Source organism: Moschus berezovskii, chromosome 9 (assembly GCF_049115385.1).
Source record: "Moschus berezovskii isolate FMDL1 chromosome 9, NW_MosBer_1.0, whole genome shotgun sequence".
In the NCBI taxonomy this organism is placed as follows: domain Eukaryota; kingdom Metazoa; phylum Chordata; class Mammalia; order Artiodactyla; family Moschidae; genus Moschus; species Moschus berezovskii.
Window position 1 is genome coordinate 52,209,564 of NC_142468.1, and position 253,096 is coordinate 52,462,659.

General features: G+C 44.1%; 1 protein-coding gene and 1 non-coding gene across 2 annotated transcripts; both read left to right on the plus strand.

Moving 5' to 3' along the window:
• Nucleotides 1-30,362: 30,362 nt before the first annotated feature.
• LOC129563673 (U6 spliceosomal RNA) lies at nucleotides 30,363-30,468 on the plus strand. Its single transcript, XR_016038386.1, has one exon. It is a non-coding gene; the product is annotated as a U6 spliceosomal RNA (small nuclear RNA).
• A 2,397-nt stretch (nucleotides 30,469-32,865) lies between these two features.
• LIPC (lipase C, hepatic type) lies at nucleotides 32,866-235,302 on the plus strand. The gene is made up of 11 exons (XM_055436350.2): nucleotides 32,866-33,132; nucleotides 58,528-58,625; nucleotides 60,619-60,751; nucleotides 205,049-205,236; nucleotides 209,208-209,390; nucleotides 210,154-210,271; nucleotides 212,940-213,173; nucleotides 216,025-216,270; nucleotides 228,539-228,656; nucleotides 230,199-230,417; nucleotides 235,179-235,302. Exons 3-11 carry the CDS (start codon nucleotides 60,667-60,669, stop codon nucleotides 235,288-235,290), a joined length of 1,503 nt encoding a protein of 500 aa, XP_055292325.2. The 5' UTR covers nucleotides 32,866-33,132; nucleotides 58,528-58,625; nucleotides 60,619-60,666; the 3' UTR covers nucleotides 235,291-235,302.
• The last annotated feature ends 17,794 nt before the right edge of the window (nucleotides 235,303-253,096 follow it).

Genomic DNA, 253,096 nt, shown 5'->3' on the forward strand with positions numbered 1-253,096 from the left:
ATCACACTACATTTCAATCTGTGACACTCAAAGGATGTTATCACAACCTCTCTCCCCAAACAAGTTTCCCCAAATAGGACCACCAGCCCAACTCTTAAAAATGATTGGAACAATAGCCTTAAGGGATCTGTCTCAGTGAACGTGGCCTACCACAACAATGCACCATAAACTGGGTGACTTAAATCATGGAAATTTACTTCTCACAGCTCTGGAGGCTGGCAAGTCCAAGGTCAAGATGGCCAGCAGATTCAGTTCTTGGTGAGGGCCCAAGCCCTGGCTTGCAGGTCACCTTCTTGTAAGGTGCTCACAGAGAAGGAAAGAGAGAAAGGGTTCTATTCTCTCCTCCTCTTCTTCCAACAGCACTAATCCCACTGTGGCCCCTGCCCCCACCTCCATGACCTGATCTAATTTATCTCCCAAAGGCCTCACTTCCAAATACCATCACACTGTGGGTTAGGGTTCAATATATGAATTTGCAAAGAGACAAACATTCAGTCCAAAACAGGATCTGAAATAAAAAAGTCTAATTGTCTCTTTCCCCTTGGGAAAGGAGCTTCTTCAAAGCTAAAAGATTTTTTTCCTCCAAAGCTGGCATGATTGATTTGTAGGAACTTCCTCCATGGAACAAATGGGAAACATACACATAACACAAGCTAAACTTTCAGCAGGATGAACTGCTGTGCATCTTGATAAGTTCTGTAGTGATATGGGCCATGGGCCTTGTTTTTCCCAATATCTACTCCAATGACTCTTTGCATTCATGGTAGAGCACATGTGGTGGAGGATCTCACGAAAAGGGAAATAGGTGCATATTCTGCTCACACTTTCATAGAAGTTGAACCCAGAGTTGAAAGGAATTTTGGTATCACTCTGTTCACCCCCAACTCAATGCTTTAATCCCCTCTGTATCTCTGCCAATATTTATTCAGTTTACTGTAAATACCTCCAGTGCCACAGAATTCACTACTTTCTTTCTTTTGTTAGGTGCGTTTTTACTTGCTTGTTTATTTGCTAGCTTGCTTCTGAAAAAACACATATAGTTTTGGAAGGTTGTGAGTTAACTATAGCAGACAAAGCTTGGGCTTTGATATTAAACAGACCTAAAAATCCCAGGTCTGCCACTTGCTGTCTGGGTTTAAGGAAATATTTGAGCTTTAATGTTGTCATCTGCTAAAAAAAAATAAAAGGAAAAGAACAATAATACCTACTTCCTGGATTCTTCTGGGAATGCATTAATCATAAAGTGCCCACTATAGAATAGGTGTTACTGTGAGTTCCTCTCCTATCTCCTCATCATCCTCCCTTATAGCCTTTAATTCATTTCCTGCAATGAATGAAATTCCCTGCAATGAATGAATTTCCTACAGACATGTTGACTGATTATTTGGGTTAATACAAAGACACTAAAGCCAACATACTGTTGATAAAAGCATCACAAAAAGTCATAAAGGAGTCATGATGTTGAAAGGAGAGATCCTTGCCTGACAAGTAGATTCATAAGTCTATGATAATAATGAATGTCCTTATTTGATTGCAAATTCTTCAAGGGCATGTATCTTGTCTTATGTGCCCCACAGAATCTACTATAGGTCCTTGTGTATGGTAGAAACTCAGTAAATGTTTATAAATTGAATTATGTGGTCTTTTATAAATTTTATTTCAGGAATGTATACATATTATGGAAAAATCACAGATAACATTTGGATGTGTTATTTTTGGATTATCAGCTCATGCATGGGGATGTAGAGGCTCTTTCCTGCATTTAAATAGACAAGAAGAAAACATATTCTCCAAGATTGGCTGTAGCTCTGAGGGCTATTGCCTTAATAAGTACCAGTCAAACTTCTGCAAAATTTGGCCATTTTCACTATACGCATGACTGAACTGCATTTGTCCTTTTAGGAGACTGGAGTATTTGAAATATCTATTCTTAGCTATCTCTATATTCCTAGTGCCTAGCATAGTGACTGATAATAGACAGGTAGATTTACAGATAGATTCCTCAATTTCTACTCTCAGTTCCGTTCAGTTCAGTCGCTCAGTCGTGTCCGACTCTCCGCGACCCCATGAATCACAGTACGCCAGGCCTCCCTGTCCATCACCAACTCCCAGAGTTCACTCAAACTCATGTCCACAGAGTCGGTGATGCCATCCATCCATCTCATTCTCTGTCGTCCCCTTCTCCTCCCGCCCCCAACCTTTCCTAGCATCAGAGTCTTTTCCAGTGAGTCAACTCGTCGCATGAGGTGGCCAAAGTATTGGAGTTTCAGCTTTAGCATCAGTCCTTCCAATGAACACCCAGGACTGATCTCCTTTAGAATGGACTGGTTGGATCTCCTTGCAGTCCAAGGGACTCTCAAGAGTCTTCTCCAACACCACAGTTCAAAAGCATCAATTCTTTGGCGATCAGCTTTCTTCACAGTCCAACTCTCACATCCATACATGACCACGGGAAAAACCATAGCCTTGACTAGACAGACCTTGGTTGGCAAAGTAATGTCTCTGCTTTTTAATATACTATCAAGGTTGGTCATAACTTTCCTTCCAAGGAGTAAGCATCTTTTAATTTCATGGCTGCAATCAGCATCTGCTCTACTTCGAGTCAATTTGCTGAAAAACATAATGAAAGTAGAATTTAGGATTATATTAAATGATCTGGTATATGCATTATTTACCCAAAATAATTTCAATATCCACATTATAATTTACATTTTAATACTGAATTCTGTATGGTTGATTGAGTTATTTTATAAGGCATGGTTAGAATGTAATTTACTCCAAAATTATAGCAATGTCACCCTCTATGAATGAATTTGGTACAAATCAACATATATAATGATGAGCTTAACCACTGCAGAAATAACTTCCAGAGAGATAGTTTGTAAATGTATTACTTACAAACCTAAGAATAACCTAAATCCAACTAGGATGATTTCACTGTGACTTCAGAGAAATCAAACTCAAAAGGAAGAAAATGTTAGATGAAGGGATGTGATCTGCAGGCAGTCATGTTGTGCTGCTCTTGAAACTGCACATTATCTTCCTACATCTGTTCAGGCTCCCTTCCCCCATTAACTCTATCAGCTACAAACAGCAGGGACCTTTCTTTTTCACAGTGGCACTCCCAGCTTCTAGTATAGAGCCTGCTACTCAGTATAAGTTGGGATTTCTAGAAGAACCTAGATGTTCCACTCTTGTCCCTCCAGATTCTAAACCACTTGGGAAAAGCCCAACCAGGAATCAGCACAGCAGCTTTCTTAATGATAGAGCTGGAAAGCCAAAACAGTTCTTACTATATATTCTCTTGCAATGAGATTGTGGAGTAGGGAGAATTTGGTCTCCAGGATAGACCCTTTTTGCATGGAGGAGGAAGGGAAGGCTAGGAATGTGAAACAAATACATTACCTACAGGGAATCAAGGCCTCTTACTGTAAAAAATTGTAGAGGGTCTGAGATTTTTATCCTAACAAGCTAACAAACTCCCCTGCAACAGTTTCATGGAGGCTGGCAAGAAGATACGAGACAAACGACTAGATCAGAGACAAAGGACTTTATTACTCATAGTACATGCAATAGCCAGAGCGTCAGCATGATGTTCACACTAGTTGCCCCCCAGGTCCTAAGGGAACAATGCAGGTATTTCTAGGTGGACCCTGAATATGCAGAGGATTATTATAGGAAAGGAAGTCAGAGCTTGGATGTTTCACCATTTTTATAGCAAGTAGAGGCAAGTCTCCTCTTTGTCCCAGGAAAGTCATTACCTCCTTTCTCAAGGCTTCTCACTGCCAAAGCAATCCTGAGTGATGGCCTGAGTGAAGAGCAGTCAGGCTCTTGCATTCATGGCTTACACAGAAAGAACACCTAGAGATGCTCTGGGACTATAACAGAATGCCTCTTTCAACACCAATCAAATCAGGCCCCTTTCCCCATGAAAGTGAAAGTCGTTTCCGACTCTTTGTGACCCCATGGACTACACAGTCCATGGAATTCTCAAGGCCAGAATACTGGAGTGGGTAGCCTTTCCTTTCTCCAGGGGACCTTCCTAACCCAGGGATCAAACCAAGGTCTCCTGAATTACAGGCGGATACTTTACCAGCTGAGCCACAAAGGAAGCCCAAGAATACTAGAGTGGGTAACCTATCTCTTCTCCAACGGATCTTCCCGACCCAAGAATCGAACTGGATTCTTTAAACCAACTGCAATGCAGGAGACCCAGGTTCAATTCCTGGGTTGGGAAGATCCCCTGGAGAAGGGAATGGCTACCCACTCCAGTATTCTGTGGACTGAAGAGTCTGTGGTGTCGCAAAGAGTCAGACACAACTGAGCGACTTTCACTTCACTTCACTTTCCCATGAAAGAGGGAAAGGAAGGTGAGTATTATTCCAACATTTCTCCCTTCTGGGCCTAGAGCAGCAGTCTCCTTGTGGGGATACTTCAAAGATTTTGCTAACTTAACCCACTGGGATTAATAGCAGGTCAACAGGCTATGGCTGCCCCCCTTTGGGGAGGAGAACAGCAGTTATCAGATAATCCTGTCCCCACATTTGCCAGAATTTGCCCAAACTCTCAATTGTTCCTTTATATTATCCTTCTGGGACAGATTGTGGGCAATTCATATTTCACCTGCAATGATGGTTCAGTTCAGTTCAGTTACTCAGTCGTATCTGACTCTTTGCAACTCCATGGACTGCAGCATGCCAGGCTTCCCTGTCCATCACCAACTCCCAGAGCTTTCTCAAACTCATGCCCAATGAGTTGGTGATACCACCTAACCATCTCATCCTCTGTCGTCCCCTTCTCCTTCTGTCTTCAATCTTTCCCAGCATCAGGATCTTTTCCAGTGAGTCAGTTCTTCACATCAGGTGGCCAAAATATTGGAGTTTCAGCTTAGTTTTTTGTTAACCTGGCTAGGCTATAGCACACAGTTACTTAACCCAATACTAATCTAGGTGTTGCTGTGAAGGCATTTTGTCGAAGAAGTTAACATCCACAATCAGCTGACCTTAAGTAAAGGGAATGGCCCCTGATAATGTGAGTGAGCCTTATCCATTGAGTTGAAAGACCTTAAGAGCAAAACTGAGTTTTCCCTGAGGAAGAAGAAATTCTCTCTCCAGACTGCAACATTAGCTCCTGCCGAGGAGTTTCAGCCTGCTGGCCTTTCCTACACGTTTCAGACTTACCAGCCCCCGCAGTCGGGTGAGCAAATTCTTTGAAATACATCCTACTGGTTCTGTTTCTCTGGAGAAGACTGACTGATATACCCACATACAGAAATAGGTCAGAAAAGACAGTAATTAAATAAACCCACAGCTCTGCTACACCCGTGCTCACCACACGGCCTTCTTATTACTTATTCAGGGTCTCATGTCTCTGACACCCAGGAGAACACAGACCTCAATAGTCCAGCCACAGTGAGATAACAAGTCAGCGTCTTTGCTGCACTGTGCATATTTTCCAAACCAAAATTTCAGAGCACCAAGCCTGACAGATAAAAATGTGCTTAGAGGAAAAATTGGAGAGAATATTTGAAACGGGGTCTGTTCCCAAAAATCTGGGACATACACTCACTGTATGTACATTCAGGTTTGACCTCAATCACTTCCCCTGGTCCACATAAACTCTAAACGTACCTCACAAAGCCCAGCTGCTAGACACTGCAAGACTGAGGATCTGCCAACTGTTTAACAAATACTCAATGAATATGAAGCAGGCCAGAAACCATCTTGACATTTGAGATAAAAAGAACAAGATAGCCTTCCTAGTCATCAATAACTCAGAGCCTGCTGAGCAGATGGGCAAGAAAGGCGGTGATTACAAAACAGGGATACCGGTGTCCTGACAAAGCCAAACCCCAGGTTCCCCCAAGACTGTACAATCCCACCCACAAGGTCCCCACAGCAAGGCCCCCCTTCTGTGCCATTTCACCTCTTTGTAAACTCAACAAAGGCTAACTGTGGTGTCCAACAAAACTAAATTCATCTCTCAGCAGGCCAGTCACTTCAGCTGTCCACGTCCACAGCTCTTGATCACCTGAGAAGAAATCAGGGGACAAGGCCCACCCCAGTGATAAGCCAGCCACTGTCAGCCTGGCCCTTTGACCTGCTCAGGCCAGCCTCATGGTTACCAAGGGTTATCCCAGGCCTCTGGGGCCAAACCCCCTTTCTTCACACATTGATTTTGAGAAAGACTAGACTATTGAGAGTCCCTTGGACTGCAAGGAGATCATCCAGTCCATCCTAAAGGAAATCAACCCTGAATATTCATTGGAAGGACTGATGCGGAAGCTGAAGTTCCTATACTTTGGCCACCTAATGTGAAGAGCTGACTCATTGGAAAAGACCCTGACGCTGAGAAAGATTGAGGGCAAAAGGAGAAGAGGGTGGCATAGGAGGAGGTGGTTGGAAAGCATCACCGACTCAGTGGACTTGAGTTTAAGCAAACTCCAGGAGACAGTGAAGGACAGGGAAGCCTGGCATGCTGCAGTCCATGGGGTCGCAAAGAGTCAGACATGACTGAGCAACTAAACAATAGCAAGACTAAGAAACGTTAGCTCCTACTTTGATCTCTCCTGTACTGGCCTCCCACACTAATAGCTCTGAACTGCGGAAGCTGCTAGCTGCTTTCCCAGAGTCTGGGATGGTGCCCGGTCTAGTCTAAATGCCCAGTGGCCTGTGCTGAAGGGAAGAAGGGAGCAAAAGAATGAAAGACTTTTACAGATGAGGAAATTCAGCAGCAAAATAAGAAACACACCAGACTGCTGAAGGTACTAGACCTGAGTAATGTCAGCGCTTCACTTCCAGTGTGATTGAAATTTCCTGACTCCAGTTTCCTGGTCTGTGACTATGGGATCATAACAGTGTCTGCCTCATTAAGATTAAGATGTGATGTCCGTAGAGCACTCAGCCAAGTGTCTGACAGACAATTAACACTCCATAGAAGTTAACGTCACCGTTCTAATTCTCATATCACCACTCTGGACTTGCAATTCCACACCTGCACAACAGGGAGTTATATCATATAACCCCCTTCGAGTCCTACAGCTCTGCCATGTGGTAGGGCAGAAACTGACTCTTTTTACATCAGTTCCACTTCATAAATGACAATCGCTGACAAGGAGAGCAGAGGTGCTGGAGCCCAACTCTGAACTCTGCCCAAAGTGCCCAGGCCAGCTCCAGCATCCAATTCGGTACGATGTTGTTCCTAAATCCAGCTGAAAGCTTTCCACCCTTGGCTCAGCCCTCCCCAACTTGACTTGTATCCTGCCTCTTGTTGTAAAACTAGTAAGTTTTACTGTTCAGCACATACTGTATTGCTATTGATTGTCACATTGTGTCTCAGATTAGCTTTAATGCTTTGTATATTCAGCCATGCACAGCTAGCTAAAACCAGCCCAGAGTCACCTCTCAACTCCCTACAGGCTTATGAATGTTTTTAAGACTGTGAATTTCTTAGAGAATTGAACCAAATTTTCATTGAACAACTGGCAACTTTCATTGGATAACTGACATTGAACAACTAAGGAAAGGAACCTCAAAAGCTCTGTCTGCAAAGAATATAAATTACGAATGATCAATTTCAGTGACTCCCAGTGCATGAATCATTTCTGTAATAAAACTGTTTGGAGAAAGACTGAAGGATTGTGTCTCTTAATCTTACTCTCCCAGAATTCTGTTATTAAATGTGTCCAGGACTGACAATGGGTTATGGATTCATTTGAAGAATCACATAATCCCTCAAAAATATCAGGACTGAAGAGGAATTTATAAGTGGAACTGCACAGATTTTGTGCTCACTAGAGTTAGTCAGTAGGGCTGAGGCATATGGGTAATTTTTCTCTCATTAACGAATCTTTCAATACTTGAAAAGTAATTGCACTTATCTGGGAAAACAGCCTACAAGCTTTTCTTACTTCATATTCCACAAGATTTCCCTTCCCCAGTGAAAGAAACCTTCCATATTTTTCTGTAAAGGTTGCTGTCATTTCTCTCAATTTCTCCCTCCAAAAAAGAAAGTCACAAGTTTAGCTAAAATTGAGATAGCAAAATGTTTCACAAGTTAATAGTTAATTGTCCCATATTCACTCCTGACTTTTAGTGTTGACTCCTAAGCATGCCTAGAGCAGTGGTTCTCAACCAGAACAATTCTGCATCCCAGGGGACAGCTGGCAGTTTATGGATACATTTTGATGGTCACAACTGGACTGTGGTGGGGGCTGCTTGGCATCAGGTGGGTGGAGGTCAAGATGCTGCTAAACATCCCATGCATAGGACAACTCCCTCAACAAAGAATTATCCTGCCTGAATTAGTGTTCTCCAGAGGAACAGGATGAGTAAATACTGATTCATATTTATTTACATTTTATGTTTCATCTTAGTTATAATATGATAACATTTATTATTCCTATATGTAATATATTAATATATAACACATTTATAATATTATCATATGATCACATTATATATTATATTAATCATATAGTAAATTATAAATCATTATATATTATATGAAGTATAAGATATAATAAAAATACTTATATTATTTCTAGTATATTATATTTTAAATATAATATAGCATATTTATAATACAGTATAGTTATAATATTATAATAATATTTTTATTATAAAATATTGTAACTGTTATAAGGAAATAGCTCACACTCTTATGGAGGCTGGCAAATCCAAAATCTACAAAGCCGATGTCCCAGTCCCAGTCTGAAGGCTGGCAGGCTGTTATAGAACCTGGAAGAGCTGATTGATGTCCCAGTTCAAAGGCCATCATTCAGAATGATTCTCTTTTATTCAGAGAAGAGTAAGCCTTTTGTGCTATTCAGACCTTCAACTGGTTGTATAAGGCTTACCCAGCATTAGGGAAGACAATCTGCTTAACTCAAAGTTCACCAATTTAAACATTAATCTCATCCCAAAACACCCTCACCCAGAGTAGTATTTGACCAAATATCTGGGTACCTTTATATCCAGTTAAATAGACACATAAGAGTAACCATCAAACCACTGAAAATGTCAATAGTGCTGTGGTTGAGAAAGGTTGATCCATTACATTCTAGGCATGTAATAAATGCTCAAAAATGTTTGTTGGTGGAATACAACTGTCTTGTGTTCACGTTAAGACAAACTGGCTCAAAGTGGGGTATGGTGCTTCGGGGATTCATGGAGAAGATGGACCAGGTAGAAACTAGTAAATATGGATGGAACTTGGGTGGACAGGGAGGTACATTTCAGAAATGGGAGAAACCACATGAGCATGGTGCGTGCAAGAAGCCAGGAGAACTAAATCCTATCAGCTAAAGCCCTAAAGAAATACCCTGGGATCTTAGTAGAACAGAACCATCATGAAATTTGAATGAATGATGTGGTCTTGTTTTTAAACCAATTGAAATTATGTGTTTTGGGGAAGGAGAGTAGAAGAAAATGCATCTTGAGCACCATTTATATTTATATAAGTTGCGTTGCTAATTTATGAGGCTTTCCAGGTGGCTCAGTGGTAAGAATCCACCTGCCAGTGCAGGGGATGCAGGTTTGATCCCTGAGTTGGGAAGATCCCCTGGAGGAGGAAAAGGCAACCCATTCCAGTATTCTTGCCTGGGAAATCCCATGGACAAGGGAACCTGGCAGACTACAGTCCATGGGGTTGCAGAGTCGGACAGGACTTAGTAACTGAGCATACACACACACACACACACACACACACACACACACCCCACAAATTTATATTAGCACATTTTACAAATGAAGGCACTGAGACAGCAAGACATAAACCACACAGTTTGGGAATTTTTGCTTCACAAATTTGGTAAACGTGCTTACTTCTGACTGCTGACATGAGTTGTGTGTTACTAGAGACAATGCCATTAATGCACAGGATCACATGGTGTTAACAGCATGGGCTCTGGAGCCAGGGCATGTGGGCTCAGACTGGCTCCACTACTTAGTAGATCACAACTTTGGGCAAGAGGCCAAACTTGTGAATATTAAACAAGTTCATAAATATAAAGCAGGCAGAACAGGGCCAGACAGGCACATAGAAAATGCTGTCATGTGGGCTGTTCTTATTATCATCATTCATTTTAATCCCAGGTCCTCAACCCCAGCAATAAGGTTCTGCTGGATTCCGGCCCATTTAATAAACGTCAAATCATCTGGTGGCAAAACTGAGGAGGCATTAGCAAGTCCTTCTCAGGACTTTCCTAGCTGATTTCAACAGAATACTTTCACAGATATCTCAAAATGAAGTGATTTCAACTGCACTGCTTGGGTTTAAAACATTTTCTCCTGCAGCCTCCATATTAAGCCTGTAGTTCAGACAAGCAAACAGTAAAACAAGTGTGTACGAGCTGCTGCTCTGAGTAGTCAGCTGAGAAATGGTGCTGCCCAGAGGTGTGTGTGTGTGTGTGTTAGAGAGAGAGAGAGAAACACAGACGTGGGGAGGGGGAGAAAAGGAGGATGTGTACCAGACAAGTTGGCGTTTCTGAGCACAAAGCATCAGGCTACAGGTGGCAGAGACTCTTACACATCCCCAGCAATTGTCACCTTTCATGTAACTTCTGTGTCCAGTTTTCAAAACAAACAAATAGCAACAACAACAAACCCCACAGTGTGCAGGGCAGAGGGGGGACTCTCCATCATGGCTTTTTCAAAGGCTCATCAAATAGTGAAAGATCCACAGGGCGGTCCTAAGCTACTGAGGAGGCTGTAAGTCGTGCCAATGAAAAGAACTGGGCAGACTAAACCTAGAAAACAGACACTAATTGGAGCCATGATGGCTGCCTTCAAACAGCTGAAGGGCAATGGTATGGATGGGAATTAAATATGTCATGTGTAGAATCCAGTTCCAATGAGCAGGTACAGATACTACTTAGAATAGTATAAAAATGCAATTCACTATCAGTGGGTAGAGAGTTCCCTGTCATTAGAGTGATACAGGAAGAGGGTGAATAATCATTTGGGGATAATCATTATGGGGTAGTGATTTCATACTTTAGAGTGTTTTCTAATTATAGAGTTCCCAAATTTAAAACTTACATTGCCTATTTGGATGTGAGGTTTAGATTTTGCTTATTTTCTTTACCTTCCTTAAACTTAATTCTATACTAGTGATAGAAAAGAGTTCTATTTCCAAATCCAGATCTTGTTGGTTGTTCCTGGCTGCCTAGAACACTATGTAATGTGATAGGTTGGTAACATCTGCTAAGGACAAAAGAAAGAGCAAAGAAGTTTCATTTTTCATTCTTATTGTATACGCAGCAGCTATAATATATAAGGACAATATTTTTAAACTATTTTTAATCTAACTCTCAATGAGCAAAAATATTCCCTTCCCATCTTTTCTTTCCATTATGTGGGTTAGGGCATGTGGTTTACTGCCTCAGAGAAAGGGCAGTAAGCTGGACCCACCTAGATCAAAGAGTCCTTAAGTAGGAAAGAAGAAAGTTACAACATAGAACAATTCCCAACAGACAAAAGAGAAAGTAGAGACCTTTCTGGGAGAAAGTGGAAGGTTCTGGAAAGGATAAACCTGGGAAGAAGTAGCTGCCTGAGACACCCCCTACTTCTGAGCCTTAACTCAGGGCAGGAAGTGGGGACAGATAGAAACTCTGAGGGGAAAGAAGGAAAAGCTGAATCCAGAGCAGATCCAGTGCCCTTCCCATTTAGAATTCATGCACCTTGTCCTGCACCTGGGTCACCATGGGGCAGCCACAGCATGCAGAGATGACAATGCGGGATGTGCAGAAAGACAGAGGTCTGGACTCGGTGCCCTGAACATCTCTGTTCACACAGAGTGTCTAGAAGGTCCCACCTCGCAAGGGTTAAAGAAGGATGCAGAGTTGAGAGCAAGAGGCCTGCCTTGGGTGGCCATTGTGAGAGGCCAAGTGACCAGATGGAGGGTATGGCTGATGCTCAGAGGATCTATAAGGCCAGTAAGGTTTGAAACAGGGTCAAATAAACAGGGGGCGCCACCAAGCCCTAACGGTGCCAAGACAGCAGAGCCCAAGTTACACCACTGTGGTTGTGTCTACACAGATATACAAGGACAGAGGCCAGGTGGACTCCAGACGGAGGTGAGAGGAAGCTGGTAGAAAAGCACAGTGTTGCAGCCAGGAGCCTTTCCCTACAGGACGTGAGGATGGGATGCTTCCATTGCTTAGAGGCACTGGGGCCTGGGGAAGGGAGGGGACACCTGCTGAAAGCTCTGCCAAGTGAGCCTAAACTTTAATTGCTCCAAAGGTCCTTATAACTCAGGAAAGACAGTTCCCTTCCACTAGCAAGTGTAAGTAATTGTGGAAGACATGGTCAAGATGGAACTGCTTTTTCCAAACCTGAGCTTGACTATTTCAGCATCTCTGCCACCTCCCTCATACACACACACACATACATATGCTCACACACACACATAGACACACACTGTAAATGTCTATGCAGTCTATGGCTCGAACCCGACAAGATTAACTAGAACAAAGGTCTGGAAGATTTCTCAAGAACAGAGGGAAAGGAATGAAAGGACTGGGTATGCAGGAGCATGGCAGGAAAGAAAAAGAAGAAGGGGTCTACCTGAAGGATAACAACTAGCACTGCTGAATGCTGCCCATGGAACAGGCTCTGTGCACGCTCACTGCTCCCAGTATCACCAGGAGACAAGCAACGCAGCTGTCAATGGAGCTTGTTAGAAATCCAGTCAGCAGCTCTACTGCACCTCTAGTTTTCCTTTTTCTTTCCAGCTTTATTGAGATAAATAGACATATAACACTGTGCAAGTTTAAGGCATACAATGTGAAGATTTGATGCATATATTGTTTACCATATACATATTCATATATGTGTTTACCACAATAGGTTAGTTAACATATCCTTCACGTCCCATAATTACAATTTTGTTATTGTTATGAGAACATTTAAGATTAACTCTCTTAGTAAGTTTCAAGTACACAATATAGAATCATTAACTATAGTCGCTATGCTGAAATGAGCTCCCCAAACTTACTCCTCTTATAACTACTGGAAGTTTGTACTGTTCGCCCATCTTCTTCTCCCCATCTAACCTGCCCTCCAGCACCTGGCAACCACTGCCTGCTCTGCTTCTATGAGTTTGGCTTGTTCAGACTCTACGTACAAATGAGATCAGACAATATTTGTGCTTCTCTGTCCCTATTGCATCTTAGCATGCTCCCAACTGATCTGTGCTGACATGTGAGTTTGAGAGGTACTACAAAACATGATTTAACACAATCAAATCAACAATTCTATGAATTAAAGAGTATTCTCTCCATTTTGCAGATGAGCAAACTGAGACCCAGTCGAGATCATATATGTACTAAGTGGCAGAACCAAGACACCAACTCAAGTAATCTGACTCCAGAGCCCACCCCCTTCTCTGTATCAAAAACTTAGGCTTCTTCACTGTTTTTTTTTTTTTTTTTCTGGTCAAATGAGTGTTTACAATTGCACTGATGCATGCCCAGAATGTTTTGGATTGGTCTGTGGAGTTAGAGCAGTGACAAGATTTCCTGTTCCAATACATTTTCCAAAGAAAAACACCAGATATTCATGATTCAATCCATGCGCAGGATTCTGTATGATCAGAGCCCCTGTATTTAAAGCTTTTGGGCAATTCATAGCTATCATGTCTAAATTGTTCTGCTTGTTCTAAATTTGCCCTGCATGTGTACCTTTCAAGAATAGTTATTTTAGCTGATAAACCCCTGTTTTCAAATGCAAATGTGTTTTGAAATATATCTGTTCAATCATTTCTCCCTCAAAATCATACTATAGCTGAATTACTCCAAAGGAATCTGTACTGAAGCAGGGAACATTTTCAAGCATAATCCTGTGGTGCTTTTCATCTAGAAAGGTGACTAACAGCTTGCATAAACTTATACCCAGACTTAAATCTTAAAATCCCTGTGGAGTTTGTAAGGGGCGTTGAGAAAGCAAGCCAAACCTGGGAAACAGAAATGTCTTTGCATGCTGACTTATCTACCAGTCACAAAACCAGTCCAATTTAAAATTTCTGTTACTCCTTTCAGCTCCACAACCTCTATTTTCCTGACAGTGAGTTTAAAAAGCACTCTTTCCTCTGTTAAGAAAAATAAGAAATGGCTCCTGGCCAGCACATGTTAATTAGATCACGCAAGGTGACGATAAAGGATCTGAAGATGAAACCCATGCACTGCCACCTGATATGAAGTGAGTAATTATAAACATATGTTTGGAAAAATGAATGAAATCTAGCCTTGGGTCTGGAAATTATCCAGCCCTGTGACCTTGGGGAACTCAGTCTCCTCTCGAGGTTCATTTTTTGGGGAGGGCCTCAATGATTTCCTAAGACTCCTTCCAGCTTCACAGTCTCAGATTCTAAATCAGAGCTTAATTATGTGCTAAGTAAAATGTATCACACTTAATTTGAAGGATGGCATACTGACAAAGATAGTTAAAAAGATGACAAGGAAGTGTGGAAACTAGTCATTACATAATACGGAATACACAATGTTGTTTATACTGTTTGAAGCTATATAAGATTCTGTGTGCATGTGAACAGAAGCTGGAGGGAAAGAGGGAACAAAACAGAATGAGATCATGGGTGGGTGAAGTTTCTTTATATTTTGATATTCACTAACTTGCTGTTTGATGTTAAAAAAACACACTTCATATTCTATGGAAAAACTACTTGGTAGTTTATTTTCATTTATTTTCTCAGCTTCTAAGGGGATGTTAGCCCGGTTGATCTCATTGTTATCTATGGATTGTGTCACTTCTTAGAGCTCAATAGTGTTTCCAAAGTGGTCACACACCTGTGCTGCTGTGGGTAGATCCCCATCTTCTCAGCCCAAACCTACAAACAAATCCTGTGCTTGCGTTCACCTCCACTGCTGGCTGAGAGAGGAGAGGTATTGCACATAAGGATTCAATCAGAGCAGTGCTCAGTTGCTTCAGTCGTGTCCACTCTGTGCAACCCCACGGACTGTAGTCCGCTAGGTTCCCCTGTCCATGGAATTCTCCAGGCAGTAATACTGGAGTGGGTTGCCATTTCCTCCTCCAGGGAATCTTCCCAATCCAGGGATCAAACCTGAGTCTCCTATGACTTTTGCATTGCAGGCGGATTCTTTACCATATGAGCCATGAGTGAAGCCCCTCATCAGAGCACCACAGATGGAAGCAGACCGTACAGTTTGCTCTGCCCTTCTGAGGTAGTCTATTTGGAATGTCTACCTTGTTCATAAAGAAGCCCTTCACTGTCCACGCTTGATCTACAACCAAGGACCCCAGTAGTCACTTTGAACGATATATCTCTGCTCTCCACCATGGCAGCATCTGATTGGACCAGTGCTGAGCACCTGATCCATGATGGCCAATCAAAGCCTCTTTGCCAGCCATCTGAAACTGGGACTAAGAAATAGTAACTCTTGAGATGGCTAAAAGCAAAACCGTCAGCATGTCACAGCTTGGGTGTTTTGGAATACAGTACGTCCCCTATGTGTGAACCTTCAAATTGTGAACTTTCAAAGATGTGCACATGCGTTCCATCAATGTTGGGCCTAAGTGAAACTGCAGCTCGCCCTCCATCTCCTATGGCTGATGATCCTCCAACTCTCCCACCCCTGCCTCCTCTCCCTCCTCCAGTCAGTAACTCTTCTTTGACTGTTCATTCAATGCCAGCCCCTAGATGCCAGCTCTTTTACTGTACTACTGTACTTTTCAAGGTGCTATAATGTAAGATTTAAAATGTTTTCTATACCTTTCGGTTTTGTTTACGTTTTATTTGTGTGACAAGTATTAGAAACCTATTACAGTATAGTACTATATAGCTGATTGTGTTAGTTGGGTATGTAGGCTTACTTTGTTGGACTTAAGAACAATTTGGACGTATAAACACACTCTCGAAATGGAACTCATTCATATGGAGGGTAAGTATGTATTACAGTAAACATTTTTGTTCACCCAAGTAGATTGTAAAAGCAGAGGAAGCTCATACAGGGGACAAAATGCCAGTAGGGAGAGAATGGGTTTATATGCCCTTTTGCTTCAGTCCCTTCCCCAAGGATGTAGCACTTGCCCTTGGGATCCTTAACTAAAGGCTCCTTTCAGCTTAAGCAAGGCAATTGGTCTCTATAACTTGTAATGAAAATTGTCCTAATACAGTTGCTCTCCCTCTATTTATCTGTGGGACCCTCCCAGCAAGTCATACAAGTCCCTGTGTAACCTGGTGCTGCAGAGAGCCACAGCTTTGTAACCCACTCACACCCTGGCCACAGGGGGCCTCAGCTGATACTGCCCAACACCTCACTGCCTGTGATCTCTGGGCCTTGCTGGCTGCTCTGCCTGAAAATGTCTTCCAGTCACTGAGCTGCATCCCTAGCCTGCAGGAGTAAGCAGGTAAAAAGCCTGTCTGCAGGGGTCTGCTTGCTTCCTGCCTTTCTTCAGCCTTGCATATGATTAAAGCACTCACGCTGAGTGCTGCCTGGGATGCTGGGCACTGCTCTTTCTGATCACGCTAGCCAGAACAGACTGAGATTTCAGAGAGCGGGCCCTCCTGGGAGGTGGAGGGAGACAGCTCTTGTTGCTGCAGCCTGAGATGATGCTGTTCTCATTAGGTTTTGCTGCATTCTTTATTTATAAGGACTTCCTGGGCATCCAGGTTAAAGGCTGGCAGTCCCCAGCATCCCCACGATTAATGAGGAATCAACAGCACGGTGAAAAATGTGTATCTGGGGAGGTTTCTGCATTCCAAGGACCAACAAGTGAAAGAAGAGAGCTCTGAAAACGCCAGGGGAGAGGAATAACTCGCTTCCCAAAAGATTTTCTGAAGAGCAGCAAATGTGCACGTTTCAATTCTACCTAGTTGAAAGGAGGGGCAAGTCATGATGGTAGACATTATACAGTACAGGCACAGTGCACCAGAAAAGCCAGCTAAGACAGGAGGTGTTATCATCCCTGACTTACAGACGAGGAAACTGAGGTTCAGAGGTTGAGTAACTTGCTGAGCTAACGCAGGACCAAGTGGACCTCTGGGTGCAAAGCTAGTCACCTGGTCCCAGTGGTGACCATCTAGTTCAGTTCAGTTCAGTCGCTCAGTCGTGTTTGGCTCTTTGTGACCCCATGAACCGCAGCACGCCAGGCCTCCCTGTCCATCACCAACTCCTGGAGTTTACTCAAACTCATGTCCATTGAGTCAGTGATGCCATCCAACCACCTCATTCTCTGTCATCCCCTTCTCCTCCCACCTTCAAACTTTTCCAGCATCAGGGTCTTTTCCAATGAGTCAATTCTTCACATCAGGTGGCCAGAGTATTGGAGTTTCAGCTTCAGCATCAGCCCTTCCAATGAATATTCAGGACTGATTTCCTTTAGGATGGACTGGTTGGATCTCCTTGCAGTCCAAGGAACTCTCAAGAGTCTTTTCCAACACCACAGTTCAGAAGCATCCGTCTAAGGCAGTGGTAATCTGAATGTTCCCCAGACCAGCAGTATCAGCATCACTTAGGAGGAACTGGTTAGAAAGGTAGATTCTTGGGCCTCAGCCCAAACTTACTAAATCAAGCAGTCTGGTGTCAGGGCCCAGCAAGCTGGGTGTTAACAAGCCCTCCGCAGGATTCTGCTGTGCTCTAAATCCCCCTGATTCAATGTGGGTCTCAGTGCAGCTGTGACAAGAACCACTGACTGAAACCAGCCACCCTGGCCAGGCCCAGTTGTAACCACATGCATGAGTTCTCTTATAACAATTAACAAACTACCAAACTACCACCAACTGGAAGAATTCGGGAAAGCTCAAAAGAAAGAGGAAATGCCAGTCTATATGTCCTGCCAACTTCCCAGAATCCTCCTCACTGGAATCCATCTTGGCTGAGTGATGTGCACACTACCAAGAAGAATCTTGAGTCAGAATGATTGATCAAAGACAACCTGGAAACTAATCCCATTACCATGAAACCTGAGGCTGTGAGCCACGTGGCAGAGCAGTCCTCTTGGGTTCTCTTACCCTGCTGCTCTCCACCCAAGCACCTCTTCCCAATAAAGTCTCTTGCTTTGTCAACATGTGTGTGTCTTCAGACAATTCATTTCCAAATATTAGAAGACCCCACTCCTGGGCTCTGGAAAGGGTGCCCCTTCCTGTAACATAGCCGCATTAGCATCACTTGGGACCTCATTAGACATGCAGACTCTCAGGCCCTACCCCAGACCCAGTGAGTGGGAGTCTCCATTTTAACATCTCCGGGTGACGCACTTTAGAACTGAAGACTTAAGGAGCAAGCAGTTACCATTTGCTACCATGTCATTTCAATCCTGTTTGAAGTCCAGAAAATGAGCAGGGATGGGGGAGACTACTCTGGGAGGGAAGATGATGAAATTGTTAAAGGTTCCTGGGTTCATGGGTGATACTTCTTTTCTCTCTTCTACTTCTTCATGTAAGGAGGTAATTTAGTGTGACAGTTTTTCATGTTGTTTGTTTTTTATAATCACATGAAAACCCCTTTCTCAAGGTGTTCAAAGTGATTTTATTTTGAAGCACTGCTTTTATTAAGCTGGGGCAATATTTAATGGATGCAAACACAGGGGCTCCTCTAAACCCTGATGAAGTCAAGGGAAATCAGAAAGTGACACTCACTCATGCCTGCTTCCTCCTTCCTAACAGAACCTGCTCTCTACCCTACTCTGTGCAGCCATGCTTCAGAGAGGCTCATTGCTCTCAGACCCAGAGTATGCACTGCTTGGTCTACAGAAATGAACAAGGGACTTCCCTGGTGTTCCAGCGGTTAAGAATCCACCTTGCAATGCAGGGGACATGGGTTTGAGCCCTGGTCAGGGAACTAAGAACCACATGCTGTGGGGCAACTAAGCACACCGCCGCACCTACTGAGCCCACATGCTCTGGATCCCACACGCACTGCAACTAGAGAAGCCTGCATGCCACAACGAAACCCTACATCCCACAGCTAAGACCCAACACAGCCAAATAAAAAGATAAATACTAAAAAAAAGAAAATGAATCACAGTTCCATTTTTCTTACCACCAGTGATTGACTTAAAAGTAGATGTGTGAGCATAATCCTAAACAATGGGACAGGAGAAGTGAGAATAAATGTTTCCTCAGTTTTTAAAAGAAACATATGGAGCATCTCATACCCATTAGGATGGCTACTATCCCCAAAAAAGGAGGAAGGAAGGGATGCAGAGAAAGCCTGGAACATTTTTGCACTATTGGTGGGAATGTGAAATGGTACAATCACTATGGAAAACAGGTTGGCAGTTCCTCAAAAATTAAAAGTAGAATTACCACATGATCTAGTAATTCCACTTCTGGGTATATACTCAAAAGGAACTGAGAGCAGACTGTTGAAGAGATATCTGTACACCCATGTTCACAGCAGCATTATTCATAATAGCTAAAAGAAGCATCCCAAGCATCCACTGGGCTGATGAATGGATACATAAAATGTGGTTTATAAAGACAAGAGAATATTATTTAGTCTTAAAAAGGAAGGAAATTCTGATTCTTGCTACAACATGGATGAACCTTGAGGGCATTATCAGAAATGAAATAAGCCAGTCATCAAAAGAAATAGACATATAAGGCACATAGAATAGTCAGATTCACATAGTAAGATACTAAAAGGGTGATTACGAGGAAATGGGAATGTACATAACAGTGCTGAACTCTACACCTAAAATGGTCAAAATGGTAAATTTTATGAGATGTGTATTTTGCAATTAAAAATTTTTTTTTTTTAAAAGAGAGACCATCCCTGGTTCTGCCTCTGCATATTATCATGTCTTTGTGTGGTACCTGGAATAGCTGCCCAAATTTTGGGACCTCCTTCTAAGGAGAGAAAAAAGATGGGAAAAACACAAATCTTTGGTGCTGCTTTTGAGTCACTGTGTTAACAGTCCTGGATCTGCCTTTCTCCCCAGGACTTCTCTAATGTGAAATAATATTTCTTATTACTTTGCTGCTTTGAGTTGTGTTTTCTGTTTCCTCGAAAATCATCCTAACAGATACAGGGTTCTAAGTATCCAACAAGAAGCAAGCAGCCAGCATGATTCATGAGGACATAAAGGCCCAGCTTTGAAGATTTAAGCTCTGCCACCACCATAGTGAAAATGGCAGTAGGGGTTAGAAAGGAAGTCTCTATGCCCTACTTGCTCTTGTTGATCGAAGTTTGTTTTCCAGATATTGCTGTGCAATATGCTTTTATAAATAATCGTTGAATTATTGAAACCCCTTGGATGGCTATCATCACATGTACTACAATACCACAGAAATGATGCTGAAGGACTTCCCTGGAGGTCCAGTGGCTAAGAATTCAAACTCCCAGGGGGCCCAGGTTCCATCCCCGGTTAGGGAATTAGATCCCACATGCTGCAACTAAGAGTCTGCATGCCTCAACTAAAGATCCCACATGCCAAAATTAAGACCTGGTGCACTCAAATAAATAAATATTTTTTTTAAAAAAAAAGAAATGATACTAAAGATATTTACTCATTAACATGAAAAGCTTCTTACTTTTGCATTAAATCAGGGGTAAATACTAGTTACGAAATGGTGTAATTCGATTTTTTATGTATTAACTTCAACTAGTTAATAGATAGGCAGGCGATGACAGAGAGATAAATGGATACAAATAAACAAATATATGTGGACAGAAAACAAGAGCAAACAAAAATTAACACTAATTATATCTTGGGAGTAGAGATTATAGCTATAACTTATTTCCTCCATTTTGGTTTTGTAGTTTTCTAAATGAAATTATTTTTCTTCAATAAATTATTTTATGATTAAAAATATTGGTCTTTTAAAAAACTGATGTAATATTTTAATTCACTTAACTCATAGACACATGATTTTTCTCAGAGCTGAGTTTATAATATTTTGTGTGTGCAACCTTTTAATGTTAACCATTTAGAGAGTACGTCTCCATATGTATGACATGGGTCCCAGCCCCTAAGATGCTATCTACCAATCATAATTAACAGTGCTGTCAACAAGGGTTTATTATTTCAGACTGCATTATTGTACTGTAGTGTTCTTGGGTAGTATTCCAGGGCTGAAGCATGATTTGTGAAGTGAAAGTGTTAGTCGATCAGTTGCATCTGTCACTTGGTGACCCCATGGACTATAGTCTCTGTCCATGGGATTCTCCAGGCAAGAACACTGGGGTGGGTAGCCACTCTTTCTCCAGGGGTTTTTCCGACCCAGGGATCAAACCTGGGATTCCTGCATTGCAAGAAGTTTCTTTACCATCTGAGCCATGCAGAGCTGGAGCATACTTTGAGGCTTACCAAACAACCCCACTTTGCTGTGTTTTTACTTCTTACATCTGCTTTTATTTTTTTTTTATTTTTTGGTAATTAATTTATTTTTTATTGGAGGCAAATTATTTTACAATATTATATTGGTTGGTTTTGCCATACATTGACATGAATTCGCCCCGGGTTTACATAAGCTTTTAATCCTTTCAGCTTTTTCAGTATTCTTCATTATCTGTCAAAGTATGTGTCTGTTCCACACCCTCTCCTATCCTCACCTCTTCAGCCTCCAATATACTGAATCCTTGGAAATGAGATGAACTCCCATACATATCACTGAGAGTAAATAAGAGTAAAGGCTCAAGGAAGTGTTCTTATGAGGGAAGCCTATGATTCTTAGTACGTGAGCTTCCTTGTCATCTCAGCTGCACAAAGCCTTTTATGGCTTGACTCCTGGTTCCTGCGTATATTCTAAACTGGTGAAGAAAGAAACTGGAGAGTGGAGTTCTGCATAAGTGAAGTGGGAGGGTCTCTGATAACAAATGGCTACTCCATTAAGAAATAGCATGACTGATTCTCTGGACATCTCGATCCAAAAGAAGGAGGCTGCAGATGGCAAGAACAGAAGCAACTGGGGTCCCTTCTACCCCCACCAATGTGAGGTTATTTAGGTTCACCACCTGGTTATTAGATTCGCCAGATGGCAAGCTTGAGTAACTGCTCAGAAAGAGAGTAACTAGCCAATCCATTACCCCAGCACAGTCAATACCGTTAATTTAACATGAGATGCACATACTACTACATAATATGGGTAATGAGGCATCACGGAGCCATCATAAAGGCAGCCATCTGGGCTCGTGGGGGACAGCCTTTTGCACAGTGTCCATGGGAGAAACCCAACTGAGGTTTGTACAGCAGGGATGAGAACGAAGCATGGGGGTGGGGGTGGAGATTGGGTGGGGGAGGCAGGAAGTAGGGTGTGCCCACATGAGCCGCTGTCCACGGTATTAAACTATGTTGCTTGTTATCTCTCAGTCATTGCTGCCTTTTGCCCAAGCTCACCTAGTTCTCAGGTTCTCTTTTGTTGCTATTTTCAATTTTGATGAAAATGTAATGATATTTTTACACCAACCCTGGAAAAATAGAACTATTACTGACTAGAGGTGGTTTTGAATACTTCAATAGTTCTAGTCCAGTTCTGACCGTTACAAAACTGACTTGCCTTTAAGAAATGAAGTGTGTATGAGTGGGTAGGAAATGGGTAGGTAGAGAGGGTTCACACACTCTAGCTCACCTCTGAAATAGACTTGTGATGGAAAAGCTCCAAGTGGTCCCACTGGGGCTGATGCCTATAGGACCTGGGCACCCCAGAGAGTAAGGCCAGAGAGAAAAGAAGGCAAAGCAAGCCATGCTTGAGTCGGGCACAGAGCATGGGGGCGGGAGCATTTCCTGCCACAGCTCCTTCTCATTACCCCACAGTACCCAGCACAGTCAGTTCAGTCGCTCAGTCGTGTCCGACTCTCCGCGACCCCATGAATCACAGCACGCCAGGCCTCCCTGTCCATCACCAACTCCCGGACTTCACTCAAACTCATGTCCACAGAGTCGGTGATGCCATCCAGCTATCTCATTCTCTGTCGTCCCCGTCTCCTCCAGCCCCCAATCCCTCCCAGCATCAGAGTCTTTTCCAGTGAGTCAACTCGTCGCATGAGGTGGCCAAAGTATTGGAGTTTCAGCTTTAGCATCAGTCCTTCCAGTGAACACCCAGGATTGATCTCCTTTAGAATGGACTGGTTGGATCTCCTTGCAGTCCAAGGGACTCTCAAGAGTCTTCTCCAACACCACACTTCAAAAGCATCAATTCTTCGGCACTCAGCTTTCTTCACAGTCCACCTCTCACATCCATACATGACCACGGGAAAAACCATAGCCTTGACTAGACGGATCTTGGTTGGCAAAGTAATGTCTCTGCTTTTTAATATGCTATCTAGGTTGGTCATAACTTTCCTTCCAAGGAGTAAGCATCTTTTAATTTCATGGCTGCAATCAGCATCTGCAGTGATTCTGGAGCCCAAAAAAATAAAGTCTGACACTGTTTCCACTGTTTCCCCATCTATTTCCCATGAAGTGATGGGACCAGATGCCATGATCTTTGTTTTCTGAATGTTGAGCTTCAAGCCAGCCTTTTCACTCTCTTCTTTCACTTTCCTCAAGAGGCTTTTTAGTTCCTCGTCACTCTCTGCCATAAGGGTGGTGTCATCTGCATATCTGAGGTTATTGATATTTCTCCCAGCAATCTTGATTCCAGCTTGTGCTTCTTCCAGTCCAGCGTTCCTCATGATGTACTCTGCATATAAGTTAAATAAGCAGGGTGACAATATACAGCCTTGACGCACTCCTTTTCCTATTTGGAACCATTCTGTTGTTCCATGTCCAGTTCTAACTGTTGCTTCCTGACCTGCATACAGGTTTCTCAAGAGGCAGGTCAGGTGGTCTGGTATTCCCATCTCTTTCAGAATTTTCCACAGTTTATTGTGATCCACACAGTCAAAGGCTTTGGCATAGTCAATGAAGCAGAAATTTGTCATGTTTCTGTTTGTGGAAGTCAATACACTTTTCCAGCAAATATTTACTAGATGTAGGGCACTAGGGGAAACCAGGTAAAGGGCACATGAGATTTCTTTGTATTATTTCTTAAAATTGCATACAGATCTATAGTTATCTCAAAATAAAAGTTTTAATTAAAAGTTAAATTCAGAAAACTTGAATCCATCTAAAAAGACAGTGGCTAGGGACTTCCTTGATGGTCCAGTGGCTAAGACTCTTGCTCCTGATGCACAGGGCCTAGGTTCAATTCCTGGTCAGGGAACTCGATCCCAAATGCCACAACTAACAGTTCACATGCTGCAACTAAAGATTTGGCTGCAACAAAAATTGAAGATCCCACATGCCACAACTAGGACTCAGCAAAGTCAAATAAACATTAAAAAAAAAAAACTATACTTCAATTAAAATTATTTTACAAAATAATAATTAGAATAAAAAAAGAGTGGCTAACAAGAAACAAATGAGGAGATCCAGAAATATTGTTTGTAAAGGAAGAAGGAGAGAGAGAGACAGTGACAGACAAACATTCGATAGACATCATATGCAAAGTGCAGAAGCGTGTGTAAACGCCGGGGCAGGGAGCCCCTGTTCCTTCAGGCCCCAAGCAGCCGTTCATCAGGCACCTTCTAGGTTTCCTCCCAACTCTAAGAATGTAGGAGATGTTGACCTATTTTGAAACCAATTTGCCTCACTGCTTACTTTTTCCCAAAATGACCTGTGCCTGTAGATTAAGACCATCTGTCTGTAACCCAGTTCCTCAGAAGCTGAATACATTCCACAACTGAACTTCTGAGCCGCCCGTTGATGTGAGGATGCCTTGTGACGCCCAGCAAGGAGCTGTCACCACTCCTGCTGTCGCCTAAGGAATGTCCCTCTCAAGGCCACACCCACCACTCTTGCCTTGGCCTCGGGGGACAACTTTAGAAGTGACAATGGAGAGCCTAGGAAATACCTTGCTCCAGTTTTATATCAAGCACACAGAATAAACCAAAGAACACAATGTGCACCATGTTTTTATAATATTGGCTATACTATGATCATGTTTGCTTTAGATCATCAAAAATCTACAGTAACCCAGTAAGGCCAGAAAGGCCAGGGTCTCCCTTGACAGGTAAGGACACTGAGGCACACAAGGTTCCTGGTTCACAGGAGGAGTAAGAGATGGAGTGGCCATCTCCTGACCCTGGTGTCCATTCTTCTCTCTCAGCCCCACTGCTCCCAGCTTGTGGGTTTGCTCCGCAAGAGCAACGTGTTCTTCTTTACCTCCCCTCACCTTGGTTGCACAATCCTGTCATTGACCCATCCCCTCCATCTCCCCCCACACACCCTGTATCATCAGTGCTACACCATCTATGTTTTGGTACGTAAATATGATGTTCAACTTCTCTCTGTCACTTGTTAAGTCATCTAGACTTCAGAGTCTCTAGACTCTGTAGAGAATCTTCTCTGCTGCCTTACTCCAATATATTTCCTTTAGGGGAACCTGAAAGAAGTGTTTCTCAGATGCCAGCCTGTCTGCCCTCAGCATGGTTTCTCTGTTTCATAAGCAGTGTAGCGCAGAGCACAGCAGAGCAAAAGCATGGTGGCAGACAATGAGACGGTTCGATAGGATTACCAACTCAATGGACATGAATTTGAGCAAATTCTGGGAGATAACGAAGGCCAGGAAAGCCTGGCATGCTGCAGTCCATGGGGTCGCAAAGGGTCAGACACAACTTAGTGACTGAACGACAACGTGTCAGAGAATCAGCAGCAAGCCATGGTCCCACGAGTCCATCTCAGGGAGGCCAAGGGTCAATGAGATCCACAAGTGGATGCATGAAAATGAACTATGGATGAGGACCTGGAAAAGTGGCTGATGTTACAGCGGGCTAGCTTAAAGGAAACAAATAGGTTCCTGGTTTGTCTGGCATAGGGAAGCTCTTAAAGGGCCAGGTGTAACTGTCTTTGGCTCCACAGTGTCTTAAAGGCACCAGCTGTCACCTGGCGGATGACTGATTCAGCAGCCTGGGAGTTCACAGGGGGCCGGCCTGCCTTGGACACAGCTCTGTTGACTAGAGCCAAAGCATCTCACACAACAGTGATAGGTTAAAGCCAACAGATGTCTTCACACCCTAAATCACAGAGAAAGTCGGAAAGGGAGAGGAATAATTGACAGCATCCCTGATCAAAACAGACACCTCATCATAGCATATTTGGTGGAAAATACATAGAAAACAAAAGCTGAATTCTCCATCCAGGCTGCAGTACCTAATGCATCAATGCTAAAAAGAAAACATTTAGTAAAATCTTCCTTTAAGCTTCTCCTGGAATAGGCGCTATTAGGAGCAATTAGACAGCAGTGCAACCCCCAAGTTCATAGTCCGATGCAAACAACCCTGATGTGGACAAACAGGCACAGCATATCTACCCAACAAATATTTATTGAGCATACATATCAGTACTACGTGCCAGGCACCAAGTGAGGCTTTGACATTACACCAGAGCTTCCTTTTAAATTTCTGAAACAAGTTCACATACACAGTCAAATCTGATCTTCATAAAACCAAGTGACATAGGCATTATTATCCTCACTTTGAAGATGAATAAATTAAGGTTTGCCAAGATTATATCAATGGTCCAAGTCCATATGACTAGTGCCACTGGGGAAGTGCCACTTTTCTGCATTGGGGAAAATTCTCAGGGAATATTTACCTTTCCTTCATGCCCTGGGATACCATGTACCCTTTCCTATCTGAGCCAAAAGACTGATTCTCGACCTCTACATGCAGTGTACCTCAGAGGTCTCTGCACTCTGTCTACCACACTTTTCAGAGTAGGAAGCATATGTAACAATATGCTCAGCTTCAAGTAATGGAAAACCAAAATAAGAGTGATTTAATCAATAAAAGAAAATTATCTTATATAACCACAGATCTGAAAGTACACAATTCCAGAGTTGAAACCTTAGCTCAAAATTGTCACAAAATAAATAAATAAAATTGCATGGAAAGAATCAAGATCTTTCCTTCTTTCCACTCTACCATCCTTAGGCTTCTCACCTCATGGCTACAAAATGGCTGCTACAGCTCTAAATTCATATTCTCATAGGACTGTATCTGAAGGCAGAGCCAGGTCACATAACTATCCAGCAGGATGGGTAGGGGGAAGGGAAGAATCTGGTATTTGTGACTTTCATGGGGGTATCAGGGAGGTGTGGGCACAAAGACAAAAGCTGGGAGTAGCTATTGAATAATCACCAGTCTCTGCCAAGTTCACTTGATGATTTCTAATTAGGGTCAGAGCTGAAAACTACTGCCTCCTGAGCAGAAACGTGAATTTCTTGATACTGTTGGTTGCTTTATTATTTTCTGTTGCTCCATTATAAATAACCATGGGCTTAGAGTTTAAAAGGACTTCCCTGGTGGCTCAGACAGTAAAGTGTCTGCCTACAATGTGGGAGACCCAGGTTCGATGCCTGGGTTGGGAAGATCCTCTGGAGAAGGATATGGTAACCCACTCCAGTACTTGTGCCTGGAAAATCCCATGAACGGAGGAGCCTGATAGGCTCCTGTCCATGGGGTTGCAAAGAGTCAGACATGACTGAGCAACTAAACTTAGAGTTTAAAACAATACCCATTTATTGTCTAACAGCTCTATAGGTCAGAAGTTTGGGAAGTCTTGAGAGTGTTCTCTGCTTAGGGACTTGGCTAAAATCAAGGTATTACCTGGGCTGAGCTCTCATCTAGAGAATTCACTGGGAATTCACTAGAATTCACTACTGGGAAGAATTCACTTCTAGTGCATTCAGATTGTTGGCAGAATTCAGTTCCTTGCTGCTGTAGGACTGTCTCCATGGCCTTGCTGGCTGGCCACCAGGGACTGCTCTCAAATCTGAGGGCAGCCCTTCATCCTTACACATGGCCCTCTCCACCTCCAATACCAGTAACAGTGCGCTGAATCCTTCTCATGCTTCCAGTCTCTCCGACGCTTCCTTCTACCAGCTGCTGAAGACAATTCTGTGCTTTTAAAGGGCTCCTATGTTAGGATAGGCCCATCCAGGCAATCTGCCTTTTGTCATGATCACTGAAGTAACACCCGAGGGTGAAGATCATGAGAGCCATCTCAAAATTCTGCCTAACTTGGTCGCCATTGAAAAAGCAAAAATCAGGATTTATTCTTGGGATTTGGGGTAGGTTCATCCTTCCCTGAATTATGATAAAGGCAAAAGGACTCCCAATCAAAACTGGGGCTCTATGGGCAAAAAAATAAATAAAATAGGGACTTCTCTGGTGGTCCAGTGGCTAAGACTAAGCACTCACAATGCAGTTCAAGGGTGTACAGGTTCAATCCCTGGTCAGGGAACTAGATCTCACATGGTACAACTAAGAGTTCATAGGCCACAAGTAAAGATCTGAGCTATCATAACTAAGACCCAGTGCAGCCAAACAAATAAATAAATAATATTTCTTACAAAATGAAAGAAGAGAATGCCTGCTGGGTTTACAACCAAGAGTATCTGATTTGACTAACTTTTTCTCTGTGAAACTGAGATATCCTGATTTAGTTACATAGTGGAATACTATCTAGCTGATGGACATTTTTTTTCTTTTTATGAAAACATAGTGTGTAAGAACCACTGACCAGGACAAGGATTCCTGCTTTAACTTCTCCCCCCTCTCCAATGCTCACTACCTCCCACCACCTGCTCCTCAGCCAGCACTGTGCCCCCAACATGGACTCTGAAGAATGCTGACCAACAGGGAGTTTGATAGAGTTTCTTAGGATAAAAGGAGTGTGGCTACATGTCTCTAATGTCTCTTTTTAACTGGTTTGTTTCTATTAGGAAAAAGAGACAGACAAGGGTTGATGAAACGAGGGGGCCCATCTCTCAGAATTCATAGAGCAGGTTCCAACACTGCCCGTGGTGTTTGTAATGAGCCTTTGCAGACCTTTCCATGTCCTTCTAAAGAGAAATTGCTTGCCTTCTCTTCTACAGAAATGCTTCATTACAAGCTTTTTCAATGCATTGTTTTCTGTTTCACTGCCTTAAATCCAACTCAGGCTGCCTATGTTTTTTATTTCAATTAGTTTTCTCTGTTTTATGACATCTATTTGGATTTAATTTTTTTCCTCCACCAAAAAGCATAAAACCCCAAGTCAGATGTCTCCACAGAGAGGTTATATGCACAAACACAAGGAGATCATTAAGAACTGCCAATTATCAACTAGGAACAGCTCAATGCCTTATAGAATGCTTTACTTTCATAGAGGCTTGTGTTTACCTTTTATTTTAAGTGCTTTCAAGCCCATTCTCTTGAAGTACCTTGCCTTACTAAGGGCCCTGCTCGTTTGTTCTCATCTCCTCCTCCATTCAGAAGAACCATCAATCAGTTTCTGAAACAAGGCAGCTTCTTTGTAGAATCAAAAGGCACCACATCACAGCTGGTGGCAAGAGAATGCAATGGGCATTGTTGTTTGTACACAGGCCTTCATCTCTTTGAGAAGTACCTCTGTTTGAAATGAATGAGGCAGACAAGAGTTGTGGCTTCAAAAGCAACTATCCTCTTCTGGGTTTTTCTTGTTGAAGGTTCTGTACAGCACTATTACTAGGAAGAAACAAGACTAAATGGCAAATCTAAGGAAGCTACAGGTTTTCTACACAAGAGACACTCACCTGGCCTCAGCCAGGCTGTGTGTCTGGACATACGCCTTTACTTTGTAGATTTCGGTTTGAAAGGTTAGCATGAAAGAGGCTCTTTATTTTCCCTAGTGATTTGGCATAAAGATGACATGAACTTCCCTTACCAGGAGCCTAGCAAAGAAATACAACAGGTTCCTCTCTACTGGTGCCTCTTAAGGGTGTCATTGCTGATGGGAGTAGAGCAGCCATCACTAGCATTGCGATGGTGACGACTTTTGGACCAGGGGACTGGCTGATCCTGGGCCCAACTCGTCCATCTAGCTAACATCAATTCTACAGCAGGAGATTTCCTTATCGCCTGATTCATTTTATATTTGGCTGGGATATTGGAAAGCACTAGTTTTCTGTAATACTTCATGACTCTTATGTAGGTTCTTAATGATCCTGATATTAATTAGGACATAAAGTCTTAAGCTAGTTGAAAACTTAAAACAGTGTTCAAAGCTTATATAGATGATCATCCTAATAACTGGCTTTCATTTTCTGTCTGCAGAGGGTTTGCAATGACTGCTTAAGAGTTTAGCACAAATACCTGGCCCATGACCAGGAAGGGAAAAGAACAGTACAACATGTATTTGATGTGTAATTTCAATCATGAGCTCACCTTATTTTTCCCACCTTGAACAAAGCTAAATATAAAGGAAATATAAATGTATTCTCCAGAAATCCATTGGATTTCTTGCTATTAGGATGGGAGAAAAAAGTACAAAGGTTTTGCTGGCCAGGAAGAGGAAATTGCCAATGCAAAGCACCTAGAACATATTCTGTGTAAACATCAAATGGAATAATTTAAACGTATATTTTCTGTTGAAGGAAAAATACATGTATATATGCACACATACTAAAATTGGAATGATACAGAGAAAATTAGCATGGCCCCTGCTCAAGGATGATATGCAGATTTGTGAAGCATTCATATTTTTAGATCTTGGTCAAAGGATGCAAAAATCCTGGCTAAAGGATAAAAAGGTCTGGGGATCTAATGTACAGCATGGTGACTATGTTGAAAGTTTTTAAGAAAGTAGATCTTAATGTTATCACCACACAAGGAAAAAACACATATATAATTATGTCAAGAGATGAAGATGTTGGGGCTTCCCAGGTGGCATAGTGGTAAAGACTCTGCCTGCCAATGAAAGAGATGCGGGGTCAATCCCTGGGTTGGAAAAATCAGATCCCCTGGAGAAGGAAATGGCAACCCACTCCAGTTTTCTTGCCTTGAAAATCCCATGGACAGGGGAGCCTGGTGGGCTACAGTCCATTGGGTGGAAAGAGTTGGACACAACTAAGCAACTGAGCACGCACGCATGGAGACTAAACTTATCGTTGTCATTGTTTTGCAATGTGTGTGTGTTAGTCGCTCAGTCATATCCAACTCTTTGCCACCCCATGGACTGTAGCCCTCCAGACTCCTCTGTCCATGGAATTCTCCCAGCAAGAATATTGGAGTGGGTTGCCATTCCCTATTCCAGGGGATCTTCCCAACCCAGGAATGGAACCTGGGTATACTTTATTGCACGCAGATTCTTTACCCTCTGAGTCACCAGGGTTTACAATGTATACATGTCTTTAATCATGAGACTGTACACATTCAGTTCAGTTCAGTTCAGTCGCTCAGTCGTGTCTGACTCTTTGCGACCCCCTGAATCACAGCACGCCAGGCCTCCCTGTCCATCACCAACTCCCGGAGTTCACTCAAACCGACCTCCATCAAGTCGGTGATGCCATCCAGCCATCAACATACTTATATCAATAATATTTCAGTAAAGCTGGGGGAAGTTGCCTCAACTACAGAAAGAAATATATATACACACACACATAGATGTATATATATACATACATGTATGTATATATACACATATATGATTGGATTCAAGAAAACTGGAATTTCTAGTACAGTGGAGGGATAAGATCATGACACTCCTAAACACAGGGGACCCCTAAATAATTAAGAGCCTGCCACAGAAAAGTCACACACACAAGAAATTTGGCAGTCCCTTCAAAAGCTGGGGGTGGGCTATGTTGACACTTCATACTATCAAGAAGGTATTTAGTGGGTACCGGCAACCCCAGTTTCTTAAGCACAATAAAAGCTTTACACAGAGTTCCCTGGTGGTCTAGTGGTTAGGATTCAAGGCTTTCACTGATGTGGCCCAGGCTCAATCCCTGGTCAGGGAACTGAGATCCTGCAAGCCGTGCAGTGCAGTCAATAAATAAAAGCTCTACAAATATCTGATGAACAAATTGAAAAGATAAGTAAAATATGTATATATATACACACTATATATAAATATATGTACACACACATACTATATATGTACACAGACACACACATACACTATATATATATATATATACACACACACACACACACACATATATGCATATATATCAAACCACTGTGCCTGTGGGCTAAAAAAGTTCACAGTCTGCAAACTAACCCAAGAAATCATTAAGCAGAATGCAGAAAAGTGGATACTATAAAGGGCTTAAGTTCTTTTAATCCTCTCAACAACTCTTTGAGGTAGATGTTTTTATTTCCACTTTTTTTTTTCAGATGAGATTAAGGAAGGTTAAGTAATTTGTGCAAGGCCACATAACTAGGAAGTGAAAGATCTAGGATTTCAGCTCAGAGTAGTCTGATTCTAAAAACAGACCATTCCCTCTACTCTGATTTTTCCCAAGCTTTTCTCATGTTAAGAACACAAATGTGATGCACCATCCCAGATGGACTGAATCAGAATCTCCCGGCAGGGACTGGGAAACTGTGTTTAAAAGAGATGAGATGATTATTATTATCAGAGGAGGTTAAGAAAATTGCTCTATTGTATCAGGTAGGAAGTGGACCCGTATCTCCCTCTGACTGATCAAATAGAAACCAGCAGAGACTTGAAGCTACTGAAACTAAAAATAGATTAAAGTTTTCTGGAGTTTATCAGTTTATAATATTATAGGATATTTATTTCTCAGTTTGGTAATACTGCATTGTCTGATTTAAGGTTATCTGGATCTGAAAATAACAAGACCATTTTGGAAAGTTAAAAATGGACTGTAGTTTAAACCTCAGACTTTCTTCACTTTTGTCCCTGTCCTTCTTTTATCCTTAGGAGCAGAAGTAAATAAGAATTCAGTTTCAATTTCTAACAACTGTAACTGCTGCAGAGGTTTCAGTTATGCAGGGGTTGGAGCACAGCTAGGAGAACCACAGGCTGAGAATCGGTCCTCATGCCTGGTGCCCACCAGATGGCTTTCATTGGGTGTAGTACAAGTTACACGATCCAGGAAGTAAAAAACCCAGCCTGACTTGGTTCGTTTGTTTTCCTTAGTTTCAGTTTTTTCATGCCTGATGAAAACAACCAGGCCAGCTAAGCCTGCAGCTTCAATACCCATTATGGGAGCAAATAACGTATTTGTACAACCTAAACATTTGCTTAATTAAACGCAAAGCAAGGCAGCGATTCCTGACAGGGCTGAACTTAAGTCAAGCTGTGAAACTCCACAGTGCAGCCAGAAGCAGAGACGGACAATTGAACTGAAAACTGGGAACACGTCAGGGGCGCTGGACCACTGCTTCTCAGCCACTTTATTGTAAGTTATTCCTATTATCTCAGAGAGAAGTTTGAGACATGGTCAAAGAAAAGGATGGAGCTGAATACCCTCATTTTGAACAGAGATCATTGTTTTAAGAACTTGCTTTATGTGCTATTGCCAAGAAACTTGCTTTGAATGATATTTCCAGACATGATGACAACTGCATTCTACATGTAATAACTTAATATGCTTTAACATATTTTTATTCCTGAATTTTCTTGATCTTATTTACTCTTCACAATAACTCTGTGAGGTTAGCACTCTTAATTAACACAGTTTTACAGACAAGGAAACAGGTAGCCTCCTCCCAGAATCATTAAGTAACTAGCAAAAGTCCACAGCTCATAGCTGCAAGCCCATCTCATATCACTGTTACCTGCATCCCAGAAGACTCCATAAAACTAGGCCATTCATTTCTCAAAAAAAAAAAAAAAAAAATTTCCTATGGATTAAAACACAAGACCCAACAATATGCTCGTTTTTTAAAGATGATATATAACAAAAAGATGTAGAATGCTAAAAATAAAAAAGCATTATCAAAGAAACTATATAACAAAAAGAAAACAATTGGTAAAGTTGATAACATGGAAAAGAGATTTTGAAGTCAAAAAGGTAGAGGGAGGAGGCTAGGAGGCTTCTGATTATAATGAAATATATAAAACCCACAGTGAAGACGTGGATTACCAAAGCTAGAAATGCAAAGAGAAGGGATAAATACTACACAATTAATGTTTCAGAGCAAGTAGATTTATATTAAAATGGCAACCCACTCCAGTGTTCTTGCTTGGAGAAACCCAGGGATGGGGAAGCTGGTGGGCTTCCATCTATGGGGTCACACAGAGTTGGGCACGACTGAAGGACTTAGCAGCAGCAGCAGCAGCAATAACAACATAGACTATACATTATTTCAGTGATATTGGGCATTAGTAGATATATACTAACTCTCAAATAAGGCCCCAAACTAAATCAAGAGAAAATTTACATAGAACATTTTTGTTATTGTTGTTTAGTCACTAAGTCACATGTGAATCTTTTACAACCTTATGGACTGTAGCCCACTGGGCTCCTCTGTCCATGGGATTTCCCCAGGCAAGAATACTAGCTAGCTGCTAGGTCGCTTCAGTCGTGTCCGACTCTGTGTGACCCCATAGACGGCAGCCCACCAGGCTCCCCCGTCCCTGGGATTCTCCAGGCACGAACACTGGAGTGGGTTGCCATTTCCTTCTCCAGTGCATGAAAGTGAAAAATGAAAGTGAAATTGCTCAGTCATGTCCGACTCTTCACGACCCCATGAACTGCAGCCTACCAGGCTCCTCCACACATGGGATTTTCCAGGCAAGAGTACTGGAGTGGGTTGCCATTGCCGGTTGCATTTCCTCCTCCAGGGGATCTTCCTGAATTAGGGATTGAACCTACATCTCCTGCATTGGCAGGCAGATTCTTTACCCCTGAGCCACCAGGGAAGCCACAAGGAAAATTATATCAATATATTTTCTCCCCACAAAGCAATAAAACTCAATGTTAACGATGTAAGTAAAATCAATAAAAGGAGCTTTGGGCAAAATAGTGATCTACTCTATAGCCTTGGAGGCAGACAGTGCAGAATTTGGATTATAACTCCATCCCTTACTGCTGTGTGACCTAAGCAATTTATTGAACCTCTCTGAACCTTGGACTCTTCATCTGAAAATGTGGCGCTACTTTGCAAAGTTGTTATGAACATTAGCTATAAAGTATGTAAAATAATAAAATACTAAGACTTATATGAAGACTAAAACTATACATCACACAATATGATACCATATTTTAATGTACTTATATTTTATTTAACAAGAAAAAAATCCAAAAATTTTGTTGATTGAAAGCACAAGTCTAGAATATATACATCTAAATACTAATGATGGTTATCTCTAGGCTCTGAAATTTGAGTGTTGTTATTTTGCATTATTTTTCTACTCTAAATAAATACTAACTTCATAACAAGACAGCAATAAATATGAAATTCTTTAGATCATACTACAAGAAGAAAATAAATACTCATATATTAAGTGCCTTATCTGGAGTAGTTTCTATAAGTATACAGCCACTTCAGTTGTTGCCACCGTCACCTTCATTATTACCTCTCAATTTCTCTCTTTCTCTATGTATATGTTATAAATAGCAAATAAAATAAATTATAAATTTAAATATAGATGATATACATTTATTTCTATTTGTTATTCATATTTTGTTATATGTAGTATCTATTTATTATAAGTATAGTATATATAAAATACAACATTGTGAAAACTGACAATTATGGACTACAGAATTATAAAATCATATTGTATCAATATGAAATTTTCCAATTTTCTTAACCATTAAATTTCCTTGGTTTTATAAGAGAAAATGTCTGCCCCAGGAAATAGACATTGAAGTATTTAGGTATATATATTACATCTGAAACTTATTCTCAAGTGGTTCAGAAAAAGAATTCATATATAAAGATTGAATTATAAAGCAATCAGAACAAAATAGAAACAAGCAAAATATAAACAAATGGTCAGTTCAGTCACTCAGCTGTGTCCGACTCTGCAACCCACAGACTGTAGCACGCCAGGCCTCCAAGTCCGTCACCAACTCCCAGAGCTTACTCAAACTCATATTAGTCAACTCAGTGATGCCATCCAACCATCTCATCCTCTGTTGTCCCCTTCTCCTCCTGCCCTCAATCTTTCCCAGAATCAGGGTCTTTTCCAATGAGTCAGTTCTTCACATCAGCTGGTCAAAGTGTTGGAGTTTCAGCTTCAGCATCAGTCCTTCCAATGAATATTCAGGACTGATTTCCTTTAGGATGGACTGGTTGGATCTCCTTGCAGTTCAAGGGACTCTCAAGAGTCTTCTCCAACACCACAGTTCAAAAGCATCAATTCTCTCCATCAAAACAAATGGTGAATCTAGCTAAAAGTTAATCTGGTTTTCAACATTTCTGTAAGTTTAAAATTATATGCAAGCAAAAATGCATAATAACAATAAACAAATACATGGCTGACAACTTCAAACAACAAAAACAAAAATTCTCCTGAGCGACAGGGTCAAGTTGAAAATTTAAAACATGATCATAATTTCTGAAGTACTATAGAAAGTGAAAACACCACCTATTAAAAGTAGGAGTGTGGATAAACCAAGGCTCAGAGGGAAAGGTATAGATCTATGTGATTTTATTTTAGAAATAAGAAATAAATGAACTAAGCACTTGATTTAAAATCTTATGAAGAATGTCAATGTAAGAGGAAATATTAAAAAATGACAGAGATAAATTAAAAAATAGAAAATTGGTAGAAATAAATTTAAATGTTCATCCTCTGAAAAGAGTATAAGATATATTAAAACCCTTGTAAATATAATAAATAAAAGGTATTAGTCAATAAAATTAAAAGACTGGTGATTTAAAAACTGATATTATGGATTTTAAAATATAAATCATTGCAGTCACAACTTAGGATAATCAATTTGAACTGTTTAGCCAAACGGACAATACAAAATACAAAATAAAAAGTTGACAAAACAAAATACAGAAAGCATGAAAATACTGATGGAGAAGGAAAGTAAGAAAGCTATTAAGAAATACCTCATTCACCAAAAGAGGTATGGCCTAAAAAAATAATCTGAATAATATTTCTATGAGTCAACAAAAAGATTTTCCAAATCACAGAGAAACAAGACCTGATACTTAGCTCATTCTAAGAGATAAGTACCATCCTTATCCATGGATTTGTGAAAAATATCACACAAGCACACTCACACATAAACACACAGGCTTAGGATGGTAAATATGCACAAGAACCGATTCCAATACAACTGGTTTGAAAAAATTAGGAGCAGACTCAGGAAGATAGCAGGCACATAGCAGATTTTTCAAAAATAGTTGTTGAATAAGTGAATAAATGAATGCATGGGAAAACACATGAATGAAGAAATTAATGCAGTCATTTAGCATTACCTCAGTAATATCAATAACCTCAGACATGCAGATGATACCACCCTGAAGGCAGAAAGCAAAGAGGAACTAAAGAGCCTCTTGATGAAAGTGAAAGAGGAAAGTGAAAAAGTAGGCTTAAAACTCAACATTCAAAAATCTAAGATCATGGCATTCATTCTCATCACTTCATGTCAAATAGATGGAGAAACAATGGAAACAGTGACAGACTTTATTTTCTTGAGCACCAAAATCACTGCAGATGGTGATTGCAGCCATGAAATTAAAAGATGCTTTCTCCTTGGAAGAAAAACTGCAACTAACCTAAACAGCATATGAAAAAGCAGAGAAATTATTTTATCAACAAAGGTCTGCCTAGTCAAAGCTATGGTTTTTCCAGTAGTCATGTATGGATATGAGAGTTGAACCATAAAGAAGGCTGAGCACCAAAGAATTGATGCTTTAGAAATGTGGTGTTGGAGAAGACTTCTGAGAGTCCCCTGGGCTCTCAAACCAGTCCATCCTAAAGGAAATCAATCCTGAATATTCATTGGAAGGACTGACGCTAAAGCTGAAGCTCCAATACTTTGGCTACCTGATGCGAAGAACTGACTCACTGGAAAAGACCCTGATGCTGGGAAAGACTGAAGGCAGGAGGAGAAGGGGACAACAGAGGATGAGATGACTGGATGGCATCACTGACTCAATGGACATGGGTTTGAGCAAGCTCTGGGAGTTGGTGATGGACAGGGGAAGCCTGGTGTGCTGCAGTTCATGGGGTAGCGAAGAGTCAGACTCAACTGAGTGACTGAACTGAACTGATTTAGCATTATAAATTATGTCTACTAAGGGCATACAAGGCAGGAAAGTCTTGTGCATATAACTTTTCTGCTTTTACTGAGCATCACGTCAGGCCCAATGAGCATAGGCAGAAAAATCACTTTTAGTTGAACTTAGAGAATGTAGCTGTAGCAAGAACCTTTGGTGACCAATAAAGTTAACTTCTAGGAATGTAAAAGATTGTGACAAATCACAGAGTACCTTTGTATTGTTTTAAGCTACAGGCACTCGAAAAGCATCCTGTGAGAAGGGCATTCTTATCACTCCCGTTCTTCCTAAAACAGGAGATAAAAATCCCCATGAGGAAGATGGCTTCCCAGTAACAGGAGAAAAGAAACATTTTTCAATGGGGAAACAAAACCAAAAGAATCTTGTACTAACAGACCCTGTTAAAATAATTTTTATCTTCCTTTAGCCTCTCTACATGATTTACTTTTCCACAATTGCCTCTCTTTGTTCAAGCCAGTATAAAAGCTTGTAAGTTTCACAGTTTCTTTGGGTCTTATGAGGGCTCCCACTGTCACATAATATTTGGGCAAATTTGTATACTTTTCTCTTATTAGTCTGTCTTCAGTTCAATTCAGTTGCTCAGTCATCTCTGACTCTTTGTGACCCCATGAACCGCAGCACGCCAGGCCTTCCTGTCCATCCCAACTCCTGGAGTCCACCCAAACTCATGTCGATTGTGTCGGTGATGCCATCCAACCATCTCATCCTCTGTTATCACCTTCTCCTCCTGCCTTCAATCTTTCCCAGCATCAGGGCCTTTTCTAATGAATCAGCTCTTTGCATCAGGTAGCCAAAGTATTGGAGTTTCAGCTTCAACATCAGTCCTTCCAATGAACACCCAGGACTGATCTCCTTTAGGATGGACGGGTTGGATCTCCTTGCAGTCCAAGGCACTCTCAAGAGTCTTTTCCAGCACCACAGTTCAAAAGCATCAATTCTTCGGTGCTCAGCTTTCTTTATAGTCCAACTCTCACATCCATACATGACCACTGGAAAAACCATAGCCTTGACTAGATGGACCTTTGTCGGCAAAGTAATGTCTCTGCTTTTTAATATGCTGTCTAGGTTGGTCATAACTTTCCTTCCAAGGAATAAGCGTCTTTTAATTTCATGGCTGCAATCACCATCTGCAGTGACTCTGGAGCCAAGAAAAATAAAGCCAGCCACTGTTTCCACTGTTTCCCCATCTATTTGCCATGAAATGATGGGGCTGGATGCCATGATCTTAGTTTTCTGAATGTTTAAGCCAACTGTTTCACTTTCCTTTTTCACTTTCATCAAGAGGCCCTTTAGTTATTCTTCACTTTCTGGCATAAGGGTGGTGTCATCTGCTTATCGGAGGTTATTGATATTTCTCCTGGCAATTTTGATCATATATCAGTTTAATTCTCAGGTCCTGCCAAAATACCCTAAGAGTATAAAGGTAAAATTTTACCTCTTCTACAGAATGTTCCTGAAGGAAAACCCTGACGAATCTGACTACGTGAAAATTTTAAATTCTATTCAACCAAAGGCATCATAAGCAATATGAAAAGACAATACAAATGGGGAGAAGATATTTTTCTTACTGAAAAACACTAATGAACTAATAGAAAGATGGATAAAAGATATGAACAATCAATGTATAGCAAAGGAAATTTGAATGACCAATGGCACATATAAAAATATATTCAACCTTAGCAGTAATCAGAAAGATGAAAATTAAAACAACGAGATAACATTTTATATCCATCAAACTGGTAGAGATTAAATAATCCAGTACTATCAAGTACTGGTGATGATGTGGAAAAATCAGAGAAATATTCAATTTTGTTGATGGTGTATTCCTTGGAATAACCATTTTGGAGCATAAATTGTCAACATCTAGCAACACTAAAGACACACATGTCTCACAAGCCCTCAGTTTCACTCTTTTAAGAGTAAACCCTGGAAGTTCACTTGTAGAAGATGAAAATCCATTGCAACATTGCTTGTAATGGCACAAAACAAGCACAAATTAAACCACACAAATATCTGTCAGTAGAATGGACAAATTGTGATATACAATGCGACTCAGTTCAGTTCAGTTCAGTCACTCAGTCGTGTCTGACTCTTTGCGACCCCATGAATCACAGCACGTCAGGCCTCCCTGTCCAACACCAACTCCCGGAGTTCACTCAAACTCATGTCCATCGAGTTGGTGATGCCATCCAGCCATCTCATTCTCTGTTCCCGTCTCCTCCCGCCCCCAATCCCTCCCAACATCAGAGTCTTTTCCAGTGAGTCAACTCGTCGCATGAGGTGGCCAAAGTATTGGAGTTTCAGCTTTAGCATCAGTCCTTCCAATGAACACACAGGATTGATCTCCTTTAGAATGGACTGGTGGGATCTCCTTGCAGTCCAAGGGACTCTCAAGAGTCTTCTCCAGCACCACAGTTCAAAAGCATCCATTCTTCGTGATCAGCTTTCTTCACAGTCCAACTCTCACATCCATACATGACCATTGGAAAAACCATAGCCTTGACTAGATGGACCTTGGTTATCAAAGTAATGTCTCTGCTTTTTAATATGCTATCTAGGTTGGTCATAACTTTCCTTCCAAGGAGTAAGCATCTTTTAATTTCATGGCTGCAATCAGCATCTGCAGTGATTTTGGAGTCCAAAAAATTAAAGTCTGACACTGTTTCTACTGTTTCCCCATCTATTTCCCATGAAGTGATGGGACCAGATGCCATGATCTTAGTTTTCTGAATGTTGAGCTTCAAGCCAACCTTTTCAATCTCCTCTTTCACTTTCATCAAGAGGCTTTTTAGTTCCTCTTCACTTTCTGCCATAAGGGTGGTGTCATCTGCATATCTGAGGTGATTGATATTTCTCCCAGCAATCTTGATTCCAGCTTGTGCTTCTTCCAGCCCAGCGTTCCTCATGATGTACTCTGCATATAAATTAAATAAGCAGGGTGACAATATACAACCTTGACACACTCCTTTTCCTATTTGGAACCAGTCTGTTGTTCCATGTCCAGTTCTAACTGTTGCTTCCTGACCTGCATACAGGTTTCTCAAGAGGCAGGTCAGGTGGTCTGGTATTCCCATCTCTTTCAGAATTTTCCACAGTTTATTGTGATCCACACAGTCAAAAGCTTTGGCATAGTCAATGAAGCAGAAATAGATGTTTTTCTGGAACTCTCTTGCTTTTTCCATGATCCAGAGGATGTTGGCAATTGGATCTCTGGTGCCTCTGCCTTTTCTAAAACCTGCTTGAACATCTGGAAGTTCACAGTTCATATATTGCTGAAGCCTGGCTTGGAGAATTTTGAGCATGACTTTACTAGCATGTGAGATGAGTGCAATTGTGCAATAGTTTGAGCATTCTTTGGCATTGCTTTCTTTGGGATTGGAATGAAGACTGACCTTTTCCAGTTCTGTGGCCACTGCTGAGTTTTCCAAATTTGCTGGCATATTGAGTGCAGCACTTTCATAGCATCATCTTTCAGGATTTGAAATAGCTCAACTGGAATTCCATCACCTCCACTAGCTTTGTTCGTAGTGATGCTCTCTAAGGCCCACTTGACTTCACATTCCAAGATGTCTGGCTCCAGGTTAGTGATCATGCCATCATGATTATCTTGGTCGCGAAGATCTTTTTTGTACAGTTTTTCTGTGTATTCTTGCCACCTTTTCTTAATATCTTCTGCTTCTGTTAGGTCCATACCATTTCTGTCCTTTATCGAGCCCATCTTTGCATGAAATGTTCCCTTGGAATCTCTAATTTTCTTGAAGAGATCTCTTGTTTTTCCTATTCTGTTGTTTTCCTCTATTTCTTTGCATTGATCGCTGAGGAAGGCTTTCTTGTTTCTCCTTGCTATTCTTGGGAACTCTGCATTCAGATGCTTATATCTTTCCTTCTCTCCTTTGCTTTTCGCTTCTCTTCTTTTCACAGCTATTTGTAAGGCTTCCTTAGACAGCCATTTCGCTTTTTTGCATTTCTTTTCCATGGGGATGGTCTTGGTCCCTGTCTCCTGTACAATGTCACGAACCTCCGTCCAGAGTTCATCAGGCACTCTATCTATCAGATCTAATCCCTTAAATCTATTTCTTACTTCCACTGTATAGTCATAAGGGATTTGCTTTAGGTCATATCTGAATGGTTTAGTGGTTTTCCCTACTTTCTTCAATTTAAGTCTGAATTTCGCAATAAACAGTTCATGATCTGAGCCACAGTCAGCTCCCGGTCTTGTTTTTGCTAACTGTATGCAGCTTCTCCATCTTTGGCTGCAAAGAATATAATCAATATGATTTCGGTGTTGACCATCTTGTGATGTCCATGTTAGAGTCTTCTCTTGTGTTGTTGGAAGAGGGTGTTTGCTATGACCAGTGCGTTCTCTTGGCAAAACTCTATTAGCCTTTGCCCTGCTTCATTCCGTGCCTCAAGGCCAAATTTGCCTGTTACTCCAGGTGTTTCTTGACTTCCTACTTTTGCATTCCAGTCCCCTATACTGAAAAGGACATCTTTTTTGGGTGTTAGTTCTAAAAGGTCTTCTAGGTCTTCATAGAACTGATTAACTTTGGCTTCTTCAGCATTACTGGTTGGGGCATAGGCCTGGATTACTGTAATATTGAATGGTTTGCCTTGGAAACGAACAGAAATCATTCTGTCGCTTTTTAGATTGCATCCAAGTACTGCATTTCGGACTCTTTTGTTGATCATGATGGCTACTCCATTTCTTCTAAGGGATTCCTGCCCACAGTAGTAGATATAATGGTCATCTGAGTTAAATTCACCCATTCCAGTCCATTTTAGTTCACTGATTCCCAGAATGTCTACGTTCACTCTTGTCATCTCCTGTTTGACCACTTCCAATGCGACTACTTATAGCAATTTTATCAGCAGAGGTAAATCCCAAAGATAAAATGAAAAAGCAAATTATAGATAGTATGATAATTTCTAAACATATAAAATAATGCTATATATATATAACCATATGCCTATGCTGCAAACATAAACAAATAAAGATGAGAATTACAGGTACCAATTGAGGATGGAGTTGCCTTTCAGGACAAAATGAAATTAGGTTAGGTTAGAAAGGTATACAGGTATTCTATTTTTTAATAAAAATAAACATACACAGCAAAATATTAGGATTTGATAAATCTGGGTGCAAGGTGCTACTCACAAACATTCATTATTTGTCTAAAGTGGCTATCTCTGGATGGTGAAATTATGGATCCTTTTCACCATGTTTTTATTTTTGCTCTTAATGTCCTTATTTTTCAATAATCAACATTTATTGTTTTTTATAATAGAAAAAGTAATTAAAAATAAAACATTCACCAAAATAAGCTTTGGTTGATTGAAGATTTAAATATAAAATGTAATCATAGAACTTGCAGAAAATTGAAAAAAAAGTGTTTATCACCTCTCTTTGGAGAAGGAAATGGCAACCCACTTCAGTATTCTTGCCTGGAAAATCCCATGGATGGAGGAGCCTGGTGGGCTAAGGTCCATGGGGTCGCAAAGAGTCAGACACGACTAAGCGGCTAACACACCCACCACCTCTCTGGGGGAATTTTAACTTTCTCAGCTTCGAGGCTATTTAAATAATTGCACTATAAGAATTAGCATTACTGAAGATTTTTTTTAAACAGGGAAAATATTTTTATCAAGCATTACAAAGAATTAAGATCTATCAAGCTAGCTGATTCAAATTTGTAAGATAAATGTCAAGATTCCGAAAGACAAATAGGTAAAAGACAGGGCCATTCTCATAAGGGAAATACAATTAGTAGACAAACAGTGGGAAAGTGTTAGAGCTCACTAGAAATCAAAGAAATGTAAATGAAAGCATTCTGAAGATTAAAATTTACATATTCTAAAAGAACCAAAAAAAAAAAAAGTTGAATGCTAATATTCAATGATGGTGAAGTTGCCCAGAAATCGATTCATACATTCATTGACAGACTATTGTTCCCACTCTTTAGCCAGAAATGTTACCACTAAGAACTTGTCCTTAAGAAATAATTCTGCAAAAGCAGAAAAGTCCCTCCTCACTCTCCTGACTTCTAAATGCTGAAACTCGCAGAGCTTATCCCCTTGACATCTTCTCTTTTCCATCCACATGCATTGCTCAGAGGATCTCAGCTGCATACCCAGACCTCTCTCTTCATGGGTCTCCAGGGAGAAAGCGGAACCAAGCAGTAATTTTCCTGGGGAATGGGTTTGGGGGGGAGGGGAGGGGGGTAGATGAAGGCAGTTCAGGGGCTCGGAACTCAGTTAAGGAGGGAGCAGTGAAGACAGGAAGGGCCAGCAAAGAGAGTCAGACAACTAAAGCAAGCTTCATTGCAATATTAATTCCTTACCTCATGCGAAGAGTTGACTCATTGGAAAAGACTCTGATGCTGGGAGGGATTGGGGGCAGGAGGAGAAGGGGACAACAGAGGATGAGATGGCTGGATGGCATCACCGACTCTGTGGACATGAGTTTGAGTGAACTCCGGGAGGTGGTGATGGACAGGGAGGCCTGGCGTGCTGCGATTCACAGGGTTGCAAAGAGTCGGACACGACTGAGTGACTGAACTGAACTGAACCATGTTAATAACTGGAGGAGGGCATGGTAACCCACTCCAGTATTCTTGCCTGGGAAATCCCATGGACAGAGGAGCCTGGTGGGCTACAGTCCATAGGGCCACAAAGAGTCAGACACAACTGAAGTGATTTAGCATGCACACACCTGGTTAATAACTAAGTGTATCAGGCTTTATTCACTAAGGAGTAAGGGTGAGGTCCCCAGTACTTTCCTCATTGCGATAGCCCTCAGTTCTCCTGCAGTCCACTAGGTCTCAGCTGCCCTTGACCTCCTAAGTCTGCAGGAATTATTTTTGCAAGGTAGCCCATTCATGTTTTGCCTTCCTCTCTGAAGACCACATAGGGGAGCAAAATTTGCCATTCCAAAACATCTCTTTAGCAGGCAGATTATTTTGAGCTCAAAACAATCAAAGCCCAAAAGACTCAGTAAGAAATTATGACCTTATCCCTAACTACCTAAAAGAATTTAGATAGGTGCCCTGTTTCCAGAATAGAGCTATCACCAGAGATCTCTGCAAAGAATATGGGTTAGCACTGGTGGGAAAACTCAGCAGGAACTAGAGATCAGAGTCCCCTCTGTATCCACTGTCTCTATGGTCCAGCAAATGACTGTTTAACAAATGTTGCTTTTTTAATCTTCATGTGAATTGCATTCCTCTGCTTTGAAGCCCCAAACCACTATCCCAACATCTTCATGTATCTTTAGCTGAAGATGATATTTAAGGTAAGGGCTTTGGCCATTTTGGCAAGTTACTCAGTTTTCCTGGATCTCTCCAGTGTTATTAAACTTCTGTTTCATTTTTCTCCTATTAATCTGCTTCATGTCATTTTAATTCTTAGGCCAGCTAGAAGAACCTAGAAGGGTAGAGGAAAGTTTCTTCCTCCTCAGCACTCATAAAGTGGCTGAGTGCCCACTTAGAGTGGGCATTTCAGCATTCCCTCTTTGCCTTCTAAGAGAGTCCTGACCTGCTAGGAACCAGACCTTTCCCTCTTCTGGTGGCTGCTGGCTGCCTTGGGCCCCTGTGGTAACGATAGGTATCCTGCTCTCAGGTCAGGAAGCAGAACCGCTTGGATCCCCAAGTCTGCTAAAATCTCTATATTCCACAAACACACTCACCTACTCAATATCCCAGCCTGGAGTCTCTACTTCATGTGGGTTCTTTCATTGCTTAAGAATGTTTAGATATTTACCATCCTTCATTTTCATGACCTTGTGAGGTTGAAATCATGGCTTTCATTATTCTCATTGTAGTAATGTCATAACTTACCCAAGGCAGAACTGGACTCAAACCCAGAACTTCTACCCTCAAATCCATGTCCCTCTCTGTGGCATATGACCAAAAGTGGGTATTGCTACACATAGTAGGCTTTCCAATTTCTTCCTTGTTTATACATTGCCTGTGAAAAAATGGACAAGGGAAGCTACTTTTCTATCAAGAGCTAAAACAAGCAGTTTTGCTCTATCAGAGATGATATGATAGCAAAAATAAATAAATAAATAAAAGAATCCCTAGAGACAAGAAGCCCTGTGTAAATCTGACTGTGTTCTCCTAGCCCCGAGATTCCAATTACACACCAGCTGACCTCTGAGATCTAATCTTCACTGTTTCCTAAGGCATGGATATGACGGTTCATTCTCCCAAAATTCCCGCCCTCCACTCAGCCTGACAGTCAGATTAAATGATAGGAGTGGAATTGTAGACTGAAAAATGGCTCTCTTGGGGATATCACTCCAATAGCTATGCATTCAAAGGAAGCTTAGACACAGCAGTATTTTCCTTCTCTTTTCCTTGAAATTAACCTAGAGGTAAAATCCTAACCCAACCTGGTTCATTCATATCAAGAAATACTGGAGAGTCTTGTTTCCTGCAAATCTCAGGCTGCTAAGGAAAGGGGAGGATGACTGTGAGCCTCACCTGAATAAACTGGCAGTTTCTCAGGGCATGAGAACTGAAATTGGGGCTGATGGCATTGGGACTTTCCTGTTGGGCCCATAATTGTTCTCCTGTCAGGTGTCATTCAAGCCAGTAGAAGAAGACTGACTTTGGTTCAGAAGCAAAGAAAGGCAGAGGAGTAAGAGCTCCTGTTGCAGAGTCTGTGCTCTCCCAGACAAGCCTGAGTGGGGGCTGTTTTCTAGGAATCTCCTCAGCAAGGGCAGGGGCAAGGAGCTGATGGGAGCGAGGATCTTGCGAGGCTGGCCCAGGGTGTGCAGTTCACCTCCCCAGGTGCAGCATCTCTGCACATGGCCTACCACTGTCACCACCTTGAATTGCCGTGCCGTGTGCAGCACCTCTGCACACACCCCAGAGCTGAGGTATCAGGCACTATAGCCGTTTCTGTTCTGAAGGACTGGGTTCCAGGCCTCTGTACATGACCCCCTTTGAGCAAGTAAAACTAGACTAAGCACAGAGGAAAAGAAAAAAAGAGTAGACTTTGTTACCTGATTCTATTTTTATTTCTCGGGACTTGTTAATGGGCTTTGCTAGTGACAATGGGGTCAAATCCACACAGGTATTCTGACCCAGAGACATCCAGGGGTTTGAAGAGTCCCTCCTCGACACAACCCAAGGGAAAAAATAAACTTCTTCCCAAAGCAGGTTTGCACCACCTGTTCTGGGCAGAGCTGTGCGGTCAATTTTCTCCTTTGCCTGCGACACGCTATGCCTCCCCCAGGGAAGACTCTCTGGACCTCAGATGTGACCCCTGGGGTCTGAAGAGTCAGACAGGGAGAGACTCAATCACAGAGCTCCTAGTCCTGACTCCCATGAGTCAGCCTCCAGGTGGGGCCTGTCCTCAGCGCCCCGGAAGGACCCCTCTGAGGGCCTTTCCCACTCTAGAAACTGCTTTCTCTGGCCATCTACCTGAGGAAAGGAGCCAACTGAAAAGGAGATTTTCAATTTAAATTCAGGGTTAGCTGTTCTAAGATTGATTGCAGAAATCACTCAGAAAACAAATATTTTTTTGGAGAATGCTTTTTGTTTTTATAAAAATACAAAGGCATACATAACAGCTTATGTAGTTAATTTTCAAAATCAAGACCAAGAAGCATAAACCCTATCTACACATTTTTCAAAACCACTATAAATAGTTTTCCTATTCTTTATCATAGTTAAATGAACAGAAAAAGAGAAAAGGAAAGAACATATAAGTGTAGGAGAAATAAAAAGCATGATGAAAGACTGTAACAATAAGGATGGTGGGCACTGTTCACAGACTATTCTCATTTATTCATCCCCAATACTGTCCTTATTTTAGAGTAGGGAAACTGAGACACAAAGATTTTAAATCATTTGCTTGCTGCTGAGGCTAAAAAAGTGGAGATGCCAGCAAGAAAATTCAGTTCTCAATTATAACAAAATATGCTCACTCATGTCTGACTCTTTGCAACTCCATGGACTGTAGCCTGCCAGGCTCCTCTGTGCATGGGATTCTCCAGGCAAGGATACTGGAGTTGGTCGCCATTTCCTTCTCCAAGGGATCTTCCCCACCCAGGGATCAAACCTGGTCTCCTTCATTGCAGGCAGATTCTTTACTGTCTGAGCCACCAGGAAGTTCAGTTCAGTTCAGTTCAGTCGCTAAGTCGTGTCAGACTCTTTGCAACCCCATGAATCACAGCACGCCAGGCCTCCCTGTCCATCACCAACTCCTCGAGTTCACTCAAACCCACCTCCATCGAGTCGGTGATGCCATCTAGCCATCTCATTCTCTGTCGTCCCCTTCTCCCCCTGCCCCCAATCCCTCCCAGCATCAGAGTCTTTTCCAGTGAGTCAACTCTTCGCATAAGGTGGCCAAAGTATTGCAGTTTCAGCTTTAGCATCAGTCCTTCCAATGAACACCCAGGACTGATTTCCTTTATAATGGACTGGTTAGATCTCCTTGCAGTCCAAGGGACTCTCAAGAGTCTTCTCCAGCACCACAGTTCAAAAGCATCAATTCTTCGGCGATCAACTTTCTTCACAGTCCAACTCTCACATCCATACATGACCTCTGGAAAATCCATAGCCTTGACTAGACGGACCTTGGTTGGCAAAGTAATGTCTCTGCTTTTTAATATGCTATCTAGGTTGGTCATAACTTTCCTTCCAAGGAGTAAGCGTCTTTTAATTTCATGGCTGCAATCAGCATCCGCAGTGATTTTGGAGCCCCCAAAAATAAAGTCTGACACTGCTTCCACTGTTTCCCCATCTATTTCCCATGAGGTGATGGGACCAGATGCCATGATCTTTGTTTTCTGAATGTTGAACTTCAAGCCAACCTTTTCACTCTCCTCTTTCACTTTCATCAAGAGCCTTTTTAATTCTTCTTCACATTCTGCCATAAGGGTGGTGTCATCTGTATATCTGAGGTTATTGATATTTCTCCCGGCAATCTTGATTCCAGCTTGTGCTTCTTCCAGCCCAGTATTCCTCATGATGTACTCTGCATATAAGTTAAATAAGCAGGGTGACAATATACAACCTTGACGCACTCCTTTTCCTATTTGGAACCAGTCTGTTGTTCCATGTCCAGTTCTGACTGTTGCTTCCTGACCTGCATACAGGTTTCTCAAGAGGAAGGTCAGGTGGTCGGGTATTCCCATCTCTTTCAGAATTTTCCAGAGTTTATTGTGATCCACACAGTCAAAGGCTTCGGCATAGTCTTTAAAGCAGAAATAGATGTTTTTCTGGAACTCTCTTGCTTTTTCCAAGATCCAGCGGATGTTGGCAATTTGATCTCTGGTTCCTCTGCCTTTTCTAAAACCAGCAAAATGGCTGTCTGAGGAGGCCTTATAAATAGCTGTGAAAAGAAGAGAAACGAAAAGCAAAGGAGGAAAGGAAAGATATGTGTCTGAATGCAGAGTTCCCAAGAATAGCAAGGAGAGATATTAAAGCCTTCCTTAGCGATCAATTCAAAGAAATAGAGGAAAACAACAGAATAGGAAACACAAGAGATCTCTTCAAGGAAATTAGAGATACCAAGGGAACATTTCATGCAAAGATGGGCTCAATAAAGGACAGAAATGGTATGGACCTAACAGAAGCAGAAGATATTAAGAAGAGGTGGCAAGAATACACAGAAGAACTATACAAAAAAGATCTTCATGACCAAGATAATCACGATGGTGTGATCACTGATCTAGAGCCAGACATCTTGGAATGTGAAGTCAAGTGGGCCTTAAGAAGCATCACTATACGAACAAAACTAGTGGAGGTGATGGAATTCCAGTTGAGCTATTTCAAATCCTGAAAGATGATGCTATGAAAGTGCTGCACTCAATATGCCAGCAAATTTGGAAAACTCAACAGTGGCCACAGGACTGGAAAAGGTCAGTCTTCATTCCAATCCCAAAGAAAGGCAATGCCAAAGAATGCTCAAACTACCGTACAATTGCACTCATGTATCAGTCTAGTAAAGTCATGCTCAAAATTCTCCAAGCCAGGCTTCAGCAATACGTGAACCGTGAACTTCCAGATGTTCAAGCTGGTTTTAGAAGTGCCACCAGGGAAGCCTCTACTAAAAGATAAATATCAAAAGAGATAGCCTTTCCTCCAGAAGGAGCACTAACCTATTATCTTAAAATTCTGCAGCTAAATACTTCCTTTATCATTTCTTAACATAGGAATTGTAAGAGAAAATTGTGCTTCAGTAGAAAACCATGCATTGTCCACACCCAGCGCAACCTTCCTAGGTCATCTGATTCCAGCATCCATTGCCCTTGCGGCATTCTGCAACTGTGTACATTGCAGGAAACTAACAGAAGTACAAATCGCTGTCCTGTAGAAGTTTAATTGACTTTGGAAGCTAGCTGCATTTTTATTTGCCCACATAAATTTTAGGAGATTTTAACTCTTCCTTTGAACTAGTTATAACACCCTTACCAGCTTCCTCATTAAGTTGAACAAAATACTTACCATATGTTCAATTTTATGTCTGAAAGTCATGGTTTTACCTTTTAAAAAAATTTTGTCGTAACAAAATTATCAAAGCATGTCAAAGCACCTCATTGTTTCATACTGGAGGACCCTTAGGCATGACCTGGCCCAGACTGTTTCAAAAATAACTGGATGACCACTGATGGTGTGTTCAGTTCAGTTCAGTTCAGTTCAGTCACTCAGTCGTGTCCGACTCTCCGCGACCCCATGAATCACAGCACGCCAGGCCTCCCTGTCCATCACCAACTCCCGGAGTACACTCAAACTCATGTCCACAGAGTCGGTGATGCCATCCAGCCATCTCATTCTCCGTCGTCCCCTTCTCCTCCCGCCCCCAACCTTTCCCAGCATCAGAGTCTTTTCCAGTGAGTCAACTCATCGCATGAGGTGGCCAAAGTATTGGAGTTTCAGCTTTAGCATCAGTCCCTCCAATGAACATCCAGGATTGATCTCCTTTAGAATGGACTGGTTGGATCTCCTTGCAAATTAGGTCTTTTGTAGCATAGTCTCACCCTAACAATTGCCTGTCAAACACTTTGTTCTGTACTTGCCAAAGTTTATGAGTAAATGTTCCAGTCCCCTCATCTTAGCTGGTCTTTTTTTACTGCCAGTTGGGGGAAATTAATCTTTGTGTAAATTATATAAGTCTACCATAATGTCTCCATTACTTCTATCTTCTGCTATGTTTCATGGACTGCTTCAGGCTACCTCCACTTAGAAAGGGCTTGAAAACATTTGTTTTTAAAATAATGATAATAAACACACAATCTATGTCTTTATCTGCAGTGCAAGAGCACAACACAATCCCATTTTTTAAGTCTTAGATTCATTCAGAGCTCCTACTACTCTTGGCAAAACTACTTTTTGTTGTGTGTACTTTGAAGTTAAACACAATTCAGTTTCATCCCACCACTTACTAGAGTGTGGATACGGACGACTGAGTAACCTCCCTAAGTCTCAGTTTTCCTCTCTGTATTAAGGGCATAATCACACATGCATCATCATAGGGTTATTTGGAGGTTTCAATGAGATCACATGGAGAATCTGGCATGTGGAAGCAGGCCCCTGAACTATTAACCCCTGACTTCTAGACCTGCCTAGGAATGGATTACTAACCCTGACAGTAAGACACCATGTGGAAAAATGATGAGTCATTGGCAGCCCTTGAATCAGATCACTGTTCCTGATTTCTTGCAGCCAAGAACTTCATTTGCTAAGCTCAGAAAACTTCTGTGAAATTATTGTGTGACATGGACCAAGTACCAGCTGCTATAGAGAGGCTTGGGCCATTTGGATCTAAGTGATACCCCAGAACTGCCAGCTACTCAGAATAAGGACAGTGCCCCTGGCAATCCCATTGTCAGAAGCACTGGTGTAACAGGAAAGGGGCAGGGCACAACTTTTGAAAGAATGACATAGCCCAAGGACACAACATTAACTGATTAGAATCAAATGGGACCCAAGATGGCAGACAAGACTATCCCTTGGTCCTCAATCAGTAAGTGAAACGACACACGCAGAGGTGCCATGACAGTTCCAAGGCACTGTTAAAAGACGAAGGAGTGGGCAGTGGCCCAAATCCTGGAATCTCCACCCCTTCCCAAAAATAGTTATAATAATCCCCCACTCATTAGCATATGAAATTACCCAGCTTATAAAAACTAACCATGCCACATTTCACCCTCTGTATTCACCCTCTATGATGGCCCACACTCTGTATGTGGAGTATGCTTCTCTCTGAATTTGAATAAATCCTTTCTTACCTATCACTTTGTCTCTCACTGAATTCTTTCTGTGATGAGGCATCAAGAACCCGAGCTTCATTAAGTCCTGAAACCAAATACCATAGGTTTTGGCTGGGTTTGTGTCCAAGCCACATGGGTTCAAGTCCCAGCCACATGGGTTCGAGTCCCAAGAAGGGTTTTGACTGGTTTGAGTCCCAACCACATGGGTTCGAGTCCCAAGAAGGGTTTTGACCGGTTTGAGTCCCAGCCACGTGGGTTCAAGTCCCTATCTGTAAACGGTTTCACTGGGACCCAGAGAAAGGGAGCTGCTGTGCTGATGGCCCAGCTTCCCAACTTATGCCCTTTGTTTACTGCAGTCAGCCAATTCAGTTCATAGCTCGGTGGGTCTCCCTCAGGAGCCCAGGGTGACAACCCTTCACCAAGCCCAGTCAACACCAAAGCAGCTGCAGGATGCAGGCACAGAGTTTATTCTATGCCCACCCTCTTTTCCACGGGGAGAAAACCCTCGTCAAACTTGAAGGAGCCAGCAATGGTCCGTGTCTACCTAGTTGCTCAAAACCAACTTAAATCTTTCCTTCCTTTTGCTTCCAGGCACAATGCCAACAGAGGAAAGGGGGTTTTCCACTCTGCTGGAACTACCAAAATCATGAAGTGCACTATTGGTTCCAGAGGATCCAGTCGTTTGTTGCTGTTATTCTTTCTTTAATTGTTCCGCAAACCAGTAGCTGTAATTCTGATAAAATAAGTGGGTCAGCAGAGCAGGAAACATAAAAATAAGTGTAAAAGGAGATCTCAGTTCTTTGTTCCCTAGCTCTTCAGTTCACGTTCTGGAATGAGAGAGGATCAGAGTTTATAGGGACCCAGAAGTCCTCAGATTAGATGTGTGACCTCAGACAAGGACTCTCAGGGTCTCAGCTTCCTCACTTGTAAAATGGAGGAAGTAATTTTTGTCTCATTTGTTACAAATGAGAGCTGATTGTGCCAAGCACATTCCATGTGATAACATTCCACCCTCACACTTCCATTTCACAGATGAGAAAACTGGGGTAAAGAAAGGTTGCATTATTTGCACACGGTCACACAACTAGCCAGAGGCGGACCGCATGCAGAGGTTAATCTTCAAATGTTAATCAATGCATGCATGATTATCTTGGATGCATAAACACCTGCTTGAAATGCTTGAAACACTTCACTCTTTCCAATAATCTAAAACAGCATCTGCAATCTTGTGTTCATCTTTCATTTGTTTACCTGTCTTAAAAAGAAACAGACATGGAAAAGGTTAGATTCCAGTTCAACCCCTTTTCAAATAAGGACATGTTCCAAGTCAACTCAAAGAAGCGCCCCTACTTGCTTTGGTCATATTTCTGATGCCAAAAACTTGGCCTCTGTGTTGCTGAATTGAATCTCAGAGACAAGAGTTTTGGGTGAAGTAGAAAAGAATAGCTTTATTGCTTTGCCTGACAAATGTGGACACAGAGGGCTCCTGCACTCAATTATGTGTCCCCAACCCTGGAGGTTTTGGTGAGAAGTTTTATAGCAATAGTTCAAGGATGATGCTGTTGATAAGATTAGAATGTGAGTAAGGCCTGCACTCCTTTAAACCACTCTCAGATAATCTCTTGATGAGCTTCTCTGGTTCCTTTAATCTGACTTCTCTGAAGAAGAATGCTAAATCTTCCATTGGAGGTTTTAGTTCTATAAGAGCTTAAAGATACTGTTACAAGTATCCACTGAGGTACAACCAGGACCCTACTCCAAGGCTGCACTGTTGTTTCTTGGCTGCTCCCTCTCTTGTCTTTGCATCCCCTCCCTTCCTTTATTAGCAACTGTTCAAATCTGCCCTTTGGAACTCAGGGAAGGTCATGGAGGCTGAAGCCTGTTCCCTACAAATAAGGAATGGGGGTCACAGAAAGTCTTCCATGCCCAGAAGCCCCACAGGGTCCTGCTCAGTTTCATTCCCTAATGGTACAAATATGTCCGTACCGATCAAGCTGGATCAATAACAGCTCGAGCATTCTCCTGGTGGAAGTCTGGCCCTAAGCAGATGTAAGCGAGGCGGTCATCTTCCAATGACGTGATCCTACAGATTTCATAATTTTAATCTTGGAAGTGGAATAATGCTGAAGAAAGTTCAGTGTGGGGCTGAGAAAAGCCAGGGATTAAGGGCTTGTGGTTGAGAAAAGTGATCCTGGATTCAGGTGGCCTTGATTTCCCTGCTGTCAGCCTTTCACTGATAAAGTATGGCTTTGTCCTAGTTCTTAATCTCTTAAATCTCAACTATGAAGTGAGGGAAATAATAGCACCAATCCAAAACTTACTGTTTTGATTATTTTTCCCTATAATTCTACCAAGAGACTACCATTCTCAGGTATCCCAGTGTCTGACAATAAAAGCAAGAAAATCTGACTCAGAATAGAAAACCCTGCTTCTCTCATCAGAGATTTCTACCTAATACCGTGGTTTCTCCCTCCTCTTGCTCTCTTTATCTATGTAAAATATTTTTCCTTCTGAATAACTTTCTTATCACCATTACACTAAAAGGAAAGTTATATTCAAGTCATTAATACCCATCCTCTTGAAATCTCCATTTCTTCAAGAAGCTCTTCAAATAAAAGAAAGCAAATATGAGCAACTTTTAGGTATCTAAGATTATTATTATTCTAGACTGAGGCTTGCAAAACAAAGTAAGCACTGGGCTCTACCACGATGCACAATGCTGATAACTCTCTGGAGGCTTCAGGCTCCATTGGATCTAGACTGCTCCCCTTTTCAGTTCATGGAAAGTGAAGGGTCCCCCATGGACTGCTGGACTTTCTGGGGTGCTCCCCAAAGTATATGAATATTTATCTGCTTGTAAATTATATAGCATTAATATATGAGCTTCCCTTGTGGCTCAGTGATAAAGAATCCACCTGCCAATGCAGGAAACCCACGTTTGATCCCTGGGTCAAGAAGATTCCCCTGGAGAAGGAGATGGCAACCCACTCCAGTATTCTTGTCTGGGAAATCCCATGGACAGAGAAGTCTGGGGGTCTACAGTCCATGGGGTCACAAAAAAATCAGACACAACTTAGCAACTAAACAATAACAATATATTACATAGTGCTATATACAAATGATATAGTGCAAATATATAATAAGCATATACTTACACAAACAAAATGTTCAAAGGTGATATGTTGGTCTGTTTGACTGCTATAATAGAATACCATAGACTGGGTGGCTTATAAAAAACAGAAATATATTTCTCACAGCTTTGGAGGCTGGGAAGTCCAAGATCAAGGCACTAGCCGATATGATGTCTGATGAGGGCCTCATAGATGGCCATATTCTCACATTGTAACCTCACATGGAGGAAGGCTCATGGGATCTGTCTGGCATTCCTTTCATGTGAGCACTGATCCCATTCATGAGGGCTCTGCCATCAAGACCTAGTCACCTCCCAAAGGTCCTGTACATCCACCATCACCCGGGGGCTAGGTTTCATGTACTAATTTGTGGGGGACACAAGCATTCAGCCTACAGCAAGTGATATGAGAAAAATTAGAAAAATCTATTATTTTCTTCTTCCTCCCCAACAGATCTCTCAAGCACCACTCTGAGGCAATGGTTCCCAAACTTTGGGTGAGCAAGAACAATCTGAAGAACTTGTTTAAAATTAAGATGATCCAGGCCCCAGCCCTGGAAGTTCTTGTTTACTTTTTCATGGGAGGGGCCTGAAGTTTTTCCTTATCCTGAGCTTTCAGGTTGACTGATTCCAACCCTCAATCATATTTTGGAACCACTGATTCAGGCCCTTCTGTTTTCCTCCCCTTCCTGTGATCTTGCTGGTACCTACATCCTGGACACCCTCATGACTCCCTACATGAATTAAAACAATAAAATTAACAATAGCTGTTATGTATTACGGAGAAGGCAATGGCAAGCCACTCCAGTACTCTTGCCTAGAAAATCCCATGGACGGAGGAGCCTGGTAGGCTGCAGTCCATGTGGTCACTAAGAGTCAGGCACGACTGAGTGACTTCACTTTTCACTTTCACACATTGGAGAAGTAAATGGCAACCCACTCCAGTGTTCTTGCCTGGAGAATCCCATGGATGGGTGAGCCTAGTGGGCTGCCATCTATGGGGTCGCACAGAGTCAGACATGACTGAAGCGACTTAGCAGCAGCAGCAGCAGCAGCTATGTATTATTTCCTGCTTGGCAAGACTGCCTAGAGTTTACCTCTCCTTTAATCTGATCAAGTAAATACGCTTAGTCTCACTACACAGATGGAAAAATCGAAATCTCGGAATGCTAATGTCTTGCCCTAGGTCACCCAATTAGTAAGCAAGAGGCCAGGGACCTTAGCCTAGATCTGTCTGATTCCAATGCCTTGACTGCTTCCAAAATAAGCCACTGTAATTTATTGAACCTCTACTATGAACTGAGGCTTCCCAGGTGGCTCAGTAGTAAAAATCCACCCACCAATGCAGGAGACAGTGGTTCAATCCCTGGGTCAAGAAGGTTCCCTGGAAAAGGAAATGGCAATCCACTCCAGTATTCTTGTCTGGGAAATCCCATGGAGAGAGGAGCCTGGCATGGTTATAGTCCCTGGGGTCACAAAGAGTCAGACACAGCTGAGCAGCTGAGCACACACCCTACTATAAACTCGGCACTTGGCTGGGCATTTCACATATAAATCTCTAATACTCATGACATACCTGTGTTCGCTGAGGTGTGAATCTCAGTCCACAGATTCTGATGTAGAGGAAATAGCTTTGCTTTCTGTAACCCACCCGAATTATAATTTCAGGTTCCTATTTTTCAGGCCCTCCTGGATTCTTTCTTGTCCTAATCCCACCTGCCACCAGTTCTAGGTCAGACACAATACCAAGGCCTGGAGTTGGGGTGAGCACCTGGTCCTATCCCATCAGTCCACATAGATGACCCCCCATCCTCCCCATCTTCATGACCTGTTGTCACTGGTAGCTCACTGCTACTCCCAACCTATACCAGGCACAGGGGTATATTTTGCCCCCACATTGACAAACTCACAGCCATTTCCTCTTTGAGTTCTTACCACCTTCTGGAAGCAATGTATTGTCCCCTCTGCCCTCTACACAAATCTCCCTTTCCCCAATCTACTTACAAAGTCCAAGAGACTCTCTTTCTAGTGATAGGAAGGTAGGAATATTCTTTCTCCCTTCACATCCCTTTAAAACATTCTTAGCCTTTTGCTTGCCTTTGTTGCTTAGAATTCACTTATGCTAGGTCCTAAGCTTTAGGACTAGACATGGAACAACACACCGGTTCCAAATAGGAAAAGGAGTATGTCAAGGCTGTATATTGTCACCGTGCTTATTTAACTTATATGCAGAGTACCTCATGAGAAATGCTGGGCTGGATGAAGCACAAGCTGGAATCAAGATCGCTGGGAGAAATATCAATAACCTCAGATATGCAGATGACACCATCCTTATGGCAGAAAGTGAAGAAGAACTAAAAAGCCTCTTGATGAAAGTGAAAGAGGAGAGTGAAAAAGTTGGCTTAAAGTTCAACATTCAGAATACTAAGATCATGGCATCTGGTCCCATCACTTCATGGCAAATAGATGGGGAAACAGTGGAAACCATGGCTCACTTTATTTGGGGGAGCTCCAAAATCACTACAGATGGTGACTGCAGCCATGAAATTAAAAGACACTTACTCCTTGGGAGAAAAGTTGTGACCAAACTAGACAGCCTATTAAAAAGCAGAGACATTACTTTTCAAAAAAGGTCCATCTAGACAAGGCTATGGTTTTTCCAGTAGTCATGTGTGTATGTGAGAGTTGGACTATAAAGAGCTGAGCACCAAAGAATTGATGCTTTTGAACTGTGGTGTTGGAGAAGACTCTTGAGAGTCCCTTGGACTGCAAGGAGATCCGACCAGTCCATCCTAAAGGAGATCAGTCCAGGGTGTTCGTTGGAAAGACTGATGTTGAAGCTGAAACTACAATAATTTGGCCACCTGATGTGAAGAGCTGACTCATTGAAAAAGACCCTGATGCTGGGAAATATTGAAGGCAGGAGGAGAAGGGGACGACAGAGGATAAGATGATTGGATGGCATCACCAACTCAATGGACATGAGTTTGGGTAAACTCTGGGAGTTGGTGATGGACAGGGAGGCCTGGTGTCCAGCAGTTCATGGGGTCGCAGAGAGTCAGACATGACTGAGTGACTGAACTGAACTAAAGCTTTAGGAAGACAAAAGATTTACAGATTTCTGTCTACTTTACTCTTCTTAGATAAGAGAGAGGGGGTGAGGGAGAGTTTGGGAGAAATATATTATTGGTATCTCAAAATATTATCTCTGGCTCATGTTCTCTTATTTTACAGATGAGGAGATGGAACTCATGAAGGTTAAGTAACATTGTGCACAGCTAGTTGTTAGCAGACCCAGGATCTTGGAGGCACGTGAATTCACCAGTGTCTTGGTAAGTTAATCTGCAGAGTTAGGTCGGGAGTGGAGTTGGTTCCTGCCAGTACCCAGAAGACAAGAAATGAGGTGGGTCCAGGGGAAGGGAGCCAAGTAGATAGTCAGCTGTTTTAGGTTCCAGCTTTCTGGGAAATTAGTAAAGTGGAACCTTCAGATCCTGCTTAACAATGCAGGTAGGACGGAGCCAGCCAAGAAGCCAGAACAGAAGCCTCTGCTCAGGAATCATGCATCCAACCAGAAGGTCTCCATGCCATAGACCTCCAGAAGGAGGTGCAGCCACCAGACAGCACAATCTTAAGCTTTGCCCTGGGGTCAGTCTGTCCAAACTAATAGTACCAAATGAAGGTCCTGCTCAGTTTGTTTCATCCAGGCAGTGATCATCAAGTTAGCTAAATACCTGCCCAACATTTCAACTTGGATGTCTAAGAAGCATCTCAGACTCCACCTAACCAAAACTGAATTTTTGATCTTCTGCCACCACCTCTGCTCCACTCACAGCCTTTCCCATCTCAGTTAATATTAACACCACTGTCCCACCTGCTCAAACCAAAATCCTTGAAGTCATCTTCAACTCTTCTTTCTCTTCACCCCAGTAGTCAGGAAATCCTGTTGCATCTACCTTCAAAATACATCTACCACCTATCCACCACTCCCCAATTCCACTTTGACCATGCTGAACTAAGGCACCATCACCTCTCACTGGATCACTGTAATAGCCTCTTAGCAGATCTCACCACTTGCATCCTAGTTTGCTAGTAATCTGTTCCTAGTCTTGTAAACTAGAATGATCTTTTACAAATATTATACAAATTATATCACTCTTCTGCTCAGAGTGGGTCCCCATGTCTCACAGTATAAAAGCCAAAGTTCTTTTAATTATGTTTCCCTAGTCACCGGCCTCCTTACTGTTCCTGGAACATTCCAGGCATGCTCCTACTTCAGGGCCTTTGCACTGGCTGCACTGGCTATTCTAACTACTTGACTCTCTCCTCCTCAACATGTCCACAGGGGCAACTCCCTCAAAGCCTTGCTCAGAATTCAACTTCCCAACAAGGCTCACCCTAACCATTCTATTTAAAATCACTACCTTCCCCAAACCCCTTAACTCAGCCATACTTTTCATAAATCTCCAATGGTACATAAATACCGCAAGGACTGGAATCTTGGTCTGTTTTGTTCACTTGTTTATCCCAAGTACTAGAACAGTGCCTGGCATGAGGTATTTTTTTAAAAGTTGAAAAAAATGAATAAAGGTTACCAAGGAATATTACACGAGAAACACATGGTAGCATTTCCCCTGTCTGGTTTCACCAAGTGGCCTTACTTCTCAGTCCTCTACACAGTTAGAGATCCATTAATACAAAGGAGGAAAGAGTGTGCTTTCTCATTTTTCAAAGCAGCCCCCAGCAAAAGCATCCAGTTCTGCATCTTTGCTCTTTTACCAACTCCTTTTTACACTGACATTAGAGGTTTTCTGCCCCTTTCAGTTATAGAAAGTTTGCCCATCACTCTTTGACCACAGGACCAACAGTTTTGCTCAACTCAACAGAAAACAGACCCCATGGGGGCTCTTCTCATAGCAGAGTCCTTTCCTTTCTCTTTGAGTTTAGTCTGCATTTGAAATACCACTGCCTGTATCCCCTTTGCAGTGCTGTCAGAGACAGACTTAGGCAACTCTGTGAAAGCCACCTATCCCTGACCTTTGACAGAATTTCCAAACATATTAACTTCAAACTGATGCATTTAGAACTGTAACCTTGGCCCTGGAAGGCAAGACTACATGACAAGATATTTTATTTTCAAAATGTATCAGGATAAAAAGTACTTCTGTAAATCAACCTTCTTCTCTTTTTTTGTATGAGGTAGATTTAGATTTGGGGGTCAGGTGTAGGAAGGAAAGAATCTGAACACTAGAGAACACGTTTAAAAGGTTAATTATTAATGGACAGTCTTCCCTAACAAAGTATCAATAGGCAATCTGGTCTCTTTAGCTTCAGAAATTAGCAAAAGGACCTCGGACCCCAGGTGAAACAGGAGAAATGGAAAATCCCCTGTGTTTCTCTATCTTCTTGTTTTTGTGCATCTTGATCCAATCAAGTGCCCGTGGACAAAGCCTGGGACCAGGTAAGAGCCTGCCTTTTCTCCGGAGATGGGCATGGACTTTCTTCTTTAAACGTACGTTGCAATGATTCCAAGCCTTTTGACTATGTCAGACAGAGTTTGCTTCACAGCATATTAGGTGATTCTGTGATCAGCATCACAGGTCATAGGGACATGTAGCTGTTTGTAGGCATTTCCTAAAATTCTGAAATTTTAGGAAACCGCTCTAGGAGTAGAAGTCTTCTCAAAGCAATGAAGTCTCTCTCATATCTGCTTCAGAAATAGTCAGGCTAAGACTTCTTTGGTGGCGAATAATCTGAAAGAGTCTCAGATCTTCCTGAGAGTTAATTTGGCGTCTAATTTGCAGTTGAAGAGAACAGCTTGTAATGAAACCCTCCATCTTGCTGAGGTTGTCTAATTGCTGACTGTCTCAGAAGAGAGGAATTTGTAGAATCTTCTTTCCAGTCAGGTTGAACACGGAGCTATCATTGCACATTTTCTAAACCTCACTTTTTCTGTCAAAATTCTACTCTGAAACTAAGCAGTCACACCTGTTTGTTCTGGAAATTCAGAGGTTGATAGTCAAAGTGATCCAAATGCTTAATTAGCCAGGTGGATCACAGGTTCCTGGCTAAAGAGTGCATTGGATCAATAAATGATGGATCTGAAGTGAACTGAACACTTTGGCCAAATGAGACTGGGCTTTGGGACTTTGTTTTTGTGTTGGTTACTGGTTTTTCTTTCCTTTAAGACTACGCTTGGAGAAAGCTCCAAAAAGAATTAGAAGCATACTACTCAAAGACATACCTGAAAACTCCAAAACATTTTTCCCCCTTTAAGAAAAAAAGGCTATTCTTTGTATTTAATTATTATTTTGTATATTAGGTCAGTTACTAGCTTATTAGCAGTATTAATTATTACCATTCATTGAGCATTTTGTATGTCAACTACCAGGTTAGTTATTTTTCATACATCATCTCACTTACAAAACTGAGTCCAAAAATATTAATAATAACTTAGAGCCATGCAGGCAGAATTGTTCATGATTTTTCTTCCCTGTGTTCACAAGGATATTGGTGAAGGGCCTTTCCTGCCCTTTGGCCCAGAATGTTTTTAATTTCTTACCGAAGCATAACATGTATCTCAAATACCTATATCATAAAGTGCTCAATGAATTTTCACAACCTAAACCAGCATCCCAGGAGTCTCCCTTGCACACGCATCCCTGGAGCCTTAACATAGATTATTTTGACTTTTTGGAGCTTTTCAGTAACGGTCACATATAATAGGTATTCTTTCTGTTCCGGGCTTCTTTCGCTCAACATTATGTTGGTGAGTCATCCATGCAGTTCCATGTAGTATGACACATTCACTCAAGTCACTGTAGCATCCTGCTCTATGGATATACCACCCTTGGTTTATTTGTTCTGCTTCTGATTGGACCAGATGCTTCAGCAGAGACTTGGGGGTTGGACTCCATTAGAGTCAAGGTGAAGGATGAAAGGCAGGACAGCCTCCCCTGGGGTTGCTGGGTATTAGTCACATTTCCCTCAGCAAAGCCTGTGCTGGTCAGCTACTGCTTCCCCAGGGTCCCGGCTTGTCCAAACGCTGAGGCAAGTTTCCATTAGCAGGAAGGTTCTTCAGAGAAAAGGATCAGAGCCAGGAAGCCTTTTGTTTCCTTGAGAGCAGAACATCTTGGCAGAATTTTTTCTGCGGGGAGTGAGTCAGATCTGTGTGCACTAGGCTGGTGTGATGTCTTCCTCTTCCTGGGGCACTGCAGGCAAGCAGACACCCACAACAGAGCCCTAGAAGGTTGAGTATCTATGCCTTGTAGGATAGTTTCCGAAACTGCCCCCCAGGGGATGTTTTTGGCTGTCAGAACCAGGGAGACAGTGCTATTGGAAAGTAGGGCTTAGAAGCCAGGGATGTTGCTAAACATGCTACAGTGGACAGGACAGCCCCCACAGCAATGAATTATTCAGAACCAAGTGTCGATATACAGAAAGAATTCCCATGGGATCCTTCCTCCTTAACCCCAGACCTCCCAGCTTCCTTCTTTTTATTATTATTGATGACACTGCTAATGGACCCACTCATGTATTGTGCACCCAGTATATGCCAGACATTGCACAAACATTTTACCCCACCCTCACCTTGTGGTGGAGTCAGACAGCAGAAAAATGACTTGCCGGAGATTCCACAAGAGGAGCAAGAGGTCCCTAGACTGGACCTGTCTGCTTAGCGCTATAGGCTTCTGGCCACTGTGCTCTCACCTCATGGTTTAACAGCCATAGATCGCTAGGAATCCATTCTGCTCAGTTCCTCTCACAGGAAGGGAATGTTGGGTAATTCCTGTCTACCAACACCAAGGGAAAGAACATACAGTGAGCATCCCGAAGACCCTAGGACACAGAGCCTCCATTACCCTCATCCCCAGACCCCACTCCTGAGGCCAACACTGCTTAAATGGTAGCCAGTTCTCCTAGACCCTGGCAGCCCCCACCGCCCAGTGATATCCACCAGCACTGCCTCAGGAGCCTGGGCCCTCCCTGCAATTCCCACCGCATTCTCCACATGCCAGAAGCAACTGAAGCCCATCCATCAGTCCCTCACTTATTTCACAAGTGTACATAGGCATCTGCCATATTGAAGGCAGTGCTTTAGTACAGCAATTCTCAACTTCCCAAAAGGTCCCATTACACTCTCAAAAATTAGTCATAATTCCGAAGATATCTTTTTTATGTGGAACACAGCTATCAGTATTTACTGTATTAGAGACTCGAATGGAATTGTAGCATGTATATTATCATAAGTGACCAGTCCAGGTTCGACGCATAAATTTTCCTCTGTTCATTTCTTTGCATTTGTGCTTTTTTAATAAAAATACTTTTAACTGTAAAAAAATAAAATAAAAAAAAAATGGAGAACACTTTTTAATGTTTTGAATAATAACAACAAACTCATCATATGTTAGCATATGAAACATGATATTGTGAGAAATAACTGGTATTTGCCAAACAACAACGAAAAATATGTCAGAAGGATAACAAAGAAATTTTGCTACTTTTTTCATGTTTGGCGTAATAGAAAGGGCTGGGCTTTTTTTCATCTGTTTCTGTATTGAATCTGTTGTGAAATGTTACTTGTCTGGACTACACAAAGAAAACTGCCCTCACGTATAGGGAAAGGGAGTTCAACCTTAGAGGTCCCGCCAGGGCCCTCACTCAGAACCGCTTTGTTTGTGTGGCAGACACTGTGCAACGTGGACTGCACAGCCACCCCTGCTCCCCACAAGCTTACTGACGGATCAGGTAGACCAGGGGCAGGAAGACAGGAGCTGCCTGCACTGCCAGAGGGCAATAAGGGGGCCATCATCCATAGAGAATGTGACAGTGATAGAAACTTCTCATCATCACGATTCCAAATAATGCCAGTGATAAAAATTAACACCCTCTCCAAAATAGTTCTTTTGGTCAGAGTTGTAAACAACTGCTATGGTTACTATTGAGTTTTATTCACGTATACAAAAACTTCAAATGATCACAGTTTTATATTACTTCTCCTTGAATATATGTTCTCTGTTAATGTCAATTTAGAGACCTCCCAGTTACGTAGCAGGTCCCTGATGTTCACTGACCATGACATACGCGCATCGAAACTGTCTAATTGTTCAGTATCCTCCCAACTTACTTTTTCATCTCATGTCCCAAATTCCATGGTATTTATTGCTTGTTTTTGCCTTTAAATAGAAATAGATTTAAAATTAAAAATGATACCATACTGATTTAAAAAAACAAAGAAATAGAATCTGACTCCAATTCTGTTACCCTGTGTGACCACTTAGACTTTTTGGGTTTTAAACGTAAAACAGGTTTTACAGTGAACTGTGAGGTGTAATATTTTGTTTGGTAAGTAAAAATTTGGGTTCTTCCAGGAAATATCTTTAATGCATTTGTGTATCTTTAAAGTGGAAATGTATTCTTTTTAAAATTGTTGTTTTAAAACTAAATAGAAAATCAAGAAAATAGTGCTTATTACTGATTTTTGCATGCATATAACTGAAAATAGCTCTTATAGAACAAATGGTATTAAAATGATCCGTTCTGGGTTTCAACTATATAAGGTATAACAGTCTAATAAAGGAGATAAGATGTATATATAAAACTTTTTTCAACTGGATCATAACATGTGATGAGTGCCACTGGAGAGGGGTACAAAGGGGTGAGTGTTTGTGTCCCCACAAAATTCGTATGTTGAGATCCTAACCCCCGGTAGGATGGCATCTTAGGAGGTAGGGACTTTGGGAGGTGATTCAGTCATGAGGGTGGAGCCCTTGTAAATGGGCTCCTTCTAAAAGAGACCTCAGAGAACCCACTGGCTCTTTCTCAACCATATGAGGAAACCTGGAAAAGGGTTTTCACCAGAACCCCAACATGCTGGAACCCTGATCTCAGACTTCCAGCCTCCAGAATTGTGAGAAATAAGTTTCTATTGGTTGCAAGCCACCCACTCTATGGTAATTCATTACAACAGCCTCAGGTAGAGATGAAGAAGCGTTCACTTCCAAGTACAGGTAGAGGAAAGGCTTCTGGGAGGAATCAGCTTCTAAGCAGAGTCTTGCAGGATAGAATCTGGACAAACAAGAAAGAGGCTTTCCTTGTGCATAAGCAAAGGCACAGAGAAAATAAAGTACACGTGTTTTCCAAGCCCAGACATCTTCCAAAAACAGTCCTTCTGGGAAGGAGAAGAAAACTATAGGAAGGAGCTGACAGCAGCACTGCATCACAACTGTCAAAAACTGGAAACAATTTGAAAGCCCAAAAATAAACCATCAAGGAGGGAGCGGCCAGCTATTACCAAGTCCTCCTTTAAACGAGCGTTGTGTTGAATACCTACTACTAGAAATGCCAGGAAATTTGTGGAGCAATAATGATGGGAATCTGAAATAAAAGCCGTACTGCTAACACTTAGGCACTTACAGTGGCAAATTATCAAAGAGATCTGTGACCTCCAAAAGTTACATAACAATTGGTCTTGTAGCTTTTAAAAACGAGTATGAGGAAATTTTATATGCAATAAAGTGGGGGAGAAAACAGGACTAAATAAATTATATATTGAATCACAACTACGATAAAATATTTTTATACTTGTATATCACTAGGGATTAAAAGTATATATAAAGATCGATAAAGAGTTTTAAGGCCACAGAATCTGTATGTGTGTATGTTTTAAGTATTTACATGTAAAAGAAAAAAATTAAAAAACAACCTGATTAGTGGCAATTAGATCTGTCCTGGATTTGCTGTCCCTAGAGAGACCACCTCCACCCATCCCCACAGGCTCTCGAGACCCAGAATTACATTCCCAGTGGGGCCTACAAATTCCTAACAGGCCTCCACAACTGCAGGAAAGGTCATTCATAAGTAACATCCGAGGTGGGATCCAGAGATGGAACTCACCTGGGCAAGTGCATGAAAAGTAGAATCAGCAGAAAGCCAGTCCATAGAACTCTTGTGAAATCCTGCCTGCCCTCTGCTAGAGTCCCTCCCACCACACCACCAGACTTCCTGCCCTGTGGCTGAGCCAGTCTGGAGCCCTCCTGAGGGCACGGTACCCAGAGAGGAGAAGTCTGGGGTGAGAGAACCGCAGGCCTTCTCCCACCCTGCTTGCCTTTCACAAGGGGCTCAGAACTTGAAGCCATATTTAATTCTGGGCCAGGTGAACAAGATCCCCACCACCACCTTTCCACTGCCCTGTTTTCCGTACCAGCTGCCACACTGCCATGAGGCATGCTGTGTCCCTGCAGATGAGTCAGCAGCGGCGGGAGAGGAGAAGCAGGGCTGGGCCAGAGGCTTGCCCGATTTTAGGTCTGGTGCGCAAGACACGGCTGAGCAGTTCCAGTTTCATCCTCCAAGGGCACATGACCACCTTGACCTCAGCCTGGGGTGTCTCTGACATCTCTGAGGTCCACGTAGGACATGAGGCACAGCACTTCTCATAGCTGTATGCTGGTTCTTAGAAGAGTTTTAGAGTGGGGCCCTGTCAGCCAGGGATTGTGGTCCAGCCCACTAGGGCAGGGGGCTGGCCAGGAGCAGGTAAAACATCTGAACCCCTGCCAGAGACGCTGAGGATCCTGGCCAGACTCTAGCCCCAGGGTTAAAACTAAAACAACGGGTCAGAGCCCAGCTAGTCCTGCCGAGAGCGGGGTGTCTCTATTAAGGTAGACAGCAGGTGCACCCAGCTACTGACACTCAGGCACCCAGCTTACGGCCAGGAGATAACCTGGATTCAGGTCAGGGGGCAGTCGTACTTCTCAAGAGAAGGTGTCATTCTTGGATGTTGCCACAAGGTAGCGTGGAGATGTCTTGGCAGCTTCAGGGTTTCAGGAAAAGATTAAGTTAGTTAGAAAACCTGTTTCTGGGTACCTCTGGAAAACTCAGGGCTACTGACTGACATCACTTTCCTCTCTGCTTATGACTATTTCCAGAAACACTCAGAGTTTCGATGTTTCTGCGGGATCTAGGGGGAGAGGCGGGAAGAAGTACAGAGAAGGGGAGGCCTCCTTGTCTGTCCCAGCACCTTCTCCTCCATGTGTGCAAGTTCACCTTCAGGGTCCTGGCGAGGTACGCTTTGGCACAGCTTTTAGATAACATGTTGTGGAACTACTAAAAATAGTTCTTATGACCAGCAGTCCCCAGTCTTTTATGTCACCAGGGACCGGTCTCGTGGAAGACAGCTTTTCACAGACTGGGGTGGGAGGAGATGGTTTCAGGATGATTCAAGCATATTACATTTATTGTGCACTAATCTAATCTACCTGGAGAAGGAAATGGCAACCCACTCCACTATTCTTGCCTGGAAAATCCCATGGACAGAGAAGTCTGGTGGGCTACAGTCCATGGAGTCACAAAGAGCTGGACACGACTGAGCGACTTCACTTTCACTTTTGCTCTAATCTAATGTCACCGCTGATCAGACAGGAGGTACCAGTCTGCGGCCCAGAGGTTGAGGACCCCTGCTTATGATGAGATAAAAGTAGCAGCACTGAATGATATTTTCATTCCAAGGCTAAGTGGGACAAAAGTGGCATACCTAATTGTGTGTGTCTTCTGATTACAATTCCATGAAAACACGTGTATTTGAGGGAAAAAATTACTAGAAGAAAAGGAACAAACACGTTCATACTTCAGTTGAGTTTACACCTAAATTTGTCTTTCAAATTTTATGTAATATAGTTTGTATATACTATTTTGCTTGAATGATTTGAATAATTTAAAATTTTATATCAAAATGATAAAGCAAAGGGATTTGACTAGTCAGACTCAAACTTTAGTGTGCACTAGAATTCTATTAAAATGTGATTTTATTAAATCTCATTTATTTATAAAATAAATGAATTCTATTAAATTTGTTAGCAAGTTCCTGACTCAGTGAGCCTGGGGCAGATCCAGGAATTTGCATTTCTTTTTTTTTTTTTTTTTGGAATTTGCATTTCTAAAGGTCGCAGGTGTTCCTCCAGGTCTGAGGACTACATTGAGAACCACTGAAAAACAAAGATAGACAGTTAATGGCAAAACATTAACTTGGCTTGAACCCAGGTCTCCTGACTTCTGGCTTAAAGTTCTTTCCTCAGAAACAATGCAAACCCTGGGTCAAAACTGGTTTTCATTTCTCAGTATCCTGCAGCGGGTAAATGGAGGAATACCAGTGTTCATGATCCTGAACATTGACCTCCCTCAAGGGAGAGTATGAGTGTTATAGTATGAGTGTCAATTGTGTCCACTCTTTGTGACCTCATGGACTGTGGCCTGTCAGGCTCCTCTCTCCATGGAATTCTCCCGGCAAGAATACTGGAGTGGATATTCATTCTCTTCTCCAGGGAATCTTCCCGATCCAGGGATTGAACCTGGGTCTCCCGCTTTGTAGGCAGACTCTTTTATCATCTGAGCCACCAGGGAAGCCCGAGAATAGCCATATTCCAAATAATATAAAACCACTAAATAAATATCATGCTGAAAAGACAGTGTCTCTTTAATTGAAAAAAGAAATTCCCAAGTTGAGATTTCGTTGTAATTGGTAGAAAAATACTAGTTGCAATAATGAATTAACCATACACAGTAAAGCATGCCTTGGCAGGCCTGAAAATAGGATCAAGCAAATTCTTTTCCTATGAGCTGGGCATTACCATGAGCTGCGCAGAGTCTGTGATAATCCTAGTTGACTAGAACTGGCCTTTCCGTGACCGCGAAAATCTTTCCAGTGACAAATGTTCCGGCCTCCTTGTCCCAAGAGAGACCAAAAGAGTGAAAACAACATACTTCTTCTGAAATATAACAAGATCAACAACAACAAATTACAGCATTTCTTAACCCCCTACTGTGTACCAGGCCCCATGGTTTGTACAAAAAGGTGTTCCTGAGGATACAAATATGAAAAAGCACACTTCCATTCATCAAGGAGCTTCTCAGTTGATGAAATCTGAAGTCCCCTACAACTGTGTGTGTGTATAAGAGAGGCATAATTTCAACATGGTGTGATACGTGCACAATTAGATATGAAACAGCACAAGGCAGGAAAGGTTAGCAGGGATGGCTTTATAGAGGAAGTGATATTTGAGTTGAGCCTTGAAGGAGAAATAGAAGGACGTAGCAAGCAGAAGGAAAAGCATGAGCCAGTCTTGGAGACTTGAAAGCATAAAAAGAATCTGGGAATCCCTGAGATGTTTGCTGGGCTTCCCTGGTGGCTCAGAGGTAAAGAATCTGCCTGTAATGGCAGGAGATGCAGGTTCAATCCTTGGGTCAGGAAATCCCCTGGAGAAGGGCATGGCAACCCACTCCAGTATTCTTGCTTGGAGAATCCCATGGACAGAAGAGCCTGCAGGCTACAGTCTATTGGGTCATAAAGAGTCCAACATGACTGAAGTGACTAAAGTGACTGAGCATACACACATTCTTAAATATAAATTGAGTACGTACACACAGACAGTTGCTATAGCTCAGGGTAGGGATTCCCTGGTGGCTCAGATGGTAAAGTGTCTGCCCGCAATGCGGGAGACCCAGGTTCAATTCCCGGGTCAGGAAGATCCCCTGGATAAGGAAATGGCAACCCACTCCAGTACTCTTGCCTAGAAAATTCCATGGATGGAGGAGCCTGGTGGGCTACAGTTCATGGGATCGCAAAGAGTCAGACACGACTGAGCGACTTTTCACTCACTCACTCACAGGGTAGGGCACAAAAGAAGTGGTCAGAGGTGAGGACCTCAGAGGCCACGCTGATGAGTTTGGCCCTCGCTCTGGAGGCAGTGGGGCTGCCACTGAAGTTGGAATTGGAAAGGGGAGGGACTCAGTCACTGGCTGCCTTTCCTGCCGGGTGGATGTCTGTGTCTCACAGCCGGGGTGAAATTCTAGCCACTCCCTGATGGAAAGCCATGTTATCAGCAGGAAAAGACAGGGGTGGGGCTCAGAAGTTACAGGCTCTGCAACCTCACCTGCTGAGGCCGACCAACACTCAGACTTACCCATGGGCAAGTCTGATTGAAGTTTACATGTTAATTGCTATTCCTAAACACTAAATGGTCGGAGAGATTTACACCAGTGAAACTTAGGCAGGTACACATAACAGAACCTTGAATAGGAACCTACAATTTAAAAAGTATAATACCTTCTTCTGAGTCTCAAAAGAGAACCATCTGCAAACTCCACATCACACTAGGTTATAAACCTATAGCAATTTCAATGTTAAAAACTCACTTCTGGGACTTCCCTTGTGATCCAATGGCTAAGACTCCACACTCCCAACTCAGGAGACCCAGGTTCAATCCCTGATCAGCAAACTAGATCCCACAAGCCACAACTAAGACCCAGTGAAGCCAAATAAATAAGAAAATACTCATTAAAAAAAAAAATCTTGTTCCTGCCTGCATGATATCACTTGATTCACACGATATCCTGGGCAGGTATCATTATGCCCATTTTACAGATGTAAAGATTCACCAGCCAAAGGCTACAGGGAACACACTTGGAATCAGATGAAAGTTAGGATTACTTGGCTTACTGCAACTAGGGAAGACACACTCCAGAGAAACTCGAGAGCATCCCTACATGAGGAGTTGAGAGGGGCTTCTTAGAAAATCTGGGCTTGTGCTGGGTGAGACTACAGAAAGGTTGGGGAAGCTGGGGAATTCTAGAAGGAAGCTGTGCTCACCACTGTACCACCAATGCTGCACGGTAGCAGCCGTTCTCAATGGGATTCTGTCAAAAGGGGAGGGGATCATTCAGCTATCCGGTATCTTAAGTTAATTAATTGTTGTGAAATCATTCAGTCCAGTTCAGTTCAGTCGCTCAGTCGTGTCCGACTCTCCACGACCCCATGAATCACAGCACGCCAGGCCTCCCTGTCCATCACCAACTCCCGGAGTTCACTCAAACTCATGTCCACAGAGTCAGTGATGCTGTCCAGCCATCTCATTCTCTGTTGTCCCCTTCTCCTCCTGCCCCCAACCTTTCCCATTAGTGCTTAATTTAAGCAATAACATTCCAGGAGGCAAGGCTAAAACTGGCATTGCTACAGGAGCAGCAGCCACTCCTTGTTAGCTGGAAGCAGGCAATGTCTGGTCACATTTTTGGAGTCAGAGTGGCCTCCTTTCTGTCGTAAACATAGATGCAGAGGGTTTTTGTAGCATGTTGCTTCTGTGTTGTGGGCATTGCTTATGTTCAGTTGGGAACATTGTGGTCTGGCTGCCAGCAAGGCTTGTTTTTGTTGCTGTTGTGTTTGTTTTGATTTTCTCACTTACCCAGTAACCCAGATAATGTCATTGACATCTCTAGATACCTCTGCCCTAGCCAAACAGCCTTGGGTGCTGCCTTCACCTCCTGAGCCTACAATCTCTCACCAGTATTGGCCCTTCCAGCATTGACAGCCTGAGTGTCACCAGGGCTCATCAAGAGGCATCGTGGTGCCCTGAGACCTTCAACACCTACCTCAGCAGCTGTCAGCTATTTAACCATTAACAGGAGAGAGAAATATGAATACAAAGTTCTATCCACTTTAAACAAGAAACATTGACCCTGCCTTAACCCTAGTGCAATGCAGTTGCCTTGAGCCATTCAAAGATTCCCAAATACCAGGGGAACAAAGGTACAGTTCTGTAAGAGCAAGCCAAGCAGTAAATAACCATTAGACCTTTCCTTTCCCAAGGCAATTTTATACTGGTCCAGACACGCAGTTGTTTTTCTTTTGAGTAGTATAATGAAAAATATACTTTTGATGTTTACATTGTTTTGAGTAGAAACAAGGTGTATGAAATAATGTGCTTAGTTGCTCAGTCATGTCTGACTCTTTGCAACCCTACAGATCGTAACCTTCCAGGATCCTCTGTCCATGGGATTCTCCAGGCAAAATTACTGGACTGAGTTGCCATTCCCTTCTCCAGGGGATCTTCCTGACCCAGGGATCAAACCCTGGTCTCCTACATTGCAGGCAGATTCTATATCTCTGAGCCACCAGGTAAAGCCGATATGAAATAATAGTAACTACTAATTTTGAGAACTTTTAAATGTGCCAAATTCTTTGTCTATTTGTTTTCCTTTATCCATACAACCTTCCTGGAGTTAAGTATCATTGCTACTACTTTACAGGGGAAACTGTGGTTCAGAGGGATGAAGCAGCAGGTGCAGCTCCAGGATCCCTGGGATTCTCACTGGTGCTTATTTCTGGTGATGCTGGCTTCCCTTCAGAGCCATGGGTACATTTACTTTCAGAGGTTTCCCACTTTGAATGTTACTCAATGCAAGGGGAGCCTCAGACATACTCTGAGCTTCTCTGGGCCTGGCCCCTTCTAACTAGAATTTTGCACTCACCTTACCCATTGTGAGTGAGGTCTACCTCTCAGTGGCCCAGGAGAAAACCCACCCCTGGACAAAGTCCTGGTCCCCTTGTGTCTCAGCTTCCATCACAGCCACTGGTTCCCCAAAGTCAAACTCAGAAACGAGGTGTAAGCACAAATCCAGGCAGATGAAAAAAAAAGACGAGGCTTCATGACATCAAGCCTGAAAATTCTGGGCCAATTTAAGGCAACCAAGGATGCCGTGAAAAGGTTAAAATGTTTTTTTCTTCACCCAAGAATGCTCTAGGAACAGAGTTATTTTCACAAGCTGAGCCGGACCCTCCACAGAGAGCTTGGTGACATCTGCCAAACAGCACCTGAGAAGTCCCCTTTTGTGAGGTCCCGCCACTGTTCCATGATGAGGTCCTCTCGGCGTGTTGTTGTCATGGCCTAGCCACCTCCTTCAACCACATAGAGGGGCTCCTGTCCCTGAGATTTATGACCAGAATAAATGATGTCAAAGTGAAACCATGTAACTCACATTTGGACTTGAACTCAGTCTCACACCTGGTCTCAGGAATTAATGAAACTCGGGTTCTTGGTGTCTCATCACAGAAAGAATTCAGTAAGAGACAAAGTGATAGATAAGAAGTTGATTTATTTAAAGAGAAACACACTCCACAGAGTTTTGACTGTCTCAGAAAATGAGAGCAGCCTTGGAATATGGCATGTTTAGTTTTGATGAGCTGAGTTTCATAGACTAATGAGTGGGAATATTCCAACTATTAATATTTCAGGGAGGGGCAAGGATTCGAGGAATTGGGCCACCACTCACTTTTTGACCTTTGATGGTTGGCCTCAGAACTGTCAGGGCAATGGTGAGTGTGCCCCTTAACTTTCTGATGTGTTTCAATGATCATATTTTTGTTGTTCACTTGCTAAGTCGTGTCTGACACTTTGCCACCCCATGGACTACACCAGTCTAAGCTTCCCTGTCCTTCACTGTCTCCTGGAATTTGCTCAAACTCATGTCCATTGAGTTAGTGAGGCCATCCAACCATCTCATCCCCTGTCACCCTCTTCTCCTCCTGCCTTCAATCTTTCCCAGCACCAGTGTCTTTTCCAGTGAGTCGGCTCTTCACATCAGTTGGCCAAAGTATTGGAGATTCAGCTTCAGCTTCAGCATCAGTCCTTTCAATGAATATTCAGAGTTGATTTCCTTTAGGATTGAGAGGTTGGATCTCCTTGCTGTCCAAGGGACTTTCAAGAGTCTTCTCTAGCACCACAGTTCGAAAGCATCAATTCTTTGGCACTCAGCCTTCTTTATGGTTCAACTCTCACATCTGTACAAGACTACTGAGAAAACCATAGCTTTGACTATACAGACCTTTGTTGGCAAAATGATGTCTCTGTTTTTTCATATGCTGTCTAGGTTTGTCATAGCTTTTCTTCCAAGGAGCAAGCATCTTTTAATTTCACTGGTGCACTCACCATCCACAGGGATTTTGGAGCCCAAGAAAACACTGAGACTCAAACTCTAGTGAAAGTTGACTTGCCCACCATCTTGGACCTATTTTGTTCTAAGCAGTTTATGTCACGTCCTGGGGCTGTCATTCTTTTAAAGTTTGTACCCTGCCTCCTTCCTTTCTGTTTCAAAAGCAGAAAGAGCTGGAGAGAAGACCCAGAAGGGAGGGTGGGGCTCCACCTATCCACTCACACCTGGAGACATCCAGAAGACCAATTCAAGCAGTGAAGTCCACCCTTGGTGCCTGGGCCTGTATCGACTCACAGATGTACCCACACACCAGCTCTGTGCGCGTCTCGTGTTAGGACTCTACCACATCCAAAATTCATCAGTGTGTTCCTTTGTTAGGGCTGCCATAACACAAGACCACAGACTGGTGGTTCAAACAACAGAAATTTATCTTCTTGCAGTCCTGGATGTTAGAAGTCAGAGGTCAAGGTATCAGCAGGGCTGGTTTCCCCTGAGGCATCTCTGCTTGGCTTGCAGATGGTGGTCCATCATTGTCCCTCAGCATGTGTCTTGTTCTAATCTTCTAAGAACACCAGTCACACTGGAGTAGGGCCCTCTCTAAAGACCTCATTTTAACTTAATTACCTCTTTGCAGACCCTAGCTTCCTACCCCCATTCTGACATACTGAGGGTTAGGACATCCTGCAAGCACTTGGAACATCCTGCTCTGACCTAGGCCCTAGGCCAGGCATGGGGAAACCTTGGGCCATCATTGTTCTGTCTGAGCTTCAGCAATTCCCTGGGGGTGGTGGCACTTCAGGGTTAGAAAAACAAGCTTATAAATACACCTGAGACTGGCAAGTAAGTGTAAGTCTATACCCTCCAAACCAGGCCCAAACAGGGGGCTTTTGCTACTGGGGGTGCAGAAAGCTATGGCTAGCTGAGGTGCACAGGAGCCAGCTGGCAGCTTGTCAGGGAGGGGCTCGCCCTTCCAACAGCGTGATTAAGAGTTTCTGGCAACAGGAGCCCTGGAGAAGGAAACGGTAACCCACTCCAGTATTCTTGCCTGGAGAATCCCATGGACGGAGAAGCCTGGTAGGCTACAGTCCATGGGGTCGCAAAGAGTCGGACACGACTGAGCGACGGAACGGAACGGCAACAGGAGCAGTAACTGGCTGGAGACCAAGAAGGAGCCGTTTATCTGGCTCCTGGTGGGGGTGAGTGATAAAACTCACCCTCTGGCTCAGCGCCTGAGGCAGGGTCATCCTCAAGGGACATGCTCCCTGTGAGCCCCCCTGGCCTCTCTCTGGCTTGGGGAGGCGATTTTCCCCACACAGGCGAGCTGTCCCCAGCCAGGCCACTGCCTAGACTCACCGTGGCCTCAGTCAGGGATGGCTGCCATCCTCTCCCAGGTGTCTGCTTTCTCCCTTCAGGCCCCACAGACTCCGAAGGAGGAGCGGATGATCCTCAGCCGGAGGACAGAGCAGGACTGGGAAGATAAACACCGCAGCTTCTCTTCGGGGAAGTGAACCACAGATCGTGAGGGAGACTGGGTGAAAGAGACCTGGATCTGGAGCCTAAAAACCTCATCTCTGTCCTGGCTGTGTCACTGACCGCAGGTGGCCTCGAGCAAATCACCGTAGTCTCTCCAGGCCTCTGCTTTTCAGTAGGGTTGTTATTAGAGACCCAACAGGGCTGTTCTGAGGATGGTCATTTATGTATGTGAAACTATGTAATGCAACTCTGCATGACTGGCCATAAAACAACATTTGTAAGAACATACTCTTTACTAAGTCGTCCTCCATTATAATGCTCATCTGATTCACTGAATACTCCCATTGCTTCCCCCACTTTTTATTATCAAAGTATCCCAGTATAGAAAAAATTGAAAGAAGAGCACAAAGAATGACTGTATTCCCTCCAGATAGATTCAATAACTGTTAACACGTTAGCATATTTATTCTCTCTATGCATATTTATGTATGTGTGTGACACAGAACCATTTGATTTCTGTCTCTATCTCTCACTGTATGTATATATATGAAAATGAATATCTGTAAGTCTCCGTTCTCTTTCTTTCCCACATATATATTTGAGCCCAGTCTCTCAGGCCTCCAGTGGACATCTCTTGTTCTCACATTAGCTGCCGCATCTCTCTCTCTCCCTACTGGACTAGGAACACCTCAAAAGTGGGGACCAGGTAGTCATCATTGTATCCCCAGGACTCACAGAAGCTGGCATGGAGTAGGCATGTGACAAGTGACTGTTGAGTGAATCCCTCTTCAACAAAGAACTAACCAACATACACTTTTCTTTTTAAGTAAATGAGTTTTAAGTCATTTCATCTGGCAAATTCCATATCCCTGCTGGTGATAATGGAAAAAACACCCAGAGGTGCAGGATGTTCAGGTCTTGCTCTACTTCCCCCTCTAAAAGCACGGGGACTCTAAGATCACTTGGGGCTCCTGGGGAGAGGCTGTACTCTACAGTTACGATGCAGCTATCCATTTGCAATATGGAAATACTCTCCAGACCACAGTCTACTCTGGAAAACACACATGCACAAAGAAGCTGACTCTGTCCCCACAATGGACCTCACAGAAGTGATGTAAGTCTTTTAGGTTTTCAGGGAACCAGCAACCCACTTTCAGACCAGTAAGGGTGGGAAGAGGGTGTGTTGTTGTCTGGCCTATAAATTCCCTACAATGCTCACTAACTTCATAGGAGTTTTAAGCTTCCCTCAGGCTCAGATGGGGCTTCCAAAGTGGCACGAGTGGTAAAGAACCTGCCTGCCAATTCAGGATATGTAAGAGACGTGGGTTTGATCCCTGGGTTGGGAAGACCCCCTGGAAGAGGAAATGGCAACCCATGCCAGTATTCTTGCCTGGAGAATCCCATGGACAGAGGAGCCTGATGGACTACAGTCCATGGGGTCGCAAAGAGTATGGCACGACTTAGCAACTAAACAACAACAACAAGATATAAGGCATGTGCCAGCACTGGTTGTACCAGAAAATGGGAAGAAATGCAAAGATGGACAAAATGCAGTTCTTTGCCTCAAATCCAGCTGGATCTGCCTCATTACTACATTTAGGCCTCAATTCTTACAAGCTATAATCTATACAGTATGCATTGTTGTTCTTATTTTGCTTGTGAAGAGACTGGGGTTCGTTCAGGCTGTCTTATCCAAGCCAGTGAAAGGATACTGTGAGAACTGAGCTGAGGTCTCCCTGACTCCGAGACCTGTGTTTTCCACACACCTCTCTCACACCTGGTCTTCATGCACTTCTCACTAAGTGCTCAGATAGAAGGGCAGGGAGTGCCCTTAAAGCACACCTCAGTAGCCCCTGGGGAAAGAAAGTGTGGTGGCAGCAGGCAAGAGACACCAAGTGACCACCAGAGAGGGGAGTTAGGACCCAGCGGGTGCCTCGAGGGGGCCTTGCCTTAGATCTCTGTCTGTTTCAGGTAATATACTTCCTCATGTGGTGGATCAAATGCAGCCTACACTAGTAAACTTCAGCCATGAATTATGGCCAGAACTTTGGATAAATCACTGCCCTCACCTGGACTCAAAATTGGAAGCTGTTTAATTTCTTTTCTCTCTGACAGAAGGTCTTCCGGTCTTCCCTTCACCCTCAAGTCAGGGTGAATGTCTCCTTGGTATGTCCTCACTTGGGGTCCCCTAACCCCAACTTCTTAGCTCAGGGGAGTCTCTGGGGCTCACTCTGCAGTCTTCCTGCTTTCCTTCCTAATTTTGCCGTGTTTATGAGCACAACTGTGCCAGATGCTGTGCTGAGGGCTGGGGATGTCAAGGCGATGAGATGACCACTCCCCCCGACAGCAGTGTGGCCCAGGGATGTGGAGGACAGCAACTAACTCAGCATGGGTGGGGACAGGCAGCATCGAGTGGGCAGCTTCCCCACCTGCCAGGGCTTCATTCCCCAGCAACCCTATGATGTGAGTGCGCATTTCAAATCATCCCCATTTTAAAGATGAAGAAACTGAGGCTTACAAAAGTCATCACACAGTTATTAAGGATCAAATGAAATAATATATAAAACCACTTAGCAGATTGTCCAACAAGTAGGAAATAAATGGTAACTACAATGCCTTCTTTAGGGGGAAGAATTAGGGGAGGAGACATTTAGGGAGTTTGAAATCGACATGTACACACGGCTATGTTTGAAATGGATAACCAATCAGGGCCTACTGTATTGCCCAGGAAACTGCTCAATGTTATGCGGCAGGCTGGATGGGAGAGGAGTTTGAGGGAGAATGGAAACATATATGTATGGCTGAGTCCCTTCCTTGGGCACCTGAAACTACTACAACATTGTTAACCGGCTATACTCCAATGTAAAACAATATTTTTAAATAATAATAAAAAATAAATTGCCTTCTTTAAACGGCAGAACAGAGTAGGAGTCAGTGAGTCTTGCTCTCAGTCACAAGAAACTGGAGAGTTGACTAAAGGCCTCTTGACTCCCTTGGAGGACAAATACCAGGCTTGGGACTGGCCACACATAATGAGAAAACTGCTGAGGAGCAAAGTAAAAGAGCCATCGAGAAAGGGCTTGGCAGGGTCCAAAGTGCCCCAACGCACCGGTGAGGGCAGTGTGAGCTCTGATGGAGGGGTGGCAGTGATAAGTCACTCTGCAGGCAGCCCAGACAGCAGTGGCAGCCCCACGGCCCTTTGTCCTTCTTAGATGGCCACTCACCTCAGGCTCAGCTGGTCCACGTTTCAGCTGTCACACTCCCCATCTGGGTAATGGAGTGTTATGAAGCATGTTGGAGGCCATCAATTAGCGCTTAACTCCGTGTCTGTTGGGTCGTATTTCCAAGGATGCTCCACTCAGATTCACGACGGAGGTAAATCTTACTCTTTTTCATTCAATGACTTGGAGTTAAAATGCCGCCCAACAGTTTCTCCCAAAGAAATTGAGATTTATGGGTCACTGTCAATATCAACACATGTTGACCATTATTTGAAAGCCTCCTAGGTCCTCGGGACTGATTGCTATTTACTTTGAAAGATGACTGTGGCTTTATAATCCACTCAGGTTGCTGCATTTGTTTCTTCCCTTGGAGACGTTTTTATTCCGCTTCATGCTGTTATGCCTGATGGCTTAAGCCCCATTTCCCCCACCCTCAACCCCATGGATACTCTAATGTATTTGACGCTCTGGGACAGACACAAGAGGGGCCCACTCATCCTCAGTCCAGATGCCAGTGTAACAATAGGGAGAAAGCACGTTAGTAACACAGTGCCCCTACTTGATGGACTGAAGCCACTAGACATAATCTGTGTTTACCAAAGAGCTTGCTTGAGGGGCAATAAGTGGGGTCCCCTCGTTAACACTTCCGGCCTTTGGTGTGGCTGGGCAGGGTGTGCATACTGATACAAGAGCTGAGTCACTTAGATCAGTGATATTGACGCTGGTTCTCAAACATGAGCCAGCATCAGAAACGCCAGGAAGGTTTGTTAACAGAGATTTCTGGGCCCCACTCCAGACTTCTTGGTTCAGTAGGCCAAGGGTAGGGCCCAGGACTTTGCATTTCTAATGAGATTCCAGTTCAGTTCAGTTGCTCAGTCATGTCCGACTCGTTGCGACCCCATGGACTGCAACACACCAGGCCTCCCCGTCCATCACCAACTCCCGGACCTTACTCAAACTCATGTCCATCGAGTTGGTGATGTCATCCAACCATCTCATCCTCTGTCATTACCTTCTCCTCCTGCCTTCAATCTTTCCCAACATCAGGGTCTTTTCCAATGAGTCAGCTCTTCACATCAGGTGGCCAAACTATTGGAGTTTCAGCTTCAATATCAGTCCTTCCAACGAATATTCAGGACTGATCTCCTTTAGGATGGACTGGTTGGATCTCTTTGCAGTCCAAGGGATTCTCAAGAGTCTTCTCCAACACCACAGTTCAAAACCATCAATTCTTCGGTGCTCAGCTTCCTTTATAGTCCAACTCTCACATACATACATGACTACTGGAAAACCCATAGCTTTGACCAGATGGACCTTTGTTGACAAAGTAATATCTCTGCTTTTTAATATGCTGTCTAGGTTGGTCACAGCTTTGCTTCCAAGGAGTAAGCGTCTTTTAATTTCATGGCTGCAGTCACCATCTGCAGTGATTTTGGAGCCCCAAAAAATAGTCAGCCACTGTTTCCCCATCTATCTGCCATGAAGTGACGGGACCAGATGCCATGATCTTTTGTTTTCTGAATGTTGAGCTTTAAGCCAACTTTTCCACTCTCCTCTTTCACTTTCATCAAGAGGCTCTTCAGTTCTTCACTTTCTGCCATAAGGGTGGTGTCATCTGCATATCTGAGTTTATTGATATTTCTCCCGGCAGTCTTGATTCCAGCTTGTGCTTCTTCCAGCCCAGCATTTCTCATGATGTACTCTGCATATAAGTTAAATAAGCAGGGTGACAATATACAGCCTGTATATACAATATACAGTACATCAAGATGTACTCCTTTCCCGATTTGGAACCAGTCTGTTGTTCTATGTCCAGTTCTAATTGTTGCTTCCTGACCTGCATACAGATTTCTCAGGAGACAGGTAAGGTGGTCTGATATTACCATCTCTTTAAGAAATTTCCACACTTTGTTGTGATCCACACAGTCAAAGGCTTTGGCATAGTCAATAATGCAGAAGTAGATGTTTTTCTTGAACTTTCTTGCTTTTTCGATGGTCCCACGGATGTTGGCAATTTGATCTCTGGTTCCTCTGCCTTTTCTAAATCCAGCTTGAACATCTGGAAGTTCAGGTTCACATATTGCTGAAGCCTGGCTTGGAGAATTTTGAACATTACTTTGCTAGCGTGTGAGATGAGTGAGATTGTGCAGTAGTTTTAGCATTCTTTGGCTTTGCCTTTCTTTGGGATTGGAATGAAGGCTGACCTTTTCCAGTCCTGTGGCCACTGCTGAGTTTTCCAAATTTACTGACATATTGAGTGAAGCACTTTCACAGCATCATCTTTCAGGATTTGAAATAGCTCAACTGGAATTCCATCACCTCCACTAGCTTTGTTCATAGTGATGCTTCCCAAGGCCCACTTGACTTCGCATTCCAGGATGTCTGGCTCTAGGTGAGTGATCACACCATCATGGTTATCTGGGTTGTGAAGATCTTTTTTGTAAAATAGTTCTTCCATGTATTCTTGCCACCTCTTCTCAGTATCTGCTGCTTCTGTTAGGTCCATACCATTTCTGTCCTTTATTGAGCCTATCTTTGCATGAAATGTTCCCTTGGTATCTCTAATTTTCTTGGAGAGATCTCTAGTCTTTCCCATTCTATTGTTTCCCTCTATTTCTTTGCCCTGATCACCGAGGAAGGCTTTCTTATCTCTCCTTGCTATTCTCTGGAACTCTACATTCAGATGCTTATATTTTTCCTTTTCTCCTTTGCTTTAGCTTCTCTTTTCTCAGCTATTTGTAAGGCCTCCTCAGACAACCATTTTGCCTTTTTGCATTTCTTGGGAATGGTTTTGATCACTGCCTCCTGTACAATGTCGTAAACCTCCGTCCATAGTTCTTCAGGCACTCTGTCTATCAGATCTAATCCCTTAAATCTATTTATTGCTTCTACTGTATAATTGTAAGGGATTTGATTTAGGACATACCTGAATGGTCTAGTGGTTTTCCCTACTTTCTTCTATTTCAGTCTCTTTGGCAATAAGGAGTTCATGATCTGAGCCACAGTCAGCTCCCGGTCTTATTTTTGCTGTCTGTATAGAGCTTCTCCATCTTTGGCTGCAAAGAATATAATCAGTCTGATTTTGGTGTTGACCATCTGGTAATGTCCATGTGTAGAGTCTTCTCTTGTGTTGGAAGAGGGTGTTTGCTATGACCAGTTCATTCTCTTGGAAAAACTCTATTAGCCTTTGCCCTGCTTCATTTCGTGCTCCAAGGCCAAATTTGCCTGTTACTCCAGGTGTTCCTTGACTTCCTACTTTTGCATACCAGTCCCCTATAATGGAAAGGACATCTTTTTTGGGTGTTAGTTCTAAAAAGTCTTGTAGGTCTTCGTAGAACCATTCAACTTCGGCTTCTTCCACATTAGTGCTTGGGGCATAGATTTGGATCACTGTGATATTGAATGGTTTGCCTTAGAAACCAACAGAGATCATTCTGTCATTTTTAAGACTGCATCCAAGTACTGCATTTCGGACTCTTTTGTTGACTATGATGGCTACTCCATTTCTTCTAAGGGATTCTTGCCCACAGTAGCAAATATAATGGTCATTGGAGTTAAATTCAACCATTCCAGTCCATTTTAGTTTGCGGATTCCTAGAATATCAATGTTCACTCTTGCCATCTCCTGTTTGACCACTTCCAATTTGCCTTGATTCATGAACCTAACATTCCAGGTTCCTATGCAATATTGTTCTTTGCATAGGAACCTTGCTTCTATCATCCAAAACTGGGTGTTGTTTTTACTTTGGCTCCATCTCTTCATTCTTTCTGGAGTTATTTCTCCACTGATCTCCAGTAGCATAATGGGCACCTACCGACCTGGGGAGTTCATCTTTTAGTGTCCTGTATTTTTGCTTTTTCATAATGTTCATGAGGTTCTCAAGGCAAGAATACTGAAATGGTTTGCCATTCCCTTCTCCAGTGGATCACACTTTGTTAGAATTCTCCACCATGACCTGTCCATCTTGGGTGGCCATACACAGTATGGCTCATAGTTTCATTGAATTAGACAAGGCTTTGGTCTATATGATCAAATTTGTTCAGTTCAGTCCAGTTCAGTTCAGTCGCTCAGTCGTGTCCGACTCTCCGCGACCCCATGAATCACAGCACGCCAGGCCTCCCTGTCCATCACCAACTCCCGGAGTTCACTCAAACCCATGTCCACAGAGTCGGTGATGCCATCCAGCCATCTCATTCTCTGTCGTCCCCTTCTCCTCCCGCCCCCAACCTTTCCCAGCATCAGAGTCTTTTCTAGTGAGTCAACTCGTCGCATTAGGTGGCCAAAGTATTGGAGTTTCAGCTTTAGCATCAGTCCTTCCAATGAACACCCAGGATTGATCTCCTTTAGAATGGACTGGTTGGATCTCCTTGCAGTCCAAAGGACTCTCAAGAGTCTTCTCCAACACCACACTTCAAAAGCATCAATTCTTCGGCACTCAGCTTTCTTCACAGTCCAACTCTCACATCCATACACGACCACGGGAAAAACCATAGCCTTGACTAGACGGACCTTGGTTGGCAAAGTAATGTCTCTGCTTTTTAATATACTATCTAGGTTGCCATAACTTTCCTTCCAAGGAGTAAGCGTCTTTTAATTTCATGGCTGCAATCAGCATCCGCAGTGATTCTGGAGCCCAAAAAAATAAAGTCTGACACTGTTTCCACTGTTTCCCCATCTATTTCCCATGAAGTGATGGGACCAGATGCCATGATCTTTGTTTTCTGAATGTTGATCTTCAAGCCAACCTTTTCACTCTCCTCTTTCACTTTCATCAAGAGGCTTTTGAGTTCCTCTTCACTTTCTGCCATAAGGGTAGTGTCATCTGCATATCTGAGGTTATTGATATTTCTCCCAGCAATCTTGATTCCAGCTTGTGCTTCTTCCAGCCCAGCGTTCCTCATGATGTACTCTGCATATAAGTTAAATAAGCAGGGTGACAATATACAGCCTTGACGTACTCCTTTTCCAATTTGGAACCAGTCTGTTGCTCCATGTCCAGTTCTAACTGTTGCTTCCTGACCTGCACACAGGTTTCTCAAGAGGCAGGTCAGGTGGTCTGGTATTCCCATCTCTTTCAGAATGTTCCACAGTTTATTGTGATCCAAACAGTCAAAGGCTTTGGCATAGTCAATGAAGCAGAAATAGATCAAATTGGTTAGTTTTCTGTGATTGTGGTTTCCATTCTGTCTGCCCTCTGATGGAGAAGGATAAGAAGCCTATGGAAGCTTCCTGATGGGAGAGATTGACTGAGGGGTGAACAGTCTTGTTCTGATGGGTGGGGCCCTGCTCAGTAAATCTTTAATCCAATTTTCTGTTGATGGGCGGGGCTGTGTTCCCTTCCTGCTGTTTGACCTGAGGCCAAACTGCGTGGAGGTGATGAAGATAATGGCGGCCTCCTTCAAAAGGCCCCATGCACGCACTGCTGCGCTCAGTGCCTACAGCCTGCAGCAGGCCACCGCCGACCCACGCCTCTGCCAGAGACTCCTGGACACTCCTGGCAAGTCTGAGTCAGTCTTTTGTGGGGTCATTGCACCTTTCTCTTGGATCAAGGTGATGCTGATGTTGGCCCTGGGGCCCACCTAAACAACTTCCTTAGAACAGAATGAGAAGCACTGCAGGACATGGGTGGGGCAGATGCACTGGCAGTGTTGGTCACTCTGTGGAAAGAATAACAACGTCTGGAGAGGAAGTTTTATTAAGTTTTGCTGGTCAATGTAGAATTTAAATCCCTTTCTATGAAATCTTCAGTTGAAGGCCAATTTCCATTAATAAGCTATATGTGTGTGTTCTCAGTCGCTCAGTCCTGTCCAACTCTTTGCAATACCATGGACTGCAGCCCACCAGGCTCCTCTGTCCATGAAATTTTCCCATCAAACACTAGAGTGGGTTGCCATTTCCCCCTCCAGAGGATCTTCCAAACCCAGGGGGTCAAACCTGCGTCTCCTGCATTGTTGTTATTGAGTTACCCAGTCATGTCCAGCTCTTTGTGACCCCATGGACTGCAGCATGCCAGGCCTCCCTGTCCCTCATCATCTCCCAAAGTTTGCCCAGGTTCATATCCATTGCATCAGTGATGCCATCCAACCATCTCATCCTCTGATGCCCTCTTCTCCTTCAGTCTTCCCAGCATCAGGGACTCTTCCAATGAGTTGACAGTTCGCATCAGGTGACCATAATACTGGAGCTTCAGCTTCAGCATCAGTCTTTCCAATAAGTATTCAGGGTTGATTTCACTTTAGATTAACTGGTTTGATCTCCTTGATGTCCCAGGGACTCTCAGGAGTCTCTTCCAACACCACAGCACACCTGCTTTGGCAGGCAAATTCGGATTCTGAGCCATCTGAGAAGCCCAATAAGCTGTGAAGTTGGGTCTATTTTGGTAGTGCATTGAGCCTGGGATCAGTCAGGCCACCCATCAGTGGCCTGCTATAGCTAGGTTACTAGGAAGTCATGGTCTGGCCACTGGGGTGTTTTGATAAATTTATTGGGTGACAACTATAAGGAGACTCTTTGTGTTGATAATAAAGCCTGTGGTTCTGGTTCACACATAGTGGTCCCTAAAAGATTTTTCCCTGCAATAGTCAGGATTTGCAGGTGAAAGTGGGTCCAGAGCGATAAATGGATATATTCTAAAGGCACCAGGAGTTCCATGTTATACCAGAAGGCTGTTGGAGGCAGAGAATAGCTTTTTTTTTCCTTAGACCTTACATTATAAGTCACAAAGCTCCTATTGCCCTAGGAAATGTGCTAGAGAGAGCCATAGTGTTCTGAAGCCAGAGTGCCCCAAGCCGTCTGCGTACAAATCCAGCGGACCAGTAGACTGAGCAAGTCATCACTTGGGATTCATTACATGCAGGGAGGTATCCCCAGAGTAATCAAAAGCCCTGATTCTCATAAGGTTGAGAGGCTGTTACTGAGACACATAGTATATTGGGGATGGAAGAACGTCAATATACTTGGAGGCATGAAAGGACAGATGAGAAGAACACCCAATGATTGACGATATTCAGTTCAGTCCAGTTGCTCAGTCATGTCCGACTCTTGTGACCCCATGAACTGCAGCACATAAGGCATCCCTGTCCATCACCAACCCAAACTCATGTGCATTGAGTCAGTGATGCCATCCACCAATCTCATCCTCTGTCATCCCTTTCTCCTCCTGCCCTCAATCTTTCCCAGCATCAGGGTCTTTTCCAATAAGTCAGCTCTTCACATCAGGTGGCCAAAGTATTGGAGTTTCAGCTTCAACATCAGTCCTTCCAAAGAACACCCACGACTGATCTCCTTTAGGATGGACTGGTCGGATCTCCTTGCAGACCAAGGGACTCTCAAAAGTCTTCTCCAACACCACAGTTCAAAAGCATCAATTCCTCTGTGCTCAGCTTCCTTTATAGTCCAACTCTCACATCCATACATGACCACTGGAAAAACCATAGCCTTGACTAGACGGAACTTTGTTGACAAAGTAATGTCTCTGCTTTTTAATATGCTGTCTAGGTTGGTCACAGCTTTCCTTCCAAGAAGTAAGCATCTTTTAATTTCATGACTGCAGTCACCATCTGCAGTGATTTTGGAGCCCCCAAAAATGAAGTCAGCCACTGTTTCCACTGTTTCCCCATCTATTTGCCATGAAGTGATGGGACCAAATGCCATGATCTTTGTTTTCTGAATATTGAGCTTTAAGCCAACTTTTTCACTCTCCTCATTCACTTTCATCAAGAGGCTCTTTAGTTCTTCTTCACTTTCTGCCATAAGGATGGTGTCATCTGCATATCTGAGGTTATTGATGTTTCTCCCAGCAGTCTTGATTCTAGCTTGTGCTTCTTCCAGCCCAGCGTTCCTCATGATGTACTCTGCATATAAGTTAAATAAGCAGGGTGACAGTATGTAGACTTGACATACTCCTTTTCCTATTTGGAACCCATCTGTGGTTCCATGTCCAGTTTTAACTTCCTGACCTGCATGCAGATTTCTCAAGAGGCAGGTCAGGTGGTCTGGAATTCCCATCTCTTGAAGAATTTTCCACAGTTTATTGTGATCCACACAGTCAAAGGCTTTGGCATAGTCAATAAGGCAGAAGTAGATGTTTTTCTGGAACTCTCTTGCTTTTTTGGTGATCAAGCGGATGTTAGCAATTTGATCTCTGGTTCCTCTGCCTTTTCTAAAACCAGCTTGAACATCTGGAAGTTCACGATTCACATACTGTTGAAGACTGATTTGGAGAATTTTGAGCATGACTTTACTAGCATGTGAGATGAGTGTGATTGTGCAGTAGTTTGAGCATTCTTTGGCATTCCCTTTCTTTGGGATTGGAATGAAGACTGACCTTTTCCAGTCCTATGGCCACTGCTGAGTTTTCCAAATTTGCTGACATATTGAGTGAAGCACTTTCACAGCATCATCTTTTAGGATTTGAAATAGCTCAACTGGAATTCCATCACCTCCACTAGCTTTGTTCGTAGTGATGCTTCCTAAGGCCCACTTGACTTCACATTCCAGGATGTCTGGCTCTAGATGAGTGATCACACCATTGTGATTATCTGGGTCATGAAGATCTTTTTTGTACAGTTCTTCTGTATATTCTTGCCACCTCTTCTTAATATCTTCTGCTTCTGGTAGGTCCATACCAATTGTCTAACTCAATGAAACTAAGCCATGCCATGTATGGCCACCCAAGACAGATGGGTCATGGTGGAGAGGTCTGACAGAATGTAGTCTACTGGAGAAGGGAATGGCAAATCACTTCATTATTCTTCCCTTGAGAACCCCATAAGCAGTATGAAAATGCAAAAAGATAGAACACTGAAAGAGGAACTCCCCAGGTAGTCAGTGCCCAATATGCTACTGGAGATCAGTGGAGAAATAACTCCAGAAAGAATGAAGAGATGGAGCCAAAGCAAAAACAACACCCAGTTTTGGATGTTACCAGTGATAGAAGCAAGGTCTGATGCTGTAAAGAGCAATATTGCATAGGAACCTGGAATGTTAGGTCCATGAATCAAGGCAAATTGGAAGTGGTCAAACAGGAGATGGCAAGAGTGAACATTGATATTCTAGGAATCAGCGAACTAAAATGGACTGGAATGGTTGAATTTAATTCCGATGACCATTATATCTTCTACTGTGTGCAAGAATCCCTTAAAAGAAATGGAGTAACCATCATAGTCAACAAAAGAGTCTGAAATGCAGTACTTGGATGCAGTCTCCGAAATGACAGAATGATCTCTGTTGGTTTCTAAGGCAAATCATTCAATATCACAGTAATCCAAGCCTATGCCCCAAGCACTAATGTGGAAGAAGCTGAAGTTGAACAGTTCTATGAAGACCTACAAGACCTTTTAGAACTAACACCCAAAAAGATGTCCTTTTCATTATAGGGGACTGGTATGCAAAAGTAGGAAGTCAAGAAACACCTGGAGTAAAAGGCAAACTTGGCCTTGGAGTACAGAATGAAGCAGGGAAAAGGCTAATAGAGTTTTTCCAAGAGAAAGCACTGGTCATAGCAAACACCCTCTTCCAACAACAAAAGAGAAGACTCTATACATGGACATCACCAGATGGTCAACACTGAAATCAGATTGATTATATCCTTTGCAGCCAAAGATGGAGAAGCTATTGACTATATTAGTTTGGACTTTTGGTCATAAGAACACAAATCCAACTCAAATTAAGCAAAAAGGGGAATTTATTTACTCACATAACAGGAGTGACCAAAATACAAGCTTCAAGCACAGTTGGATCTATGCCTATAATAAAAATACACTGTCTATCAATTCTGTCTCTTCCTCCCTCTCTTTTCCTCACTTTCCCCCACTCCATGATGGCACTTAAGAGTCCCATCACTCCTGAGTAGTATAGTGTTAGTCACTCAGTTGTGTCTGACTCTATGTGACCTCGTGGACTGTAGCCCCCCAGCTCCTCTGTCCATAAGATTCTCCAAGCAAAAATAGTGGAGTGGGTTGCCATTGCTTCTCCGTGGGATCTTCCCGACCCAGGGATCAAACCCAGGTCTCCTGCCTTGCAGGCAGATTCTTTATGTCTGAACCACCAGGGAAACCCACATCACTCCTTAGAGCTTAAAATTCCAGAGAGATTATACTATTTATCACATGCCCCTGGCAGACATTCCAGAATCGACTCTGATTGTCCAGGGACTCACCTCTGAATAAACAACCATGGCCAGGATGATGGGCTTGCCAGTTGGCATGGTTTCAGAAGCATGCCCACCCTTTTGGTGGGATCAGCTCTACCCATAACTTGGTCTTCCCAGGTGGCACTAGTGGTAAAGAACCCGCCTGCCAATGCAGGAGACATAAGAGACATGGGGTCTATCACTGAGTCAGAAACATTCCCCTGGAGGAGGACATGGCAACCCACTCCAGTATTCTTGCCTGGAGGATCCAATGGACAGAGGAGCCTAGAGGGCTACAGTCCATGGGGTTGCAAAGAGTCAGACACGACTGAAACACTTAGCATGCGCATCCACAGCTCTACCCAAACATTCACATGAGAGGAGCGCGTCCTCTGATGGGGAGATGTCAGCCTGACCACAGAGGACTGGCTGTGAATCACGAGGATGTTAGGGGAGGCAACGATGACTGCTGCTTCCTCAGGGGCAAGCAGAACAACGTCTCTGGTCCCCACACACTCTTGACCACGCGCACTGGGCCCCTGCTCAGAGTTGTGCCGTAGCTCATCTCCATGGCAGAGCTGGTGTGAACATGGGGAAGATCCTGGATGACCTCACAGACTCAGCTATTTGTAGAGCGATGGATTTTCAATTCATTCTTTCATACAATGGAGCCCTAATGCAACTTTCAAGCCTTGCTTCCTCCAGGGAAAGTAAATGGGTGAAATAAATAAAATTAACATTTTTATTGGCTTCTATGGAAGTGCAGGAGCCTATTTTCAAGGCTGTGTTAAATGCACACTTCAGTGATGCTCTAATCAGTACCACAGTGATTCTCAGATTATAGTCCCCAGACTAGTAACATTAACATCACCCAGGACCTTGCTCAGAGAAGGCAATGGCACCCCACTCCAGTACTCTTGCCTGGAAAATCATCCCATGGACGGAAGAGCCTGGTGGGCTGCAGTCCATGGGGTCGCGAAGAGTGCGACACAACTGAGTGACTTCACTTTCACTTTTCACTTTCATGCATTGGAGAAGGAAATGGCAACCCACTCCAGTGTTCTTGCCTGGGGAATCCCAGGGATGGGGGAGCCTGGTGGGCTGCTGTCTATGGGGTCGCACAGAGTCGGACACGACTGAAGCGACTTAGCAGCAGCAGCAGCAGCAGGACCTTGCTAAAAATGCAAATTCTCAATCCCACCCCAGACACACTAAGTCAGAAACTGGGTGTGGAGCCAATTGTCTATTTTATCAAGCCCTCGGGTGATTCTGTTGTGTGCTAAAGTTTGAGAATCAATGCTCTATACACATGTTTGATTCAATTCACCAAGTTCAAAGGGACCACCTATGATAAAAACTAAGGCTTTATGTTACAGATTTATTATTCAGTCTGAATTTAGAGGAATACAAATGTGAAAACAGTTTTATATTGCTCCCATCCATGCCTTTGACCATGTAAAGTCATACTTTTTTATCCCTTCATAGCATCTTGAGTAGATTTCCTAACATTTGGTCAGTTCTATTATTAAGTCTGTCTTTTTGTCTCACTTTATTCTAAAGCCTCAATCTCATCATCTGATTTTTTGACATTCTTCCTTTTTTCCTTTAGGAGTTAGATTCAGCAAGGAAGTGGGATTTTCAGTGGGGAGGGGATAGTTGTATTCTTTCTATCCTTTTCTCACTGGGGCAACATGGGGTGGGGTGAGGGAGCAGGCCTGGTGCTGAAGTTGCTCCCCCTCCCTTTTGCAGGGCCTACCCTCTCTGGGGAAGCTTAATGAGGTACCAGTGGGGGACACAGAGATTCGAAGTGCTCATTGGCTGTCTGGCCTCACTCAGGTCCTGTCTGGGCCCATCTGCCATTGGTGGCCTTGGCTTTGAGGATGTGTGTGTGGCTCTGAGGGTCCTGGCAGTGTGAGCCCAGCTGCTCTGTCACCAAGAAGGACAGCTATGGCCCCCTTTGGCTTCTCCAGTGGTCCATGCCCCTCCCACTCTGTCCTCCCATACAGAGCCTCAGAAACTGCCAGCATCTTCTTACTTACCCTCTGAGGGCCAAAGGGAACAGAGCTGAGGATCCCCCTCTGACACACCACATTCCAGGTGCTTCCCTCCCTTGGCTGAACTGCCTGTCTTCAGACAGCTGAAGCAGGCGTGATCTCTGTGTTCACACAGAGACCCCCAAACTCTCTCCGTCACTGTATGTCTAGCATCAATGGGGCCAAGGGTCGCAACACCCCAACAAGCATCTGGCCTGACAGTGTGACTACAGCTGCACCCTGTCACCTCCACATGTGATTCTGATAGATGCCCCCAACTTGATCTCAAGGTGAGGGTCACAGTGCGAGGGGAAGAAGTAAATTATCCTCCCACAAACTCCTACCTCCCTTCTCCCACCTGTCTCCCTACGTGGAGCCAGGGGAGGGCAGTAATGCTAGTTGGGCCGCTTCTTGGGAGCCCCAGAGTTAGGGAAAATCTGGCCTTAATTGCTGACTCTCTTTAGAGAATATGGGTTACTTAGCACCTGGTGTTTCCAGCCAGGTTCCAGGGCCAGTCCTGTTCACTGTCCTCTTTGCTATTTGCTACACGTTTGCACAAGTATTGGGCTTCCCTGATGGCTCAAATGGTAAAGAATCTGCCTGCAATGCAGGAGACTTGGGTTCCATCCCTGGGTCGGGAAGATCTCCTGGAGAAGGAAATGGCTGCCCATTCCAGTATTCTTGCCTGGAGAATTCCAGGGACAGAGGAGCCTCAGTTCAGTTCAGTGGCTCAGTCGTGTCCGACTCTCCGCGACTCCATGAATCACAGCACGCCAGGCCTCCCTGTCCATCACCAACTCCCGAGTTCACTCAAACTCATGTGCATCACCAGCCTCAGCATCAGTCCTTCCAATGAACACCCAGGTATTATCTGAGTTCACCACACAGTGGTCCTGTGAGGCACTTAACCTAAAAGAAGCTGGCTTGAGGGGTTAAGTCACAAGCCCAGCGTCACATGCCTGGTCACAACAGCGGAAGAGGAGCCAGCCCTGCAGCTCCTGGGCACCTGTCCTCTCCCTGCTATTTCATGCAAATACCTCAGCAACACTTGTTTTCAGCTCTAAACAAACTCAAAGCAACTAAGCAGAAAAATGCTTGCTTTCAAAGCCACTGAGCAGCTGACAGTGGAGGGTTTAGGGCATGCTGTTTCCTTAGAAAAAATACAAATGTTTCACTTCAGTGAGTCCAAAGGGTTCTCTTCCCAGGCCAAGGCCACATGACCCCAGGGAACCTCTAGTTGGCTTTAGTCAGCCTGCCCCTCCTGCTTTTCTGGGGTTAGGGAGGGGACAGGGAAGGGGATGTTAGTTGGTACTTCTAAAGTAAAAAGCTGGGCAGCAGCTGACAGCACTGACTGGCCAGACCCTATGCTCTGGCCTCATCGAACACCCAGCCCAGGTCATACAGGGTCAGGGCACCATCTGTCCTTCTGGATGGCCCTGTCCAAAATGACTCATCTCCTCACGTGGTGGGTGGTGGTTGGTTCATGGCTAAACTTGCAATGGCAGAGTGCATGGCAACTTTCTAATCAACAGATGGTTTTGGAGCCAGCCCCTGCTACACACACAAGAGGCTCCTTTCATTCATGTTTAAGTAAGTAAGGACTTCTGGTGAACATGAGACCCTCACATGCCCTCGTCTTGGGCACAACTTCCCCCAGGGCTGAGGTTCAGTGAGGAGCACCCAGATCATATTTCCCCACCAAAGATCAAAGTCCTTACCCTCGATAGAAGCAGTTATTTTATTTTCAAGAATTCTGTGAGATTATTGCTAAGCACAGTCATTATTTTAATATTAAATCATAAAACCTTAAATTACGTTAAGAACAACAGCAGTACTGAATCACTTTGATGTACAGTAAAGATAAGCACAACATTATATATCAACTATGCTGCAAGAAAACAATTTTTTCTAAAAAAAAAGAACAATAGTAAATACTCAAATTCCTCCGCTCCTAATTATTTTACTGCATTTTAATATTATCTCTGTTCTTAAGGTTATTTACATTTATGATGGAAATATTATATAATGATGTGCTAAACTGCATGTCTTCTCAACTCCTCATTAGTAACATCGCACTGGTAGCTAAATAGAAGGCATGATGGCTGTATTCACACACGGAAACTGGTAAATACTACATACGTATTTTACATAAATAAATACATAAAAATAAGATGAATATAATTAATCGGGGTTTGGTTAATTGTTTTGCTGACTATGTAGAGCAAAGGCCAGCAGACCTTTTCTGTTAGGGCCAGGTAGTAAATATTTTCCCCTTTGTAGGTAATGCAATCTCTATTGCAGCTACACAATTCTGCTATTGTAGCTTGAACACAGCTACAGACAATAAATGAATGAACATGGTTGTGTTCCAAAAAAACTTTATTTATAAAAACAGGTGGTAAGCTGGATTTGACAGGCCATAAATTGCAGGCCCTGGTCTAGACTTAAGAAAGGCATAGAGAAAATGTTAACTATGTAGATTAAACTTAAAAGTATATTGTATCTGTCATTGTTCAAATTGTAAATAGCACTAAAAATTGAGGAAATGTTCTTCCAGGATTCCTAAACAACTATCTGATACAGTATCTGATATAGCAAAGAAGTAGCCTATGTCATTGTTAAATACCTGAAGTTCTGAAACAGGTCTTCATTGTCTAATTTTTGTCCTACTCCATGTATATGGCAATATCAACTAACACTCCTATCTGAATTATCCATGTTCATCATTTGCAGCCAGGGTTTGGCTAGCAATACAAAAGCTCAGTAAAAATTGACAAGAACATTCTGTAAGAATCAATTGACTACATGAAGTTTACAATAAAGAGTATTGGATGTTTTATATTACATTATTTTCAAATTGTGTAATGAGTATCTTTGATGATAATAAATTATATAACAAATTATATATGTATATATACGCATAATTTTTTTTCCAGTGAGTCAGTTGTTAGATATTTCCCATCACAATACTGCCTAAGGGGCATTTACCTGAAAAGAGATGTTACTGTCCAGAGTAGCACATATGAAGGACCAGAGGCACAGCCCAGAGCCCAGGGAAGGGGAGAGGTGTCCAGGACGGAGGAACATTCAGGGCCCTCCAGGGTGTCCTGGAAGGCTTCATGGAGATTGTAACACCCTAAAGAAAGACAGACTGAAAATGAATGGAGGGTGGCTACCTTTCACTCTGCTGCATGAGCGAAAGGGCAGAGATTGGAATGCCCTGACCTGGTCAGGATACCAAGGGAAGAGGGTCCGCACTGGGGAGCAGTGGGAGATGAAGTGGCCCAGATATACTTAAGGACATGGAAACGTGCTATGAGGTTGAGCAGAAGGAAAGCAGGCTACAAAATCTGTGCACTTGTATTAAGGGGAAAAAAAAAAACACATTTGAAGAAAAGGCACTTAATGCAAATAGCTCTGGGTGACAGGATTATAGCTGATTTTGTTCTCATGCTTCTTAACACTTTTCTGTACCTTCCTACTCTTCTGAAGTGGTGTGTATTGCTTTGATAATCATGGGGGGAAAATGAGGTTTCCAGGTAGGAAGGGCAAGAAGCAGGCAGCCCTGCAGCACTGAGAAAAACCTGAAGTCATAGCATGAAGAGGGCACATTTGCCCTGAGGCAGTCCAGGGGTCCCTGGAGGGAGGTGCTGGGGAGGGGTGCAGTAGAGCCTTAGAACAATCCCCCTCTCCTGGGAAGATTGCAGGAACACAAGCAGCACAACCATGGATTCCCCCTACCCCCTGCCCCCACACACCCCCACCCCGCACACGCCCACCCCACCCCACACACCCCCACCCCACATACGCCCATCCCACCCCACACACCCCTGGTGCGTGGGCCTGAAGTACTGCTGTCCATGCAGGGGATCTGCCCCCACGACTTAGCCTCAGAGGAATGTCTTCTTTCTCTTTTCTCCCCAAGCACTAGTTTGCAAAGTTTTCCCCTCCATGCACACAAAAGCAAAACAAATTGAAAAAAACAAGAGATTCTCTGTTTTTTTTAGGGCTTCACCATTGCAGTTTTCCCAACTGAAGGATACATTTTTTTTTTTAAGTACACCAGATTCATAAAATTGGAAAATTAGAAGGGATCCTGAAGAACATCTAGTTCAACTCACTTTACTAATAAGGAAACAGAAACGAAGACGGTCAAGTGGCATACCCAAGGGCACAGAGCTAGGAGGAAACTAGTCTCCAGCAGAGGTGACACCCAGGCGTGACACCTCTTTTCTCAGCATCTGAGTCCTATCAAAGGAGCCCAGAGGCTCATCACCAGATGCACTGAGCAGCCATGGGCTTCAGAGCACGGCCAATTCTAATCCTTTCTCAAGCTTATCCATGGATAGCAGGAATGCCCACAAGGCACCCAGAGTTTTTTGCATTGTTTTGCTTTAATTTGTATTGGAGTATAGCTGCTTCACAACACTGTGTTAGTTTCTGCTGCACTCAACCAGTTATGCATAGACATATATCCCCTCTTTTTTAAGATTTCCTTCCCATTTAGGTCACCAGAGAGCACTGAGTAGAGTTCCCTGTGTTACACAGTAGGTCCTCAGGTTCTCAGTTAGTTTATGCATGGTATCAATAGTGTACATATGTCACTCCCCATCTCCCAATTTATCCCGCCCCCTTTCCTCTCTTGCTATCCAAAAATTTGTTCTCTGCGTCTGTGTCTCTATTTCTGCTTGGCAAATAAGCCCGTATGCACCATTTTTCTAGATTCCGCACACAAGCAATATTACAGGGTATTTGAACACAATACAACCTAGAGGAGCTCCTTGGTGCACTGGACTATCCCCTCCCCACACATGGCAGATGAGACCATCAAAGCTTTCTTCTCCATAATGCCCTTCTCTGACTGCTGCTGCTAAGTCACTTCAGTCGTGTCCGACTCTGTGTGACCCCATAGATGGAAGCCCACCAGGCTCCCCTGTCCCTGGGATTCTCCAGGCAAGAACACTGGAGTGGGTTGCCATTTCCTTCTCCAATGTGTGAAAGTGGAAAGTGAAAAGTGAAAGTGAAGTCGCTCAGTCATGTCCGACCCTTAGCGACCCCACGGACTGCAGCCTACCAGGCTCCTCCATCCATGGGATTTTCTAGGCAAGAGTAGTGGAGTGGCTTGCCATTGCCTTCTCCGCTTCTGACTAAGGCCTTGTTATTCTGTGATCAGTCACCTTATTGTTATCATCCTTACTTACCAAACTAGCCAGATAATTTTGTTTGGTAATCAAAAGGTCTTAACACACTTGGCTTGGTCATTTTCTTCACATAAATTTGGCCAACCTGTGCATAAGATGGGGATTTTTATCTTGCATCTAAACACCTATCTGCCTCCATAACTCACACAATTCCTTTTCCTCTTCTTCCTGGACCGAAGCCCATGTCTCCATCCTACCACTGATGCTGGTTCTTTGGGTACTGTCTTCACATCTCTCTGTGTACATGCCATGTTGTTACTCTTAAATTATACGCTACCAGAGCACAGGGAACTTATAGGCTTATGCTTTTTCTGATCAGGAGCATCTGTAGCTGGAGGATTAAGAAATACATTTTCATGAGCTAGATAATAACAAAAATTAAATGGCAAAAGTCCTTGCTGTTCCCAGTAGTTGGAGAGCTTTTAAAAAAATAATAATCACCTATTTCAGATTTTTAATACTACAGAGACAGGGAAAATTCTGGAGAAAAACTTGTGCCTGTATATCTCAAGCCATGCCTCTTAAAAGAAGAATAAAATTTTAAATGGGGTTGTCAGGAAGAACTAAGTCAATGTGAAGTTCAAACACTGACCTTTGAAGTTTGGAAATAGACTTCTCTGGGCAAGACAGACGTTTGCTGAAAAAACAACAGCTGAAGCCCTCCACCACATCCTCCACTTGATGCGATCAAAGCATAACCCAGGCTAATGAAGGAAAACAACAAGAACCACTCCGGCTGTCCTTTGTATTAGTTATACAGTAATCCATGTGTATGTTGTTGTTATCATATAGCAGAGAGATTGTCCTCATCCCGGGCTCTTTCCTCCAAGTCATAACATCGGGATGACATCTTCCAAAGAATAAGTCAAATGTGAGGCTTTTCCACCTAGTCTAAACCCTCTGTCTCAGATGCTTTCGGCTTTTAGACCAGCTTTCCATCAGAGCAAAAACTCAGAAACCAAAGAGTCCCTGTTTCCAAGCTCTTCCCACTAGAATCTGGGTCACGCTTATGTCCCAGGACTTACACACAGAGGACCATCCTGCCCCTTGTCCTTCACCCCGATGACTCAATAGAATGAGGAATAAAGGAGGTTCCAGCACCTTCTGAAAGGGGCCCCATGTCAATCATCTCCCTGGTCTTTAGGAGATGGATTAAGTTGCGCATTAGCTCAACCCCAACACCTGCTATCAGTAACATCACTCAGATCCTTACATCCACGCTGTATTATTTTTAAGAGGAAAGGTAATAGATTATAGAATGTTGAAAAAGATATAAATCTCCCTTTGGCTATGAATGAAAAATGTTCTAAAAGGAGGGATGGGGGAATAGCTTCGTATTTTTCAGGTGAGATATGTATTTTCTTTTTTGTTGGCAAAAAAATAGCTTTTGATCACTAAAAGCTAATGGCCTTATAGACAGAAACCTACTTCTGAGGTGGGGCAGGTCCCTCTTAGCACCAGAAGACTACTGGCAAGCTTTGTCTTAGGCCGACCTTTGACCTATCCTAGTGAGCAGGAAGTGACACAGAAAGTGTCTTCCTGGACCCTGATTTGGATGATGCCCACTGAGGAGGCAAGTATTTCCTGGTGAGCTTGTATTTTAGTCCTTCACTAAGTTTCAGTAACGGAGAAGGCAATGGCAAGCCACTCCAGTACTCTTGCCTAGAAAATCCCATGGATGGAGGAGCCTCGTCGGCTGCAGTCCGTGGGGTTGCTAAGGGTCGGATACGACTGAGCGACTTCACTTTCACTTTCACACATTGGAGAAGGAAATGGCAACCCACTCCAGTGTTCTTGCCTGGAGAATCCTAGGGATGGGGGAGCCTGGTGGGCTTCCGTCTATGGGGCACACAGAGTCGGACACGACTGAAGTGACTTAGCAGCAGCAGTAGCAAGTTTCAGTAAAGCCACCTTCTCAAAGTTTTAGAGAACTGGCTTCATTGTTTTTTCCCCTTTGAGGGCCTCTTTTAGAGATTTAACAATAAATACATGCACACATTAAACCAAATAAAAGATAAAAAGACATAACAAGTCCCAGGCATGATCCACGTTTTCAGGAAAAAAGCAGTTTCTGTAGGAAGTCCCACCCATTCCTAAAAACTGGAAAAAAATAAACATGGAGAGTCCACCAGCAAACAGGTGTTTCATATTCCCTTGGGTCAGATAAATAGATTTTATATTTATGAGAAAACAAATAAACATTCCCCCAAATTGAGCTTGGCCCATTTCGAGGTAGGAAACCAGCCTGCGTTCTGCACACGGAGTTCTGGCCGTGTCTACAGACGTCACAGGAACTGGAAAACCCACCCCTTTCCCAAGGATGCCTGAACTGGCCGAATTTCTTCTCCGTTTACTCACCAGGGAGGGGTGGAGTTACTGTGGAGCCTCGCAGGTCTCGTGCAAGCAGCATGCTTTCTCCTTGCCTTATAGGTCCCCAGCAGCCCTGGACAGGTTCCTCTAAGATCAGACCAACAGCCAGGCATAGCCTCTCCCTTTTTCCTAAGAAGAGTTTCATCTGGAGGACTCCACTGCAAGGCCGTGTAGGTCCTGCCTCTCTGCAGACAGGAAGAGGCTGGATCTTAGTCCAATTTGTGCACGTCTGCTGTGCTAAGTCGCTTCAGTCATGTCCAACTCTTTGTGACCCCATGGACTGTGGCCCACCAGGCTCCTCTGTCCCCAGGATTTTCCAGGCAAGAATTGTGGAGTGGGTTGCTATGCCCCCCTCCAGGGGATCTTCCCAATCCCAGGGTTGAAACTGCGTCTCGTATCTCCTGCATTGGCAGACAGGTTCTATACCACTAGCGCCACCTGGGAAGCCCTAATCTGTGCATGTGTATTCAGTTGCTCAGTTGTGTCCTACTCTTTGTGACCCCATGAACTGTAGCCTGCCAGGCTCCTCTGTCCCTGGGATTTTTCAGGCAAGAATTGTGGAGTGGCTTGCCATTTCCTCCTCCATCTGTGCACAGTGCATGGTATACAGTAGGTGCTAGACAAATGCTGATGATGTTTTAACACAATTGATTGAATAAGTGGATAAACATCTAGGTCCAAGAGAGGGATCCTTCTGGCTCCAACCCATCCCACAAAACAAGATCGCATTTCGTGTTTATCCTAAAGGCTTTTTGAGTTAGGATAAGAGTTTATCCTAAATTCTTAAAGAGTTGTTATCACTGGTCCACTTTCCACATCGTCTATAATCCATTCCATTGGTTCATACACACATATGCACACACACACATATGCATCCCTGAGTGGATCCCAGACCAACCCCGAAGAAAGAAATATCTTTCCCTGTTCTGTCCCCACTCAGACAAATCAATTCTAAGCACAAGAGGAGAGAGCCCAGGCCATGCAGGAATGGGCCAGATGAACCCAAGTCCGTGCCTTAGAAGTAAGACTCTGTGGAGCACGGTAATCGCCAATTTGGTTTTCTCACTTGCCTGGCAGCTCTTGGCTTCCCCTCCTAGGTGAGAGGGGCACAACCTGGCTCAGAGGCCTCCCACATTATTCTCCCCTCCCAGGCAATCTGAAGGGAGCCCACTGGCAAAGCTCTGGCCTCTGCAGGCCCAGGCAGAGGGATTGGGCCTACAGAACCACTTCAAGGACCAAGCTCTCTTCCTCTGCCGGGTCCTGGCTGCCAAGACAGGTCCGTGGAGTCATTCGTGGTGCTCATTAGCACTTGTGCAGCTCTTCAATTATCCCTATGTTACTCAGTAGCCCCCAGAACACTGCAGGAGAATCCAAAAAGTTGATTCCAAGCCCACCCTCCCAGCAGGGACTCCACTGGAGCAGCCCCGGGTTATGGAGGATGGAAACCAGGGACCATTTGTCCCCCAGGGATAGATGAGACCCACTGTGGCAAAGGGCCTCCTTGTCTGCCTGTTTTGTTCTCATCTTCTGTGGATGACTGAGATGGGAGAGAAATCCCACACGATTTACTCCAGGTCCTCCAGCTGCTGCTGCTGCTGCTAAGTTGCTTCAGTCGTATCCGACTCTGTGCGACCCCATAGACGGCAGCCCACCAGGCTCCCCCGTCCCTGGGATTCTCCAGGCAAGAATACTGGAGTGGGTTGCCATTTCCTTCTCCAATACATGAAAGTGAAGTCACTCAGTTGTGTCTGACTCTTAGTGACCCCATGGACTGCAGCCCACCAGGCTCCTCCGTTCATGGGGTTTTCCAGGCAAGAGTACTGGAGTGGGGTGCCATTGCCTTCTGCTAGCTCAGAGCAAAGAAGGCTGGTGGAGCCCGAGTTTGAGCGCCAGCGTCAGTGTGCTCCATGACTCGGAAAAGGGGCTTAGTCCCTCCGAACACTGGTCTCTAGTCCCTGTCCCGCCTCCTGAGTGGTGAGGACTAGACACATATGTGAGTGGACTCCTGAAGTATTAGGGGCATGTCAGTGTGACTCAGTGGGTCACAGAAAGCTGTCTGCGCTCTCCCTACAACCAGACAGTTCAGGGAGAGGGACAGAAGCCAGACCCTGGCTCCAAAGAGCTGGTTCCTCTCTACTGCTTACCAACAAGGTAACCAGGGAGGACAGAGAGCAAAGGATAGACTTCCAGACTGAGGTCCCCCAGGGGCCTGAGCAGGTGTCACCACTGAGTCAGGAGAGAAAGTGTTGAGTCTGTTGGGTCAACATCTCCTCCCAAGCCAAACAAGCAAAGCCAGAAGATCGAGAGCATGCAACCCCCGAGACGCCTGGTTTTTAAATATATGTCTGAGCAGGCCCTGTGCTGGTCTGTTCTATGTGTGTGAGAGAGGACAGAAAAGTAAGGAAAGTTGATAAATACAGTTTTGGGAGGAGCCTGGTAGGCTGCAGTCCATGGGGTCGCTACGAGTCGGACACAACTGAGCAACTTCACTTTCACTTTTCACTTTCATGCATTGGAGGAGGAAATGGCAACCCACTCCAGTGTTCTTGCCTGGAGAATCCCAGGGACGGGGGAGCCTGGTGGGCTTCCGTCTATGGGGTCACACAGAGTCGGACACGACTGAAGCGACTTAGCAGCAGCAGCAGCAGCAACCCACCGAGAGCATGGCAGAAACTCAGCTGGAAACATCATCCCTCACCTGCACCATACTCCTTTACATCTTTGATTATTATACACATGAACACACCTCCCAGCGTCCTTTACCATTCTCTCGGATGCACAGAGGCTTGTGTCAGGCTTGCAATGGCACCCTGGTCTTCCTAGGGAGGCAGGCTGACCGCCCCCAGCCTCATTACACTATTTGACCTGAAGGTTAGTTTAAAGCAGTCAAGCAAGCAAGCAACCAACCAACCTGCAAACACTAACCTTTTTCTGCCTGTTTCCTTTCTCCATCCTTCCTCCCCTTACTCCTTCATGACACACTCGTGGTGGGCTCACCCCACTTTGCTCCTCTGAGCTTATTTCTGTCAGGCCTCATCCCCTTGCGCAGGTCCGATCCAAGCCTCCCCTCCCCCATGGAGGCTTCTGACACTCCCTCTTCTCTGAATACTGAGCTACTTGCGGCTAACCTGTTGTTTTTACAATTAATTTTTATTGGAGTATAGTTGCTTTACAATGCTGTGTTAGTTTCTACTACACAGCAAAGTGAATCAGCTATATGCAAACATATATCCCTCTTTTTTGGATTTCCTTCTCATTTAGGTCATCACAGAGCACTGAGTAGTTTCCTGTGCTTTATAGTAGGTTCTTATCTATTTTATACACAGAATCAATAGTCAGCTATGCGTTTTGAACACTTACCATGCCAGGCATTCATTGTGCTAAACCCTATGAATGAATTTTTATTTTGTCTTCCCTATAATCCTATGATCTTTGTTCATCAGATGACGCAGCTAAGGCTCAAAAGATTACCTAACTCACTCAGGTTCACACAGCTAGTAACTGGCAGAGCCGGGATTCAAGACCAAGGGTCCTAACTCTAAGCCAGTGTGGCCATGTGCAAATAGAGTGGCTCTCCAGTCCACAGACCAGAGTTTGAACTAAAGCTCCAATACTGACAACCTTGAGGAAGTCTCAACACTCTCTGAGAATGGGTCTCTTCATATAACGGCACCAACTGTGGTTAGCATGGAAGGAGCTCTCCCAATAAAGGCCACGCCCCTTTCCTGGTCTGTCCCATTGCTAGAAGACTCCTTCTAATGCCTTGTTCACTCTGACCAATCATCTCACAGGCAGACTGGGCGATCAGTCCTATCTACAGCCATAACACCCTGAACGTGCCCAATCTGATCTGATCTCGGAAGCCAAGCAGGGTCAGGTCTGGTTAGCACTTGGATGGCAGGGAGATCAGTCCCTTCAGTGGGACACCAAGGTTTATGCTCTGGGTTCCTACAACCTGCATAGCTACTCCAAGGGAAAGTTACACAAATGTTTAAATTGGTTAATCGAAGTCTTTAGAAACATGCTTCATCAAAAACATTTTTGCCTCTGTAGGAGTCTACCAAGACCAAGTCAAGCTTTCGGAACTTGCTCTGCCCTCTCCTGTGTGCTCCCTCCTCTCTGACAGCTCCTTCTTGCCGTGATGTATCCACAACGTACCAGCTCAGGCTGACTCCGGCTTCCTGCCCACTGCTCACCCTCCAGCTACAGCACCCACCCTCTTGTCCCAACTTGTCTCCTCCATCTGAACCCCTGCAACCAGCCCAGGCCAGCCATGCTCCTCCTCTTCACAGGAAAGAGAGAAAAATGCTTCAGGTCTCCTCTCTATGAGATTGAGCACACATTTGTCTTATCCAGTCCTATCTCTCCGGCCCTTTTCCTCAGCAGCCCAGCCTTGGGTACTTACCACCTTTTCCAATTTCCCATCCAACCCCTTAGGATTCTCGACTCTTGTGCTCATCCGGGGGAGGAAAACATCAAATAAAGGTACTCATTATTTTTGAACATTTGACTTCATAGTACATCTTGCATGACTCTCAAATATTGAGGTCAATACACAAAAAATCACTTAAATTGCCTGATATTAAACACTCTGACCCAGAGAGGAAAAAGCTTCTTGAATGATAAGTTACATTGATACAAGAGATACAATGACAGGTTTCCAAGATGAAAGTAATGGATCAGAAAATAGAACAGTAGAGAAAACAGATGAAAGGCAAATAACCCCATTTGAAATCCAAAGCTTTCATTTTGGGGGAAAATATTGCCAAAAGCACTGTTTTGTGTTAAATAGATCATGATGAAAGGAACACACAGTTGCCACCTTCTCAAGCTTTTATCCCCCAATATACATGTCCCTTTCTGTCTTTAAGTACCGTGGCCTTTGTTGTGACTATTTCCTGGAGTGTGATGCTGGCAATGTAAGTACTGTGGGCACCTGTGGCTGGGCAGTGCCACCTGAGTGACAGAGCCAGGCTCATCAGACCCCAGTTTCCCATCTACAGGGTTAGCTGAGCCAAATACCAGCCTGCTCTCCCCTACACCGAGAGCTCAACACGGCTTTTCAGTAAAAGAGCACGTAGTGACAAATACTTAACTAGTACAAAGAAAGCATTTTATTTAGCCTAAGATTTAAAGACATATGAGCATAAAGCCTCTGAACCATTGTTCTTTCCTACTATTTATCACAGCCTAATGGCAACCTACTCCAGTGTTCTTGCCTGGAGAATCCCAGGGATGGGGGAGCCTGGTGGGCTGCCGTCTATGGGGTTGCACAGAGTCGGACACGACTGAAGCGACTTAGCAGCAGCAGCAGCAACAAGCCAGTCTTTGAGCTTCTCAGGTTTGAGCAGTTATGCAATTTTCTTTCTTTCTTTCTTTTTTTTTTTTACTATTTATTCATTTATCTATTTATTTATTTGGCTGTATTAGGTCTCAGTTGCGGTATGTGGGATCTTCATTGCAGCTCGTGGGCTTTTCTCTAGTTGCAACTCAAGGGCTCTAGAGCTCAGGCGCAGCAGTTGAGGTGCACAGGCTTAGTTGCCCCATGGCGTGTGGGATCTTAGTTCCTCGACCAGGCAGCAAACCACTTCCTCTGCATTGGAAGGAGGATTCTTAACCACTGGTTGTTGCTCAGTTTCTAAGCCATATTTGACTCTTTGTGACCCCATGGACTGTAGCAGGCCAGGCTTCCTTGGCCTTCACTGTCTCCTGGGATTTTGCTCAAACTCGTGTCCATTGAGTCGGTGATGCTCCAGGCTCTATGGCAGGGCTAATGATGACCTCCTCCAAGAGGACTTATGCCAATATGCCACAGCTGCCAGGACTGCTGCCGCCAGTGCCCCGTCCTCACAGCAGAGCATGACTAACCCATGTGTCCGCAGGAGACCCTCAGACACTCACAGGCAGGTCTGGCTCAGCTTCCTGAGGGGTCATTGCTCTTTTGCCCTGGGTCCTGGTGCACGCAAGGTTGTGTTTGTGCCCTCCCAGAGTCTCTGGCGGGTATGGGGTTTGGTTTTAATGTGACTGCACCCCTCCTACTGTCTCATTGCTGTTTCTCCTTTGTCCTTGGACATGGGGAACCTTTCTTTGGTAGGTTCCAACATCCTCCTGTCAATGGATGTTCAGCAGCTAGTTGCAATTTTGGTGTTATAGCAGAAGATGAATGCACGTCCTTCTTCTCCACCATCTTGAAAATACATGTAACCAGTGGACCACCAAGGAAGTCCCAGAGTGCAATTTTCTAACTCACCTTCAGTCTTCTTGGAGTTGGTCCTAGAACTTTCAGTGACAATACCAGGCGTCAAAACAGTGGGGTCTTTCTTGTACTTTACCTTTAAAGTACAAATAAAAGAATAGTACTGTTACTGGTTTGCTCTAGAGTAAATAAAAGCCCTATTATTTCAGCCCTATCACATCTCTGGACCTTTGGAGTTTCTATATCTCATCACTTCAGAGACCAGAAGATTCTTGGTCACGCATGGCCCCTATGTGCCCATGTCACTCCTGTACTTCCCATCAGAAGAGGTCAACTTGCCTCACTTCACTGCCTCCCTAACCTAGACTCTTTGCCCTGTGGAGCAGGATGTGCTTACTGATTGACTAGGTGGCACCAGTGGTAAAGAACTCACTTCCAGTGCAAAAGGTATAAGAGACACAGGTTCGATCCCTGGGTCAGGAGGATCTCCAGGAGGAGGACTTGGCTCCTCCACTCTAGTATTCTTGCCTGGAGAATCCCATGGACAGAGGAGTTTGGCAGACTACAGTCTATAGGGTTGTAAAGAATTGGACATGACTGAAATGACTTAGCACACACGAACAACTGATACTTATTTGTTCCAATGGTTTTCACACTGGCTTCTGACATAGCCTGCTCTTCAGTTCGATTCCGTCGCTCAGTCGTGTCCGACTCTTTGCGACCCCGTGGACTGTAGCCTATCAGGCTTCTCCGTCCATGGGATTCTCCAGGCAAGAATACTGGAGTGGGTTACCGTTTCCTTCTCCAGGGGATCTTCCCGACCCAGGGATCGAACCCGGGTCTCCCGCATTGGGGGCAGATGCTTTAACCTGTGAGCCACCAGGGAAGCCTGCTCTTACATAGTCCTAATGAAGAGTTAAGGTTTTAAAAATCACAGTTGGAAAGAATTCTGCGAAATTCCACAAGAAAATGGGAAAAGTTCTCAATGTGATTGAATAAATAAAGATAATAGGAAATTACTGAATGCAGGGCTGGGTTTGACAGAAGAGACAAAGAGCAAATGCCCAGCTGAGAGCAGAGCTGAGCTGTGAGTCCAGATCTCTAATGGTGGAGATCAGAGATGATACACTGAGCTGCAGGGAGCCAGAGAAGACTTGAGTCAGACATTCACGTGCCTGGGAAATCAGCTACCGCAGGAAGATTCAGGCAAGCGTTGAGAGTCAAAGCGGGAAACAAAGTCACAGAGGGCAATCATCACCAATAACACATCCTAGGGTGCCAAGCTCTCTGTCCCCTGTCATCTACTCTGTGTGTGTGTGGTCAAACCAGGTACATATAAGTACACGTGAAACTAGAGAGAGAACCATAGCCCCCATGTCAGTTGCTTCTAATTAACCCAGGGGCCAAGGAGTTAGATGTTCTGTTGTTTATCTAGAAATCCTCTGAAGTTCTATCAAGCCCCATCTCCTGATAGTTAAATGCCAGTTCCAAATAGGGAGATTTACTCTCAAAACCAACAGATGTTTGGGCTGTCATCATTATGCTTGTTTTAAAGTCATTTGCGATTTCACTGTGAAGTCCTGTCTGTATGATTTATTAGAAATCACTTATATAAGATTATTTGGAAAATCATACTAGTCATGAGGTATCTATCTGTCTCGATGATTTGTCTTTTTACAGCAATGCAATCTGGCATTCTGTAGGAGCATTTGGTCAACTTTCCATCTCATCAAACTAAAAATATTCTAGAAATCTCCCACACTTTTTAAGGTGGCCTTAATCAGATACCTTAGTTTCATGAAAGGTAAGACTAATGTTTTCCATCTTAAATACAATGCATTCTCTAATTAGTTACGGGGTTAGCCACTTAGCTCTCTGGACCTCAGTTTCTTACATATAAAATTAATCAATAAACTACGTTATTGCCATGGCTCCTAAGTTCTAAGGGTCTAGTTATTTTAAGCTCTTTGTTAGCTATCTTGACCAAACTCTCATCACAGGAGACAAACAGGCTGCAAAGACCAAAATTCTTCTCTGGTTTATACTGTCAGAGAGAAAGAAATTTTCCTGTCCTTTTAGGTTCTTCTGGCTAGTCTAAGAATTAAATTGACAGGTGATACATTTACAGAAGAAAATCAAATGAAAGTTTAATAATGCGTACATGGTAGAGACCCAAGAAAGCAGAGTAACTCACCAAAATAGCTAAAGTCCTCACTTTAAAAACTGTCTTTAATCAAAGACAAAAATGTATGTTGGGTTTAGTGGTTTGGGACTTCAAAGGACAAGAAGGCAATTCACTTGAAAATGGAAAAGCAAATGTCTGGTAAATAAATGTTTGCTGGGCCACCACAGAGACAATGGGTGGAGTGGACTCTGGTCTGTAAGCTCTGCTGAGTTTCCCCCATCACACTTAGCCAGGTCTCTGGTGTTAGCTCTATTTCAGGAATAGGCCCCTAAATTCTTTTAGGCAGTTAGGGAGAAAGGAAGTTTCTTCCTGAGTCTTTGGGCATTGATTGTTTTCAGCTCAAAATAATCTGCCTGCCAGACTTTCAGGGGTGGAAAATTTTGCTCCCCTACAATACCCATTAGGTCAGAGCCAACCAGTTCATCTGTTGTTTGGGTTCAGTTCAGTTCAGTTCAGTCGCTCAGTCGTGTCCGACTCTCCGCGACCCCATGAATCACAGCACGCCAGGCCTCCCTGTCCATCACCAACTCCCGGAGTACACTCAAACTCATGTCCACAGAGTCGGTGATGCCATCCAGCCATCTCATTCTCCGTCGTCCCCTTCTCCTCCCGCCCCCAACCTTTCCCAGCATCAGAGTCTTTTCCAGTGAGTCAACTCGTCGCATGAGGTGGCCAAAGTATTGCAGTTTCAGCTTTAGCATCAGTCCCTCCAATGAACATCCAGGATTGATCCCCTCTAGAATGGACTGGTTGGATCTCCTTGCAGTATAAGGGACTCTCAAGAGTCTTCTCCAACACCACAGTTCAAAAGCATCGATTCTTCGGTGATCAGCTTTCTTCACAGTCCAACTCTCACATCCATACATGACCACGGGAAAACGAAAACAAAGATCATGGCATCTGGTCCCATCACTTCATGGGAAATAGATGGAAAAACAGTGGAAACAGTGTCAGACTTTGTTTTTTCGGGCTCCAAAATCACTGCAGATGCTGATTGCAGCCATGAAATTAAAAGACGCTTGCTCCTTGGAAGGAAAGTTATGACCAACCTTGATAGTATATTAAAAAGCAGAGACATTACTTTGCCAACCAAGGTCCGTCTAGTCAAGGCAATGGTTTTTCCCGTGGTCATGTATGGATGTTGTTTGGGTTACTCGCTGCTAAACACATCATGATCTTGTCCACATCAAAGGTCATCTTCTATTTTTCTGCCCATTCACATGGCCCCATTTCATCATTACCAGAGGCTAAGCATCTTAACTCCTAAGATGCACATGGATTCTTGCTTCTCTTACCAGATCAAATAAAACTCTTATAATTGTTGCAATTACTGAGTAAGGTCATTTTTCATAGCTCTTTGCTCAGAAAATGATCTGAATTTTTGTGATGCCTTTATTCCAACGAATAACAGTTACAGATTTCAAAGCACGTTTTAGGCAGCCGTTGCTTATCAGACCCCTCCCATAATCCCATTTCCTTTTTATCATAAAGAAGCTTAGGTTTCCCTGGTGGTTCCAAGGGAAAGAATCTGCCTGCAATGAAGGAGACATAGATCCGGCCCCTGGGTCAGGAAGACCCCCTGGAGAGGGACACGGCAACCCACTCCAGTATTTTTGCCTGGGAAATCCCATGGACAGAGGAGCCTGGTGGGCTACACTCCAGGGGTTCACAGAGTTGGACGCGACTTAGCAACTAAACAACAAGTTTGTTACACAACATTCCTGTGAAAAGTCAGAGTGTTAGTCGCTCAGTCGTGCCCTACTCTGCAACCCCATGGATTTGTAGCCCACCAGGCTCCTCTGTCCATGGAAATCTCCATGTGTAAATGACACAACATTCCTACCCATGTGTAAAAGTTATCACAAATTTTCCTCTAATAAACTTTAGCATGAAACATTATCAAATTCTTTCTGATAATCAATTTTGTTTTAATTCATAGTTCAGTTCAGTTCAGTCGCTCAGTCGTGTCCGACTCTCCGCGACCCCATGAATCACAGCACGCCAGGCCTCCCTGTCCATCACCAACTCCCGGAGTACACTCAAACTCATGTCCACAGAGTCAGTGATGCCATCCAGCCATCTCATTCTCCGTCGTCCCCTTCTCCTCCCGCCCCCAACCTTTCCCAGCATCAGAGTCTTTTCCAGTGAGTCAACTCGTCGCATGAGGTGGCCAAAGTATTGCAGTTTCAGCTTTAGCATCAGTCCCTCCAATGAACATCCAGGATTGTTCTCCTCTAGAATGGACTGGTTGGATCTCCTTGCAGTATAAGGGATTCTCAAGAGTCTTCTCCAACACCACAGTTCAAAAGCATCGATTCTTCGGCGGTCAGCTTTCTTCACAGTCCAACTCTCACATCCATACATGACCACGGGAAAAACCATTGCCTTGACTAGACGGACCTTGGTTGGCAAAGTAATGTCTCTGCTTTTTAATATACTATCAAGGTTGGTCATAACTTTCCTTCCAAGGAGCAAGCGTCTTTTAATTTCATGGCTGCAATCAGCATCTGCAGTGATTTTGGAGCCCGAAAAAACAAAGTCTGACACTGTTTCCACTGTTTTTCCATCTATTTCCCATGAAGTGATGGGACCAGATGCCATGATCTTTGTTTTCTGAATGTTGAGCTTCAAGCCAACCTTTTCAATCTCCTCTTTCACTTTCATCAAGAGGCTTTTTAGTTCCTCTTCACTTTCTGCCATAAGGGTAGTGTCATCTGCATATCTGAGGTTATTGATATTTCTCCCGGCAATCTTGATTCCAGCTTGTGCTTCTTCCAGCCCAGCGTTCCTCATGATGTACTCTGCATATAAGTTAAATAAGCAAGGTGACAATATACAACCTTGACGTACACCTTTTCCTATTTGGAACCAGTCTGTTGTTCCATGTCCAGTTCTAACAGTTGCTTCCTGACCTGCATACAGGTTTCTCAAGAGGCAAGTCAGGTGGTCTGGGATTCCCATCTCTTTCAGAATGTTCCACAGTTTATTGTGATCGACACAGTCAAAGGCTTTGGCATAGTCAATAAAGCAGAAATAGATGTTTTTCTGAAACTCTCTTGCTTTCTCCATGATCCAGCGGATGTTAGCAATTTGATCTCTGGTGCCTCTGCCTTTTCTAAAACCTGCTTGAACATCTGGGAGTTCACGGTTTACATACTGCTGAAGCCTGGCTTGGAGAATTTTGAGCATGACTTTACTAGCGTGTGAGATGAGTGCAATTGTGCGGTAGTTTGAGCATTCTTTGGCATTGCCTTTCTTTGGGATTGGAATGAAGACTGACCTCTTCCAGTCCTGTGGCCACTGCTGAGTTTTCCAAATCTGCTGGCATATTGAGTGCAGCACTTTCACAGCATCATCTTTCAAGACTTGAAATAGCTCAACTGGAATTCCATCACCTCCACTAGCTTTGCTAGTAGTGATGCTTTCTAAGGCCCACTTGACTTCACATTCCAAGATGTCTGGCTCTAGGTCAGTGATCACGTTATCGTGACTATCTTGGTCGTGAAGATCTTTTTTGTACAGTTCTTCTGTGTATTCCTGCCACCTCTTCTTAATATCTTCTGCTTCTGTTAGGTCCATACCATTTCTGTCCTTTATCGAGCCCATCTTTGCATGAAATGTTCCCTTGGAATCTCTAATTTTCTTGAAGAGCGCTCTTGTTTTTCCTATTCTGTTGTTTTCATCTATTTCTTTGCATTGATCACTGAGGAAGGCTTTCTTATCTCTCCTTGCTATTCTTTGGAACTCTGCATTCAGATGCTTATATCTTTCCTTTTCTCCTTTGCTTTTCGCCTCTCTTCTTTTCACAGCTATTTGTAAGGCCTCCTCAGACAGCCATTTCGCTCTTTTGCATTTCTTTTCCATGGGGATGGTCTTGGTCCCTGTCTCCTGTACAATGTCATGAACCTCCGTCCAGAGTTCATCAGGCACTCTATCAATCAGATCTAGTCCCTTAAATCTATTTCTCACTTCCACTGTATAATCATAAGGGATTTGATTGAGGTCATATCTGAATGGTCTAGTGGTTTTCCCTACTTTCTTCAATTTAAGTCTGAACTTCGCAATAAGGAGTTCATGATCTGAGCCACAGTCAGCTCCTGGTCTTGTTTTCGCTAACTGTATACAGCTTCTCCATCTTTGGTTGCAAAGAATATAATCAATCTGATTTCGGTGTTGACCATCTGGTGATGTCCATGTGTAGAGTCTTCTCTTGTGCTGTTGGAAGAGGGTGTTTGCTATGATCAGTGCATTCTCTTGACAAAACTCTATTAGCCTTTGCCCTGCTTCATTCCGTGCTCCAAGGCCAAATTTGCCAGTTACTCCAGGTGTTTCTTGACTTCCTACTTTTGCATTCCAGTCCCCTATAATGAAAAGGACATCTTTTTTGGGTGTTAGTTCTAAAAGGTCTTGTAGGTCTTCATAGAACCGATTAACTTCGGCTTCTTCAGCATTACTCGTTGGGGCATAGGCCTGGATTACTGTAATATTGAATGGTTTGCCTTGGAAACGAACAGAAATCATCCTGTCATTTTTAAGATTGCATCCAAGTACTGCATTTCGGACTCTTTTGTTGACCATGATGGCTACTCCATTTCTTCTAAGGGATTCCTGCCCACAGTAGTAGATATAATGGTCGTCTGAGTTAAATTCACCCATTCCAGTCCATTTTAATTCACTGATTCCTAGAATGTCAACGTTCACTCTTGCCATCTCCTGTTTGACCACTTCCAATTTGCCTTGATTCATGGACCTAACATTCCAGGTTCCTATGCAATACTGCTCTTTACAGCACCGGACCTTGCTTCTATCACTGGTCACATCCACAACTGGGTATTGGTTTTGCTTTTGCTCCATCCCTTTATTCCTTCTATAGTTATTTCTCCACTGAGCTCCAGTAGCATACTGGGCACCTACTGACCTGGGGAATTCCTCATTCAGTATCCTATCATTTTGCCCTTTGTTACTGTTCATGGGGTTCTCAAGGCAAGTATACTGAAGTGGTTTGCCATTCCCTTCTCCAGTGGACCACATTCAGCTGTGGTCCATGTGATCAGATTGGCTAGTTTCCTGTGATTATGATATCAGTCTGTCCGCCCTCTGGTGCCCCCTAGCAATACCTACCGTCTTATTTGGGTTTCTCTTACCTTGGTCCCCTACCCAAACAACTGCTTACCTGGGGAAAGAAATCTGGTAGACCCTTGAAGCATGGATCCAGCTTCCAGGTCACCCCTGGATCTAAGAGCTGCAATGATCTTCAGGGCTCACCTGTCCCACTCACCCAGCCCTGAACATGGGGTCTTGTTCCCAGTGACCCAAAGACACTCATCTCTCCAGGGCCTCCTGGTTCGAGGTGCAGAATCTTTGATTATAGGCTCCTTATCTCTGCAAGCTCCCCTGAGTAGCACCTCAGCTCCCGGTTTCTGATTTGCACATATTGGGTCCCACTGGATGACTTTTCCTGATGTCTCTCGTAAGCATTTTTTTCTTGCTTCAAAGAGCCCTTTCCCCAAGATGGCTGCTTTGACTTAATGAATTGGTGCCAGCCTTTGTGATCTGCGGCCAGGTTTCCAGGAGGCAGTTTTCCTGGGCTTCAGTCAACCTGTTACAGAGGCCCCTGGTCTTCCTGCCGGCTGTTTGTTCTGCTCCTTTTTTCCTCCTAATTAATTCCTATGTCTTAACTGAGTGGCCCGTTCTCAAACAGAGTTACTGAGTGATTGATGTGTTTTGTTGTGTTTTCTCTTGGAACCCCTCCCGATCTGCCCAGACTTGAATTAATTGGGGTTTGCTCACTGTTGCAGAGTGATTCGCCCATCAGGTATCCCTTACATCAAGCATTGCTCACCACTCAGAAAAACCACAGCTAGATACTGCTTGGCAGGTCTTACTGCTCACAGGGTTTCCAACTGAGGGTCAAGGATAGCTCAGTGGCTGACAGCTTGAACTCTGAGGTTGGCCAGAACAGCCTCTGATTCAATGCTCCTAACAAGGTACTGAAGATGCTTAAACTTCAGTCTCTGAGCCTGTAAGAATACGAGGACCTACTTCATAGAAATGTTGAGAAAAATAATCAAAATCATGCATGGAGAACATTCAGTACCTAGTAAATTCCAAATGAAATGTATTACTGATTATCCCACTCAAACCTTGGAGATAGGTAAATAGTTCATCCTACCCCCAGATAATGGACAAAAACACTGAGCTCAGAGAGGGCACATGCTCACCCTAGGCCACACAGTCTGTGCCCGTGTCATGGCAAAGCCAGGACCTGAATCCAGGTCCTCTACTTCCAAGACTCACACTCTTTCCCCTTCACCAGCAACACCTCTCAGGACCAAGACCTGTGTCCTCTACAACAGTGGTTCCGAAAGTGTGGTCCCCAGACCCATCACATCAGCATCACCTGGGAACATGTCGGATGTGTCAGTTTGGGGGTCCCAGACCTAATGAACCAGAAACTCTCAAGATGAGGCTCAGTAATAGAAGCTTTAGCAAGGCCTTCAGGGGACTCACGCACACTCAAATTTGAGAACCACTGCTTCGGAGAAGGCAATGGCAAGCCACTCCAATACGCTTGCCTAGAAAATCCCATGGATGGAAGAGCCTGGTAGGCTACAGTCCGTGGGGTCGCTATGGGTCGGACACAACTGAACGACTTCACTTTAACTTCTCACTTTCACACATTGGAGAAGGAAATGGCAACCCACTCCAGTGTTCTTGCCTGGAGAATCCCAGGGATGGGGGAGCCTGGTGGGCTTCCGTCTATGGGGTCACACAGAGTCAGACACGACTGAAGTGACTTAGCAGCAGCAGCAGTAGCTTTAGAATAACAATGTCTCTCTTGATCTAACTCCTGAGATGGGTGGTCCATAAATCCCAATGTGAATCCCAACCTGAGTTACCCTTTCCAGCTCTGTGATATTTCTTACCAGGAATTTGTGGTTAATACCTACTAACAATGTTCAACTGTGTTGTGGTTCTCAGGTCTGGACAAACATTAGAATCACTTAGGGAACTTTTAAAATAACACAAAGGCCCACTGCAGAGCAGTTAGAGTTCAGCCTAGATTGAAAACCCCAGCAAAATAGCTGCCCTGTACAGACTCCATGGAACTGTGCTGGGCTTGGGACATTAAAACCACATTACGGCTTGTGTGCTTTACAATCCACTTTCATTAAATTGGTTTCTTTCCTTCTTGTGAACCTTGGCTCCTCTGCCTGGTCAGGCCCTCCACCTTGCACCCACTTATTTGCACAGCTGCTAGAATTCACATAGAGGTATTGACTTACTATATCTCATCTGTGCTGCCCCGTCCACACCCAGGGCTGTCCTGCTTGATCTGAAAGGTCATAACAAGGTATGATAAACATTAAGCATTGACTCACTATTGTTCCTATTTTTCTTCTAATAACTTAGAAAGGATCAGAGAAAATTGTTTTATGATCATGCTGGAGTATTAAGGATTCTAAGCTCATTTCCAGGCCAACCAGAGCCACAACCATACACATAGTCATGGTATACTAAGAGCACAGTATAAGTCTTTTTGACCCTCTCATTGGACGGGAGCATCTGGCTTGGGCCCAAGGCTATAGTAAGGCCTTCTCTTCCAAAACTCTATGGGTTGAAAATCAGTTGCTTTATAAAAAGGCCAGCCCTATTGCCCACCTAGCTCAGATAAGGAGGCTGAGCAGCTTGGGGTTGCATCACTCACTGCAGGAGGCCTGGCCACCATCTTTACAGCCCAGAGCAGAGAAAGATGCTAGTCTTTATAGGAGTCCCTCCATAGAAGTGACCCACCCACTAGTAAAATTCTAGTTATTATCATAGAAGTGGATTCTAGTTATTAATGAATAAGGCTTCTGGAGAAGAAACAAACAAACAAACAAAAGAATAGGGAAAAAGGCAGATACTCTGTTACCAGCACATCCCAAGGAAAATCAAGGAGGTGGTGACATTGAACACTGTATGAGAAGAGCTTCTCTCTACCCATAGCAGAGCCAGGCTATATGAGGCCAAAGCCCCAGATTGTTGAGGATAGGGAGTAAAGGCTCACTTTAAGAAAAAGAAAACAAAATTACAAATATAAAATTAGACATGAAAGTACAAAAGACATCTTGTAAGTGAGGGCCTAAGTTTAAACTTCATTTGCTGGGACTTCCCTGGTGGGGAGTGGTTCCCAGTGGCTAAGACTCCAAGTCTCCAATGCAGGGGGCCCAGGTTCAAAGCCTGGTCAGGAAACTAGATCCCACATGCCGCAATTCAGAATTCACCTGCTGCAACTAAAGATCCCGCATGTCGCAACTAAAAAAAGATCCCACGTGCCACAGCTAAGACTGTGCACAGTCAAATAATATTTTTTAAGTTTCATTTGCTGCAGAATAAATTCACCTCTACCTAGACTTTATTTTTTAAATTGCTCTGGACTTTTTTAAATCACAAAAGTGATTGAGAGCGCTCAAATAATGGGGTTTATGTCAGTTACATACAAGGATCCTGCATATATCAAAGATCCCAGTATCATATCTTGATCACCTCTCAGTAAACATCTTTCCCAAATGCTAGATGACTTTCCACCTCCTCAGTATCTTCAAGGAATGTGTTCTTTGACTTTTAAGAATAAAGGGTATTCACAGGTACAAACACAAAGACAAGCTTTTAATTTATTGACTTTATTTTTATTAGGCAATGTAGTCACATGGTTCACTGTTCAAAAGGTGCAAAAGGGTATACAATGATCAAATCTGAGTAAATAAAATGCATTTTTATGGACTTCCTTAGTGGTCCAGTGGCTAAGAATCCACCTGCCAAGGCAGGAGACACAGGTTCAGTCCTTGGTCTGGGACGATCCCACATGCTGTAGGGTCACTAAGCCCATGCACCAAACTACTGCCCTAGAGCCAGAACGCTGCAACAAGATAAGCCACTGCAATGAGAAGCCCGTTCACTGCAGCTAGAGAAAGACTACATGCAGCAACGAAGACCCACTAGAGCTAAATAAAAGAAAAAAAAGTACTTTTTCTATAAAAAAGTAATTTTTTTTCTTTTTTTTTAAATTTATTTATTTTAATTGGAGGCTAACTACTTTACAATATTGTATTGGTTTTGCCATACATTGACATGAATCCCCCCCGGGTGTACATGTGTTCCCCATCTTGAAGCCCCCTCCCACCTCCCTCCCCATATCATCCCTCTGGTTCATCCCAGTGTACCAGCCCCAAGCATCCTGTATCATGCATCAAACCTGGACTGGCAATTCATTTCACATATGATAATATACATGTTTCAACGCCATTCTCCCAAATCATCCCACCCTCACCCTCTCCCACAGAGTCCAAAAGACTGTTTTATATATCTGTGTCTCTTTTGCTGTCTTGTGTACAGAGTTATCGTTACCATCTTTCTAAATTCCATATATATGCATTAGTATACTGTGTTGGTATTTTTCTTTCTGGCTTACTTCACTCTGTATAATAGGCTCCAATTTCATCCACCTCATTAGAACTGATTCAAATGTATTCTTTTTAATGACTGAGTAATACTCCATTGTGTATATGTACCACATATACACCATGTGTACCATGACCCACCTCCCAGAATATTGGAAATAAAAGCAAAAATAAACAAATGGGACCTAATTAAAATTAAAAGCTTCTGCACAGCAAAGGAAACTATAAGCAAGGTGAAAAGTAAAATTTAAAAAAACAAAAATACAGATAGAATTACATTTAACCCCATGATCCAAAGTCAAAACTTAAGATCTATCTAACACATTCCAACTACAAGTAGATAAAGGTGGAGGTTTATCCTTTTGTCTGCTTACCTTTCAATTTCCTAATACCTAACACCTCTCTAGGCTTCTAAGCAAGGGAGGAGAAATGGGCTTCCATAAAGAAGGCAGAAAGAATTGAAGCATGGCAGCATTTTGTGGGGAAAATCATAAACTTTTGAAACGTAGAGGCCTCAGCACATATCCAATGATCTAGGAGTCTAGGCCAAAGACATAAATGGCTTTCAGTTCAAGTATCAATTCCATTCTATCAGAGATGACTGCTGTTTGGAGGATTGCAAGATGATACTAGGCATGGTATAGAGGAATGACTAACAGTCCATTAGCCATATTAGTCATGGTCACAGAAGGGCAAAGAAATGATCTGAATGCTGCACATACGTAGTAGTGATGTAGGGGTGGGTTAAACAGTGACTAGAGAAGTATTTAGAGCCAGTCCTCCAAAAGTTTAACTAAATGAATGAATTAAACCAAACAGAGATGAAAGACTACCCAATCCTCATTGCATAGAGAGGCTTAGGAAAGGCAGGTTGCCTAAGGGTGGGCCTCCAGCCTCCCCATAACCTCATCCAATCCTATCTGTCCTTCTTGGTAACTCTCTCCCTGTAGCCCTTTCCCTCCTCTGTCTCTTTGGGCTCCCCTCCGTCTGCTCTTGCCCATCTCCCCACTGAAGCTCCCTGGTAGCAGGGGCCTAACTGTGTACATTTCATTAGCTTCCTTTATACCTTGCACAGCATCCCTGACAGACTATGAACTTTCCATATTTTCCCAATGCACTTAAGTTCTTTTTCATGGAGAAAGCAACAGAATTCCAGAAAACATCTATTTCTGCTTCACTGACTACACTAAAGCCTTTGACAGTGGGAATTACAACAAGCAGTGGGAAATTCTTAAAGAGATGAGAATACCAGACCAAGTTATCTGCCTCCCAAGAAACCTGTATGCAGGTAAAGAAGCAACAGTTAGAACCTTACATTGAACAATGGATCAATTCAAAATTGGGAAAGGAGTACGACAAGGCTGTATATTGTCACCTTGCTTATTTAACTTATATGCAGAGTACATCATGTAAAATGCCAGGTGGATGAATTACAAGCTGGAATCAAGTTTGCCAGCAGAAATGTCAACAACCTCAGATATGCAGATTATACCACTCTAATGACAGAAAGTGAAGAGGAAATAAAGAGCCTCTTGATGGGAATGAAAAAGCTGGCTTGAAACTCAGCATTCAAAAAACTCAGATCATGGTATCCAGTCCCATCACTTCATGGCAAATAGATAGGGAAAAAGTGGAAGCAGTCACAGATTTTATATTCTTGGGCTGCAAAATCACTGTGGATGGTGATCTGAGCCATGAAATTAAAAGACACTTGCTCCTTGGAAGGAAAGCTATGGCAAACCTAGACAGCATATTAAAAAGCAGAGGCATCACTTTGCTGATAAAGGTCGGTATAGTCAAAGTTATGGTTTTTCCAGCAGTCATGTACAGATGTGAGTTGGACCATAAAGAAGGCTGAGCACCAAGAATTGATGCTTTTGAACTGTGGTGCTAGAGAAGACTCTTGAGAGTCCCTTGGACTGCAAAGGTATCAAACCAGTCAATCCTAAAGGAAATCAACTCTGAATATTCATTAGAAGGACTGATGCTGAAGCGCCAACACTTTGGCCACCTGATGCGAAGACCTGACTCATTGGAAAAGGCCCTGATGCTGGGAAAGATTGAAGGCAGGAGGAGAAGAGGGCAACAGAGGGTGAGATGGTTGGATGGCATCATCGACTCAACAGACATGAGTTTGAGCAAGCTCTAGGAGATGGTGAAGGACAGGGAAGCCTGGCGTGCTGCAGTCCATGGGGTCACAAAGAGTTGGACACGACTAAGTGATTGAACAACAAACAACAACAAAGAAGAGTGACTGTTTCTGGTAATTTTGAAACAACCAGCACCCTCCAACTCTCCAACACTGGCACAGGGGAACCGGACAACAAGCTGGAGGGGCAGGGCAGCAGCTAAAAAATGTACCCACCGAAGTCCCAACTACTCAGACCCAAGGCCTCAACCAAGGACAACCCAGCCCTGGCCTAGGGCCCCAGCCCCCGAGCGCTGGGTATCAGCTCAGAGCAGAGAAAGCTGCTGGGAGTGTGTGGTTCCTGCATTTCCTGCACACATGCTGCTGGAGTGGGTTTTATGTGACCAGAGAGAGGCAGAGAAAACTGATGAGAAATCAGAGATCTGCCAGACAGTCAGAGATGAACCACAGGAAATGCTTTTGTCTAAAAATATGCCATTTCTGAAGGGAAAACAGTCATTAGAGGGTGTGAGAAGCCCCCATGGTGAGGAAAGCAAAACAGTACGACTCACTAGGAGGCCAGTGGAACAACAGAGAAGTACATTACCCACCCACTTCCTGTGCGATTAGCAAGACTTCAGGAGGATGAAAGGCAAGCAGACAAAATGACAACCCACAGACAAAAAACTCCAGGGGAAATGTCTGGGGACAGCATGTGAAGATGCAGCCAGGAGGTAGGAGGAGAAGAAACTGTTCCAGTTAATATTTTGCTCACATTAGCTGGTACAGCTATGGATGTGGTGATAGTTTCCTGTGTCCTTACTGGATGCCAGGTGCAGTGAGGGGCTTTGCCTACATCATCTCTTGCCTCCCTTGAAACAGCACAGAGGAGGAGGAATGTGAGTCTTAGAGGTTAGGTGACTTGTCCAAGGTCACAGAGCTCACAAGAGAAAAAGACAGGCTTTCATGCCAGGTTCCCTGACCCCAGATCTCTTGCCCATTCCAGTGTACCACGCTGCCTCCCCAAGGATCAAGGGTCCTGATTATCTCCAACCTAGACAGGTTAGGTTGGCCTGACTATGGCCATTTGACAGTCTCTATCTTGTCTCACCGGCTTCCCCACTGGCTCAGCAGTAAGGAATCTGCCTGCAATGCAGGAGATGCAGGAGACATGGGTTCGATCCCTGGGTCAGAAAGATCCCTTGAAGGAAGGCAGGGCAACCCACTCTAGTATTCTTGCCTGGAGAATCCCATGGACAGAGGAGCCTGGTGGGCTACAGTCCATGGGGTCACAAAGAGTCGGACAGGACTGAAGTGACTGAACACACATGCATTCATCTTGTTTCACATTGAAGCAAATCTGGGTAAAAGGAAAGCTGTCCCCTTTTTGACTCACTGTCAGCTAAAACCATGTTGTAGCCACACCAGATCCATCTACTCACCCAAAAGTGGTGTAGTCTTGGAGTGGGAGTGTAACCCTTGATCTGAAGCCCTTCTACACCCAGTGTGAGGCAACTGTTCCTCCTCCACTGAGAGCTCCAGGGACCAGGGCAGGGAGCATGGGAACCTCAGGTGGGAGAGGTGAGGACAGTTCTTCCAGGCACCTCCTGACCACTAGGGAGCACGTCCTCTGTGCTAGGAGTAGGAAAGAGCACTTTACACGCATTTCTCTTGACATACGTGATCTGTCCCCATCTTGTAGAAAGAAACAAGTCTCCTTTATGCTGAGCCCAGGTCGAGCATCTCTGGGCTCTCTCTCACATGTCAGAGCTTGGTGTTAGGGAGCACGAAGATCTGCATCTTCTCTGTGAAGACATGAAGGGTCACGGTGAGGGTAACGCCCCTCAACCCAAGCTAAACACCCTCAGGCCCCTCCACTCCCCTCTGTGTCACAGCCCTCATCCTGTCAAGGACACGGACCACTCCCAGGCTGGGGCAGTCGGAGCCGGCTGCTGGGTGTCCAGGTCCCCATGGACTCAGGACCTCCGCCCAGTGGCCAAAGCAGAGAGGCTACCATCTGTCCACCAAACTGCCCGAGCTGAGAGAACAAGTGGTTTCTCAGATGCCCCTCACACAGCCCCTTCTCAACCCTCCCTTGTCAGACCTTCCCCAGTCAGAGCACTGAAGTCACCTTGGGCGGCCCTCTCCCTCCCCGCACATCCAGCCAGTCATGAAGTCCACCACCCCTCATTCCACCACAGGTGTCACAGGCCTGTCTGCCCTGCACTCCCTGAGTCCTGTGCTGTCCACACCCCGACCACCCCCTGCCCTGCTCTAGGCCCCCAGCAGCTCCCACTCTCCCATCCAACCTTTCTCTGCAATCCCAGTGATGTTTCAAAGAGGCAGAGTTAATCACACTTTCTTCCCCGCTTAAAATAACAGCTCCTTACAGCCTCCAGAGAAAATGCAACTGAGCCTGGTCACCATGGCCCTCCACCCGCTCCCCCTGCCTGCTCGCTGACCATCTCCAGTGACCCACAGCTTCCCGAATACGTCCTCTTTCCTCTCCTCTGCCCAACATACTCTTGCTCTTCCTTCAAGACCAATTCCAATGTCTTTTCTCCATCACCTCTTCCCTGTCCTTTCTGCCCTCACGTTAGAGGTGACTGTCCCCTTCGTGTTTCCCACAACCAAAGCTCACCCTCACCCCAGCGGAGGCACTCTGGAACTACATTGCAACTGCTGATTTACTTGTCTGTCTCCATCAGAAAACCGCAAAACTGTGAGGAGGTGGCCTCTGTGCTTGGCCTTAAGCAATATATGGATTTACAACAAAGGGAGACACTGAAGGACACATGAGCTAGGTCATGACATTCCGTCCCCATGAAATAGACAGCCCAGGACCTGGGCAGAGGCGCAGACCTGGGCAGGTTCAACTGTGTGAAACCTTAGGTTAACAACAGGTACCACTGTAAGCACTTTCCTTATGCCAGGAACTAGGGGAAGCTCTTTACCTGCATTATGTTGTTTAATAGGATTGAGTGACTTAATTTATAGAAAGTGGTTAGCACAGTGCCTGACGCAGAGTGAGCACTGATCAAATGTTAGCAATAAAAGTGACATAGCATTTAGTGGACACTTCTTTTAATTTTTGAAAATTATTTATGCGTTTTTTGTTTGTTTGTTTGCTGCCTGGGTCTTTGTTGCTATGCACAGGCTTTCTCTAGTTGTGGTGAGTGGGGCTACCCTTTGTTGTGGTTCCCAGGCTTCTCATTGCAGTGGCTTTTCTCGTTGAGGAGCACAGGCTGTAGGGCATATGGGCTCAGTAGTTGCAGCACATGGGGTTAGTTGCCCCTCAGCAGGTGAAATCTTCCCAGACCGGGGATTGAGCCCATGTCCCCTGCATTGGCAGGCAGATTCTTAACCACTGGACCACCAGGAAAGTCCAGGGGATACTCTTTATGCCAGACAGAGTGCCAAGCATGGTCCATGCGTGTCTCACCTCTCACAACTGCCCTAGCAGGATGGTATTCTTATATGTCCCCATTTCACAGATGAAGACCCTGAGTCTCAGCTGGGCTAAGTGATCAGTACAGAAATGATGAACTTGGGCTTCCAGCCCAGGTCCATCTGCTCTGGCACCCAGGTTCTCCAAGTCTCTGGTATAGCTGCGAGCCAGGCAGCCCCTAGGGCTCATTTGGGAAGATAACAGGACAGGTTCCCTCGGAGCAGAGCCTATGAACTGTCCAGAGGAGACACAGGGTACTGGGAGGCTTCCTTTTTTATCCTATTTATTCTAATCTTGCATTTTGCATATCATCCTCCAAGAGACACAGCCCCAGGAAGCGATGTAGACTGGTTCCCCTTGATTTCTTCTTTGTGTGCCAAGTAGTTATCCCTTCCTTCTGGGCTGGCAATAAGTTGGAGTCAGTCTTCTCCTTCATGCAGCTGGATAAACTGAGGCCCAAGCCATTACAGTGATTCACACTAAGAACAGAATACATAGAGGTCAGTCCATCAGCTGGTCTGCGCCCCATTCTGCTGGCTGTATAACAAATGATAGTGGCGTGGTGCCAGGAAAGGAGCATGGGGCTAGCCGTTAGACCCTCTGAAACACCAGTTCTGCCAGATGCTAGCTCTGTGACATTTTGAACAAGCCTCTCTGAGCCTCACTTCCTCACCTGTGAAACAGGCTAAGACCTCCTTCCTCACAGGACTGGGTCAGAATCAAATGGATGGCACGTGTCCCCAGTTTGGGAGGCTGTAAAACATTCTATAATTTCTGCCTGGGTAACAGCTGGCTTAAAGTTCATTTGGTCTTGAACTCCATAGCCTCTCTGTTTCTGTTGGCTTGCATTGTGCCCAGGGTTCTACCTGCAGTCCACCAATAATCAGGCTCATTCTGACTTGTGTCGATCAAGAGCAGCAATGTCTCAGTATAAGCAGTCCTGAGTGGCTGGGTTCCGCATCAGCCAGTGTTCGTCGAGCTCTGACTGAGAGCATCCCCACCAAGCTCCTTTAGGTTTTCCTTTTTAATGATTATTATTATCAATTTATTTAGTTAGTTATTTTTTGGTTGCACTGGGTCTTCGTTGCGACACACGGGCTTTCTCTAATTGGAGCCAGTGGGGGCTACTCTTCATTGTGGGGCATGTGCTTCTCACCGTGGTGGCTTCTCTTGATGCAGAGCATGAGCTCTAGGTGCACAGGCTTCAGTAGTTGTGGCACATGGGCTTTAGTTGCTCCTTGGCATGTGGAGTCTTTCCAGACTGGGGATCGAACCCATATCCCCTGTATTGGCAGGCAGACTCCCATCCACTGTACCACCAAGGAGGTCCCATTTTCCCTTTAAAGATGTTTTCCCTTCAACTGAAGTCACAGGCATTGGATAAGGAAGCCAGAAGGTTGTCCATACAGTTTCTTCCAGGGAAGAAAGGGAAATCTGCTATCTCTGACCTTCTAAAACAAAACCTGCCTTGGATTTCCTCTGCCAAGATACATCTCAGAATGGGGTAAGGTGCTTCTGAGGCCCCATGAGCCCCGTGATAGCTGAAGAAAGAAGTGAAACAAGGAGGCAGGGCTGAGACAACCACCTTAATTCAGGGGCTGGTCCCCAAGTTTCCAGAAATCCCACTGAACAGCTCATCCACATGGACCAGCCCTTGGGGACGGAGCTGGAAAGAGCTGGGAGAGAGGAGATGTGAGTGGGGCCCCCAGACATTTTACAGGCTTTTGAAATCTATTAATTTGGGGGAAATATTCTGTATGTCATATTAAAGGGCACAAAACTCCACAGTGAGGAAAATAAAAGGTTTGACAATCATTGGTAATGCGTCCCCTTTAAGCCTATAGAAGACTTATGTCTACCCTGACTGCCCTTGTTGGAAGTTCCCACAGAGTCTCAGAGATGGATGATGTGGAAGTTAGAAAATGCCTGTGTTTTCTGCCTTGCCTTAATTTATGGATTTTCCCAGGGAAGCAGTGATTGAATTTCATTTTGGGAATAAAATACTAGATCTCCAGGGAAGCCAGGCCTCAAGCAACAGATTTTCACTTCCCCTTAGCTTATGAGGACTGGCCTGGTTCTTGGGGAAATTTTGAACCTGCCAGTTTGCAGGGATCCACAAATCCAACCATGACGAGCCACCTACTTCTCCAGTCTCCTCTCACTTCTCTGACTCATGTCAGAGGGACCCACACTCCGTACCCAAACCCTATCCACCTGCCCCAGCTCTGGTTTTCAGCTTCTGCCTGCAAAAGGCCCATCTCCACACAACTCAGCTTGTCCAAGGCTCACCCATCACAAAGTCCTCTCTGACAACCACTACCACCACCTGCCTTGCTGTCAAGTTTGGGTGATTGATGCCTGAAATCTAAGAATAAACAGTAATTACAAAAGCTTCCATTTCCTGAGCTGAGTATCAGGTACTTTACTCCCATCATAGCTGTGATTTATCCCCATTTCATAGATGAGAAAACTAGGACCTAGGGAGGTTATGCAAACTGCCCAAGATCATGTAGTTGGTAAGAATTGACCTCAGAGTATGGTTCTAAACCTACCGCCTGCCATCTCTCCCAAGAGCAAAGCTTTCAGACCACAGAGCACTTCTACCCTGCACTGCTAAAATTAGTATGCATTTGTTTGGTAGCGTTTACAGGGTTATTGCTCAGTGGGCAAAGACAATGAATGATTCTTCAGACCCCCAACAGTACTGAGCTCTCAGAAAGGAATGAATGAATAAGAAAATGTGCATCAAACTGGAAAGCTAAAGCAACTTTTATAAATATTGAAAGGATGTCATGTCAATGAAGATCTATTAAGCACCAAAATAACCTACATTCTGACGGGCTCTGTGTCCCAGAGATGAAGCCAGAGTTTACTGGACTCTCAGATGTTCAGTGAATTTCCACCTTCCAATCTATAAGACCCAGTTATCTGTTTAGCACTGATTTCCAGTCTCCCAGCAGCTTCTCTGGAGAAGGCAATGGCACCCCACTCCAGTACTCTTGCCTGGAAAACCCCATGGATGGAGGAGCCTGGTGGGCTGCCGTCTATGGGATCACACAGAGTCAAACACGACTGAAGTGACTTAGCAGCAGCAGCAGCAGCTTCTCTGTTCATTATTGCTTGGCAAACAATGTGATTTATGCATGAGACACACACATTAAGATGCAATGTAGTTATTCCAACTGTCATAACTACTAAATTGGATTGAATGGCAATGCACTGATGGTTCAAGTTCTGCAGAAAAAAAGTCAGCCTGAAAATAATCAATTCAATGGTACTTTACAGCATTGCCAGAAACAACTGTACAAACAGTGCAAAAGGTGATGTCTTGACTGTCATTTATTAACACGTGGAGTTTGGGTGTTCTGCACTGAGATGAAGCCCACTGAAATGTGAAGCTAATTTATCCAAACAAATTCTAATAAATACCTTTGATTGTTCCTTTGTCTCTATCCTTTACTAAAGACAGGCAATTAGCAGCGTTTGCAATATTACAAGCAAATGAAATTGGGTCTCTGCCCAGCCCGCCTACAAAAGACTTCTACAGCAATAAAAATAATCAATTGGATTCTTCATTTTCTGCTGGGTCCATGTGATTTCCTTAATAATGTCAATGCAGATTGTAATTTGCAGGAAAAAATAAACACCACTTGCATGAGCTGTGAAATTTCAGACCACAAAAATGTCATCTTTTCTTACAGATTGTTTTGTTATAAGGGTATGCAGCTTGGGCAACTGGAATAGACCTCAGGTCTGGTACCTAAATTATCCTTCATAAACTGACCTATATTTTATCTCCCAAATGGGTTTTATGCATTTTCCCTTCTGTACCTTTGCTTTCTGGCAGTTAGCAAGGGATAATAAGGACCAAACAATAAGGATCAGAAAACCAACATTAAGCTCCCAGCTTGGCCACTCACTAGCTGGGTGACCTTGGGCAAGTTATTTAACATCCCTGGGCCTCAGTTAGCTTCTCTGTAAGATGAGGCATACAAGTGTGAAAATGCCTAGAATCTAAGTTCCCCAGGCTCCCAGCAGGCATGCAGGACTTGTTACTTGAGCAAATTAATTAACGTCTTGCACAGTATCTGGCATGTATGTGTGTGTGTGTGTGTGTGTTCATGCAGTTGCTCAGTCGTGTCCAATTCTCTGTGACCCCGTGGATTGTAGGCCGCCATGCTTCTCTGTCCATGGGAATTTTCCAAGCAGGAATGCTGGAGTGGGTTGCCATTTGCTACTCCAGGGGATCTTCCTGATCCAGGGATTGAACCCACATCTCTTACGTCTCATGCATTGTGATCAGCACCAGTTAACTGTTGTGTAATAACTAAGAATCTGTTTCCCACCTCTAACACTCACCTTCTCCCTTTGGCCTAGCAAAATCTTACCCATTCTTCAAGGTTAGCACAAATTTTGCTTCCTCTGAGAAGACTTCCCTAGGCTAAAAGTATTCCGACTTCCCCAGTCTCCAGAGACATTTATTGTTCATAAGCCTCACTTAGAACCTGGGCTTTCAGTCTTTTGTACCTTTGCTTCACTTCTCATAAGGGATTTCTTAGCTGCCCAATTAGATCACAGGCTTCCTGGGGGCAAGTCCAGAGTCTGACTCCTGGTGATCCCTCCAGGTCCTAGTAAAGTACATGGCATACAGTGGATATTCCATAAATATCCATAGACTGACTGAGAAGGGAAACCCAGGCCCTGTGGAGATGGTTCTGCCCCTGCTGTGGAGAGGCCATGGAACCAGCCCTTACAGCCTTTGCACTGTCTCTAAAGACTTCTCTTCTATAGAAAGTTTGCTCCTCTTTGCAAAAACCTTCCCTGTGTGTGAAGAACCAACATCCTCATGCTTTGTGGTGGAAGGGTAATTGTACAACCTCTTCAGGAGACAATATGACAGTATCTCTCAAATTTTAAGCTGCACATATCATTTTTAAAAATCAAAGACATGGGACTTCCCCGGTGGTCCAGTGGTTAACACTTTACCTTCCAATGCAGCAGGTGCAGGTTCAATTCCTGGTCAGAGAGTTAGGATCAGGAAAAACCAGGGCATGGGACAGAGCACTATTGTAATGAATTCAATAAGGACTTAAAAATGGTCCACATCAAAAAAAATCTTTAAAAAAAATCAAAAACACACAAATATCTTTTGATCTTTTGATGTGCACCGCTAAATGTTTATCTTACAGACTGACCTGCACAAGTGTGGAAAGACATCATAAGAATATTCACTGTTAGGTTTCTTATAGGAGCAAAGACTGGAAACAATTTAAATATCTATCAATAGAGAACTGGATAAATACATTTTAGTACATCCACATAGAGGAAACATCAGGCAGCCTTTGAAATGAATGAAGTAAACCTGGATGTATTGATGTGGAATAGTCAGTGAAAAAAACAAGCTACCACCCAATATGTACAATCGAATCTAACTTATGCCAAAGAGGACATGCATACATGTGTGCACAATGGGTCTTCAAAACGACAGCAATGGCTGATGGGGGTCATGGTGGTGGGGAGGAAGGGTAGCCAGAAGGTTTGGGGTCAGTAGCAGAAGGACATTCACGTCTGTGTCCCACATTCCATTTGTGCAGGCTAAATTCTTCAGCAAATACATACATTATCTTTCTTTTCTTTCCTCTTTTAAATTTAAATTTTATTTACCTTTAATAAGGCAACACATTCGCATGGACAAATTTTAAAAGGTACAAAATAAGTATATGGTAAAAAAGAAAAAAATGTCCCACCTATCCTAGCCCTAGCCTCCTGGTTTCTACTCCAGAAGTACCTGCTGCAGCTGCTGCTGCTGCTAAGTCGCTTCAGTCGTGTCCGACTCTGTGCGACCCCATAGATGGAAGCCCACCAGGCTCCCCCATCCCTGGGATTCTCCAGGCAAGAACACTGGAGTGGGTTGCCATTTCCTTCTCCAATGTGTGAAAAGTGAAAGTGAAGTCGCTCAGTCGTGTCCAACCCTTAGCGACCCCACGGACTGCAGCCTACCAGGCTCCTCCATCCATGGGATTTTCTAGGCAAGAGTACGGGAGTGCTTGCCACTGCCTTCTCCGCCAGAAGTACCTAGTGGGAAGCTTTTCATTTGTCTGCTTTTAGAGGTAGCCCATGCACTGCAGGTATTCTCTTTAAAAATAATCGTAATAAAATGAACGGGGGAAAAGCTTCCATCAACCTCATCTTCTCTCTCCAGCTTAGGCTCTGTGCCTCTCTTCTCTACACAGCCAACTCAACTTCTGGACAGTGTTGTCCATTTGTATGGTGTCTATTTATATGGGAAGAGCTTCCTCAGGCTTCAGAGTCAGGCAGACCCGAGTCTTCAACAGTTACCTAAACTAACCCCTCTAGAGGGCTTCCCAGATGGCTCAGTGGTAAAGAATCTGCCTGCCAAGCAGGAGACCTGGATTCAGTCCTTGGGTTGGGAAGATCCCCTGGAGAAAGAAATGGCAACTCACTTCAGTATTCTTGCCTGGAGAATCCCATGGACAGAGGCGCCTGATGGGCTACAGTCCATGGAGCTCACAAAAGAGTTGGACACAACTTTGCAACTAAACAACAACAGCAAACCTCTCTGGGCCACATTGCTTCATCTATGAAATGGACAAGGAATACCTACCTACCTCTTAGTTTGTAAGAGTAAGAAACAGTTCAAGAAAAGCAGGTGTGTGGAGCTGCTGTGGTCACTAGAGCTCTGGGCACCGACCGCTTCTCTGCTTGGGCCCATGCACACTGAGCAGTGTCCCTGGGGACAGCAGGAAGACACAACACGATGGTTGTCCCCACCAACTCCTACGTTCTGGTCTGGCCAAAAAGTTCGTTCAGGTTTACTATAAGATGGTACTGAAAACCTGAATGAACTTTTTGGCCAACCCAATACATCCTGTGTCTCTGGGGTAATATTCTGTGCAAACATCTGCAGTGAATTAGAAACTTTGTGGTGTGATGCTACACAAATGGTCAACACCAGTTTTTCACCTTGGGTGTGGGGACTTCTGACAGGGTTCAGGGAAGTCAGGAAACCTGTTTCTGAGACCTGACTCTACCACAAACTGGTCCTCCTTCAACAACTGACTTCTCACCCCAAGCCTTGCACAAAGCAGGTGGTGTTTTCTCAGACTCTGGACAGCCTTAGACTTTCAAGCAGGGAATGTATTAAGGGAGTGCTTCACTCAGAGAGAGGGTGGCTGGGGTGGAGTCTCCTGGCAGTAAGCATGCTTTCCAACCTCTACTATGATGTCCCTACTTACAAATCAAACGATGTGTGTATAGAACAAGTATTTACTAAATGCTTCAAAGCTAACTAACTAAATATATTCTTCAAAAGGGGGTTAAATATGTGTAAACATTTTTGATTAACTTTAATTCATTTTTATCATTACGGAAATTAATTGCAAAGCATATGAATTGCTTAGAGCATCTCACAGTCCTTTGTTCGAATGCTAGGCTACTAAAGTTTAAGAAGGGACCATGTGTAACAGACGTTCTACAGCCCAGCGTCTGCATGGTACAGAATCTACCTGCCAATGCAAGAGATGTAAGAGATGTGCTGGAATCCCTGGATTCAATCCCTGGGTCAGAAAGAACCCCTGGAGTAGGAAATGGCAACCCACTCCAGTCTTCTTGCCTGGAAAATTCCAAAGCCAGAGGAGCCTGGTGGGCTACAATCCATGGGATTGCAAAGAGTCAGACAGGACTGAGCGACTGAGCACACTGGCTCAAAATAGCAGTTAGAAAGAGCTAATCTAAAATTCCAACTCTAGGGGCCTCTGATTTGATACCTGACAAATAGGCAGTTGACACACTACAACTGTGATTTAGTGACTCAGATGATATTGAACATAAAAGGAGATATGGCACCTGGCGTAAGTTTCCCAGAAACAAACACACGCCACACACACACACACACTACTAGAGACACAGTGGGGTTGGGAGGGGAGCCTGTGTACCCCAGCCATGCCTCTCTCACTGATGTACCACCATTCAGCATACAGATTTCATTCCCCAAAATAAACCACACATATAAAGCAGAAAGATGGTTTTCCATCTATTCTTTAAGTAAATTTGGTGAGTTAAAGAGCACAGCTGTCTCCAATAATACCATGCTCATTGGGTAAAAATATCTCTTAGCAAGTTGTCCTAAATCAATTTTTTTAATGAGTCCTCTTTTTTTCCCTACTTAGTATTGGTAATTTAAAGCTCAGCAAAAGAGGCTATTGAAGCAAAAAAAAGCTGACTAATTTTCTAATTTATTCTCTGGGACATTTATCTGTTAATCTAACATCTTAATTCCCTCCATACTTAAAAAGGGCATTTTAAAGTGACATTCCCAGCCATTTCATATCACTCCTTGAGTTTTATTGTCTGTCTTTTAAAATGTATGCCCAGTATGGGCTTTGTCCTTTAGTACTGAGCTGTGTGAGAAAATCTCTATGGAAATTTTGGGTGGATCTACCAGTGGTGTTGAGTCTATCCTAGAGGGCAGGACACTTAAACCTGGGAGGATCGCCCCTTGGACCCTGTCTTTCGGCTTGTCATGCTAGTGGGCTTGGGCAGAGTTAAGCATGCAGGCCTGCCTCTAGAATATGACTCTATTCTTAGCATTTCACCTCCTTCATCACATGTTATTGCTTTCCTGCACCATTTCTTGCTAACCTACTGTGCACTGAGCACTTTTCTGGGAATCAGCGTACAGAGACTGCCTAAGCCATAGTCCCTGCCCTCAAAGGACCTTACAGCTGAGGAAGCAGATCTGACTAAACACAACACGATAGATGCCACACCTGGGGTGTGAGCAAAATGCTTGGGAGCAAATAATTTTATTTATGTAACAAATACTTATACAGTGACCTAATATGGGTGAGGCATAGCACTAGTAAGGACTTTTCTAATAGTAACTTGTTTAATCCTCACAACCCACTGAGATGGGTACTATTATTATCCCTTTGTACTGATGGGGAAACTAAAGTGGGTAAATAATTTGCCCAAGGTCACAGCCAATGAGCATCAGCACTAGGTTCTTAGCCCACATTCCCTGGCTTCCCAAGCCCATGATTCTACCACTTGGTTACACTGCCTCTTAAAACACCTCCTCCAAATGCAAAGATACTTAACTAAAATCAGATGCAAATGGAACATGCCAGCTGAATGCTACAGAGCACAGTGAGGAAGTAACATATATGCAAAAACTTGAATGATGAGCAGGAGTGAACTAGGCTAATGGGGAGGGAATGGGTTGAAAGTCAAGGTTCTGGGTGGGGAAGGAGTAAGACAAGCTCTTGGAACTGAGCAGAGCCACCTACCACGGCAGGAGAATGTAGAGGAAGGAGGAGAGGAGCTAAAGCACAGCTAGAGAGTGGGCAGGGACCACACCATCTGGCACTTTTGCTACACACCAAGGGTTGTCAATGGTGGGCTCCCCAAGAATTCTAGGAGCCTATCAAAGAGTGTTGGTTGGGCTTCCCAGATAACTCAGTTGGTAAAGAATCCACCTACAATTCAGGAGACCCCGGTTCGATTCCCTGGATTGGGAAGATCCGCTGGAGAAGGGGTAGGCTACCCACTCCAGTATTCTTGGGCTTCCCTTGTGGCTCAGCTGGTAAAAGTCCACCTGCAATGCAGGAGACCTGGGTTTGATCCCTGGGTTGGGAAGATCCCCTGGGGAATGGAAAGGCTACCCACTCCAGTATTCTGGACTGGAGAATTCCATGGACTATATAGGCCATGATATCGCAAAGAGTCAGACATGACTGAGCAACTAAGCACACACAGGGAAACACCAACATCGTTTCATGATCTGCTGGTGTGTAGACTGGACTGGAAGGAAGCAAAAGTGGAAGCAAGGACATCCATGAGGAGTCAGTGATGAGGAGGGAGCTGATATCCACTGGACGGGGGTGAGTGAAAGTGGATTCAAGGGAGACTTAGGAGGTGGATCAACAGGAAATGGTGCCTGATTGTGAGGGATGAAGAGAGGAAAGTGTCCACGGTGGCTTTAAAGATTCTAGGTATTCACGGGGTCAGGGAGCACTAGGGATGGGCAGGCTTAGGGTAGAGTTTGGGGAGAAGGTCCCACACAACAACCACACGCACTGTTCACTGCTCCCCAGGTCACAGGCTGCTTCGGGGCTCCATGCCTTCATACATGAGGAACCAAGTTTTCCGAGTGTCCTCTCCCTCCTCCTTCACCTGGAGAACGCCCCCTCTGAGAGTCAGCTTGAATGTCACTTCCTCCTCACACCCACACGCGCTGAGCTCTGTACCAGGTGCTAATGCAGTCATTCTCCTCTTGAACCTCACAGCATCCCTGCAAGGAAGCACTGCCATTCTCATTTTACAGATTCCTGAGGATTGCAGAAGGTCCCAGGTCGGCTGGTTAGTCAGGTAGCAGGCGGGATATCCCACAGACACCCAGTGCTGCCTTCCCAGCAACACTGAGGGAAAGGTGAGCTGGGCCTGGGGCCTCTTCTTCCCAAAGGCACTGAGGTTTCCCACCACACAGATTAGAGGTGGGAACCTGAGGAACAGTGAGAAGCTCTGAACCCCATGCTGAGGGCTGTGAGGGGAGGCAGCAGCAAGGAACCCATCTGAGAACCACTGGCCCCAAGGCAGGTATGCACCATACATCATGCTCCTCTCCATCCCCGGAATTCTAGCAAAGTGCCTCCCAAGCATCAGATACCCAGGGTTTCTCTGTTCTTCCTGGAAGTAAATTCCAACAAACAGACAACCCACAGCATAACAAAGCACAGATGTTGTGTCTTCTCTCCTACTCCCTTGACACTGACCCTCTGCTCCATCCATGTCACTTTCTTTTGCCACTGTGGCTTTTCTCACATCCATCCCTCTGCCTGGCCTCTTCTCTCTCTCCCTTTTATGTGCCTGAGTGAAAGTGAAAGTGTTCATCGCTAAGTTGTGTCTGACTCTTCGCGACTCCATGGACTGTAGCCCCCAGGCTCCTCTGTCCATGGAATTCTCTAGGCAAAAATACTGGAGAGGGTAGCCATTCCCTTCTCTATGGGATCTTCCTGACCCAGGGATTGAACTCGGTTCTCCCACATTGAAGGCACATTCTTTACCATCTGAGGCACCAGGGAAGCCTGGCTCAGTCCTACTCTGGCTTTGTCTTACAGAGCATCCTTTCTACTTTTCTGCTGAGTGGTCCTGGTTCTCCAGGACTAAGGGATTTCCTAGGTTGTTGGACATGTGGTACTAAATCAGGGCAGTCCTATGGAAACCAGGGCGGTTAGGTGCTTAGATGCTTGGATTGTGTCAGTTTATTGCAAGCCTAACAAATGCCCAAGCTGTCTTTTATCCATTCGTTATATCTCCTCCTTTAAAGTAGATGTGACTTCTCAAGATAAGGTTCTGTGCCTTGCTCATGCTTTTTTTAAAATTATTGACTGATTGATTTTATTTTTTTGGCTGTGCCGAGTCTTTGTTGCTACAGGGCTTTTCTCTAGTTGCAGTGAATAGAGGCTACTCTCTAGTTACACAGGCTTCTCATTGCAGTGGCTTTTCTTGCTGCAGATCATGGGTGTGTGGGCTACAGCAGTTGTGGCATGTGGGCTCAGTAGTTCCAGCTGCCAGGGTCTAGAGCACAGGTTCAATAGTTGTGGCACATGGGCTTTGCTGCTCTGCAGCATGTAGGATCTTCCTGGACCAGGGATCAAACCCATGTGTCCTGAATTGGCAAGCGGATTCTTTACCACTGAGCCATCAGGGAAGCCCGTGTTCATCCTGGATGTGTGCAATGAGTGTGCAATGTGAGCACCAACTCAGAGTGAGTGTTGTGAATGACTTAACCTCGCAGAATTCCAATACCCTTCTTGTGCAAATGGGGCTAAAGGTAATACCTGTACCCCAGAGGCTTGCTGTGAGGCTTAAATGAAAAGAATGCATGTGCAAGGCTCAGCAGAGTGCCTCAGTTCAGTTCAGTTCAGTTCAGTCGCTCAGTCGTGTCCGACTCTCCGCGACCCCATGAATCACAGCACGCCAGGCCTCCCTGTCCATCACCAACTCCCGGAGTACACTCAAACTCATGTCCACAGAGTCGGTGATGCCATCCAGCCATCTCATTCTCCGTCGTCCCCTTCTCCTCCCGCCCCCAACCTTTCCCAGCATCAGAGTCTTTTCCAGTGAGTCAACTCGTCTCATGAGGTGGCCAAAGTATTGGAGTTTCAGCTTTAGCATCAGTCCCTCCAATGAACATCCAGGATTGATCTCCTTTAGAATGGACTGGTTGGATCTCCTTGCAGTATAAGGGACTCTCAAGAGTCTTCTCCAACACCACAGTTCAAAAGCATCGATTCTTCGGCGATCAGCTTTCTTCACAGTCCAACTCTCACATCCATACATGACCACGGGAAAAACCATTGCCTTGACTAGACGGACCTTGGTTGGCAAAGTAATGTCTCTGCTTTTTAATATACTATCAAGGTTGGTCATAACTTTCCTTCCAAGGAGCAAACGTCTTTTAATTTCATGGCTGCAATCAGCATCCGCAGTGATTTTGCAGAGTGCCTAGGACATAATAATACCCAGTAGACAGTAAATAGTAAACAATAGTAAGGGTAATATCGATAGCATTGCTTTTACTGGGCATTTAAAACTTTTAAAAATTAAAAAACTGGTTAGTCAATCTGAGCATTCCACCATGTTGCTGAAGCAAAAGACAGTCCCTTAATAAATAACTTCTGGAAGATCTATTATTTAAAACTGTGGCTCAGTGATAAAGAATCCGCCTGCCAATGCAGGAGACTCGGGTTCGATCCCTGGGTCAGGAAGACCCCTGGAGAAGGACATGGCAACCCACTCCAATATTCTTGCCTAGGAAATCCCATGGACAGAAGAGCCTGGTGGGCTACTGTCCATGAAGTCTCAAAGAGTTGGACACAGCTCACCAACTAAACAACAAAATTGTCATTTGAAACAAAACACTTTTGTTTCTCAACTATCAGTCGAGTTATTTCCCACCTGATGGTTCTTGCTTCAGAACAGTGTGGCCCAAACAGGCTGACTAATTATAGCATTTCCAGAGCACATAGGATCATTCAGAAGCAACTTTCTCAAGAGCTGGGACAGACATAAATGGGCAATCAGCTGGTTTAACAGGATTTTCTTCCCCCACCCAGAACCCTTAACACATTAAGTTGATCCCAACAGTTATTTTAAGGAAATTCAGCTGAAGTATTCATGGGGTTTGAGGCAATCTTGTGTGCACCCTCGATTCGTCATGAATCCTGTTGTCCAGAGCATCGTGAGAGTGTGGCAGGGAGGCTGGGTCAGGAAAGCCAGGCTCCATCCTCAAATAGCCTGGGGCCTGGGACAGGTTGCTCTGCAACCCAGAGTCTGTTTCCTCATCAGTAAAGTAAGAAAAGAGTCTTACTTAATTTCTAAGGCTCCCTCCAACTCAGGAATCAGATGGTTCTCAGAGGGAACACTCTGATTGGCCAATGAATTACATGTTGCCACCAAATGTATCCATCTCCTTATCTATGCCATGCATCCTACAGCTATTTATTAAGCTCCTACTAGGTGCCAGGCACTGTACTGGGTGTTCCTAGTAGCCACTTTCATGTCCATCTATCTTTACCACCTGTAGGAATGCATTGCTTCCAGAGTTAGGCTCCTTGGAAGTGAAAGTGTTAATCACTTTAGTTGTGTACAACTCTTTGTGACCCCATGGACTGTAGCCTGTCAGGCTCCTCTGTCCATGGGATTCTCCAGGCAAGAATACTGGAGTGGTGTATATATATACATATATGTGTATATGTGTGTATATATATATATATATATATATATATATATATATATATAAGGTCTATATATATATGATATATAAGGTGTATATATATATGATATATAAGGTATATATATATATATGATATATAAGGTGTATAATATATATATATATATATATAAGAAATTGAAAGTCGCTCAGTCATGTCCAACTCTTTGCAACCCCATGGACTATACAGTGCATGGAATTCTCCAGGCCAGATTACTGGAGTGGGTAGCCTTTGCCTTCTCCAGGGGATCTTCCCAACCCAGGGATCAAACTCAAGTCTCCCACATTGCTGGTGGATTCTTTACCAGCTGAGCTACCAGGAAGCCATATATATGTATACTTATAGCTGATTCATATTGATGTTTGACAGAAAACAACAAAATTCTGCAAAGCAATTATCCTTCAATTAAAAATAAAATTTTTTTTAAATAAATTTTTAATTTTTTTTTTAAAAAAGAATACTGAAGTGGGTTGCCATACGCTCCTCCAAGGGATCTTCCCAACCCAGGGATCAAACCCAGGTCTTCTGCATTGCAGGCAGATTCTTTACCATCTAAGCCACCAAGGGCTCCTTAGACAAGGAACACTTAATCCCATTTCCCATTTCCTTCCCATCTTTGGAAACTGTCTCTCTGATCTGACCCATCCTCTGAAATATGTCAGAGCAGTGTCACTCGGGCTTGAGGCCTTCAGCACAAAGGAACCAGGTCTTACGGGAGAAAGAAGCTTCAGGACAGAAAAAAATCATGGGTTTGTTTTGTTGTTTTTTATTTTTATTTTTTTGGCCTCTCATCTTGCAAGTTGACAGCAAAATGACTATAGAGATGAGCAAACCTCTTCTTCTTAACTATTCCTTTTGGCAATACCCAGGACCCTCTCTGGGAAGGCCACACCCCAGCATCCTCTGACAACCCAAAGATGAATTCCCTATCACATCTTACTGTGGGGAGGAAAACAGGATTTAGCAGTCTTAGTTTTACCACTTGAGAAAGGCATTCATCTTGACTTCTATTTTTCTCATCTGCAAAATGCACATGGTATTAATGGAAACTTGACAAAGCAGAGTGTGCATTTCAAAGTTCACTGTAAACCATTAAAACATTAACTGTGATCCCCACTGGCCTTCTTTACTTTATGACAATACAGACTTGACCCTACAAATAAGATAAAGAGATGAACATCTCCAGAGTTTGAATGACATCAGAAATTTCCACTTGTCCAAAAATATCTTCCCCATGTCCTGAAATTCAACTACTGGCGATTCACTCAAGCACCCTATCAGATAGCTTTGCCAGCTCTGACCTACCTACTGATCCTATGAAGAAAATTTATATGAATTCGAACCTCACCATGTCCCAAGCCCTTTGTGATACTTAATTCTTTTTTTCACCCCACACCAATAGGTGAGACAGGGCTTATTACTTTTTTTTTAAGTTCTTTTATTTATTTTTATTTTTTTAAAATACAATTTATTAGAAAACTGAAATTTATGATGTGTTTATTAAGTAATGGGCTTATTACTTAATGCACTTTAAAACTTGGGAAACTGATCCTCAGATAATTTAGGAAACTTGCTTAAGGCCGACATGAGTGATGGTCAGGACTTAAGTTTGGGTGAGGTTGGGAGGGTGGCAGGCCCAGGGTGACACTCAGGGCAGCTGCCTGGGGAGGGAGGTGTGCAGGAGAGGCACACAGTGATGCTCAGCCACCACACAACTTCATCCAGTCCCGTGCCCTCAAATGCCCAGGTCACATCCACAAAGACAACCCAGCATTTCTGCCAAAAAAGAAATAAAGGATGTTGATTCCGTTCATTTTCTGAAACAGCATATCCCCTCTGGCTAATCTGGAAATATTATTTACAGGGCTCTCGAATGGCCCTTTGTCACTGAGTGGGTGGATAGGCATCACGAATATTTGGCACCGCTGTTCCTCTAAGAGCCAGCACCATTCATTGGATAATTACCCTGTTGTCTTCTCACCTCAGGAGAAAATGCAAGACGCCCTCTTTCCAAATCTGGTCCATCACGCCAGCGGCACTTGTATTTTTAGAAGCTGTTTTTCCCCAATAGTTTCACAGCCTCTAATCTGCCACTCTTTAGATGAATATAAATGAAAACACAACAATGAAATATGGAGAAATACTTTCTCTGATGATAATCTCCAGTCTCTGAACCCCAGGGCCAGGAGTGGGTGGAGCCCTGACTTGCCTCCAAAGCTATGGGGAGAGGAAGGCAGTGAGGACAGGCATCACCCAGGGGCTTCTTGCTCTGATAAATGGCTGCCAACCAGCTATTAGGGAGGGCAGAAGCCCTTGCTAAAACTTCATGTCTTCAGGAGCAGGGAGCTGGGAAGCATAGAGGATTATAATTATACCCGGCGGAAGCCTGACTTCAGCTCACCTGCCAAGCAAAGAGTGACCCCGTTAAATAGCCAGGAAGGAATGGTGTTCATAGGGGACTGGATTTCTACACAGCAGCCTCGAAGTCATTTCTCAAACTTATCCTAGAATCTGGAGGTAAAGGAAAAAAAATGTCCTTTAAGAACAGGAGATCAATCCTGGGTGTTCATTGGAAGGACTGATGCTAAAGCTGAAACTCCAATTCTTTGGCCACCTCATGTGACGAGTTGACTCACTGGAAAAGACTGATGCTGGGAAAGGTTGGGGGAGGGAGGAGAAGGGGACGACAGAGAATGAGATGGCTGGATGGCATCACCGACTCTGTGGACATGAGTTTGAGTGAACTCCGGGAGTTGGTGATAGACAGGGAGGCCTGGCATGCTGTGATTCATGGGGTCGCGGAGAGTCGGACACGACTGAGCGACTGAACTGAACTGAACTGAAAGGGAGCCCTGTCAAAAGAGAGAGGTGCCCAGTCCTTAGCTTCTGACAGCCAAGGCCTCAGGGGGACAGATGTCTTGTCTACCCAACCCCATCCTGATGGCCCAAGAAAACCCCAAAGGTGGAAGCTCAGAAGCTAGCATTTCAAGAGATGCCAGTGCCCACTCCAACACAAGAGAAATAACAGTGGCTTAATGCAGCAAAGCAATGCCATGGAGTGGTTGTCCCCTAGGGGTTTAGCCAGACAGCCTCGGGTTCTAATCCTGAATCTACTTCTTACTTGAAGAAGGAAATGGCAACCCACTCTAGTGTTCTTGCCTGGGAAATCTCATGGACAGAGGAGCCTGGCAGACTACAGTCCATAGGGTTGTAAAGAGTCAGACATGACCAGGGCAGTAAACAGTAACAATGTCTTACTGGCTGTCTCACTTTAGGCAAGTCTCTCAACTATTTTGAGCCTCCATTTCCCAGACTGTAAAATGGGAATAATTATACTATTACCTTGGTTGTGAAGTTTAAGCGACAAAATGAACATGAAGTGCTCAGTAGACTATCTGGAATATATGAAATGCCAGGATATGTTTAACCTGTCCCTCTCAACCCCACCCCCATACACCAGAAAGCAAATTCCTGATGAATTACTAAGGGATATCTCTGCTAAATACTGATTACAGTTTTGCAACCAGTCATCAGGCAGCAGTGACTCCACAGTCCTGCCCTCTCTGCTCCATCTTTCAGCACCTGGTACAACTTCAGGGACCAGAAGCAGAGAACCAGGCTCGAGTGGGAACTGACCCTTGCCTGACCAGGGACAAGCAGCACTGTCCCTCTCCTCATCCTGGGACTGACCACAGACTGTCCTAGTAAGACAGTTGGAGCACCGCAGACTGTTTATCCCAGTGAGAGCTGATGGTGCCAACAGGCCTGAAAACTGGGGCCCTCTCTGCCCACACTGTCACCCACAACCTGGGGCCTGGAGCCCATGCTCTGTAGCTGCTTCTCTGACCAAGCTGGATACCTTGACACGGTCCCAGTAAGCAAAGAGCAAGCATTGTTCAGCCCTCCCAGCGCCACAGAGGCACTCTGCCTGCCAAGTCCAGAGGACCCACCCAGATTCTAGCAACAGAGAGAGACTCCCCAGCCTTCCACCCAGAAGCACAGCTACCCTCACCCACATGGCGGTGGCCCACTTGGCCCTCAGTGCCCGCAGATCCTCAAGTTCATCTGCTCTGCTATTTGTGAAGGGCAGGGAGGCAGGGTTGGGCAAGCAGATGAAACTTAAACTTACTCTCTGCTCATGGCCATGGAGATGTTATAGGCATTACTATTATTATATAGCTGTAATATGGTAATATTACTATAACTAATGAATACTGGCTCCCCATTTGGCTCAGACAGTAAAGAATCCACCTGCAATGCAGGAAACCTGGGTTTGATCCGTGGGTTGGGAAGAATCCCTGGAGAAGGGAATAGCTATCCACTCCAGTATTCTTGCCAGGGAAATCCCATGGACAGAGGAGCCTGGTGGGCTACAGTCCACGGGGTCACGAAGAATTGGACACAACTGAAACTTAAACTTACTCTCTGCTCATGGCCATGGAGATGTTATAGGCATTATTATTAAATAGCTATAATATAATAATATTCTTCTAATTAACTAACACAACTAGAATTAGTGTCACTATACTATATCCAAATATAAACATATAATATAGCTATAATAGCTAACATTTACTCTTACAAATAAGAGTAAGAGTGGCAAGTTTGTGCTAAACATTATTTTAGCCTAAACTCCCCGCATACAAGGTAGGAACCATCGTTCCATCCCATTTTCTAGATAAGGACAATCCAGAGAGGCTATACTATTTGCCCTAGACCACACAGTCCATAAGAGTCCAAATTCTCACTCAGACAGACGAAACTGCATAAATGTGGGCACCCAAACCTGCAGGCTGGTCCTGCTGGTGGCCGACTTCTCCAGACCAATCTAAGCACCTGGGAAATTCACGCAGGCACGGGAATGTCACTTGCTCCACCTTCACCTAGTACCTGAAATCGTCCTATTTGTGTTCCTTTGTTTCAAAGCTTCATCTTCTTCTTAAACCCAAATATTCCTTTTGGGTTTTTTAAAAATATTTATTTATTTATTTGGCTGTGTTGGGTCTTAGCGGCACACAGCATCTTTCTCGTTGCAGCATGTGAACTCCTAGCAGTGGCATGAGAGATCTATTTCCCTGACTAGGGATCAAACCCAGGACCCCTGCACTGGGAGCACAGTGTCTTGGTCACCAGAACACCAGGGAAATCCCCAAAGATTCCTCTTAGACAGGATCAAAATCCACCATCAGATGTCTAAGTCAAACTAATGAATAAGGCCTTTCCTCCAAGCAGCTCACTAAGAGCAGGAGAGAGGCCCTGAGCAGACCTGAAACATCACATCAAAGTTTATTTTTCCCCCATATACCTTTCATTTCTCATGTATTTCCATTCTCCCCATCATCTAGAAACTTCATGTTGTCAAAAACTGATTTCATAAATGAACTCATGATGAGAAGTTCTACCCATCTCTACCCACCTCAATGACACCCCACATCCTCATCAGACCCAAAGCATACCCCAGACTCATCAGAGATTTTTTTAGGAAAATTAATCCCATGTGATTAGGAAGTTTGGGTGAATAGCAAGTCATCAGAGCCAGGATCAGCACTCTAGCTTCTTGACACCTATCCAGTTCTCTAGCCAGCACTGTGGGAGTTCTAGAAAGAGGCATTTCCTAGTGAGGAAGTTCTCAGTGCCCTAAATGCCTGGGGTTAAACCATTTTGAAGCTCAACTTTATTTCCACTAGAATCATGTCACAAAATTGGAGGCATCATGGGGAACTAAGGAAAGCAGAGAAGCAATAAAGTCTCCATGTACGCTGGACCCATATTTGAGTCTTGCCCAATACACATATATTAGGCCCTATACTTCTGAATTAAAAAAAAAAAAAATAGGGCTACACTCCCTATAAAAATACCACATTTTTTAAAAGGATGCTCCTTAAGTAGAGACTTCATCTCCCAGGGATATTTTCCTTGTAAGAGGCCTGTGAAGATGGCCATGGTTAACTGAAAGGGAGGTTTGTCACCTATGGTGGAATTCTGTTCCCTAGAACAACCCAGGGTAGAAGAGGTTTTAAGAGATGAGTATAGGGGCTATGGCAGAGGTCATCTTACCTTCTAGCATAGAGGGTGTAAAAGTTATTCACTGCCATGTAACAAATGATTTCCAAGCCTAGCAGCTTAAAACAAAACAAATAGGGAGGGAGGTGGGAGGGAGGTTCAAGAGGGAGGGAACATATATATAACCTATGGCTGATTCACGTTGATGTTTGGCAGAAGCCAACACAATTCTGTAAAGGAATTATCCTTCAATTAAAAATAAATAAATCTACAAAAACAAAATCTATAATCTCACAGTTATCATAAATCAAAGACCTGGGAACAGCTTAGTTGAGTGGTTCAGGCTCGGGGTCTTTCATGAGGTTGCAAGTCAGCAAGATTTGCAGACAACCTCAAAGTTCCACTGGAGTTTGAAAACCACCACCACGCCCTTTCAGGGAATTATTGGCAGGCCTTGGTTCCCGCTGGTTGTCGAGCAGAGATTTCAGCTCCTTGCCATGGCGAACTCCCACACTCCTGACTAGATGGAGGCTTTCTCCAAAGTCAGAGATCACAGAGAGGGAGAGAGACTCCAAGACAGAAGGCTTGGTCCTCTACAGTCTAATCCCAGAGAGTGACACACCATCACATCTGCTCTATGTTCCTGGTCACACAGGTGAACCCTGGTAGCATGTGGGAAGAGGCCACACAAAGGTGTGGGGAGAGGGGGCAGGGACCTCTGGGGCCATCTCAGAGGCTGGCTGCCCCAGGAGGGCACCGAGCACGGTGAGGTCCACAGTTGGAAGAATCCACGCAGCAGGCCCTTGAGTAGGTCTGCCCACTCAGCATCGGCTTACACTTCTATAAGACACAGATAATGGAGCTGCATTATCCATTATCCCTGCATTGTTGACAGGGATCAACAATGTCTAGAAAAGGGCGTTGAGTAAAATGTAGCGCGAACAGAAGGCAAACAGTATTGTGATTGTTACCAGAAGTGGCAAGGGCACACAGTTCTGGGGATCCCTTCTCTGTTGTGCTCTCAGGCCTGACCCACCTGTATGAAACAGTGCATTTCAAATTGCCAATACCCCATGCCAGATAATGAAGTATTACAAAATACAGCTTGGGCATGACCCCTTTAATGATCTGTTAGAGCTGATTTATAATTAGCCTTTCACCTGAATTCAAATAAGGTGCCCAAGTGCTTGCTGGTTCCTGCTTAGAAATTATCTGTTCTCTTCATTTAAATGTCCTCCCTTCATCCCATTTACTTAGCAACCCTGGCTTTCCTATTTAATAAGCAGTTCGAAAGAAAGCATCAGCTCAGCCCTCTCTGAGTATTACAGGCTCCAAATCAACCAGCTCTGATGTCAACAGTTCCAACTGAAACCCACCTGACTGTCCTTCCCACCCGAATCCCTTGCCCTGTTACAAGGGTTCTCAAAACAAGATCTGGTTTAACTGCGGGCTTAGGACCCTGAGAACTTCCTCACTAGGAAATGCCTCTTTCTAGAACTCCCACAGTGCTGGTCAGAGCACTGGATAGGTGTCAAGAAGCTACAGTGCTGATCCTGGCTCTGATCCTTGTCCAAGGGTGGCCTTGAGCAGGTCACTTCACTACTCTGAGCGATTTAGATCTGCTTATCAAAGACACTGATACCACCACTTACGGTATTCACTGAGCACTTCTGAGCCTTTTCCAACAGCCCCATCCCTCAGCTGCCCTACAGCACCTCACTGAACACAAAGTATATGCAACCTTCTAAGGTATTCCCCTAGTTCTGTTTCTCTCCCTGGGGGGGTTTCTTTCAACACTGGCAGGACTCACCTGTGAGTGTCATGCCCTGGGCATGGAACCTTTATAGCACTGACCTGGTAATTCAGCCTCATTTTCACAAGCGTAGCTGACCCTTACTGAACACTGTGCCAGGCACTGTTCTACAACATTGAGCTGCACAACAGCCCTGAGGTTGTAACTATCATCATCTCCAGTTTATGGATGAGGAACTGAAGTTCAGAGACAACCAATTTGAAGTCACTCAGCCTGTCTGAGGCAGAACCAGGATACAAACACAGGCTGCTGGGGACAAGGGTGGGCTCTCTTAAGGCTGACCTCTTCCTCCACAAAGAATCTGAACTTCTTGATCACAGACCCTATTTCTTCTACACACAGAATTCATAACTATTTGTTGATTGTCACAAGCTTCCAGACCAGATACTTGCACTATAGTGCGTGCATGCTAAGTCCTTCAGTCGTGTCTGACTTTTCGCAACCCAATGGACTGTAGCCCACAAGGCTCCTCTGTCCATGGTATTCTCCAGGCAAGAATACTGGAGTGGGTTGCCATGCCCTTCTCCAGGGGATCTTCCCAACCCAGGGATTGAAATCACATCTCCTGCATTAGAAGGTGGGTTCTTTACCACTAGTGCCACTTGAAGCATAGGGTAAAGCATAAACTCTGTTCCTTTCCAGAACATATGATCTAATATGTGATAACAGCCAAATCCAAGTTTTTCATAGACTCAGAGGATTTAGAAGAAATGTTTTCACAGCCTTCATCTTACAAATAAGGAAAGGGAATCTGAAGAGGTTAGGTGAGAGTCTTCCGACCACACAGCTCCCTGCAGCAGAGCCAGGGCACGAGCTCTGTCCTGTCAGGAGTTCAGGCTAGGGTGGTGGTTCTTAGCTGGTGTGACTTTGCACCCGAGGACACCTGGTATTGTCTGGGATCATTCCTGGTTGTCACAGCTGAGAAAGAAGACGCTACTGGCATCTAGTAAGGAGAGCCCAGGGTTGCTGCTCAACATCCTATAGGGCACAGCATAGTCCCCCCAACTAAGAACTATCTGGTCCAAACGTCTGAAGTTCTGATACTGAGAAACCCACTCTCTGGGACTCACCAGTTTCACATAAGGCTCTTTACTTCTGTTTATTACACATAGTCACCTACAGTTGGACTTCTCATCTTAGTCATCTTTGGTTCCAGCCCAACAAAGTACTCGGTGTGGAATAAAAACTCACTGAATAGGAGAAGGGGGAAAAGGACAAGGGAAGAAGAGAGAGAAAAAGGAAGAATGAGAAAGAACATCATAAAAAGATATCAGGCTTTCCTGGTAGCAAGAAAGTCAAACTCTAAATCAAGACCTCTATTCATAAAACAGAAGATTATTGATTCTTTGAAATCAATTCTTGCATGTCTTTCCAGAGAGAAGACTAAGTCTGAACACCTTCTTAATTATGCTTCAGCATCATTTAGGCTAATACTAACAAAGTAAATTATGGCACCCCACTCCAGTACTCTTGCCTGGTAAATCCCATGGATGGAGGAGCCTGGTAGGCTGCAGTCCATGGGGTCACTAATAGTCGGACATGACTGAGCGACTTCACTTTCACTTTTCACTTTCATGCATTGGAGAAGGAAATGGCAACCCACTCCAGTACTCTTGCCTGGAGAATCCCAGGGACGGGGGAGCCTGGTGGGCTGCCATCTATGGGGTTGCACAGAGTCAGACACGACTGAAGCAACTTAGCAGCAGCAGCAGCAACAAAGTAAATTAAAGGGAGAAGCAACTCCTGCTCCAGAAATAGTCCCCCTATGAATGAAAGCCCTGATTGATGGGTATGATGGAGACAGTGAGGTGCAAATGCACTGCCCTTTTGAAAAATGACTCGTTCCTTAGAGGTGTCCACTGGGAAAATTGCAGTAGTCACAGACGCTGCTGAGGAAGACAGAATAGACAGCTCTCATTCCAAGGCAGCCGAGCCTCCAAGGAGGGGAGGCCACTGGGTTGTAAATCCACATATCCAAGTGCAGTTAATGCTTCAGCCCCTAACCAAGTGACAAATGGCTCCCCCGTCAGAGCTGGCAAGGGACACACCACTCCCCCCCCAGCCTACCCACTATGATGGGACAACTGATGGGACACTAATTCTCAGGATGGGTGGGGAAGAGAAGGGACGTCAGCCTGTGGCTATTGGGCAAGGGGAAGGGGTCTTTGACACCTTCTTGCAAAATGCAGCTCCTGCCCTGTGCAGCCAGTAAAGCTCCATGGTCACCCAGAGGAGAACAGTGCTTCCCTGTGTTCTCATCAAGGGGTGCTGAGCAACCCAGAGAAAACCTAGAAACCATCAGATCAGAAGTCCTCGTGTGGTCCTCTCTCCCTCTACAGTTCTCCGCTTCTTCTCCATAGATGCACCTCTTCCAGAACCCCTATGAGATTCCCACCTCCACAGGAGGCTTTTCCCAGGTTTCTCATCAGGATGGTGTTCTCCCCGCTCCATGCCCCAACTGCACATACCCCAACTCCATCAAAGGTGCTTGGCACACTTTACCCCCTACACAGCCCCAGCTGGCAGTAGCTCAGACCTGCCTGGCTGCCAGAGGCTCTATCACCACCTGCTAGGTCCTCTACTGCTGTTGTCCGTGGAGCTTGGGTACTTGCCCAAGACCCTTTCAAAGATTTTGTGCTCCTTTTCTTAAAGAGGCCCCCCTAGATGGTATCCACGATTCAGGGCCCATAGAATCTCTTTCCTGCCCACAGTGATCTCCAGAACCCTGCATGCCTTACACATAATCAGTGTTTAAAAAGGACTGGTGGTGGTTTAGTTAAGTCATGTCCGACTCTTGCAACCCCATGGACTGTAGCCCACCAGGCTCCTCTGTCCATGGGATTTTCCAGGCAAGAATACTGGAGTGTTTGCCATTTTTTCTCCAGGGGATCTTCCCAACCCAGGGATCAAACCCAGGTCTCCTGCACTGCAGGCAAATTCTTTACCAACTGAGCTACCTGGGAAGTCCTAGAGGATTGAAAAGAATGGATCCTGGCTAGGATCACAATTGATTAGGAATCGATGTGTAACAAGATAAGGAAGATGTGTGCTTCCCTCAAGTAAGCTTTAATCACTCTGTCATCAAGCCAAAAAGAACCGATGGTGTCCTCTATCAGCTACCCCAGTGGTTCTCCAACTCCAGTGTGTGGCAGAATCCCCTGGAGGCTGGGTTCACCCCAGAGTACCTGGTTCAGTAGGTCCCAGGTAGGACCAAGAATCTGCATTTCTCACAAGTTCCCAGGTGCTGCTGCTGCTTCTGCCTCTTGGTGGAAGACTAGACCTTAAGAACCACCTTGAATCTGTACATTTTCAACAGGGAGGACATTGCCCTTAAAGAAGTGAAAAGGGGGTCTTGAGGGAGACAAAAGCTTATGCCTTTCTGTAACAAAGCAGATACGCATACAGTATAAAAACAAATCTATAGAATATCCATGCATTGAAATCTCATGGATGAGAATCACTGATCTGACCCAGCTTCCTACTTGGTGCTGAGCCCCACCGTCTGGTGACCCAGACCACACAGCACACCTGATGCTGTGGAAGGAGCGCTGGCCTTGTAGTCAAATCCCAACTAGCTCTGCCCAGAAGCAACTGTGAGATCTATCCCCGCAAGCTCTACTTTAGATTCTACACTGAAGCAGTATATACTATCTTACTCTGGAAGGGAGTGCTGTGTGTGGACGGGAGAGAAACTTCAGTAAGTTATTACAGGGATGGGGTTAGTGAGCCACCACAGTACAAGGCTGAGTAATAAGAGCAGCGTCTTCCCAGGAGTAGGGCCTGTCCACCACCTTGCTTTGCTGAGCAACAGGAGTGTGGGAATGCACATTTCAGGGCAGGACAGGACTCCTCCATCCTCTTGGATATATGGGGAAGGATGGAGAGAGAGATGGCACTGGGGGCAGCCTAGGAAAGCCCTAACTGTATTAAAACACACAAACTGATCCTGACATGAGCAGTCTCCTGAGTGGCAGCTAAATAAACTCTTTCTTCATCACCCCCTGAGTTCTGAACTAAGTTTCCTGTCACTAAATAAGGATCTGGAGACCAGGTGGTTATTTGGGGGTAGAGTCCAGGGGGGTTGCGAATACATTCATGTTGTGTTGCCTCAAAAATAAAGACTCGCATGTAGGACCCATCACACCTGTGAGTCACACTTCTTAGTTTTGTTATCATCTTCCCGTCTCCCAAGCCCCAAACTGGGTGTTGCCATCAACTTCCATTCTCCTTCAGTCCTGATGTCCAACCAGCCACCAAACCCTGTGGATCGACCCCAGGCAGAATTGTTCACCTGGGACCTGATCCTCCGTGTCTCTCCAGGGAGCTTCTGGAAACTTCTCATCTGGGCCCAAGCCCTGGCTGCCCAGCCCAGAAGCCACCCTGGGCCCAGAGCGATCTTCCTCTGTACAGATTGCATTGTCACAGCTGCACAGCCCTGGCCCTAAGTGAGGAAGTGTAACAGAAGTTGTCCACGCCAACACTGTCCTGGGAGGTAGAGTTAAATTGTAGATAGGACTTGACCAAAAGTCTTCTAGGGAGCAGCCATTACCAACTAAGGGAAAGGTCAGAGTCATCCATCAGGGAGGTCTGAGTTGGCACAAAGATGCAGAAGTAGGATCTAGCTGGAACAGAGAAAGGAGAGTATAACAGAAACAAAGTGATCAGACCCTTGGGAGAGGATGGGGGGCCAGCCAAAGCTTAGGGGGTCCCCAGATCCCCCAGCCGTCCCTTAGATGGTAGGATTGGGAGGCAGTGAGGAGTAAAAAGAGCATGGATTTTGGGTATCAGTTCTCCCTCATGCAAACTGTAGAACAAGGAGCAAATAGCATTAATCCCTCAGCCTCAGTTTCCTCCTATGTAAATGGGAATGATAAGGTCTGCTTTGTAGGGGGTGGTGAAGAATGAGCTGTAAGAACTAGCAGATGGCGGTGTTGCTGATGGGCATGCAGAGGGGTGGTGAGGGTGCGGGGCGTCTCAGTCCCTTCACCATCATGCTGGCTCTCCTCTGAACATGGGCTCCATGTGCTCTGAGACCAAACACAATGCTCCCCTGTCACTTAACCAGTACAGAATCAAACAGCACTGTCATGTCCCTTTACCAAAACACAGGCGTCTAACAATGCAGTCTATAATCACGTGAGGGCTGGGGGTGGGGTGGGGGGACTCTGTACAGTATTCACTCCTGCTGAAAATAAAAATCAGAATCAAATAAACCCATGGATCTTCCCACAAATGCTATTATTAGGCCACCGCTCACTGTCTTTTCCTAGCATACTTGGGTTTAGCATCCAAGTTCAGTTCAGTTCAGTCGCTCAGTCATGTCCGACTCTTTCTTTGCAACCCCATGGACTGCAGCACACCAGGCTTCTCTGTCCATCACCAACTCCCAGAGCTTGCTCAAACCCATGTCCATCAAGTCGGTGATGCCATCCAACCATCTCATCCTCTGTCGTCCCCTTCTCCTCCTGCCTTCAATCTTTCCCAGCATCAGGGTCTTTTCTAATGAGTCAGCTCTTCATATCAGGTGGCCAAAGTATTGGAGTTTCAGCTTTAACATCAGTCCTTCCAATGAACATTCAGGACTGATTTCCTTTAGAATGGGCTGATTTGATCTCCTTGCAATCCAAGGGACTCTCAAGAGTCTTCTCCAACACCAGTTCGAAAGCATCAATTCTTCGGTGCTCAGCTTTCTTTATAGTCCAACTCTCACATCCATACATGACTACTGGAAAAACCATAGCTCTGACTCAGTTCAGTTCAGTTCAGTCACTCAGTCGTGTCCGACTCTCCGCGACCCCATGAATCACAGAACGCCAGGCCTCCCTGTCCATCACCAACTCCCGGAGTACACTCAAACTCATGTTCACAGAGTCGGTGATGCCATCCAGCCATCTCATTCTCCGCCGTCCCCTTCTCCTCCCGCCCCCAACCTTTCCCAGCATCAGAGTCTTTTCCAGTGAGTCAGCTCGTCGCATGAGATGACCAAAGTACTGCAGTTTTAGCTTTAGCATCAGTCCCTCCAATGAACACCCAGGATTGATCTCCTTTAGAATGGACTGGTTGGATCTCCTTGCAGTCCAAGGGACTCTCAAGAGTCTTCTCCGACACCACAGTTCAAAAGCATCGATTCTTCGGTGATCAGCTTTCTTCACAGTCCACCTCTCACATCCATACATGACCATGGGGAAAACCATTGCCTTGACTAGACGGACCTTGGTTGGCAAAGTAATGTCTCTGCTTTTTAATATACTATCAAGGTTGGTTATAACTTTCCTTCCAAGGAACAAGCGTCTTTTAATTTCATGGCTGCAATCAGCATCTGCAGTGATTTTGGAGCCCAAAAAAATAAAGTCTGACACTGTTTCCACTGTTTTTCCATCTATTTCCCATGAAGTGATGGGACCAGATGCCATGATCTTTGTTTTCTGAATGTTGAGCTTCAAGCTAATCTTTTCACTCTCCTCTTTCACTTTCATCAGAGGCTTTTGAGTTCCTCTTCACTTTCTGCCATAAGGGTAGTGTCATCTGCATATCTGAGGTTATTGATATTTCTCCCGGCAATCTTGATTCCAGCTTGTGCTTCTTCCAGCCCGGCGTTCCTCATGATGTACTCTGCATATAAGTTAAATAAGCAAGGTGACAATATACAAACTTGATGTACTCCTTTTCCTATTTGGAACCAGTCTGTTGTTCCATGTACAGTTCTGACTGTTGCTTCCTGACCTGCATACAGGTTTCTCAAGAGGCAGGTCAGGTAGTCTGGGATTCCCATCCTTTTCAGAATGTTCCACAGTTTATTGTGATCCACACAGTCAAAGGCTTTGGCATAGTCAATGAAGCAGAAATAGATGCTCTTCTGGAACTCTCTTGCTTTCTCCATGATCCAGCAGATGTTGGCAATTTGATCTCTGGTGCCTCTGCCTTTTCTAAAACCTGCTTGAACATCTGGGAGTTCACGGTTTACATACTACTGAAGCCTGGCTTGGAGAATTTTGAGCATGTGAGATGAGTGCAATTGTGCGGTAGTTTGAGCATTCTTTGGCATTGCCTTTCTTTGGGATTGGAATGAAGACTGACCTCTTCCAGTCCTGTGGCCACTGCTGAGTTTTCCAAATCTGCTGGCATATTGAGTGCAGCACTTTCACAGCATCATCTTTCAAGACTTGAAATAGCTCAACTGGAATTCCATCACCTCCACTAGCTTTGTTAGTAGTGATGCTTTCTAAGGCCCACTTGACTTCACATTCCAAGATGTCTGGCTCTAGGTCAGTGATCACGTTATCGTGACTATCTTGCTCGTGAAGATCTTTTTTGTACAGTTTTTCTGTGTATTCCTGCCACCTCTTCTTAATATCTTCTGCTCCTGTTAGGTCCATACCATTTCTGTCCTTTATCGAGCCCATCTTTGCATGAAATGTTCCCTTGGCATCTCTAATTTTCTTGAAGAGTTCTCTTGACTAGCTCTGACTAGACAGACCTTTATTGGTAAAGTAATTTCTCTGCTTTTTAATATGCTATCTAGGTTGGTCATAGCTTTTCTTCCAAGGTGTAAGCGTGTTTTAACTTCATGGCTGCAGTCACCATCTGCAAAAATTTTGGAGCCAAAAAAAAAAAAGTCTTTCACCGTTTCCATTGTTTCCCCATCTATTTGCCATGAAGTGACGGGACCGGATGCCATGATCTTAGTTTTCTGAATGTTGAGTTTTAAGCCAACTTTTTCACTCTCCTCTTTCACTTTCATCAAGAGGCTCTTTAGTTCCTCTGCACTTTGTGCCATAAGTGTGGTGTCATCTGCATATCTGAGGTTATTGATATTTCTCCCAGCAATCTTGATTCCAGCTTGTGCTTCATCCAGACTGGCATTTTGCATGATGTACTCTGCATATAAGTTATATAAGCAGGGTGACAATATACAGTCTTGACATGCAACCCTGTGAACTTTTTTCTTTTTAGTTTTTCCTCTCTCTCTCTTTCTCTTTCTTACCTTGTGAAATTTTTGGAATTTTTTCTTGTGTCATGTCCAGCTTCTTGACCTCAGAAATTTGATGTACTCAGATTCTATATTATTATCCAAATCAATGACAAAATTGCTAAGACAAAGGCAAGGATCGAACCCTGAGTCAAAGTACAGGAGCCCTTCCTTCAAGGGCACATGAATCTCTACATTGGTACTCTGGGTACATTGGTCCAGTTAGTTATCCGTCAATCTAACCGTTCTTGCAGCCAGTCCTTATTTCTCCCATCTTTCCACAAAGATATTGAGAAATCTTACCAAATATGTTGCTCAAGTCTTTTTTTCATCCTTCACCCCCTCATTTAGTAAGTCTCTGAGTCCTATTAATTCCACTTCAAGATGTCTCTCATAGATCTTCCTCCCCTTATCTCTACAGTCAACACACCTCATCAGGGCCTTTACCACCTCCCCCTGGATCACTGCAGTAGCTCCCTCCTTGGTCTTCTCACCTTTACAACTACGCTTTCTGGAAAAGACTTGAGGCAGCTCAGCATACGTATATTCAAATGCCTCCACTCTGTCAGAGTATAATCATTACCTGGAAGGCACTCTTACTATTTTGCATTCCTTAAGGTTTGTTTTTCTTTCCAATTCTACACTGCAGTACTTTTTGGGGTAATGGCAGATCTGCTCCCAAAGTGACAAAGAATTTAGAAACATTTTTCAATTTATTTTTAACATCTACATCAGGGAACAAAGGAATCATAGTTGGTGACAGAGAGGGGAAGGAGGGAAAGGGAACTTAAATAGCTTTAGCTTTTACAGGAACTTGCATCAGGGCTGGTTACACTGGGATGTGATGTTAGATTAGGTCTAGCACAAGAAGAAGGGGTACATTAAATTGTCCTGAATATATTTACCAGTTTTTATCATATCATTTTGTAAACTCTATGCAGAAGTCAATTTCCTCATGAGGAAATTACCCTACCAAGATTTTTTAGAATAAGCAAACCCCAAACTTCTTTCTTGGGCTTCCCTTGTGGCTCAGCTAGAAAAGAATCTGCCTGCAATGTGAGAGGCCTGGGTTCGATCCCTGGGTTGGGAAGATCCCCTGGAGAAGGAAAAAGCTACCCACTCCAGTATTCTGGCCTGGAAAATTCCACAAACTGCATAGTCCATGGAGTCAGAGTCACGACTGAGCAACTTTCACTTTCACTTTCTCTTTCAAACTTCTTTCTTAACATAACTTAGTCATCTGGTTCTGACACCATGATTCTGAGAACAGACAATGGCGCAATCTTAGCGCCTCTGGCTCTCTACCCTTCAGAAATTTTCTGCAGCCTGAATTTAGGTAGGATGGAAAGAATAACTAGCTATCTGCCATGCATCTTGGTGTTACAGTGTGGGTGTAAAATCCAAGCTTGGCCACACTCCTAGGCAGGCCAGAATTTAACAGGATTCTTGGGATATCTGGTCTGAGAGAGAAGCAGTAGCTGAAGATGGTCAAGGCTAGACCCAAGGCCTGGCTAATTAAATAAAGTGTGGCAAGTTGGAGCCTTACATGGGATTAGTGATACCACAGCCCCTGGAATGCAGTGAGAAGCGGCTGACACACCAGGACATCTTTTCTTCTTCTCTCTGCTGTTCCTCTGATGCCCCATGCCCATTCAGGGACCCATTGGCCCTTTCCCTCCTCTTAAGGTCCACAGTACTGTCTGCACCTCTTCCAAAGCACTCCTACGCTGCTCTTTATATGCAGGACCACTCTTTCCACAAGACAGTTTGCATCTAGACAACAGGCTTGTGACTTACTCATCTACATATCCTAAATACTACCTGGCACATAATAAGTGCTGAATATAATTGTGCATGTTCAGTCACTCAGTCATATCAGACTCTTTGCGGCCCCATGGACTATAGCCTGCCAGGTTTCTTTGTCCATGGAATTTTCCAGGCAAGAATACTGGAGTGGGTTGCCATTCCCTACTCCAGGGGATCTTCTCAACCCAGGGACTGAACCCGTTTCTCTTGTGTAGTATATATTACATTCAAAGAAAGAAATGTTTGTGGTGCATCATTACTTAGCTCCTTGACTTGAGTTACATTTTGTGTTCAATTCCATGTAAATTTCTCCCTTTTTTAAAAATGCATTATAATTTAGTTTGCCATCACTCTTGCTTTAGGGTCACAAATGTCAACACAGTTAGCTTCAAGGAACTAATGATCAGACATCAGGGTGTAATGTTCCAAAATCAGAAGTAAGCTTTTTAAAACTAAGACTTTCAATGCTGAAAAAAAGGTTTAAAATGAGTAGGGCATATTCGTTCATTTATGTACTCCATAAACCACTCCTGGAGTGTTCCCAGTGTGCCAGACAATCACATTGGACTTAGGGGGATAAAGATCAGTAACATATTGTTACCACCACCCCAAGAAACTCTCAGGCTAGAGACCTTCCCTAATCCTTCAGCAAGCATTTTTTAAAATATTTGTTTATTTATTCATTTATTTGGCTGAGCTAGGTCTTAGTTTGTAGCACATGGGATCTTTAGCAGCAGCATGAGAATTCTTAGTTGCAGCACGCAAGATCTAGTTCCCTGACTAGGGATCGAACCCAAGCCCCCTGCATTGGGAGTCTGGAGCCTTAGCCACAGGACCAACAGGGAAGTCCCTCCTTCATCAAGCATTTAATGAGCCTGAAAGGTACCCAAATACTTCTCTTGGCCTTTTTTTCTTTTTTAAGCAAACACTTCCATCATATGTGCTAAGCATCATTGAAGATGGTATATTAACATAAATAATTTACACAGGCACTTTGTGAACATTAACTATTATCTTTATAACAACTCTATGAGGTTTGTACAATTAATTGCCTATATTATACACAGATCATCTCTTCTAATCCTTACAATTAAATAAGGACAACATTGCTAGTCCTGTAACAAAAATGAAGGAACTGAAGCTCAGAAAGTTAACTATTAATAATTTTCCCAGAGTCACACGGCCTGTTAAGTGGTAGAATCAGGACATTTTTTTTTTCCTAAGAGAACTCAGTGTGTTCCTTAAACCCTGGTTAGAATCCATCACTGGGTTTCCCTGCTGTCGATGCAGAGCCTGGAGGCAGAGGGCAGAGGGCAAGGTTAGAGACCAGTCAGAATCACACAGAGCAGTTTATGATATAACTTTAGGGGTATCATGGCCCTGGGGTGACTGGGACATGGGGAAACCAGTAGGTGTCTTTGTCAGGACCCCAGGAGGTGAAGGTTTAGTTTGCATGCGCAGAACTTTGCATCTAGTCCAGGCACCCACCATTATTCTACCTGCCATTCAAACACACAGCACCCGATTCGGGTCTTGTGACCAGCAAGTCAGGTTTCAAATTCACCGGCTCATTCCAGAGCAGGGCTCAGCTCCTGGGTGTCAACCAAGGGCAGAGTGCATGTGAGCTGCTTTGGACACGTGTCTCCATGAGACCCCCACACCTGTCAGGGACCAAGCCACAGAACAAGGATCCGAGAGCAAGTCACCTGAGCCGGCAAAAGACGAAGAGGGCGGCAGAAGCTGAGATGGTTAGACAGCATCAACAACTCAGTGGACACAAATCTGAGCAAACTCTGGGAGATAGTGAAGGACAGACATGGGAGCCTGGCATGCTGCAGTCCACGGGGTCACAAAGAGTTGGACAGGACTTGTCAACTGAACGACAACAAGAATACTTGAGCAGAAAGAATACTGCAGAAGCCACAGAGAGAGGGGTCTCCTCAGCCTGTGGATTTCCAGGCATTGGGGCCCTCAGCACTCAGCTCCCAGGGCAAACACACACACATGCATACACACACACATGCACGCGCACACACATGCACTCACACACACACGCTCCTCAGGTGGGCGTTTTCATAAAGAAACCAGAGAGGAGCACTCCTGAGTCCATGATCTGTTTTAAGAGCTGACAGGACATAACTTCCAAATGGAAAGAAGAAAAGAAATGCTCAGAAAACCCTGTGTATGATAGCGCTCCAAAACCTAGCTTGAAGTCTTTTTCTGTCATACCAGGTCAGAGTGCAGGGCCCTGTGGTGTCCAAACTAGAATAAACGAGCTCTATCCTGGCTCCAGTGAAACCCCAGGTCTGCAACATAAATGTGCCCACTATAGCTGGGTAATTCCTGCCCCGTCCAGGGCACTGAGCTTTCCAAGCAGAGGAGCATAAATGCGCCATTGTCAGGAACCCCGCAGCAGAAGTGAGGGCAGCTGTCCATTCTACAGTGTTCCTTTTTACCTTGTGGCCACCTTTAGACCTTTCAGAAAAGAGATGGGTTCTGAGTTTCAAGCCGGCAATGCTTCAAGCCAAAGCTACAAAGAAATTCCTGTTTTAGCCAAATCTGACTCTGGAGGTCAACATCACAACACACACATGTAGAAAGGACTCTGAGGTGGTCAGGGTGGCATTCAACAGGCTCAGGAAGATCCGAGTGTGGCCTGAGGACTGCACTGTCCTGTACCTCAGCCTGAGTCTCCAGACCAGCCTGGTCTCCTTGACACTTTCAACAAAGGACAAATTTGGATCTCTCTTTCTCTTTTTTTCCTTCTCCCTGCAATCTCAAATGTGTCAAAAGAAAGAACATTTCTACCATTGTTCTCAGAAAAGAAATGCAAATAACTTGCCACCATCAAACACCTGTGTTCTTTTTACCAGAGAGGAGCACACCAAGAGAAACAGATCGCTAAGCACCACCCAGTGTGCAGAAGTTCAAATGCCCAATTATCTCCACCCCAGGAGAGTGGGGCAAGCTGTACTCTGTTTGATAAGGACTGTTGTGCTTCTGATGGCAAAAAAAAAAAATCTCCTGGTTCTTAAGTGGCTTTGGGGACATCAAGAACCTCAGCCCTAGAAAGAATAGAACTCATGTGGTCAAATATTTTCATTCATGTCAGGCTTCAAAACCTGGGTCACAAAGAAATTGGAGTAACCACTGAGGCAAAGAGGATGAAAATTTCCTGGACACTGGGCATCATAAAGTGAAAGTGAAAGTCGCTCAGTCATGTCTGATTGTTTGCGACCCCATGGACTAGTCCATGGGATTCTCCAGGACAGAATACTGGAGTGGCTTGCCATTCCCTTCTCCAGGGGATCTTCCCTATCCAGGGATGGAACCCAATGTCTCCCTCATTGCAGGCAGATTCTTTACCAGTTGAGCCATCGCAGAAGGGGTCCCCACTTTTGGGGGGCATTGGAAACTTGATGTGATGGCACTGGAAGAGGCCAACCATCCATGAACAGGCAGGAACCAAAGGGGAGGGATGCTACTGGAAAGTTACCCGGGAGCCAGGCCAGGGGTAAGGCTGGTGGGAGCAGACTCAGGCCCACGTAATGATGGGAGGCTCTGCTACATATGGCCCTAGCCCCACCACTCACTAGCCATGTGTCCCAGGCAAGTTATAAATGATTCCTGAGCCTCAGTGTCCTCATCTTTAAAGGTGAAATAATAAAAGGTGAATGTACATCATTGGATTGTTGTTGTTTGGTTGCTAAGTCATGTTCAACTCTTTGTGACCCCATGGACTACATAGCCTGCCAGGCTCCTCTGCCCATGGGATTTCCCAGGGAAGAACACTGGAGTGGGTAGTCATTCTCTTCTCCAGGGGAACTTCCTGAGCCAGGGATCAAATCCACATCTCCTGAATTGGCAGGTGAATTCCTTACCATTGAGCCATTTGAGAAGTCCATTATGAGGATTCAGTTCAGTTCAGTTCAGTTCAGTCGCTCAGTCGTGTCCGACTCTCCGCGACCCCATGAATCACAGCACGCCAGGCCTCCCTGTCAATCACCAACTCCCGGAGTTCACTCAAACTCATGTCCATCAAGTCGGTGATGCCATCCAGCCATCTCATTCTCTGTCATCCCCTTCTCCTCCTGCCCCCAATCCTTCCCAGCATCAGAGTCTTTTCTAGTGAGTCAACTCGTCGCATGAGGTGGCCAAAGTACTGGCGTTTCAGTTTTAGCATCAGTCCTTCCAATGAACACCCAGGATTGATCTCCTCTAGAATGGACTGGTTGGATCTCCTTGCAGTCCAAGAGACTCTCAAGAGTCTTCTCCAGCACCACAGTTCAAAAGCATCAATTCTTCAGCGATCAGCTTTCTTCACAGTCCAACTCTCACATCCATACATGACCACGGGAAAAACCATAGCCTTGACTAGACAGACCTTTGTTGGCAAAGATGAGGATTAAATGATCTAATACACAAAAAAGCATTCAGAACAAGGCTTAGCACATAGAAAGTGCTCAACAGTTATTATTGTTGGACAGTCAGGCCAGTGGGTAGTGAACCATATGAGGTAGAATATTTCATGAGTATAAAGATATTCTGTTCCAATGATCTAATCAATTGCTGTGAGAATGTGCCTCCCTTTATTGTACCAAGATCTGTTTCCTTCATGTTCCACCCTGCCCTACCCTAGCCTTCTTCTTTGGCTAAATATCCCTTCAACTGGTCTTCAGGGGACATGGTTTCCAGTCCCTTTTCTCTTAGGTCACTCTCCTTGGAACAAGTTCAAGTTGTGTTTCAAATGTCCATTTCTAAAGCCAGTTTGCACTCAAACCTACATTCCAAGGACAAAATGAATCTATCACCTCCACCGTTGACTATCCACTTGCATTTTGGGGACTTCAGATGCATTCTCAGGTCTGTGGAGCCAGCATACATGGCCTCCTGAGCTCCCTGCTTGCAGGAGATGCCTGGTCCTCTCGTACCTCTGATAGAGGAATCTAAGTGCTTGGAGAGTCCTCTTTACCCAGCCAACCTGGAGGGGCTCCCTCAGAGGGGAGGACAGCAGCCTCAGCCGCCCCTGCCCTCGTGGGGTGTGCCCTGCCTAGGCTGCACTTGGACCACTCTGCACCACCTGTCTGCTCTGCTCTAGTCTCACAAAAACACCTGTGATGGGCTCCTTCCCCCAGCAACCGTGCCTTACAACTGGGCTCTCTTTAGCCCAGGAGAGGAGAGACCATCCAGGAAGGATATGGCTCTACTGCCTGTGGCATCGCTGGAGACAAGGGCATTGTTTCGCTGCCCGTGTAGATCTTAAAACCACAGCTACACTCAAGGCCGGAAATAGAAGGCACACCCAGCCTGCTCTGGTATCTGTTCTCCTGCCAGGACCGAAAGGGCACACTTCCACAAGAGATGCTCGGCCAGCTGTGCGAGTGACAGCCAGGGAAGGGGCTGAGGAGAAGGTACAGCAGAGGGGCCCCAGGCCCCCCTGCCTGCCCCCTCCATTCCCAGGCAATTCTGCCCACAAGTCCAAACCCAGACCCCCAGCTTCTGAGAAACCCTTGTAGGCAGATGGCAATATTTTCTTTCTCCAGATGATGCCAACTGCCAAGGGGCCCCTCTGATAAAGCGCTAGTGTTCTCCCTGGAAACACAGGCTGCAATTGTGCTCTGCTCAAATCTGGCTCTGTTCCCTGATTCCTAAGCCCTGCTGGCTTCCCCCAGCCTCCATCCTGCCCAAGGAAGATACTACAGGTGCACAAGGACAACCAGGTACACATCAGCATATATATGTGTACTTACTGGTTCAAAAATGAAAATTGTTTTTACAATGGCTAGGCCATCCGAAATTCACCACGTGAAATTCTTTCTTTGTTTCTCTTATCCACTTAGATGTCTAACCAAAAGAGAAAAATACATATTTTATTTTTTCCTCTCTTTTTAACAAAACGGAAACCAATATAAGCCAAAGTAATTTGACTTAGCTCATTAGTTAACATACAAATGGGGAGCTTCCCTGGTGACTCAGTGGTAAAGAATCCGCCCGCCAATGTAGGAGATACAAGTTTAATCCCTGGTCCAGGAAGATCCCACATACCACAGAAACTAAGCCTGTGGGACACAACTATTGAGCCTGTGCCCTAGAACTGGGAAATTGCCAACTACTAAAGTTCATGCACCCTAGAGCCCATGCTCCGCAACAAGAGAAGCCACAACAATGAGAGGCCCACACACCCCAGTGAAGAGTAGCCCCAGATCACCCTAACGAAAGAAAAGTCCATACAGTAATATGTCCGTACAACACAGTGAAAAATACACAAATAAATAGATAAAATTATTTTTAAAAACATACAAATATGGGAGCATCTTTTTCTTGGAATGTAATCTTTCACCTTCCTGCAAGTCATGTGACACATCTACCTTGAGGGGTGCTTTGTTCCCCTCAAAAAGTATGAGTAATTACCTTACTTGGATAAACAAAAGAGTTCACTAAAGTGGTTGTCCCTAAAACAGAGAGTAGACCCTAGTACAAATTTCAGCCTCTGGAACTCTAGAAGGCAGAAAGAGCAACTTGCTAGTAATTTTAAAATTCAGACTCTACCAGGTATTTCCAAAAATTAAGCCAATCATCCCCAAAGCAATTAGTCCAGCCCAGTTCCTTTCCTTTTTTTTTTTTCTTTTGACTGACAGAGTCTTTACCTTGGCTTCCCAGGTAGCTCAGCTGATAAAGAAACTGCCTGCAATGCATGAGATTCTGGTTCAATTCCTGAGTTGGGAAGTTCCCCTGGAGAAGGGATAGGCTAACCACTTCAGTATTCTTGGGTTTCCCTGGTGGCTCAGACAGTAAAGAATCCACCTGCTATGAGGGAGACCCAGTTTCGATCCCTGGGTTGGGAAGATCCCCTGGAGGAGGGTATGGCAACCCACTCCAGTATTCTTGCCTGGAGAATCCCATGGACAGAGGAGCCTGGTGGGCTACAGTTCATAGGGTCACAAAGAGTCAGACATGACTGAGAGACTGAGCACATATAATATCAGTACATCAAGTAGTAACATGTTCTTGAATTCAATCATCTAGTAATTTTGATTAAGAGAAACTAAAAGCAGCCCAAACAATTATCCTAGTACCCACTGTTCCAATCCTGAGTCAGAAAGGACTATTTTAATGCTGGCTGCTGCATCACATAGGTTACAAATTACTATTTACGATTTTTTCATGGATAAAGACACTGACTTTCAAAAGATTTAGGGGAAAAATTAATCCCTTTCTTTCTTAAGAAAATTGGGGTTTTTAAAACTATCTAAGAAAGAAAAAGTCAGTACTGATATATATATGCTGCCTGAGCAAAAAGGCAAGTGACCTGAACACAGGCCTCAGAGAGTTTTCCTATTGTGCTGTGGTCACTATGGGGGTGAGGTGGTCCTGAACCCTCACACTTTGGTGAAATAGAAAATGCTTTTCCTAGCTCTATGCCTGTCGTAAAGGCACTCTCTTTATTAGCGAATTCATTGATATGGGAAAGTTTGAGCATATCACCTTTGTTCTGGACCAAAGCTGTTTTCATCCCCAAATACAAAACTGAGGACCAAGGGGGGTTCTTTAGGCTGAAGCTGTTTCTGATAAAGTGCTCATTAGCCCAGCTCCTAGGACGACTTTTTCTCTCCATTCTTTCTTTCACCCTGTCCAGTCCCATGTGTGAAGAACCAATTAACATGTCCTGACCTTGGTGAAAAAAACACGGGATTTTTACCCTCCGCTCTTGCTACTTTCTCTCTCCATAATTCTATGCATCTTTCTTTCCTCTCTCTTGGTGCAAGTTGTAGCCAGTGCTCCTTCATTTACAACAGTCCGGGGCATTTGTCTCCAGCCCTGTATCAGAGCACACCTGGTACCGTAACTCTTCCAGGCTAATGCTACAAGGACTAGAGGACAAAACAAGCCACATGAAGTACAATAAAGCAGATGTGTGCGGGAAGGTGAGGGACAGGTTACTGGAATCTTTTCTTTGTTCAGTTCAGTTCCGTTCATTTCAGTCGCTCAGTCATGTCTGACTCTTTGTGACCCCATGGACCGCAGCACTCCAGGCCTCCCTGTCCATCACCAACTCCTGGAGTCCACCCAAACTCATGTCCACTGAGTCAGTGATGGCATCCAACCATCTCATTCTCTGTCACCCCCTTCTCCTCCTGCCCTCAATCTTTCCCAGCATCAGGGTCTTTTCTAATGAGTCAGCTCTTCGCATCAGGTGGCCAAAGTATTGGAGTTTCAGCTTCAACATCAGTCCTTCCAATGAACACCCACGACTGATCTCCTTTAGGATGGACTGGTTGGATCTCCTTGCAGTCCAAGGGACTCTCAAGAGTCTTCTCCAACACCACAGTTCAAAAGCATCAATTCTTCGGTGCTCAGCCTTCTTTTTTTGTTTGTTTGTTTAATTTTTATTTAATAAATGGTACAAAGCACAATGCCAAAAATATTAACAGTTAAAATTTCACCAAATGAAAAAAATACTATAGAATACACAGTTGTAAAAAGCTACATTAAGTTATTTTACAACTGCCTCAAGCTACAAAAAGAAAAAAAACCCAATGCCATACCTAAGTTATCCCTCTCTCAAAATAATGCCATTTATGCTATAAACCATGAGCAGCCCATCAAAAGACGGGAACTGCTTTTGTTAATTCATATATATATATAAAACTGTATCACTTTGCTATAGACCTGAAACAAACACAACACTGTACTCAGAGGTTAAAAAGCGTCTGCCTCCAATGCGGGAGACCCGGGTTCGATCCCTGGGTCGGGAAGATCCCCTGGAGAAGGAAATGGTAACCCACTTCAGTATTCTTGCCTGGAGAATCCCATGGACAGAGAAGCCTGGTAGGCTACAGTCCACGGGTCCCAAAGAGTCGGACACGACTGAGTAACTGAACGGAAATGAAATATAGTACAATATAAAATAAAAATAAGTAACAGAACTTTGGGTCTTTATACCGAGTCAGAGTTCCTATCAGAGGGATAACAGCACCACAGCCATACTGAATCCTCATGAAGGAGGCACACGAATGACTGGATTACAAGAGTTACAGGAATGAGAGCTGCTCACTTCCCAGAAACTACAGCTCACAGAAAACCAACAAAGGTACAAGATACAGACCATCAGCCTTCTTTATATTCCAACTCTCACATCCATACATGACCACTGGAAAACCCATAGCTTTGACTGGACGGACCTTTGTTGACAAAGGAATGTCCCTGTTTTTTAATATGCTGTCTAGGTTGTTCATAACTTTCCTTCCAAGGAGTAAGCGTCTTTTAATTTCATGGCTGCAATCTGCATCTGCAGTGATTTTGGAGCCCCCAAAAATAAAGTCTGACACTGTTTTCTTTGTCACTGTATCCAAACCCACAAATTCTCCCCAGTGTCGTCTGCGAGATACACCAGTCCACTTCCAATGCTGCAGATGAAATAGAATCCACCGAATTCAATGCCCTGACTTGTCTCCATAGGATGCGCCACATTCTCTATTCTAATTCCAATGCTGGCCCAAATATTCCTGAAGGTTCATTGACGCTCATTAGACACCCTGCAAATCCCAGGCTTTCTGAGTCGGCACAGAGCAGTTGGGAAAGCGATGACTGCAGAATCAAGAAGACTTAGAGTAGAATCCTCGGGAAGCTGCCCACTGGTCACGGGCAGGCTCCGCTCCTGGAGTGTCAGTTTCCCCATTTACAAATGGAGAGACCTCAGCTAATCCAAGGGTTTCTGCAAGGATTGCGTGCTAGCCTACACGTGTCAGGTAAACCTGCATTATCCTTCAAGGTTCATTTCCCACCATCACTGGCACAGCCCTAGTTCTTCTTTTACAACTTTCTAAAGCATAACAGCCAAACTATGGCTTGCCAGCCCTCAACAAGCCAGGCCCCCTCCATGCATTCTGAGTGCTCTGCTACATCATTTACAGGAATGCGACTCTGTCTCCTCTCCTCTCCAACTTACACTTCTCAGTGATCAAGAATTATTTCTGTCACTGTTCCCAGTGTGAGCATGTCTGTGTTTGAAAACTGAACAGTGTTAAGCAAAAGTACATCATAATACGATAATTAAATTGAATTGAATTCTATCAATGGGAGTCTACCCTTACATCCATGAGTTAAAATTTTACTTCTCATAATTGACATCAGTAATTAAATGAATTCAGAATAAAAGAGCTTTTTAAAAATAGCAATGCTATTTATATACTATTTTATTTCCGTAAGACTTCAATTAGTTTCACAGCTAACAAAAATGTTCAAGTACAGAATCCTATTACTTCCTCCATTCATTTGACACATATTTATTGGATTCCTTCTGTATGCCAACATTGTGCTAGGTGCTGGGCACTGGATGGTAGCCATAACCAGTTCCCTGGAAGAGGAAAGAGATACTTAATCAATAAGAAGGCACACCTTTCTTGCATGTTTAAAATACTTGTGAAATTGGAATCTATCTTATAAATGCCATGGGCTAGGCCATGGTTGTGAGATTGATCAGATGTACCCATATTCTCATCACTTCAGTTGAGTTAAGTGCACTGTTGAGACTGCCTGGGCCAAGCTTAATTGCTGGTTAAAATGTTTTCAAAATGACTAAGCTTTGATTTTTCAGGCAAAAATGCATGAAGATGGTGGTAAGGCATAAATTTTATATTTATTATGGGAGAAATGATTGCCATCCCCTAATTTCTTACAAGGTAACAAACAGATGTTTTATGGAAAGATAATTACAATATATGAAGTCATGCTGTACTGATACATGTGGATTGTCCACACTCTAAGCAAGGCGACTGACAGTAGGAGAAACTGCCAAATCCTCAAAATAGATGAAAGAACTCTCAAAGCAATAAGAGGCTACTGTGAACAAGTCATGCATGGCCCAGACAGGACTATCCTTAAGGCATTCATATCACAGTTTAATTTGTAGCTTTCCTTTATCCCTTTTTAGTGGTATATAAAACAATCATGCTATCCATGGCATGTTATATTCAAGGAACCCAGGTCTCCCGCATTGCAGTCAGATTCTTTACCAGCTGAGCCACAAGGGAAGCCCAAGAATATGGGAGTGGGTAGCCTATCCCTTCTCCAGCAGATCTTCCCGATCCAGGAATCAAACTGGGGTCTCCTGCATTGCAGGCAGATTCTTTACCAACTGAGCCAGCAGGGAAGCCCTAATGAAATATTGCAATAAACTCAAAAGCTTTTGCACAGCAAAGGAAGTCATAAGCAAAATTAAAAGACAACCCACAGGACAGGAGAAAATATTTGCAAACAATATGACCAACAAGGGATTCAGTTCAGTTCAGTCGCTCAGTCCTGTCCGACTCTTTGCGACCCCATGAAACACAGCATGCCAGGCCTCTCTGCCCATCACCAACTCCCGGACGTCACTCAGACTCATGTCCATCGAATCGGTGATGCCAGCCATCTCATTCTCTGTCGTCCCCTTCTCCTCCCTCCCCCAGTCCTTCCCTGCATCAGACTCTTTTCCAGTGAGTCAACTCGTCGCATGAGGTGGCCAAAGTACCGCAGTTTCAGCTTTAGCATCAGTCCTTCCAATGAACACCCAGGATTGATCTCCTTTAGAATGGACTGGTTGGATCTCCTTGCAGTCCAAGGGCCTCTCAAGAGTCTTCTCCAGCACCACAGTTCAAAAGCATCAATTCTTCGGTGATCTGCTTTCTTCACAGTCCAACTCTCACATCCATACATGACCACGGGAAAAACCATAGCCTTGACTAGACGGACCTTGGTTGGCAAAGTAATGTCTCTACTTTTCAATATGCTCTCTAGGTTGGTCATAACTTTCCTTCCAAGGAGTAAGCGTCTTTTAATTTCCTGGCTGCAATCAGCATCTGCAGTGATTTTGGAGCCCAAAAAAACAAACAGCTCATGCAGCTTAACATAAAAAAACACTCAATTTTTAAAAATGGGCATAAGACCTAAATAGATATTTCTCCAAAGAAGACATACAGATGGCCAACAGGCACATGAAAAGAGGCTTAATATTGCTAATTATTAGAGAAATGCAAATCAAAACGACAATGAGATATCCTTTCACACCAGTCAGAATGGTCATCATCAAAAAGTTTACAAATAATAAATGCTAGAGAGGGTGTGAAGAAAAAGGAACCCTCCTACACTGTTGGTGGGAATGTAAATTGGTATAGCTAGTGTGGAGAAAAGTATGAAAGTTCCTTAAAAAACTAAAAACAGAACTACTGTATGATCTAGCAATTCCAGTCCTGGGCATATATGGGTAGAAAATCATGATCTGAAAGGATTCATGCACACCCATGTTCCTTGCAGCACTGTTTCTAAAGCCAAGACATAGAAACAACCTAAATGTCCATCAACAGAGGAATGGATAAAGAAGATGTGGTACACATATGCAATAGAATATTACTCAGACATTAAAAAGAACAAAATAGTGCCATTTACACAACATGGATATAACCAGAGATTATCATACCAAGTGAAGTAAGTCAGAAAGACAGATATCACGTGAACAGCACTTACATTTGCAATCTGAAATACGGCACAAATGAACCTATCTATAAAACGGAGACAGACTTGTAGACCTAGAGAACAGATGGGACGTTGCCAAAAGTGGGAGGGAAGCAGGAAAGGAATGGACTGGGAGTTTGGGACTGGTAGACGCAAACTATTATATATAGGATGGATAAATAACAAAGTCCTACTGTACAGCCCAGGGAACTGTATTCAATATCCTATAATAAACCGTAATGGAAAAGGATATAAAAACAAATGTATATATGTATATACCTGAGTCACTTTGCTGTACAGCAGAGATTGGCACAACATGGTAAATCAACTGTAGTCCAATAGAAAATGAAAATTAAAAGCAAACAAAAATAAGTAATCAGAACAAAATTTTTCCAGGTCTTGAAAATGTTATAAAACAATAAGCCAGATGCTGTCATAGGGAATACCAGTACAACTTAATCTGTATAGACAGGCAGGAAAGGCCTCCCTGAGGAGCTGCAGTCCAAGAGAAGCCAGCCCTGCAGAGAGCCAGCAGAATATTCTAAGCAAAGGGAACCAGTAGTGTAAAGGTCCTGCAGTGGGAAAGAGGTTGTATGTTTTGGGAGAATTTTATCACTGGATACAAAGCTCTGGCCTGCTCAGAAGCCCATGACAACATCATAAGGCCACAAACCAGCCCAACACATAGCAAACATTACACTTATGTCCTCACTTATCTGTGGTTTCACTTTCCTCAGTTTCAGTTAACTTCAGTCAATCACCATCTATAAATATTAAAGGAAAATTCCAGAAACAGTTCATATGTTTTAAAGTGCACATTGTTTTGGGTAGCATGTTGAAACCTTGCACTCTCCCACCCCATCCTATCCACAATATGAATAGTTCCTTTGTCGAGCACATCCATACTATATACACTATCTGCCCATTAGTATAGGAAAAAACAGTACATATAGGATTTGGAACTATCCAGTTTCAGGCATTCCCTGGGGTCTTGGAATGCATCCCTCATGGATAAGGGGTGGGGGACTACTGTGATAAAAATAATTTGGAATTTCTATGAATATTTATTATACTTCACCCTGATAAATATGTAGAGTCTAACAGCCTAATTCTTCTGGTAAAGGCAATGCCCATTGGCATCATCACCCACAAAGAAATTCAATAGCAAATAACCGTAAGGGGGAAAAATGAAAAACCAGTTCAGATAAGGCAAATCTTGCTTCTCTGCCTGTTTAGCTTGAGTGCTTTATTCTCCTATCCACTTCTCTTGGTGTCCTTCACAACCCTACACTTTGCAGAAATGCCATAAATTCCTTCAAACCAGTGGATGGCTTAGTTCAGGAGACTTATAAGAATTTAGAAGCAAATAAACCTCAAATTCACCAGAATACTGATAAATAAACTAGTTAATTTCCCATAGCAAATTGGCCTGCTTTATTGGTTTCCTTACTTTCAGACGCTTAGACTGATCCTCCAGGATTCCCTTTTAACAAACTGAAAAATAAAAATCATATGATTATCTCAATAGATGCAGAGAAAGCCTTTGACAAAATTCAACATCCATTTATGATAAAAACTCTCCAGAAAGTAGGAATAGAAGGGACATATCTCAACATAATAAAAGCTATATATGACAAACCCACAGCAAACATTATCCTCAACAGTGAAAAGCTGAAAGCATTTCCCCTAAAGTCAGGAACAAGACAAGGGTGCCCACTCTCACCACTACTATTCAACATAGTTCTGGAAGTTTTGGGTACAGCAATCAGAGCAGAAAAAGACATAAAAGGAATACAAATTGGAAAAGAAGAAGTAAAACTTTCACTGTTCGCTGATGACATGATCCTCTACAACAGAAAACTCTAAAGACTCTACCAGAAAACTACTAGAGCTAATGAATGAATACAGTAAAGTTGCAGGATATAAAATCAACACACAGAAATCCCTTGCATTCCTATACATTAATAATGAGAAAATAGAAAGAGAAATTAAGGAAACTATTCCATTCACTGTTGCAACGAAAAGAATTAAATACTTAGGAATATATCTACCTAAGGAAACAAAAGACTTGTACATAGAAAACTATAAAACACTAGTGAAAGTAATCAAAGAGAACACAAATAGATGGAGAAATATACTGTGTTCGTGGATTGGAAGAATAAATATTGTAAAAATGAGTATACTACCCAAAGTAATTTATACATTCAGTGCAATCCCTATCAAGCTACCAATGATATTTTTCACAGAACTAGAACAAATAATCTCACAATTTGTATGGAAATACAAAAAACCTTGAATAGCCAAAGCAATCTTGAGGAAGAAAAATGGAACTGGGGGAATTAACCTGCCAGACTTCAGGCTCTACTACAAAGCCACAGTCATCAAGACAGTATGGTACTGGCATAAAGACAAATATAGATCAATGGAACAAAATAGAAAGCCCAGAGATAAATCCACGCACCTATGGACACCTTATCTTTGACAAAGGAGGCAAGAATATAAAATGGAGAAAAGACAGTCTCTTTAACAAGTGGTGCTGGGAAAACTGGTCAGCCACTTGTAAAAGAATGAAACTAGAACACTTCCTAACACCATACACAAAAACAAACTCAAAATGGATTAGAGAGCTAAATGTAAGACCAGAAACTATAAAACTCCTAGAGGAGAACGTAGGCAAAACACTCTCCGACATAAATCACAGCAGGATCCTCCAAGACCCACCTCCCAGAATATGGGAAATAAAAGCAAAAATAAATAAATGGGACCTAATTAAAATCAAAAGCTTCTGCACAACAAAGGAAACTATAAGCAAGGTGAAAAGACAGCCTTCAGAATGGGAGAAAATAATAGCAAATGAAGCAACTGATAAAGGATTAATCTCCAAAATATGCAAGCAGCTCCTGCAGCTCAATTCCAGAAAAATAAATGACCCAATCAAAAAATGGGCCAAAGAACTAAACAGACATTTCTCCAAAGAAGACATAAAGATGGCTAACAAACACATGAAAAAATGCTCAACATCCCTCATAATCAGAGAGATGCAAATCAAAACCACAATGAGATACCATTTCACACCAGTCAGAATGGCTGCTATCCAAAAGTCTACATGCAATAAATGCTGGAGAGGATGTGGAGAGAAAGGAACCCTCTTACACTGTTGGTGGGAATGCAAACTAGTACAGCCACTATGGAGAACAGTGTGGAGATTCCTCAAAAAACTGGAAATAGAACTGCTATATGATCCAGCAATAGCACTCCTGGGCATACACACCAAGGAAACCAGAATTGAAAGAGACACATGTACTCCAATGTTCATTGCAGCACTGTTTATAATAGCCAGGAGAGGGAAGCAACCTAGATGTCCATCTGCAAACGAATGGATAAGAAAGCTTTGGTACATATACACAATGGAGTATTACTCAGCCATTAAAAAGAATGCATTTGAACCAGTTCTAATGAGGTGGATGAAACTAGAGCCTATTATACAGATTGAAGTAAGCCAGAAAGAAAAACACCAATACAATATACTAACGCATATATATGGAATTTAGAAAGATGCAAATGATAACCCTGTGTACGAGACAGCAAAAGAGACACAGATGTATAAAACAGTCTTTGGGACTTTGTGGGAGAGGGTGAGGGTGGGATGGTTTGGGAGAATGGCATTGAAACATGTATATTATCATATGTGAAACAAATCGCCAGTTCAGGGTCGATGCATGTTACAGGATGCTCGGAGCTGGTGTGCGGGGATGACCCAGGGGGAGGATAAGGGGAGGAGGGAGGTGGGAGGGGGATTCGGGAGGGGGAACTCATGTACACCCGGGGCAGATTAATGTCAATGTATGGCAAAACCAACCAATATAATAATGTAAAATTATTAGCCTCCAATAAAAATAAATTTAAAAAAAAAAAGGATTCCCTTTTAAGAGCTGTTCCTTTTTCAAGAGCTTAGAATCCTTTTCCAGACAGCAATAATAACCACCATCCACCTGAGGCACTACAGTTTCTGAAGTAAGTTTCACACACACTATCCTACATCATCTTCACACCCGCTCTATGATGCAGGTACTAAGTTCCATTGACAGACAAGGAAACTGAAGCTGGGACCAGGACAAGTGACTTTCAGAGCAAAGATGAAAGCCCAACTCAGGGCTCTTTCACATCCTTAAGTAGGTCACATGACCTCACGAGGAGCCAAAATAGATGTTAAAGTGGGGTTACCAGATAAAATATGAGACATCCAATAAATTTAAATTCAGATAATGAACAATTTTTGGTATAAATATGTCCCACATATTGCACAGTGCATACTTATACTAAAAACTGTTCACTGCTTATCTGAAGTTCATGTCTAATTGGGAGTCCTGTGCGTGGATTTGCTAAATCCTACCAGTCAAATGGATGTGGGCATCTTTGGACCAGTCTGTGTAGTTACCATTTCTTTCTTTTCCAGCCAAATAAGGAATTTGGTTTGTTTGTTTGTTTTGGCCATAAGTGAAAAAAAGACACTGTCTTCCTTGCTGCGTGCAGGATTTCTCGGTGCAGTGAGTGGGGTCAACTCTCTATCTGCAGTGCATGGGCTTCTCATTGTGGTGGCTTCTCTTATTGCAGAGCCCAGGCTCCAGGGCACACAGGCTCAGTAGTTATAGCTTGAGAGTTCTAGAGCACAGGCTCAGTAGTTGTGACACTTGGGCTTAGTTGCTCTAAGCACGTGGATCTTCCCCAACCAGGGATTGAACCCATGACTCCTATATTAGCAAGCAGATTCTTAACTATTGAACCACCAGAGAAGCCCTAAATAAGGAATTCTTTAACTTAGAGTCCATAAACTCTCTGGGGACCTGTGGATAGAATTCAGGAAAGTCCATGAACTTGAGTGGGAAAAATTATCTCTTTACTAACCTTTAACTAGAATTTAACATTTCTTTTGATTATCAACATAGGCAGCCAAGCAAAACAGATCACATTATGGTTGTTGCAAATATTTCCAAATATAATTTATACTCACAACAACTTCAAAATTACGGTTGTTATTAGATTGGCTGCTGGATCTTATTTAATGCATGATGCAATTTGTATTCCCCAGGAAGCAGATAAAGACCCAGAATTCAGTGCTCAGAGGTTTATGAGGGACGGTCTTTGGGATCCATGCTTACTAAGGGAGGAGAAAGAAGCAGAAGCAGGCAGGGGAGCTGTCGAGCCTCAGTAGAGACCTAGAAGCTTTGGTCAACAGCACAGTCAGCTCTGGATGTTGGGTGGGCTGTCAGAATCACCCCCATTAACCAAGATGGCCCACCATTTGCTCTCACCTCCACCGTGACGGCTATGTGGATGACCTTGGGTGAGGCTCTTCTCTGCAACTAAAGCAGACCCTGAAGGACCAGTAGCTGAAGGCCACTTGCTGACCACACTGCCAGCATCCAGGGCAGCATGTCCTTCCTAGAAGGGCACCTGGACGGTGCATTGCCATGACCACTTAGATAAAGGAACTCTATATGTATCATGGCATTTTATATCCTATGTTTGAAATCAGTTCCTAGGCTTCTTCAGGCTGCCAAAGGGATTCACAGAACAAAATGGTTAAGAACCTCTTAGCTGTTCTTTCTCTAAACGCCTTCTCCTCCCCCTTTCCTAGCCCATCACTGCACCACAGTTACCACAGTCACATATCCCCAAAACACTCCTCTTCAGTCCAATACCTCAAACCCATCAAGGCTGGAAGAGGCCAGAGAAGGTCATTTTCTTCTCCATTACTGTCTCCAAATTTTTCTCTTACTTTCAGGCCTCTATACGTGTTTCCATCTTTTCCTCTCTTCCACCTGTACCCACCCCATCCCCACCCCATTCTCTGCCTGTGCTGAACCTGGACGCACACCTCGCTGTGCGCCGTCCACTGAGCACTTCTCACGCTGCTGGCCTGCTGCCTTCTCTGCCTTCTCCACTGACCATCAGCCCCAGGGGACAGGACCATGACCATGACCGTTACAGGACAGCTCATCTCTGCTGCACCTCCGGTGCCAAGCACAGTGTAAGCATGTCATGAGTCTTTATGGGAAGAGGAAGAGGGAGGGAGAGAAGGAAGGACTGTGTCCTGCTGTGTCAGTCTCAATCATATCTCACCATAAAACAGGGGACCCCAACCCCTAGGCCATGGACCGGTACGAGTCCTCAGCCTGTTAGGAATCAGGTTACACAGTAGGAGACGAGCAGTGGGCAAGCGAGCGAAGGTTCATCTGCCACTCCCTATAGCTCGTGTTATCGTCTGAACCATCCTCCCCACCACTTCATCCATTAAAAAACTGTCTCCCGTGAAACCGGTCCCTGGTGCCAAAAAGGCTGGGACTCCCGCTTTAGAGGATTCTGGCTGTTCCACCCCTCTTTTCAGTCTGTGCACTGGCTTTTCCTCCCCAGGCACTAGCCCAGAGCTTATGTTCACTGTTTTCACCACTGCACAGCTTGCACTGGGCCATCCACCCCATGTACTCTTCTCACTGGAACGTCTTATATAAAGGGACCCAGCCTCTGTGGTTGGTGATAACTAATAGTGCAATGCCCAAAAAAGTGTAGGGAAGAATAAGGAACTAATTTCCAGCTAATCCACCAACTCGGTCATCATCCCCAAACAGACTGACTCTGCTATATACCAAGGACTAGCATCCCCTCAGACCAAGGGGCACCACACCTTGAAAGCTGGCTCCTCAGGCTTCTGCTGGAATCAAACAGGCCTTTTCTCCCACAGACTGGTCACTGGGACATCACACAAGTCTCTGAGCTTCCACTCCTCCACCTGTTCGAGTTAGGTGCTGATGCTGCCTGTGCAAGGCTCTCGGGGACCGAATGGAATTATCTTCCCAAGTGCCTGGCTCTCAGTAGCCCTTATTGAATGGGAACTTCATCATCTCTTTCTTCCAACCCAGTCCTACTCATCAGACAGCACAGACCTGCCATACGGAGGACAGGTACTTTCTCATTGGCTCACAACCTTCTGCAGCTTCCTAACCAGAGGCCTTGCTGGCATCTCTAGTTTTCGTCCCAGCCAAGTAACCCACCAGCAAAGCAGCACAAACAAGTGCCCATAGAGTGTGAGTTACCAACCCAAGCTGTGAGAGACATGTGGAGAGCAGAGCCAGAGCCTCTCTCTGAACCACGGATGTCCCCCACCCACACCTTACCTGCGGCCCAGGCAGCCTTTTCCATAAGGGAGAGAACAGCTTTCTTAAGAAAAAATGTCTCTTTCCAAGCTGCATTCTCACAGAGAATGATAAATGCCCACACATTCTCCTGGACCTCACTGTCCCAACTTGTACAAAAACTCCTACTAGCTTATTTAATCTACAAGTATATCACCCTGAATACGCCTGATCTTGGCTGATCTCAGAAGCTAAGCAGGGTCGGGCATAGTTAGTACTTGGATGGGAGACTGCCTGGGAATACCAGGTGCTGTAGGCTTTTGGGCTTCCCTCATAGCTCAGTCGGTAAAGAATCTGCCTGCAATGCAGGAGACACAGATTCTATCCCTGGATCGGGAAGATCCTCTGGAGAAGGAAATGGCAACCCACTCCAGTATTCTTGCCTGGAGAATTCCATGGACAGAGGAGCCTGGCAGGCTACAGTCCATCGGATCGCAAGAGTGGGACATGACTTAGCGACTAAACCACCACTATACAAATAATAGAAAACTGAACCCTCCATATGCCAGGCAATATGCTAAAGATTTTACAAAGTTATTACTTAATATAAAGTACTATTGTAATGGGATTCCCTGGTGGATCAGAAGTAAGAGATCCACCTGCCAGTGCAGGAGATGTGGGTTCAATCTCTGAGCTGGGAAGATTCCCTGGAGAAGGAAATGGAAACACACTCCAATATTCTTGTCTGGGAAATCCCATGGACAGAGGAGCATGGCGGGCTACAACCTGTGGGGTCGCAAAAGAGTCAAACACAGTTTCGTGACTAAACAACAACTATTGTAAGGCCGTGAGCACTGTGTCCATCTTATTTACTGGTTTGTTCCTGGTGTCTAACCTAGCACATAATTAATTAAGGAAAGAGGAAAGGAGGGAAGGAGAGAGGGAGGAAGAAAAAGGATGTGCGTGTGTATGTGTGTGTGAGTGAATGGATCATGAATGAAGGGAGACGATACTAATAAAATGCCTGGCACATTGTTGGCACTCAAGAAATAATAGCTTTCTCACTGTTCTGTCTTCCTACTTGATCCAGCCTCAGCAGGACATCTAGACACATCCTACCGAATCACGGCTCCTGGACACTTTGTCACTCTCACTCACTTCATGGTCAAGGGAGTTGAGGTTCTGAGAAGGTGGCTCAGATTTGGTGAAGGCCACAAGGCCACTTGTCTTGTGGCCAGGCCTGGGACTATGTCTCCCTCACTAGAAACCTCAACATCTTCAGAAATGACTATGCCAAGAGCACCTGTAGGACAGATGGGTATCCTCATGGATGCCCTTTAGTCTAGTTTCTGATGACCTGCACCAGGCTGGTCCGAGGGCCCACGGGCAGCTGTCCTGAAACTCACACTGCCAATGATGTTGCCAGTGGAGTCGATGAGGACGACAGTGCTTCCTTCTGGCTGTCACCTAGTGGGTACACTCTAGCACCCAAAGTGCTGGCACTCAACATCTCACTGCAGCTTCTCAATAACCATGCCTGGAAGGCATCATTATTATGCGTCTTTTAGAGATGAGACCATTGGGGCTCAGGTAAGAGACTCCCCAGAGTCACTCAACTAATGCCTGCTGCTGCTGCTGCTGCTAAGTCGCTTCAGTCGTGTCCGACTCTGTGCGACCCCATAGACGGCAGCCAACAGGCTCCGCCGTCCCTGGGATTCTCCAGGCAAGAACACTGGAGTGGGTAATGCCTAGAAGAATCACAACTAGAATCCAAGACTCCTGACTCCCCATCCTGGGTTTTTTCCTCTGCACTAAGAAAAAGATACAAAAGATGAATTAAATAACCATCCACATTCATATGTAATTCTACCATGTTTCCACCTGAGATTTTCTAGCTGCTGATTCAACTCAAAGTTATCCTTCAGTTCTCTCCTGTGATTCCTTCTTAGCCCCTGGAAAGGGAGAGTGAGGAAAGGAGAGGGACTCATTAAATGTGCAGCTTTAACTCAGGGAAATGCAGGCAATAACTTATCACACTGCATCTGCCATAGGGCTCTCCAGTGAAAATGGCAGATGCTTCAGGGACATGAACCATGAATACCCCATCCAAAGGTTAGGCTCCAGGGTGGGGGAGGGGAGAACTATAGGTAGAACAGACTTTAAGGAGGACCCACTCTGCCCACAGGATGCCCTCTCATTGATTTGCATGAGTTAGAGCTGGATTGGAGCTAACAGACAACTGACAATATGTATTAGAAGTCTTTTAAAAGTTCAAGTCATTTAGCCTATAGTTTTACTTCCAGGAATTTATTTAAAAAGTATGAATCTGGGTTGTAGAAAGAGGTCCATAAATAGGAAGGACTGAATCATGTGTTGTTTATATTTGGGGGGAGGGGAATGGACACACTTTAAACAACAGCAGTAGAAGACTGGAAAAATAATTCTAACACAACTACACTTTGAAATTCTTTGTGGACATTAAAGCCAATTATTGATGTCATGAGAAATGTCCAAGACAAAACATCAAGTTGTAAAACTAGGACTCTACATAAGAAATATGGATATATTTATGTACACACAATTTTCCGTATATATACACACGCAGCACGTATCTCATAAAAACTAGACAGAAACCATAATCCAATGAGTGTCTTTTATTGTAGGATTACAAATCCTTTTAGATATTTCTCTTTGTACTTTTAGTGTGTCTATTTTTTAAGATTTCTACAATGAACATTTATTCCTTTTTTAATTTAAAAAAATTCAGTTTGTGGTTTGTTTTATTTTATATTTTTAAGTGAGAAAAGCCCATTCAAGTCAGAGGCAGGGAGAGATGTGAAAAATAAGGACAGAGGTCTTTGAGCCAGGAAGATCCCAGGAAGGTGGATGGATGACCCAAGAAGCCTGAACCAGCCAGGCTGCTTGGGCACACCACAGGGATCAAAGGCCATCGAGTGACTTCTCTAGATTCAGTAGTCTTTTCAGAAGGCAGATGGAGACTTGTGCCTATCCCATTCCATCTTAAAGTGGTCTGGCTGTGGAGTTGGAGCCTTAGCAGATGCACTTGACTTGGGGTCAGGTACCAAACATGGGCTGAGCATCTGCTGCATGAGGTGCAAGGTGGGAAGTGGGGATGAAATGTGAAATCATAGGCTCTCTCCTCAAGATGCTTGCAGTCAGCATGAGGAAGTGAGATGGTCATAAAAAGAGGAACTACCACAATGGGTCTGTATAGTGAAAGCTATAGTATAGTCATGTACGAAAGTGAGAGTTGGACCATAAAGATGACTGAGCGCCAAAGAATTGATGCTTTCGGACTGTGGGGCTGAAGAAGGCTCTTGAGAGCCCCTTGGACTGCAAGGAGATCCAACCAGTCAGAAAGGAAATCAACCCTGAATATTCATTGGAAGGACTGATGCTGAAGCTGAAGCTCCAATACTTCAGCCACCTGATTCAAAGAGCTGACTCATTGGAAAAGACTCTGATGCTGGAAAAGACTGAAGGCAGGAGAAGGGGACGACAGAGGATGTGACGGTTGGATGGCATCACTGGCTCAATGGACCTGAGTTTGTGCAAACTCTGGGAGGTGGTGAAGGACAGGGAAGCCTGGCGTGCTTCAGTCGGTGGGGTTGCAGAGTCAGACATGACTGAGTGACTAAACAACCACCACCACCACAGTGGGGCTCACTCAGCAAGCATTCTCCAGACCCCAGGGCCAAAGTTCTTCCACCTCCATTAAACTAAGCAAAACAAAATACACTAACTCAAAAAAGGCCACCAGAGAAAGGTACTTACCAGAGGTGACACAGAGAAGCACACAGAAACAAAAAACTCATCTTGTCCAAACTGATGACCATTTCATCCCAAAGGACACTCCACATTTCTCGGGCCTCCTGCCCCTGAAGAAGTCCAGTTTTTACAGCCCAGAGCCCTAGATTCCACCCAGCACCACCGGGAATCAAGGAGTACATCTAATGGAAGCTTAGCAGATTCAGGTTTCTCTGCAACTCCACATCCCTTTCTGACAAGGAACCATTTTGAAAGATGACACTCCCTTGATGTGAATTTGAAGCCTGCCCCATTAAGGAGGCTTCCCTCAGAAAACATTTTTAGATCAACCCTGTTGGAGACACTTGTTCCCAAGGACAAACTAGAAAAAACTGCACCAGCTCAAACCTTTCAGAGCTCTTTGATGATCAGAATCGAGGGGAAATATTAGAACGAATGTGATTAATCCAAATATTCTCAACAGCCTTCAAAGCAAACCGTTCTTCTTTACTCTGGGAAGCACAGCTCAGACAAAGCTGGCCCCTTTGGCCCTAATCCCCATTAGCCAAGCCAACCCCTTAAAAAACAAACAGACCTGAGAACAATGGGAGGAAGTCGAAAGTAAGAGGAGGAAAAGGGAAGAGGAAATAGGTACATGAAAGAAGGGGCAGGAGGGTTGGAAAACAGACTGCAATTAGCATGTGCCTCGTTTTATTACAAAAGGGAATGAGGGCTCAAAGCCCACAGTCCCCTCTAAGAAACCGCTTGAGTTCACGCCTCTGCAGCCAAGAAGTCTGAGGAGACTGGAGGCAGCCGGTGTCTGTGTCCTGTCTCCACTCATAAATAACCAAGCACTGGCCTCACCATATGCAACCATCTTTCTCTAGGGTGTGGAAAGAGGGGTGTTTCCATTTCTAAACCTCAAAGCCATTTGTTCTCAGATAAACAAACATCTCCTCTGCCTCTGCCAGCTTCGCCCAGACGGAAAGTCGTAATGCTAAATTAGTAGCATTTCAATCACATCTGTGACAAGTTGGCGACAGGCTGGGTATGATGAGTGGAGCAATCAGTTGCTGTCACAGGAGCGAGGCATGTGGACAGAATAATAATAACAGAGTGGTATAGTAATAATCATCATTGTAACGGTCCCCATTTACATAACATTTTTAATTGCCAAGATAACCAAATGCTCAAGAGCGCCCGTTTGCTGTCAGACAGACCTGAGACAGAAGGCCTGTGCTTCTGCTTTCTAGTGCTGTGGCCCGGAGCTACTTTCTTGACCTTTCTGAGCCTCGGTTTTCCATCTTTAAAAGGATAATGATTCCTGTTTTGTAAGGCTGTTTGGAGGTTTGAATGAAATAATGTCTGTAAGGCATTTATACAACATTACAAGTATCCTAGTTGTAGTAATGTTGGTATTATAAGTAGTATTTTTATTATTTCAACTAGTCGTAAGTGCTGTTTGATTTTGCCCTTAACCTCACATAGGAGAGAAAGTTTTAACACAATTTGGCTGAAAGTAAAATAGAGATCCAGAAAGGTTAAATGTCTCTCCTTGTAAAGATGATTAGTTAATGGGGAAGAAAGGACTGTGCGTTACTTTCCTTTTGTGTTTGCAACAAATTGCTACAAATTTAATGGCTTGAGATATTTTGTTGTTGTTGTCACTAAATCACGTCCAATTCTTTTGTGACCCCATGGACTATAGCCTGCCAGACTTCTCTGTCCATGGGACTTCCCAGGCAAGAATACTGGAGCAGGTTGCTGTTTCCTTTTTCAGGGGATCTTCCCAACCCAGAGTTTGAATCCGTGTCTCCTGCATTGACAGGCAGATTCTTTACCATCTGAACCACCAGGGATGCCCAAGATATTTAGCACAAGTTATTACCTGACAGCTAGACAAGTTGAAAATCCTAAAGTGATGGTGTCAGTGGGGCTGTGTTGCTTCTAAATGCTCTGAAGAGAGAATCCATTCCCTTGTCTTTTTCAGTTTCTAGAGGCTGCCTGCATTCCTTGGTTCATGGCCTCTTCCAATATGTTCAAAGCCAGCAGCCTAAGAAACCACGTGGCTACCGTGGGCCCATCTAGATAATCCAGAGTCACTTCCTCATCTCAAAATCTTTAACTTAATCACATCAGTAAAGCCCCTTTTGCCATATAAGTTAACATACTCAGGTTCTGGAGATCAGGATGTGGAGAACTCTGGGGAAGGGTCATTAGTCAGCCTACCACAGACTGAGTCCTGTTCTGCAGAACGTAACTATTAGGATTTGGTTGGGATTTTGTTTATTTCTGTTTCTGTTTTGCTTAAAACTATTTATTTAGCAAATATTCTGCTCAGGGCACATTTATAATTTATAACTTTCTCCTCTCTAGGCATAAGCACAACAGAATCAAGCTTCATTAGTGTGAAATAGAAGGTCTGTACATACATAACCTAAAACATCACTGAAATCCAGACTTTAAATGTGAAAAGAACTTTGAGAGATCATTAGCCAAAACTCATATTTTGTACTGGGGCAAACTCAGACCCAGAGAGGTAATATGATGTTCCCAATGTCAAAGAGTGAATTTATGAGATGTTTTGAGACCCTGAATTAGAACTGGAGGAATAAAAGCAAACTGAGAGACATCTTGGAGACAAATATCAACAGGCTAGAAATGAAGTTAAAGAGGTGTAGGAATCAGGGGTGCCTGAAGTTCATAGCGTGGGAGTGTCATGAGCTCAGGATATATAGCAGAGGAAACATGTTTTCTAGGGGAAATAATGTATTTAATGTGTTCTGGGACTTGAACCTCTTTTTGTAGGACTGGCTAAGCATCACTGTGAAATTTCCAGTACTCTCTCTCATCATGTATTCTCACAACTATGGGCATGAAACTGTAATCTTCATCTGATAATCACTGATCAGTGCCTTTTTTTTTTTAAGTGATATACTTTATTTTTTAGAGCACTTTTAGGTTACAACAAAATTGAGCAGAAAGTACAGAGTTCCAACACATCTCCTTTTCCCACACCCAACTTCCCTCACGGTCAACAGCCTGCACCTGAACAGCACACTCATTACATTTGGTGAACCTCCATGACATCCCATCACCCAGAGCCCGTAGTTGACATTAAGGTTCATTCTCGGTGTGCTACGTCCTCTGAGTTCTCACAAAAGTTTAATGACATGTATTACCATTGCTGTATCGTACAGAGTCGTTTCACTGCCCTAGAAATCCTCTTTGCACCACCTATTCACCCCTCCCCACAACCCCAGCCCCAGCCCTGGCTACCAATTATGTTTTTACTGTGTCTATAGATTTGCAGGCAGCGCTTTTTCTTTCCTGCTGACACTGAGTTAGGCCTCTGGCTGCTTTTAAGATTTTTCTCTTAATCCCTGATTTTAAGCAATTTGATTATACTGTGCCTCAGCACAATTTTGTGGGTTTTGGGGTTTTTTTTTAATGTTTCTTAACATCTATGTGCTTAAAGCTTTCATCAAATTTGGACATTTTTCGGCCATTATTTCTTCAAGCGTTTTGTTTCTGTCCCCTCTTTCTTTGGAATCTCCAGTTACATGAACGTGAGACCATCTTAAACTGTTCACAGCTCCCTACTGCGCTTCACTTATGTTCAGTCTTGCTTTCTCTGTTTCACTTTGGATAGCTTCTACAGCTAGGCCTTCAAGTCCACTGACTTTCCCTTCTGCAATGTCTATTCTGTTATCAATCCCACCCCATGTATTGTTCATCTCAGACATTATTTTCAATCTCTAGAAGTTCAATCTGTACTTTTTTTAATCTTCCACACTTCTTACCATGCTTACATGTCTTCCACCTTCTTGAATATATAAAACATAGTTACAACAACTATTTTAATGTTGGGTTTTTCTCATTATAGTTTGTATTTTTCCTACTTCTTTGCATGCCTGGTACTTTTAGCTTAGAGAAGACTATGAATTTTACCTTGTTAGTGTTAGATACTCTTGTATTAAATATTCTCTAGCTTTGTTCTGGGATGCAGTTAAACTACTTTACAGCAATCTTTTTGAGGAGTGCTTTAAAACTTTATTGGATAGGACCAGAGCAAACTTTAGGGCTAATTTACCTTACTCTGGAAGTGATAGCCTTTTTTTTTTTTTTTTTTTTATCTGTTTATTTATTTGGTCGCGTTGGGTCAGGTCTTAATTGCAGCATGCAGGATCTTTATTGCCTCATGTGGGATCTTTCACTGTGACACAGGCTTAGCTGTGAGCTTGGGATCCTAATTCCCCAGCCAGGGATTGAACCCATGTCCCCTGCATTAAAAGGTGGATTCTTAACCACCGAGCCACCAGGGGAATCCCAGAAAGTGATAACTGGGAAGTGAATAATTTAGTCAATGCCTTCTGTTGACATGTTTTTTCACCTCTGCTGGTGGAACACAACTCCTCCCAGCCTCTGTGAGTGCCAGGGGACTGTTCCCCTTGACCTTTCTGCTCATTCTTTTCCAGCCTCATATAGATTCCTCACATGCCTGTGCTAATCTCTGTCAGCTGAAGACTAAAGGGAGGCCCTCTGCAGCTCTCTAGAGCTCTCCCCTCCTAGCACTCTTCTCCATAAGCTCAAACTGCCTCGGAACTGCCTCCCAGCTTTCTCTCCCCCTCCACTGGGAGAGGCCTGTGAGGTGAAAACTCTCTTTATGTTACAAAATGGTCGAGCTCTTTGCATTCATCTCCCCTCTCTGTCATATGCTTACAACCAAGTATTTGAAAACTGCTTAATTATACTTTGTCCAGTTGTTATAAGGTGAGAAAATCAATCTGAATTCTTTTTTCTTTTTTTAAATGCACACCATACATTAATGCTGGGTTTCCGTGGTGACTCAGACAGTAAATAATCCAGGGAGACCTAGGTTTGAACCCTGGGTTGGGAAGATCCCCTGGAGAAGGGAATGGCTACCCATTCCAGCATTCTTGCCTGGAGAATTTCATGGACAGAGGAATCTGGCAGGCTACCATCCATGGGGTTGCAGAGTCAGACACAACTGAGTGGCTTTCACTTCACATATATTAATAATCAAGACAATTCAGCTGTTTTTCTCAAGTATGTTTCAGAGTTAACATATAACCCATATGTGACAATATTGTTGTTTTTAGTCATTTTATATTTAAGAGTCCAAAATATATTATAGTCATAAAATATTAATGTTTGTGAATATCAACCAGTTTTTAATTTATATTCCTTCAGAAACACGATATCCTTGTCATACACACTAATCCATATCACTGAAAACAACCAAAGATGCTAATTCACAAAGTCTCACCTCCACATAAAAGTACAAATCGCCCTGAAAACCTGTGGGTCAAGTTCTCAACTTCTGAAAACAAGCAAAAATATTTCAGAGCAGTCACTGTAGCCATGTATTTGAGCCTTGTACTTACACATTGTTTTGTATATTTATACATATTTATAGCTTTAGATTTGAGACCTGAATTCTTATTCCATCTTGGCTGACAGCAGAAGTCCTTTGGTATACACTTATGAATACTAGAATTTGGGCTGGCTCTCTTAAAACCATTCAACCAATCTCAACCCCGTATTAAGATTCTTAACAAGACTGCTGATGTTATTAACAATTATAAAATACCATGTCCCACACTATCCATTACCACACTAAAGTCTCCCTTCAGAACCATATTTAAGTCGAATTGTTCACTACCTCACCTCATCCTCTTCAAAAAGGAAAGTCCCCTGATGTTTTAATAAAGAGCTAACATTTCTCTTGCCTCTCGCTCTCTGAGAGTTGTGCCCCTCTCTACATTACATGACATAGCACACTCAGCTGAACAGTATTCCATCAAACCAGTATTGTCATAACATTGCACGCCCTCACCCAGAAAGGCCTATGGCCCTCAGCCTCTCACGTGACAAGATCAAATCCAAGATTCAACCCTAAAAATACCTTTCTTTTCTGAAGCAAACCCCTTTGGAAGTCTCACAGGATTTTAAAAGAGAATTTGCAGACTGTAAGTTCCAGTTTGAGAACCGCAGCCTCAGAGAAGAGCAGGGATGTTTGAGGCCCTGCCCACAGTTCCAGGAAACAACCCTTTGTGTGTGAGCTCCTTTCCCACACAGATGTGAGAACGAGGCTATGACCCTGGAAACTGAACCCAGGAAGACAGAAACCCTGCTGAACATATTCTCGCACTGACATTAGATACAAAAACATCCATAGGCTGGATTTGCTGTCACAGTCCAATAAAATAATGACACTTAAGCGTTTCAAAGTGGTTTCATTGACATTCTCACCTGATCCTGCAAAAAGTCTGTAAGCAAGAGAGGCCGGCAGAACAGTTCCCAGCAAAAGATGAGGAAAGCGAGCCTCAGTGGTGTGATGAGGTCACATGGCCACTTGGTGACAGAGTAAGACCCTGAACTTCTAGGGTCTTCTGGCTCTAGGTCAAGAACTCTTCCCATTATGCCCTGCTTCTTCTTGTATTAGAAAGCAACCTCCAGATTTCGTGTGGAGAAACCCTAGACCAGGGTTTCTCCACTGCAGCTCCACTGACATTCGGGGCTGGGGAATTCTTTTCAGATGTGAGGGTGGAGGGCACTGTCCCATGCGCTGTAGGATATTTAGCAGCACCGCTGGCCCCCACTCACTGGATACCAGTAGCACCTCCACTCCTACTCTTGACAACCAACTCTCTAAATGCTACCATATCATCTAGTGTCCCCATTAGGAGAGAGGGGAAAGGGAGACCGAAAATAGTACCCCTCAGTTGAAAAGCACTGTCTTAAATGTTGCCTAAGAATGCTGTGCACGTGACTGAAGAGGGTGTCGGGGACAAAGTTTGTTCTGTAAAAGGAGAGACAGAAAAGCAAAAGAGGAACTTGTGCTTATCCAATGAGTCTGGGACCTGGAACCCAGCAGTGAGGTACTGAGAATTGTTCAGCACCTGGGAGTTAGCTAAAAGTTTCTCTTCTTGGCCATACCCTGAAGTTAAGCTCTTGTGTTCTCACTCCCCACCCCTAGAGGCTCAGCTAACTCTGAGTGGCCCAAACTACCTTCCAAGGAGACATTTCCAGGAGGCAACACAGAATTAGTTAACCTGGCCAGAGGCAGTATGACATCGTACTATAGTTTGATGCAGGCTCTGTTCAGGCAACACCACGGATGAACTACACATATTATCAAGTGAGTGAAGTTAGGCATAAAAAAAGCACATGCTGTATGAACCCACTTACATGGAGTACAAGAACAGGCAACACTAATCTCTGTTGACAGAAATCAGAAGAGTGACTAAGTCTGCAGTTGTATTACCTGGAGACAGATTTCAGAGGACCATCTGGAAATGGAAATGTTCTGTCTTGCCCTAGGTGGTGGCTACAAGGTTGTAAACAGAGGTAGAAACTCAGAGGTCTACATTTAAAATTTGAGCACCCTTCCCTGTTGGCTCAGAGGTTAAAGCGTCTGCCTGCAATGCGGGAGACCTGGGTTCGATCCCTGGGTTGGGAAGATCCCCTGGAGAAGGAAAAGGCAACCCACTCCAGTACTCTTGCCTGGAGAATCCCATGGAAGGAGTCTGGTGGGCTACCGTCCACGGGGTCGCAAAGAGTCGGACACGACTGAGCAACTGAGCGAGCTGTGCATGAATTACACTTCAGATAAGTAGATAAGCTTTATCACCTCCATAAAGAATGTCCGCTCTGGAGCCAGACTGCCCGGGTTTGAAGAGGACTCTCCTACACAGAGGGTTTTGAGAGAGGTCAGTAAACTGTCTGGGGTACAAGTACACAGTGAGCATCACCATCACTACAATTAAAGGGACCACACTTCTAACCAGCAGGTAAAGCTAAGGACTAGGAGAGGTGCTTCTGCATGGAACTAACTCCACTCAATGCTATGTGGCAGCCTGGATGGGAGGGGAGTTTGGAGGAGAGTGGTTGCATGTATACATATGTCTGAGTCCCTTTGCTGTTCACTTGAAAAAATCATAACAATGTTAGTTGGCTATCCTCCAATACAAAATAAAAAACATTTTGAAATAAACTGAAAAAAAAAGGAGAGGTGCTTCTAGGCCCCTCTGTTGTCCCCTCCTTCCACCCTGTCACTGGACTGAACAGAGTGGTCCATGTGGTTGCAGCACAACAACTCAATTAATCCCTTTCCTTTGTAGGTACCCCCACCCTGGTCATCGAGACAGACAGACACATCTGCCATGATTCTGTCTTGTTTAGCTCCTCCCGAATTCTCTCAGGAGGCATAGTTAGGCTCTGCCCCTGTCTACAGAGATCTCCATCAACAGACTGAATATTTACAGAACACAGCATTTCTGATCAAATAGTTCATTCCGCTGGAGACGGGGGTATTGTACTGTGTCCCCTTATGAGTTATTCTTGGCAGAAGCAGCCCTGGCTCTTATCATCCATTTCTTTACGTTTTAAGGGCTTGCATTAGGAAAACTGCTGTGAAACAGACGGAGTGAGGAGAGACGGGATCGCTCTGTACCTTTCCCCCAGCTGTTTCTTGGTAGATTTACCCCAATATCCTTGCCACTATTTGCTCTTGCTATCTTTTATTCTTCTCTTTGAAAAGTGGTTCAGTCCATAGGAAATAAACACAAGGCTATGTAGAAAGAGCATTAAATGGTGTGTCAGGAAACTTGGATGCTGGATCCATTATCCAGATGCGTGAATGATTTATATGTGTTTTAACCTTTCTGCACCACAGTTTTTGTTTTGTTTTAATCTGTTAGGTGAGTGATTGTGCTTTATGAACATATGTTAGCCATGGAAATCCTCCTAAAAACAAGACTTCCAGAAAAAAATAAAAAAAACCAAAACCCTGAAATCAGTGTTGTTTGAGTCAAAACAGAGATGGACATCAGGAACCTACCCTCTCAAATTCTGCGTCCCCTTTCCACCCCCTACAGCAGCCCCAAAGTACCTCCACAGGGCCCTTGAACTTAGGATCCTAGGAACACAATTTTAAAACCATTACATTTTGTCTTTTTTTAAAGTCATTTCTCAGCCAGGTAAAATACTGGGTCTTCTGAAGGGTCCTCCTTTCTATTTATTCCACAATTTTAATTCACAGACCCTCCGGACTTTAAGAAAACACATAAGTAAAATCCTATATGACATATCTGCATGGAGAGAGCTGGAAGGAAATACACCAAAAAATTAAGAACAGCGGTCATCTCTAAGTGATGAGAATATCATAGCAATGATTGCAACAGATGTTGTGTGGTTCTCACGTTCTAGCATCACAACCCATAACCAACGTCTGAGAAGACTGTTATACCTTTCTGTTGGGCTGTGCCCCACAGGCCTGCAGGTTCTGGAACAATGCCCACACTGTGTACAGCCCACAACAGACAAGACAAGGCAGCAATGTTTGCTACTCAGGAGAGAAGGAGGCTGGGCTTCCCTGGTGACTTGGCAGTAAACAATCCTCCTGCCAAGCAGGAGATGTGGGTTTGATCCCTGGGTCAGGAAGATCCCCTGGAGAAGGAAATGGCAACCCACTCCAGTACTCTTGCCTGGAAAATCCCATGGATAAAGGAGCCTGGCAGGCTACAGTCCATGAGGTTGCAAAAGAGATTGACAGGACTTAGCAACTCAACAGCCACAAGAAGAGGAGGTTACCATCTGTAGGGGACTTGACTTCAGGTTGGCTCATCAGTTACCGGGGATACCAGGACTTGGCCATGAACCTCATAGCGCCTCAGGTTAACAACCATCACAAGGCAGGTATCTCCCTTGCCTTCACTAAAGTAGCGTCTTGTTGTCACTCACTCATGTCCAACTCTTTTGCAACCCCATGGACTACAGCCCACCAGATTCCTCTGTCCGTGGGATTTCCAGGCAACAACACTGCAGTGGGTTGCCATTTCCTTCTCCAAGGGATCTTCCTGACCCAGAAATCAAACCTGGGTCTCCTGCATTGCAGGCAGATTCTTTACTGCTGAGCCACCAGGGAAGCCAGAGCAGCTTCCAGACACAGATGAGTGTGCGTGCGGCTCTACAGGATACAGGCACAACGGAAAACACTTCTCAAACGGAATTTCCTCCAGTGTGTCCCATGAGATATCAGTCCCAGAAATGTTTGGCCACAGAAAGGTATGGAGGCAGGGGATAGGGGCGACTTACCCCTACTCCAAAGCACAGCTGATGCTTAAACAACACCGATCTGCATTAAATGGGCTTGAACTGTGCAAGTCCACTTAAATGTGAAGTTTTTCCCATTAATATAGTACCTGTACTTATTTTACAGATCTTTAAATTAACTAAGTATGGGGAAGGTTTGTGTTCAATTAGAGATCACAATATGGACTCAAAAGATCTAGGATTTGAGTCCTGATTCCATCTAAACTGCTTCAGCTTCCTGCCCCTGGGTGAGTCATTTATCTCCCCCTTTGTTTTTGAGGTAGAGATAGCAGGACACAGAGTTTCCACTGCACAGGGTGTTGGCACCCCAATCCCCCACACTGTTCAAAGGTCAACTGTAATCGAGTTTGAGAATCACAGCATACCATTTGTCCCTTCTATAGATTAAATGCACAGGAAGAAACATCTTAACATCCCTGGCCAGCAGGAAGCCTGATTAATGTTGCTCAATACCACATCTCCCAAATTTGACTACAGAACTCTTTCCCGCACAACCCCTATTAATATCTCAACAAATTTCCATATGAGAACAGGCTTCACAAAGGCAGTTTTTAAAAACTGAATTGTGAGGCTTGAAATAAATGAGGAATGGCAAAAAGAGGAGCGGAGAGAGAAAGAGATGATTTGGCATCTGAAGGACTTTGAGTTGAAGACAGAACAAAGGACTGTTTATGATTCCAAAGAATGTCTGGAACTTTCTTCTTATCTACTACTGCCTTTTTTCCCGGCTCATTCCTAGAGAGTAGACAGAGGTAAGGATGACGGTGTTAGCAGTTGAACAGCTCTTAAGCACTAGAAGGGCACTGCTAGTATTAGAAGGGACACAGTGTAGAGTCGCTGCCTTTACCTCCCTCCTTCTCCCACTGTTGGCTGACTGCGACACATCTTTCCCTAGGAAGAGCAGAAAATTGAAATTATCCTGCCAATTCAGTTCAGCAAATACCCACCTCTGTAGCAGCCTTGTGAACACAGGTGCCTAAGGCATGTACTGTTGTTGTTGTTTAGTTGCTAAGTCATGTCCATCTCTTTCAAGACCCTAGGGACTGTAGCCCATCAGCCTCCTCTGTCCATGGGATGTCCCAGACATGAATACTGGAGTAGGTTGCCATTTTTTTCTCTAGGGGATCTTCCTGACCCAGGGATCGAACTCACATCTCCAGCTTGGCAGGTGGGTTCTTTTCCACTGAGCCACCTGGGAAGCCCAAGGCGTGTACTACTCACAGCCTGGTCAAAAAGCCAGCAAGAAGACAAAAAATCCCTTCCTCAAGGTCTGCACAGGGGTCTGGGTAGCACAAAGAAGGGGCCCCTCTTCTGACCAATTGTCAGGTGTTTCTCGAAGCTTCAACCCTAAAGCACACATTCTCATTCCTTCCAAGGTGAGGGTTGAAGTGTAAGAAGGGGAGAGAGAACTCCAGCAGAGGGAACTGTGAGAGTGAAGTCATGGAGGTAGGAGATGGCAGGGTTGCCGGGGGCTCCTGAGCAGCTGGGGCTGGGGCAGTGTTTGGCAGCACAGTGTGGACAGAGAAGGAGGGAAGGGCCAGGTAGAAGCCCATGGATTACTGCTGCACTGAGCTGCAGTTGCTGATGACAGGAGGATAAAAAAGAGGGAGAAGGGGGAGATGACTCAGGGGGTAAGCAGGTGCCTGGAACAAGGGGCACACGGGAGCAGGATGAAGATGTGAGCAAAACCTGGTTGGAGGCAGGAGGTGGAAAGTCAAATTCAGTCCTCGACAACTTGAGCAGGTTATATACGAAGTCTAAGCATTGAGGGTGATGATAATGGTGATGATGATGACAAAGATGACCGTGAACTCTACCTCCCTTCTCTCCTGGTTATGGGAGTCATGGGGGAAAGCAGAAGACAATAATCAGCAAAAAGAGTTGTTGGGTCTTCTCTGGAGAACACCTGGGGGTAGGCAGAGCTGAAACAAGCTTCCCCATCCATCCCTGTTGCTTTTCCCACACCCCCCAGTTGTCCTTCTGCAGAAGATAGAGAGGCCGGGCTGTTCCTGCATCACCACTCCCAGGACCCCAGTCGTGCACATCCAAGACATCTCCTCCCTACTCTCCTTCCTCCTCAGGACCTGCCTAAGCCTAGCCCTACAGGCCTGATGGCAGCCCCTTAGGTGGTGATCCCTACCCTCCTTCTTCTGGCAGGTAATGGTCCTGAGTGGTCACCACCTCAGCTTCCTCCACTCCTCAGCTCCCCAAAAAGTCTGGAATGAGCCATCTCCCTGCAGATGCAGAGAACCAGTAACACTACATACAAAACAAGGTCATACTGAAAACAGAACAGCAAGATCCCTTCTTCTGAGAATGCATTATCTCCAGGGTAGATGTGGAATTCTAGTAACACATTCCCTGGGAAGTTTTCAAATCCAGACACACTGGAGCCTTGTTTCAGCCTTGAGCTGGGCAAAGGCCCCAAGCTCACCTCCAGCATCCAACAGGCTCTGGCTGCTGCCCCTGCTCAGCCCTGGCGGACGGCACTTCATAGGCCAGTCTTGCAGACCCAGTGCTGTGGGCAGCGAGCCCTACCAACTCCAACCCCAGGCCCCTGCTTGTGCCCTTCTGTTTCTTTATGCCTCTGCTCCTTCCTGCTGGCGTCTCTGAATGCCACTGCTTTCTGCCAAGACCTCAGGCACTCACACATGCCAGCCCCATCCTCACTGACTTCGTGGTTCTGTGTCCACTTGAAGAGTCCACCTCATTTGCGACCCACATCCTAGACAGCAAGCAGAAGCTGCCTGCTTTAAAAACTTCCCAATTTCCTCCAGAGTTCAATTGCTTCCAAAAAGCCTGGCACATCTCAGCTGCCAGTGTGAAGTGCGAGTTCCCAGAGATGCCGATGGCACTTTCCAACATTCGTCACTTTTGACACATCAAAAATATCCTTGCTCCCAGCACTCCAAGAGCACCAGCCCAGATGGCCTGGCTGCTGGGGATGTGTCATTCTCTGAAAGGCCTCGGAGAGTCCCTGGAAGAAGCTTCCTGACTGAGACGCAACTGATTTCCTCTTGCACCCCCTTCACCCACCCCTTTCAAAGCTGAGCCAGCTGAGTCCTCTGGGTACCAGAACTTCCTTCTCTGCCTGGCTTTCATGCTCTAGGTAGGCTTTTTTTTCATAGAATTCCTCAAACTTGGGCTCCCCACAACACCAAGCAGTTTGCCATTTGCTGAGCCCAGTCCTACCAGAGAGGAAGCTGCCCACTTGGGAAGCTCCCTGTGGCACCACCTTTACTCTTTCAGACCACTGAAGATCTCATGGGAAGGAGCCTTACGCCCTGACTTGTTCAATAGCTGAAGTCAAGGTCCCCTGAACCCGAGGTCAGTAAAGGCATATATATGTCGGTTTATCTCTGGGTTTTTAATTCTGTTCATTGGTCTGTGTATCTACTTTTATGCCAACATCATACTGTTTTGATTACTATTGTTTTATAATATAGTTTGAAATCAGGATGCATGACGCCTCAAGCTTCATTCCTTCTCAAGATTGCTTTGGATATTCAGGTTCTTTTACAGTTCTATATGAGTTTTAGATGCTAAGAGCTGACTCACTGGAAAAGACCCTGATGCTGGGAAATACTGAAGGTGAAAGGAGAAGGGGGCAACAGAGGTTAGGTGGCATCATTGACTCCACGACCGTGAATCTGAGCAAACTCCAGGAGATAGAGGAAGACAGGAGCCTGGCACGCTGCAGTCCATGGGGTCGCAAAGGGCTGGACACAACTTAGTGACTGAACAACAACAACACAAGCTCTAGAACCTTTTTTATTTCTGTGAAAAATGCCTTGGGTATGTTGATAGGGTTTGTATGGAACAACAAGATTGGTTTGCTTTTGTTTTCAGATAGTTCATTGTTAGTATATACAAATGCAACTGATTTTTGTATGATGATTTTGTATCTTGAAATTCTACTGAATTCATTTATTAGTTTTTTGATGGAGTCTTTAGGATTTTCTATCCCGTGTGCTTCAGTTCACATTCCCCCACCCATGGTTTACTTTTGCTTTGCAGAGTAACTCTGGGGCTGTTTGACCAAGTTAATGCTTTCCTCATTCTGCAAGTGTTTATCTTTGCAAAGCATCAGGCTCAGATTCCAGGGCAGAAGAGGCCAGCATTCCTATGAGAACAGATTCAGGTGTCCCCAGGTCACCCCTGTTCTGACTCTCCCTTTTCTTTTTGCCTGATTAGCTCTGGTCTCTAAAACTCGGGCATCTTTTATTTACTGAAAGTCAGAGATAGGTAAGTCTTAGGAGTCACACATCTCAGAACCAAAGGGACCCTGAAAGCTTCTCCCAACCTTCTGGTTTTCTGGAGGTGGAAAAGGAGGCCCAACTGGTTTTGGGGAAAAGCCAGGTCTAGAACCCTGGTCCAGCTGAACTCAAAATGCCAAGGACATCTCACTGTACCACCATGGAGACCTCAGAGCGGACTGGTCCTATGTCCTCATTTTCCAGATGAGGAAACCAAGGTCTAGAAAATTAAATGACTTGCTCAAGGTCAAGCAGGATGAGTTAATGAGAAACCAGGACCTGTGGAGATCTGCCAACACACATAGTCCACCAGTAGTTAAATAAAAGTGAGGCAGTTCTGTGTCTAAAGTCATATTGTCTATACAGCAGATGGAGAGGGCCAAACAAGAACATGTTCAATTGTTTATCTCATGTGAAATAGCTTCATGTCAGACTCTGGGCTCTCTTCTGAGTCACCATAAACACAATTCAACACAGCCACACTCTAGACCATAGGAAGGCAACTGTGAAGACTGATTTCAGGGACCTTATGGCTGGCAAGCCACCCATGGGGTGTTGAAAGGCCTTGCAAAGGAGATTTATGGGTCTGTCCCATTGGGTAATTTAACTTCCTTGTGTGCAAGAGAGCTACTCTCTGGGGACTTCCCTGGTGGACCAGTGGTTGAGAGTCCACCTTGCAGTGCATGGGTTCAATCCCTGGTCGGGGAACTAAGATCCCACATGCTGCAGAGCAACCTAGCCCATGCACCACAACTAGACACCCCAGGTGCCGCAACTAGAGAACCTGTGTACCACAACAAAAGATCCCACATGATACAACTAAGACCTGTCGCAGCCAAATAAATAAAGGAGCCACTCTCAGAACGAGGCTCAACTTAACTACTTCCTGTGTTTCCTGTGTGACCTTGGTCAAGATACTTATCTTCTCTGAGACCCAGTTTCATTGGAGATAGCATCTACTCACAGAGGTATTATGAGGATGGGATAAAATACAGAATTCCAAGTTATCAGCGAAAAGTAAATGATAGCCACATAAATAGCCCTTTCACCAGCCTTACCAATTCTTCCAGCACCCCATCACACTTTAATGAGAACTTCTGGGTTTTATGGATTCTCTGGGTGGGTAATAATTATACCTGTGGGGGACTTGTAAGATTACTTCAGCTCCCATGTCAGCAAAATGATCCCACCATTTAACCAAGTAATCCTACACCAGGTAATTCATCCTCATGGGAATAACTATTTGAAAAGAAAAGCTGTCTGTGTGAAGTTCATTGCAGCTCTATTACAAAGGTGAAAAGCTGAAAACACAGTGCTCATCTCAGATTGGGAAATGGATACATAAATTACAAAGCATTTCCTCGGTGGAATATTACTCAGCCTTTAAGTATGAATACTGTAAGGATATGGAAAGATGTTTATTACATAATGTGAAATTTTAAAAAGCAAAAAGCAGTTATATCTGCAGAGTTAAAGTGTTATTTGCTTCTGACTGTAGAATAGAAACATGAGAAAATAAAAAGTCAGTCGATTAGGGTGATGAGAATGTGAGTCTAGTTTTTAAAACTTGTTTTCTGCTGTTACACCACTTTTGTGCAACAAATACGCTTTTTAAAGAATAGGAAAGAAAACTCAATACTTGCTCCAGAAATAATTTAGCTGAAGGCAAGTTTCATTTGTGGGAAAATGCCTGGCACAGAAGAGGTACTATGGAAGTGTTCTAGAAAGAATGAATGGGTAAAGTGAAGAAATGAATGAATAGAACACCAGAGCCGCGCCACCGGGAAGCCAGATCAGGCTGAAGGATTCGTGTTCTCTTTTTCTATTTAAGCTATCGGCCCAAGGTCTGTTTGGAAAAGCTATCCCGGGTCTACTCTTCCTGCGGAGCTGAGAATACAAGGGTAGATGCGGCAGGCAAACCTGAGCAGGTACAAAGGAAGATAAAGTATGCGCAAGGCTAGGAAAGTAGCAGACACATAGCAAACACTCAGCAAACCTTGACCACCTGCACGACCATCAGTAGTGGACAGAGCAGAGGCAATCTATCAGAGATTACCTGGGTTTCCTCTGAAGAGGAGTGTTACTGTGGGAAAAAGCTGGACTGGGGGCAGAAGCCCTGTATTCAATCTTCTCTTTGTCCTTAATGGCAATCCACTCCAGTGTTCTTGCCTGGAGAATCCCAGGGACGGGGGAGCCTGGTGGGCTTCCGTCTGTGGGGTCACACAGAGTCGGACACGACTGAAGTGACTCAGCAGCAGCAGCAGCAGCTCTATAATCTCAGATCAGTTAGTTTGCCTCTCTGAGTCTCAACTTCCTCATCTTTATATACTAGAACAATTTATTGAGATATTATTATTTTGAATTTATTTTCCTACCACCACCAATACTTAGCTTAGAGGTTTTTTAATGTTTTTGGAGGGGGCATGCCTTGAGGTATGTGGGATCCTAGATCCCTGACCAGGGATCAAGCCCATGCTCCCTACAGTGAAAGCTCAGAGTCTTAACCACTGGACGGCCAGGGAAGTTCCTAGAGGTATTTTCAGGACTGAGAACAGGAGCCACTTGAGTCTAATATATGTTCTTATCTTTTGTAAAAACCTAAACTCATGAAAAAGATAACACTAAGGATCCCCAAAAGATGAGAAAGTACAAGGATGCTTAACTACCTGACTGGGAGAGGATAAGGGCTGGTGTGTCCCCAGGTAGCAAGAACCCAACCAGAGATTCATAACACTCTTAAGGGAGGAGGTGGTGTGGTGCCCCCTGCCTCACAGGGCTTCCCATCCCTAAAGTACTACCCCCCAAAGTGGAATTTCTGAAGGGACTGTGTGAAATGGGACTGGACTTCTTAGCTGCTGGACCGGATATAAAAAATTACTAGTTCAGAGAGTCCTTTGCATAAAATTGGGATAAATGGACTCCACCCAAACCACACAGGATAGGGACTCAATGCCTCATTTAAGCTGATCAAAAGAAAATAAAGGGATGTGCTGCTTGCCACTCAAGCTTTGTGGACTAAGATCTCACCCACTGGTGAGCTTGTTTTTTAACTGATGTTCTCTCAAAAACAAATACACACACACCTTGAAATGTAGCCAGCTTCCATGGTGTAAATATTCCCATATGGCCAATTTCAAACTACCAATATTAAGTCCCTGAACATGGAGAGTTGAGAAGAGGTGGACCCAACTGGCATCAACACACCACTGAGATTCATACATTATGAGCTTTTTATGTCTAGAAAGTTCTCAAAGAGCTTTCTCAGCATTAGGATTCATTCCAGGACAAAAGTCTGAGGCTAATTCATAATGGTTAAAGCCATTCATCTTTATCAAGTATAATCTGCTGATTTTATTTAGGTTGAAATATGGCCTGGTAGAAGTGTTGATACTCCTACCTTTGAAAAACACGCCTCCACAGAAATGAGCTGACCCCTTTGTCAATAAGTCAATGTATATTTTCCAAGCTGAATCTATTCTTCCTTTGATTATGTGGTCTTGTGACTAAGAACAGACCATGCATCAGCCCAGGCAGCACAGGCAGAAGACAGATCCTGACTCCTATTGGGGCCTTTTACTGTAGAATCATAGGTTCTGCCCTAAGCCAGCTCAGTTGCCTGCAGTCATCCACCTAACGATGTCCTTCCCTCCATCAAAAAAAAAAAAAAGAAAGAATTAACACTTATATGAAATTTTAGGAATGCTCAAACATGGGGGCTGACTTAGGAACAGAGAAATCACTTGCTATAAGACAAATAACATTAGAACTGTAGTGGTGGACCCAGTTTCTCCTTCTGACTAATTCTGAAGCTGTTTTGCTGCTCCAGGAACCCACTGTTCCAGGGAGACAATCCCAAGCCTCCCCAGCCCCTCAGCTTGCTTTCCAGGTTACAGGGGCTGACTCCCTCGGAAGGTGTTGACTGTCTGCCTTAGTTAACATTCTCCCTCTCAAAACCACAACCTCATCCCCAGCTTATCACCGGTGTGTCTTTATCTGTTCTAAAGACACGAGAAAATGACGATTTCAGAAGACATGCCTGAAGAAGGAAAAGTTCCTATCCAATATAATAAGGATAAATTTCCTCACACATAATGAAATCATTGAACTTCCTAACCATTTACTCATGAGTTGTGAGGCTGAAATGAGTTCATACAATAAGACTGTTGGAAAAGTGCCTGGCACAGAGAAGTCACTCAATAAATATTAGCTTTAAAAAGTGCTGAATATCAATTTGGATGCATATACCTATATAAAAAGATATAAATAAGATCACACCTAAGGGCTCCAAAATCACTGCAGATGCTGACTGCAGCCAGGAAATTAAAAGACGCTTACTTCTTGAAAGGAAAGTTATGACCAACATAGATAGTATATTAAAAAGCAGAGACATTACTTTGCCAACCAAGGTCCGTCTAGTCAAGGCTATGGTTTTTCCCGTGGTCATGTATGGATGTGAGAGCTGGACTGTGAAGAAAGCTAATCGCCGAAGAATTGATGCTTTTGAACTGTGGTGCTGGAGAAGACTCTTGAGAGTCCCTTGGACTGCAAGGAGATCCAACCAGTCCTTTCTAAAGGAGATCGAACCTGGGTGTTCCATTAGAAGGACTGATGCTAAAGCTGAAACTCCAATACATCAGCCACCTCATGCGAAGAGTTGACTCACTGGAAAAGACTCTGATGCTGGGAGGGGTTGGGGGCGGGAGGAGAAGGGGACGACGGAGAATGAGATGGCTGGATGGCATCACCGACTCTGTGGACATGAGTGAGTGAGCTCCGGGAGTTGGTGATGGACAGGGAGGCCTGGCGTGCTGTGGTTCATGGGGTCGCAGAGAGTCGGACACGACTGAGCGACTGAACTGAACTGAACTGAACTGAAGAAGCCAATGATTCTACTTTGGGGAATCTTTTTTTTTTTCCTTCTTTAAATTTATTTGGCTGCTCCGGGTTTTAGTTGCAGCATGCTGGATCTTTAGTTGTAGCATGTGGGATCTTTAACTGCAGCATACGAACACTTAATTGCAGCATGTGGGATCTAGGTCCCTGACCAGGGATTGAATCTGATCCCCCAGCATTGGGAGTGCAGAATCTTGGCATTGGGAGCACAAGGAAGTCCCTCCATTGGGGAATCTTTACTAAAACAATGCTCATAGATTCAGACAAAGATTTATGTATAAAGATGGTCATCAGAACATTATTAGTAACAGAAACAAAAAAAAGTAAACTGGAAACAACTTAAATGTCCCACAATAATGAAACAAACAATGCTACTTTCCAAGCATATTTCTAAAGATTTTTTAATGCTGTAAGAAAATTATCATGATGGGTAAAAAGGGATATAAAACCATTCATAAGACTTCCCTGGTAGTCCAGTGGTTAAGGGCCCACCTGCCGATGCAAGGGACATAGGTTCAATCTCTGGTAGGGAAAGACCCCACATGCCACAGGGCAACTAAGCCTGTGTGCCATGACGACTGAACCCCCCCACACACAGGGCCCAATAGCCACCACTACTGAAGCCCTCTTGCCCTAGAGCCCACGCTCTGCAACAAGAGAGGCTGCTGCAATGAGAAGCCCACATACCACAATGAAGACCCAGCACAAGCAAAAAATTAATTAATTTAAAAATACCTTTCACATCTTATGATCTCAGCTATAGACATTCCAAATAAACAACAATGGAACAAATACCTCTATAAGAAAAGGTCGAAAGGAAATATAATACTCTAAATATTACTTGTGTGTTTTTCTGAGTCAAGGAAATTATTCATTTCAGCATTTTTCAGATTGTTTATCTACAATGAACATGTATTAATTCCACAAAGAAACAAAATAAAAAACAGTTAAGAGTCTATTACAATATCACAACTAATACAAAAACTACTGTGAGGGTTGTCAGGAAGTAACCCTGACAAAATAATCCTGAGATTGTGTCCTCTGAATTTGGTGACCCTAATGGATCACCAAGGGGACAGAGGAGGTATTCCAGAACAGTTCTTAAACTTTCAAGTTTGAGCAGAAGCATGGACAACTGATGGTGTCATGAACCACAAAATGTAGAAAGGAAGGAAGAAGAATGAGTTGGAAGGAAAGAAAATAAATCCAGTTTGGCCTCACTCAGTCTGTAGTGTCAAAACGTCTTCAGGCAAAGAAGCCCAGTCAAGAGCTGGTTATGTTCACGGTCAATGCCTAGGAGAGACACTTTTGGTATATACTTCTGAGTTCGAGTCATAGTGGTGCATCCTTTCTTAGCTATTTGTAAGGCCTCATCAGACAACCATTTTGCCTTTTTGCATTTCTTTTTCTGAGAAAAAAGAGAAGTTAAAGGCAAAGGAGAAAAGGAAATATATACCCATTTGAATGCAGAGTTCCCAAGAATGGCAAGGAGAAATAAGAAAGCCTTCTTCAGTGATCAATGCAAAGAAATAGAGGAAAACAATAGAATGGGAAAGACTAGAGATCTCTTCAAGAAAATCAGAGATACCAAGGGAACATTTCATGCAAAGATGAACACAATAAAGGACAGAAACGGTATGGACCTAACAGAAGCAGAAGATATTAAGAAGAGGTAGCAAGAATACACAGAAGAAATATACAAAAAAGGTCTTCATGACCCAGATAACCACGATGGTGTGATCACTCATCTAGAGCCAGACATTCTGGAATGCGAAGTCAGGTGGGTCTTAGGAAGCATCACTATGAACAAAGCTAGTGGAGGTGACAGAATTCCAGTTGAGCTGTTTCAAATCCTAAGAGATGATGTTGTGAAAGTGCTTCACTCAATATGCCAGCAAATTTGGAAAACTCAGCAGTGGCCACAGGATTAGAAAAGGTCAGTTTTCACTCTAATCCCAAAGAAAGGCAATGCCAAAGAATGCTCAAACTACCGCACAATTGCACTCATCTCACACTAGTAAAGTAATGCTCAAAATTCTCCAAGCCAGGCTTCAGCAATACATGAGCCATGAACTTCCAGACGTTCAAGCTGGATTTAGAAAAGCCAGAGGAACCAGAGATCAAATTGCCAACATCCACTGGATCATCAAAAAAGCAAGAGAGTTCCAGAAAAACATCTACTTTTGCTTTATTGACAACGCCAAAGCCTTTGACTGTGTGGATCACAAGCTATGGAAAATTCTGAAAGAGATGGGAATACCAGACCACCTAACCTGCCTCCTGAGAAATCTATATTCAGGTCAAGAAGCAACAGTTAGAACTGGACATGGAACAACAGACTGGTTCCAAATCGGGAAAGGAGTATGTCAAGGCAGTACATTGTCATCCTGCTTATTTCAGTTATAAGCAGAGTACATCATGTGAAATGCTGGCTGGATGAAGTACAAGATGGAATCAATATTGCCGGGAGAAATATCAATGACACACAGATGACACTAACCTTATGGCAGAAAGCGAATAAGAATTAAAGAGCCTCTTGATGAAAGTGAAAGAGGTGAGTGAAAAAGTTGGCTTGAAGCTCAACATTCAGAATACTAAGGTCATGGCATCTGGTCCCATCACTTCATGGGAAATAGATGGGGAAACAATGGAAACAGTGACAGACTTTATTTTGGGGGGGCTCCAAAATCACTGCAGATGCTGATTGCAGCCATGAAATTAAAAGACGCTTGCTTCTTGGAAGAAAAGCTATGATCAACCTAGACAGCATATTAAAAAGCAGAGCTATTCCTTGACCAAAAATGTCCATCTAATCAAAGCCATGGTTTTTCCAGTAGTTATGTATGGATGTGAGAGTTAGACTATATAGAAAGCTGAGCGCCAAAGAACTGATGCTTTTGAACTGTGGTGTTGGAGAAGACTCTTGAGAGTCCCTTGGACTGCAAGGAGATCAAAGCAGTCAATCCTAAAGGAAATCAGTCCTGAATATTCACTGGAAGGATTGATGCTGAAGCTTAAACTCTAATACTTTGGCCAACTGATGGGAAGAACTGACTCATTGGAAAAGACCCTGATGCTGGGAAAGATTGAAAGCAGGAGGAGAAGGGGATACAGAGGATGAGATGGTTGGATGGTATCACCGACGTGATGGACATGAGCTTGAGCAAGCTCCAGGAGCTGGTGATGGACAGGGAAGCCTGTCGTGCTGCAGTCCATGAGGTCGCAAAGAGTCAGACACGATTGAACTGAACTGAACTGAGTGCATTCTTAAAGCTATGGCTTGCCTGAATTTGCTCTAGTATTCTCTGTGTTCTATGAAGGGGTTGATCAGATTCTGCTTCCAAGGTGGCTCAGACACTCAGGCACTGAAGCTCTACTCCTTCCACCCAAAATGTGACCTGAAGTAGCCCTTGTCTCCTTCAGTCATAGGACTGCTGCTGGGTTAGAGCAAAGAGCCTTGCAGAGACTCACTGTGACTTATGCCATTTTTCATACTGTGGGTGCTGCTTCCATTGAAGATTGTCTTCAGTGTATACAATGCATCTCAGAGTCAACCACATAAAGCTTGCTGCTGTATATTTCACAGGAATGGTATTCAAGACAATGACCCTGCCTCATGCAGTAGCCTCTTTATACAACTCACAGGAAAACCATCTAAGGCTTCAGGACCAAGAAAGTGTGAGCAACAGCATGAATTCTGTAACTGCTATTTCCCTCTTTGATTTGGCCAATAGGAAGCTCAGAAGGAAATCTGTGGCCCGTCTTCTGCAGTCTTATACAATCTCAGAGTGTGCAGTTTAGCTTGCTAATCTATTAACATTTCTGTTAGTTGTTTTGCCACCATTCTCTTTGTCCTAATTTCTTCAACTATGAATTTTTACAAACCACTCAAAGGCAAAATTTTCCTTCCATGTCATGCCCACCCATTGACTCTGCTTCTGCCTCCTAGAGTTGTAAAAAACAATTCTAGGCCCTCTGCCCCACAGCAGCCCTTCAATACTGAGGTCACAGAGCCCCTCTTTCTTCAACAGTTTCTCCTAGATGTGAGTGCCTAAAGAGTCTTTCATTGTACTTATTTGCAGAGCAGGAATAGAGTAAATACACATGAGACAGGAATATACATAGAGAACAGACTTGTGGACACACGGGGAAAGGTAAGGCTGTGGCCAATTGAGGGAGTAGCACTGAAATGTATACATTACCATATGTAAAACAGACAACTAGTGACAACTTGCTATACAACACATGGAGCTCAACATAGTGCTCTGTGATGACCTAGAGGAATGGGATGGAAGTGGGACATGACCTAGAGGGAAGGGGACATATGTATACTTACAGCCGATTCAAGTTGTTGTATGGCAGGAGCCAATACAACACTGTAAAGCAATCATCCTCCAATTAAAAATAAATTTTAAAAACAGAATAGCAAAAAGGGACAAAGAATCTTTCATCCTTCCAGACTCAGCGGATCCCTCATTTTCTCTCGGCATCTTCCCTAGAGTCCCGACACAAGGTGTCCTTCCACGGCAGTGCTCACAGCAACCACAAGCGGTGGCTGATTCTCACTCTCGCTTTTCCCACTGGACTGAGGCCTCCCAAAACACAGACCTCGGGCCCTGCTTGCCAAAACTGAGCACCTAGACCGTGCCCAGGGCAGAATACCATAATATATGCTCAATAAGCGTTTGCTGAGAAGCCGAATGAATGAATAGATACACAACTTCCTCACTCACACACATGCTCAAAGAGAGCCAAGCCCCAAGGAAGAAAAGGGAAAGACCAGCCCAGTCCAGGTGTTCATGAGCCTTTCCATCTAACAACTGCTTTTCCCTGGGACCCTCCTGAATAGCTTCAAAGTCCCAGGCACTGAGGCCAGAGCTGATTCTCCCAGCTAAATCCAGAGTAAATACACATAAGACAGAATTGGTCCTACGAGGGCAGTTGGGATAAATTTTCATAGAAAGAATTTTGTGGATCAAAAATACAAGAAGCCGGAGGCTCTGAGCCACATTTATTTTAGCAACATACCCTTCAGTTCAGTTCAGTTCAGTCGCTCAGTCGTGACCGACTCTGCGACCCCATGAATCACAGCACGCCAGGCCTCCCTGTCCATCACCAACTCCCGGAGTTCACTCAAAATCATGTCCATCGAGTCGGTGATGCCATCCAGCCATCTCATTCTCTGTCGTCCCCTTCTCCTCCTGCCTCCAATCCCTCCCAGCATCAGAGTCTTTGCCAGTGAGTCAACTCATCGCATGAGGTGGCCAAAGTATTGGAGTTTCAGCTTTAGCATCAGTCCTTCCAATGAACACCCAGGATTGATCTCCTTTAGAAAGGACTGGTTGGATCTCCTTGCAGTCCAAGGGACTCTCAAGAGTCTTCTCCAACACCACAGTTCAAAAGCATCAATTCTTCAGCGATCAGCTTTCTTCACAGTCCAACTCTCACATCCATACATGACCACGGGAAAAACCATAGCCTTGACTAGACGGACCTTGGTTGGCAAAGTAATGTCTCTGCTTTTTAATATACTATCTAAGTTGGTCATAACTTTCCTTCCAAGGAGTAAGCGTCTTTTAATTTCATGGCTGCAATCAGCATCTTCAGTGATTTTGGAGCCCCCAAAAATAAAGTCTGACACTGTTTCCACTGTTACCCCATCTATTTCCCATGAAGTGATGGGACCAGATGCCATGATCTTTGTTTTCTGAATGTTGATCTTCAAGCCAACCTTTTCACTCTCCTCTTTCACTTTCATCAAGAGGCTTTTGAGTTCCTCTTCACTTTCTGCCATAAGGGTGGTGTCATCTGCATATCTGACATTATTGATATTTCTCCCGGCAATCTTGATTCCAGCTTGTGCTTCTTCCAGCCCAGCGTTCCTCATGATGTACTCTGCATATTGGGTGCTAATTATGTGCAAGGCATTATTCTAAGGTCTTTACAAATATCACCTTTTTTAATTCTTGTAATGACTTCACAAGATGAGTATTATATCTATCCCCATTTTATTTTATATAGTCTTTTTAGCATTCAAGTCACCTATCCTGAAATGAAGGAAGATAAAGCTATTCAATCACTGGATAAAAGAAAATTAGTTACCTTGAGTCCCAGTGCATAAGTGGCTGACAAATCGAATGATAGCCTTTGATCTGAGACCTGGACCCCAAAGAATACCACATCACACACTAAGCAGTTACTGAGCATCCTCAGATCTCTCCTCCATGAGTTCACAGCCTGGTAAAGAAAACAGCATGCATCGAAACAAACAATTGACCTTAGGATCAGGGGCCCAGTAAGGTGCCAGCAGCAGAGGCAGTATTTACCTCTGGCTAGAGGAGAAGGCTTCCTAGAGGGAGTGAGGTTTGAGTACCATTGTAACAGATGGACCAGAGTTCACAGAGGAATAGCAGAGAGGGAAGTGAGAGTGCAAAGGTACAAGGAAGTGAAATGGCAATGGGGGGAACTGCAGGCAGTCTGGGACGGCAGGAGAGCATAGAGAGGGGAGAATCTGAGGGATCAGTGTTGTCATTCAGGTGATGGCCTTGGCTGCAATACCAAGAATCTTAAAGTCACTGACGGGTATAATAGTCATTTCTGTTCTAGAAAGAGTCTTTGAGCATCGGTGTGAGGGAGGGAGGTGAGATTAACCAGAGAGAGACTGTTTAGGAAGCTGTGGCAATAAACCAAGCAAGAAACAATATTCGCCTGAGCTAAGGCACTGGATTCTAGGGGTATTTGGGAATCTGAAGCTTTGGACTGTTTAAATAGCTGCTAAAATAGTGTAAGATGACACCCTGGCTTCTGATGTAGAGGCCAGGGGAGTAGTGCATGCAAAGAGATGAGAGCACCATCTGGGATTATGTGCATGAATGAGGACAAGCTCAGACAGTCTGTGAGCTTGGGAAAGCCACTCTCAGTGCCAGAAATTTTCTTCATTATCTCAGAGAAGTTATTCAGATTCTCCCTCACTTCTCCTTTTAATAAAATATGATGCATTTCATTCTGCCATCATTGTGAAAAATCATTGCCCTTTGCTGGGAATTAATAACCTTTCAAATTAATAACCTTTGGGTAGGAAAACCTGTTTCATTAATGCCTCTCCTTGCTCTTTGTCGTTTCATCATCTTTCTGTCCTGCTGTCCCCAAAAACCAAAAGCCCAAGACTTATTCTTTGAGAAGCCTGAACGACTTTGTGCTCAGAAGGAATGATCAGGGTTCTCAGTAACTGGGCTGAACTGAGTTCACTGACCAAAACTGCTGCTATGGCCTTGTGTTCACCCCTCAGCCACAGGGGAAGCCCCCCTTGGCTGGTAAGGACTGAGGGAGCATCCTCCCTGGCTCTTGGTCTGATTCCTGATCTTGGCAGAAGAGATGTCACCCTTTCTGGGGTGCCACACCTTGGTACCACGGCCCCTCCCTCAGGCTCCACTCCACTCCTGATCACAGGGTCATGTCTCTGACAAACACTGTGGTCTTGACAGATGTTTGGAGACTGCTTTTCCTCCACAAAGTGGCTCAGAGTTAGGGTGAGGCTCCCCCAAAAGAGAAGCTAGAAGGCCTTTCAGGAAAACAGAAGGTTTAATCTTAAAAGCAATCTTTTTCTCCCTATCTCACCCTCCCACAATCTTTGAAAGATTCCAAATGGATATTCATTTATCCTTTTCTACAGAAAAAATCTTTAGCAGCATCTTATCGTCTAGAGCATAAAGCCTCAGTGTCCCAAGGGCCCATAAACTCTGCTGCCCATTCTTCTGCCTCCTTATACCCACAAGGTTTCCTGGCTCTGAGCCCTTCCTCAGCTGTTCCCTCTCAGAAAGCTACTTTCACCCACCCATACAGACACACAAGCCCTCATTCAACTCTCCAGGCCAGCATCAGTTCAGTTCAGTTCAGTCGCTCAGTCGTGTCCGACTCTTTGCGACCCCATGAACCGCAGCACGCCAGGCCTCCCTGTCCATCACCAACTCCCGGAGTCCACCCAAACCCATGTCCATTGAGTCAGTGATGCCATCCAACCATCTCATCCTCTCTTGTCCCCTTCTCCTCCTGCCCCCAATCTTTCCCAGCATCAGGGTATTTTCCAATGAGTCAGCTCTTCCCATCAGGTGGCCAAAGTATTTCAGTTTCAGCTTCAGCATCAGTCCTTCCAATGAACATCCAGGACTGATCTCCTTTAGGATGGACTGGTTGGATCTCCTTACAGTCCAAGGGACTCTCAAGAGTCTTTTCCAACACCACAGTTCAAAAGCATCAATTATTTGGCACTCAGCTTTCTTTATAGTCCAACTCTCACATCCATACATGACCACTGGAAAAATCATAGCCTTGACTAGACAGACCTTTGTTGACAAAATAATGTCTCTGCTTTTCAATAGGCTGTCTAGGTAGGTCATAACTTTCCTTCCAAGGAGTAAGCGTCTTTGAATTTCATGGCTGCAATCACCATCTGCAGTGATTTTGGAGCCCAGAAAAGCTTCACTCCCCCTGAAAAGCCCTCTCTGAATGCCACTCTCCCTCAGCACAATTCATCACTCCCTTTGTAGTCCTCCCCACCCCCATCCTACCTGGTCCATGCAAGACTACATGTGAGAACAGGTTGAGCCATATGAGAGAATGCACAGTGTTGTCTAACTAAGATGCTATATGTGCTATCTCCCTGACATAGGGATGTGGGGAATTGGAGTCAGAGATACTGGGTCCAAAATCCTACCACTTATTGGCATCATGATTTGGGGTGAAACACTTATCCTTTCTAAACTCAGTCCCAGTTGCTTCTCCCATCTTCCCACTGACCTAGAGTCAGCCTGGGGTCTGACTGGCTGATCCTATAGTCCCTGGGATGGCAGGATGGAAGATATGGACCTCTCCTTCTCTGTGTGGGTCCTCCTAGGTCACCCTCTGTCATCTCCCAGGAAAGGAATGGCCATTGTGCTGGAAATAAAATGCTCCTTGGGTTCTCAAAGCCACAGCCTGTGCCTACCTGCAGCACCTTGCAGTAACCTTGTTGCTTAGTGCTCTTAGAAACTTTGGGGTTGTCCCAGAACTGGCAGAGGTGGAACAGATGCCAGGTGAAGCATTGTCCCCAATTTTATCTTCCAGAGTCATTTGGAAGGAGATCTCGAGCTGCTGAAACAAACGAAACATCTCAGGAGACAAGAACCAGATTTCTGCTCTTTAGAGGAGAAACCGATAAGGGCTGTCAGATTCGGCTCAATCGCTCAGACACGTTACAGCACTGTGGCTTCAACTCCTCGCTGCCGCTGGTGATGATAGTCCACGGGTGGCTGGTAGGAAGTGCTGACACGCCTTTGTTCTCTCTGCTTTTACTCTTTTTTTTCCCCTCCCTAGTGTGTTCAATTTTAATATAGAGATAGGGAGCTGGTGATAACAACTCCATGCATAATATTTGTAAAGTACATTCTAATTTTCCAAGTGCTTCCCCACACATTATCTCATTGATTATCTCAATTTCATGAGTAAGCAGGGCAGGGGAAGTATAATTATCTCCACATTTCATATAATAAAATGTGGTTCAAAGAGGTCACACAGCACATAAGCGCCCATAAGAGACTGCAGTTCATGAAGGTGAATCTGCATGTTTCCCAAGAGTTGATAGGAAGCCAGAAGACACAGTCTCCCAATGAGATGTTCTATCTATAAGGGTTAAATTCAGCTGCAGATAACAGAAACCCAAACTGGCAGTAGTTCAGATAAAACCGAAGTTGTTTTTTTTTCCATTTCATGCAACAGTCCAGATGTATGTCATCCTAAACGAATAAAGAGCTTTAGTCAATGAAGTCCTCAAGTACCCAGCTCATTCCCTGCTCACTATAGTGCCATCCTTAGAGTATGGTCCTCATCCTCATAATGCAAGATAGCAGCTAGAGCACTAGCTATCACATCTGCATCCCAGGTAGCACGAGGTAGTGAAAGGTATACACCAAAAAAAGTCCCAAAGAAAGATTGTGTAAAAACAACTGTATTGAGGTATTATTTGAAACCATACAGTTCATCCACTGGCTTTTGGTATACAAGTGTGTTTTTTTAGGTTAGCTTCCCAGAAGCATCTCTGAAATGCTTCCAATTACATCCATTGGCCATACCTAGATGGAAAGATGGCTGAGATATGTATCCTCTTAGAGAAAGTGTTGCTTTTCAGTGATGCTAAAATTCTATTACTGTGGAAGAAGGGGGAAAATAATATTGTGAGCTATGACTGAAGTCAAACAAATGTTTCCAAGAAGAAATTCTGCCTAACTGGTTTCTAGGCCACCCACAATTTGAAGCTTGGTTCACACTATGAAACCTGAAGAGATTTGGGGTCTATTTCATGACTTGAAAACCTTTCCCTACCATATCTTTGAAAACTACTCTTGAGACCCCCATCCATCCCACCTTAGAGAAAAATGAGCCCATCTGCCCACCACCAGTCTTTCAACATGTATTCACTCATACCCTCCACACGAACAAAACAGACCCCACACCTGGCCTCATGGGGTAGTGGGAACCACATGATGCCATGTAGGTGTGGCCACAAGGTGGGGTGTCTGCTATTGCCATCCCAGAAAAGCACAAGGGCTCTTGTAGGCTGCCAGCACCTTCCTCCTAGGATTTAAAGGAGCCCCATCCTAGGGCTTCCAAGGTGGCGCTAGTGGTAAAGAACCCACCTACCAATGCACGAGACATAAGAAACGTGGGTTCAACTCCTGGGTCAGGAAGATCCCCTGGAGGAGGGAATGGCAACCCACTCCAGTATTCTTGCCTGGAGAATCCCATGGACAGAAAAGCCTGGTTGGCTACAGTCCATTGGATTGAAGTGACTTAGCACACAGCACGCATCCTAGGGAAAAAGGGCAGGGATTCCACCACAGCACAGAGGTAGCAGTGAGGGTGGTAAAGGCTTTCCTGCCCCTAGAGAAGAGACCTAATACAGATGAGGGCCTATAGGAGCACGGCCCTTTACATTAGTTGTCAGCTCATTTAATCCTCACAGCTCCCTACATGACCACTTGAGTTAGTCTCATCTCTTAGAGGAGGAAACTGCAGCACAGAGGGGTCAAGCAGCAACCACGGTCACACAGCCCTCAGTGGACAGAAATCCAAAGCCAGAACCCCCATGCTCCAAAGCCCACAAACCTTTGTCAAGGATGGGCTTGACAGGGGACCCACCACACTGCAACCTCCTCACAGCAACCTCTCTCCAGCTGAGCTAAGAGCTCCATCCCTATTCCTTTAAGGAAAGCGTGGAATTGGAGCCAGCGGGTAGCACCCTGAGATGAAACTCATCTTAAAGGGAACTAAAAAACAGACATGGAGGGAATTCACTGACAGTCCAGTGGTTAGGACTCGGCACTTTCACTGTGATGGCCCAGGTTCAATCCCTGGTCGGGGAAGTAAGATCTCCCGAGCCAAACAAAAAAGATCAGGCATGGAAAGCTTTCCCATGGGAACAGAGTAGACAAGGGGAGATTAGAAGGCTAGCCATTGTAAGGGAAGAACATGCCATTTTTCCTGTTTGAGGGACCTTGCCTTACAAGAGAAGAAAAGAAAAGAAACTGGGAAGGAGGGAACACAGGCAGAGCAAAGCTTTGGACAGATCAGAGCTGTGGACTTGATGCCTGACTTGAGGTGGGAACTTGAGCTGAGAGCCTCAAAGTAAGGCAAGTTGCACACAGCAGAAGAGGCAGTCCCCCTCTGACCCTGCCCCGACCACCACGCTCCCCGCCTCCCCCTCACCTCTGCTTGCAGTTCCTTCCACAGACCATGTGATTTCTCTCCTTTAGGCCTTAACACAGGCTATGCCTTCTGCCTAGTGTGTCCTTTCTCTTATCTTCTGCGGGACAGGATCCATACTGTTGAATATATTAGGTGCTCTAAAAATATTTGTTAACTGAATTAATGGCTGACTAAATATTTTGTTTACAAACATGAAGACAGCAGGGTCCTCTCACTGTGATCCTTTTACTAGAATGAGTTCTTTGTTTTCAAAATCTTGTGCAAACTGAAGTACATCTACTGTTGCTGTTAATACAATACCAACAAGGGTTGCTGTAACTGCCACGCAGAGTCCTCACTGTGTTCCACGCACCGTTCTAGGTGCTTTATGTCTATTCATTCATCTCATCTGCACAACAATCCTGGAAGGAGGACGCTATTATTATCCCCATTTTCCGACAAGGAAACGGGGCCACTGACCAGTTATATAACTTGCCCAAGGTCACCCTGCTAGTAACTAGGAGAGTCTAGATTTGAACCCAAGATGCTACATCCTCATAGAAGGTCCTAGGTGGACATTACTAAATGAATGCATCTTACTCACGAGCCAGGCCATCAGTACTGCTGTCCAGCTTCACTCCTGTTTTCTCATCTTCGATTACACCTGACTTTTCCCCTCTTCCCAGACAGACCACACTGCCCTTTTGTGATTGTGCACCTCTGCACATGATTTCCTCTACCTGGAATCCCCTAGACACCCCCTCTGCCCCCAACCACCTCCATACTTACCTGCCCACCTTGATTCTTCCCTGTGAATTCCTATTTACCCTTCAAGACCCAACACAAACATCTTTGCTCTGTGAACCCTTCAGGTGTGTCCTGCAAACTGGCTCTCAACCAGGTACATGCACAGAATGATTCTCCATAATCAATCACCTTGACCGTTATGAGTTCCTACTATGTTCCAGCTTATGGTGCTAAGTCCCTCCAAAGCAAGCAGAACACAGTGGGTGGGGACAGAGAAAGAGACTGAGGTGTGACTCAGGGGGGGCAGCAGCACAGGCCTCCCAGAGGCGGCAGCACTGGAGCCGACCCTCAAAGGACAAGTCGTCTTTCAGTACCCCATCTGCAAAGGCTTACATTGTTTTAAGGCTTGGAAGGTCCTAAAAGAGAGAATGTTAAGACAATGGCTCTCATTTGAGGGATGGGATATTTGGAACGTACAGAGACATTTCTGGTTTTCACAACTTGGGGTTCGGGGGTGGGTGGGTGATGGGGTGCTGCTGGCATCTTGTCGGTGGAGGTAGAGATGCTGCTCAATGTCGTACTGTGCATAGGACAGCCCCCACAACGAAGAAATATCTGGCGCCAAATGACAGCGGTGCTGAGAAGCCCCAGGTTAAGCCCTTTCTCTTGGAGAGAAAGACCCAGAATGAGCCCAGAGTTGGAGAAGGGAAGAGGTGGGCAAGAAGAAAGAGGGAGCTTGTCCAGGGCTCCCTCCTCTCTCCCGGGGAGGCTGATGACACTGTGGGTCCACCCTCAGGTGGACGGCATACTGGAAGACTGGGTCTGGGAGATGGCAGCCGCACTGAAGTCTCAGCTGGCCCAGCCAGTGAACGTGGGGCTGGCAGAATGGGTCACCCTGGCTCACAACCACTACACCACTGCCGTCCGCAACACCCGCCTCGTCGGCCAGGAGATCGCAGCTCTTCTCCAGTGGCTGCAGGTGAGACCTCCCCTGACCTCTCTTCTCTCCTCTCCCTTCCCGTCCCTTCCTCCACGACTGAGTAAATTAGGCTGGTCTCCTACAGCAGCCGAGACAGGACAACCGCTTCTGCTAAGCTCACAGGAATAGGAAGGCACCCATAGATCCCCCAGGGCTCTCGGATGCCTCCTTGAAGCCCTGTCTTGTAGAATCATCTATTCCTCTTACGCTCATCTCTTTGTATGTGCTAGGGGATCTAAACACACACCGTAAACTATAAAACTCCCATAGGCATGGATGAGATCACTCCTGCAAGGAATTCATGTCTAGGTAAAGACGTGCAGGGGGCTTCCCTAGTAGCTCAGTGGTAAAGAACCCACCTGCAATGTAGGAGACACAGGTTCCATCCCTGAGTCAGAAAGATCCCCTGGAGAAAGAAATGGCAACCCGCTCCAGTATTCTTGCCTGGAGAATCCCATGGACAGAGGAGCCTGGTGGGGCTACAGTCCATGGGGTCTTAGAGAGTCAGACACAATTGAGCGACTCAGCAACAACAAAGATGGGCAGACAAGAGGTAGCATCACCAGGCAGGGGCCCAGGGAGCTGAGCCTGAGAGGAAACAGGACAGAGTCAGCAAGATGAGAAAACAGTTTGGGTCCTGAGTAGGAATTAAGCATCTCACTTGTGGTACAAAGAACAGAGAGCCCGGGCAGCCTGGACCCACGAGAGGCTTTTATCCAGGCAGCTCTCCCCCTCCTGCAACCATCTCACCACTGTCTTCCAGGAATCTGTTCAATTTTCTCCAAGCCATGTTCATCTAATTGGGTACAGCCTGGGTGCACATGTCTCAGGATTCGCTGGCAGTTACATGAGCAGAAAGCACAAGATTGGAAGAATTACAGGTAACCATGCCTGATAACTAACAACTATAATCTCCACGACTGCACGGGGGCGTGGAGCAGGGACCTACTTTTCCAACAGGCTCATAATTAACACACCCCGGCTTCCTTCGAGCTGTATTAGAGTTCACAGGAGAACTTGTAGCACTATTTATTTCAAACATGACCGCTGTCATAGACCGCTGTTCTCTGAGAATTTAGAGCAAATCACTGCCTTTCCTCAAACAAATGCCTCTCACAGTCATGCCAAATAGGACCTAAAAGGTACACTTTCTGTACACTTTTGTAATAGGAAAGAGTTTATTTTCCAACCTATAGTTTTAAAAGCCTAATGTGAATTAAAGAATGACAGCTATAATAATATCATACATTAATGCATATACATAGAATCTAGAAAAACGGTACTGATGAACCTATTTGCAGGGCAGGAGGAGAGGCACAGACATAGAGAATGGACAGACTCTTGGACACAGTGGGGAGAGTAAGGGTAGGACGAGCTGAGAGAGTAGCTCTGACACACATACACACCATGTGTGAAACAGATAGCTAGTGGGAAGCTGCTGTATAGCACAGTGAGCTCAGCTCGGGGCTCTGTGTTGACCTAGAGGGGTGGATGGAGGGTGGGAGGGAGTCTTAAGATGGATATATGTATACACATAGCCGATTCACTTCATTGTACAACAGAAACCAGCACAACATTGTAAAGTAATTATCCTCCACCTAAAAATAAATTTAGGAAAAAATAATGAATGACAGCCTTACATTTCCTGTGACAGCCATGTTTGCACCTCTGTTTCCACTTTAGTGAAACACGTGGGTCCTATGCTGGGGCCCACCTGGATTGGGGGAGGGATCCTAGCACCAAAAACCCCAAGCTCCATGCCAGCTTGGAAATACCCCGAGATACCTAGAAGAGCTGACAGTGCACAAGAAGGCCTTTCCTAGCAGGCTGCCCAGGCACCCACCTCATCCTCCACACCCACCCTCACCCCTCCCCACTGCTGACCCAGAGTCACATTCAGAAGAACAGGCCTGATGAGATGACTCCTCAGCCCAGTCTCGGAGGCCCACTGATTCCTACAGGGTGAAACTTAGGAGGCTAGACAAGGCCCTTCTCAGTGTAGTGTCCCAAGGCTCTCCAACATCTCCTCCCCCTGGTCCCTTCTTGTGGCTCCAGGCTTTCATGACACTAGATTTTTCTCCACTCTACTACACACATACCACGGCCTCTTGTCCTTTTGGGCCTTTGCAATCACTATTCCCTTTGCCTGGAATACCAAACCCTAGTCAACCTACCAAATGCCTATTCATCCTTCAAGACCCAGCAGCCTAAAATAATATTTCACAATTTAAAACAGTCTGAACAAAATTTAAGATGAATAGAGTTGCTGTGACCTTTTATTTTATCAAGAAAGAACACTTTTGGCAACTGCTATCTACTGTGACCATTCCTTCATAAAAGAAGCGATTTATTTTAGCATTGAAAAAAGATAAAGATGATGGCAGACATTTAAATGAAGCCAGTCTGTCATGATGAGAATTCATTTTCCTTTTTTTTTTCCATCTCATTGGTGACTGGGGAGGCCTGATCATGGATCAGTACTTGGTGCCCTCCATGATTTAACCCTCAATAGGCTGGGAGTAAACAGACCTCCCATAAGAACTTATCACAGAAGGCCAGTGAGGCCCTTCACAGACAAACCAGGCCTAGAAGGATAAGTCAGAACTGCAGAGAGGCAGCACTGGGCCCAGGAACCTCTCCACGCTGGCTGGTGTCACAGGCCACATCAGGAATTATTAGCCAGGCCCACACACATCAGAAGTGACAGGACAGTTAATTACTCTGCTGTCATCTCATAGTCAGCCTGATGAAGAAAGAAATGTAAACCATAGCCTTTACATCTAACTACAGGTGAGGGCTGGAGAGCAGGGACTGTCATGGTCCCAGGTCAATTCCTTCATCCCCACCAAGGATAGAAGCCAGGCCTGATATTTGTCAACAAAGGGTCCTCCAGAAAAGGTAAAGGAAGAAAGACAAAACTCGACTGCATAAATACTCCCCAACTATAGTCTGCCAGAGACTGCCACTTGTCTCGTGCAAACATATCTGTCACTTAAGGACGGAGCTGTGAGCAGTCCTATTTGCTCATGACATTTTCCCCAGAGAACAGTAATGTCCCAAGGCTGTTCTGAACATTCCAATGAAATGACATTAGTGTAGAGAGAAAGACAGCTTGTTTAGGAAAATTATTGACAACAAGCAGGCAAATAAATTCTTTCTTTGATGGGTAGGTTAGAACTACTTACAATAACATAGTGGTTTTTTGTATGCAAACAGATGCTCTTGAAAGTAGCTTGAAAGGTACTTAAAACTGATTTGCTTAAATAAATCAAGCATTCCCTTATAACCTCATTTCTACCACTGGATAGTTCCTGCAAACCTCTTTTCCCCATAGATAATAACCAGCCTGTGTCCGATTTTAAGCACCATGAATTACTTTAATTTTACTGCAAAAAAGTCATGGCAAGATTTTCTAGAGAACGATTATGCCCTAGGATTTTCCTCTTCCTGCTAGCTCATGAATGTGCAATAACATCAGAAAGCTAAAAAGAGCCTTTCTCCCTGCCTCCTCTTGCTCCAATCTGATCCTTCCCATTGCTTTCCTCTTAGGGCTGGATGCTGCAGGCCCTTTGTTTGAAAAAGCTTCTTTCAGTGACCGGCTTTCACCAGATGACGCCAATTTTGTGGACGCCATTCACACCTTTACCTGGGAACACATGGGGCTGAGTGTGGGCATCAAACAGCCCATAGCACACTATGACTTCTACCCCAATGGGGGTTCCTACCAGCCTGGATGCCACTTCCTAGAGCTCTACAAACATTTCGCCAAGCATGGCTTAAATGGTGAGAAAGACACTAGCCTACGATGGCTTACACTCCCCACAGTTGGTGTGGCCTCTGGATCCAGAGGAATCCAATCTGCGAGATTTTGGGAAGAGTTTGGCAAGGATGGGGCTCAAAGTGAATGGTCACCTAGTCCATGCAGAGAGAGGGCTTGTGTGAGTGGGAAAGGGTGCTGTTCCCCAGGCAGGACCTTCCTCTTCACAGGCAGTGGTCGCTGGAGCTCAGACACAGAGGATAAGCTGAGGGCACATCCAGGAATTCCCACTTCTCATCTCCACTCATCATACCCAGCCAAGTCTCTCCTGGGGTATCAGCCCTTCTGAAAATTGAGCCCTGCTGCCTGTGGTCATTCCTCTTTCTGGAAGATTCCTCATTCAGGGGGCTGCCTCTGTTCTGGCCCCATGCTAATCCACTTAATAGATCATGACTTCTTGGTCTCCCAAGTATGAGGTTTAATCAGCTGACCCCACGGGACATTCATTACTGAGATTCTTCTATTTCAAAGTTCAGCTCTAAATAGGTCCTGTGACTTCCTTGGGACTTTGTCCGGTGCAGAAAATTACTGTGGCATTATCTGGGTTGTATTTTTCCCCTTCTCTCTCAAACCCTAAAACCAAAACATTAACATGAACCTTGATTAACATGGCCCTGGATTAAAGAACAAAATGTGAGCAAAAACCATACATTTCAGAGGCATTCCAAGTTTCTTTTTATTATAAAATAATATCCTGATTAAGACCTGCCAACTCACTCTAAGCCAACTGGAGACCCCCAGCCCACCCCCACTTACCACCTTCTTCCAATCATTTGAAAACTGAACTAAGCACACACTATCTTATGTTTCCTTAACCACCTTCATGTATCCTGTATCAGAATGACCTTCACATTCGACATTATCTTATCTTGGCTGGACTCCCAGCCTTTCACCAGCCCACGCCTGAGAACTTTCTGGGAATTTCCCCTTATCATTCCTTAACATCTCTCTCCTATCATTGCCCTCTGGTTCACCAGCAGTCCCTGGTGATCAGCCAGCCCTCTTCCCAGATCTACACCCTCCCTAAGGTCAACACAGACCCCTAGATGCTGTTCAACTGATCACCTGGTGAATGCCTCTGCCCAATTACTACCATTTTCTATTTTGTGCTAAACTTCAGAATGACGGGACCAAGTATATTTATTCAGCTTGCCCACCTTAGGGTGGTTTTTCTCCATTTCCTTCACCCTTATGTTTGAAAGTGATCCCATTCTGGGGTGAACGTGTTGACATGGTTTACCATCCTTACCACCTCCTTGCTAGGTGAGCTTGCATGAGTTAGAGACTGTCTTTGAAGCTCATTTTTCTCATTTGTAAGAGCTGCCTTGAAGAGCTGTGGTGAATATTCAGGGAAGGTACTCAGTAGTACCTGCCTCATAGTGGGTGCTCAACAAATAGAGCCACTTGTGACCAGGAACTGAGATGACTAACCCTGGGGAAAATTATTTGGCTAAGCTACCTGGGGTCCACTTTCACAGGAAGTTCTTGTCATACCTTGTGGTGGACTCCTAGAGAACACTAAAGATTAAGATTTGGAGACCCCAAAACAACCTCCCCTCCCAAAAAAAGGTCAAAATCCTTGGTACAGAAACCTCCTAAACTTGTTTTTGCTTAGGTTCATTCAGACCTGGTCACTGGAGCACATCCTTCTCAAAGCAAATCCCTATGCCAGTCGTCCAGGTCAGTTACATTGAGCAGGCTGTAGCTGCTTTGGGACATGGTCACGGAGGCCTCAGGCCTCACCAGACCAGTAGCCAAGTCCCAAGAGTGCTTGGGCACTGACTTAGCCAGCTTTATTAAGAAAAAGAGGCATTCCAGGGACTTCCCTGGAAGTCCAGTGGTTAAGACTCCCCGCTTCCGCTGCAGGGAGAATGAGTTCCATCCCTGGGCCAGGAACTAAGACCCCACATGCTGTGGGGCAACTGAGCAACTAAGACCCCACATGCTGTGGGGCAACTGAGCCTGTGCACCACAACGGCTGAAGAAACCAACACACCCAAGATCCTGTGCTCCACAGTAAGAGAAGCCACCGCATTGAGAAGCCTGCGCGCCGCACAGAGACAGTAGACCCCACGCTCTGAAACCAGAGAAAGGCTGCGCGCAGCAACGAAGATCCAGCACAGCCAAAAATAAAATAATTTGTTAATTAAATAAATAAAAAGAGGCATTCCACACAAGCCTATTCTGCCAACTCACCCTTAGAGCATCAGCGGTTGTGCATTTTTAACTGTTTGAAACTAAAATATTTCCAAAATGAATTACAATTCATTTCCAAAAGAATTGCTTAAAGAGAACTTTCCTGGTAGCTCAAATGGTGAAGAACCTGTCTGCAATGCAGGAGACCTGGGTTGGATCACTGGGTCAGGAAGATCTCCTGGAGGAGGGAATGGCAACCCACTCCAGTATTCTTGCCTGGAGAATCCCATGGACAGAGAAGCCTGGCAGGCTACAGTCCACAGGGTCGCAAAGAGTCAGGCAAGACTGAGCGATTCACACACACACACACACACACACACACACACGCTTAAAGAACCAGTATTTTCTTAGTGACTCAGGGCTCCTATTAAAACACCCACCGTAACATAGAGTGCCCTCAGCAGCCCTTCAGAGCCTGGGATTATGCCCCTGCAGTAAGTGCCTGCAAAGAGTCTACTTTAGTGTAGTTTTCCATCAGCTATGCCACCCACTGTAGTCAGTGGGATGACCTCTGACCTCTAGCTCCTGTCCTCCTTCCTGAGATGGTGCTACTCTGCACCAAGAAGCAAGGTGATCTTCCGGATTAAGAGATGATAACGTCCTTCTTGCCCTGTGTTCCAGCCATCACCCAGACCGTCAAATGTGCCCACGAGCGGTCAGTGCACCTCTTCATTGACTCCTTGCTGCACGCTGACATGCAGAGCACGGCCTACATGTGCAGGGACATGGACAGCTTCAGCCAAGGCCTGTGTCTGAGCTGCAAGAAGGGTCGTTGCAACACATTGGGCTACCATACCCGCCAGGAGCGGCAAAGCAAGAAGAGTAAGAGCCTCTTCCTGGTGACTCGAGCCCAGTCCCCATTCAAAGGTGAGTGCAGGGGAGCCTTCAGAAGGGCAGAATGCAGCTGCTTGTCTGAAGGCTCACAAGTTCCCTGGAGCTACTGCCGAATCTGCTGTTTGCACAGATTCCAGACCGGGATGATGACACATGCCTCTTTCTTTCCCCAAGAATGTGGCCTCCTCGCTGACAAGTGCTGGAGGAGAAAGCCTGATACTTTCTGGAACAGTCCTTTGGTTGGCTGCTCTCTTCACCTATTTTCATGGTCCCCTACCATTGTGGCAGGAAAGGGGACCCCTTCCAGGAACAGAGAGTGGTCTCTTTTCTAACACTCAGAAATGAACTGTCCGAGCTGATAAAGCAAGAGACTTTGTTGGGAAGGGGACCCAGGAGGACTGCTCTTCCATGTGGCTCGACATCTCAGGTTTAAAGGTGACAGGATTAGTTTCCAGGTTCTCTGGCCAATCATTCTGACTCAGGGTCCTTCCTGGTGGCACATGCATCGCTCGGCCAAAATGGATGCCAGCAAGGAAGATTCTGGAAAGTGGTAGGACACGGGTCGTCTCCTTTTGACCTTTCCAGAACTCTTCCAGTTGGTGGTGGCTTGTTAGTTCCACATTCCTTACCAGGAACTCCTGTGGTAAAAAAACTCTTGTAAGTGATTACTATGGTGCCTGACCAGGATGGGCGGTTTCAGTCAGTGTGTTTCCCCTAACAGAATGTTAGATCCGGAGGGCCTGGAGCACCAGGTGTCATTGTACAGGGGCTTGGAAGCTTCTCCAAACCCAGACTAGAACCCAGGGCTTTCATCTCTCCTAATGGCTGCCAGGCAAAACCTGGGCTCCAGACTACATTTATGGTTCCCCGTTTCTTCTGAAGTTTGAATCAGCTTATCTTACAAGAGATCATTGTCTTATTGAGGCCCTCCCCAGAAGAAGTTCTGCTTCTCAGCCTCAGGGGAGAAAGCGAGCCCCTTCTGCTTGCCGGGTTGAACTGGAGGTCAGAAAAAGGGCTGTAGCCATGATTTGGGCCGAAGCCAGCAGAGAAATACTCCACTGAAACCTCAATCCTCCTGGAGGGAACAAGCCGACATCTGTTGCCATTAACATTTCTGCCTAATCCTTAAAACAGCTCGGGAGTGATTTAGCGTCTTACTGTTCACAGCACTGGCTCATGGCCCTGGGAGGAGCCCAGTGCCATTTGATTGTTACTCTGCAGCTATCTGTAGCTACAGAAGGTGAACGCCCTCAGCACCACTTTGCATTTGCACAGCGTTTTACATGAAAACATTTGGTGCAGCCACAGACTCCTCATGGTGCCCACAACAGCCAGGCGAGGTCCACAGGGTCGGTTAGCCTGGAAGGAGGCTTAGAACCCAGGTCCCTCTGACTCCCAGGCTGGCATTCCTTTCATTACCACACTCCCAAGTTCAAGCTCCCATGCACAGGATTCTTTTGTTTATCTGAACTTTTGCTCTCCAGCCAGTTTGCCCTTCCATGCAGCCCAGGAATGAAAGAAATCCATTTGAGCAGTGGATAGCTTCTGGAGTGTGGGCAGGATCTTTCTTGCCTGAGAGGCAGAGGGTCCCTTCAGCTGTCCTTCCTGGAGGGGTGGAGGAGACCGAGGCACCCGGAGCAGGTGAGGGAATTTGGAAGGGGGAGATCCCCCGCTCCAGGCTGCCAATTAGACACTCATTTTAGTTAACCAGCTCCTCTTTCAAATGGCAGTGATTAAGCCTCTCAGATAATCACATTTCACTGGATCTACTCTAATCCTGGAATGTTAGCATTTCAAGAAACTGTTCAATTCCACATTTGCCAGACAAGGAAACAAAGGCCCAGATAAAAGAAAATCATTTGCCCAGGGACACAAAAGGAACTCTTAGCAGAGCCAGCATTTAGACCCAGGCCATCCCCTGGAGGAGGCTATGGCAACCCACTCCAGTATTCTTGCCTGGAAAATCCCAAGGACAGAGGAGCCTGATGGGCTACAGTCCATGGGGTCACAAAGAGTCAGACATGACTGAGCGACTGAGCACTCCCAACAATTAGTCAAGTGGTTTTCATCTCAGTAACCTGCCCATGGTCTGTCTCTGGGGTTGAGGGAGGGAGGAGAGGTGGGGAAGGGTCTTTCTCCTTGAGATCAGCTGGAAAGAGGCAGGGTCGTTTTTCACCTTCCTGGGCAGGGCTGTGCATCTGAAGTGAGGGACTGGGTCCTGCTGGAGCACTTCTGCAGGGGCGTGGAGATGGGGTCGGGAGGTAAGAGAGTCAAGAGAAGGAAGAGAGGCAGGAAGAGCAGCTGCCACAAGCCAGGCTGAGTTTTCCCCTTGCCAAGGAGTCCAGATGCCTGATCACCACACACGGCTGGTATGAACTCACAGGAACTCTTTTCTTATGAAGGAGAACCAAGGAATCGCATCAGGGCAGCACTATCTCACACAGCAGTTGCCAAAACCACTGTGCCAGGCCATCACTCCTTCTTTAACCTAATATGAGCCAGGGTAGGCAGAGGCCCTCCTACAGGGGGGCTCAGGGGAGACCAGCCCCCTCCTCCATGCTGTGTACAAGGTGCTACCCCAAGAAGACAGAAGAGGCATCCCCTGGAGGCAGCACTTGAGTCTCTTTCTCGCCAGCCGCTCATCTTGCTCCAGGGATATCCAGTGAGTTGAGACTGTGAGATAAGACTGCCTGAACCAAATCCCCAGCCCCAGAGAGATTCCAGGGATGAGCTGCAGCCTTCACCGCAAACTCCACTCCCCTGGGCCCTCCAAATTCTCCCCAGATCCACCTCAGCCCTTCCAGTCCTAATCTACTCAGTCTAATTTCACTTGCTGGCAGGGAACACAGCCCTTCGGCCACATCAGGTACCCTAGGTACAGCTGGAAATTATGCCCAGATGAGACTCCCACCCATGTGAAGGCTGCTGCTCCTGGGGTGCTGCAGCCTGTATATTGCTACCACTCGTGTACGTTTAGTCGTGTCCAACTCTGTGCAACCCCACGGTCTGTAGCCCACCAGGCTCCTCTGTCCAAGGGATTTCTCAGGCAAGAATATTGGAGTGGGTTGCCATTTCCTACTCCAGGGGCTCGGAGAAGGCAATGGCAAGCCACTCCAGTACTCTTGCCTAGAAAATCCCATGGATGGAGCAGCCTGGTAGGCTGCAGTCCGTGGGGTCGCTAAGGGTCGGACACGACTGAGCGACTTCACTTTCACTTTCACTCCAGGGGCTATCTTCCCAACCCAGGGATTGAACCCATGTCTCCTGCATTGACAGGTGGATTCTTTACCACTGTGCCACCTGGGAAGCCCTTTATAATGCTACATTAACCATATGTGGCTATTTAAATTACTTAAAATTTAAACCTTGAAACCTCAGTCATACTAGCTGCCTTTCAAATGCTCCACTATGTGGCTGCCATATCAGAGAGTACGGAAATAAACCATTTCCATCTTCTAGAAAGTTCTATTGATAGTGCCGACATCAAGTCTTTAATCTAGGCCCCATAACTGCTCCCTTCCTCAGCCACCACACCACGATCATTGTGACTTGGGCTCCCAAAGTCTATTTCAGTGACCACCTCCAGCCATTGATGAGTACTTACAGATTCATAAAAGAACAAACTTGTCCATCCCTGGTTACAGAGCATCCACAAGCCACATTTTTCAAGGACATCTAATTGTACTATATATTTCAGTGCAGGGTCTGGCTGGGCAAGATAAAGATTGCCTCCTGATCGTAGTTGCAGAAAGGATGACTAACTTGGTCCTCAGTCCTCTGGCTCCCAAGATATTTTGACAAAACCATCAAAGGATCTATTTTCTACAAGCATACGCCAGAATTTGGGTAAACATGGAAGAGGACAGCAGGAACAGAAAGAGAACTGGGAAACAGTCGCTGAGGGAAACGAGGCAATTTATCGCCCACTTCCAAACTCACCCTCTTGGAAGGAAATTGTGCTAGTTTGGGAGCCTTTTTTTTTTTTTTTTTTTAAGAGAAGGAGGCGGGAAACAAACCTGTATGTAGTGCTGCTAGCAAGCACCTTATCTAATTTAATCCTCACAGCAACTGGAGGCGGTAATGGGGTAGAAGAGAAGGAAGCAGCACTCGGGGGAGCTTACTAGATTCAGGCACTACGCTGGCTGTGTTGCATCAATTATTTCATTTATCATTTAATCCTCACAACAACCTACAGACAGAGATGGAGATGGAAGGGGGGAGACTGATGTTGCCTAATTTTCCAACAGATAAATTCAGATTCAGTGAGGCTAAATCACCTCCCCAAAGTCACCTAGCTTAAAAGGAGCAAACGTTATGCTGAAAATTTGCATACTGGTGCTGAATCGAATCTCAGACAGAGTCTTGGGTGAAGTAAAAAAGAAGAGCTTTATTGCTTTGCCAGGCAAAGGGGGCCACAGCTGGCTAATACCCTCAAAACTGTGTGTCCCAACTGGGGCAAGATAGTGAGAAGTTTTACAGTAATTGTTCAAAAGGATATGATCAGCTCGTGGACATTCTTCTGATGGGCTGCTGGTGAGGTAAGTGGGAGTCGGCATCATCAACCAATTGCTCTGGGGTCTACGTGCTTGTGGGCAGCATACCAATGTTAGAACTTCTTCCACCTGGAGCGAGTTTCCAGTATCTGCAAGATGGTTAAAGGATACTGTGGTGTGTATTCCTTGATGGGGAAAAAGGACCTTGCCCCCAAGGCTGCACTACTGTTTCTCTTGACTGTTAGTTTCTCCCTGGTCTCAAATCCCCTCCCTCCCCTAATTAGCAACTGCTTGAATCTGCCGCTTGGAACTCAGGGAAGTTCATGGAGGCTGAATGAAGGCTGTTTCCTATAATCAAAGAAATGGGGGACACAGAAAGACCTTGTGCCCAGGAGCCCCACAGGGCCCTGCACAGTATCAAACATAATGTTTGACCCCAGGTCTCCACCGTTCCACGGGCTTCACTCCTTTCACCACACACGGCCTAAGCATTAGGACTGAGACCAGTTCAGTTCAGTTCAGTTCAGTCGCTCAGTCGTGTCCGACTCTCTGCGACCCCATGAATCACAGCACGCCGGGCCTCCCTGTCCATCACCAACTCCCGGAGTTCACTCAAACTCATGTCCATCGAGTCAGTGATGCCATCCAGCCATCTCACTCTCTGTCGTCCCCTTCTCCCGCCCCCAATCCCTCCCAGCATCAGAGTCTTTACCAGTGAGTCAACTCTTCACATGAGGTGGCCAAAGTATTGGAGTTTCAGCTTTAGCATCAGTCCTTCCAATGAACACCCAGGATTGATCTCCTTCAGAATGGACTGGTTGGATCTCCTTGCAGTACAAGGGACTCTCAAGAGTCTTCTCCAACACCACAGTTCAAAAGCATCAATTCTTCGGCGATCAGCTTTCTTCACAGTCCAATTCACTCAGTATTATTAACGGCTCATTCCTGAGACACAGTGGGCCATCGTCCCTCCTCACTTCGCTGTCCTCCTCCTGCCTGTACTTTCTCCCTGCTCTCTGGGCCCAGCCAGCCGGTGAGAATTCACACCAGCTGATGACAGCACTCTTCTCTTCTGGACATATGTATACCTAAGGCTGATTCATGCTGATGTATGGCAGAAACTAACACAAATGTTGTAAAGCAATTATCCTTCAATTAAAAATGGATGAATTGAAAAAAAAATGCTATCTTAAACTAGAATCAGAAAAACAAAAAAGCTCATTTCTCTTCTTCCCTTGATCCTGTTCTGAGTTCATTCAGCCAGCCCCTGCTAGTGAAGGCTATTCATCCATTAATCCCCTGCTTAAGACCATCATCTCAATTCCAAGCTCTTCAGGCTCCCTCTTGGTTTAGAGGCATATGAGATCTAGGAATAAGACCTTAGTGCTGCAAAAGAACACAAGATCTCATTCTTGCCATCTCCATGAGAGACAAATCTATACATTCAAAAAAAAAAAAAAAAGACCTCTCTGATGTTTGCAAAGAGAGTCATAATATCTCCCAAAGCCACTATCTGATGATTCAGAATATTTTCCGTGAGACAAAAAAAAAGAAAAAAAATTCCTTTTTTATAAATTTCCATCACCTGGTGCCCATAGTGGCTACCTTGTAAAAAGAAATTTACTTTTTTGTTAAGTGGCAACAGTGGGGTCCACATGAAACTAGGATCCAGGATTTCTGGTCTGAACCCCCGGGGGGTGATCTGGTGAGGAGGCTCTCCAGAGGCCTCATATCTCTGCCCCAGGTGGACTTTGCCTGATCTCGTCCAAGGTTAATGGGCTATTTCATGCTTTGCACCATTAAGACCTGAAATAACTTCTCCTGCCTGGACTGAGGAACACGTTGTGCTCCCTGCAGTCACAGGATCAAAAGCATTTCCCCGAAATCATTTTTTAAAATCCTTATTAAACATGCCATAAGGTAAAGTGAGCAAAAATTATTCATGCTTTTTTCCTTAATCTTTGGAACAGCATCACTGTCCTGGGGTGTGGTGGGAAATAAAAGGCAAATGGTCTTTTTTTCTTTTTTTTTAAGGAAAAACACAAAATCCAAAATAAGAACAAATAATTAGTTCTATACATGAAAATCTCTTACACATTAAAAAATAGTAATTTCAATATTTCTCCCCAAAAGTGGCTTTCCTAGTGCAGGGCAAAAGGAATTCCGTGTGCGATAATTGTGTGACAGGTTTGGGCATCATGCCCTTGTTTCTGCACGTCTGTGACCTCCAAGATTTACACATCCTTGCTGGTTCTGACCTCTTGTATAGGTCCTGCCCCAGGGAGACACTGCAGGGCACAGATAATTCTCATCCATAGGAGGCAATCATCAAAGCCAATCCCTTCCTTCAGAAATGTGGGGAACCATGACATCTCAGATATGGAAATTGGTCTCTTCCTACTCACATTTTAAGACCAAAGGAAGACAAAAACCCATCTCCAGTGCAGGGACATGAAACATTTATCCATGCCCCGGGGGCTGGACATTTAGCAGACCAGCAACTGGGAAGAAGCCGCAAAAGAGATAGCCCAGGATGGATGTCAGTGGATCAGACCCTGCAGGCACTTTGTTTCAGTGGCTTCACAGGAGGCAGGTTTAAACTGCAGCTTTTCTTCAGGGCTGTTTGCTTTCAAAGAAAAGATGCAGCTTGCCAGAACCAGAATCCCAGAACACAGTGGGAAGGGCCTTTTGGAATCAGACAGACACTTGGGTTCAAAGTCAGCTCCACCTCTAACTATCTGAGTCACCTTGGACTCCTCTCGAAATCTCTGCTTTTTTGTTGCTGTTGTTTAGTCGCTAAGTCATGTCCATCTCTCTGCAACCCCCTGGACTGTAACTAGCCAGGCGCCTCTGTCCATGGGATTTCCCAGGCAAGAATATTAAAGTGGGTTGTCATTTCCTTCTCCAGGGGATCTTCTTGACACAAGGATTGAACCTGCATCTCCTGCATTGGCAGGAGGATTCTTTACCGAGCGAGACACCAAGGAATCGCAAATCTCGGGTTCCTTGTCTGTAATTCATCGGGATCACTGACACCCTACCTGTCTGGGTCTCAGCAGTAAACAGGACTCTACTCACCTGAGTCTGCTAAAGAGAGCAGGCAGAACTCCTTAGAGAGGGTGGGTGATATTAAGGAAAGCAACATGGGGTGCTGACGCACCTCAAATCTAACAACAGGGTACCCGGAGAAGCGAAGAGAAGGAATAGCCGAAGAGTATGTAAGCTGCGGAGGAGAAGTTACTGACAGCAGCTCATCAGGGAGAGCAGTTACTACAGTCAGGCTTCAAAGCAGGAGGGAGCAGAGAGATACCCTGATCTCCTGCTGGTACGACCTCAGTGGGTCAATGTGAACCAGAAGCCATCCAATAAGGAAGCCGGGAGATGAGGCTTTGGGGGTCACATCCTGGGGTCCAGAACTGGGTAGACAGTGGACCAGGACAGCAAGGGTAGGTGTAGAAAATGCAGTCTCACGTGTTAGCCTCATTTAGTCTGGAGAACAAAAATAATGTATGTAAAGCACTTAGTATAGGGCTTCCCTGGTGGCTCAGCGGTAAAGAATCCACCTGTCAAGGCAGGAGATGTGGGTTCGATCCCTGGGTAGGGAAGATGCCCTGGAGAAGGAAATGGCAACCCACTCCAGTATTCTTGCCTGGGAAATCCCATGGACAGAGAGACTGGTGGGTTACAGTCCAGGGCGTTGCAAAGAGTCAGACACGACTTAGCCACTAAACAACAACAACAAAAAGCACTTAGTGTGTAGCCTGATGTTTAGTAGGATCTCAACAAGTAGAAGCAATACTCTGATTAGTCCTATTCACAATTAGACTCTTTAATGTAACATGTGTTCTGCCTTGTTTTCACACAAAAAGCCCCAGAAGCACTCCTTAGATTCCCAATGTGTGCTGTGAATCGTGGAGGTTCAAGTGTTAACATGACCCCAACACTGCCCTCAAGGAGAGAAGATTCAGGACACTGATGCCTATGAGATTGGATAGGAGGTGACAAGGGTGGCAGAAATGACTCTGCTTCCCAGCTGCAAGCACCTCTAAGGCCAGGACCACAGCTTCTGGTTCTGTTATCTTTCTTAATACTTTTAAAAACTTTTCTTTTTCCAAGAAGAGTCTAATTAGAATACATGCTCATTGCAAAAAATGTGGAACTTGCAGAAAATCACAAAAAAGAGAATAAAAATTACTTCTCTCCCCTCCCCAGAGATAATCACTTAATATTTTTGCAAATCTCCCTCCTTCTGTGCATTCTGTTTTATTAGAATTAGTGTCACGTTAGATGTACAATGTGTATCCTGATGGTTGGTTGGGGTTTTTTCCCCACTTCTTTCATAAGCATTGAAACCATTCCAAAAATATCTTTTAATCACTTCATAAGAGTAAATCACATGTTTGGGAATATGAACTTGGAACCAGTAGACTAAAGTCTAATTGCAGCTTCGCTAGTTCATAGCTACACGACAATGGGCAAGTTACTTAAATTTCCTGAGCTTCAGCTTCTTCGTTTGTAAAATGATGCAAAGGGAGGTTAAAGTAGGCATCTTACAAAGTTGTAGAAAAGAGAAATGAAATAATTTTGAGAAACAATAGTTCAGTGTCTGGAACAAAACAAAGAGCTAAATGGTAATTATAATAATCATCATTATTAGTCCACAGTCATTTCTCTATTGGTGAATATTTAGGGTGTTTTTCATTTATTTTTAATTAAAAATTCTGTTACGATGTCTTTGAACTTCAACCTCTTTCCACACATGAACATTTTCCTTAGGGTATATAAAGCTATTGGTCCTGGGGATAAACATTTAAAAGTTCAAGTTCTGGAGTCAGGTGGCCTGGACTTACGTCACAGCTATGCTACTTACTAGCTGTGTGATGCTGGAAAAATCACATAACCTCTCTGTGCTTCAGTTTCCTCTTCTCTTAAATGAAATAATAATAGTATCACCTGTCATAGGATTAAATGAGATAAAAATACAAAGTGCCAGGCACAGGTAAACAAAATAAATGTTAGTCAGTGTATTACCATGCATACAGCCAATTACACTGTTTCATTCATTTATACCCAACAGCTTTTAGCACCGGGCTGGGTAGTAGATTTCTAATGAATACATATTAAACTGGTTGCTATGAGTTCCTTGCATACTCTGGAAGATCCTCTGCCTCCTTGTTTGGGAATTAACTAGAGACCAGTTCTCTCATGTCATCCTGTCCACATTCTACCCCACACCCCCAATGTCTTGTCTCATATCTTTTTGTCTCAGTTCAACTTACAAGACTATTTACTTGTTACAGAGTTCCCTAGACAGACCCCAAATAGCATAAGATCTCTCCAGAGGCTTCTGGGATGATAGATCAGCGTCTCTGTCTCCACCACGGTCACTCAAGGGTTTAGGGGCCCTTCCTGGGGTCCCTCAGTCCTTCTCTTATTTCTCACCCACGGCCTCACAGTCTTGAGAGCATCTAACTATTTTACTCCAGGCTGGAGTATTTGAGCACCTATTATGCAGAGGACTGCAGCCAATCCACTGCAAAACCCAAACGGGGAGGTTAGAGTTGTGTAAATAACCCAGAAACCCAGCAATACAGGCACACCAGAACCCTGCGGCTAATGTGTTGGCAATGTGCCATTAGCCACCGCCGCTGCCAGGTCTGGGTATAGCTACCAACCTCCAGTGGAAATGGACCATTTGGGAGTAAGTAGATTGATTCATGAGGATGGTGCATTTCCACATGCTGGGTGCATGGAATGGATAGTCAAGTGGTTAGTTCCATGATATATGCTTTCCAGGAGTAATTCTACAACAAATCTTAGAATTCTGATTTTGAATTCTCTGGGGTGATTTCCATCTTCCTAATGTTCATACACATCCTGATATTCCCAAACAAATTGTCAGTTCATGCATCCCACACGTTTATTAAGCAACTACTATGTGCAAGCACTGTATCAGGATTAGTAGATTAATCATTATCTAGAACAGAAAAAGCAAATAACAACAAGAAATCATATATCCCCTATCCTTTGCCCAAGGCAGACAGCAGTCCTCCTAAGAGCCTAGACATGGTCTCACAGTCCGTCTCAACATGGGGCCCCCGGCAGTCCTATCAATCCAAGTTGACATGCCATATTAAGCCTGTTTAAGCTAAAGTGCCACAGGTACTTAGAGAATATGAAGACAGCAAGATAAAGAAGTCCAAGCAGCCATCAGTTATTTGGAAATGCAGTGGGATAATTTTGAAAACAGCCCCAAAGCTGGTTGATGTAACAGTGTAGGCTGAGCAAGGCAATTGCTCCAGGCCATGAGCACAGACTCTGCTATGTGACCCTGAGCAGGTCACTTCACCTCTCTAGCCCTGGTTTTGTTCTTTATAAAATGAGGCTGATAGTTCAGTTCAGTTCAATTCAGTTCAGTCGCTCAGTCATGTCCGACTCCTTGCAACCCCATGAATCACAGCACGCCAGGTCTCCCTGTCCATCACCAACTCCCGGAGTTCACTCAAACTCATGTCCACAGAGTCAGTGATGCCATCCAGCCATCTCATTCTCGGTCGTCCCCTTCTCCTCCCACCCCCAACCTTTCCCAGCATCAGAGTCTTTTCCAGTGAGTCAACTCATTGCATGAGGTGGCCAAAGTATTGCAGTTTCAGCTTTAGCATCAGTCCTTCCAATGAACACCCAGGATTGATCTCCCTTAGAATGGACTGGTTGTATTTCCCTGATATTCAGTGGTAAACCACCAGCCTGCAATGCAGGGGACATGGTTTTGATCCCTGCTCCAGGAAGATTCCACATTCCTCAGAGCAACTAAACCCATGCACCACAATTCCTGAGCCTGTACACCTAGAGACTGTGCTCCTCAACAAGAGAAGCTAGCGAAATGAGAAACCGTTCACTGCAACAAAGAGTGGCCCCCTACTGCCCGCAACTAGAGAAAGTCCACGTGCAGCAACAAAGACCCAGTGCAACCAAAAATAAAATAAATTAAAAATTTTTAAATGAGGCCGATAATAGCAATACCCTCCTCATAGGGTCATTATGATGAGTAACTGAAATGATGCCATGTAAAATGTTTAACAACACCTGTCTGATAGTATTGCTTTTATTAGCTAAATATAGACTATATTTAGGTAAAGAATAAAATTAATTTCCCTATTCCAAACAACACAGAAGAAGGGCATTATGGACACTTGAAAAGATAGGACAATTTTAGGCCCAGGTACTAAAACTATTTCTAGTTTTGTCTTATTTCTATCAGGAAATGTGCTGTTGAACCCCACAGAACCAGTTTCCAAGCCCCAGAAGGCAGAGATGTGGTCATCAGGGCATATTTCTTGACTGCTGCTCTGTCCCACCCTAAAGCTAACACCATCAAATAGAGGCAAAAATGAAAATAGCAGTGTGTTCTCTTGCTTTTGTCAGCAGCCTCAAAGGCAGTCTATCCTTTCATTTATAAATGGGGACCCTTGCTAAATACATGGAATAGTGCAACAGAATTTCATCTAGAAATTAGTGAGAATACCAACTATACTCCTGTTCTGCCTCTTTTTTTTTTTTTTTCGCTGGATAATACTTATTATATTACAAACGTAAGTCCTCTTAGATAGTAAAGAAATTCAGAGAAGGAAAAAGAGGAAAATAAGAAAACATTCAGAATTCCACCACCCAGAAAACAAAATTGGGGTATCTATTCACCCATACTTTTCTCTCTGCTTTCTTAAATTTCAAAAAATACAAGACTTTTTATTTTAAAAACTTCTGCTTACGTTTTCTTTCTCTCTCCCTCGCCATCCCACCCCCTCTAGTTTATCATTACCAGTTCAAGATTCGGTTCATCAATCAAACTGAGAACCCTGTAGAACCAACTTTCACCGTGTCATTCCTCGGAACCAGAGGGGAAAGGCAGAAGATCCCCATCACTCTGTGAGTATGAGATACAGCCCCATCCGTGGTGAGGACAGGCTTAGTTTTCTCACAGGGTCTGGATGGACTCTGCTTTTCAAGGGTCGGGCTAGGCACAGCTTACTTTTCTCAGCCCAGTATGAGTGTCCCAAACACCGTCAGATGGGACAGCCGCCTGCGCTCGGCACCTTGTCACCCCTCCTTGGCCTCCCCTGGTCCCAACCGTTACTTTATGCTGCTGCCACTTGTGTTTGTGATGGGCCCGAAGTGACACGGGCTGAATGGAGAGGGGAACCAGAGGTGGCCAGTCTAGCAGGAGTGCTGAGAGCAGGAGCAGGACACATTCTGTCCCCAGGAAGGCCCTGAGCACCTTTCCAGTGAGTTCCAAAAACCATAACCCGGAAATAAAACTGATCTCATTCAACTCGGCACGAATCTTCCATTCAGGCAGCCTGCACTGCCAGCCCTCCCCACCTATCCCTCGCCCTGCTGCACCCCTGCTCACAGCACAGGCAGTGGCCTCATGCCTCCTGCACAGCCTGGCCAGCTTCACCGGCCGCTTTATTTCAGCATCTCCACCCTCAGCATGGGCTCTTCCTGGGAAGTGACACCAGCCTTCACTCGCTCCAGGGACGGTCCTCAGCTTCCCGAAAATCACCCCTGGCTTTGAACCTCCAATCATCCCACGGATTCAGTCACTCAGCAGGGATGTGTCAGTGCTCTGCACTAGAGGTAGAGAGGACCCTATCCTTAGGGTGCTGCCAGCCTAGTGGGGTGCGTGGATTCCTAAAAGGTGCTTGGCAACATCCTGCAGGAAGAGCTAAGATGAGCTGAGCCAGGGAATCCTCCAGCCACCTGTCTCACCCTAAATCCAGTGTTAACTCTGCACCATCCCAAATCTCTCCCTGGGGGAGCAGGGATTGTTCTAAGTAGTGGAAAGAGTGCCTGACTGCTCTGTCAATATTGGGACATTTTAATGTCTTGGAGATTAGTGAGTAAAGCTGATAATGAAACCTAAGGATCTGCATTTAAATTTTGCTCCAAACTGGTACATCCCTTTTATATGTGGTTTTCTATTACTGCTATACTTGTTGTTTTAATGGAAGTTTCTATTTATGTTGGGGAGGAAGAAAAGCACTGATCTGGGGAGAAGACTGTAGTGTGGTGCTCATGTGTTGATCAAACCTACAGAGAGCTGTATTGCCCAGAGACACCTGCCTTTTTTGGAGGCAGTTCTCCTGATGTATGAAGTTAGAGATTAGGAAGCCTGAGCTAAATGAAGTTAACTAGATTCATCACTGCAGAATATTTGCAACCTTTTAAACATGCCATCACAGAAAATAAGATGGTTTTCCCAGTATTACTGTTCTGGAAAACCCTTTTTTATCTTGGCACATCTATTGCTATCTCTATTAATAGTCTGTCCACCACCACTTTGGGAAATGCAGCAGAAAAGACCATCACGAGTCATTCAGGCAAATCTAACACATGCTGAAAGTCCCTAAGCATCACTTTGCCTTTACAAATCAACTGACTATGTCTGGTTTCCTTTGTATCTTCAAGGAGCAGAGGAATTACTAGTAATGAAACCTATTCCTTTCTTATCACATTGGATGTGGATATTGGGGAACTGATCATGATCAAGTTCAAGTGGGAAAACAGCGTGGTGTGGTCCAATGTCTGGAATACGGTCCAAACCATCATCCCCTGGGGAAGAGAGTCCCTTCACTCAGGCCTTGCTCTAAAGAGCATCAGAGTCAAAGTGGGAGAAACACAGCAAAGGTGAGTGCTATTTCAACCTCCTCCTAACATCTGTTGAGCATCTACCTACGTCAGCACTTTCACAATTTAATACTTGCATTTCTCTTGTGAAGTAGGCATTGTTATGCTCCAACGATGGCATACAGATGCTCAGAAAGGTGCAGTGACCATCCTGAGTTCCCAAAGCCACAGGTGGAAGGACCAAGATTTACACCCAGGTCTTCTGATTCCCATCTAGCCTCTTTCCTCTGCCCCCCCAGTTAATAGCTACCTGCCTCCAGAGTCTGAGAACCACTCACTGGCCCAGTGCTTTTCAGATTTCACCAGAGGTGCTGGCCCAAGGACCACATTTTGAACAGCAAGAAGTGACAACCTAGAAGTGACATTTCTTCTTTGTTGTTTACCCAGAGAAATGCTTTTAGCAGATCACAATCTCAAAATCTCACACTGAATTGGCACCTTTCAAATCTTAGAAAGCCAAGGGATCACTGGGAAGCTTATGAAACATGCAGAATTCCCAGACCCACCTGAAGAGCTTCTGATTGGCTGTGGTCTATGGAGGACCACACATTTGGTAATAAGAGCCCTAGGAAATTCTGGTGTGGAACAGCAGGTTACCCTCAGGAGGTGCGGTTCTGTGGGACTGAACGTCTCCCTTGGCCCACAGGCCCTGGGACATGCAAGGGTGGGTTGAGGGCAGGGAGTTAAGGCAAGAAAGGATGTTCAGCTGCTCCCTCAGTCCTCTCAGCAGAGCAAAGGGATCCTCAGTCTATTGTCCCAGGGCTGCCGTGCTTTTCTGTGGTTCTGCAGTTCCGCAGACCCTCTCCTGTCTCCTCCCCCCTGTATTCAGGAAACGTGTCTCTCCTTTCCTACTGCCCTCTGTTGAGAAGCCCGCTTTCTCTCTGGAGTGCCGCCAGTGGAGCTGAAGAGCAGCACGCCCCTCACCTCTGAACTGCCTCACCCCTGGGGTGTCGCTGCTAGCAGCCGCCCGTGGCAGATTTATGCCCCCTAAGTCCCTCACACAACCGCACTCCGAGATTTTATCTCCCTGGGATACAAAATCCTGGCAATTACTAAAAGCATACTCTGCAGTCAGCCAACAGATTTCTCCACATGATCAATTTGAGAAAATTAAACTGCTTCTCTCCTCTTCAGTGCTTAGCTATTCTTGCATGACTTGTTGGCCCTTTAGAGCAGCTCAGCTTCTGGGCATCAACCCTCCCAGGATTCTCTCAGCTAGAGAGTAAATCCTCAGTTTTAGAGGCCGCTCGCCATGACAGTTCTAGGTGCCTCGACCTGAACGATAGTGTAAAACACAGTGCTACCTTCTCCCCTGGTGCTTACCCACACAGCTCTGCAGAAAGAAAGAAGGGAGGAAGGAGAGCAGAACTTACAGAGCCCTTGCTGCACCATGGGCTTGAACTAGGGGCTCTAGAGCATTCACATCATGGAAGCTTCCCAGTGACCCTCTGAAACAGGTAGTATTGCTGGGCAGCTTAGAAACCTGAGGCTCACGGGAGTTACACAGCTTGGGGACACTGCCAATAATTGTCTGAACCCAGGTCTGACTTATTTTGTCTGATTCATTGCCCATTCGTTGCCTCTGCACAGTTTCTAACAGCTCCTCCTCCATTAGTCATGGTCCCATTGATCTGACTTTCTTTAATCTAGCAGTGGTGTAGAGCTGGAAATGAATATATATGCACATCACAGCTTTCCTCGTGGCTGTAAGAGGTACATCATGAAAAGGAGGGAAGGGATCTGGGACCTATAGTTTTCTAAGTTTTTAACTCAGTGCTTCCTATGGGTCTTTGGAGTACCCAACGCCATTGGGAAGGATGCCAAAAACGTCAGAGTTGTGGCTTTGGGCATTAAGAAACTCCAGGACCTAATTAGGAAAACAAGATTCGTTAATTTTACTAATGATCTGCTTCATCCCAGGGTTTCTCAAACTTTAATGTGCACATGAATCATCTGGGAATCATGTTAAAATGTAGGCTCTGCTTCAGTAGGCAGAGATGGAGCCTGAGAGTCTACATCTCTAACAAGCTCCCAGGTGCTGCTGATGCCGCTGGTCCACGGATCACACTCTGAATAGTGAGAGTCTAGTACTGCGCGGTCTAGAAGTCTAAGAAAGACAATGGTTCAGGCTGGTTCTGTGCGTCAGTGTTGCAGCAGGCTTCAGGGAGGCCAAGAGGCATTCCCAGAGAGATAGGCAGTGAGAAGAGCAATACGCAGACAGAATCCAATGACCTCTGCATCAGCTGGACCTAAAGTCAAATTTTGATTTCACTGCTTCCACCTATGTAGGCTCAGACAATAACTGTTCCTCTCTGAGACTCAGTTCTTTAGGAATGAATGGGAATTATAATATGTACCTCATGCAGCAACAACTACCAATTTCTGAGTACCTTGCACAAACTAAAATCCCAGATCTGGGATGCAAACATTAAACCTCACACTCTTAACCTCTTTGCTAACAATAAGAGAAAAAAAAAATTGGTTAAGTGACTTGCTCTTTACCTCTGTGGAAGGAGTTGAATGAGAGGTGACTTTCTTCCCCCAAAGCACAAAGTCAGGGGTGAGAGGGACTGTTGTAGGGTGAACACCAAAAGCAGAGAAGATCGGTTCTATAGCAAGACGTGAAAAGTGATTAGCTAAACAAAATGAGAAGATATTTGATTGCCTCAGTAATCATATAAATGCAGAACAAAAATCAGTGAAATTATCACTGGTCACCCATTAGTTTTGCAGGAGTTAAAACACAGATAACATCCAGAGTTGGTAAAGATGTGGAGAAATGGGCATTCTCATATACTATTCATGGAAGTATAAATTCAGTTCAGTTCAGTTCAGTCTCTCAGTCGTGTCCGACTCTCCGCGACCCCATGAATCACAGCACGCCAGGCCTCCCTATCCATCACCAACTCCCGGAGTTCACTCAAACTCATGTCCACAGAGTCGGTGATGCCATCCAGCCATACAGAGCTTCTATACGGGAATTTCATTCAACAACTAACATGTAGTGAACATATATCTTATGCTAGACAATGCTGTGGGCACCGGATATACAGTAGTAAACAGAGTAGATAAAGCCCTTGGTCTCATGGAGCTTATATCATCAAAATTTGACATACGCAGAATCTTGACCCAGAATTTTATGTCTACCCTGGAGAAATATTCAACATATCCACTAAGGATATCTATGCACTAAAATGTTTGTTGCAGTACTATTTGTAAATACTAACCCATTGGGGAAAATCCCAATCTCCATTAATAGGAAAATGGCTAAATGCATTGTGATACATCCATACACTGGAATGTTATGTAGCAGGTGAGAAAGAATCAAATCGATTTTTTTTTGAAATATAGTCAATTTATAGTATTTCGGGTGTACAGCAAAGTGATTTACCTATCCAGATTCTTTTTCATTATAGGTTATTACAAGATACTGAATATAGTTCTTTGTGCTAAGGTCCTTGATGTTCATCTGCTTTATGTAGAGTAGTGTGTGTCTGTTAATGCTGAATTCCCAAATTATCCTTCCCTTGCACTTCTCCCTTTGGTAAGCATTAGTTTGTTTTCTATGTCTGTGAGTCTATTTCTGTTTTGTAAACGAGTTCATTTGTATAATTTTTTAGACTTCACATATAAGTGATATCATATGGTATTTGTCCTTCTCTGTCTGACTTATTTCACTTAGTATGATCATCTTTAGGTCCATTCGAGAATGAGATAGATGTGTATATACTTACACAAACAGGTCTCTAAGTATGTTATTTGATGAGGAGGAAATTTTTCAGAAAAATTCATACAGCAAATTTTATGTTTGTATATGAACATCCATACACGTGTAAATGCATAGAAAGAGATCTGGAAAGACAGAAACCAAACCATGAAAACAGGGAGAGGAGTCAGATTAGTGAAAGGTGATGGAGAAGACCTTTAATACTCAACTTTATATATTTCTTTACTATCTGAATTTTTCAAATGCATCCATAATTATAATACTTTTTAATTTTAGAAGTTTGCTTTAGTAAATACTTGACCTTAGATACAATTTTTTTAAAAAAAAAAGAAGCTATAAACTACAATTCTCTGTGACTATTGCTATTTTTTTTTCCCCAAATAGATTCAATTGAAGTAAGTAACACAAAATAGCATCTCAGGCCAAACCAATGGTCAAAGTCATCAGCTGTTGGTCTCCAAGAGAGACCCAGAACCCATGGTGATGTCCTTTGTGGCTGGAAGATCAAATAAGAGGGAAGGGCAGGCTTATAGTGCTGAGCCAGGCAGATGCTGGTGACAGTGGCCTCATGCCCAGGTACCTTTAAGAAGGCTATTGACAAACTGGAGTGTGCCCAAAGAAGGAAGGCTGGGAGCGAAGCCTGCCTGTGAGGAACAGTTGAAGAAAGTGCGAATGTTTGCCTTGGAGACAGGGTCATGTAGTGAAAGAAACAATTGTTACTCTCAAATCTTTGATGAGCTGTATGAGGCAGAACAAAGCAGGACTGCCCCAGGACTTTGAGTTCTTTACAGAAGGGAAATATCACACCATGAAGAGCTCCTGGAAGCCTTACACAGATTGCTTTAACTGATTTGGGTTTTGTTTTTCTCTGAAGTTCTAAAAATATTTGCGGTCATAAAGACCTAGGTTCTTTACTTTTAAAAAAATAGCATAAAGTTCATGTTACATGGATTGCGTATTTAACAAAGGACGAAACATTTCAATAAGCTCCATCCAAAACTTAGTGCTATGTTTGTTTGATGTTTCCTATGCAGAATGACATTTTGCTCAGAAAACATGAATGATCTACAACTTCACCCAGCCCAGGAGAAAACCTTTGTGAGATGTGAAGCAAACTCTGAAACACTGAAGCGAAAGATCAGATGAGCTTTAATGAAGACCCAGTGTGAAGAATAAATGATTTTATACCTTATCTGGAATGGTTGCTTTGTTTGGAAACCAAAGTTACATAAAGAATCTTGCATAAAGTTTTAATAGGGTTTAGATTTAAAAGGGATCTCATTTCACTGTTATAAACTGAGATTTTCAAAACTGTTATGTAAGTATATTCAAATATTAGTGTAACCAGAAATTTCCCAATTTTCTGACTAATTGGTAATATATGCAAATAAGTACAAATTTAAGAGCCATCTGAGATCCACTGTTCTAATTTAAAATGTCTTTTACAATTAAGTCAAGTTTCCTATATTTCCTTGCTAGTTTGTTCTGATCAGTTTTTTGAAGCATGCTGGAAAGGTACTTCTTAACAATATAACTAGCACTTCCATAAAGTGAAATTCCAGTTAATCACAGTTGTGTGTCCCAAAGCACATACCCTTTAAGACCATTCAGCTCACCCAAAGAAAAAAAGATTCTACTTAAACTCAGAGTTTCCATCAAACAAATCATACAATTATTTCACTGAACCAAACCGAGAGTAGTAGAATTCTCCTAAAACTACTAATGATAACCATAAAAGCTGGGCAGTTGGTCACCGTAATGATTAAATTACTATTGAAGTACCATTTTCCTCTTTCACTAATGCTTGCCACAAAAGCTAATGGAAAACTTGGACTATCTCAAAGACTTAGATATCAAATCTCAAACTGCCCAATAAATGAAATAACGATGCTTTGACCAGCAAATTCCACCACAGAGCATGTGAAGGAAATATTAGATCTGGCAATTACTCGGATTTGTGTTTCAAGTAATTCAGAGAGGAGAATCTCCCTGTGCACGTCAAAGCCTCACCTGACCTTGGCATAGCCTCAGCTGTACACAGCTCATCATTCACATGCTCTTCCCCAGAGCAGGACTCCCGCAGACAGAAGTCCGGAAGAGATGTCTGCCTCTGATGAAATCAATTGCATGATTCACTTTTATTTTTCTTGGAAAGACCCACAGAACTAAAGGATGTAGGGAGGAAGGACAGCTGGGTCAAGGTTGTATATTGTGTCCTGAATGCTACTCTTGACTGCAAAAGCATCTGACTGCCCTTTTAGCTACTGTGTATGTCTAGAAATATTAGATATTAAAATGAACAATATTTTCCATTATGTCAGAAATACTAAGATTTACAATAAGATAACCTTTGCATTAGATTGGCATGTTTTATTATTGACTATCCAAAGAAAATTTTAAATATGACTTTTTGGGACTTCCTTGGTGGTCCAGTGGTTAAGAATCCACCTGCCAATGCCTTCCCTGCTCTGGGAAGACCCCACATTGCCTTGGAGCAACTAAGTCCATCCACTACAGCTACTAAGTCTATGCTCTGGAGCCCACAAACCGCAACTACTAAAGCCCGCTCACCCTAAAGCCCATACTCCACAATAACAGAAGCCACCGCAATGAGAATCCTGGTCACCACAACTAGAGAAAGCCCGCTCACAACAGCGAAGATCCAGCACAGTCAAAAATACAATAACTAAATTAAAAAATTTTAAAGCATTACTTTTTAAATATATTCTTTGCTATACACCCTGCAGAATCTATGCACAAGTCAAAGGATACTCCTGTCAGCCTTGAAAACATCACAACCAAAAACAGTCCACATATTCACCCATGCAATGCAATGAACTGTGGTATATTCTTACTAATGGTTGTTAAAGAGCAGCAAAAATGATCACCCAAAGCTACACACATAACAAGAGAGGGCTGAGTCTAGAGTGAGACAGAGAAGCATCGAGGCAGCAGAATTTAAGGAAGCACTTGTGGGCTTATGATTTTACACAAAGACACAAAATATATATGTAGTATGTTACAAGGAAAGCTAAAGTGTACCATTAATGATAGATAAAATAGGTGGTAAAGGACTCAGTGGTTAAGAATCCACCTGCCAATGCAGGAGACACGGGTTTGATCCCGTGTCCAGTAAGATCCCAAATGCCGCAGGACAGCTAAGCCCATGGGCTGAAACTACCAAGCCCACACACCCTAGAGCCTATGCTGTGCAACAAGGGAAGCCACTGCCATGAGAAGCCCAAGCACCACAACTAGAGAGCAGCCACCACTTGCCGCAACTAGAGAAAACCCATGCACAGCAGCAAAGACCCAGCTCAGCCACAAATTTAAAAATAAATAATAAGTTTTTCTAATTAAATTAAGTTAAAAAATAAAACCAATTTTATTATATATAAAAAAAAGTTATATGGTAAAATACTAAGTGAAATCAATAACACCCCTGGCACAAGAGTGAGGTTGTGGTAATCTGGAAAGGGGAAGTGCACATTAGAGTTCCGGGTGCCAGCAACATTGCACGCATCACTCCGGATGGTGGCTGCACAGGTGTTCATTTTTATCACCATTCTTTAGTGAAATTTTTCATGCACTATCAGGATGAATGTCACCTTTCGTAATACAAAGAAAAAATAAAGGGCAGAGTTAAAACCATTTTTCTACTCTAGCATACTTTCCAATACTAATTAGTTTCACACAAAATATAATTAGAAATTATTTCATCTTCTGTAGGAAAACTTGAAGTGACACAGGACGTCACAACATTTTGGGCAGAGAAATCAATAAGCAACCAACACGACAAATGGCTCACAGGAACATTTGAGACTCCTCTTGGCATGGATTACTTTTCACTCAGGAAGCTGTGTTCATCGACATCACATTCTCTGAAGAACATCTTAGGAGGGAAGTCAAATAGGGAAACTGAATAATGCAGCCACATCTGTTCATTGCACATGCAAAATGCTGGCTGGTTCGCTGATTATACTCACCTCTCCTCCAAAGAATCTGTATTTATGAGCCCACTCAGGAAAGATAACACTGGCATCTTGCCTTTCAGGCAAAAGCCTGTTTGTGCTTTACTTGTAAGAAAACACAAGGAAAGAAATGGGGCGTCAATTACACTGCAGCTGGGCTCTTTGAGGTGCTCAGAGTCAGAGAGAGGGAAACAAGCACTCCATTCAACACTAAAATGAATGTGCTGCCCTCCAGAGCAAAGCTGCCTGTCCTCAGCATTCACCTTGATAATGCTGCCACAAACACTGAAAGTTTTGGTGATTGTTACACATCTCTGGGGTGGCAAAGCAAGAAGTCAGACTACCCAGGGCAAGGCCAGCTCTCCCACAGAGCCTGGATGAGAGGGAGTCAGATGGATGGGAACTAGATGGGCAAGAAGAAGCCTGAGGGGACTTCCCTGGTGGTCCAGTGGTTAAGACTAAACCTTCCAATGCAGGGGGGTTGGGTTTGATCCCTGGTTGGGGCGCTAAGATCTCACATGCCTCACAGCCAAAAAAACAAAACATAAAACTGAATCAGTATTGTAACAAATTCAATAAAGACTTTAAAAATGGTCCACATTGAAAAATATATGTTAAAAAAGAGGGATACTGAACTCAATCCACAGAATCACTACCTACCTGCTTCCCTTATCTCATACTACAAACTTCTTGAATTCCAATGATCTCTATGTGATGAATGGCCCCCAGCAAACCTCATTCCTTCCACTGGGGCTCGTGACAGCTGCCCCCCAAAATGCCACAATGGCATATTGGTTATTTTGGATTAAAGTTACTTAGGAAATGGCCAGTGCAAGAAGGACACCCTTTTGTACCTCCCTAAAAGCAGGGAATAAATCTCTCCTGTGAAAGTGCCATTTCTGATCTGAAGGTAGGACGGACACCCTTATCACCAGAGACAGAGAAATGGGTCTGAGAAGCCTGTATAAACAAACCTCGTCACTTCCTTAACTCACTACCCCGACCAAACTCTGCTTACATTCTTTACTAATGGAACACCCAAAACCTAAGTTTCTTCATCCTGTAAGTTCCTCACAAATGCATTGTCTCTTTGTCTAGTAAATATAAAAGTTGTCTGCTTTGGCTACATCTTCAGTTCGGTTCAGTTCAGTCGCTCAGTCGTGTCCGACTCCTTGCGACCCCATGAATCACAGCACGCCAGGCCTCCCTGTCCATCACCAACTCCCGGAGGTCACTCAAACTCATGTCCATCGAGCTGGTTATGCCATCCAGCCATCTCATTCTCTGTCGTCCCCGTCTCCTCCCGCCCCCAATCCTCCCAGCATCAGAGTCTTTTCTTTCCAGTGAGTCAACTCGTTGCATGAGGTGGCCAAAGTACTGGAGTTTCAGCTTTAGCATAAGTCCTTCCAATGAACATCCAGGATTGATCTCCTTTAGAATGGACTGGTTGGATCTCCTTGCAGTCCAAGGGACTCTCAAGAGTCTTCTCCAGCACCACAGTTCAAAAGCATCAATTCTTCAGCGATCAGCTTTCTTCACAGTCCAACTCTCACATCTTAGGTCCCATTTTATGAGACTGCAGTGTGCATCAATTCAATGTTTCTTTTTCTGCTGTTAATCTGTCTTGTGTCAACTTTATTATTAGTCCAGCCACAAGGGTTTCCCAGGTAGACAGTGGTAAAGAACTTGCCTGCCAATTCAGGAGATGTAAGAGATGCAAGTTCAATCCCTGGATTGGGAAGATCTTCTGGAAAAGAAAATGGCAACCCACTCCAGTATTCTTGCCTGGAGAATCCCAAGGACAGAGGAGCCTGGCTGGGTACAGTCCACAGGGTCACACAGAGTCAGACAAAACTGAAACGACTTAGCATGCACAGCCATAAGAACTCAAGAGGAGTAGAGGGGGAAACCTCCCCCTCCCGACACTTCTCATCTCTGCCTTTTCTCATGCCTCGTTCCTCTTCTTTCCTCCAGAATGTCCTCCTCCCTGCCTAACTGGATCTTATTTATCCACCCAGGCACAGTCACTTCACCAGTTACTTCCTAGCTCGGCCCAGCTGACAGGGATCTCTGTCCTCTGAATGCTCAGCCGTTATGTGAGTGATGCTCTCTCTGGGGCCTCAGGAACTGGTGCCCTGCTGGTTTTCCTGCCACCTCTCCATCTCCTCTCTGCTCCTTGCCCTCTATTCACCCTGGCAAGGTTGGCACTCCTCCGGGTTGAGGCCTCCTTCTCTGCTCACTTGCTTCTCCCTCTTTAGGCCATTTTTCCACTTCTAAGACTTCATTTTTGACCCATGCAGGCCAACCACTCCCACATTAGAGTTGCAGTGTGGGGTGCCCCCTGAGTGGAGGGCACTCCTGCATATGCAATTGCCACTCTCAACGGTTCCCCCTCTGCTGTCTCACAAGCTCCAAAGGTTCAGAACTGACCCATGGTGTCCTCCCTGCACCCCCCAAACCTGCTTCTCCCCAAGCTGTCTGTTCTGTGGCTCAGTGTGTATCATTTACTATACCACTAGTGGCTGATTCCAGACATGGGGGTGGGGAGTGGAGCATCTGTAATACTTCCTCCCCTTTGGCCCTTCACAATGGAGCAATCACCAAATCCTATGGATTCTACCCATACTTCTTTTTTAAAAAAATATTTAAATATTTATTTGGCTATGCCAGGTCTTAGTTGCAGCATTCAGGGTCTTTAGTTGCAGCATGTGGGATCTAGTTCCCTGACCAGGGATTGAACCAGGGTCCCCTGCACTGGAAGCACAGAAATTAGCCACTGGATCACCAGGGAAGTCCCCTACCCATACTTCTTGCGTTTACATCTCCCGGCTTCCACCACCATCATTCTAAACCAAGCTGACACTCTTACCTGGAGGTTGGTGACAACTTTCTGCCTCTTCTCGCTGTACCCAATCCTCTTTCAATTCATTCTCATTACAGCACCAGGGTGTGTTTTCCTGCTTTGAGCCTTTCAAATGACTTTCCAATGCTCTTTGGAAAAAAGCCCAAAATAAATCACCAATATGGTCAGTCAGTCAGTTAGTTCAGTCGCTCAGTCGTGTCTGACTCTCTGCGACCCCATGAATCACAGCACGCCAGACCTCCCTGTCCATCACCAACTCCTGGAGTTCACTCAAACTCATGTCCATCGAGTCGGTGATGCCATCCAGCCATCTCATTCTCTGTCGTCCCCTTCTCCTCCCGCCCCCAATCCCTCCCAGCATGACTTTTCCAGTGAGTCAACTCGTCGCATGAGGTGGTCAAAGTATTGGAGTTTCAGCTTTAGCATCAGTCCTTCCAATGAACACCCAGGATTGATCTCCTTTAGAATGGACTGGTTGGATCTCCTTGCAGTCCAAGGGACTCTCAAGAGTCTTCTCCAGCACCACAGTTCAAAAGCATCAATTCTTCGGTGATCAGCTTTCTTCACAGTCCAACTCTCACATCCATACATGACCACTGGAAAAACCATAGCCTTGACTAGATGGACCTTTGTTGGCAAAGTAATGTCTCTGCTTTTTAATATACTATCTAGGTTGGTCATAACTTTCCTTCCAAGGAGTAAGCGTCTTTTAATTTCATGGCTGCAATCAGCATCCGCAGTGATTTTGGAGCCCAAAAAAATAAAGTCTGACACTGTTTCCACTGTTTCCCCATCTATTTCCCATGAAGTGATGGGACCGGATGCCATGATCTTTGTTTTCTGAATGTTGAGCTTCAAGCCAATCTTTTCACTCTCCTCTTTCACTTTCATCAAGAGGCTTTTGAGTTCCTCTTCACTTTCTGCCATAAGGGTAGTAAATCTGCATATCTGAGGTTATTGATATTTCTCCCGGCAATCTTGATTCCAGCTTGTGCTTCTTCCAACCCAGCGTTCCTCATGATGTACTCTGCATATAAGTTAAATAAGCAGGGTGACAATATACAGCCTTGACGTACTCCTTTTTGTATTTGGAACCAGTCTGTTGTTCCATGTCCAGTTCTAACTGTTGCTTCCTGACCTGCATACAGGTTTCTCAAGAGGCAGGTCAGGTGGTCTGTTATGCCCATCTCTTTCAGAATTTTCCAGTTTATTGTGATCCACACAGTCAAAGGCTTTGGCATAGTCAATGAAGCAGAAATAGATGTTTTTCTAATGCTAATTCTGCATTAGAAAGTGCTTTACATGGTTAGATAAAATTCCTCTTACGTTGCTTTTAACATTAAATTTCACCTTGTCTACTCTTAAATTTGCTATTTTTAAAAAATTATATTTGCTTAGCATCTTTGTCCATCCCTTTCTTTATAATTTTTTCTTAAAAAGTTTTAGACATTTTCCTTCTAGATGTTGTATAGTTGGTTGATTTATATTTCCAGCTCAATCTAGGTGTCTCTTTTAGTGGGAAAAGAGAGTCCCGTCAAATTTAGCATAATAATTGTGCTCCTCTATCTTAATTATTGGCTTATTTCCTACTTTTTGTGGTATTTATTTTTGCAGACTGATTAAATTGATATTATTTCCCCTTTCCATCTTGTTAACATGACTTGTATTATGAATTTTCCTTATATTTCCTGCTAGTGTCTCTTTCCTGTTGCTCATAATCAGATAACAATTACTTTACTTTACCATTATATGAAAACCAGACATACATTTCTCCCATCAAAATATTTTCACCATTTTCACTCCAAACTTTAGAATACATCCACTTCCTCTACCAGTTCCACAGTTAACGCCCCAAAGGAGACCTTTGGAACATTTCCCTGCTTCCCACCCACCTGTAATGCCCAGACTTGCTGACATTCTCTATTTTTAGTTCCAGACTGTTTTTAGAGGAGTTGTCAAGACAGATGGTGATGTGATCAATTCAGGGAAAGAACAGGCTTTCACAGAATGGAGAGTCCAGCAGTCCAGCAGCACTCCTCAGTCGGAGATGACACGCTTCTCCAAGCGTTGTGTCCATCCAGGTACTAGTAATAAACCCTGATTTGGGCGATGATCACTTCTACCATTCTAAGATTTTACATTCTCCTGGCCCTTCCTCATTCTTATGGAGACTTTGACTCCGAGTTTATTTGGTCACTAAGTAAAAGAAACTGGTAATGTATTTCTTGAGTTATTTTGGAAGACTGAGTGAACTAAAAGTTCACTATGTCCATAGAGTCCTTTTCTCTCATTGGTGGCAGCATTCAGCGTTGTAGATAAGCAGTTCAGTACTAGGGTGGCTCGTCCTCCTTTAGGAGTAACTTGTTCTTTGCTATGGAAACTCGTAAGATGTTTTTCTATTCTTGTAGCTCAGAGATATAATATGCCTAGGAGTATTTTTTATCATCAATCATTCTTGGAACTCTGTGAGATGCAACTCTCTCATCAGCTAAGAAAATTTCCTTATATTACTAATTGCCTCTTCTAGTGTATCCTCCACCCTCTTCTCGGTGTCTATCCATCTCCCGATTCATATCTCTCGGTGTTTTTGCACCATGCTTTGAGGTATCTTTCTCTTATCTTCCAGGATACTAATTCAGACATCAACCGTGACCACTTTCTCCTTCATCTCTTGAAATTTTTACATCAAAATCTTTTTTGGTCTCAGAAAATCAGAGTGTGTGTGTGTGTGTGTGCATGCACGCGCGCATACACACATGTGCGTTGCACTTAAATCTCGTTTTCTTATTCTTTTGGTTCAAGGTATCTATGCCAACAGCTATTTCTGTTCTGAGGGTTCTGTTGTAATCCTTCTCCCTGGCTGCTGGGTCCCATAAGGGAGCTTCTTTTCCCTTGTTTGTTTTTTCAGGCTCTGTCCCATGTATTGGGGTATCTTAAGTGGGAGCATTCCCGAAGTAGTGGAAGGAACAGTAGTCTCAACTTCCCCTGGCCACAGTTTAGCAGCAGACAGGTTGCCAGTCCTCCAATGAAGCACGAGAAGGAAGCCTTTCCTGGTCTTTTCACCTCTTCAACTCAGGGTTGGAAGCAACTCCACTCACCTGCTCAGCTCCTCAGGAACCAGGGAGACCAGGTACACTCCCAAGGACCTCCCTCCACCCCCAACATCCTCTGTCAGGATGGTGACACCTCACCAACATTCCAAGCACTATTCGCCTCCTGGAGGCCCCAGCAGCTGCTCTGCTCAGGAGAGGCAGGTGGGTGAAAGTGGCAAGTAGCAAAAATGCACAATGCACTCAGGCTGCTAAGCTTTCTAGAACCTCCTGTTCCTCATTCCTCATGTGTCAGAACTTCCTCTCTTATTTTCTCATTTCAAAGTACTCAATGAATTATCACTGAATAAATGCCACCACCCCTACCACAAATATTTTCTGGTACAGCTTCTATCATTATACTTTCAGAAGCTAACTCAAACTGGCTTAAATAAAAAACATTAAAAAAAAAAATCTCAACAAACAGGAAGTCCCAAGATAGCATGGGCTTCAGGGAAGGTTGATTCAGCAGCTCTTTAATATCATTAAGATGGAGTATGTTTTTTTTCCCTCTCTCTACCAACCTTGATGTTGGCTTCATCCTCAGGCTGACAGCAAGTTGGATGCTGCAGCCTCAGGCAGCACACTAAGACTTAACAACAACCAGAGAAAGTCAGAATCCCCGCATATCTTCCTGGCTGGACTGGGTTATATGCCCATACCTAAACTTGCGAGAGTGACAGCATCCACCAAAGACCAACGATCCTTAACCACGTGACTGTTTGAGAAAATACCTAAATCAGTGAATACTTGCTCACAAGCTAAATGCTAAATGTTCTCAGCTCGATAAGCAGCTTCTCACGTGAAAACAAGGATAGCTGGCATTTGAGTGCCATATGCAAGGTGCCTTACATTCTCATTTAATCCTCATCACAGTCCCCGAGGTAGCTAATATTATCATCCTTGTTTCACAGATGAGGTCCTTAAAGCTTAACTAACTTTAACAAGTCATACAGTTAATGAACCATCATTTTCCTCCTTACAGATTCTATATGTCTATGAATGCAGCCCAGCATTGCAGCTGGCAACAGAAAATATCCTTTATGTATTAATTCCCTTCGACCCTACCGTGAGAGTTGTCACTAGGTACTGTCTTTCATGTTACAGAGCCTGGTAATTAGCTCACAGTGCAAATCGTTCATAGCAAACCCTTAGCTGAGCTCTCTCTGATGCAGCTGGGGAAGTGCAGAGCTGTCTGGCCATGCCTTGGAGTTTCACCTTTGTTTATTATCTATTGAGCTCAAGAATCCTCATATAAAACAAGCCTCGAGATCCTATTATGATACAGCTGAGCCCTACCCATTAAACACTCATGGCTTGTGCATTTACTTTGTATATTCCTTAAGTATGTGGGAAGTCAAACAAGTCAAAATTGGGTATAACCCAATTTTATACCTCTTAAAAGCAACACACACTCATGGAACATAAGAACTAACGGGGAGAAGGTATCTGAAGCTCCATTCCTCAGCTCTCTTCCTATTCCCAAGACAATCAATTACTATGTGGTGTATTTATACAGACTCTTTTTGTGGTGCTTTTATTTTTAATTTAAATTTTTCATTTATGGTAATATTCAAAGATACATAAAAGTAGAAACAGTAAGGAAGCCAATGTTCCAATCACCCAACTTCAACCATCAACAATGACGATGTGTTGCACTACATTTGACATCACACTATATGCAGTCATTTTTAAATTATTTATTATAAAAAGAATATTTCATATAAATTCAAACAATATGGGAGAAAAAAGTTAAAAAAAATCCTCTTCCTCTCCCAAGACCCTTAATTCCAGTGCTCAGAAATAATTTAACAGTTTCCAATGTATCAACTAGACATTTTCTATACATAAATTATGCATCTTTACAAACTTCAAAAATTTCACCCACAAGAAATAATGCTACACATATCTATTAATACTTGTTTTTTCCATTTACTGTTTACTTTATCTTGGAGGCCTTCAGAAGTGAGTACCTAAGAGTGCCCTGCATTCCTCAACAGCTATGGTGTTCCATCGGAAAGCATACTTAACCCAGGAATGTGGGGAGGATGAAAGGTACTTGACTGGGAAGATATGTAGGTTCTGTCTCTAAAACCAGAGGTTTACAAAGTGGGTTGGGTACACACCAAGGTGTGTGCGAAAAGACCTACTGGAATGTGGGAAGAAATACTGTAGCTTCCATTAATCTTTTACTCATCCCTTTAAATTTTTGCTTATTTTAAAACATAGAAACATAAGTATAACATTTGCATTATTTATAAATACTCTCGTATTATGAATGTTTACTCAAGATTTTTCAGTTTGGGACACAAGATCAACAAAGTTGGTAACCACACTCACAGAGAGCAGAGATGCGTGTAAGACTGAAAGAGCGCTGAGAGCCTGACCTCTGAGCCTCTTGTGATCCGTGCTTCACAGGTGACAAGGGGAGTAGCTGTGAAGCTCCAAACCCGTAAGAACTCCTTAGGGAAGAGAACCTGTCCCTGGCTGGGGATCTTACAAAGGTATACACCTTCTACACAGCAATGCACAATGCTTCTACAGAATCTAGGCCCTCGGATGGACGGGACAGAGGAGAACAGGAGTTTCCTAGGTTAGGAGCACTCTGTAAGACCCTTTTAGAGAGCACAATCAGTGTTAATATACAGTATTAGATGCACTTAGAAGAACCTGGTCTTTTAAAAAATCAGTCAATAAACAAAAACCCATTTGACTTTTGCTCAGCATTTTCATTTGACCCTGGAATCCATCCTCTCCCAACTTATTTTTTTGAATAGTTATTTTAAAACCTATGGAACTAGTATTTTGTGAAATTTATGGAAAAATGTTGATCTGGACGTTTGCTGCAGGAAAAGAAAATGTTTAACTTCTACCTTTTATTATGAAATAATCAGATAAAAAAATACTATTGATGATTTAGCTAAAGAAAACACTTGTCCACACATACAAAGAAGCTAGGGCCTCCCCATTTAATTTCTAAATTGAGCTTTAGGAATCCATTTCTTGTGCCAGGAGTTATAATGTGTTGCTTATACACTCCAAAGCTAAGCTGTGCTTTTCCCACTTGTGCAAAACATGGTGGGTATATTTTACATTCTAAAAATACAAATGCATATTAGATTCTGAAAGCAAACTTCTCTCTGGGGGTGAGAGGAGGAAGACATGCTGCCAAGGGACTTAGAATCAGAGACGTTAAAAGTTACACATATGGGTGTGGGTAACATGATGACACTAACTTTTGTGTATTATTTCATGAAATTAGCCACACTGCCTACTGTGAAAAGCACACACCCTTGATTAAAATACAAATGTTTCTTGAATACTTACTATACACAAGTTCAAGAAAATGGTGATCAATAAAATTCAGCGCTATAGAAGAACCAAGAGAGAAGGGCAATCCAGACAGAGGAAACTGGATTCCCACTGGCATCAAAATATAACAGCATGAAACAGTCAAGAAACTGCCTTGCAGTTAAATTATATCTAAAAGTAAAAGTAAGTTTGGGCTAACTTTTACCAAAACTTGAAAATTCAGCTCTGGGGAATCATCTTGGCTCAGACAGGCGTCTCCTCTGAGTTTCTAGCTAAACTGTATTCATAGTTTATGCACAAGTACCATTGCATTATGATTGTTGGCTTTTCCTTTCGACTAGATTATGAGCTTCCTGAGAACTTGGATTACAGTCCCTGGGGGGCTGAGGACAAAACGCAGCAGGTTGATAAGTGAACGGGAACTGAAGTAGCCACTGGGAATAGATGATTCTTTCAAGAGCTTGGCTTGGGTGGGGCAGGATTATACCACAATGTGATGCTTTATGACAGAGAATGCACAGAATTCTGCGCCTGCATGTGTGCTCACTCAGTTGTGTCTGACTCATTACCCCATGGACTGTAGTCCACCAGGCTCCTCTGTCCACGGAATTCTCTCAGCAAGAATACTGGAGTGGGTTGCCACTTCCTACTCCAGGGGATCTTCCCAACCCAGGGATGGAACCCGCGTGTCCTGAATTGGCTGGCAAGTTCTTTACTGACGTGCCACCTGGGAAGCCCCAAACAGAATGCCACAATGCAGCAAATAAGAAGGACCCCTCACTCAGCATGGTAGGAGGTTAGAGGTCCTGACTCTCAGTTTATGGTAGTCAGGATACAGACATCAAGGTCTGCAAAGCCAAGGTCCTTTTACAACTCTCAAACTTTTGCCAACATCCTTAAGAACAGTAACCAAGTAAGACATCTGCCAAAGTACAAGCTAGCTCTTCAGTAAATGAATATGTTCCACAAAAATGAAAAATCATTAAACAAAAATACACAAAGGAATCCAAATAGCTGGGTTCACATATGATAAAATCAAGAGCAAAAAATATTACCTTTCCCCAAAGAGAAATTAGCTCTCAGTGCCCAATGCATAACCATTCACTATTAATAAAAACCCTATTTGACCTATTTAATCTCTCTTCATTCTTCAGATTTGGATTCAAGCATCACTTTCTGGGGATGCATGCCACGTCCTCCCTGACTAGGTCCCATCTCCTTCCTCAATCCCATCTCTGCATGACCAGCTCTTGGACCACCAAGGCCTCCCCTCACAGCATTTATCATGGTCGAAATTGACATGTATTCACATGATTATTGCTCAAATGGTGGTTCAGACAGTAAAGAATCCACCTGCAATGCAGGAGACCTGGGTTCAATCCCTGGATCAGGAAGATCCCCTGGAGAAGGAAATAGCTACCCATTGAAGTATTCTTGCCTGGGAATTCCCATGGACAGAGGAGGCTGGTGGGCGTCCATGGGGTCCCAAAGAGTTGGACATGACTGAGCACTAACCACATGATATAGGATTAGTATCTGTCTCATCTACCAGCCTTAAGTTTCTTGAGGGCAGGGACTGTTAAGTTCACTACTGATTTCCTATCATCCAGCAGAGGTGCTGGAGCAACCAAGAGCTTAACACAGATCTATCTATCCACCGAGGCAACCAGTCCACACAAATCAGCACGTGCAGACCACATAAGCCAAAGAATTCCAACATGTTCTGATAAGGTTTCAAGGGAGAAGAAGAAAAAATGGTTAATAGGTCAATTCAGTTAATCAGAGTTGCTACTAATAGGGACTGCAAAAAATAAAAACTACGATCACAAATCCAAAATAATGAAAAGTTAATCATAACATTGACACTTTATAAAAGCAGGCCTTTTGAGGTTTAGAAATACAAACTTTCTAAAAGGCAGAGGGGGAAAATAAAATATACATGAGAATGAAGAATAAAATTGCTTAATTAGTTCCATATTACCAAATAGGTTTCACTTTTCAAAATGATGTCTAAAACACATACAATAGAAACACATTTTATATAAAGACAACTTACACTAGATCAAATTATTCTAATTTCTTTACACAGAAAACAATTTCAAGATAACTTTTTAAAGATATATTTCCACCTCCGGGGATGATTATCATTTTAAGGAGAAAGAGTAGAATCCAGCTTACTTACTGAGCTACTTAACACATTCTAATATGGGACATACAGGTTAAATGTGGATAATCTGATCATACTCCCTGACATGTTTTAATAGAAAATATTTTCCTTAAATATCTATTAAGCCCCACAAAATCTAGCGAGCAAGGAGGGATCTAATGGCCTGCTTGCTATGATTACTGAGTGACTGATAGCTTCAAGCACTCACCCTAGCAGTTGAAATCAATTAATCATTCATCATAACTGGAGCAGAATATAATTAATTATGCTTGCTTGTCTGGTTCAAGTTTAATTCCACTAAAATCATTATTTAAAAAATCGTTATGAATATAGGCCATTACCGTGAATTGTTGCTAAAACAGTAATACAAGAATTAATCAAAATATAAGAATTTAATCCACATTAAATTTTTTAAAAACTTTTATAGAAAATTTTGAATAGGAACACAGGTAGAGAAGACACTATAGTGAATCCCCGAATAGCCATCACCCAGGTTCAACAATTATCAACTCACAGTCAAAACTGTTTTCAACTTTACTCCCAGATATTGCCCAATTGCAGCTCATAACTTTTTTTAAGCAAACAATGTATCATTTCACTTTTAGGTATTCAATATGCATCTCTAAAAGGGTTCCTTTTAAAAATGTAACCATGATACCATTTTCACACCTAAAAATAACTGTAAAAATCCTTAAAATCATCAAATATCCAGTTAAGTTTTCCTATTTTCCCAATGGTCTTATTTTTCATTATTTCAATCAGGATCCAAATAAGTCCACAAATTGTCCTGGCAGATACACTATCTGGCAGGTATAATATCTTAAGTCTTTCTTAATCCATCTTTTTTTCCTTGCAATTCAGTTGTTGAAGAAACAGGGTCATTTGTCCTGTAGTTTTCCAGTCTGGATTTTGCTGATTAAATCTCTTGTGGTATCATTTGACATGTTTCTTTGCATGCATGCATGCTAAGTCCCTTCAGTCATGTCTCTGCAACCCTGTGGATTGCAGCCCAGCAGGCTTCTCTGTCCATGGGATTTTTCAGGCGAGAATACTGGAGTGGGTTGCCATACACTCCTCCAGGGAATCTTCCCGATTCAGGGATCGAACCCGAATCTCCTGTGTCTCCTGAATTGCAGGTGGATTCTTTACCTGCTGAGCCATGGGTGTCCTTTCTCGTAAAGAGGTGGTTAGATCCAGAGGCTTGATCAAGATCAGATATGACTTTTGGCTGGACTGCTTCATAAGTGGTATGTGAGTTTCCATTAGGAGGCACAAATTATTTGACCGCTCTTTTGTGAGGTTAGGGGTCACTACTGATCATTGTCTGGGTCCCTTAATCATTGTGGGATAAAAATGGTGATATTTTATCACTCCTCTTTATTAGCTGGAATAGTTAAGTTTCAAAGGTAACTATAGTTTTGTAAACTATCATTATTAATTCATAGAGTGAAACAGTTTTGGCCAATGAAAATTTCCTCAAGATGCTTCCTGAATCTTTTCTGATAGACCTCTCGTAGCTTCCTTGCTTTCTGGTATGACAGTGCTTTTTCTCGGCTCTACATACACATTTCTTTCCCTATACCTAGAATTAGCCAGTTATCCAAGGAAGTCAGGTTTCTTTCAAGAAAGTGATATTTAGAGACCATATCAGGGCACTACTTTTGACTTTCATTTGGTTTTGTCCAAAGCTAACAAAGTCAACTAAGCAGGAGTCTTCTACTCTTATTTCAAATAGGTCCACATGGCTACATGCATGTGAATTTTTAACCAGAAGGCTCTCAGATTTTAATAAATTATCTATATAATATGCTAATATATGTTAATGGAAGAAGTATAACTTGGTACATATTATCTGGAAGACAGCATCAGAATTTTTATCAACAACCTTTAGAAAGTCTTTAACTCACTTTTAATTCCACTTTTAGGAATTTATTTCATTATTTGGCTTAGAATTTTCCTTAAAAGATTACTTAAAATAATGAACAATCTAAAAACTTCAATGTCCAAACAATAGGTTTTTAAAATGTACATACATCCATAGAATGAAATATTTACAGTCATTAAAATTATGTAGATACAATATCTATATATTGTTAAATAAGAAAGCTACATAAAAATGTGTTGAAGACTATATCCCAAAATGTTAACAATATAAACTGGGCTATTCTCATGTTTCCAATGCTGGTTTAGGATTTGGCTTCCCAGGGTCTGCCAAGTCAGACACTACTTCTCCAAATGCTTTCCAGAACGTCTCCAAAATGCTGTTCTTGTTATCTCCAGTATTCCTTATCCTTGTTGGATATGATCTTTTCTTCCCCCAATCACTGTGATTTTAGCAGATTTTAGGAAAAAACAGAGGTTGATAAGTATTTTGCTCCACCCTCCACTTTTACCTAGCACTGCACTATTTTTCATAGGAGAGATCAAATACTCTGAAAAGCTTATCAATTACAAAACATAAATTCCTACTGAAAATAGTGCATATGTTTGCATTTAACATACACAAATAATACAGTAGTGCAGAATACAAGGGTTCACTTGCAGCCTAAATATAAAGGTTTATATACAAAAATGAGAGTGGAAAAACTAAACTGGTAATAAACAGAAAAAGATTTGAATGGAAGTTGTTTTTAAATGAGAACATAAAACCAGAAATGTTGAAACTGAAGTTGAGTTCTGTGAGGCAAACTGATTATCCTTTTTGCTACTTAGAAGTCAAAAGTTCTTTTGGGAAACTACAATTTCTTGCAACTTTAGTGACTTCTCTGAAGAATAACTGTCCCTGGCAGCTACTAAGCTAAATCCAACTTGCTCTCTAGTTTTGGGAGACCTTGACTCTTTAAATCTGGATAAAGAACATCATTTCCTAAACCCCTGAAGACGGGCTGTCCAGTTTTATAATGGATTTACTAAATTGACCCTCTTATACTTTCAATTAGAAATACTTAGGAAATTGTTCTTAGGAAGGCCGAGAATAAGAACCCATAATTGCACAGCTGCCATGGACACTAATCCCACCTTTCCTTTCGTTCCGTCGCTCAGTCGTGTCCGACTCTTTGCGACCCCGTGGACTGTAGCCTATCAGGCTTCTCCGTCCATGGGATTCTCCAGGCAAGAATACTGGAGTGGGTTACCGTTTCCTTCTCCAGGGGATCTTCCCGACCCAGGGATCGAACCCGGGTCTCCCGCATTGGAGGCAGACGCTTTAACCTCTGAGCCACCAGGGAAGCCCTTAGGTCTTAAAATGTACAGACCACAGGGACAGATATAAGAACTTGAGAGTGGTTTGCTCAGTTTGGAGAAATCTTCAGTTTTCACTAGTCTGTGAATATAACAAAAACAAAGTACCCAAAGCACAAACTGCTGAAAACACCTCAGAAAACAAGACTAATCAGATGAAGCTGACATTCCCATAAAGACGTCCTTCCCCAAACTGTGTATTTTCTGACACTATAAAGGGCACTAGTCCAGAAACTGTAATAATTTATTCTATTGCTGATTTAAACAAAACTTAAATATGCAGTTGTAAGTAAAAACAGTAAACTTATAA

Excerpts from the sequence above, each read along its gene's own strand:
- LIPC (XM_055436350.2), top strand. The coding sequence starts at position 60,667 with ATGGAAAATCCCCTGTGTTTCTCTATCTTCTTGTTTTTGTGCATCTTG. Across the intron at positions 60,752-205,048 it reads TGGACAAAGCCTGGGACCAG|AGTCATTTGGAAGGAGATCT; the intron begins GTAAGAGCCTGC and ends TTTATCTTCCAG. Across the intron at positions 230,418-235,178 it reads GTGGGAGAAACACAGCAAAG|AATGACATTTTGCTCAGAAA; the intron begins GTGAGTGCTATT and ends TTTCCTATGCAG.